Here is a 284,060-nt window from a genome sequence, read left to right on the forward strand (position 1 = left end):
CTTCCTCCTCTCCCTGCCATGCAGGCAGCCTGGTTTGGACTGAGCCAATATCCCCTCTCCCTTTTCTCTGCAGAGGAGGTGACAGGGGATGCTACTGGCAGGGACTGGTGTGCATGGTGGCAAGCCTGAAGTCCCTGGGCGGCAGCTGAAACGTGGGACCCTCATGGGACAGGAAAGGGTCAAATGTTCCTCCTTGGCCCTGGACCACACCACAGATGCAGGAATTCACTGCTCTTGTGTAGGGCTAAGCCGGGTTAATCCTGTCAGTCTCTTGCAAGGACACCAGAAACATGAGCTCCAGGCCATTTTTCAGCTGTGACTGCAGGATGCAGCAGTCCTCACACTCACCATGGTGGCTCTTGCACCTTGTCCTGCCACATCCATCAAGATGGGAGAGGCAGTGCCTTGGGACCTGGTCCCATGATCCCAGCTTCCCTCTGAATCCACTGGCAAGACCCCTCTCCTTGCTTCCAGGGTCCACCTGGCTACCTACTCACCAAGGTGAGAAGTGCCACCCTGGACAAGGTCTTGGGATGCTCTGCACCTCTTGAGGCAATTGACTCACCAGCTTCTCTCCATCTCCCCTTTGATGCGGGACTGAGATGGACCCCTCACTCTGGGATGGTGGCTGGTCTGATGGGGTTTAGGACAGTAAAGCCTTCAGCAGCAACAGCCCACAGACACCTCCAGGGCTGGAGCCTGGCTCTGGGTGCCTGTGTGCGCTCCATCACAGCCTTGGGGGCCCTCCCTGTCTCCCTTTGCCTCAGTGGCATGAAGGGATGCTCATCATCCCCAAGAGTCCCAGCTGGCCCTGCAGCACGTGGCACCAACCCAGGAGAGGTGCAGGGCGATGTGAGCTGTGCCCAGCCCATTGCACGGCACTCCTGCCCCCCGTGGTGCGCAGACCCCTGCTGTCACCAAATGGCAGGAGACATCTCTATCCAGCTGATGGCTCCTCCCTGGCATCTTGCAGCTGCGATGCTGGGCGAGCCCAGGCGGGCTTTCCTGTAGGACCAGCCCAGACTTGAGCGTCAGGGCTGCGCACGAACGGGAGTAAATGGCAAGAGAAAGCACCAAGTTGACAGCACACTCGCCAGGATTGCAGGGACGGGCTGCGGACCACGCTGGGGATGCCCACCAGGAAAGGTACTGATCCCAATTCTTGCTTCCCTCTCTCTTTCCAGCTGTGTGGGCAAAGCCAGGATGCATGCAGTAAGGAAAGGAGAACGGACCCTTCTGTGCTTTGGCACAGTGCAGGCAAACCCCATTCCACAGCCTCGAGGCTGTGTCAGGGCACAGGCAGCCTCTGGGCATGGCATTACACAGCTGTGCCTGCACAAGGGGGCATCTCGTGGCCTCCAAGCAAGACGAGACACGAGTGGGTATCGGGTACTGCTTCATGGCTACATTCTTGGCTCTGCAAGCGTGACATCCTGGCGGCACCAGATGCCAGCCTGTGCTGGCACTGTATCCCAGCATGGGAGCAGAGCCCTGCAGGGGCCGTAGGTGATGGTGTGAGGGGCTTTGGGGGACCATCGAGGTGCCACCTGAGCGCTGCTTTCAGTAGAGGTGAGGCAGGCACCCTCAAGGCTGCTCTCAGCCCTCCCCTCCTGGTGCCTCTTGCCCTGGCCAGGGGAAGGGGACTCGAGCCTGCTCAGCCCCAGGGGCGGCACCCACAGCCCGAGGGGGCAAAGCAGGTCTGCCCGGCTCTGCCGGCTTTGGGCGTGCTCTGAGACACCCACAGCTCTGCTCTTCCCAGGTCTGCAGGCGCCTGGTTCACACCCGCAGGCATCCCGGGCTCTGCTGCCAGGTCTCCAGCAGTAAGGAGGAGGGCACAGAGCATCACCCGAGCACGGGGTCACTCCTGTGCCTCCTGCCACCCCACAGAGCCTGCCCTGCAGAAGGGGTGCTGGCTCCCACCACCCGCCTGCTCTCCCCTCTCTGCAAAATGGGGAGAGCTCCAAGCTCCAAGTGTAGGGCAGGAAGGAGACAGCAGTGCTGGCAGAGCTCCCCGTGGGGATAATTAAACCCTTGAAGGGGTTGAAGGAAGCGCATCCCAGTGCTCTGGGGTTCAGCGTTGGAGAACGGTGGCGTGTGAACCTTGCAAACAGTGAGGTCCCAGCAGCACCTGCATCTCCCACGAGCTCTGCCCCAGGACCAGCCTGTTCCCCTTGTTCCTCCCTTGCAGCCCCAGGCAGCACTTGGCACCTTCAAGATCACAGAGGGGAAGAAATCATCGCTTGGGGCAGCTGAGAGCACTGGTGGGCACAGGGACTGGAGGGACAGGGACCAGAGGGATGCTGCTGCTAGGCCAACGCAGGCAGGACCCCAGAGCCACTCCACGCCCCATCCCTCTGGCACCTTTACCCCAAACCTCGGGGCCCCTGGGTAACACATTGTCCCAGGATGCCAGGTTGGATGCAAGGGGTCCTGCCCAGGGCTGAGCTCCCACAGCAGGGCTGCACATCCACACACAGGGACAGGCTCCTTCGTGCAGCGGCAGTATTGCTTGTGGCCAAGTCCCTCACAAGTGCCACATCCAGTGGTGTGCAGGGACCCTGCTGGCTCTGCCCATGCCCACCTCCAGAGCGCGGCACACCAGCTGGCACCACGCACAGACCCTGCGACACTGCACTCTGTTCCCCAACCTGCTCATCCTCAGCACTGCCGGTGCTTCCGAGGGAGGTCTCCTGCTTCCCATAGGTGTAGAGGACCATGCTCGGTCTGAGAGGTGTCTCAGCACGCCCCAGGCCCCAGGCCACCAGCTTGGTGCCCAGGGCACCTGGAGTAAAGTCCAGTGCATAGAGTACAAGGGCGAAATACGACTGGACTCTGCCTGGGAGAACCACCTGGAGCCTTTGACAGACAGGGTCTTTAACACCGCACGGTGGCTACTGTCCCTCAGCATAAGGAGGTTGGGGAAAGCAGGGAGCTGGGCTCTTCTCCCAAGTGACAGGGGACAGGACGAGAGGGAATGGCCTCAAGCTCCCACCAGGGGAGGTTTAGGCTGGACATTAGGAATAAATTTTTCAGGGAAAGGGTCACTGGGCACTGGCAGAGGCTGCCCAGGGAGGGGGTTGAGTCACCATCCCTGGAGGTGTTTAAGGGACAGGTGAACAAGGTACTGAGGGACATGGTTTAGTGATTGATGGGAATGGTTGGACTCAATGATCCGGTGGGTCTCTTCCAACCTGGTGATTCTATGATTCTATGATTCCATAAGCCAGAACTGACACCACAATGATGGATATGCTGTCAGAGGTCCCCTTCCCATCTCTGCTCCGGACTAGATGTTCCCACAGGGGCTCAGGTCAAGGACAATCTCCCAGCCTGAGGCTCTGCCCGTTGCAGGAGGTGGTGGCTTGGCTGCACAGAGCCTGCAGTGGCACCCCAGCTCTGGCCAGCATCACTTCCAAGCCGCCCACAGTCAGCGGGGAGTCCCCCATCCCCCTACTCCTCGTGGTAGCCTTTTCTGCTTCACGGAAAATATGATGACTCGGCAGCCCCTGAGTTTCCAGGCCTGGTTCCAGCTGCTGGGTGGAGAAACCTTCTGCAGTTGTTTTTGGGTCTGGCACAGCTGAAGGGTTCACCGTCGGGGGTACCAGAGGGGAGATCTAGCACCCTTAGTTGAAAGCGAGCTCTCTCACTTGTCCTTGCCTGTGGTAGCACGGTGTCACCAGGGTGGCCATGGGGACAGCAGCGTTGGCACGTAATGAGCAGCTGCTTCTGTCCAGTCTGGGAGGCTGCTCAGCTCTGGCTTTAGCACTTTGGGCTGTTTCCACCACAGGCAAAACTCCCTGAGCTGAGGCAGCACAGCTGCCGGGTCCCCAGGTTTAAATCAGTGGGTCTGGTTAGGACGTGTCCCCACAGCCAGTGGGGTGCCAGCTCTGTGTGCCCTGTGACAGGCCACCAGCAGCATGCAGGGGCTGCTAAAGCTGCTGGGACTCATCCTGGTCTGTGCCCAGAGGTCAGTCCCATCCTTTTGAGCAGCAAGACGTGATGCTGAGCTGTCTCCAACAGCCTCTCGTGCCGGGAGTCACAGGGCAGTGGGCTCAGGGGACACACAGAGACTCCGTGCTCCAGTGGCCCCTGCTTAGATCCCCAGTCCAGAGATCAGAGTGGACCGGACACACCTTATGGTCCTTGGGAAAGCCAGTGACTGGAGAAACTACCTTGGTGGTGGAGTTCTGCTCTCACAAAGGGCTATGGCAGCAGAAGTTGTTTTCCAACAAGCTCCTGAGATGCCGCATCCAACCCACATCCCTTTCAAGTCCATCCCACCAAGCCAGAGTGGCTGGAGATGACCCACTTTGCAGAGAAGTTGGTGGCAGGAATGCCAGGGCTGCAGGCAGGTGCAGTGAGTTTGTATGGACTCAGCTTACTTCCCAGCTGGGCAGGGCCAACTTGTCCCAGCTGGAGTTTCCCAGGACTCCAGCGAATGTATTTATCCTTTTGCTGGCCTGGAGCTGCTCTTTGGCGTGCTTCAAAGCTAGAGAATCCCCACCTTTTCTCTGTAGCCTGGGAAAACCTGTCTGTGTCATTGCAGGGGACGCTGCCTCAGACATGAGAGGGTGGTTCTTGAGAATCAAGAGTCCCTCCTGCCCCATGCCCCTGAATCACAATTCCCTGCCGACCCTTCATCAGCCAGGAACTCATCCAGTTCAACTCTGCCATCACTTGCCATGCTCTGGGGACATCCCAGTCCCACCTGCCCCAGCCTCCCCTGCCTGCTCTGCCTCTGCCCCGGCCGTCCTGACCCTCCAGGCTCCCCGTGTGGGGTCACCTCTCCTTGTGCTGCCATGGCAGGGGCATGTTCCCTGACAGCCTGCATCCCACCACGGACGTGCACAGGGTTGGGTCATCAACAAAAAGCCTTTCTGCAGAGGCATTTGGAGACCAGCCAGCTGTAGCTCCTGGATCCCACCCTGGGCCCCTGGGTAGCCCTGGCAAGCACTCACTGCTGCGGGGAGCTCCAGCCTCCTCCCAGCTGTCTGCAGCCACACAGCTCTGGAAAGGGGCCTTTTAAAATAGTCCCCAGCCCACTGGAGATGACAACAGCCGCCCCACACCTCCCTCTACCTTGGCTCATGGAGGGGGAATCCATCCCCACCCGTCTGAGCAGCTGGAGGATGTAGCATCCAGTATCCATGAGCACTAACCTTGCACTCAGCTCCTGGGGAGGGGGCCAGCCCTGCTCGTGCTGACAAGCAGCAGCAGTGATGGGTGTACCCCGCTGTCTGTGGCACTGCTTGATGGGTCAGGTCGTCCCCATCACCCTGGGTCCTGGTGGAAATCAGTCTCAAATGCTTACCAAGGGATCCCTAAGAGCCAGAGCTTTTACCCTGGGTCTCCATCACTTGAGCAGATGCATTACCAGCAGTTTTAACATTCAGCTCTCCCTGGAGCTGCCAACACTAAGGACTAAGAAAGGTTGCCTGCACCCAAGCCAAGGAACTGCCTTGTGCTTCCACCCTGATCCCCGTGTCCAGGGTGCAGCGTCCTCCCGTGCCAGGTCTGGAGGCAGAGTGACCAGAAGGTCCCCTGGGTGTTGAACTCTGCCTCTGCTGGAGAGATGTTTGGGTTGTTAAAAGGGGAGGTGAAGGTGACAAATCAACCCTCACCCCTGGGATGAGCAGCAGGAACCAGGGCCCCTTTACCCTCCACTGGCTCCCGGGGCCTGGACCTCTGCAAAGACGTGACTGTGACCACGGACCAGGAGTCCTGGCACCAGTCCCATTTGGCTGGGAATGGGGGGATTAACTGTCCCCTATGCAAAGGGAAGGGGACTCGTGCTCTGTCCCCTTTCCCAGCTGGTGTCATCAACCTGGTGGCTGTCAGGAGGTTTAGGGCATTGACCTGGGGTTAGAGATGGGGCACAGGCTGGGGCCTTTCTGTCCCCTTCTCTTCTCAATTGTGTGCAGGGGCTGAGGCTTTCTCATGTCTTTGCTCAGGCACTGAGGGCTAATCCATCTATCACAGGTCCCCACCTGGAAAACCTCTGAGGTTCTAGGGGAGGGAATCTGCTGTGCTTGAGCCAGCTGGGAGACAGCTCAGTGGCTCACAGCAATATACAGAGCTTGAATATCCCTGTTGGTGGCCATGCTGGCTACCAGGACAGGCTCCCACGGCCACACAGGCCGTTCTGGCTTCCAGGATAGACGCATCACTGAACCTCTTCCAGCACTGTCCCAGATATCCAGCACTGATGTGAAGCCAATGGCATCTCCACTCTGAATCAGAGCTGGCATCCCGCCACGCATTGCACAGGCACAGTGCAGTCCTGCACAGCTCTGCTCACAGCTGGGGGGCACAGGGGCTCCCCATGGCAGCACCGCAGAGCACAACTCCTGCCACCCATGGGCAGACAGGGCAGCGCTCAGCCCCAGCCAACCACTCAAAGGGACAAAGCATGCTCCAGGCACCTCTGTGCGCATGGGATGCTGTGCACAGGACCCTCTCGTAGAACGTGCACTCACGCTCACGCTCCAGCCTGCCGCCCCCATGCCATGGGCATCGCAGAGGCACAGTTCTCCCTCCTCGCTCAGCATGACTAAACTTCCCGTTCGTCGTCAACACCCTGTGCAGAAATTCATGCAGGCAGAGATAAAGGGTGCACAAAGGTGCCGGGCACAGCCATCCACAAGGTACACAGCACCCAGGTTCCCACTCGTGCCACTGCTCCATCCAATATCCCGGCCCAGCTGATGGGGGCTGTGATCTGCCCTTCCTCCCCTTGCTGGGGGCTGGTTTGGGCACTCCCTTCCAGCTCAGAGCCATCATCTGTCCTTACTGTCTCCTCCCCTCTCCTCCCCTCTCAGCACCAGCTCCCACAGCTCTGCAGAACTCCTTCTGATGGCCAGCCCTGGCTCCAGCCCTGCAGAGCCACAGCAAGCTTCCCCTCTCCAAGCCTCCCGGCGAGCAGCGTTCTGGCCGCAGCTTGCGGAGGCTCACGCAAGGACGGCTGTGGAGTCACCGCAGAGGGGAACAGACCCGCAGGATCAATAGCAAATGCTCACAACAAGAGGCTCACACACACACTGGACTTCTCCCAGCCCGGAGGTGTGCTTTGTTCCCACCCAGGGACGGCTGGCAGGGTTCATGTGCAACGCGCTGGCATGCAACGCCTGTCCCCACTGATGAGACCCTGTCACCCATGCTCGGAAAGCATGCGGGGACGCAGCCCCTCGCTGCCGTGGGAGAAGAGTCTGGCTGAGGACAGGCATTGCGAAGAAGATCCCTCCCTCAACCTGTCATCCCTTTAATCTGCAGCCCCCCTGGTCCCAATGAGAGCACCGCTGCTGTCGCTGCTCGTCCTGTGGGTGCCGCAGCTCCTGGGAGCCCTGGGTGAGGTAAGCCCTTGTCTCTTCATCCCCCTCCCGTTTGTTCATGCAGGCTCTTGGATCCAAGCGCGCTGGCGGTGAGGGTCTTTGCATAGTCCTACCCCACTGAGGAATGACGGCATATTTCTGGGCTGCCTCTCCAGCCATGCAGCTGTGCCAAATCAGCAACGTTTGCAATTACGAGCTGGCTCTTTCCTCCGCTTCCCCCCCCCTCGCCGTGCCCTCTCGCCCCAGCGCCTGGGATTGGAGCGTGCTGCTGCTGCCATGGCTGCGCGTCTCCTCACCCCAGGAATTAACTGGCATCGATTCCCAGGGGTCCAAAGCCCCTTTGCTCCCCTCCCACAGACACACTCCCGAAAGAACCACAGTCAGCGTGGGGGCCAGAAATCAGTCAGCCAGCAGAGCCAAGGGGGAAATGACTAAAGAAAAGATGATCGCTCCTCTGTGGCTTGTTGCAGGACAGGGAGGGGGCAGAGAGGTTTCCTTTAATGTGGAGGGAGCCGGCCCCAACATAAGCTGGGCACACCCTGCCCGCTGTCAGACTGTGGGGAGACGGGTGTTCCTCGAGCATGTTCCGCACCCGCCGCAGTGTGGAGCGTGCTGGATGCTCTGGGGATCTCAGGCCAAGCCCTCGCGTTGCAGCCTGTGGGGGATGGCAGCTGGACTGAGGTTTGGAATCCCTCCATCCTCCCCGGCGCTACTGTGGGAGTCAGGGGATCTTGTAGAGGGAGTGAGATCGCCAGGGCCTGTCCAGAGCTCCCTCCCCACAGCTTTCACTTGTGCCCCAGCTCTTTTGGGACGGTTTCTTCTGTGGGCATGGCCCCAGGTTGGTCTGCAGGCCCAGGACCCATGTGAAAAAAGAGGGTGGTCGACAAATTGCATCCACTGAGGCTGCCTCCCCGCCTTAGCTGGAGAGGGTGATGTAAGCTGTGGCCTGGGCTCTCCTGCAAAAAGGTTCACAGGCCCCAGATGCCATGGTTTGATGGGACCTGTGACTCCTGGCCTGGCAGAGGGCACCTTTTCTAGGTCTCAGCTTAGACCACCACACCTCACCCCTTGTCTCACTTGACATTTTCAATCCCCCAGGGTAAGGGATGTAACCGGACAGCTGGACTGGAGGGACAGGGTGCACCCAGTGATCGAGGTAAGCGAAAGCAGAGGACCCCGGCTTGTGGAGGGTGGTCTTGGTGCCTGGGAGCAGTGAGATGAGCCAGGACACTTGATGGCCCCGTCACCACTAGAAGGATGTTGAGGCTCTGGAGCGAGTCCAGAGAAGAGCAACAAAGCTGGTGAGGGGGCTGGAGAACAGGCCTGATGAGGAACGGCTGAGAGAGCTGGGGGTGTTTAGCCTGGAGAAGAGGAGGCTGAGGGGAGACCTCATTGCTCTCTCCAACTCCCTGAAAGGAGGTTGTGGAGAGGAGGGAGCTGGGCTCTTCTCCCAAGTGGCAGGGGACAGGACAATGGCCTCAAGCTCCGCCAGGGGAGGCTTAGGCTGGACATTAGGAAAAAATTTTTCACAGAACAGGCTGCCCAGGGAGGGGGTTGAGTCACCTTCCTTGGAGGGGTTTAAGGGACGGGTGGACGAGGTGCTGAGGGACATGGTTTAGTGATTGATGGGAATGGTTGGACTTGTTGATCTGGTGGGTCTTTTCCAACCTGGTGATTCTATGATTCTATGATTCTACATTAAGAGAAGCTTTGTAAATACTCTGCTTTAGACTTACTGACCAGGCAGCCAGCCCCATCCTCTTCCAGCAACTACCTTTGTGGGAGTCAGTGTGGGAGACAGACAAGGCTCTGAGCTCTCTCCTTGCCACAGAGCATCAGCCTTGCACAGAGCCCCTGCTGTTGGCTGGGCAGGATCATTCTCCATGGGGCAGCCCCACAGCTGTGTTGAGCTGGCTAGGGCACAGCCACACTCCCCCTGCAGCCAGCGGCGCTGTCGTGTGCTTGCACCCAGCACGGTGCCCGCGCAGCACTCTGCCAGGGAAAACTCTCCCAGGTGACCTGCAGGGCGAGGGCATGGGGTGCACCTGGATGTGGCTGGCTGTGATGTGGTTAAAGGAGCTTATCTACAGTGACACAGACAGTGTTGTGATCACGGGCCTCAGGGCTAGAGGATGCTTCCAGCCCATTTCAGGTGTTGGTGCATCTGTAGTGCAGAGGTGAAGAGGTTGATTGCCAAGTAGTGGATGGAGGCAGGTGATGCAGTCTGTTGGAAACCTGAGAAAAGCAGACAAACATGGGCGGAGAACTTGTATCTCCATGAGATAAAAAAGAGCCTGCAGTGAAAAACCACCCTGTCTGCACTCCACACAGGGTACAATCCCGCTGTCTGTCTGCAGGAGCAGAATAGCCATGTCCTGTGCTCTGCAAGCTACTGTGACTAAGTCTCTGCTGACAAGAAGGGGAGCCCAGGTCACCTGGCCCAGGTGTAGACACCTGACCTGTGGGCACCCAGCTACATTCACATAACCCTACTGGAGCAGTCTGTTGCTAAATGTGTTCTTGGACTGCTCAGGCACTGAGAAGGCCTCTTTTGTGTCCACCTAACTTCCCCAGTCCCTTCTGCTCTGACGCCTGTGGGTAGCTCTCACCATGGCAGCAGGCTCCAGACAACGGCGCTACATGGAAAAGAAGTCGTGTGTAGCACTGAAACTGTCCAGCTTGGAGGGAAGGCCACACACACCACCTGAACAGCCCCAAAGGTGTGGGGCTCACCCCACACTGCTCCTTTTTTACTGTGTAAAAGCAGCCCCCAGGCAGCCCTCTGGGGCAAGAGCTGGGCTTGTTTAAAGCTTCCTTGCCGTGCCAGATCATGTGTAACCTGTTACAACATGTTGCACATCATAAACCTTACATGCTAATTATTACACAAATGTCTTATTAGCACTAAAGCTGTTCTGGTGTTCCCCAAAGGCCGAAAGCAATAAGAAACTTGCCGTTCCCAGCAAGGCTCGACCATGGGACAATCTGCTAGGGGAGGCGTGGGGAGGCAGAGATGGAGCCTGCAAGGGTCACCTTGCCAGATTGGTCCCAACAGACAGGCTCTGTCTGGCTCCTGTTTGCGTAGGTGGCACCTGAGCAATATTAAAGGCAGGGATTCAATAGCAGTTTTGGCCACCGACCCACCCATTCGGCCAAGCCCAGTAAGCTATTTCCTTGTCCCCAGCCACTGTCCATCTGGAGGCCCCAGCACTGGCCCTGCAGCCAAAGCGTGCTGACCTTGCTGCTGCAGCAGAGCCAAGGTGGGACACACCTCTGCTGGAGGGGGGATGTGTAAATCTAGCCCCACATTTCCTCCATGTGTGCAGTGTCCTGCTCTTCCCATGCCGTCTCTGCGCTGGGCAGGACAGTGGAGAGTCAGTGCCTGGATTGCTCCAAAGAAGCACACTCTCCTCTGTCAGAGCCCACGGACTCTTTATTGCAGGGAGTGTAGAGAGATAAAATCATGGAATGGTTTGGGTTAGAAGGGACCTCAAAGCCCATCCAGTCCCAAACCACGCCACAGGCAGGTGTAACTCCCACTAGATCAGGTTGCTCAAAGCCCCATCCAACCTGGCCTTGAACCTTCCCACTGCCATTTCCATCCTGCTCCCTCACTGGCCATCATCTTGCTTCTGCAAGGGGGACCCAGAGCCCTTCAACACCTTTTGGGGGCCCAAACCAACCACGGTGGTGAGCAATATTCCGACAGGGCAACTTCCCTGCCATAAACCAGGGCTGCCTGGACACAGCATGCAATGGCCTGGAGCATTGTAGTCTTTCTTCCAGTAGTCTTTCTCCATGCTTAGGAGCATCTCTTTCATGTGGTGCCTTTGACCCCAACCCATGGGGGTTTCTGAAGCTTTTTTGTGTTTTCCAAAGGCTAATTGGAGTCTGTGGCGTTGGGCCCCTGACCAAAGCAGGCAGTGCCCACCGTGGTGCCCTGTGCCAAGGTGTGCAGTGAGTGGGGGTGAGCTCAGGAGCCTGGCCCTGCCACCTGGGCATCCTGCAGCACCAACAACTCCCCGCCGAGGGTTTCGGTTTGTCTCTGCAGGGACACTTCTGAACCTCAGTGTGAGTGACCATGGCTGGTCGGACTCCCTCCTGCTGTCCTGGGATGAGCCGGAGGGGGGTGCCAAGGGATATTCGCTTGTCCTCTCCTACCTGGAGTCAAGCACGCCACTACAGAATGGATCTGCTGGACCCAATGTCACCAGCTTCTGGTTCCATGGACTGACCCCCGGCATGCGCTATGAGATTGAGCTGACAGCTACGCTTGCCTGCACGGAGACCATCAGCCAGACAGTGACAGCACAGACAAGTAAGGGGTTCCCCCGGGGCTCGAAGTCGAAGGATCTCAGTGCTCCTACCAAAGACTGTCACACTGCTTTGGAGGGTGCAAAGTACAGGTCTGTGTGGAGTTTGTAGGGACGTTGAACCTTTGCTCACTTCTGCAAGGATTAGAGTCCTTTGGTCCCCAGAGGGACATTCCCTCTTCCATGGGCAAGCTTAATGCTGTATCTTCTCCTGGAATAATATAGCTAATGATGGACCTGCCTATGATGTGAGCTGCAGAGAGCTGAGGCATGGAAAACATCATGCCTGGAGGTCTAGGAAGAGCTGCAAGGATGTAGAATCTGCTCCATGATGTTGGCACATCTCTGCTGGTCACTGGCTTACCCACCAAGCCAGGGTCTATGCCCTCCCTGGCTGATGCCAAGGACTGGATGGAAGGGGTAAGGGCAGGTGAGCCCACCGCTCAGGTGAGGATGGCAGCCCTTGCCTGCATCTCTCCAGAAGATCCCTGAGCAAATCAGTGCAGGTGAAGGTATGAAGACAATAAAAGGAGAACAGAGCTGGAGGAGGCGGGGCGGCCAGTAGAAGTGGTGGTGTCAGATAGCAGGGGTGGTTGCAGGGGCTGGTGCTCATGGGAAGGCAGGTGGCAGGACCCCCCAGGCCAGCAGGAGCAGAGGACCTGGCAGCAGGGGAGATCACAGGTAAGCACTGATGGCTTCACCTTTCTCAGTACACACCTGGTGTGTGGTCCCTGGAAAAGCCTCCTTGCCCAGTTCAGTGTGACTGTTCAGAGACTGATCCAAAGGGGACGGTGCAGCCCGCACACCTGGGAGACCGGTGAGCTCAAAGGGAGGCCATGGACCTGTGTTTGATGGACTGGGTCCTGTGGAGCTGGCTGGTGGGACCTCACCAGGAGAAGGCCTTGAGCAGCCTCCCACCAGCCCTTGAGCAGCCAGGTAGGTCAGGCATCACCAGAAAACCAGCCAGCACCATCTGTGCCATGTCTTACACAGGTCCTTCACCTGTCCGCAACGTGACCCTGAGCAGCAGTGGGAGCTCTGATGTGCTGCGTGCCTCCTGGGTGCATGCCCATGGTCAACGAGATGGCTACCACCTCGCCCTCTACCACAGTGACTCCCAGACGCTTGTGAGAAACGTTTCCATTCCACCAAACGCCTCCACGTTCCTGTTTGACGGGTTGCTGGCTGGCAGTGAGTACGCCTTGAAGGTCACCACGCTGGCTGGATCCAGCCAGGCGAGCACCAGTACCCACCAGTGGACAGGTAGGGAGTGGTGGGTGTGCCTGACCAAGAGGGAAGGGACGGGAGAAAGGGTTTGGTGGGATGGGTGCAGCACGTGTGCAGGCTGGGCTGTCAGAGAGGAGGTCTCCAGGCTTGGGATGAGGAGCTTGTGTAGGATGGGGAGCAGACGGGAGCCTTACATGGCCCTGCTGTGATTCCACTGTGCTTGGCCAAGGGGACAATTTCACACCTCAGTTCTGCCTTGCAGGACTTGCAGCTTGGGTTTGTGTGCTCCATCTCTCCATGAGAGAAGGGCAATCTGGGGATGCTGGCAAAAGGTCTTGCCTGGTGGGAGCTGCAGAAATGTTGCATTACCCAGGCTGACATCCTGTCTGCCGTGCAGCCTGAAGGACAGATAGTGTAGAGGGACCTCAAGAGCCCCTCAGCCCACCTGGGAAGCGACATGGGAGAGGCATCCTTCAGCAGACCCCTGCCAGACCTTCAGCTCTGTGTGGGCGTGGGAGACCCTCAGGAGAGAGGAGGTTCCAGGGAGTCCCATCCCCAGTGCTGATACTTGCTACCTCCTGCTTTTCCCTTCAGCTCCCTCCATCCCCACCCAGCTAAGGCTCAGCCCGGGATCCGGCACCAGCCTCGTTGCCTCCTGGGCAGATGCTGCTGGGGCTGCGTGGCTGCACCTTGCACTCCACAACCTCCTCACCCAGATGGTGACCACGACCCTGTCGGCGAGGAGGGGCCTCACCACCTACACCTTCCAGCATCTCCACCCTGGCACCCAGTACTGGCTGGGGCTGAGTGTCATGGCTGGGCCCTACACGACAGTGGGGCCCAATGCCACTGCTTGGACATGTGAGTATGATGGGGAGATGGGGAGGACATCAGCGGCCCTGGCTTTCTCCCTGCCTCTGGTGCAGCCTCTGAATCCAAAGGTCTCCTGCCGCAGCCCCAGGTACAGAGGACAATTCTTCTGCTTGGACCTGGCTAAAAGCCACTCCAGGACCTGGTTCTGGGGCACTGTGATAGTGAGGCCAGTGAGAACCCTGGGCAGATGAGTTCCCAGTGTCAGTCCGCTTCTCTCTGGGGTGCACTGAGCTCAGCCTGTGGCCTCTCCCTGTTTGGTGCAGCTGGAGTGGCTCTCACACCTCAGGGCTGTTCGAGGGCAGCAGAGAAAACGGGGAAGGGGACTGCAGTTCAGCTGATTTGAACTGGAAGATCCTGGAGGAGAATGGAACTTTGGTCCCCTTTGATTGCTATCAAGGATATATTTTCATAGCACCTGAATGTGATAGCATCCTGGTGAATGTTTCCAAGGTGCTGGGTGCTGTGCAAACATAACAAGGGAAGCCAGCCTCTGGCAGGTCAAGAAATTGAGTGTAGCCCTCCCAGACCCCATCGGGTTACACCGTTCAACCCAGCTTCCTCTACCTTCTGGCCTCAGGCTGACGAGGGCCCCAGGAGCAAGTGACTTCCACTGCCACAGTCCTGGGTTGCTGTTGACGCTGTGTCTGTAGGACTGCAAACAGATCTGAGCCTGGACTTGCTCTCTTAGATGTTCCCAAAACATCTAAAAAAACATGAGTGGGAAATGGAGAGGGCAAGCCTGGCCTCCAGGACAGAGAAAGACTCATGCTGAACATGAAGAAAGCATTGGACCTCTCTAGGGAGGAGTGACAAATTATGGAGGTGCCAAACTGCACCAAACAGCCTCTACAGGGGTGTTGGGGCTGATGACCCATCCTGTCCCCAGGAAGACACTGGTCAGGCATAGGCTAGAAGGACCTGGGTGCCACCAGGTGACAAGTCTCCAGCTCCTTCCTGCTCGGTCTGCCAGTCTGGGGAGTTGGAAGCCTGCTCACCTCTGACTCTGCTGCTGAGATTTTGGAAGCCCTCCACGTCCCCAGCTGGTTTGCTTCTGCTCTGAAGCGAATCTGACTCAATCCCTGCAGCTGCTGTCTGCAGCTCTGACCTACCCGACTGAGCAACTGTCCCTGATGCCAGATGCACGAGCCAGAGGCGCCCGGCCAGGGGTTTGGTCCAGACCAGTTCCTGGGAATATCAGCAAGCTCATGACAGGACGCAAAGGGAGAGGGACTTTCAGGAGTTTCCCAGCAGGGCTGCCAGCTTTGTCTGAGCTCTGCCAGGCCAGGAAGGATTGTGCTGGGGAATGGAGAGAGCACACTCCGAAAGGATGTCTAAGGCTGGATGGAACCCTACAGATAAGGAAACAGGGAATGAGGCTCAGGAGTGTTTGGGAGATTTAGAGTCTCGCATCGCACCCACACCTGTCAGCCTGGCCCTTCTGACTGAGTGGGGCATCACAGGTTGCTGGTGTGCCCAGCACCTTAATGCTGGGAGTCCTGAATTGCAGCAATGGCAGGGACCGCTGGGGTTGGGGTTCAGAGCCCCCTGTAATCCTTACACCTGTGATCCTGTTCCCTTCCAGACCCCCTGAGCCCTGGCAATGTGACCCTGAGCACTGCAGGGGAGGAGAACTCCTTGCAGGCTCGCTGGAGCACCCCAGCAGGAGAGAGGGACTTCTACCTGGTGACGCTGCAGGACAGAGCAGCCAGTGCTCCCATGAGGAACATCTCTGTCGGTGGAGACAACAGTCACGTCACCTTTCATGGGCTGAGCCCTGGGAAGCAATACTCTGTCCAGGTGACAGCAGTGGCTGGGCCTTACCGGGCATCGGCCCACAGCACAGCAGCCTGGACACGTAAGCAGAAAGCCCAAGCATGTCCTCTTAAGATCATTTCTGCCATCTGATGGAGGGACAGATGCCCAGAGGGAGGCCAGTAGGATGGGGAGGGGGATTGCAGCAGGAGCAGGGGTCAGGCTGTGCAGGGCAGTGGCACGTGTTCTCAAGGACAAGAGTAAGAGTGGCAGAGTCTACTGCCCCACGGATCCTTGTGAGGGTGGGCTCAGAGGACCCTGCTAGACTTGAATAGCATCAGGCGTGAATTGAGACCAGACCCTACTTCGTAACCTTTGGACTCGGCACTGGTGAGACCGCTCCTCAAATCTTGTGTTCAGCTCTGGGCCCCTCACCACAAGAAGGATGTTGAGGCTCTGGAGCGAGTCCAGAGAAGAGCAACAAAGCTGGTGAGGGGGCTGGAGAACAGGCCTTATGAGGAACGGCTGAGAGAGCTGGGGGTGTTTAGCCTGGAGAAGAGGAGGCTGAGGGGAGACCTCATTGCTCTCTCCAACTCCCTGAAAGGAGGTTGTGGAGAGGAGGGAGCTGGGCTCTTCTCCCAAGGGACAGGGGACAGGACGAGAGGGAATGGCCTCAAGCTCCACCAGGGGAGGTTCAGGCTGGACATCAGGAAAAAAATTTTCATGGAAAGGGTCACTGGACACTAGAACAGGCTGCCCAATCATCTTCCCTGGAGGGGTTTAAGGGATGGGTGGACAAGGTGCTGAGGGGCATGGTTTAGTGATTGATGGGAATGGTTGGACTTGATGATCTGGTGGGTCTTTTCCAACCTGGTGATTCTATGACTCAGTGTTAGGCCGGGTCAAGACACCTTCTCCTCCCTCTGCTCACAGCACCTGGTTAGTGAAACACCACCAGCCTCCCCCTGAAAAGCATCTCCATGTGCCTAGTCTCTCCTGGGCACCTTGAGGAGCAACGGTTGCTGCTGAGATGGCTACCTCAGAGTTGTCACCTTGGGAAGGAAGGACTGGAGCCTTAAACAGTGTGGGGAGATGCTCACCCAGCCTCCAGCACTGAGAACAGTAAAAGGCTCTCCCTGCAGCCCTGACTGCCCGTGTTTGCGAGGAGGACAACCGACACTTCGGGGTGTCATGAGAGTAGTCTGGCTGTCCGATACACCGCCCCATGCAGTGCCAGGTGTGATCTCATCCTTGTCCCTTTGCAGAACCACTGGCACCCTCCGGTGTGAGTCTGGCCAGCCAGGGGAGCCCCTACAGCCTGCATGCCAGCTGGGAGGAGGCACTGGGAGAAGGCTACATGTTGAATCTCAGCCCCGTGGAGCACCCTGTGAAGAACAGCTCGCTGCTCAGAGGTGTCACCAACTTCACCTATGAGGGCCTCCACCCTGGGACTCTTTACGCCTTTGAGGTCAGCACCATAGCTGGCCCCTACACATCCACACCCCGACGCATCACCAACTGGACATGTGAGTGCCACAGCCCTCACGGCAGCCAGAGCCAGGGTTGCCACTGGATCCTGCCTTTCCCCGCCATGATTCCTGGGTCTTCTGCAGTTTCATGCAATAAAAAGGCAAGAGGCTCAGTAGGAAAGCAGAGGTCCTGCTGATTATGTCTGACCCTGGTCTGCAACCCAACTGCCCAGCACAGGGGTCAGGAGAGACCAGAGCCCTCCTCCTCCCCTGGCCACCCTCCCTTGGCACTTCTCAGGCTGTATCTGCCTTAAACCACCTCTTCACTGCCCTGGTCCAAGACCATCCCACCCACCACCTCCCCCAGCACCAGAGCAGTCCTCTCTTACCATGCCAGTTTGAATTCTGTGCCAGCCCAGTCCCAGTGTGGGTATCAAGAAGGGGGACAATGGCCTGCTCAGACCCTGTGGGTGCCCAGAGCACCTGGATGTGGGTTCCCCCAGGCAAGGGGCTCCAGCCTCAGCACTTTTGGGGTTGAACTTCTCCCAAGCGACCCCAGCCCAGGTGCAGTTGTGACTCCAGACCTTTCCTTTCCTAGATCCTTTGCCCCCAGAGCAGCTGACCCTGAGCAACCAGGGCCACAGCACCTCTCTGCAAGCCTCCTGGAGAGCAACTCCCACTGGCAGCACTGGCTACACGGGCACCCTCTGGGAAACCAAGTTCCAGGAGCAGGTCAGGAACTTCACTGTGGGGAACAACTGGACAAATGTCACCTTTGAGGACCTGGTCCCTGGACGACAGTATACACTGGAGTTGGCTGCTCTGGCTGGACCTTACCAATCTGCTGTGCGATCAGCAACAAACTGGACATGTGAGTGTGATCCTCCTACCTCAACCCTACTGCAAGTTGCAAACATGGCCTTGCCAACAAGACCAGAAAATTCATAGCATGGGAGCAAGGCCGAGCGTGGAGCATGTATGGGGAGGCAGGGGAACCAGGGGCAGGCATGCACAGACAGGCAAAGGGTGGAAAGACAACCAGAGCCACAGTCAGCCAGCTTAGAAGTAAAAGCATCTTCAGTGGTGGAGAAACCCATCACTGAACAGCAAACATTTCCAAATGCCACCCAGCAGGTGGGGACCCGCTCCGGTCGTTGTTGTGGAGCAGAAGCTCAAGCTATTCTGGGGTCTGATATGGCAGAGCTGATTTCTGAGCTGAGCCCACCAGGGACAGGTGGTGGAGGGTGTCCAGGACAAGGGCATGCCACATCGTGGTGGCTCCACCGTGACTGTCTCTCACTGTCTGGATGTCTTTTCTCTCTCAGACCCCCTGGCTCCAGCCGGCGTGACCCTGACCAACACCCGACGCCCGTTGGGACTCTCTGCCTTCTGGGACAAGGCTGCTGGTGATGTGGAACAGTTTCACCTCCAGCTCTACAGCAAGAGTCATCCAGCACAGAGGAACATCACAGTGGGGCCAAACACCCACAACTTCACGTTCCTGGGGCTGTCCCCTGGTGTCCAGTACTTCCTGAAGGTGACCGTCCTCGCTGGCCCGTATAGATCTTCATCACACTTTGCCACCGAGTGGACATGTGAGTGAGTTGAGCCCCCAGCCTCCTGTAGGGATGGGGCATCCTGGCACTGCCTCCAATACCGGCAGTGACACAGATGTGTCCAGGCAGAGGGAGGCTTTCAGCGATGGGCCACATTATGAGGCAGGTGCTGTCTGATGGCTTCTGGGCCGCAAATATTCTTTATCCCAGCTCAGGCTTTCTCCTGTCATGCTGAACCTTCTGCCTATACTACTCGCAAACACAAGGTCAGCCTGGGACTGATGGGAGAGGGGTGTGAGACAGGAAGCATAGAGACCTCCATACGGGCTTTCTTCCCTGACCGTGGAGCAGAGCAGCCCACTGGGGAGCTGTGTGCTCTCTTTTCAGTACAGCACCTTGGGGATGTGCACAGGCAACATGCATGTCCCCCGGGACAACAGGAGAGCTGGCAGTCAGCCACCACCACTTCTCCTTTAGCTCTGCCTGCACAGAGGCGCAGGTTCTCTGCTGGCTTCTCCAGTTGCTTTCTTTCACCACCTCATGGATCTCCATGCTATGTTTTCCCCTAGATCCACTGTCTCTGGCTAATGTTAGTCTTCAGCCTGGCCAGAGACCCCAGGAACTACGTGTGAGCTGGGTGGAGTCAGGCGGTGGCAGAGACCATTTGGTACAGCTCTCCATGGCTGAGTCCCTGTCCATCATCAGGAATGTGTCTGTCCCCCGTGGAGTCACCCAGCTTGACCTGGAGGGGCTGGTGCCAGGATCTCGATACCGCGTGGAGATAATTTCCCAGGCTGGGCCTCATCGCATCTCCTCTCAGACTGCCATCGGTTACACTGGTAGGAATAGAGCTCCTGTGCCCCCATCCCTGGCACCCAGCCTGCCTCTGACTTGGAGAGGGGCTGGGGACCAAGAGGGGAATCCCGGGGCTGAGATCATGTTCCTGCAATCCCACTGGTGCCTGTCTTCTACTATCCTGTTGGGACGCTCCCTCATCCTGAGCCGAGCAGCTCAATGAGCCCTGCTGTGAGCCTGCCCCGGCACCCTGGGATGAGGACCTCTCAGGTCATGGTGGTGATGCACTGTTATCACCTGGGACACAGGGAGCAGGACTGATCTGGGAGCAACCTGCTGCTCTCGGCAGTCTTTAGACAGCACATTAGATGCTCACAGTCCTGCAGGTCCCAGATTCATTCCCAAACTAGAGTCAGTCCTGAACATCCCAGATTTGTCACCTGTAACACTCATTCTCTCCCGCAGTCCCGCTACCTCCTCTTGCCCTGTCAGCACGCCCTGTCAGCACCGCCTGGGCGCTGGCTGTGCACTGGGAGACCCCTCCTGGGCAGAGGGATGGATACAGGCTCAGCGTGTTCGAGGAGGGCTCTTCTGCACCAGCAAGGAACCTAGAAGCAGGGAAAGATAGCACCAATGTCACCGTGGCGTGGCTGGAACCAGGAACTTGCTACCTTGTTGGGGCCTGGGCAGTAGCTGGACCCTACCGCTCCCTCCCCAGGAACATCACTGGCTGCACAGGTGAGCATCCACACCTCCCATGGTGGTGCAAGGAGCTCCGGTGCAAGGAGCTCCAGAATAGGATGGGGATCAGTGCTGGCACCCAGGGAGGTGAGAGGGTTGGAGGGCACCCTGGCCTGGTTCCCAGTGATGTTGGACTGCAGTCATCTTCTGCCTCTTGCGACCCTCTTGTACAACGTGGGCACAGAGCGCTCGCTGCCCAGATGCTGGTGGCTGCCTGGTGAAAGCACGACTCCTCCCTGGAAACGGCTGCAAGTTCAGAACCAGTTCTTTTTCTCTCTGACTCACGTGGCTGTTTTCCCTCACAGTGCCTGCAGCACCAACAAACCTGAGCCTAACCAACACAGGGAGCTCCTCAGAGCTTTACGCATGCTGGAACACGCCCCCTGGCAGGAGGGACCACTACCGCATTATTCTGTATAACATCCGCACCCAGAGCAGGGAACAGGTCCAGATCTTGAGTCCAGATGCACAGAACATCACCTGGACACACTTGGAGGCAGGAAGCAGGTTTGCTGTGCAGGTCATCGCTGTGAAAGGCTTGTTCGAAGCCTCTTCCACCAATGTCACTCAATGGACATGTGAGTCTGATGGGTTGGGTTTGACACAGCACTCCACTGTGCCCTGGAATCTCCATCTGAGCCTTGCAGAGCACTCACCGCCACCTTCCCCATCAAAAACCGTCCCCGCTGTTCCCCTAGCTTCTGCATAGTTGTCCCATAGTTGCTCAAGGTCTTTACTCCTTCTCTGACACAGAGCCAACTTCCCTATCCACCTCAAAGGCAATGGATATCATCTCCCCTGCCATTTCTAGCAGCAAACCCTGGGGAGATTGTGCTCAGAGCCATGTGCCCTGCCTGCCCATTTCATAGAATCGTAGAATAGCTAGATTGGAAAACACCTTTGAGATCATTAAGACTAACTGTACCTGCCCACTACTAAATCATATCCTTAAGCACTTCATCCACCCATCTTTTAAACACCTCCAGGGATGCGCCACCACCACCTCCCTGGGCAGCTTCTGTCTGAGAACCCTTTCCTTGAAGAAATTTTTCCTAGTGTCCAAACCGAACCTGCCCTTTTGTATCTTGAAGCTGTTCCCCGTGCTTCCCCGTGCTCCCCATTTGTCTCCATGCGTCTCTCTGGAAGGATCTCTGATGGCCAGCCTGCCCACCACCCAGTGGGAGCTGGAGCCCAGCACTTCCAGAGTGCAAGGATCCCCTGGGCAAAGCAGCTGGCTCCTAGCACAGAGCAGTGGCTGGAGGCACGCAGGGGCTGACTGTCCCTCTGTTGCTTTTCAGACCCCTTGGCCCCTGCCAACCTCACCCTGGGCAGCCCCTCTGCCTCCGTGCTGCAGGCCTCCTGGGCAGCAACAAGAGGAGGAGCAGAAGGCTACATGGTGGATGTCTATGACACAGCCTCCAGCAGCCGTGTTGAGCACGTGGTGCTGGGCGGGGATGCCAGGAGTCACGTCTTCAGGAACCTGAGCCCTGGCACCCACTACAGCGTGGCAGTGGGGGCCACAGCCGGGCCCTTCCACACCAGCACCTCCAACCTCACTCACTGCACGCGTGAGTATGATGCTGTCCTTGCAGGCAGGTGTCCTCCACCACCTCCACCGCCCTTCCTGGTTCAAATCAGATGTCATACTGGCACAGCCAGATTCCGCCTTCCTCTCCCACCCATGCAAGTGCCCGGTGCTCATGCCCTGCTGGACACAGCACGAGGAGCTTGTGTGTGCCCCTGTGGCTTGGCCACCCGTGTCCCTGGTAGCCGTCCATGGGCTCAGGCAGCACCAGTGAGGAGGCAGCTGCCGCAGAGCCAAGGGCAAAGCCAGCCCTTGGGACCCTGCAGGGCTGACCCACCTCATGCAGTGCAGGCTTGGCACAGACATGGAGCGTCTCCTGTCCCTCAGCTCAGACGTGGCTCCTGGCAGTGACCTGTGTTTCCTCTACAGACCCACTGCCCCCAGACAACGTGCGCTTGCTGATCACAGGCCACTCAGACAGGCTGAGCGCATCCTGGGAAGCCGCAACCGGGGGGCGAGATGGCTATAGACTGACCCTGTACCATGTGGGGCTGGGCACCGTGGCAGCTACAACCTTGCTTGGGAGAGACACCCACAACTTCACCTTCACGGGCCTGACCCCGGGATGCGAATACTCCCTGGAAGCCAGTGCCATGGCTGGACCGTATCAGGCTGCGGCACCCAACATCAGTGGCTGGACACGTGAGTGCCTGGAGGAATGTCCCCTGTAGAAGAGTGGGAGATATTGCATCACTGGGCCAGAAGGAGGGCTGGGAGGTTTGGAGGGGTCCTAGTGCCTTTGGTGATGTGCACACATGTGTGCATGGGTGCAACACACAGCAGATAGAGCATGGTACAGTGTTACCCTCATGGACACATGGATATTCAACTGTAGACTTGCAGAAGTACATGCTGATGACATGCAGGGTTACCCAGTTGTGCCCACATGGGGACATCCTCCTGCCCATGCTGCCCTATCTTCTGGTATACAAGGATCACCTGTGCCCTTGCTGAGTCTCCTCCAGCAGGTAGAAACCACATTACCGTAAAGGTTCATTAAATGAATAGGTGTAACACAGGAAGAGGTTAATCCACAGGTTCTTTGCTCTGAAGATAGAATCACAGAATCATAGAATCATAGAATTATAGAATCATAGAATGGTTTGGGTTGGAAGGAGCCTTAAAGATCGTCCAGTTCCAAACCCCTGCTATGGGCAGGGACACCTCCCATTGGACCAGGCTGCTCAAAGCCCCATCCAACCTGGCCTTGAACACCCCCAGGGATGGGGCAGCTACCACTTCCCTGGGTATCCTGGGTGAGGGCCTCGCCACCTTCATCATGAAGAATTTCTTCCTAATGTCTAGTCTAAATCTTCCCCCTTCCAGTTTAAAGCCATTCCCCCTTGTCCTATCACTACAGCCCCTTGGGAAAAAGTCCCTCCCCAGCTTTCTTGTAGATGCCATCAGGTACTGGGAAGCTCCTGTATTTCTTCTCAGAGGTGGACTAGTCCAGCACTTCTCTCCACCCAGAAATATTTTAGGGCTGGAGAGAGCAACCACACTATGCCAGCTCTGCCCAGGCAGCCGTATGCCAGCTGGGTGCTGCATGACACGTGTGCACACAGCGCTGGCAAAGGTGCTCCAGCTGCGCGATGGGGATGCGGGCACCTTGGATGAGGGACTTGTGTGTGAGGGACCACACAGAGTGAGAAGCCTTAAAAGTGAGCTGGGATGGGGGCAGAAAAGAGAAAATACGGAAGGTGGAGTGTGCCAGGGAGGGCTTCCACATCCCAGCCCTCAGGGAGCATCCGTTCTGCTGCACTGTGTCCCATTGAGTGTGTTTCCTTCTGTACAGTCTGGTCCCTAACATCAGGTCTGGTAATTCCCCAGGTTCGCTGCCCCCAGACAACGTGCGCTTGCTAAGCACTGGGCACCCCGACAGGCTGAGTGCGTCCTGGGGAGCCTCAGCGGGGGGAAGAGAGGGCTACGCGCTGACTCTGTACCATGCGCGCCTGGGCACCGTGGCAGCTGTGACCTCGCTTGGGAGAGACACCCACAACTTCACCTTCATGGGACTGAGCCCAGGAAGCAAGTATGTGCTGGAGGTGGTGTCCATGGCGGGGCCCTACCAGACACCTGCAGGGAATGTCAGCAACTGGACATGTGAGTACCCGGTTTTGAGGGGGATGCATGACTTGCTGGGCAGTCACAAACACACAATCCCCAGTGACCATCAGGTTCACGAACCCTGCCTGACCTCAAGGGCATGCCAGTGCCATGCCAGGGCTCTGCCCACCCTCACCATCAGCTCCACCAGCCTGGATTAGACAGCTGCAGCTCTGGGGGCTGTGCTTCAGAGGAGAAGCATGGAGGAGGGAGCAGCAGATAGGGACATTCTTCTTCCTCTCCCGTCCAGCCTCCTGGGTGCTTCCTCCTCTCCCATTCCTGGGTGTCTTGCTCCAGCTGGGACAGGGCTGGCTCTGCTTGAACCTTGCAGAAGCTGCCTCTTTGTCCTGTGTGGTGCAACCCTTCTGATGATGCTTCCAAGATAACCAGGCAATGTCCTCAGATCTTTCACTAACAACATCTCCCACTCTGTCTCTGCAGACCCCTTGGCTGCCCGTAATGTGTACATGACGAACCAAGGGTATCCCAACAGGCTGAGTGCATCCTGGCGAGCTGAACCCCAAGGACAAGACAGTTACAGGCTCCTCCTGTATCACTCAGGATCAGGTATTGTGGCAGCCAACATATCTGTTGGGAAAGGCATCAGCAAATTCACCTTCTCTGGCCTGGATCCAGGACACAAATACCTGCTGGAAGTGGTGTCTGTGGCAGGGCCCTACACAGCCTCTGCGGGGAACATCAGTGACTGGACAAGTAAGTGGCAAGAGCTGGAGATTCTTGCATCATGCATGAGGCTCAGCCTTCCTAGTTGGGCAGGCTCAGTATGAGAAGGGGTAGGAAGAGGGCTGGAACTGTTGCTCGGAAGCTGTAGGTACCACACGTAGTAGTAATATGAAGTTGGGCCATGTAAGTCACAGAATCACAGAATCGCCGGATTGGAAAAGACTCACAGGATCATTGAGTCCAACCATTCCCATCAATCACTAACCCGTGTCCCTCAGCACCTCGTCCACCCGTCCCTTAGACACCTCTAGGGAAGGTGACTCAACCCCCTCCCTGGGCAGCCTCTGCCAGTGACCAATGACCCTTTCTGTGAAATATTTTTTCCTAATGTCCAGCCTGAACCTCCCCTGGTGGAGCTTGAGGCCATTCCTTCTCGTCCTGTCCCCTGTCCCTTGGGAGAAGAGCCCAGCTCCCTCCTCTCCACAACCTCCTTTCAGGGAGTTGCAGAGAGCAATGAGGTCTCCCCTCAGCCTCCTCAGTCCTGGTGGAGGGCTTAGTAGGACAATATTACTGTCCATAGGACAATGTTAGAATCATTGAATTGTTAAGGTTGCAAATGGCCTCTCAGCTCATCCAGACCAACCATCAGCCCAGCCCTACTGTGCTGACTAAACCATGTCCCAAAGTGCCACAGCCACACACTTTTTGAACTCCTTCAAGGATGGAGACTCCACCACTGCCCTGGGCAGCCCCTACCAGGGCTTCACCATGCTGTCAGTAAAAATTTTTTTCCTCATAACTAATCTAACCCTCCTCTGGCACAACTTGAGGCCATTTCCTCTTGTTCTATCACTTGTCACTATGGAGAAGAGATCAACACCCAGCTCACTGCAAGCTCCTTTCCAGGATCTGCAGAAAGTGATGAGGTCTCCCCTCAGCCTTCTCTCCAAACTAAACAGCCCCAGGGCTCTCAGCCACTCCCCATAACTCTTGTTCTCCAGCCCCTTCCCCAGCTCTGTTCCCCTTCTCGGACGTGCTCCAGCAGCTTGATATCTGTCTTGTACTGGGGGGCCCAATGCTGAATACAGGATTCGAGGTGAAGCTTGTGGCTGTGGTTGCTGTTTCAGGGCAGACCTCCAGCTAATGGCCGTGATGTCCACGTAAGCTGCCTCCTCCTGGCATGGATGACTGAACAAAGAGGAATGGGTACCATGTGGACACCCACAACCTAGCACACAGCAAGGCCTCAGAGCCAGGGGGACACTCTACCATCCCCACTGCTTTTCTCCCAGGCATTCAGAAAATTCCTGGCAAGGGGAATAAGGGGAGGCTGGGCTTTTTCTTTTATTTTTAAGGAATGTGGAAATTGCAGATAAGCACAATAAGCCTTTTCATGTGCTTCTCCCCACAGTCCCTGCACTTTGCTTGGGGAATCCAGAGGTCTCTGCTCCCATGCTCAGCCAGCCCCTGGCAGGGTGCTGGGAGTTGTGTGCAGAACCCTTAGAATCATAGAATCACCAGGTTGGAAAAGACCCACTGGATCATCAAGTCCAACCATTCCCATCTATCACTAAACCATGTCCCTCAGCACCTCATCCACCCGTCCCTTAAACCCCTCCAGGGAAGGGGACTCAACCCCCTCCCTGGGCAGCCTCTGCCAGTGCCCAATGACCCTTTCCGGGAAAAATGTTTTCCTAATGTCCAGCCTGAACCTCCCCTGGGGGAGCTTGAGGCCATTCCCTCTCATCTTGTCCCCTTCAGGCAGGTCTCCAATTAAACTTGCTAATTAGCAGGAGGAAGAGCCCACCTCCCCATTCTCCTTGCTCTGCGCATCGTCCAATTACCATTTGAAGATAATTTCTAGTAGTGCTCACCAGCAGGTGCAGAAATGCTGTCACTGAACACATAAAGTTTCCTTGCATATTTTTCATCTTCTGCTTGAATATCTGCAGGATGGAGGAGGGGGTCTGGCATGCCAGTAACCCTCCCCTTATGTGGTTTTCATTGCAGCCCCCTCAGTTCCCACAAATCTTTCTGTGGTGGCTGAAGGGAACAACACAATGCTCATCTCCTGGAGCAGTGCTTCTGGACAGCAGGATGACTGCCAGCTGTGGCTGCGTGATCCCAGGAACAGCACACTATCCTGGCGGCACACTCTTGTCAGAGGGCAAGGCCAGCACCTCCTCCAGGGGTTGATCCCAGGGAGAAACTACTCCATCTCCTTGAGCTGCGTGGCTGGGCCCTACTGGAGCAGCACCAAACCCTTGGCAGTGCCGATGGGTGGGTATGACCTGCTGGAGGGATGAAAGGAGGGGAGCCTAGAGGAGGGAGAAACTCCTGAGTGGCCTCAAGACTGCCATCAGTCCTTGGGGATCAACAGAAGCATGGGCAGTCTTTATGGTAGACGATAAGGAAAACCAGCAGGGTGACCCTCTAGCAGCCAAGATCTCCCTAAGCTCTCCTCATGGCAGAGATTCCTATCACCCCATTGCCTCACTATCTGTGGAGCAAAGCAGGCTCAGCAGAGATCCCCATTGGTCTCCTCAGGCCCAACTCATTTGCCTTGTCCTGTAGCCTTTGGCACAAGAGGCTCTCAAGTTGCAGATGTCCAGCTCTGCTCCTCTCCCATTGACCTAGGGACAGGCAGGAGAGGACCCTAGTGGCTCTGGGCTGATGCACTCTGGACTGAGGTTGGGATTTCCCCGATCCAGTAAGTTAAGAGCCTGCCGTGTCTTGTTCACAGAGCCAAAGCCGGTGGAGGATGTGCAATGCTTGCCAGAGTCAAGAAGCCTTTACTTGAACTGGACCAGATCTCCTGGAGATGTGCAGGCATATGAGGTGGTGACAGAGAGCCTCTTTGATGGACCTCCCACCTCCAAGTACGTCATGAACATCCCTACGAATGAGGCCAATCTTGAGGGGCTGGGGCCAAACTCGTCATACCGAATTGTTGTGAGCACAGTGGGCTTGAACACAATGAGAAGCCAGGCTGTGACTGTGCTCTGCAACACAACACCGGAGGGTGAGTCCTCTTCTTCCCCATGTCCTTGCCACAGAACCCAGGAGAAGACACCTAGTGTTGATGATTAAACCTGGGGACTCATTCAGATGTCTATGAGCCCCATAAAATCCTGCACTGAACTGCAGTGGGTCGAGGCTCTGGGCAGTGATGCTGGGACCAGTCACAAGGCTGAGAAACACGTAGTGGTTCTGTGGGAGCAGGGGAATGCTAACAGGTGGTTCTTGCTGGTTCCTTTTCCAGCCCTCCCTCCACCTCTGCGTGCAGACATCTTCCAGGTGGAGGCCAGCTCCACGGTTGTCATTTCATCTGACCTGTTCAGTGAGGAGAACGGCCAGATCGAGTATTACGGTGTCATTGCTACCACTAATGATTCACGTAAGTGCCCTGGCACATCCTGATCTGCAGGGGCTACCTGGAGGGCAGCAGGGCCCCCAGACAGAACTTCAGGACTACCACTGTCCCCTTGTACATTCTCCTTTCAGTGCTGAGGCCCACGCGGGAAGTCACGTCCAGTACATGGTATGACCACTATTATGGGACAGAGGACTCCTACCTGGCTGTGCTAATCCCCAATCCCTTCCACCCGAGTCCCAGGAGCTCCCCCGAAACCTGGCGAGTGCCAGTGGGCACAGAGGAGTGCGGCCAGTCCAGGGCAACGTGCAACGGGAAGCTGAAAGCCAACGAACAGTACAGGTGAGAGATGTCAGCATCCCTCCTGAGGTGAAGGGGTTGGAGGAGAAGAGGGGTTGCGTGTGTCCCTCCAAGGTGCCGCCAGCTCCCTGGGTGTCACCTCACCTTTGTGCTCCAGGGATTGTTCCACTAAGCAACCTTTGAGGTTTGCAAGGCCTGGCATGGCAAAGAACGTTAGACAGTGAACTGGGCAGGGAGAGTGAGAGCAGAAATGAGAGCTGAGGCTGACAAGGGCTGTATGTGTTGCTTGAGAAGCTGGATGGTTGTCCACCTCCAGAGTAAGAACCACAACGGGTGCTGATATGGTCAGGGCTTTTATATGAGCCACACGCAGGCTTAGAGTGCAAAAATGAAACTGGTTTGGCAACATTAATTCAAGTGGTGCCGACACGACTGGGGTCTCAAAGGTAGGAGGGTAGCAATGAGGTTACCCATGAGACACACCGAGATCACAATATCCATAAATTCAGAGCCTTATTTGACAATAAATAGAATCCAGGAAGATGAATGTCGAAGCATACGTATTTCATTATAGGGTACCTCTAAAACAGTTGATGGTAAAACGGGTTTTATGCTACAGACCATATTTTTAGTCAGTCCTGTGTTGACTAAGCAGCTCAAAATTTCATCAAACAGATCGTTTCCCCAGACGTTTCTCTGACATGGGAATTCCCCAGACTCTGGAAGATTGTCCCAGTTCAGTTTAAAGAAATTTGTAACAAGTCTGGCTGACAGGAGACAGGAGTTGCTGAGAGTGTCAGGAAAAGAAAGGAAGACCATGAGAGAACGTGTGCATGAGAGAAAGCTTCACTTCTGCCTATGAGTAAAGTGAGAAATAGATCTGCCCTTAAGTTTTGTGCTGAGTGGAACCAAGGTCCCTGGTGCTGGGTTCAAGACCTGCTGGGTCTCATTTATTCTTTTCTGCCTCACTCTCTCTACCCTTTCATAGAAGCATAGAATCACCAGGTTGGAAAAGACCCACCGGATCATCGTGTCCAACCATTCCCATCAATCACTAAACCATGTCCCTCAGCACCTCGTCCACTCGTCCCTTAAACACCTCCAGGGAAGGTGACTCAATCCCCTCCCTGGGCAGCCTCTGCCACTGCCCAGTGACCCTTTCCGTGAAAAATTTTTTCCTAATGTCCAATCTAAACCTCCCCTGGTGGAGCTTAAGGCCATTCCCTCTTGTCCTGTCTGCAGGATGGGAGGGTCTCCAGTCAATTCAGAAGGTTTGAAATTTGTTGCCCATCAAGCCCATCTATCCGTTATTGCTGATGGATCCTACTCCACTCACCCTCAGGCCTGGCAGGACAAGCCTCACTGCTCACCCCTGGCAGCCTCACATCCATCCTTCTGCTCCAGGCAGCACAGCTGGGACAGGGGACAGCCTGGGCACAAGCTGGGTCTTCCTTACAATGTGATGGCTCAGCCTGAAATGTGCCAGCAGCTTCCAGCAGAGTTTAAAAAGAGCACAAACATACTGGGATGCCCTTCACCCCCCAGTACTCTCTGGCCAGTCTGAGAGTGCTTATCTGCCCTCCCTGCTTCCCCACTGCTGTTTTCACTCCAACTTCGACCTCTCACAGGGTAGCAGCTACTTCAGAATCATCAGGCTGTCATTAGTTGACCCACCGTGATTCAATAACATCTACTTAACTGCCCAGTTACTCAGAACTGGAAGATCCTTTTGCGTCTCTTCACAGTTGACTTTCTCAGCTTGTACAGCAAGACCCTATTGCAGGTCCCAGAGCCCTTCACTTTCTCCTGCTTTGACTCAGGAAAAATCCATCTCTGTTTCCACACCTTCACTTAGTTTCTAAACTTACTTTCTTAAGGATCATTAGTTCTTAAGTTACACTTGTGGTCAGCTATGGTCAGTCCATGGTGGACTGGGAAGGCTAAAGGAATGGAAGCATCTCCCTGCTAAAGCTGAGCATTTATGTCTTTTAGATCAGACCAAGTGCAGCCACTCCAATATAGTCCCACTCACAAAGTGTTCACTCTAGTTTTCAAAGCCCTGTAGGTTCCTTACTTGTCTATTCTTAGTTGGCTGCCCTAATCAGCGTGTATCATCAGTCCCTGGGCTTCTGTCCTAGTTAGTTATTAGTAGGGTGGTGAAAAGCAGATACCTCTGACAGCCCATAACCGCTTGGAAAACCAGCCCTTGTTTCCTGTCTTTCAGTGAGTTATTTATCCACAAGTTCTTATCTCTCGTGCTGTGGCTTCTGCAGGCTCAGTTTCCAAAGAGCCCTTTGCTCTGGTGCTGCCGGAGTGAACTCACACCAGGCTCCACAAACTTGTTGGCTGCTAAAGTCCAAAGCTGCATTTGAATGCCGTAACTTGTATTTGGGGCACGAGAAGACCTACCCATCCAAGTTACCCACTCAGAAGGAAACCAACTCTGCAGGGAGCTGTGGGGCTTGGTGTGCACTCTGCCAGGAGGAGGATGTAGAGCAGATCTCTGCAGGGAAGAGAGGGCACCAGCCACTTCGTAAGAAAGGGTCTAGGTCAGGGCTCAGCCCTCACAGCTGAGGTTCCCTGTTCCAAACAGCTACTCAGGCTCGGCTCTTTCAAGTCAACCCAATTAACATGAACTAAAAGAGTGTCTCACTCACCTTGATTTTCCCTCCTTACTGCTGTCTTTCCCTGTTTGTGTCCCATAAGAGAGCTGAAACTCACTACTTGTCCCTGAAGAACCCTTTGGAGGAGAGCTTTTTCCCATTTGTTTTTCTGAACAGTTTCTCATGTTTTCCAAAATGCAATAAAATTTTCCAAGGGGTAGAAAAGGGAGGAAAAACCATCCCCACACATCCCCTAAATTTCTACCAGAAAACCATCTCCTTCCAACACAGCATTTCAACATAGGCAGGTGTCCTGTTCTCTTGGGTCTTCTTGCTTCTGGCTGCCTGGGGCTGTGCCAGAAGTCTGGGTAGCCCCTGATTGCTGGACTCTGCTTTGCCCTAGGTTCAGCATCGCTGCCTTCACCAAATATGACCCAGTAGCCCCTGCAGTGGCGTTCACCATGTTCTCAGGTAAGATGGACAATGCCATCTTCCTTACCTGCCTGTGTAGGTTAAGAGATAATCAACGACCTGACAATGACTCTTATTTCTGCCTGTTCTATCTCTTTTTTTTATTGCAGCTGCTGGATCCAGTGCAGATACAACTCCTCTCTCAATGCCAATAATTGCTGGAATCATCGTGGGATTTCTCTTGACACTCGCAGCTATTTTTGCTTTGGTTTATTGGAAACAGCTCAGAGCAAAGAGGTGAGGATAAGCCATCTCCTACCAGGCTGAGAAACCCAACCTTCAGTACCAGGCCAGGAGAAAGACCAGTGAGAAGGTATAAAAAGAGATTTAGGCAAACTAGGACACCCACTCGTGGAGTAGTACCTGGCGAGCACAGAAGCAAAAGGCAAAGGGAAGAGGGGAGCTGCCAGTGTGCAATTAATTCTCAGAACCCTCTCCATCTGCAAGGGCTTGTTCCTGCTGTGACCTGGCTGCTCCCAAGTGCCCATGAGCCAGCAGTGTGCAACATGCTCACAGCACCTGTCCCTGCAGTGCCGGGAAGAGTAACATCTCCCATGCTTTGATTCTAGAGCCAAGAAGAGCAGCCTGCCCCAGGAAATGGTGACCTACAGCTTGAGGTGAGTGGTGGAGTCTTCCCTCTCTGCCTGGCCCCATTGAAGGTCACAGGGTCTTTCACCTTTCTCATGTTCTGACTCAGGAAAAATCCAACTCTGCCTCCACTCCTTCAGCTATTTTTTAAATGCGAGGCTTTCTCACATTCAGTATTTATCACCCAGCTCCATTCTAAGTCAATGCATTGTCCATATCTCCTCTGCAAGGTTTGTGCAGTAGGAGAACATCCTTATCGCCCTGTAATCCCTCACAATACTTAAACAATGCTCTGTGGACCCACTCCCCTGAGCAATGACAGGGCTATAAACCATCCCTGTGTGTGTGTGCATCCAGGTACTGTGGGTCTCGAGGCTGGGCTGTCTCACTGCCCACCTGCCAGGCCTCTGATAACTAAGACATGTTTTCCTCTGGACTTCATTTCATGCAGAAACGTCCATCGGCCAATTCCCATACAGAGCTTCAAGCAGTACTATGAGATGAAGACAGCGAGTGCTAACCACGCCTTTTTCCAGGAATTTGAGGTGAGATGAGACTCCTGCTAGAGAGGACTATTCCCTCTCTAGGTAGCTCATGCCGCAGCTGTTGGGTGGTGAACTCCTCCAGGGACAGTAACCCGTCTCTCTAGCAATCCAACCACCCTACTAGGCACTCTTGGAGGCCAAAGATTAGATGGACCAAGTGATCAGGCAATTCCTTTGCTCAAAATCTGTTTTGTTCAGCTTCTGGTAGAAACACATGTTGTCTGTGACATGATGTGAACCAGCACTGTCCATAGCTGGTGGACAAAGCTAAGGGCCATAGGTCTGGAGGTGAAGATGCTGAGTCTTGTTGTGATGAGATCCACCTTGACAGTGTTAGAAAAGAGCCTGCAGCCAAAGGGAAGGTCAAGGAGCATTCTCAGTCTGTGAAATGCACCTCAGGCTCCCATTGCCAACATCTGCAGGCTCTGAACTGTGCTGCTGCCAGCACCTCTGAAAGTCCCACCAGCAATTTCAAACTCTCCTCAGATCATCCTTCTCCAGCCTTCTGAGGACAGAGTCAGAAGCAGCACAAGATACTTCTGTTTTCACAGCACAAGCTGGTTTTGTTTTCTCAGCAGAAGAGGCTCTGAGCTTCTTGGTAGATTTCTAAGAAGTTTTTTTCCCCATTACTTGTTCTTGGGCTTGTTTTCTTCTAAGTACAAACAGTGCTGTTGGAAAAGGCACTGGTAAAAGCCACCTATGGCCCAGAGTTCACAGGCCATATCAAGGGAGGAGTTCCCTGTGCATGCGTGACCCTAGAACCACTGGACAGAGCCATTAGCCATGAGCAGAGCCATGAGCAGAGCCATTAGCCATCCCATCCTGGGATGGCCAGGACATCTCCAGAGTAAAATTTGTGGTTACTTTCTCCCCTGTCCTACAGGAGCTGAAGGAAGTTGGGAAGGAGCAGCCAAAGGTGGAGGCCGAGCTACCAGCAAATGTCTCCAAGAACAGATATCCCCACGTGCTGCCCTGTGAGTTCTGTGTCCTCCCTCCTCCCCCCAGCATGCTAAATGGAGTCCACACTGCAATGCAGAAGCATAGGTCACTTTGCATCGCTGCAGGGTTCGCAGTGCCTGGCTTCTCTCCTGGGAGAAGGAGTCTTGAAATGGGTCTCATTTTCCATTTTCCTGCTGGAGACTTAAGAGCTGAGCCAGGCGGGACTGAGCCACCGTTCTCCTCAGCTCCTTCAGGAGTGAGCCCAGCTCAGGGGTGGGTCCCAGCCAGAGACCAAAGAGGGACCATGAATGTTCTCTGGCTTCTTTGATGAGCCTCATGATATCAGCTCTGATTTCTTACTCTGCTGCTAACCCAAGGGGGAGCAACGCTCACCTCTCTAGGGAGAAGGTGCCTGACCAGGCACAGAGCCTGTCTGCTAGCTGCATACATGGAGCTAGAGGAGCTGCTGGAACTTCTGCTGTGTTAACCAGGTGAAGAGGAGATGGCCATATCCTGGTGAAGAGCGGTTGCTTTGGGGTCATGTGTGTATGGTCTCTTTCAGATGACCACTCTCGGGTCAAGCTGAGCAAACTGGGTGAGGATCTGCATTCAGACTACATCAATGCCAACTTCATGCCTGTGAGTGTCCACTTGCCTTCTCCACAGAGACACGGCCACAGGGCCCCATCACAGGAGCTGTGCCTGGGTTGAGGTTGCGAGGGCTGGTGTGTAAGAGCTGCCACTGAAGCCACAGCTGGCACAGACTGGCAAGGAGTTGGGTGTCAGGTGGAGGTGCACGGTTGCCCTTTAGCAGGGGTTGGTGGAGATTGTCAGATGGCAAGTGCTATGGATGCAGAAGCGTGAGTGTGGGGAGATTGGTAAGGCTTTCTGCTTTCTTCTTGAGGACTATCCTCTTCCCATCCTTTCCCAGCTTATTGTCCTGTCTGTCTGTCTACTTTTTCTCCTTCTGGTCTGTGCAGCTGCATTTGAACAACCCTGGAGCTGTGCCCACATCCCCCATCCAGGAGATTTTCCCAGGTAACAGGCAGGGCACACAGCATGCACACGCGGGTGTGTGGATCCACGGGGCATGTGTGTGTCAAAGGGGCAAATACAAAGAAGCAGCCTGAGACCTTGCATGCTCACCCTACCTCCAGCAATGACTGAGGAGCACAAGAAACATCCAGATCTGTCTCTCCTTGGTTAGGCTGAATGAGGAACTGCTTGGAAGGAAACAGCAGTGGTCACAACTTTATTCCACATGTGTAGAGAGCAAGTGTTGAGTGTCACATGCTTCCTGTGAAATCAGCTGGTTCTGCCATCATCTGCCTGGGAACTGAACCTGCATGGGCTGAGGGCAATGGGCATTTCTCCCTGTATCACAAAAGCAGATCAGGCACTGGCTCGATCCCAGGGCAGGATCCACCTGCCTCAGGAACTTGCCAACTCTTCCCATGTGCCTCTCACTCAGGGCTACACGTCCCATCAGGAGTTCATTGCCACCCAGGGGCCCCTGAAGAAAACGATAGAGGACTTCTGGAGGCTGGTGTGGGAGCAGAACGTCTGCAACATCATTATGCTGACAGTGTGCATGGAGAATGGACGGGTAGGACTGCAACCCTGGGCTTCCCCGTGCCAGCCCCAGCCAAGCCCAGTCCTGGTCTTGTGAGCTGAGCCCAGAGCTGGGTTTGTGCTCTCCACCAGCCCCTGCGACTCCAGGGTCAGCACAGTCCACACAGTTTCCCCGACAGGCAGTCTGGGGGGAACAGGGGTTAATTTGTGTGGCTCAGCATTAGCTTGGGGTAGGAAAAGGCAGAAGTGGAGCTTAGCTGGAACCATGCCCATCACCTTCAGGTATTTCTGCAGCATCTGCATGTTGCCACTTGTCTCTGGATGGGACACCTCACATTAACTGTTCCTCCAGTCTCCAAGGGTGATGAGACCCACACATGTCCTTTTCTCTGGAGGAGGCTAAGATCCAAAGAACAGGGACAAGGTGCAGTGCCATGCAAAGCTCCCGATGGGAGGGGGAAGAACCACTACTTGTTCCCCAAGACTGGCCCCGGCTCCCTTCACAGCAGCTGCTCTCCAGATGCTCCCAGAAGCTGGGGCATCACCCAATGGGACCTGAGCCCTTACTATCCTCACTGGGACTCCATCTCCCCTGTGCTCTAGGTCCTCTGTGATCATTACTGGCCATCTGAATCTGCCCCAGTCTCCTATGGGCAGGTCCGAGTCCACCTGCTGACGCAGAGCAGCTCTGAGGAGTGGACCATGCGCAAGTTCAAACTGTGGCACGTGAGTAAGGACCCAAGAGGACTGACAGGGACCTGTCATGGGCTGGGGATTTGCATGGGATGCAGTGATGTTTCTCTTTGGTGGTGGCATAATTTCCTTTCCCTGCCATATGTGGGGTTCAAAGGCCCAGTCCCCTGTGGAGCAGCCCGGCACTGTCCATGTCTGTCACCCCTGCTCTCCACCCTTGCTCTCTCTTTTCCACATCCCCACACTGGGACACAGCCTGCAGCTTCAAGGGTACTTCCCAGCACTTCCACGTGCCTCACCATGGCTGAGGACTGAGGGGGAGGATGGGACACCAAGCAGGGCAGCAGATCTGGCGTTGGCTGTTCCCTGCAGCTGAACTGGGTGTCCCCAAGTCCCTGGGTGCTCTCAGGGTGTGCCCCTTTCCTGGTGGGCTCCATGCTGATGACCAACATCTTCCCTGGCAGGAGGGTCTCCAGGCAGAGCGACATGTGTCCCACCTGCACTACACGGCATGGCCCGACCACGGCATCCCGGAGTCCACCACATCCATCATGACGTTCAGAGAGCTGGTGCGTGAGCACATCCAGAGCACCAAGGACTCGGGGCCAACCCTCGTGCACTGCAGGTGAGGCTCTATTCCTGGGGGATGGTGGGAGGGGATGATAGGAAAGGGTGTGGTGGACGAGGGTCCTGCCCGTGCAAAAACTGGGAGGGAAAGTGGCACCCAGCAGCACCAGCTGGTCTGTAGAAAGTCTGATGCTTGGGTGCTGGGGATTGGGGGTCTGCTTGCAACCTGCCTCCCTGATCTCAGGGGACGGAGCAGCTGGAGATGGTCAGCAACAACCCAAGGCAGCCTGAATGGCTCCTCAGCCCCATGCTGTGCTGGGACCAATGGCCCAGGGTGCAGCATCTGCAAACCAGGTCTAGCAGCAGGATGGGAGCCCGTTGGCTGTGGGGTCAGGCACTGTTTAACCCTTGCTGTCTGTGCTCTCAGTGCTGGCGTGGGCCGAACTGGCACCTTCATTGCCCTGGACCGGCTCCTACAGCAGATGAAGCAGGAGAACATGGTGGACATCTTTGGTGTTGTTTACACCTTGCGGATGAACCGTTACCAGATGATTCAGACACTGGTAAGACTTCTGTTCCCTCTTGCCAGTGGCCTCTTGCTCCATGGCATAAAAGCTAGCAGGGCCAGCAGGCAGCAGCCCCAGGCTGGGCCCCTACCTGACACTGTGGGATTCTCCAGAAGCTCTGTGCTCTGCTGCACGCACAGCACCCATGCAGAGAGTCTCTGAGCAGGAGCTCAGAAACACCCCAGGGCATCTAGGAACAGGATCAGGCCCTTTGCAGGCAATGCTTAACCCACACCACACTGTCAGCCTGTGATGCTCCACAACCCATCTAATAATTCAACCAGTGCTCAGGGCTGGGACACTGTCAATACTGCCCTTCAGGACAGACAGACAGACCCAGCGGCTCTGAGACTGAAGTAGCCAGAGCCTTTTGGGTATGAATGAAGGACATCGTCTGCCAAATCCCCCTTTTCATGCTGCCTGCTCTAGTTTGCTATCTGCCTTTGCCTTCCAGTCCCAGTATATTTTCCTGCACAGCTGCATCCTGGACAAGATCCTGGACGAACCACTCTTGGGTTTATCAGGGACGGAGAGGTAAGGGTATGCTGTTTTGCGTGCCACTTTGTCCACCCTGATCCACAGCCCCTTCAGGCAGCAATCTGGATCCTGACCCCTGCTCGAGCCTTGGCTCCAGGACAGGACGGGGAAGCCCAGCCAGGCGGGTCAGCCCAGGGCTGGTTGCCCTGGACCAGGTGTGAGTCACTGGGCACACTGGGAGTGCTTCAGGGACCACATCTTCCTTTATCATAGAATCATAGAATCATAGAATCATAGAATCATAGAATAACCAGGTTGGAAGGGACCCACCGGATCATCGAGTCCAACCGTTCCTATCAAACACTAAACCATGCCCCTTAGCACCTCGTCCACCCGTGCCTTAAACACCTCCAGGTAAGGGGACTCAACCCCCTCCCTGGGCAGCCTCTGCCAGTGCCCAATGGCCCTTTCTGTGAAGAATTTTTTCCTAATGTTCAGCCTGGAGTAGCCCTGGGATGTCCCTTCTAAGAAAGGCCAAGAGGAGGGAGTGGGGTCAGGCTAGGTGAGGCTTTGTCCATCTACCTTGCTGTCTCTGAGGCTACATCTGGAGGTCACATATCTATCGTCCAGTTTTCTCCTCCCTCATGCAGAACAGGATGCCCTTGTCCTTGCTGCATCTTGGGCCTGGGTGCTGGGCTGTGCCACACATGAGAGTTGTCTTTGTCTCGGGGAGAGCAGGTTGGCTGGGGCCAAATCTGGGCTGGGGATTTGCGAGGGCCCTGGCATTTGAGGGGTGAAGGTCTGCTCACAACCCCGTCCACCTACTGCAGACATAGCCTGGATGCAGCTGAGATTGCTCAAGCCCACCCTTACCCCCAGTTTCTCTCCTCAGGTCCTGCCCCATCCCGCTGAAAAGCTTTGCTCAGCACTACGCCCAGAAATCAGCCAAGTCCCATATGGGCTTTCTGAGGGAGTATGAGGTGAGAACTGTCCCAGACAGCGTGCAGGAGCACTGGGGGAACCTGGGAAGCAATTGCACCTGGTCAGGCTGGGGAACACCCAGCACATGCTTCCTTAGTGGATCCCATGCCCCAGTTTCCATGCGCCTTACTGTCCTCACAGTGTCCCTCTCCATGGCATTGCGTCCCCAGACAGGTGGCTCCCTCACCCATCCTGCACTGGTCAGGGTCTGCCCATGACCTGCTCCTTCCCCAGCCCACCCCATGTGGGGCAGGGACCTACCGGGACACCATTCTCCTACAGAGTAGAGCTGGCAGCCCACCCTAGAGGTGGTCACACAGCACCTGCTAAGGCTTCTGCAAGGCTTCACCCCCATGCTGAGGCCAGAGGTCCTCAGAGGGTAGTTCCTCCTGGCCCTTTTCCACTCACTGCTTCCTCGACTCTCACTCTGCAGACCCTCCTAGAGGCTGTCAAGGAAGAAGCCAGCTCTGCAACACCATCTTCAGGCAACCAGCAGACACAGCCCTCTTCCAGTATCCTCCCATGTAAGTGCTGTGACACCTACCATCCTCTTCTTTCCTGTGGAGCCAGGCTAGACCAGGGCTGGTGCTCCACAATACAAGAAAATGTTTTGATGCACTGCCACGAGTCCACCGGAAGGCTACCAAGGTGTTTTGGGGATGGAGCACATGATGTATGGGACTGAGATAGGTGGATTTGTTCAGCCTGGAGGAGAGAAGGCAAAGGGGTGATCTTACTGCTATCTTCAACTACCTACAGAGAAAATGTAGAGTCTCCTCAGAGGAGCACCATGGAAGGACAAGAGGCAATAGGGATGATTTGGAAGGGCAATCCAAAAAATTAATTCCCATGGAGATGGGCAAACACTGAAACAGGGGCCCAGAGCATCTGCAGGCTTTCTATCCTTGGAGATATGCAGATATCCATTGGCTAAGAATCACAGAATCATGGAATAGACTGGGTTGGAAGAGTTCATCCAATTCCAGCCCCCCTGCCATGGGCAGGGACACCTCCCACTGGATCAGGCTGCTCATCCAACCTGGCCTTGAACATCTCCAGGGATGGGGCAGCCACAACTTCCCTGGGCAACCTGGGCCAGTGCCTCCTCACCACCACCCTTATTGTGAAGAATTTCCTCCTTATGTCTACTCTAAATCTGCCCCTCTCCAGTTTATGGCCTGAGTTACCTGCTCTGCATGTATCTGCTTTAAGTAGGAGGGTGGGATTGAGACCTGTCTTTTGGGACATGAGCTGGAGGAGAGTGCTTGCAGAGGGGAGGGAGCACCTTTGCAGAGACATAGTGAACGGAGGGCTGGAGTTGTGTGGCTGTGCTGAGCCTGGCAGTTGGTCTGCAGGAGCTGTATGAGCACAATACTGTCCTAGGTGCCTCCACCTCCTGTGTATTTTGCAGATGATCGCTCCAGAGTGAAGTTTTCCCTGCTGGAACAGGGCCCTTTCTCAGGTCTCCTGCAGGTGTGGCACATCCTGGTGAGTAGTACCCCTGGCAGCAACGCCCACCACTGCATCTGGGTCCCACAGGACGCTCCCTCATCCTCACCACGCTCCTGCTCTCTGGTTCCTGCACTGCTCCACGGTTGCTGGGATCTTGTGTGGAGGAGACTGTGGGGATTGAGGATGTGTCTTCTCTCACCGGCCCTGTTTGGGCTGTCCTCGCTTCCCTATCTCAGTGCCTTCTCTTCTCTCATTGCCTCCTGACCTACTGAGCTTCTTTTCTTTTCCTGGTCTCTTCTGGGGTACCTGTGACACCCTCTCCAGCAGGAAAGTGACGTTCTTGTTCCCCACCCAGGGCTGCAGCTCCAGCAAGGAGTATCTGGCTGTCCAGGGGCCTGACAAGTTGACTGTGGAGGATTTCTGGACTCTGGTATGGGAACAGGATGTTCACACCATCCTAACACTTCTCCCATGGCAGGAGAAGGGGGAGGTAAGACGTCAGGCACGTCTGTGCCATGGCAGAGCAGGGATCTTAATGGAGTTGGAAGCCAGCAGAGCTCTGAAACTTTAATTCTTTGTACTGCGTTTGCAGTGCCTCTGCAACCTCCTGGGTGCAGACCCAGCTAAAGCTGAACCTTTCCTGTGTCAAAGTGCTCCCACAGCTCATCGTGGTAGAGAGCTTCTGCCTGCCCACCATGCAGTCCATGGCCCTGGACTCAGCTGGTACTCTTCAAACTGCACCTCTGTGGCACAAAAGGCCTCTCACCAGCCAAGGTGGAGAGCATTTGCTGGGCAGACTCCTACTGCCGAGTAGCTCTGTGCTAACAGGGGAGCTGGCTACAACCTGCTGGTATCTCCAAAACTTGCACATGGTTAGGCTAGGGGTTGAACTGACAAGAAGTGATGTTGGAGGTGCTCTCACTTCAACCCCATCACAGATGGCGACTGATCTCTGTTCTGGGCCCCTCACCACTAGAAGGATGTTGGGGCTCTGGAACGAGTCCAGAGAAGAACAACGAAGCTGGGGAAGGGGCTGGAGAACAGGCCTTATGAGGAGCGGCTGAGAGAGCTGGGGGTGTTTAGCCTGGAGAAGAGGAGGCTGAGGGGAGACCTCATTGTTCTCTCCAACTCCCTGAAAGGAGGTTCTGGAGAGGAGGGAGCTGGCCTCTTCTCCCAAGTGGCAGGGGACAGGACAAGAGGGAATGGCCTCAAGCTCCCACTAGAGGAGGTTCAGGCTGGACAGTAGGAAAAAATTTTTACCTAGAAAGGGTCATTGGTCCCTGGCAGAGGCTGCCCAGGGAGGGGCTTGAGTCACCTTCCTGGAGGTGTTTAAGGGACGGGTGGACGAGGTGCTGAGGGAGATGGTTTAGTGATTGATGGGAATGGTTGGATTCGAAGATCTGGTGGGTCTTTTCCAACCTGGTTCTTCTATGATTCTATGATCTGAAGGATGGCAACCACCAACATGAAGCCAAACTTGCTTTTGTGCATAGGTCCCAGGTGAGGTGTGCTGGCCCCTGGAAGGAGACTCTCTCTGCACCAAGATGCTGACCATCCAGTGTGGCTCAGAGAAGCTTGTCTCCAGATGGAGGTGTTTCCACCTAAAAGTGAAACACGTACGTGTTGATGGGGTTGACCTGGTTCCTACTGTCTGGGATGTTCTTCACTGCTAGCAAACAGGTCTGTAGAGGCAAGGGCTGAAAGATCTGTGGAGACTTATCTCTTTTGCAACAGATCTGCGTGCTGGCAGCCCACAAGTGCAGGAGGGAATCTAGATTGCAGCATCCAGAAATCTGTTCAGTGGACATAGTAGGACCCACAGGAGACACCTTGGAGGCTTCTCCCACCCTTTGCTGATAGATCTTTTTCACCTTCCTTGAAAAGGCCCATACAGTCCTCAATCTCCTTCTCAAGGGGCAGGACAGGGTGCCATGGGAAAGAAGGTGCCAGAGGCACCGTTGCCACTGCCTGTGTGATAGGTGATGCCCCAGCAGAGACTGCCAGGACAGCTTTACAGAAGCTAGCAGTTAGCTTAGGAAAGCCCAAGAACTGGAGAGCTGGGACCCCACTGAATCCAAACACACCCATCCCTCCCCCACAGCTATCTCAACTCTTTGTGTCTCACCAGGAGAAGAAAGCAAAGGAGAGGCAGGTACAACGGTTCATGTACACGCTCTGGAGCAGCAAGAAGCAGCCAGATGTCCAGAGCCTGGTGGAGCTCCTCACTGCAATCAGACGCTGCATGCCTCACCGGAAGAGAGCTAGTCCTCTCCTGCTGCACTGCAGGTACATCACCTTACTGCTCCATCCATGGGCAGCCTCTCAGAGCTGGTACTCCTCCTTCTGCACAGTGCCACGACACGGCCACCAGCAAGCCTGCACCCTCCCCACGGACCCCAGGGTTCTGGGGCATGGTGAGAGTAGGTCCGTGGGAGCCAGGGAAGCTCTGAGCTTGGGAGGTCAGATGAAGCAGCGCTCTGCCAAATGCACGGGAGGGCAAAGAGAGTTGGGCCAGAGGCCAGTGTGGATGGAGCCGTCATTCCTAGGCTGAGGTGCCCAGGCCATCCCTGAGCTGACTGCTAGGATCCTGGGAGCAGCCCTGATGTTATCAACTGCTTGCAACTAGGGAGACCTCATAGTCCCACAGGAACCAACACAGCAGGCACATCAGCAGAGCTGGCTTGGGTTATGGATGCACAGCTCAGCAGGGCAGGGAAGGCTGGATCTCCACGGTCCTTCGACAGGCACTTTGGGGTCTCATCCCCCTGGTCAGCACAGGCCTCCCTGACACATAGACCAGTGCTCACAGTCCCCACCATATTCTGTTGCTGCATGTTTTCTTAAGGGATTTCTGACTTCTTGGGCTGCTAAGTACTTCCAAAGAGGTTCGGCTCAGCCTGGCCTGGCATCAATGACCCTCCCTTGTCCCTTGCAGCGCTGGCGTGAGCCAAATGGGGACACTGATCTCCCTGGATTGCCTGTTGCACCAGTTGAAAGCTGAGAGAATGGTGGATGTCTATGGGGTGACCCTCCAGCTGGCAAGAAGCTGCTGTTTCATGACCCCAACTCTGGTAGGTGAGAAGGAGGAAGGGTGGTGGGCCAGGCAGAACTGAACATTCATGTTAAGCTGCCTGGAGCTGGCAGCACGTTGCCTGCTCCCCAGGTTCCACCAGCCACCTGGGAGCCTGTCCAGCCTGTGTGGAGATTTATTCCTCCCCACCCTGTGACTCTGCCAGCAACTGAGGGGTAACGGCACTGGAGGAGCTTTTCATCCCCTCAATTCTGGAGTTAAAATTGGCTAAATTGCATGTGAGGTCACAAGAAGAGAAGGCTGTGGGGAGAACTTATAGTGGCTTTCCAGTACTTAAAGGGGACCTATAAGAAAGATGAGGACAGACGTTTTAGCAAGGCCTGTTATGACAGGACAAGGAGTAATGGATTTAAACTAAGGGAGGGGAGATTTAGACTGGATAGAAGGAAGATATTTTTCACACTGAGGGTGGTGAGGCACTGGCCCAGGTTGCCCAGGGAGGCAGTGGAGGCCCCATCCCTGGAAACATGCCAGGTCAGGTTGAAAAGGGCTCTGAGCAACTTGTTCTGGTTAAAGATGTCCCTGCTCCTGCAGGGGGGTTGGACTGGATGACCTGTAAAAGTCACTTAACCCAAAGCATCCTATGACTCTGTGATTTCACGATAAATGCAAGTGCCTTCCCACTCTGCCCTGGAAAGCTTGAAGCACCAGCTTCATCCTACACGACATAACTCCCTGCTTACCCTTGCTCTGGACACAGCAGTCAGCCTGGGTACCCTGCTGGGTTTCCCCTTTTCTGGTGCCTTTTGCTGCCATGTTCCCCACACTCAGATCCTGCTGCCAGCCCCTGTCTGCTGCCAGAGCTGAGGATGGAGGAGGAGGTCAGCGGGACACGCTGCCACATTTGCAGCTGCCGTGCAGCTGTGTGGGCTGTGGCGCTGCCCGACGGTGCCGTGGCCATACCCTGTTGTGTGCCCCACAGACCTCCAGCTCCTGATGGGTGCTGGTGGCACAGATGCCCTCTAGGCAGCTCTTTCATTTGTTGTGTCCTCTGAATGAGCTGATGCAGCATCTCTGGAACCCCACCCCCCACCCTACAGGGGACAGCAGAATTAGGGCAAATCTCTCCAGGGCTTCCCAGCTGCAGAGCCGCCTGCAAGCAGCTAATCACATTCTTAATTAATGTGAACCATGCCCATGTTGGGAGCCAGAGGAGAGCAAGGCATCCACTGCCCCAGCTCCAGAGCTCCTTTGTATTCCAGCAGCCGTCTTGCTGAGCAGAGACAAAATGTGCCCATAAAGTCACAGCAAGCACCGATCAAAAGCCACTGCCCTAGTTTGGGGGGGCGGGAGGGGGATAGAGCAGCAGAGGCAGCTGCCTCCCCACCTTGCCCTGAGCAGTGCTCACTCTGATCCCAGCACGGGCAGTGAAGGAGACGCAGGGCTGCCCTCCAGCCCCACGCTGCTGCCATGTGGCTGCCAGCATCCTCCCTCTCTGCAGGGCTTGTCAGGACCCTTTATCTCTGGCAGGGGATGCTGCTGTCATGCTGCGGGCATTAGCTGATTTTGGGGCGAGGAAAGGGGATGTAGTACCAAACAAGGGGGAAGATGAACCTTTGATGGATCGTCCATGGAAAACCACTGAATATTTAAGCTCTTTCCTCCGTGGATGTGCTCTTGGATTAAATGTGCCTAGTCTGAAGTCAGCCCTGGGGCTGTCAGTCTGGATTTTGCAGTCAGGCCAGGCTCATAGAAAACACGCTCTGGTGACCTGGAACCGTGGCCATTGTGTGATCTGTGGCTTTCCCAGCCCTTCTGTAGGACTGAACCCACCACTGGCAGGGGAGGAGGCTCCTCGTGACTAGCAGCTTAGCCAGCGCATTAGCGAGCTGTTCGGAGGCCCCTCTGTGAGTCCCTAATCTTCCCTCCCTGGCTGCCATGTGAGTTCAACCCACAGCATCTGCAGGTTGGCCTTGCCCTTCAGCTTTGTGCATTGCATACAACCTCAGTTACTTTCCCCACACCTTTCTCTTCCAGAGCCTGGTCGTGGCAGCAGTCAGTCCCAGGTGGTTTGGAGGCTGGCATCATTTTGGAGTAGCCCGGCATTTGAGCAGAACCCCATATCAAATCTAGGGTAGATCTGAGACCTCTGGATCATTTTGGTGATCTTGAAACTAGAGAATTTAAGTGGAGTAAACCCATCCAGATCATGTTGTCTGCGTCTGAGGGCTTGCAGGGATCTACCGTGATCCACTGTTGGCCCTTGACTCGGGTGCACTGAGACAACCAACGAGAGAAACTCCTGGTCCAGAGGTCTTCCCTCCTGGCCCGAGGTCACTGCAAGACCCTCTGCCCTCCAGCAGGGCAGAGCTCTACCTGCTCAAAGCTCAGCATCGTCACTGGAGTTGCTCTTCAGTCTTGTTTTAGTTGCAAACACCATGGCACATCCCAAAGTCACTGAGCAATTTAAGGAAGTCGGATGATGATGTACCTCAGTGCAATTTGCTTTTGGGCATTATGAGAGGGGATGATGACACAGGAGAAACCATGTCTCCAGGCCTGATTCTTCCTTTGTGTGCAGCTCGGGTGACACAGGACAAACATGGGCCACTTGGGACAGGAAATCTTAATTTACCATCAGAAACTGTTAATTAGGTGGGACATTTTAAGGCAGATTGCAAGGTTAGTCCTGCAACCAGGAGGTCTCTGTCAGAAGCTTGATTGCAGACCCCACTTTCTCTTTTGTAGGACGAGTACATGTTCCTGTACACCTGCATCCAGGACATCATCTCCCAGAAACAGCCCTAACTCTGCTTCGCACTTGCCTGGAGCTGCCCTCCAGCTCTGCAGGGACTTATCTGGAGCCAGGAATTGGGGTGAAAGCACCACGGGGCTCCTGGCACAGAGCGAGCCCCGTCCCAGCACTGCCACCAACTCATCCTCTATGGTGTTAGCAGTGACATGGGGTCTTTTGAGCAGATGGAAAGTGCTGTCCTACCATGAACTTCTGCAGCCTCTCAGTGCAGACACGGCGAGGGGCTCAGTGGGATGCTCCCCTGCTTTGGCCGTCCTGGGATTCCTGTTGCCTGGAGGGTTTGTTACCCCTATAGCAGTTCACAGTAGCAGCTTGGGGACCGTGTGGTGCCCTCACCCCTCAGCACAGAAGGAGAAGCCCTGGGCTCACTCCTGGACAGCCCTGGCACCCACAGGCTGCTGAGGTCCAACACGTGCACTGGGCACCATGATCTCTGTTCAACCATGGGCACAAAGCTGGCTGAGGTCTCGGACACCTGTGTGGGTAGTGGGAGCTGGTTGTCTCAGCTGATGGGTTGGTCGTAGGTACAAACAATAAACAGTCCTAGGAAACAATGTGCTCCAAAGGGTGGGTTGGCTTCTGTGGGGTCTCAGCTCTTCCCCAAAAAGCCACTGTGTCCCTGGCCATGGGCAATGCGACAGGATACCCTTGGCCAGTCCAGATACCGCAACTCGATGCACGCAGCAGGTTCTACTCACCTTGAGTCTCCAATCCACTCACAGCTTTATGAGGAAGAGACATCTTCTGGTGAAGCCTGAGCTTGAAGTTACGAACCTGCTGGCTCCTGAGAGCCAGGCCGAAGTCACCTGGTCCAGCTGACATTCTGGCAAGTGGCTGGCAGCCCTGTGGCCGACTGCAGAGCGCTGACTGCTGCACCAGGAACTGGGCTGTCCATGTCCCACAGGTAGGGACACCACTGCCTTGCAGGCAAGGATGGCCACGCACAAGATGAAATTGCAAGTAGTGACTTCATTGGTTAAGCTCCACCGATCATAAGGAAGAATTAAAAAAAAAGTGAACCATAGGCTGGAGAACCTCCCGTATAAGGACAGGCTGAGTGAGCTGGGATTGTCCAGCCTGGACAAGAGAAGGCTCCAGGGAGAACTTAGAGCAGCTTCCAGGACTGAAAGGGGCTCCAGGAAAGCTGGGGAAGAGCTTTGGATCAGGTAGTGCAGGGATAGGATGAGAGGAATGGTTTTCTGATGAAAGAGGAGAGATTGAGATGAAATCTTAGGAAGAAATGTTTTTCTATGAGGGTGGGGAGCCCCTGGCCCAAGTTGCCCAGAGCAGTGGTGGCTGCCCCATCCCTGGAGGTGTTCAAGGCCAGGCTGGATGGGGCTTGGAGCCCCTGATCCAGTGGGAGGTGTCCCTGCCCATGGCAGCGGTGGGACTGGATGGGCTTTGAGGTCCCTTCCAACTCAAACCATTCCATAATTCTATGATTCCATGAAAATAAAGAAACGCAGAAGATTTCCCAAGCAGATTCCTGGGGTAGAAGAAAATGTATCTGGGTACCTCTTCACCATCTGTCACCCCAGTCTGGGCCAATACAATACCATGTCCTGTCAGAGCGCCCTTGGGGTGGGAAAAGCAGGAACAACAGCTACAATGAGGTGGGCTCAAGACCCACTGTGAGAAGTAGACAGCCCCAGGTGTGGGATTTTGTTGGGACTCCTCCTACTGTTCCTAGGTTTCCGCAAACCGCTTTCCCCTCTTCCAAAACAAGGCTCCTGCTGTCTGCACCCTATAGTGGGACATACAGGGCACCTAAGCATGAGAAACCTTCAGCCATCCTGGCACTGGGATCATGCCTCAATTGCAAATAGGTTTGACAACCTCATCTCAGATAAATTTTTCCTTTGGCATTTGCCGCACTCACCGAGATCCCCTCCCCACAACCCTGCATTCAGTTTGGACTCCTCACTACAAGAAAGACATTGAGGGGCTGGAGAGTGTCCAGAAAAGGGGAACAGAGCAGGCGAAGGGGCTGGAAAACAAGTCTTACAAGGAGCAGCTGAGGGAGCTGGGGGTGTTTAGCCTGGAGAAGAGGAGGCTGAGGGGAGACCTCATTGCTCTCTCCAACTAACTGAAAGGAGGTTGTGGAGAGGAGGGTGTTGGTGTCTTCGCCCAAGTGACAGGTGACAGGACGAGAGGGAATGGCCTCAGGTTGTGCCAAGGCAGGTTCAGATTGGACATCAGGAAAAAAATTCTTCATCGAAAGGGTTCTCAGGCATGGGCAGAGACTGCCCAGGGAGTTGGTAGAGTTTCCATCCCTGGAGAAGTTTAAAAGACAGGTGGATGAAGTGCTTGGGGATCTGGTTTAGTGGTGGACAGGTACGGTTGGGCTTGATGATCTCGGAGGTCTTTTCCAACCTAAGGATTCTATGATTCTCTGTCTTCCATTCTGCAGGCAGGGTTTGCCTGCTGCTCAGTCCCCTCTGCCACCCTCTGCTTCCCACCATTCCCTGCTCTGCTCCCAGTTCCAAGCTGCAGCACTTACGGGCTGAAGGAAACCAGGATGGTGCAGAGCCTTAGCCCCATACAGGGCTGATGTTCCCCCCTCCCCTGGACACTCTGTGTGTGCAATGCTGTCTTTACCATAGGTCAGAGCATCCTGAGTAGCCCTACGACCACACTTATGCACTCTGACCTGGTAACTCGAGGGGGCTGAGTCCCCTTCCCTGGAGGGGTTTAAGGGACGGGTGGACGAGGTGCTGAGGGACATGGTTTAGTGATTGATGGGAATGGTTGGACTCGATGATCCAGTGGATCTTTTCCAGCCTGGTGATTCTATGATTCTATGATTCTAACTCCTGAACTATGCTTGTGCTGCAGGATTCAGAAATATCACAGCAAGGAAGGGTTTGCTCCCAGTGACCCCTCAGCCCAGTAGGCAGGATTGGTGGGTTCTATCCATTTGCTGCTCATGAGGTGTGTGCAGTTCATAGCAGCAGACACCCACCATCTTCTAGGGAACCACAGAGAACACACCAGTGCATGCTGGAAGCCTGCCATAAAGCAAGCAAACTGCAAAATCAAATCTGGCCCGAAGTGCTCATTGTCTGTCCAGAGTTTAGAGCTGATAGGCTGGTGATGTTTAGACCTGCATCAGCACAGGCTCTCACCAGCGTTGAAGCTCTTATCGCAGAGCCCCCAAGGAGGTGCTGTCTCAGAGACTCTGTTCTGCTGCCACTTGCACATAGGACCATCCTCCTTAGACCTCCATGAGAAACAACCATGCTGTCCAGCTTTCATAGAATCATAGAATCACTAGGTTGGAAAAGACCAACCAGATCATCAAGTCCAACTATTCCTATCAGTCACTAAACCATGTCCCTCAGCACCTCATCCACCCGTCCCTTAAGCCCCTCCAGGGAAGGTGACTCAATCCCCTCCCTGGGCAGCCTCTGCCAGTGTCCAATGACCCTTTCCATGAAAAATTTTTTCCTAATGTCCAGCCTGAACCTCCCATGGAGGAGCTCGAGGCCATTCCCTCCATTCACCCTCCAGCTCCAGCCAGCCTTAAAAATGGTTCATGGAATACACGACAACGGCCTTTCTGCTGGGATCTGTATGTCCATAATCCTCTAACAAAAACCAACAAGCACAGTGAAAGCACTAATAATTCCACACCCAATCCCGTCCACTTTTCAGAGTCCTCTCCTCACTGCCTTCATCCCAGCACAGCTGGTCTCCAAAGCACACGAAGGCAGAGGTCCGTGTGCATTTGCTGATGTAGGAAAAAGGCTGGTGCTCATTCTTCCAAAGAGGTGTGAGAGTTGTGGATACAATCCCAGCATCTCCTGGCTGGTGCTCTTGGACACTGCCTGTGGCTCTCATTTGTTCTGCATGGCCCACAAACTCCAGATGCTGAGCATGGTTACATCTCAAAGGTGTGTGTAGATGTGAGATTTAGCCCGGTGTCCAGTAGACTCTTGTTCAAAGCACGCAGTTTCCACTGAACACCAAGAAGCATCTATACCTGTATATCCCAACATGGTTTATTATACATGGAACACCTACTGCTCTGATTCTCAGAATACTCCGAGAACATCTGTAGAGTGCTGTGATCTGGGAAGTGGGGCCAGTCACAGTGACAGTGAAGATGTAAAGGAGGAATCATTGCCAAAAGGTAACAGGAGTCTTGTGTGGGGCACAGAAACAGGTGGTCATTGCTCCTTTGGTTGTTCATCACCCCCCCTAGCCTGGTGTTATGGAGAGCCAAGCCCTTCCTTACCCAGCCAAGTGCAGCTGCCAGGGTCTTCCAACAGCCTGGTTAGGGCTGCATCCTCAGAAAAGGGCAGCTGCCAAGGAGAAGGAGGGGCAGGAACTCCCTTATCTTCTCTTTTCTGTTTCTCTTCAATCAGAGCTGCTCTGTGGCTTTTAGTCATTGTGCCTGAAGCTTTGCTCAAAGCCATACTCCCCATAGAGAGGGCCTGGGTCTGGCTGTACAGCTTGTGGCACAGGAAAGAGGCCTCAGAAGGGAACAGTATTCCCAGAGACTGCTTGTTGGCTCTTGCCTTTCATGGAGAAGAGCAGAATAACATCCATGCAAGACAACCTGGCCACCCTTCCATTCACCCTTAGCTGATGGTTGTAACCAAGGAAGACGGGCAATGAGTTCTGCTGAGAGCTGCCCCTCACCGCCTCTCATCCCAGTGGGACTCTGTTCAGCACTGCACTCCCTACCCACCTTCACAGATCAGCTGCTGTACCAGGATCTATCTACAGCCCCTTGTGGAAGCGCTCAGGTGTCTTCTGGATGTCCACGCATAGGGGTGGCCGTCCCAGCCACAGGGCATAGCGACACACAGCCAAGCAGGGCTCACGCATGGACCCAGGGCTCATGGCATAGTTGCAAGAATCCTAGAATCATAGAATTACCAGGTTGGAAGAGACCCACCAGATCATCAAGTCCAACCATTCCCATCAATCACTAAACCATGTCCCTCAGCGCCTCGTCCACTTGTCCCTTTAATCCCTCCAGAGAAGCTGACTCAACCCCCTCCCTGGGCAGCCTCTGCCAGTGCCCAATCACCCTTTCCATGAAATTTTTTTTCCTAATGTCCAGCCTAAACCTCCCCTGGTGGAGCTTGAGGCCATTCCCTCTCATCCTGTCCCCTGTCCCTTGGGAGAAGAGCCCAGCTCCCTCCTCTCCACAACCTCCTTTCAGGGAGTTGGAGAGAGCAATGAGGTCTCCCCTCAGCCTCCTCTTCTCCAGGCTAAACACCCCCAGCTCCCTCAGCCACTCCTCGTAAGGCCTGTTCTCCAGCCCCCTCACCAGCTTCATCGCTGGCTCCAAGTCCCAAGGAAGCAAGTGAAAGCCATGGTGGAGAAAGCATTTTGCTGTCTGCAGAGCTTCCAGAAGCCTAGGAGCAGGTGATCCCACAGCCCTCACATCTAATTAGCACAACACCACAGTGTTTCCAGCAGGGTCAGCAGCCTAGGTGAACGTGAAGACATCTACAGCTAAAGCTCTGGCAGGTATGGAGAGACCCTCTCATCAACACAACAGGCACAGGACAGGGATTTGTTGTACAAACTGGCCAGCAGGTTTCACCCCGTGTGTTCCATATGGCTGCGTCTGTGGCACAGCCGCTGCTCCGCATTTCACGTCCTGTCTAACAAGAGGCCAGTCTGGTGACGATGATGAATTTATGACCTCCCACCCACGGCTGCAGCAGAGTCTGGAGCCACAGATGCTTGCAGAGGGTGTCATGGGAGCTGTGGTTTGGATGAATAATTTTCCAGCCCTGAAGCTCAGAGCCATGAAACCCAGAGGGAAAGAGAAAGACAACAAAACATTAAAACAAAACAAGCCTCCAGCTTAGGCCGCCCAGCAAGTTCTGGACTGTGCCGTGTTGTTCTTGATATTTAGCCTGCTTCAGTCTGGCAGCATCCTGCCACCACCCTCCTCCATAAGCCCCTGTGCAGAGGTCAAGACCCTGGAGATGAGCAGGACTGTGTCCATTTGGACCCCCTTTCCCCCCTTCCCACGGCTGCCAGAGGAGGGGCAGACAGGGTTAACAATGCCGAGTGACAGGAGAACAGGGGTACCCCACCCTTCGATCCCCTGGGGATTTGCAGCCATGGGAGCCTGCTGATGACTTCTAGGGTACCACAACTCCTCGATCCCACAGCTTCTCCGCTCACCAGTTCTCTTTGCCCCAGGGTCTCCCTTTCCTCTGCTCCTGCCAAGGCACAGATAGTCCAGCAGCTGCCACGTCTTCGCCCCACACAGTAACAGGGCATTTATCCCACCCCAGGGAGTCCATGGTACCCTGACACATCCCAAGCTGGGCATCTCTGTGATATTAGGTGCCAGATGCCAGGCTGTGGATGTTCCATCTGTAGCTGTGATGTGGGGATGCTCATTGTGTCTTCCACTTGAGCTGTGCCACCACTGGGGAGCAGCAGGGTTTCAGTCTATTCCTTCCCAGCATCTCCAGCACCATCTTTCATCAGCTGCTGCTGTCAGCCACCTCCTGGAGAGCAGAAATGATGGGACCGGATAGATTCGGGGCAGGGCTGAACTGGAAGGGGAACATCTCCTCAGACAGCCAAGTGGAAGGAGAGCTGAGGTGCCCTCTTCAACAACCTGCTCTTCCATGTGGTGGGCTTGTGTAGCTTCGGCTACCTGACCCAGTTGATGCAAGGACTCCAAATAGGAAGGTCTTTAAGCATGTAGGACTCTGAACCAAGCGTCTGGTCCAACTGACAGGTCTTCTACCTAGCTCTGCACCTCTGTCCCTCTTCTCTGCAGGGCATGGAGCCACCAGGCTGCCCTGTGGCTTTTTGCAAGCGGTGCCTCCCAGAGCAGAGTTAAAGTGCACCTGAGGCTTGTGCTGTCCTGTGTCCTGGGCATCAGTGAGGAACCAGCCCTGTTCCTCTCTGCATGATTCCATTGGCACCAGCCCTTCCCAGCACCAGGGAGCACAGATATCTTCAGTTCTTGCCCTTCCTCAACCCTAGTCAGGCAGCTGGTGCAGCATGTTGGGCACTGGGGCTTGTGCTTTGTTTGCAAGTGTTTGCGTTCACATTTTTTTAAGCGTCTGGGAATGCTTTTTGGGCCTGGACTCACTTGCCTCCTGACTGTGGTATTTCAGCCTTTGGATGGGAGCAGGGACACAGGGAACATTCCTCTGGTCTTTGCCCCTACACTCAACCTTGAATGGCTCCTCAGGGTATGGCCCAGGCTTGCAAACACATCCAAAGAACCTGACTCTGCTCTCACAGCATTGAGCTCATCCCTGATGGTTTGGGCTGCGTCCTGCTCTCCCCAGAAGCTGGAGGACCAGCTCCAGGAGGAGTCAGGGATGATGAGAAAGTCTGGAGGACTTCACTTAGAGAGAGATCACGTCCCAGGAGTGACACCACAACAGAGGTCTCATAGATGAGGTAGAGGAGGGCGTCCCCTGGCACACACAGGGCAGTCCTGGTGATGCCTATTTTCGTCTGTGTCTCTGCATCTCCCCTTCTGGAGGGGCTGACTCTGTTGTCCACTCCAGTGGGCAGCACCGTGGGGTCTTGTTTCCTGCTACGACCTTGGCAGTGAAAAACAGCCAGTATCCTCCTGGTCTGCAGCAGGGATTGATTCCTCTTGGAGATAACAGCCAAGCTGGGATTCTACTAGGGTGCTTCTGAAGCCTCTAAAATCTGGAAGGGAATAAAAAGAGGGCATAAAAGTTGCCCAAGGGAGCAGGGCAGAAGACACACACTGCAGGCCCTGGCACATGCTGAGTACAGAAACAAACAGCCTCCAGCTCTTTGGCTTAGCTTGCACAACCTGTCTTTTAGCTTGGGAATGTTTTCAGCTGGATGAGGACATCAGCAGCACAGCACTGCCCATCAACTTGCTCTGCTCTACAGGAAGAGCATTGCTGAATCATAGAATCATAGAATCACTAGGTTGAAAAAGACCCACTGGATCATCGAGTCCAACCATTCCCATCAATCACTAAACCATGTCCCTCAGCACCTCATCCACCCGTCCCTTAAACCCCTCCAGGGATGTTGACTCAACCCCCTCCCTGGGCAGCCTCTGCCACTGCCCAATGACCCTTTCTGTGAAAAATTTTTTTTCTAATGTCCAGCCTGACCCTCCCCTGGTGGAGCTTGAGGCCATTCCCTCTCGTCCTGTCCCCTGTCACTTGGGAGAAGAGCCCAGCTCCCTCGTCCAGCATGTTCTCTCCAGGCCCACAGAGTTATTTTAGCTCTGTGGAAGGGGATATCAGCGCCTGTTGTAAGAGGTTAGATGCAGCTCTGCCCTATCTGTATCTCCACAACAGCTTTGTTAGCTTCAAATTCCAACAGCTCTATAAAGCCTTGCCAGCCACAGTCCACAGCCCAAAGCTTGTCTGGCATATTATTTCTGGTCCACAGAGAGGATTTGGCCAGTGCTGGTACCCGAAATCCCAGCTCTCCTCAAGCCCGAGGCTGAAATCCAGAGCCAGACCACTCTGAGCATGTTGTGCTGGCATGAATAACGCAGTCCTTTCCCACCACCCCTGCCTCTCTTGTGCCCCTGATGACCAGAAGCAATAACTGTGCATGCAGGAGACAACACGAGCTGGATCTTTTTCCCCTGCTTTGTCTGTGCTCTCCATGCTCCTGATTTTTTTCCTGCTTTTAAGTGAGCTGTAGGAAGACTTGTTAGCCATGCACTGTAGAGGCAGCAGAAATATCATCCAGAGTATCACCTGCTGTGCAGAGATACCACACACTAAGGTGTCGCACTCATCCACAGGCGCCTGGCCTTTGATCCCAGAGTCTCAGCTCTCTGCTTAGAAAGCAGCCAACCCCTCTGTGAGTGGGGGGCAGCAGAGCATGTAGCTCAGGGGATCAAATAGTTGTGCTGGGTTTGGAGCCGTGCTTCTCTCCTCTCCCTAAAGCACAGCCTGCCACTAGAGGACAACACACAAACACAGAATCACAGAATCACTAGGTTGGAAGAGACCCACAGGATCTTGAGTCCAACCATTCCTATCAAAATACGTGTGAGCCTTGCAGAAAAACCATCACTTGTGTTAATAGGAATGAGCTGGATCTGGAGCTTCTGATGCCTTTAACGAGAGCGGAGTGCAGCCTGCACTGCTCGCAGCAAACTGCAATTTCAGTTAAAGCTGCCTGGAAAGAGACACTTCCACCCCAAAGGGACTTATTCAGAAATTCCAGGTTTGCCATGGAAATTTCAAAGCTCTCTGGTCCAAACAACTTGATGTCCAGACTCTTGGTTTTGCCAGGAGCCAGGCAACACGCTGGAATAAGTGAACACTTTGAAAATTAATGTCTATTATCAGGTCTCAAAGAGATGAGACATGGAAATGAAACACTACAGCCGAGCTGGAAGAAAAAGCAAACGGAAAAGCCAAAGCAAAGTGAGACACGCAGAGCAAAACCCTCCAACTTCAGGCTGTGTTGCTCCAAAAACAATGTGAAAAATATCATTGCAGTCAATGCCTTCCTGAGGAAATGGCTCTATTTCAGCAGAATGGCAGCTCTCAATAGGCATCTCTCGAGTGTGATTTTTTTAAAGAGCTCTATTAATAGTGAGCTCAGCCAGAGCCGTGGATCCCCAAGGAGAATTCACTGAGTGAGAAATTGTCAGGAGCTCACAGTGCGGTTGCTGTCTGGACGCTGAGGCTGGAGAGATGGGGAAACAGTAGATAAAAGCTGCTCTTGCAGCTAGGAGGAGAGTGATAGGCCTGACAGTTTCTCCAGACTGATACTGAATTCCTGGCTGGTGTCAGAGCAAATCCAGCCATTTCAGGTCATACTAAGGCCCCATATCAGAGCTGGAAGGGAAGCTTGTCAGGGAACCCAAGGAGGAACCCTCTCTCCACCGAGCCCTCCTCCATCCCTGCAGTCTTTTATATCTGGAGCTGTCAAAACACATTGCAGACATTTAACTAATGACATCTCCAGAATCGCTTGTGATGGAAGGGGCTTAATTCCCATTAAATCAGTTCCTGTTCCTATTCCTTGCTTCTCTGCCCTGTGACTGTTTCCGTTGACTTCAGCAGAGATAAAGTTTCAGTCTTGGAACTGCAGGATCTGCATGGACTTCACAAGTGAAAGTTTCAGACCCCGCATCACCAGGGCCAGTAGCCTTCAGGCAGAGTCAGTGCATCAGCCCTGAGCCCTGAGCTTGATCTTGAGCAGTTTTTTTCAGAAGAGATGCCCACTCTGTGTTAAAGGTCTCAGGACACCCCAGCCCTGGGTTAGCTGGAGGTTTTTAAGCCTCCCACTTTCTGGGCTCTCCCTCCTGACCCCAGCTAACTCTCCCACCTCTTTTATGCTGAGATAATGGGGGTATCAACTAGGAAACTCTTTTGCCAAAAGGGAAAGCACATTCTGAGCAAGCAGGACTGTGAAAACAGCGTCCTACTCTGTGCTGCAGCCGTGGGACATCTTACCATGGCACAGCCATGGCCACACTGGGGTGACTTCGTGGGTGCACTTCACCCTTCTTCCTCTGCCCCATCCCCTTCCTCCAGCCGTGGAGGCTGAGGGAGGGACACACCAGCACTGAGAGGAGTCCAGAGGCACCTCAAACAAAGCAGTCAGCTGCCTTTCTGCACTGAGAGACTGTTCAGTTACTGTCTCTGTTACAGAAATCACCAAACCCACTGCCATGGGAGGGCTGCAATTACCCCCACCAGGGCCATTGCACTGACTCTGAACAGCCAGTGGCTGGAATCAGGAGGAAGGAGCAGAGAGGCCCTGCAAGTCTGGTCCTTGCAGCCTTCTCCCATTGCAGATCCAGCAACCTTTTCTAAGCAGGTGCTTCTGCTGCCCAGAATTCAGTAGATCCTTGACACTCAAACAGCCAGAAATCCTATTTTGGTGCACATCCCACATGTTTCAGGACACCCCAAGACCCTGGGCTGGGCTGGCACAGGCAGTAACTCACTGCCAAGCCAGACCCACTCCCTGGCACTCCATGCCACATCACTCCATGTGATGGAGCGCCAGATGATGTAGCTTCAAGCCCCCACTCAACTCAGACTATTCCTCTACTTTGACCGCCAACCACTTTACCCAAGGTGAGAAAAAGCTCTTGGAGCAAACCAGCCAGCTCCTGGCATCAATACAGTGCAGCTCCTGCAAATGCAGCTCACACGTGCACCTGACCTTGATCCAGGCAAAACCATACCAAGTAGCAGCTGCAAGAAGACCATATCCCACCATCCCGGAGAGCTCTCTGGAGAGGTCACCACTGAGCTCAGCACCTCGACACAGGTGCTCCATCCCCCTGCATCTCCCACCCTAGCCCTGCCCCATGCGTGGGGACAGCAAGAGGGCTGCTGGTGAGGGAAGGCTGGACCATGGGATGGACAGACCTACAGCTCATTGTGAGCACCTCAGTCCCTTCATCCCAGCTGCACCCTGACTTTCCAGTTGCATCTGAGTTTAGTAGCCAGCATAGACACACACGGAGTCCTTTAACCAGGGTTATAGAATCATCATAGAATCATAGAATAACCAGGTTGGAAAAAGACCCACATGGGTCATTGAGTCCAACCATTCCCATCAATCACCAAACCATGTCCCTCAGCACCTCGTCCACCCGTCCCTTAAACCCCTCCAGGGAAGGTGACTCAACCCCCTCCCTGGGCAGCCGGTTCCAGGGTCCAATGACCCTTTCTGTGAAATTTTTTTTCCTAATGTCCAGCCTGAACCTCCCCTGGTGGAGCTTGAGGCCATTCTCTCTCGTTCTGTCCCCTGTCCCTTGGGAGAAGAGCCCAGCTCCCTGCTCTCCACAACAGCTCCCAGAGTCTGGAGCCGCTGAAGTGCCGGTTGGGTCCTCCTGCCTCCCTATTTATACTATTCTGCCCTGCTTTGCCTTCCCTGCCCTGCTATCTCACAAAAACCTTGTTACAAAACAAGTACACGTCCCGGAGCTATGAACAGGTCTTTATTTGTTGAGGTTACTTTTTTTCTACCAGCCCCCCTCATCCCTTTCTTCCCTTTGAATGAAATTCCTGCCAGCTCTCCGAGAGAGAGGGAAAGAGTAGAAAGTTTAACTCCTCCCATTGGAGTGTCTCACGCCCCTGCCCAGCCCTTGAAACCCAATAACCAAGATCATTCAACAATGCTTCCCTCTCCCCGGCTGCATCCCTGCCACCCCAGGACCTGCCGGAGGGACCGTGCCCACTGCGGGCATCCAGCCCCTCGCATCCCCCACCAAGCCAGCGCCGAGGAGACAAGGATGGGCAAACTCTTCTTCTGCGGCGCCCTCCTGGCCCTCTGTGCCCGCTGCCAGGTGGTGCTGGCAGAGGGGACTGTTCCCCCGTGCCCACCCCAGTGCCACTGCGAGGAGGATGGCATCATGCTCTCGGTGGATTGCTCCGAGCTGGGGCTTTCGGAGATCCCTGCCAACCTGAGCCCTCTAACAGCTTACCTGTAAGTACACGTCTTGCTGGTTTTTTGGGGTTTTTTTCTTTTTTTTTTCTGTTTTTTTTTTTTTTCTGGACACCTTCACCATCTGCAGCTTTCCCCCAGCTTGCCCCATTTTCCTGAAATTAAATTTCCTCTGGAAATTAGAAACTAAACAAAATAACAACCAAAAAGGCAGATATTGCTGCAGGACCTGCCAAGCTTAAGCCAGCTCCCCCTCCTCCCCGCGCCCCTCTGCAAATGCTGTTTATATTGCGATGTTATGCACGCTTTGTTTCTTGATTACAGTGGATCAGAGGAGCTGATTTGCTGGGTAGGTTCGGATTGTCTGAGAACATAATGGAGTATTTATACTGAGCAATTAGTGCACACTGCTCTGGGACCCTTCTGTCAAACATTTCAATAGCTGTGATAACTCATGGCTTTCAGGGCTTTGGGCTGAGCTGGCCACCAGCAGCGCCCAAGCTGCCTCTTTGAAATGAATGTTAAAGTCTTAGGGGGGGCGCTTTGGTAGTTTTTTTTGGTTTTGCGGAGTTTTTCTGGTTGAGTGGGTGGGTTTTGCTATTTAAAAATTCTCCATGGTCTGAATGTTTCCCATCCTTTCTGGTATTAATACCCTAAAGGGTTAAACTACCACAGGGACCCATGGGGTTTGTTTCTAGCCCTGAGATGGTCTCAGTGGTCCCATCTGATTGGTGATGGTGATGCCTGGGGATGTCCTCAGGGTGAGCAAGGGACTTCATGGAAGGATCTCAGGGTGTGACCAGGAGGGGAAACATCTCAAGTTGGCCCTGGGGAAAATGTTGGTCTGTTTTTTCACAGAAAGTGCTGCAGCCACCACCTCCAGCTGCACAGCAGGTGGGCTGGTAAGGACCTTGGCTTTCTCAGCTAGAGATGCAGCCAAGGAGCTGCCAAGGGGAGCTGTGTGTACCACGATCATAAAGAACAACCAGGAATCCCCAGGCAGTGCTGGGGACGTTCATTGTGTCCATCATGCTGAGCGGGGGCTTGTGTCCAGGTGTGCCATACAGAATATGTTGCTGCTTTTCTGCTGTTCCTGGCTTGTCCTGCGATGCGGTGACTTGACCGGCAAAGTTAAGTTGATCTGTTCGGGAAGGATTTTGCAAAGCCAGGTTGAAGCTGTCACAGCTGGATAAGAGTTTCTCTGCTCATCCCGCTTGCCAGAAGAGCACGTTGCTTTATGTCTTGGGCTAACCATGGGATGGCCGGAGCTGTATGGGGTCAGCTGAGAAAGAAATGTAACGGAGAAGGACGAACTTTACTGCCGAGCATGAAAAATGAGAGAACTCTATAATGCGAGCTGTATTTCCCTGGCAGAGGGAAGCAGAGAGCACTTGTCACACAAGGTGTGTGCTGTATAGAGACAACCCCCAGCACACACCCAGGGAGTCTGGAGCCAGCTGCCTAGGAGTGAAAAGTCACTACAGCTCCTGAGCGTGTCCTGATGGAGGTGAATTAAAACGTGGGCTGTAAGCACAGGAGGCTGCGGAGCTTTGCAGCACTGACGTTGCTGCCAGGGCAAGCAGCAGCCCTGCCAGGCACCCTCTCCGCTTTTGCAGTCATCAAAAGACAGGGCACCCACGGCTCCGACTCTGCAGAGAATGTGCTGGCTGTCACTTCTGCAGGATTGTCATGGAATCGCAGCATCATAGAATGGTGTGGTTCGGTTTGGAAGGGACCTCAAAGCCCATCCAGTCCCACACCTCCCACTGGATCAGGGGCTCCAAGCCCCATCCAGCCTGGCCTTGAACCCCTCCAGGGATGGGGCAGCCACCCCTGCTCTGGGCAACTTGGGCCAGGGGCTCCCCACCCTCATAGAAAAACATTTCTTCCTAAGATCTCATCTCAATCTCTCCTCTTTCATCAGAAAACCATTCCTCTCATCCTATCCCTGCACTCCCTGATCAAAAGCTCCTCCCCAGCTTTCCTGGGACTCCCGAAAGGAGGTTGTAGTGAGATGGGTGCTGGGCTCTGCTCCTGTGGAACAAGTGATAGGACGAGAAGAAATGGCCTCAAGTTGCACCAGGGGAGGTCTACATTGGATAGTAGGAAAAATTTCTTTCCTGACAGAGTGGTGAAGCCCTGGTGGAGGCTGTCCAGGGCAGTGGTGGAGTCTTCATCCCTGAAGGGGTTCAAAAACCATGTGGCCATGGCACTTTGGAACATGGTTTGGTGGGCACGGTGGGGTTGGGCTGTTGGTTGGACTGGAGGAGCTTAGAGGTCTTCTCCAACCTCAGTTATTCCATGATTCTATGAAAAACAGCACATTTGCTGCCTATCCCTTAAACACTGCCTGTGAATTAATGAAGGAGATGTAACAGAGTCAGGGAAGGTGGGCTGAACAGGGAATTGATGGAAGAGGACTGGAGAGCCCTGTTTTTGTCCCTGGCTTCTTGTGCTACCATCAGGAAGTCACGTAGGTTTCTCAGTTGTAAGGTGTGCAGTCAGAGCTGGTTTGACAAAGCAGATAGGCATAAATTTTGCAGAAAGTATGGATATTTGAGAGAGATCTAAGCTTTTCATGTAAATTTCGGCTTTAAATCCTCGTTCAGGTATGCAAAGAAATGCCTACATTGTTTTGGAGAGCTGCAAGTGCTGAAAAGCAAGCCCTGTAATGGCAACACGGAGCATGGAGCTGGAGGGCAGCTGCTCCCAAAACTTTCCACCTCCTTTGCTCCATGCCCTGTCTTCTAAGCAAACTGCTGGTGCTCCTTTCTGTGAAGAGCAGGACTCCCTCAGGAGCAAAATAAAGGTTCCTCGTAATAACCTATGATTAGACACTGCCTCACCACTAATGAGCTCAGCTTCGCACCACATCCTGACAGCACTGTGACTCCGACAGGTCTGCCTCTCTCCAGGAACCCTGCCCCTTGCTCACTTGTGCACCTCCTTGATTTAAACGTAATCCCACCCATGCTCAGGTGGCCAAGAAGGCCAATGGCATCTTGGCTTGGATCAGAAACGGCGTGGCCAGCAGGGCCAGGGAGGTTCTTCTCCCTCTGGACTCGGCACTGGGGAGACCGCTCCTCAAATCCTGTGTTCAGTTCTGGGCCCCTCACCACAAGAAGGATGTTGAGGCTCTGGAGTGAGTCCAGAGAAGAGCAACAAAGCTGGTGAGGGGGCTGGAGAACAGGCCTGATGAGGAGCGGCTGAGAGAGCTGGGGGTGTTTAGCCTGGAGAAGAGGAGGCTGAGGGGAGACCTCATTGCTCTCTCCAACTCCCTGAAAGGAGGTTGTGGAGAGGAGGGAGCTGGGCTCTTCTCCAAGTGACAGGGGACAGGACGAGAGGGAATGGCCTCAAGCTCCACCAGGGGAGGTTCAGGCTGGACATTAGGAAAAACTTTTTCCCAGAAAGGGTGATTGGTCCCTGGCAGAGGCTGCCCAGGGAGGGGGTTGAGTCCCCTTCCCTGGAGGGGTTTAAGGGACGAGTGGACGAGGTGCTGAGGGACATGGTTTAGTGATAGATGGGAATGGTTGGACTCGATGATCCATGTGGGTCTTTTTCCAACCTGGTTGTTCTATGATTCTATGATATGATTCAAACTTTTCCAATGAAGGCATCATCTACGAGCTTGCAGCTGGGGTCAGGGAGTTTGGAGAGAACCAAGTTGCTTCTTCCTAGGGCCACCTCGCCAGGAGGCACTTAGACACACTGGTGTCTCATTGGCAACCCTGGAGAGAGTCTGGAGGGAGGTTGTCCACGTTAGATGACACGTTCCTGCCACCTGCATTGCTCCTTTTAGGAAGCCTGAGTTCAGTCAGGGCTCAAGCGAGCCCATTTCTCTGGAGCAGCACAGACCGTCCTGCCTGGTTCATCACATGGAGACTGGCAAAAACCTTCCTAGCATCTGACATATCTGGGGAAGTGAACTGTGTCTTAGTCTGGACTCAGAGCCCACAATGAGACACAAAAGATCACTACACCCTGTCCTATTCAGCTGTGTCCAGAGATCTGCATCAACCCAAAAAGGCTGAGCTATTCAGAGAACAGCTTTAAGCTTTAGCTGATGTGCCAGTAAGCCCTGACAGCAGTGTGTCAAATACCTCTTTCCATGGCCAAATGTAGGAGAACTGCTTTTGGGGCTGGCAATAGAGATGGGCTGGAGCTGATTGGGGCTCTCTGGTGAGGGCAGCAGCAATCTGAACATGCAGAAGGAGCCTGGAGCTGCAAAGGCAAAGGTGCAGCAGATAGGAGATTATGCAAAGGGGCATGGAGCAGGAAGGAAAATGGGATAGTACTCATAGGATTAGCTTAGCTTCGATCCCTGGCACCACTGCCAACCTCACACGTGACCTCACCTCAGATTCCCTGGGGTGTGGAAGTGGCACATTGCACAGGCTGAGGGAGCTCAATCCTCAGGCACATGGCTGTCCCTGTGCCCATCACCAGGTAGCAGGGCTGTGGGTGGGGGCAGGTCTTCAGCACAGAGTGACCTCACTGCTCCTGGCCCTCCTCTGCCCTCTGCATCTGGGTACCAGCCCCTGGCAAGGAGGACTGGGGGCAATGCTGGGAGGTAAAAGGATGCTCTCAGTTTGCTGAGGCTGCTTCTGCTTCTTGAAAAAAAAAAAAAGTCACTGTGTTGCTGGTGCCTGCCAGGTCCCTCCTAGGGCCACACTGGCCTGTCCAACCATAGCTGGCAGGAAATAGAATCATGGAATCATAGAATAACCAGGGTGGAAGAGACCCACCGGATCATCAAGTCCAACCATTCCCATCAATCACTAAACCATGTCCCTCAGCACCTCGTCCACCTATCCCTTAAACACCTCCAGGGAAGGGGACTCAACCCCCTCCCTGGGCAGCCTCTGCCACTGCCCAATGACCTTTTCTGTGAAAATTTTTTTCCTAATGTCCAGCCTAAACCTCCCCTGGTGGAGCTTGAGGCCATTCCCTCTCGTCCTGTCCCCTGTCACTTGGGATAGGGGCTCAAATAAATAGGGGCTCAAAGAAATTGAGTGCCTGGACTCAGCAAAGGACACCCATAACAGTACCCACAGAGGGAAAGGCCACAGCAGTGGCATCGTGGTCATGCGTTCAGGTCATCTGGCCAGAGAGCGCACACTCACTGTGGCCCAAGCTGGATACATACGGGTGGGAAATGATACATCTCACAGTGCCTTATCCCAGCCTGGACTAAGGGGACATGAGGAGCAACTGGAAGGATTTCCCAGAATCATGAAATATCTTAGGCAGGAAGACAGCTCTTGGGTGTCTCTGATCTACAGTCCTTCTCAAAAGACGTCCAGCTTTTGAGCTTGGCCAGGACCTTGTCCAGTAGGGTTTTGAGTATCTCTAAGATTCCCTAACCCTTTTCCCATTTTTTACCATCCTGATGGCAAATGTTTTTCTTAATATCTGACTGCAATTTCCTGGGTTCCAGCTTGTGCCCATTACCTCTTATACTTCCCCTGTGCAACTCCAAGATGAGTTTCCCTCCATCCTCTCTGCACTCTCCCAATCGGTTGTTAAAAACAGCAGTAGCATCCCTCCATTTCACCTTCTCTTGTGAAGGCTGATCAAACCGACTTGTGTGGGCACTGCCTGGGACACGGGGGAGCAAGGAGCATTGGGGTGAGGGAGAAGGGAGCATGCAGGCTGGTGGGAATACTGCAGGATTTCAAAAGGGCTTAAAGGTCAGGCTGCCTAGGTTTGACTCCTAATTTAGCACCACAGGGGGTCTCCTGTGGCTCATGGTGGATTTTTGCTGGCATATTGCAATGAAGATCCCATGAGGGAGCACCTCCCAGTGAAGTGAGGAGGAAGAAGGACACAAACCTGTAGGATACCAGCCCTCAGAAGCAGCATGGCTCAAAGCTCAGCTGAAGGAATCTTCCCTACTTCCCCAGGGTCCCAGGTCCCCATGGTGCCAGGCTGTATCCCTGCTCTGTGCCCCCACCCCAGAAGCACTGGGGACAACCTCACTGCATGCAACGTTGCTGCTCTGTCCTGGAAAACTAGCAAATACCTGGAGCAAAAGTAGCTGATAAGGTTGTCAGGCTGTTGCTGTCACAGCAGAATTTAGGGGAAGAAAGAGTTGCAGAAAGTCCAGCTGCTCCCATGTATCACCAGGCAGCTCGGGAGGCTGCCTAGACAGAAAACTTCTTGTTCCCCATGTTGTTTCCAATGAGGTAAACGGGATCAGAGCTCTCAGGGCTGTTCTCACCTTGCAGAGACATTTTGAGACATTACCTGGCATATAGCATCCCATGCTCTCCCCGAGCTACCCTCAGACATCAGGTGCCACACAGCCCTGTGAGAGGGAGCCGCTGGGGACAGGGATGCTCTGATATTAAGCCAAGCAGACACTTCTCTGGTCAAGTAACACTGCATCCAGTGCAGGGAAAAAGTGAGTGGAAGATGCCTCTTTCTTGATATTGGCATTTTTCTAAGCACCCACAAAACTCTGGGCAGGTGAGAAGGCAGCAGAGTTTGAATGTCCAGGGAGGGGGTTGAGTCACCTTCCCTGGAGCGGTTTAAAGGACGGGTGGACGAGGTGCTGAGGGACATGGTTTAGTGATTGATGGGAATGGTTGGACTCGATGATCCGGTGGGTCCTTTCCAACCTGATGGTTCTATGATTCTATGAATGTTTACTCCAGCTTTGCAGTGAGACAAGAAGCAATGCTGATGGCAGCTCCTCTCAGCCTCAAACCCTACTTGTCTGCCCCAGAATCTACCCTCTGCAGCCCCCGTCTTGGGAAAAAGGAGGACAGACCCCACCACAGCTCCCTAAGATAGGAGGCACCCAGAGGAACGAGGGCACAGGGAGGGGCACAGGACTGGTGGCTGACCTGTAGGAGCCTGGGGTGGCATCGCAGTGTGAGGAGGGTTGTTGGGGCTGAAGGGATGACTGGGCTTTGCAGGAGGCTGATGAGGAGATGGCATCTCCTGTAGTCATGACAGGGATTTCTTGCGTGCCTTTGGGTGTTAGGTGAGAGCCACCCAACGTGAGGAAACAAGCAGAACTGCCAAAAGTGCAGAGAGCACCAAATCCCAAGACAAGGTGTAAATTAAGTCTTTCCTGGGGAGCATCCCTGCTCTCTTGCCCTGGGTAATTTTGCAAAGAGCGGTGAGTCACCATCATGTGGCTGATGCTTGCCCAGTGCCAGGGCCCATCCACAGCCTCTTCCTTGTGACGCGGTGACCACAAGAGCCCCAGCACTGCACCAGGACCCATCCAAACACACCACAACCATCAGCCTCACCCCAAAGAGCTCCCAGACCCTTCTACTTCTCAGGCTATGATACAGCACAGGATTTCCAAAGCCACTCCTGGGTTCTGGTGGTCAAACCGATGCACCAAGGACTGTCTTCTGCTTGATTTTCTCTTTTGGAAGACTAATGGGAAATGCCACTCCTGCCTGTCTGCGGTTTCACCCTCAGAAATGTCCGGCGTGCCTGAAAGGATGCCAGCCATAGCAGGAGCAAGGAGAAATGTTTATGAGTTGTGGTCCCAGATGTGAGAGCTAAAGCTGGTGAGAGACATTAGGAGAGCTCTACTCTAACACACACTCTGCAGTGGGGTCATAGGTTTATGTTCACTGTTTAATAGCTGTGAGGCACTTTCCTCCCCACCGCCCCCCCCACCCCCCAACTTATGGAATAACAGGTGAGAGTTTCCCACCTTGAGGATTGGTTTCCTCCAAAGGGGCCCTACAAAGAGCGTTCACAGAGCTTGCTGACTCCATATGGGCACCCCAGGAGTATACAAGCTTGTTCTGCATTCTTCTTGCATCCTTGTCAGCAGGATTTCAAAGCAGCCTGAAGGTCAGGCTGCCTGGGTTCAGCTCCTAATTTATCACCCCTGTTACATCCTCAGTGTCTCCTGTGGCTGACGGTGGCTTTTTTCTGGCATTTTGCAATGAAGATCTCGTGGGGGAACGTCTACAACCATTAATGAACACCAACACTTTGAGATACCCAAATAAGCTGGGCCAAACCAAGATCTGATCAAGTCCCAGCTATCAGGGAGAGCTGCTGTAATGAGCCAGAGACTGACTAGACTTTCCCTTCTGGAGAAGGCAAGCGAAAACTAACCTGTAAGTGTAGCCCTTGTCCCTGTGCTCCCCAGCCTGCAATGAGGAATCAAACTGAGCAGATTTGGAATCAGGGACAGCCTGGGAGTGGCTTGTGAAAGAAATTGGAAAGCCACCCAGAAAAAACACAGCTGCTGGGCATGTGCTTACAAATGGCCTTTTGTATCCCCTGGGCATCATGCAACTCTTGCCCCAGCCACACCTGAGATTTCCCAGTCCCTTGGCCCACAGCGCTGCTTAGAGCAGGCAGAGAGCAGGGGCTCTTCATCCCTGCATCACTGCCCTGAGCTGATGCTGCGGGTGGTTCCTCAGCCCAGGGCTGGAGGCTGCGGGCAGCGGGAGCTCGCCGAACCCTGCAGCGAGCAGACAAAGTAGTGGTGGGGGAACCAGTGTCCCAGAGGGACTGGTGGTGCTCGGAGCAAAGCCAGAACTGCAAGACCATTAACAGTGAGCCTGAGGAGTGAATTTGATGGATGTTTTCCCAAGGAATACATTACTTCATTGAAAGGAGAAAGCTTAATGAAAAGGAACTGTTTGTTGTGGGACTGTGAATGGGAAGAAGGCAGTAGCAAGCTGAATCAAGAGAGATTAGTTCAACGTTTTCACTTCAGGGTGGATTTTTAAAAAAATATATTTGCATATTTTCACTTGCTGGCGTTAGGCTCACCTGCAGGCAATTTAATATTCACATTGCAGTATACCAAAACTATCAAAGAAAATCATCCTGATGTTTCTAAAACACAAGATCCTGATTTTTTTGTTCCATACTAAATATTGACATGTTGGCCCTTTGTTCTGGGTTCAAGAGAAAGGATAGGTTGAAATCTCTAAATTTCCAATGAGATTAAATTATCAAGTTCATGGCATCTTTTCTTATCTCCTGCTGCATCTTCATGTCCCAGCACCCTTCTCCACCACAAGCTCTGCTCCCTTTTACCATTTGATATCATGAGCCAGAAATGCTTTGGATCCAGCAGTGGTTTTCTTTACTTGGCTGCTGCTATCCCAGTTAGGTGATGTTGGGATTCATGGGATGCTGTGCTCTCCAGAGACAGCCAATCCAAAAGCAAGTGTTGTAGCCCCCAGATACTTCCAGCTACAAGAGATGGAGCTGTAGGTGACAGGGTCAAGGGCTGTGGATTTAGTTCCACAGATCATAGAATCATGGAAAGATTTGGGTTAGAAGGAACCTTAAAGATCACCTAGTTCCACCCCCTGCCATGGGCAGGGACACCTCCCACTGGATCAGGGGCTCCAAGCCCCATCCAACCTGGCCTTGAACCCCTCCAGGGATGGGGCAGCCACCACTGCTCTGGGCAACTGGGCCAGGGCCTCCCCACCCTCACAGAAGAACATTTCTTCTTAAGATCTCATCTCAATCTCCCCTCTTCCAACTGAAAACTGTTCCCTCTCACCCCATCCCTGCACTCTCTGATCAAGAGCCCATCCCCAGCTTTCCTGGAGCCCCTTTCAGGACTAGAAGCTGCTCTAAAGTTTCCATGGAGCCTTCTATTCTCCAGGCTGAACAACCCCACCTCTCTCAGCCTGTCCTCAGATGTCCTCGTATGATAGCTGAGTCCTTCCCAAGATTTGAGATCAAATGGAAAGAGGCTTCCTTGGCTGTTTGGAAGTGATAGCAGGGTGTCTGTGGCACTGGATGTGAGCAGATGTCCACTTCTTGGTTTGGCACTATCCGAGTAGGGCTGCAGCAGGTGAAATGCAGGATCTGCCCCATCCCAAAGCCAGCAGCTGGTACTCGGGTCTCTCTGTGGGTGAGGGAGCACCCAGAGCTTTCCTGCACTTACTTCACAGCTGGCAGCAAGCACTGCATTCCCTGGCAAGAAGGGAGCAGGTGTACGGATGAGGAGCGTGGTGGGAAAGGCAGCCCAGCAGAGAGGTTTTGGGGCTGTGCTCCAGGGTGACAGCTACGTGGGACTTCCAGCAAACCTCCTCTCTCCTTCTTCCCTCTGCTCGCCACAGCTGGGGAGCTTGGTTGGGACTGAGGGTGGCCAATCCCTCCTGCTCGCATTCTGAGGGATGCTCCACTCCTGGTCTCACCTGTCAGGGTACGTAAGGCTGGGTGGAAACTGGCACACCGCGTCCGAGGACACTGGCCGCAGCAGAGTGGGGCTTTCTGCAAGTTGTGTGCTTCCACTGCAAATGCCTCCCTCCATCCTCCCCCCTCTCCTCCCTGCCCGCCCCCCAGGCTAAATAATATGCCACAGCCTCCCCTCTCTGCCTCCTTTACTTGAAGAATAAGCTCATAAATCTGCCTAGGGCAATGAAAACACTGAGCTCATGGCCCTTAGATCTGTGCGGGAGGAGCTCTAGCTGGCGATTAAAGGAGTTTAGGGTTTTCTTTGAAAAGCTCTTTGATTCTGGCAGAGGCTCTGGTGCCAAAAGGCAGCGATGGAGCTGCAGAAGTCTCTCCCCCTCTGCACCTGCCTGGGTCAGGGAGCAGCAGGAGAGGGGAGGGGGGAAAGGGAAGTGTGGCTCTTTCCAGCTCCCAGCAGCGGGGGCTGCAGGACCCCCATCACCTCCTCTCAGGAGGGAGCACCCTCTGCTAAGAGCAGGGTGGCAGGTGCTGCTGCCTTTGAGCTGAGACTTCAGCTGGGGTGCCAAACTGCCTCCACTGCTGCTCCCATCAGGTTCATCTCTGAAAGAGTTGGGTTGGATCTCAGTGAGCCGGATGGATGGATGCCAGCCCTGAAACAGGCTCCAGGAAAGCTGGGGATGGGCTCTTGATCAGAGAGTGCAGGGATGGGGTGAGAGGGAACAGTTTTCAGTTGGAAGAGGGGAGATTGAGATGAGATCTTAAGAAGAAATGTTCTTCTGTGAGGGTGGGGAGGCCCTGGCCCAGTTGCCCAGAGCAGTGGTGGCTGCCCCATCCCTGGAGGGGTTCAAGGCCAGGTTGGATGGGGCTTGGAGCCCCTGATCCAGTGGGAGGTGTCCCTGCCCATGGCAGGGGTTCAGAACTGAATGGGCTTTGAGGTCCTTTCTGACACAAACCATCCTGTGGTGCTATGCTCCTTCTCTTGGCTGCTCTGAGATGGGTCAGAAGACATCTGGGAGCCTTGAAACAGGAATGAGCCACCATGATGCATCACAGGAAAATAACTCTGAGTGGGGCAAAGGGCACAGAGGGCAGCCCAGTGCTGAGCTCCCTGCAGACAGCAGGGAGCCAGGGAACCAGGAGAGGCCGTGGGGAGCCAGAGAGGCCTGTTGCACACAGTGGGTTTGTGTGCGCACGCAGGGATCTATTGAGTGCAGGGGCAGCTTTGCTATACGCGCTGTCTTCAACATCTCTTCAGCTCAGGGCCAAAACAGCAGGTTCTTGCACTGCAGGTTGTGTTTGCAGCTGCAGTCCTGCACATGGAAGTGCCTGTTGATTAAGGTATTTTTGTGCTTTCATGTGGTGTAAGACAGCACAAGATTTATTGGTGACAAAAGCATGAATGCTGGAAGCCTTGATTTATTGAAGAAGGGGGAGAGGAAACATGTTGCAGCCCATGCTGGTTAGCGTGGTGTGTCTGAGCTGAGCCAGCACATGCTGTGGTAACTGCCCTGCTCCTCCATGAGGTGCTCTGGCTCATCTGGCGATACCACAGGGTAGACTTGCTCCTCTTCCAGGGGATGACTTCCCACTGACCACCTTGCAGATGCTTTGTGGAAAGGGCTTGTCCTAGGTGGAGGGACACAAAGACTCAGACTTTTGGGAACAGGTAGGTGCCCCATGAGTTCTGGCTTCCTGGACTGTTCTCCAGCTCTGTCCCAGCCTTATGCTTTACCCCAAACAAGCCCTCTCCTCTTCCCATGCCTCAGACTCCCTATATTTAAAGCACTAATAGCTTCCCTAAAGTGCTTTGAGATCAACTGATTAAAACAATGCTAGAGAAAAGGGCTGGAGCCTCTCAGCCCTTTTCAGCCACATGTCTAGACCTCTCGAACTCAAATACCTTTTAAAAGTTCATTAAAAAATTCTTGAGCTTTACATTTGCTCAGCCACAACACGAGGGGAAGCAATACTGAACTCTCCTTTCATGTCTGCTGACCTCATCGCTTCTCACTTATGGATGCAGCCACAAGGCAGTGAACCAACCAGAAAACCAAAATGTGCCTTGGGAGCTGCATCCAGCGGCCGTTTAGAGGCTTGTGGGCAGCACTGGTGAGCTCTGCCGAGGAAGTGAGCCCAGCTGGTGAACTGCAGCTCGGCCAGAGCTTCCGTAAACCCCAGTTCTTTTGTCTAATCTGTTTTCTAGAGGAAGCTACCTTGCTTGTAGCATACTTCTTCCTGAATGTATGGGGGTAAATAACAGCAATTTCAGCTCTTTGGCTAAACCAAAAATAAAGAAGGAAAAGATTGGCCTGCATTAAACAAACAGGGTTGGTGTTTGTTTTTTTTTTTTATTTTGGGTTTCCCATGCAATTAAAACTAAACCAAACCAAAACAAAGCAAGTTTGGCTCAGGGTATCCCTGAAACATTTGGCTTTGACCTAAAAAGCAATGCTTTGTTTCATTTCAAAGATGATTGAGGGCTGGAGCATCTCCTATAGGAGGACAGGCTGTTGAGGCTGTTCAGCTTAGAGAACAGAAGGCTCTGGGGAGACCTGCCAGTACCCGAAGGAGCTACAAGCAAGCTGGGGAGGGACTTCTAACAAAGGCACGTAGGACAAGGGGCAATGGCTTTAAATTGGAGAGGGGCAGATTTAGACTAGAAATAAGAAGGAAATTCTTCACAATAAGGGTAGGGAGGCCCTGGCCCAGGTTTCCCAGAGAAGCTGTAGATGCCTCATCCCTGGAGGGGTTCAAGACCAGATTGGATGGGGCTTGGCCCACCTGGTCCAGTGGGAGGTGTCCCTGCCCATGGCAGGTGTGGAACTGGATGGGCTTTGAGGTCTCTTCCAACTCAAACCATTCCATGATTCTATGATCTTTGGGTTACCCGAAAATTTTTAAACCCTTTAATGAAAGAGCTTACAATGAAGTGTCCCATCATCTCCCCATTGTTCTTTCAGCCGAACACAGTTTTTCTGTGAATTTACTTTTGGCCAAAATGCTGTGGGTTCTGCCTGACTTGGAAAGTCACCTGGCTGACCTCGCGCTGTCACTTGTTTTTCCTTTCAACTCTGTTTCTGCCTTTCTGTTCCCTGTTGTATGGACACACAGGACTCATGGGAGCATCAGCCGCATTCCAGGGCTGCACTGACTTCCCAGGAAGATTAGGGAGAGGCTGGGAGAGGGGAGGAAAGAATCCATGAAGGCTCCTTTAGGCTTCAGAGAGCTCCTCTGGCTCTTCTGACTGCTTCTGGCTACTGCCCAGGCACCTTCGAAACACCTTTGAAATGTCTCCAGCATGTTGGGCACTGTGACTGGGCTGGAGGGGAAATCCACATTCCCTTTGAAGTCTGGATACCTGAGCAGTCTTAGAATTATAGGGCTGTAATATCCAGGAATGTGTGGGGCTGTAATTGTGACTTAGATCCTCGGATGAAAGGTGCTATGTACATATGAAAGGTATTATTATTATTATTGCTATTATTATTGCTATTATTATTACTATTATTATTATTATAGGCCTGCAATATGTGGATTGGAGATGAAAGTAAGTACCAAACAATCCTGAAATATGAGATGTATCTTAAGGAAATTTCAGCCTGGAATTAGGTTTTGTCTACATGGGGGGAGCAGAGCCGTCTGTATCCCCTTTACTGACACCTCTGGGGCTTTTATGGAAGAAGTCCTATATGTAGGCATCATTCCCAAACCCAAGTTGCTCTGACCGTCAGAAGAGCATCTCCAGGAAGAGCTATTCCAGAGCACTTTTTGCAGAGAAAATAACATCAGAAATTTTTACCCTTCTTTCTGAGACTCTGCTGCCAGGCAGATCATAGCCATCACAAAATAAGTCCCTGGCACTTGAGCCACGTCCACTATGAGAAGTACAGGAACTGGTGACTCTTGGCAGGGCTTAGAGGTGGGGGTAGAAAATGGAGCAAACTCCCAGTATCACAGAGCAGCAGGGAGAGCTAGTGAGTGTGTTGGTCCTCCTGCACTACAGCAGAGAGATGGCCAGATCCATCCTGTGCTCATCATCCTCTTTCCAGACATCAATCACATTTCCTGCTGAGCAGCCCGAGAGCAGAGCACAAAAAAGACAGAGATCAGCTTGAATCCTTCATACAGTTTGTGGTTCTGCACAACCTTTGCCATCAGCCTCGAGTTGTTTCGTAGGATCACGGAATCATGGAATAGTTTTGGTTGGAAGGAACCTTAAAAATCACCTAGTTTCACCCCCTGCCATGAACAGGGACACCTCCCACTGGATCAGGGGCTCCAAGCCCCATCCAACCTGTCCTTGAACCCCTCCAGGGATGGGGCAGCCACCGCTGCTCTGGGCGACCTGGGCCAGGGCCTCCCCACCCTCACAGCAAAACATTTCTTCCTAAGATCTCGTCTCAATCTCCCCTCTGTCAGCTGAAAACCGTTCGCCCTCATCCTATCCCTGCACTCCCTGATAAAGAGCCAGTTTCTCCTGTCCTGTTCTGCCTTTACATCTCATTAGCAAGGGGGGATGTAAGTGAAACCAGCTGCTGAGGTGGGGCTCCCCACGACAGCTCCTGTGATGATTTTCTCCTGTGTCATGGGCTCTGCAAAGCATTAGGTTTCAACCTAGCATGAAGATCCAGCTGCCTCTCCTGGAGAAGGTGGGGGCAGATTTAACCTGCTCTGATTTGCGTCAACTCTGAAAGCCCCAGCAAAATCAGCTTGGGTTTTTCCACTCACTTCAAAGATTCTGGCTCTCCTGCTCCAGGGGCTACCAGCTATGAGACCCGCCTCTGCACTCAACTGGTCTTGCTGAACCAGATGCACAGGAGGCAGGTGGAAATGGGAAGGACTATTTTGCTAGAATTGGATCCTTCCCCACAGAAGGCTTTCTCCTTTCCTGGGTAGCAATGCTGGATCTGGCTAGCACATGCTAGATAAGATGTGGTACTGGAATCTAGCTGCTGAGCTCCAGCAGGAACCAGGGCTGCCCTGTTGGACCTGATCCCTGGAGCAATTGCGGGAGCAGATTGAACTGACTGCACTGATGCACCCAGAGGCTCCTTTCAAGCATCGAGACCTCCATTCCCCTGCAGTGTTGTGTGAATCGGTAGGCCTTTCATGTTTTAGCCTGGATGAGCTTTCATTTACCTGTGGCTGTGAGGTGGGATGGTGACTAACTCTGTTTGCAAGGCTAGTGCAATACACGCTCCTTCACGATCTCCTTAAGCCTCTCTCTTGCTGTTTCTGTGGCAGCACGTCAGTGCCCAGCACCATGTGCAGCAGGGCAGCTTCTTCTGGACAGACGCTTCCCAAAAAGGAGCAGGACAACTGTCAGGGATTAATGTGCAGGAAATAGGATCATAGAATCACCAGGTTGGAAAAGACCCACCAGATCATCGAGTCCAACCATTCCCATCAATCACTAAACCATGTCCCTCAGCACCTCGTCCACCTGTCCCTTAAACCCCTCCAGGGAAGGGGACTCAACCCCCTCCCTGGGCAGCCTCTGCCAGTGTCCAGTGACCCTTTCCAGGAAAAATCTTTTCCTAATGTCCAGCCTAAACGTCCCCTGGTGGAGCTTGAGGCCATTCCCTCTCATCCTGTCACCTGGGAGAAGAGCCCAGCTCCCTCCTCTCCACAACCTCCTTTCAGGGAGTTGGAGAGAGCAATGAGGTCTCCCCTCAGCCTCCTCTTCTCCAGGCTAAACGACCCCAGCTCTCTCAGCCTCTCCTCATCAGGCCTGTTCTCCAGCCCCCTCACCAGCTTCTCAGCCTTTTGGCTAAGATCAAGTGTAGAGTAGTAAATAGCTGCATGCTGGTTGTCCTCAGGGATGTCACTGGCTACAACACTCTTGCAGAGGAGCTGATTCTCAATGGACACTCTCTGTCAGATATACAAATGAGGAATTCAAAACCCCTGCAAGGAAGGACTCATAAAACCTTAGCATTATAACTGCCTGCTGGTCTTGCAAGGAGCAGAGGAAGATCTGGAGTGCCAACCAGAGCCACTTGGACTCCAGAATCATCTCAAGAGTCTTAGAACAAACAACTTTCTCAAGAGATGCCCAGAAGCTTATCCTAGGTGCAACATTCACATCAAACAAGATCTCATCTGAAGAGCAGACACTACCTGGAGAGCAGAGCCTTGACAACTGGACTTGGACACAGCCACATAGCTGAAAACTGTCAAGCAAAACTCTCCACTAAGGAAATACAGGCAGGTTTTCAACAACCCTGAATTAGCAGAGGTACCCATGGAGCCAGAGATCATGCCAGGCATCTGAATATATCTATAAAAAACATTTGCCCTGATAAGGCGTGTGCCAAAAGTCTTTGAAAGGGCTGTAAACCACAATGTGTCTCTAGCAAGTGGCCCGGGGGAGTTGTTGTGCCCAAGTCTGGCAAACAGAAGCCCCGTGGACCACTTTGTGCATCCCTGAGCAGGTCTCTGCTCAGCTCTGTGAATGCCAGGCACTGCGACTCAGGTTTCACCACTGTTGTGCTTCTTCATTCTCTTCCTGTGCATTTGCCCCGTGGCCAAAGTTTTCTGACCAACACATTCCACGCATGCTGGCTTCTTGGGAATTTTTGTATTTTTCTGGTGAAATATTGCCTCTGCCTTGTTACTCCCTGTGCCTTGTGAAACCAGGCGTGCAGAAGCAGGAGCGGGTCATCCACCCAAACCACAGGGGCCACAGACCAAAGGCTGAATCGAGGGAGGTGAGTCAGGTCCATCCACAGAAGTCTGTCCATTGCTAAACTCCCACGAGCAAGGTCTGGCTCCTCAGCAAGAAGGGTTCACCTCCCCAGCCCTGCCTTGCTCTTTCCCAATGGTACTGATAAGTGGAGCTTTTCCCCCAGCAGAGTTGGGAGCAAAGGGAGCAATGGTGACTCACCACCACTTGGGGTTGTTTAGCCTGGAGAAGAGGAGGCTGAGGGGAGACCTCATTGCTCTCTCCAACTACCTGAAAGGAGGTTGTGGAGAGGAGGGAGCTGGCCTCTTCTTCCAAGTGACAGGGGACAGGATGAGAGGGAATGGCCTCAAGCTCCGCCAGGGGACGTTCAGGCTGGACATTAGGAAAAATTTTTTCACAGGAAGGGTGATTGGTCCCTGGCAGAGGCTGCCCAGGGAGGGGGTTGAGTCACCTTCCCTGGAGGGGTTTAAGGGACGGGTGGACGAGTTGCTGTGGGACATGGTTTAGTGATTGATGGGAATGGTTGGACTCGATGATCCGGTGGGTCTCTTCCAACCTGTTTATTCTATGATTCTATGATTCTATGCAATGTGTGCTGGAGACAGGAAGGCTCTCGTTGCCCACTTGACAGCAGAAGAAAGGCTTTTCTTGGTGCACAGGGACCACCCACCAGAGAATGAGACAAGGCAAAAACTGTCATGTTCTAACATCTTGTGGCTTCCTTTCCATAGAGTCTGTTGCAGTTTATGGGAACCTGCTAGTTGCTGGGGATAGCAGAGACCATCCCAAGACAAGCCAGCTCTTGGCACCTCTGAAATGCAACCTGCCCCAACCCCCTGCCAGGCCATTTCTAGTTATGGATGGAAAGTACCTCAGTCCAAATCCCTGTGGGTGTCTCATTGCCCTTAGAAGGCAGCGAGCATGGTGAGAAATGCAGCTGGTATTCATCTCTTACCTTGGGCTGTGAGTTTTAGCCAAGAACCCAAGCTGCTACCACCACCATGCAGAAGCTCTCCTCCTCTGCTGTCATAAATGCTTGGAGACTCTTCATCTATAAATCATGCACAGTCTTGGGAGGCAGGTCTTGGATGCTCGCTAGCCATAAAGACCCAGGCTTTTCTGGTTTACAGTAGGGAGGATGCTGGCAGGATCAGTCGTTTCCCGGGAAGGGTTCAGAAATGAATGGATTGTATCACTCGCTCCAGCACTGATACCGCAAGGGAAGTCAGCCGGCAGGGGCTGCATCAGTTTAGAAGACAAGATCGACAAGAGCCTGTCTGCCATGTGTCCCCACAACCAAGATGAATCCCTTGAGCTGGATCCTCAGTCGCTGCTGTCTTCATAATTTCCTTAGGGAAAGGCCAGAAGTCAAAGGCATTTTTCAAAAGCTTTCAGCCATAATGTTTCATTTTGGGAAGTCTTTGGTCTGAACAGAGATAATTTTCAGCCAAAAATGGCTGAAAACCACCAGCAATTTTCAATTCCAATAAAAATGCGCTTCTCCATTTGACAGTGTCAACAACTGTTTGGTTTTGCTCCTCGCTCATTACAGTTTCCCGCAAGAGGAATCAAAGGTCTTCAGGAAGTGATTTCCTGGGATACAAATAGTTTATCCATCTCGCTCACCCAGCACTGTGCCTTCTCCAGAGACCGTTCCTGTTACCTCCAAAGAGATGCAGAATGCTGCCTCTTGCCCCAGGGTTTGGGATGGGTGTGGATGAGATTTATTGAGCTCACTGCCTGGTGACTTGCTCCACCAGCTCAAAAAGGAAGGATAAACCCCAACTCAGAATGATGCTGGCTAATAAAGCCACGGCTGGAGGAGGTTGACAAATTAGTTGGGAAATTCAAGTGTTTTGGGACAGTAATAGAGCCTTATCACTTCTATCTATGAGACTATAAGAACAGGAATATTACCTGGTGAAGCAAGTGGGTAGCAAAGTTTCTTCCTTTGACTATCCTGGGCTCTTTCAGCTCCAGCTCAGTCAAAAACAGTTCACACTTCCATTAATTTGCCAGCCTCCAGCATCCACACGCTTTTACTTCTGTCTCATAGATTTTTGCAGGCTGGTCAAGGCACTTTTCCCAGATTCTGTTATCACAGCATGAATTCATGGCCACAGCCATATTAAAATCATCCTTTATTTAATCCCATTGTTGTTCTTCATCTTCTAGATCATGGTGTAGATCATAGTTGCTATTATGGACAGGATTGTGCTATATCTTGATAAATGAATTCAATTCTAATAGATAAAACACTTTTATTCACTTTATATTCAGTTATTTCTATACTGTTGTTCATCACTTATGTAATCTTCCCCCTAACCCTGTTACTCACAGCTTTATGGAGACAGAAGGACCTGTGTCCCACACAATTGGTTACAGCACAAGCCTTCTAGGGCAGGACACATCTATACCATGATTATTCTAAAGGTCCAGAAAATAATGATTAATTGTCACATTCTTCTGGCTGGCAGATATGAGAGAATGCCTGGGTAGTTTTGTGTCTGAGGTCAAGACTTTGTGACATCAGAAGGTTTCAAGGGTGCCTTGGGCTGTCCTACCTGCTCCTGTTCTCAGCTACAGTTTGAACTCCCAACAGACCCACTAAGACTTAGAGGGGCTTTTTCTTACCCTATGGTTTTGATTTATCTTTGCAGGGGTTGATCTGTCCTAGCTGCAGAACTGCATTTTCTCTTAGTACAGGAGGCAGACCTGTGGTTGGAATGAAGGAGTTTGCTACCCGTGATTTCTCTCATAATCCTACTTGTTTCGAAGCCTGGGTCTTGGATAAGCCACAAACCTCCAAGGCTGGGACCACCTCTCTCCATAGCATGAAGCAAAGCCCCAGGTTGCTTGATTGTGAGATTAAAACCTTCAGGAGAGAGAGCACTGACAGGTACTCTGCTCTACTCCATGCTGGTGCAGCCCCACCTTGAGTGCTCGGCGCAGTTTTAGGCACCACAGGATAAAAAGCATCTAAAGCTGCTGGAGAGTGTCCAGAGGAGTGCACAGAGTTAGTGAAGGGTTTAGTGCACAAGCCAGATGAGGAGTGGTTGAAATCACTTGGTTTGTTGGTTTGTTCAGCCTGGAGAAAAGGAGACTGAGGGGAGACCTCATCACGCTCCGCAGCTTCCTCACAGTGGGAGGAATAGGTGCAGAGCTCTTCTCTCTGGCAACCAATGATAGGGCCCAAGGGAAGATGCAAGAAGATGCCAGGGAGGGTTAGGTTGGATATTAGAAGGTTCTTCCCGCAGAGGGTGGTGGAGCACTGGAACAGCTCCCAGGGAAGCAGTCACAGTGCTGAGCCTGACAATATTCCAGAAGCATTTGGTATTGCCCTCAGCCCCCATTGTGAATGTTGGGGTGTCCTGTGCAGGGCCAGGAGTTGGACTCGATGATCCTTGTAGATCCCCTCCAATTCAGGATGTTCTATGATTCTGTGATATGTTGCTATACACACAAGCTATGCATCATCAAACAGACCTGAGAGGAGACCTCTCTTTGCTCTGGTGTAGCACTGACATTCCTGTGTTAGGCACTGGAGGTGCCCCAAGGGTCAAGCAGATATTGACTTACAAGTTTTCAAAGCAGCAGCCTTGTCATAGATCGGCTCAATGGAGGATCCCATTATGACAGAAGTACTTGGCAGGTTACCTTGAAAGCCACAAGCTGTCTGTCAGAAGCCCTTTCTCAGAGGAGAATCAGAGCTTGGCAATGGTCCTGCACTGTGGAGCTGTTAGAGATGTCAAGCACATACACTGTCCGCTCAGGGAATGGAGACCAGGGAAGCCACCTGCTCAAATGCAGATCTCAAGCTGTTGGGAAAGGATCCTCCGTGGAGGTCAGGGCTGAGCGATGGCCACAGGAGCCTTTATCCAGTGAGGCAACTGTGGCTTGAGAAGCAGGAGCTTCTCAAGTCCTGTGGGTCTGGAGCAGGGTTTACCAGACCAACAACAACACTTGTCCATCACAGAGAGCAATGGCTCAGGACTAGCTTGCTTTCTTCTACCTGGAGGACACTGTGCCCAGGAGAGAGTGAGGTCACCTGTTAATAGTGTGCACCCAGTGGAAAGGGAATTCTGCCCTCATGCCATTCTGCACCCATCCTGCACAGAGCTGGAGCCTGCCTGGCTGCCTTGTTGTTTGGTAAGGGAGTCACAAGCCCTGCAAACCATGGCTGCAGTGATCCAGCACAGCATGGAGGCTGCAGAGCTGTCAACCACAGGGACCATGGTATGTTGGCAGCCTCAGGATCGGGTGGATCTTGAGTTCTCATCTCATGGGCCCCTCACTATAAGAAAGACATTGAGGTCCTGGAGAGAAGAACGACAACACAGGTGAAGGGGCTGGAGAACAAGTCTTACGAGGAGCAGCTGAGGGAGCTGAGGTTGTTTAGCTTGGAGAAAAGGGGGCTGAGGGGAGACCTTATCGCTCTCTACAACTCCTAAGACGAGGTTGTAGAGAGGTGGGTGTCTCTTCTCCCAAGCAATAGGTGATAGGACAAGAAGGAATGGCCTCAAGCTGCATCAGGGGTGGTTTAGATTGGACATTAGGAAAAATTTCTTCACAGAAAGTCTTCTCAGGCACTGACAGAGGCTGCCCAGGGAGGTGGTGGAGTCATGGTCTCTGGAGGTGTTTAAAAGACTGGTGTATGAAGTGCTTAAGGATCTGGTTTCGTAGTGGACAGGTACAGTTGGAGTTGATGATCTCAAAGGTCTTTTCCAATATAATGATTCTATGATTTTATGATTAATCCAGACTTATCCTGGGGACAACAGAAGAAGTCGCTGCTGTGATTTCATCCTTGGACTGTGATTGTGGCAGAGCTATTACCTAGATGTGATTTTTATCTGTAGGGCTTCTCTCTTTTGCTTATGTTACACTCATCCTGACCATAAAGCACAGGTCCCTGGTTAATACATGTGCTTGGGGCAGATGATTCTACCCCATGATTCTACTAAGTCTATCTATGCGCAGGAGCTCGTGGCCCCACAAAGACAGCCTGGTGCCAGTCATCTGAAAGGCATGGACCAGATTTGCTAGCAGTGATGGTTCATATAGGCAGCTTGCAGTTTGCCTTCTCCATTTCCAACTGGTTTAAATGTCTCTAGGCTATTCATCTTTACAAGAACGTGGAAAGGGGGGGAAAAAACCCTCCAAGAACCTATCTGACACTCTCAGACTGTGCTGTGGATCCCCATCCTCAGGCCTCTGAACTGAAGCAAGCACTGAAATAAAAAAAGAAAAAAGTTGAAATAGAGTATGTTGTCCAGAAAGAAATAAGCTCTATGGGATAGGAAAAGACTGAATTAGGGCTCAAAGCAGGATGCATTAAGGGATGCACAGGCACAGCTGTTGACAACTGAGTATAGAAAACTTTCCGTATGGCTAGACAAACATCTCACTATTTATCATGTAGGTATAACATTATTGGAGAGGATTCCTCAGGTCATGGAGCCTCCATGGAGATGCTGTACCTATCTGCCATGGTGTGGCATAGATTTCTCAGTGTGTGCTGTATGGAGGATTTCCATGAGGTGTTCAGTGACTCTCCAGGAGTTCTCCAGTAGGGAGAACTTCCAAACTGAAGGACTGCTGTCTGAGTTTCCTCAGAATCCAGAATTTCCTGGATTTGACACTCTGGAAGTGTCGGAGGGAGGGGAGTGTTTTTTAAAATATCTCTTCACAGGGATTCATGAAACCATGGAATAACTCAAAGCAGCAAAGACATAATTTACTGGGTTGATCTGAGCAGAAATTGTGAAAGGCTCCCCACAAAAACAACAGTGAAATTTTTAGATGGGAATGCAGTTTGTAGGTGTTTTGTCTAGACTGTGTCTCCTTTTGATGGACTCTGAGATTTCCAACAATGAATATCTGGCTGGGCTTTAAAGACTTCCTTTGATTTTTCCACAAGGAACTCTAATCCCAGTGCACAGTCTGACCTAGCTGAGAAATCCTTGTAATGTAGTGCAACTGAGAGTGAAACCATTGATAGACCTCAACTTGTCAGTCCAGACAGCTGCACAGATAAATGAATGGAGAAATGCCATGGAAATTGTGCAAGTAGGGTAAAACATACCCAGTTACCCAGACGGTACAAGCCTAACCATCATCCCAGAGTTTGATTTATTTTCATTATTTACCCATTACCTTAAAGTGAATATGCTACAGTGAATAACTTTTGTTCCCAATAGGATAATAAATTCTTTCCATGACACAGAAGAAATCTGAGTCTTTCAGTCAGAAATCACAGTAGGCAGCAAGCCTACAAGTTAAAAGCTGAACTACTTCCTTAACAGTAGGAAGGTAGATGCAGATTAGAAGGTGTATTGTCTTAATTAAGGCCATTAATAAGGCAAAACAAAAACTGTTCTTGTTCCCTGGAGGTAGGAAATGTAAGCGTACATCAAAAATGTAAGCTAAAGGAGGAGCTCGTGGTATTAAAGATGCAGGAGGCATCACTAGTTCTACAGCCTGGACATGCTTGCAGGGTTCAGCATATATCATACACTCCTGGGTGTTCCCAACCACCCTGTCACTCCTGGGTGTTCCCAGGCATGGTAGGCTAGTAAAAAGAATATGGTGAGTAGCTTGTCATCCCGGAATGACCCAAGAAACATGGCTTGCTCAGACCTTAGACTGAACTACTGTTTATGGGCTTATGGCTATCTCTACACAGACAGAGCAATCTCCTGTTTGAACGTTGTGGCTGCCCCATCCCTGGAGGGGTTCAAGGCCAGGTTCGATGGGTCTTGGAGCCCCTGATCCAGTGGGAGGTGTCCCTGCCCATGGCAGGGGGTGGAATTGGGTGGGCTTTAAGGTCCCTTCAAACCCCAACAGTTCTATGATTCTGTCATTCTGTGTTACATAGTCCTTTGCTTTGGTGGAACACTGTGAGCAATGAGTAGGCACAATCCTCTTTAGGGTGGCTGAGGGACCTAAACACGTTACTCTGGCAAAGCTTTAAAACTGCTCTCCAGGACCAGAGCTGGCTTGCTTATGCTTTTAACACAAAGCCTGATTTTCCCATCTTCCCAACAGGCCAAAATGCGAGATGGTGAAATGAAAGATGATAATTTGGAAACAAAGCACGTTAACAATGATTGAGTCTTGTGCTCATGGTGCGTTAGCGGCCTTGGTGTTCCCATCCCAGATGGGTAGGTGTGGCTCTGCAGCAGGTAGCTCATCAATAGCAGCAAATTCTCTTAAATTCAACTCACATCAGTCACTAAAATTAGCTTGTGCAGGGACAAAGCTGTGGTTGAAAGGTTTTTAACTGATCTACTACTACTCCTCCAGCACAACAAGAAACATCTGCTTTAACAATGAACTGATGGGAAGGGTCTGTGTGTGTTCTGAATGGCACAACTATAAAAACCTGTTTAAGACTGTCACGTATTTCCTCAGCAGCCAGGGTGTGATGTGTCTCCACCTAAAAAGCATACCTAAAATAGGCTGTGTGAATCACACGGTTAAAGGACTTGTTTCTCTTTATAGGACTATAAAGGAAATCTAAAGTCTAATTCAGATGTAGACATGTGCATTGAAGGCCTCTAAACTGAGGTGGTGATATTCAAACATCCCTGTCTTTAATAAGCCCAGGAATGGGAAGATTATTTCATGAAGTCTTTAATTAATTAGTGACAAAAGCTAATGAAGCTAAGAAAGCACCAAAACCTAGCAACTGTCTTTGGTGTGGCCAAGTCTGTGATTTCTCATGTTCTTTTCTGTTGCCTCTGGGGAGGTGAATCTCACCCTTCTAATTTGGCATATGAGTTTATGACAACTCAGATACTCTGGGGCTGATTTTACAAGCAGCTCAGGTTGATTCACATCCTGTGAAAAAAAATAACATTATGTCCAAGAGTATTATTATAAAGGAATTTGTAAATGTCTAAAAAACATAATTAAAAATTTTGCAAGGTAACTACAGTATCTGAGAAGCCAAAGAGTGTGACCAAATGCTCACAGTGTCTGTCTCTGGTCCGAAAGATCATTTTCGTTTTATCTTCTAAGGATTCTCTTGCCAAACTTCTGATGTCTCTGAGTTGCAGTTCTGTGAAGACATTCTCTGCAGTCTAATTTTCAAGATCAAGAGTAATGGATGTCTTTTCTCACAACTGCCCTACCTGATTTCCAAAACCTTGATGTATGATGGAAATAAGCCACCCTACTTGCACACAAAAAGAATGGGAGGACACCTGTGGCAAAGCCGAGGGATGTACAAACCCTCTGGCCGGCTCTCAGAGGTTCTCCAAGTGCTTTCATGCTGGCTCTGACAAGGGATAAAGGAACCCAAATCTGACTCTCAGAACCAGCATGGTCATCTGCCCAAAGGGAGGGTGGAGTGGAGAAGCATCAGGTCTCCACAGCCAAGTGTTGTATTGGTATAACAAGTACTTGCTTCCTAACTCATGCAAGGCTGGTTTAATGCCAATACCTTTCCTGATGAAATCGTGACTGCTGATGACTTACTGATGGAAACAGAAATTAATAATGTTATCCGCTCATTCCAAAGGGCTAAAGATTGTGCAAGGAAATCCGGTCTCTTGTCCCCCATCACGTAACTGGGAAATTGGGTGAGTGAGCCAGACCAAATTTAACAGCAAATTACTTTTTCAATGTGACAGCAGCCACTAATAATAATATAAACTCCTTCCAGCACACAAGAAGCAGGCAATCTGACAGGCCAAAGAGGGGCAGAGATAGGAAGAGCTGCTCAAACACAGGGCCATCACCATCAAGTTAAATATTTCTTTTTGTTGTTCCCTGAGAACAGGCTGTGGGTTCTTCCCTCAAAGCCATTTTTCATGGGGACAAATCTGAAAACAAGTGGATAAAACAAATAACAAAAATTATCACAACCAGATGATACTCGCACGGCTTCTAAAGACGCTGAAATTGAGATTACTGACTACTAACCAACCTACTTAGCCCATTGTTTAAACCAGTTCTACTGTCTGAAAAATGCAAGGGGACAAATGCAACAACAGCTTTTGAGAAGCCTTCAGGGGTGATGCAGACAATCACAGACCATTTAGGGCCATCAGATGGAGTGGAGCTACAAGTAAGGAACCAAATTAGTAGGTAAAATAATAAAGGGTAGATAGGGTAGGAGATCAAAAGAGGAGGTTCTGAGAAAAGGAAACCGTTCATTGAAGTTGCCAACAGGCATCTGGTCCAGCAGAAATTAATTCTTGAGTTTCCAGGAAGTCTCTCAAGATGTTCCCCATCTTGAAATCATTCATTGAGAGTGCAAGTTCCCCATCAAGCTCTGTTAAAGAAATTCAGTTGCTATGGACTGATGGCTGGCTAGGAGACACAAAATGAAAGAAGGCTCAATGGGCATTTTCAGAGCAAAAGGAGAGGGGAACCAAGGACTGGGAGAGTATCACAGGGACCTGTGTCAATGCCAGACGGCAGAGCTTTGCCAGGAGAACAAAACAGACAAAAAGCAGTTTTGACAAACCTAAGGACAAACTACGACTTGTGTACAAACCCCAGGGGGCTGCATGGATGTTATGACCATACGAGAAAAGGTTCATGGAAGCAGTGCAGGCAGGTTGATGAAGATGTCAGATTGGTCCTCAAGATGATCAAAAAGGCAGTAGTTTGTAAGGCAGTGTCCAGGAGTGGGAGGGAAGCTGCACCAGATCCAGTCTCTGAAACTAGATGGCAGGCCCATTGAAGTCAAAAAGAATGACCAGAGGTCAGGACCACCTTCTTTCTGCTGCAATGGAATACATAATCTCGTAGGCTCAGGATCCAGAGTTTAGAAAAGAAAAACAAAAGGAAGTGAAAACAGATCCATAATATCCATGAATCCATCGTTTACAATGGTCTTGATTCTCTGCTTCTCTTGATTGCCCCAGCATATCCAGCTTTACTGCCCCAGCCAGTTTCACATGCCTTTGACCTGGGAGTTTAGGAAAATGTACCTTTTGCCAGGCTTTTCCTCCTGCCTCTGCTCAGAGCAGTTCCCACGTTGTGAAATACTTTTGTGGAAAAATTCTACTTCAGAAAGGGCTTTCAAACCTGTTGTGGGTGCTTCGTGCTTTCACTATGTGGGAAGTGCTAGTGAAATCATAGATTCATAGAATCATGGATTGGTTTGGGTTGGAAGGGACCTCAAAGCCTATCCAGTTCCACCCCCTGCCACGGGCAGGGACACCTCCCACTGGATCAGGGGCTCCAAGCCCCATCCAACCTGGCCTTGAACCCCTCCAGGGATGGGGCAGCCACCACTGCTCTGGGCAACCTGGGCCAGGGCCTCCCCACCCTCACAGCAAAACATTTCTTCCCAAGATCTCATCTCAATCTCCCCTCTTTCAGCTGAAAACCATCCCCCTTCATCCTGTTCTTGCACTCCCTGATCAAGAGCCCCTTCCCAGCTTTCCCGTAGTCCCTTTCAGTACTAGAATATGCTCTAAGGTCTCACAGGAACATTCATTCTTCAGGCTGAACAACCCCAGCTCTCTCAGCTTGTCCTCATACAGGAGGTGCTCCAGCCCTCAGATCACCTTTGTGGCCTCCTCTGGACTCCAACAGATCCATGTCCTTCCTCTGCTGAATTATTATCAATATTATAAAACCATGGTCACTGGCCCCATCGTGACAGTGACAGAGAGTAGAAATGTCAAATTCTGTTAAGACTTTCATGACTCTTCTTTTCTTGCAAAAATTACAAAAACTTCATGGGACCTATATCTCATGTTTCATTTTTTCCATTCCATCTGGGACCAGAGACACCCATGTTCCTCTTTGTGCCTAGGTCAGTTTTTAAGTGCACAGTATATTTCATAGGATCACAGACTCATAGAATGTCCTGAGTTGGAAGGGACCCATGAGGATCAAGTTCAGCTCCTGTCCCTGTACAGGACAACCCCAGCATTCACACCAAGTATCTGAGGGCATTGGACAAATGTTTCTGGAATACTGTCAGGCTTGGCACTGTGACTGCTTCCCTTCTCTGGATGAAGAGCCTTTTCCTTATGTCCAACCTAACCCTCCCCTGGCACATCTTCCTGCCATTCCCTCGGGTCCCATTATTGATAATCAGAGAGAAGATCTCAGCGCCTGCTCCTCCTCCTCCCCATGTGAGGAAGCTGCAGAGCGTGATGAGGTCTCCACTTGGTCTCCTCCAGGCTGAACAGACCTGGGGGGCTCAAAACCTGAGCCGTTGTGTTGACAGATGCTGCTGGTGCTGCTTTCTGATGAAATCCAGACTGAGGTGCCTACAAGGAAGCTAAACTCTTCCTAAGAGCTGTCTCAAACATGAGCAGCTCCTGGTGTGGTTTTCCCAGGCAAGTGCTGCACATTGACTTCCGCATAGGAGCTGCTCAATGGGAGAAGGAAGCTTCTGGTTTAGGGTTGGGTTTTTTAATGGAAAATTGCATTTTGTCCTCAAATTGAATATTTCCTTCAGAACACAGTGATGTTTGCCAGAACATCTCAAGTTTCCACTGGGAAAGTTGAATCATGATGAACTGACTGGCATCCTCCACTGCTCAGCCAAAGATTGTGGCTGGGACAAACAAAACCAGATTTGACTTCACACTGACTCTGAACGGTGTAATGGGAGGCACCTGCTTGGACCTGTAGCTTAGATAATCCTCCTAACAGTTTTCTTAATTGGACCCCCAGCGTGGCTGTGAGGTGATGAAGATCTGAATGTTGGAAATCCGTTTTCCACATGGAAAACAGGTATTGAAGAAAAGCAAAGATTGTATCTCAAGCTTTGCTTTTGTGCTGAAAAATGTATTGTCTTTCAGGCAGCCTTGATGAGATTAGCTTCTTTTCCCCAGGTTCTATCTGATTTCTGGCTGGTGGCTTTTGTAGGTGGAGATGGACAAACCGTAGCAAACAAGGAAAAAAATCCTAGAAGAAAATACTCACTGTTCTCACAAGTTGAAAACCAAGAGCATTAGTTCTCAGTTGAAGACAATGTATTGTCTGAACTGATTTCAAGCAATTACATTTATTTAACTCTGTCAGTTGGGATGAAGAACAGTGACTTCCGAGGGACACTGAAAACAGACCATTTTAATCATTTCAGAGTTTTGCAGTCTTTGCCTCCACAAATAATCGAAAAGCCTAATGCAAATTTGCCAGGTCTTGCACTGTCATTCCACCAGCGTGTGTGACAAAGCACATATTAAGGTCAGAAACCTTTTCTCCATCTCTGCCATAAGTTCATTGCTTTATGGCATTTTCTGCTGGCTGAGTAGACGAGCAGAGCAGGAGGCAGTGACCGCCTGGCACAGACAACAGGCTCAACTCTCTTCTCTTGCGAACACGTGCTGGGACAGAGACCATCTGGGTAACCTGCACAGATTTACCGTGTCTTAAGATATCTGTTCAGATCTTTATACAGGGTAACTTCTCAGCAGCAAACCTGCGGGAAAGCTGGGGAGGTGGCGTTAAGAAGTGCCAGTGATTGTCTCCATTAAGCCAAATATCAGTGTCCCAAATCACTGTTTGGAAGATCAGTTGGCAAGAAACTGAGCAGTTGTTGATTACAGGAGCACCGAAGGCAGCACATGTGTGACTGGCAGCAATACCAAACTTATATTTCTTAGACATCGTAGCAAACGCTGGCTCCTGGAATCACACAAATTAGGGTCTTTCCTTTTCTTTAAAAAAAAAAAGAAGACCTTTTCCAGGCCTCTAAAGGTTCAAAATTAAGAAAGGAAATAAAAGAAACCCAATACTCTTCCTTGTTAAGCCTATTCATCCTTGTTAACCCTTTTGCCCAAGCAAGTTGACAGTATCCAGTCATAAAGGGCTGGTTTTGTTAGGATGAAAAGTAAATTATGGGAGTTGGGTGTATTCTTGATGTAATCTCATTTATTTACCAAGAACACACGCTGGGGCCTGTTCCCCTGTACATTGCAGAAAAAACACCACCAGCCTTGCTCAGAAATCCCACACCTGCCCTTCCATGGCCAGGAAGCCCTGTCTCCTGCCACTGAGTAGCTTCTTCCAGATTAAATTCCATGACTTTGCAGCCTGATACCAGGACCTGATACTGCAAATCCTGCGCCCACACAGCTTTCAGTCAGAGCTTCCTCTGTGGGAGTCGATACCAACTACCTGGATGATGCTTTTTACATCTGGTTGTTAAAACCAGATTAACTTTCAGAGACCAGGTGGATGTGTTTCGAATCTACATTGCAGCCATTGCATCAAGGGAACTGGAGTGCACTGAGGTATTTCCTTGAAAATCTGATGTCTCCTTAAGATAAATGAATGTATGCATCATTCTGAGATGGACATGCCCGGAGTTGAAATCACGACTGGAGTTGCTTGCACTATTGTGACAGAAATGCAGTGATGCAGGTGAACACAATAAGGAGGTTGGAATGTACTATCCGATGGAGCAGGGAAACCCAGAACACTGCCAGGCGTCCAAGGATCATTGGGATACTAAGTTAGTAAAGCTATTCCAGATTTTTTCAGAGGCTGAACAGGTAGGTCTGCGCCAGAAATCTCCTTATTGTAGTCTCAGGGTGATTCAGGGCTCATCCTGCCTAATGCCTTGCAGATTTGCTTTGCATTTCCAAGCAGAAGTCCTCTTAAAAATAGTACCAGGGTACCAGGACCCCTGACAGCTGTGAGCAAAGGTGGACAGTCCCCGCAGCCAGCCCTGCTCCAGGACAATGTGTAAAGACATTACCCTGTGATGACTCTCAGCCTCCAAGCTGTGCTCACAGCATAGAATCACAGAATCCTAAAAAGGTTTGGATTGGAAGGGACCTTAAATATCATCCAGTCCCACCCCTGCCATGGGCAGGGACACCTCCCACTGGATCAGGGGCTCCAAGCCCCATCCAACCCCTCCAGGGATGGGGCAGCCACCCCTGCTCTAGGCAACCTGGGCCAGGCCCCCCCCCACCTTTGTACAGAATTTCTCCTAATGTCCAATCTAAATCTTCCTTCTTCCAATCCAAGTCATTCCCCCTCATCCTATCACTACAAGCCCCTGTAAAAAGTCCCTCCCCAGCTTTCCTGGAGCCCCTTTCCACAGTGGAACCTGCTGTAAGGTCTCCCTGGACCCTTCTGTCCTCCAGACTGAACGACCCCAACTCTCTCAGCCTGTCCTCATATCACAGGTTCTCCAGCCCTTGGATCATTTTGTGGCCTCTTCTGGACCTCCCTACCCTTCTCATATCCCAGATTCCAGAACTGGATGCAGGACTCCAAGTGAGGTCTCATGAGACAAGGGCAGAGGGAGAGAATTCTTTGGATGCAGCCCAGGACTCGGTTCATTTCTGGGTTGCAAGCACACATTGCTGGCTTATGCCGAGCTTCTCATCAACCAGCACCGCAAGTCCTTCTTCTCAAGGCTGCTCTCAACCATGTCTTCCTCCAGCCTGTAAAGAAACTACAGATTGCCCTAAATCAGGTGTAAGACTTTGCACCTGGCCTTGTTGAACCCCATGAGGTTCTCACAGCCCCACTTCTCCAGCCTGTCCAGGTCCCTCTGGATGACACTTCTGGTGTGGCAATTGCACCATGCAGCTTGGTGTCATCTGCCAAATTGCTGAGGTTGTACTTGATCCCGCATGTGTCACTTGTCACACTGTGATTCCTCCCATGTAACTTCTGTGCAGCAGGCACCATTCCATGTGTTCTTGTTGGAGTTATGACTTACCTGTAGCAGCCGTTGTCAAGTAACTGTGTTCAAGATGTTCTTCTTTCCTACTTCTGAACTTTGCTGCTTGTTTGAGATGTATAAAGCTGCTAAATAGTGGGAATAACCTTCTAAAAAACATTTGCAACAACATCCATCTATGGGTGGGGACTGCACCTCCCACCAGCCTGCACAGCAGTTTGTGCCCTTTCCCGTTTTTCTCACCACGTTAACTCTAATGTCCCATGATGGCACAACTTGGTTTCCAATAGTAGGGATTGCGGCTGCAAGCAGGGACCAGAGCAGACAAAAGGCTGCAGTTCTCCAACAGAGATCATAGAATCATAGAATCACCAGGTTGGAAGAGACCCACTGGATCATCGAGTCCAAGCATTCCCATCAATCACTAACCCATGTCCCTCAGCACCCCGTCCACCCGTCCCTTAAACACCTCCAGGGAAGGTGACTCAACCCTCTCCCTGGGCAGCCTCTGCCACTGCCCAATGACCTTTCTGTGAAAATTTTTTTCTTAATGTCCAGCCTAAACCTCCCCTAGTGGTTTCAAAAGGTTTCAAAAATTTCTACTGCCAGCTGGCAGTCCATGTCTCTGCCATCCTCTGGGCATGTCACTGGTTTCCATGCAAGAAACTCAGTCACTGCTTAGGGAGCACAATGCTTGGACTGCCTGATTCTGCTGCCAGATCCCCATCTCCAGCCCAAGCATCACTTTGCACTTCAAGCACTGTGGAGCGTAGGGATGCTCCTGTCGCAATGAGCAGTGCCAGGTGGCGGATGCCTACCTCTGCACCCCCCTTCTGCTGACAAACAGAGAGGTTGTGGGCACACTCCCAGCCCTGCTTCACCAAAAAAAAAAAAATCCATCAAAGACAGCTTGGCCCAACCCTGCCAACTGCCAGAAGCATTGTGGGGATCACACAGAGGATCCTGCAGGACAGCTGACCTTTGGTTTCATAGAATCATAGAATAGAATCATAGAATCACCAGGTTGGAAGAGACCCAGCAGATCATCGAGTCCAACCATTCCTATCAAACACTAAACCATGTCCCTCAGCGCCTTGTCCACCCATCCCTTAAACCCCTCCAGGGAAGGTGACTCAACCCCCTCCCTGGGCAGCCTCTGCCAGGGACCAATCACCCTTTCTGGGAAAAATGTTTTCCTAATGTCCAGCCTGAACCTCCCCTGGTGGAGCTTGAGGCCATTCCCTCTCATCCTGTCCCCTGTCACTTGGGAGAAGAGCCCAGCTCCCTCCTCTCCACAACCTCCTTTCAGGTAGTTGGAGAGAGCAATGAGGTCTCCCCTCAGCCATCAGTAGGTAGCCATCCCCTTCCAAGCCAGCAGCACCCCTGTTTCTAGTACTCCCCAGCATGACCCTGACCAGTATTCAGCCTGAATGACACCTGCACCAGGCAGGCAAGCCTGGATGCCTCTGCAAGATGGACACCCATGCATCCGAGCAGCCTCCTGGAGATCTCCCCACTCAGCTCTCCTTGGCCCTTTCCCTGGGTTATTCTTCCGGATGTTACTCAAGCCCACTGATTGTTCTCCCCTTTGTGCTTGGGCAGACAGACAAGCTCCCCAGACAATAGACAGGCTTCACCAAGGACTGGGAAAGAGAGGTGGAAGATTTACTACCGTGAGGTAATTGGTTGGAGGAATTTGAACTTTCATTGCTTCAGGAACTGCCTCCATTGTCCTGTCTTGTCAGCAAAGTGGAGGTAGGGAGGGCTCCCAGAGCCGTGTGTTTGCAACAGGCAAGATTTGCCTTCTGAGCGCCAGCTCCATTCACAGACCAGAGCAAGAACCTGAATCCTTGGGCTGCGACAACATTTTTTTTACCTCTGGGTGCAGCTTGCCCCACCTGCTTTGACACTTCTTTTGCCAGATTTCTCAACCGTGTCTGGTTGGTGACCCCTTTTATTCAGAGCATAAAAATGTCCCAACCCTTTTTCATTTACCCCAACAGTAAGAATATAAACATCTCCCTGATGCCTGTGATAGTGCATTAGAACATGGACAGTCAGCATCACACACCAGATCATACAAGAGTGTGGGTGCATGGCAAGGCCAGTGGAAAGTCGGTGCAAAAGGTGAGGTTTTGTGGGCTGAGCAGGGGTGAGAAACTATCCATTTTCAGCTGGAAGAAAGACTTTCGCAACTTGCAACTGCCCACATGGCATTTTTGCAATCCCTTCTTGATGTGGGCGTAGCAGGCATGGATCAGGAAATGCTGCACTAGCTTTGCTGGCACTTCATCATCCTTTTTCCTGTGAAAAAACATTTTCTTGGTATCCACCACAACTTCAGGCTGCCACATTGCTTAGAGACTTGACTGCTCCAGTCCAGCACCATGTCTGTAGTGAATGGTTGGTTTAACCCAATATGGGTCCATTGGTTGCAGTTGCACAACTTCGTTATACCCTCTCTTAAAGTCTCTGGGTTGCTGAGGTTTCCAGCTCTCGGAGGTTATGTCTTTGGACACGCTTGGAACATTGTCAGAGCAAGCTGGTTAGAATCAGAGAATCATTAGCTTGGAAAAGACCTTTGAGATCATCAAGTCCAGCCATACCTGTCCATTATTAAATCATATCCCTAAGCACTTCACCCACCTGTCTGTTAAACCCTTCCAGGGATGGGGACTCTGCTACCTCCCTGGGCAGCCTCTGCCAGTGCTTGATAATCCTTTCTATTAAGAAATTTTTCCTAATGTCCAATCTAAACTTCCACTGACACAGCTTCAACCAGCAAGAAACTTACATATTACTGGTTTGGGGGGCCTTTAACATGCCCCTTGCACAGACTTTGCCTACAGGCTCTCAGAGGGATACAGACAGGTCAGATGTCTGGGCAGCAGCCCACTCACTGTGCCTCATGGACATCACTTCTCCCACCCCAGCCCAGAGACAGGGTGGGAGCATCAGGGTGGGGAACATGCTGGGGACGTACGTAACCCCAGCCTTAGTCTAAGCACCCCAAAAGCTCTGGTTCCTGGGTGGTGGGTGAAGGCAAAGAACCAGAGTCCATGTCCTAGGGTCACTCCATCGCCTCCAGCACCCCTTGCAGATAAGAGTGGGAGTTCTCCAGTAATGTCCTTTCTCTGCACGTGACATCAGTTGTGGAGACATTTTACAGGGAAGAAGGACTTGATGCTGTAGACCTTGTTGATATCGAGCAACTCTGACAAAACCTTGAAACAGAAAGCTGAAAGCAAGAGCTAATTTGGTGGGAACAAGTACCAACTGAGAGAAAATCAAAAGAAGAAAAGTATCAACACAGTTAATTTTAGTGTAACTTGGTTTTTTAGCATGCACAGTTGTTTAGCCAATAATATGGTAGTAGTAGCCTTATGGACAGCTACCTTTAGCCAATAATACACAGTAGATAGCCTCGTGGACAGCCTGTTATGTAATCCAAAAGGGTATATAAAGAAACAGCTAACTCAATAAAGGGTCTTCGATCAATCAGATTGAAGTCCATGTCTTAATCCCCTCAATCAGTCTCATGGTTTTCTGCCCTAGTACCAGCAGGAAGACCTATGCTTCAGCTTTTGTAAAGCCCTAATACAGGACTTAAATGACATTTTAAGAAGCCCTTTTACGTTTCATTTATGCTTCTGAACCACCTCAAGGTCTTTCCTTTTCTTACTTTTCTTCACTCTCAGCCTCACAGGCAAGGCTGCTGGTGCTCAAACAAGGCAATAGCTCTGCTTCCCTGAGTAAGGTGCTATTTCCCCTCTTACTCTGTCCAAATCCATCATCCTACACCAAAAAAAAAAAAAAAAAAGAAAAAAAGAAAAAGAAAAACAAGGCACTTGCTGGAGTCAATTTTTTGAGATTTCCTTTACTCTAAGTCTCATAAGGGTGGCAAAACACGCAACACTGACCTGGACACCGGCAGAGACTCATTCATACCCATAGCTCTGGCATCTCAGCCCTGTCTAATGAGGCCCGAGATAGAGATTCAACTTCCAGAGCCAAGTGGTCAAGTCAGCTGCCCCCACACTGTGAGGACAGGGCTGGGGTTGAGGCAGCCACCTCTGCGTGCTGGCAACCACCTTGTGTGAGCTGACTCTGTGGGCTCGATGAAGCCAGGACCTTGCAGCCCATCACTGCCTGATCTTCAAAACCCATCACAGACACCCATGCCAGGACAATCCTACTGCAAGGACACATCTGCTCTTCTGCCACAGCTCTGGAAGTGCAGAGTCCACACACCAGCATCGCAGCACAGGGAGCTGGGGAGCAGCGGAGAGGGTTGGGATGGGGGAGAAGTAAGATCCTCTCTCAAACCCCAGTGTTTCTGCCAGTCCAGCCAGGTATTTGGGCGCAGGATGCTGAAGAGGCTGGCCATCTCCAGTCAATGCCAGTACCATGCCTCCAGCAACACCAAGCACTACTCACCTCTAGCATTAGAAAAGGGCAATTTTGTCCACTTTCCCAGCTGAGAGAGTTAATAGTTGGCCATGCCACAAAGCAGAGTGGTTTAAACTATTTTGAGAACAGGTTGAATACAACAGAAAACTAAATTTCTGTTCCATAAAAGCACCTGCCAAGCCCAACTCTAAATCATCTGCAATGCCAGACTATCCCAAGCTAGTCCTGCTCTGGAGTGAATTATTGCCTTCTGTTCCTGCTTTGTGCATTAAATATATTCAGCCTTGTCATTACATGATTGTTCCTTCTCTTACTTGTTTTGGCACGAAGTACACCACCTCCAAGACCAGTTAGCTGAAAAGCAAACCCTGGACATTGCTAAGCAGGCATTAGGTTAGGACATGGTTTTCTCCTCTTGAGGCAGCCCTTCTGCTGATGTCATATAATTGCTGTTTGTAATTCCAGGGCCTTGGTTAAGTTCGCATGGAAATCTCAACCTCTATCTCAATGATAGCTTCTCACAGTCGTTAGTAAAGTAGTGCCACAAACCAGCCTTAAAAAGCAAATTGCAAACCTTAAGGGAGATTCTGCTGCTGTGCTGCTGCAATGGGCAACTTGCCTCTGGGGTCTGGGCAGGCAGTTAGGAGCATCCTGTATCCTTGCGGTACCCCCCTGCTGGCAAACAAGTCCTCCCAGCAAAACAGGACACCTGAATCCATGACAAAGTGCACAGGCATAGGGTTGTTATTCCCCCACAGCCCTTCCCTGCTGCTCTCATGTCCCTCTGTCATCCTGCTCAGAGGAGGACCCTGCTGACCTGTCTGCTGGGTCCAAAGCGTATGAAAGGCAAGAGAGACAACTCAGAGGTCTCTTTGCCAGCTCTGGGCTGAACACAACCATAGCTCTTTGATTCACCAAAGATTTGCCAATGTCTTCTGTGGTTTGGTTCCACACACAAGGGTTTTAAGTGCAGTCTGAGATAGCCTGTGGTATCTCAGGCATCCCCGCGGTGGGCAGATACAGCATAAGACCCACACAAGATCCCTAGCATGGCAGCTGGAAGCTAAGGGGAAAGCAAGGATGCCGCAGGGTGACTGTTTTGGTGATTGCTGGTCAGTGCAGACAAGGTCCAAATCAGGTAAATGAAGCAGCTGCTGTTTGGAGCCTGCCCTGTGAGAGGCTGAGCCTGGACATATGGAGCCTTCCCAGTGCAGAAACACTGACAACTGGACCCCAGGTTTGAAGGCAGAGGTTAAAATGCCCCAAACACTCAGATAAAGCAATGCTTTTCTCTGGAAGTTGTCAAATGACCGAAGTCAACCCTTTTGTCTGCATCCCAGCAGCCCTTCATAGGAGCCAGCAGGGAGCTGGGAATCACAGGGGTCCAGCTCCAACACCCCTCGGCTTTTTAAAGTTCTCTGCACCAGAGCAGTGGAAGCAGGCACATGATCCTTAATACTAACATGAACTGACATCGTCAAATGCTGGAAATTCATGGCCTCTGCTGGGTCAAAGCCTGAGGATACCCAGAAGACTCCCTGCCCTGGCTCTAGGACACTGCTGGTGCAGGACACCGGCTGTACTGGGCGAGGGCTGTGCTCACTGCACCCAGACATCTGATGACTGTGAAAAAACCTCAGTGAGAGCCAGCCCAGCATATCACATCCAGTCTTGTAGCTGGATTAAGAGATTTTTAACCCATTTTAAATCCAAGCCAGGCAATATTAAGCAGAAATGCTTTCCTGTGAGGGCAGAGAAGCCCTAGCCCAGGCTGCCCAGAGCAGGGGTGGCTGCCCCATCCCTGGAGGTGTTCAAGGCCAGGTTGGATGGGGTTTGGAGCCCCTGATCCAGTGGGAGGTGTCCCTGCCCATGGCAGGGGACATGGAAGTGGATGGGCTTTGTGGTCCCTTCCAAGCCAAACCATTCTGTGATTCTATAACTCTATGAATGTGAGAGCTGTATCCTTTTTGGAGGTGCTGATGCCCACATAATATGAGTCACATGGGCCTCAGTCCCATAATATCACAGAATCACAGAATCACAGAATAATCAGGTTGGAAGAGACCCACCGGATCACCGAGTCCAACCGTTCCTACCAAACACTAAACCATATCCCTCAGCACCTCGTCCACCCGTGCCTTAAACACCTCCAGGGAAGGTGACTCAACCACCTCCCTGGGCAGCCTCTGCCACTGCCCAATGACCCTTTCTGTAAAGAATTTTTTCCTAACATCTAGCCTAAAAATATGAGTCACATGTTTAGCTTGAAAATTGATATTGCTTGGAAAGGTAGAATACTGGCACTAAATCAGCCCTATGGTATCAGGGCTTGGAGTTGCCACTCTCCAGGGGAGAGCCCAAGCCTGAGTTCACAGGGTGTCTCTGAAAGCAGCACTTGTAGGAGCAGGGCAGTGATGTTTGAGGAGAAACTTTACCTCAGAGTGCACTACAATCCAAATGGGAGCATTCAGAGCATTCCACCTACTGGTGTCTGATGGCCAGCACTGCAACACAGCTGACACCAGAGCTGTCTGGAGTCGTGTCACAGATGCCAGAACGGAGCTTTCCATCCATTTCAGGCATGAGAACATAGCCTTGGCTCTTTTGGTTGTTTATAACACTGAATTGTCTTCGCTGATTGGCTGTGGTGCCTGGGAGTGTTTAGAAAATGCCATTTAAACACAGGATTCTGCAGCAGAAAGTCCTTCCAAACCAAATGTGGGAAGGGCTGGTGCTTGAGTATCAGTGGGGAGTGTTTACCAAGGCAGAGCACTGCCTCCCCTGGTCCCTCCTGCCAGCTCCCAGGCTCATACAGCTCCGAGCCGCAGTTCAGCGACCAGGGGGCCGTGCTCATCACTGCTGGGTCTTGTCTACAAGTATATGCAGGTGTTCCTCAGTGTAGATACACTCACACACGTTCTCCACGGCTTGTTACAAGTTCATGCATGTGCCTCACATGTGCTGTCCTCACAGCCCTGTGGAGAATTTGTAGTGGTCCATATCCCCCTACTCCGCACTTCCCACTTTGCTCCACACTGGGGAGGCCCCAAGTTGAGCACTGGGTGCGGTTTGGGGCAGGTTAAAAAGGATCTAAAGCTACTTGAGAGTGTCCAGAGGAGGCACAAAGTCGGTGAAGGGTTTAAAGAAGAAGTTGTCTGAGGAGTGGATGAAGTCACTTGGTCTGTTCAGCCTAGAGAAGAGGAGACTGAGGGGGGACTCCATCACGCTCTGCAGCTTCCTCACAAGGGGAGGAGCAGGTGCTGAGCTCTTCTCTCTTCTCAATGATAGGGCCCAAGGGAAGATGCAGGAAGATGCGCCAAGGGAGGGTTAGGTTGGACGTTAGACGGTTCTTCCCCCAGAGGAGCACTGGAATGGTTCCCCAGGGCAGCAGTCACAGCACCAAGCCTGACAATATTGCAGAAGCATGTGGACAATGCCCTCAGCTCCACAGTGTGAATGTTGGGGTTGTCCTGTGCAGGGTCAGGAGCTGGACTCGATGGCCCTTGTGGGACCTTCCCAATTCAGGACATTCTATACTTTGCCAGAACCTGAGCTGCAATCCTGACCACCCCACAGCAAAGCCCTTATGAGGGTAATGGGGATCTGCACAGGTGCAAGTAGCACTCAAAGCAAAACAAGGTGCAAGAGGGCTTTGTGGAGAGCTGAGTCTGGAAAGCACCTTGGCAGCACTCGACAAACCAAACAGCCATTGGGGTAAACACAGTGCTGGGCAGAGGGGGAGTTCAGGGCTGGCTGCAACACAACAGTGACGATGCTTGTGTAGGGCAATGTGCAGATAAATCCCAACAAAGACCTTAATTCTTGGAGATCTGAGTGCTTCGTCTTCATAGAGCTTTCTAGCAAGTATTAGAGAAGCCATGTGGTCAGGGATGTGGGTGTAGAACCATCAGCTTGTATCTGGCACATTAAGTGCTCATTTTCCTCTGACTGAAGATCTTTTTTCACCTTCTGGATAAATGAAATCAATTATCACTGAAGCTAACAGACTGCTTCAAGGAATTTTTTCGAGGAATTTTTGATAGGAATGGTTGGACTCAATGATCCGGTGGGTCTCTTCCAACCTGGTTATTCTATGATTCTATAATTCCAAGCAGGAAGACAAAGGCTTCTAGTGGAAGTTTTTCCTGCTATTTCCTGCCATCAAACCTCTTGTGTTCTACCAGGAACTCTAAAGCATTTGTCCAGAAGTACCAAATCAGGTACAAGCCCCCGTACCCTGGTTCTGGATGCCTGTTCTTTGAGGGAAGGATGCACAGCTGCAACACTCCTTTCAACTTTTAGCAAGTCCAAGAGATTGCATGCAGACAAAGGAAACCCACGTAAAATTCTCTGAATGTCAAGCTCTGATCCCTCAGCCAGCTCTGAGTTTGTGCATTGACCTCTTCCTGAGACTTGAGCCACCTCTCCACCCTAGAACATGAGTTTCCAGACCAGGACATGCACAGTCTTGTAGATAACACAAGAGGCTTCAAAGCAATGTGCCATGGAAATACGGAAACTTGGCATCTTTCCATCAGGGGGAGACGGGGAACCGCTGTCCAGGCAATGTCTCCTCTGTCTTCAACGATCTCAAAGGTCCTTGATGATCTCAAAGATCTTTTTAACCAAGTGATTCTATGATTCTAAACACAGCCCAGCACCAAAACCAGGGCTGTAGACCTTTCCCACAGTGGCAGTGGGACATTGCAGGGTCCCACGATGGTAGCTTGCTCATGAGCAGCAGAAGAATCCATTTACAATATGCAGGGAAACAGGGTTTTTCTCCGAGAAACAGTTTCCTAGAGCCAAAGCCGCTCTTCATCAACTGCAGAATTTTCCAAGCAGCACACAGATGTGGTAAAAATTTTTGAATGAAGACATATTGAAGAGGTTTGAACCTGAAGTGAAAGGCTTTGTTTCAGTTTGGGTTTTGTTTTACTGCTAACTTTTCCAAATTCAGCCTCAGGTTAATATATGCGGGGAATGTCTGTCATTTAAGATTACTTTGTCATGGCTTGGCTTTTATGTGAATGAAATGTTTTGAGGTCAGAGTAAAGTATTTCAATCAGCCTCTCTGACATTTTTCACTTAAAAAAAATAGAATCAGAATTTTTCTCTTGTAAAATACTTCCAAATTTTGCCTGCTTCTTCCAGATCAGTAGTGCATGTCCTCCAACCCGCTAATTCATGTGTGACTGCTTCATTCTCTATCCTCAGGACTTTGAGATCAAATTCTGCCCCATACATGAGGTGTTAACCCCCTGAGATAGGGGAGACACCGCTTGGTCCAACGCTCCAGTAATGCCTTCATCTAGTTCTTCCCCATCTCTGCAGCAGGATGCTTCTGCCCCCAGCTCAGGCAGGAGTCACAAACTGTGACCGTGCACCACGAGAGAGCCTTTCTCTGATTCCTTGACAGTCAGAGGACTCACAGGAATAACCATGTGCTGCTAGATCCCTGTAATGGGAAAGAACCCAGAATGTTTGCATGCATTTCTGGTCAATCACAAGCTATCTTTCCACCAGCCTCGGGCTCCGCTGTCTCCTTTCAGTGGGTCTGAAAGGAAATGGAGTGGATTTGGAGAGGATGGGTCTTGGTTGTCAGGGGTTCCTGAACAACACAGGGGGGTGAGAGGCTGGCAGTGCTGAAGGATGCAGGTGATGAAGAGAAACAGGACAGAGGTGGGTATTCTGGGCCAAATGTGCAAGGATGTCTTACTTGCACAACTGTGGGCACCTTAGAAAGAGTCCAGCAGGGATTTCAACTCTCAGGCAGAGGTGGAATTCAGTATTCAGAGAGGAGTTTTGCCCAGTTCAAATACTGCCTCCCCTTAGACTTCCAGCTGGTAGCTTTCCAGGATATTTGCAATCAAACACAGTTTGTGCAAACTTTATGTAGTCAAAAGGAGGATGAGCATGGCAGTGGTGGCATCTGTCCCTGGGCACAGTGTGAAGCGTGGCTATGGCACGTGTGTTAAGGTCACACAGCTTCAGCCTAGCCTGTTCCTCAAAGGAGAACCAGAGCTCACAGCAAGTCCTCTGATTCAAGCACATGTCCTGAGCTGAGCCCAAGGGGCATGGTATGAAAAACCCTTAATCTACCATGCCCATCACAGTCCTCAGGTAAAGAACATTCTGGCTGTAACCAAAAAGCCAGTGAATCCAGGTGCAGGGTCCACAGAGCAATGAAATGGGAGCACTTTGATCTTCAGCAAAGCCTGTAGAAAACCGTGCAGGAATTTATGTTCTGCAGCAAAGAAGAACATGGAAAAGCATTGCCCTCAGCCTGGATGGACCTCTGCACCTCAGCTCCTAGGAATCAGTGGTTTAGGCACCCTTGAGACAGATGTGGCATTGGACAATGACGCTGAATAGTCACAGATAGATAGATCCTCCATTGATTTGTCTTGTATCTCTGTCTTGTGTCTATGGTAAGAATTTCTTACTGGAGACTCAGACAAAATTCTTTTCCAGTAAAGTTTGTAGATAAAACGTACTTCTTCCTGCTGCACCAAACCAGCACCCCCTTCTCCATCACACCTCTCCTCACCATCTCTTTGCCAAGTAAGGGAATCCTGGTATCTTTACCTCTACACCGACCTTGTTCCTTAGACCCTGTTTCCTCTCCTATGATCTGTCTGCTCCTGCAGTGTCTGCTTTTTTGGTAGACCCCAACAAGTCATGCTTTCCAGGTGCATCATTTAGTCTTCCAGGAATATCTCTGCAGTGATTCACTTGTGTTCCACCGTGTGGGCTCCAACAAGGGTTTGACCACTGTGCTCTCATTTTTCCCACATTAACTGTGCAAGTGGCACAAGGGGCCTAGAAAGTCCTTCTTTCACCTGAAGAAAAACAGTCCTGTGCACACTCAAGAGAAAGTGAAGGTCTTTCCAGGGATCTAGTGGAGATCAGGACATTGCTGGGCTGTGGCTCCAAAGAACACAGTGGCAAAAAGGGCATTTCCTTGCAGTCTTATATTTTCTTGCTTAAAAGGAAATGTTCCCGGCTCTCATTCATAGCCCAATATTTCTTTTTAGTTTAGAGGTTCTTCTGAGTTTGATGTGTTCATGCTAAGAAAAAAGCTTGTGTTGACCCAGCTCCAACACTGGCCAATTCTGAGTCCCATCATGTGAGGCAAAAACATAAGAAGAGTTCTAAAGAGGCTGTGAAATCATACTTGGACACTTGCAGGACAGAAAGTATTTTCCTCTTTGGAAGGCATTGGGTTTACAATGTCCTTTCTGAGATTATTTTTTTAGTGTCAAAACTAGAGAGAGAAAAAAAAAAACACCACATTTTTTATTATTTTGGTCAACCCAAACAATTCTTTCTGGGCTTCTGTGTCATGGGATTTACCAAAACCACGAACATCTACAATGGTATCAGAAACGGAAAATATGGTCCTTGCCCCAAATCCAATGCAAAGCAGCCTGGAGCACTGACTGCTCTGTCCAGGCAGTGAAAACAGGGAGACTGGAAGGAGGCTCCATCAGCTACTCCTTCAGTTTGGTGTAGGAGACTCCCCTGCTCCAGTTGAATCCGTTCTGTGCTAACGGGCACTGGACGCACCACGGCACTTGTACACCTGTAGGCCAGGAGAGGTCAATGCCCATCATGCTCATAAGAGCTATATCCAGCAAGACAAGCCCTCTTCTCCCTGCCTTGTCACAATACAAGCGCTTTCCCCTTTATTGCCGTGTGGGCTTCTCTCTGGAACTAGGACAGTTGCAGCCAGGAGATGGAGCCCACGAGAAAAATCTCTAGGACTACACTTTGCAAGATTCAAGTTTTGCCTTTTGGGGAAAAATGCCCTCATTTTCTGTTTCGTTTCACCCCTGTCGCACAACATAGTGCCTTCTGGAGGCACCTCCTTGCTGCTTCTCAGCTGTGTCTTCTCCATGCAGCTGCAGCCTTTCCCTTGGCTTTGCACCTCACACCTTCCTTTCTCTCCCGATGTCTAGAGAGAATCTCCTCTCTTTGGAGTCTTCTTCCCTGGAGGGGTTCAAAACCCACGTAACCATTGCACCTGGGGACATGGTTTAGTGAGCACAGTTGAGTTGGGCTGATGGTTGGACTGGATGACCTAAGAGGTCCAACCTCAATGATTCTATGATTCCATGAGAACCTTTCTCCTAGCAGACCCTGGGGGGATGAGATGGTGTTCACTGACATCCCTAACTTGGCTTCTAAAAGTTGTTTTTCTTGTGTTCACGTCAGTGTTTCGCAGGGGCACAAAGGCACCACATCCTCTGCTCAGTACCTTTCTGATCTCATGCACGGAGGGCTCGTAACACTGTGCAGAGCCAGGGCAGCTGCTGGAGGAGCTGGAAATGAAGTAGCTAAAACAGCAGAAGAGTCGTGCTTGCCGTAGGTCACTGCTATTCACTGCACAGACCAGACTTCTGAAGACCTGCTGGTACAGGGATGAGCTCAATCCTTGGCAAACTGGCCTTGGCTGAGTCTTTATTATTGAAACACTGTGAAGATCTCCGATAGGGCTTACACATGAGGGATGATCTAAGATGATTGATCTATTTTCAAACATGGAGAGGTGGGAGTAGAAACACGTTCTGCTCTTGCCTGTTGCAGTGATATGGGATTGAAGCAGTGCTGGTGCCTCCAGATATGGTGCAATGCAAATGAGCTCTTACCGCTTTGATCTTTTTATCTTCCTTTTCTCCCTTTCTTTAGGGAGACTACCTTTAGATCGCAACCTGCAGGCTTTTAGGAAAAATTTCACCTGGCTTTATGTCTCCAAGTACCATCCTCTTGTCAGCCCCAGCTTTACCTGGAGCAATTCAGGCATTTTGTGGTGACCTCGGAGATTTCAAGATAAAGAGAAAAGGAGATAACAAGAACCTTTATGAATCACTCTAGAATAATCTGAAGAATTTATAAAACCATCATAAATTGCCTTTGGGCTTCTTTTCTAAAAGTGCATTTTTTGCTGGATGCTGATGACAGTGGCCAGCAGATCGCTAGATACTTTGCTCATCTCCTTGTGATTTCAGAGAGAAAAAGTTTCTTGCTTTGCAAGAACAGGTCTAGTGTTAGCCCTGCCCAGGATAAGGATGAGAAATTTGGTGTGGTTTATACAAGCTCCCCTAGACATCTGACTGTTGGGCTGGGAGTCTTAATGCCGTAATTGTGCAATTAATTAATCAAGAGAATACCAATTCATTAGCTTCTCCCCACAGCCAGAAAAATTTCTGCTCAACTGCATGAGTATAAGGTCTTCTATACAGTCCGTGTGTTCAGCACCAACACTGAGAGGAGCAAGGTTGAGTCTATGCTGGGAAGAGAGCATACCGGCATCCTGAACACCTTGAAAAACAATGTAAAGATTTTCATATCGTGGATCAGTTTAGGGCTTGAGAAGACAACCACTATTTGGAATTCTTAGTAGGTTCCTGTAGGCTCAAAACCTGGGGACGGCAGTTGGATACATTCTTTGGGGCAACCTTTCCTCTTTACAATAGTGGAGCACAGGTCCATTTCTCTACATGCTGAAAATCCTATCCAGTGGCTTGGACAACATCTGTCACTTTGCAGATCCTGAGCCAGATGCACATCTGGCTCTGAAGGCTGTGTGCTTGGCTGCAGCCAAGACCACGTAATTGCATTTTTCACCTTCAAACCTTTCTGACTGAGCAGCTAAATCTCGTTGTGTTACTCCAGTGTGGCTTCAACCTGTTTTGCTTCTGGTCTGTTGACTGCTTGTGGTACTAGAAGGTATCTGGGAAAAGACTTTGTTTATAGTCTGGGAAGAGGTAAATCAGGAGGTTTGGAGTTGACAAACAGAGTTCCTTGCTTCCCAGTTTGTAAGAGGTTTTTAGACACCTTGAGTTTGTATGAGAGACATCAACGTACAGTTGGACTCCGTGATCTCAAAGGTCTTTTCTGACCAGGCAATTCTATGATTCTATGAATTTTGCTGTCCCTAGAGGTACATCATGGTGATATTGCTCAGACGTATCTTGGGCAAGTATTGCAGGGTATCCTTCATTCAGACCCTCATACTGTAGCGTAAAACCCTGCCCTTTTGGCCTAAGATCACGCACTTCTACAGGGTCCTGCAGGTGCCTTCACCAGAGCTGGACAGAGTCTACTGGGACTGTGCTCCCTGCAGGGACATCCATGGCTCCATGTTTCAGGGCATCCCACCTCCCTGAGCAATTATACCAAATATAAATTCTTTTGATCTTTAAAGCTTATATCATCTCTGAGCTAAAACACTGTGTTAACCATCTTCTAGCACCGTTAAAGAGCATGGCAGACTCTGGAGTACCCAAAGCATGGTGTGCGTCACATAATTTTTTGGTAAGGAAGATCAGGTAATCTGTGAACAATCAAAGGTTGCTCATGAAAGAAGGCGACATCAAAGCAGATAATTTAAGGAACCCCTCGAGGGCCAGAGTAAGGTCTGAGGCTGAATCACATGAGCTCAGTTTCCATGAACTGTGTCTCAGTTTTCCTGCAGGTACAAGTTAGAAATGCTTATGATAAATGTTTAGAATTAGATGGGGAAAGGGGGGATGTTAAATCGCACTAATTATAGCCGTGATGGCTTTGGTGCGGTGCCATTGGGAAGCATAGGTAATTTTAACACCTAACTCAAAAGGCCTTAAAAGACATTGCTTGATGGGTAAATGGGGGTGATATCAGAACTGTTTCAGTTCCGGGAGTGGTGGAGTTCACTTTACTGTCAGCATTTCAGGCCATAGCCTGGCAAAATTTGACAATGAAAAGCTTTTGTTTGACAGCAGAGAGGACAGTCACTGTGGGAAGAGGAACTTAGGAGATTGGGGACAGGAGAGGGATGGCGCGTCCTGGCTCGCTATTGCAGTGTGGTCTCAGGCAAGAACCTGGACAGTTCCGCTGCTGTCCTGCATTGCAAGCCCAGGTGAAGCTGTAGCACTCCTTTTCCTCCCCTACCTTTCTGACTTCTTTTGGAGTTTTAAGTGCTTTTGGGATCTGAATAATGTTCATTGTTATAATCCTAGAATCACTGAGGTTGGAAAAGACCTCTAAGCTCATCTACTCTAACCATCAGCCCAATCCCACTGTGCCTGCTAAACCATGTTCTGAAGAGCCATGGCCACATGGTTGTTGAACCCCTCCAGGGATGGGGACTCCACCACTGCCCTGGGCAGCCTCTACTAGGGCTTCACCACTCTGTCAGTAAAGAAATTTTCCTAATATCCAATCGAAAGCTTTCTTGGCTCAACTTGAGGCCATTTCCTCTCATTCTATCCCTTGCTACCTGGGAGCAGAGCCCAGCACCCACCTCACCACAACCTCCTTTCCGGGAGCTGCAGAGAGCAATGAGGTCTCCTCTCAGCCTCCTCTTCTCCAGGCTAAACAGCCTGTTTCCCTCAGCTGCTCCTCGTAACACTCACTCTCCAGACCCTTCAACAGCTTCATTGCCCTCCCCTGAACACACGCCAGCCCCTCGATAACAGTGGCTACTCTGGTACAGTCCTCGTCATCATAGAGCTTTCTCCAGAACAAAAGACAATAGCCACGATATGAGCGACCCAACACTTGTTTGACTCCAGTGGATGCCAGTCAGTCAAAAGAGAGAGCTACTTTGGAGAGTCAAAGTTGTTGACAGATCTGAAAAAGGTCTGAGGAGTCTCTAACCCATTCAGTTCAACAATCCCTAATACTTCTGCGAGATGTTGCTGCAAAAAAAAATCCACAAGGTTCAAATACCATGGGTTCCTTTTAAAAGTAACAAAATGTGGCTAGCTGAAGTAACCACCCCAAAACACTTGAGGAGATAAATAATTTTCCTGATTACCCTGACAGGAAGCATTTCCACTTTTGCATGCACTGGAGATGTACATAACACAAGAAACCTTACTAAGAGGGAAAACACAAGCTCAGGAAAACACAGCAACAAGTCAACAACATCTTTACATGAGTAATAACTTAAATATTTACTCCCACAACACTTCAGGCAAGAATTCTGTGCCTCAGCTTTCACACAAGCATGGACAGCCTGTGGAGAAACATTTTGTACTTTTGTGGCTACCAAAATCCCTGCGTCCAGGACTGTCTTCAGGAAGTTCATTTCCAGCCCTTGGAGGTTCTCATTCTTCCTTCAAAACATCCCCTCTCCGCTGTCCTCGGACCATAGTCAGCCCCAAAACTCCATCACCCCAAGCCAAGTGTGATGTCTGCTGCTCTAGAGAAGCTGGCATGGGCACCCCGTGGGATATCACACTGGAGAGTTAATGGTAAAAGCAGTCCTAAAGCTGAGTCGTTGGCACCAGATTTGATTTTGCTGTTCATCAGGCCAGGAGTTTTTCTTCACTGCCCAAAGGGATGGTGGGACAGAGTCCCTTTCCTCAGACCTGGCCATGGCTAGGAGCCCCCGGGGACTGGCTAGTGCTGGAGGGAAGCAGGGCATTTAAAGAAAGGTCCTGCAAGGTGGAGCTGGGAGACTGTCAGAGTGATGGGGTAATGGTATTCCTCCTACGACGTACCCAAGATTTCTTCAGAAACCGGTGTATGTTTTCCCTCTTCAGGATTAAGGGAGAAGAAAAAAGGGGTCAAAATATCTGTGGCCTCCCCATTATCACCAGCCACATACTGATGTGCTGCCAGATACGACTGAGGATGAGGGTCTCCACATCCCTGCAATCCCAGCCCACCCTGGGGCATGGAACAGGTGGTTGTTCTCATCATGGAATTGTAGAATGGTTTGGGTTGGAAGGGACCTCAAAGCCCATCCAGTCCCACCCCTGCCATGGGCAGGGACACCTCCCACTGGATCAGGGGCTCCCAGCCCCATCCAACCTGGCCTTGAAACCTTCCAGGGATGGGGCAGCCACCACTGCTCTGAGCAACTTGGGCCAGGGGCTCCCCACCCTCATAGAAAAACATTTCTTCCTAAGATCTCATCTCTATCTCCCCTCTTTCAGCTGAAAATCGTTTTCCTCATCCTCTCCCTGCAGTCCCTGATGAAGAGCCACTCCCCAGCTTCCCTGGAGCCCCTTGCAATACTGGGAGCTGCTCTGAGGTCTCCACCACGTCTAGGAAAGGTTTGGGCACTCAAAGTGATGTTCAGTGAGGTTTGAAAAGTGTCTCCTGTGGCGAGCAAGGAGTATTCCCTGCATAGCCGGCAGAAGGCAACTTAAGGAATTTCAAGGAGATCTTGGATGTTTCAGATCTGTGTATTTTTTTCATTGTCTTTAATTTTATGTTATTTTTTGTTATTTTTACTTTGTTTCACAACATGTCAAAACATCAGACTGGTTCATTACAACATAAACAAGAGGCACTTTGATGTAGGAAAAAAAAGATGTTTTAGTGGGTGCTAAGTAGCAACTGCCCTTAGGGATTTAAAAATAAAAATAGGAGCAGCACAAAATAATATTTTAACCCTTCTGTTGTATCACAGGATCATCCAAATATCAAACAGAGCACAGCACACTGAACAACACAGACAGTATATTTAGTTTTACATTCATTCTAAAGACAGAACTTTGAATTCTCTTTGGGGGAATTTTTCCATCATTGCTTTTGAGAGGAGAAAGTTACAAAGACAAAAAAAAAAAATTGCCAGAAGAATCTTCAAAAAGGGCTCATTAAATTGCACAGCTTTGTCATGGGACACAGCTCCAGAGAAACTGTAAGGTTAGGCTTTGGTCCCTCTCTAGGTGTAACCCACCTTTGGTCAGAAAGTGGGGATTTATTTTGTGGAAAATGGTGCAAAATGAAGAACACTAAATCTCCAAACTTTTTAAGCCTCTTTATTATCAGAACTCACTGAAGGATACAAAGATATTTAAATAATCCTGTCAATAAACAAATTTTCCACTGAAGCCATTTCCTCCCCAGAGCCCAGCATCAGTCTGTGATGCTCTACAGCATTTGATATGTGACCTGCAGGATCACGTCCTGGATCTGCAGGGTTTGATATGTGACCTGCAGGATCACGTCCTGGATCTGCAGGGTTTGATGTGTGACCTGCAGGCTCACAACCTGGATCTGCAGGGTTTGATGTGTGACCTGCAGGCTCACAACCTGGATCTGCAGGGTTTGATGTGTGACCTGCAGGCTCACAATCTGGATCTGCAGGGTTTGATGTGTGACCTGCAGGCTCACAACCTGGATCTGCAGGGTTTGATGTGTGACCTGCAGGCTCACAATCTGGATCTGCAGGGTTTGATGTGTGACCTGCAGGCTCACAATCTGGATCTGCAGGACCATAGCTCCAATGACCTCCAATGACAGGTCCCTCTTGTAAGGCCAGGTTTTGCTGAAGGCAACTCGTCCCTTTTATACTTCAGCCCATGACCTCAGCACAAACCTCCTTCTTCCATATGTTTGACATCAACAAGGCAGATTCCCACTGATGCTGGAGGTAAGGGTAGTGTCACATCCTTCCTGAGGCTCACGAGTCCATGATATTTATTAGAGGAAAGAATAAAATAGGATGCATTTATTTTTATGTTGCACCTCATTGCTCTCACTGCACAAGAGAGAAACCTGTCTCTGTCATTTAGTCTCAGCAGTGTGAAGGAGCCAAGCAGTGTCCTCTCTATACACAAGGATCAAAAATAGCCTCTTTGTCAGATGAGTCTAGGAGGGCCATGGAGATAATATGAGGGCTGGAGCTCCTCCTGTATCGAGGACAGGCTGAGAGAGTTGGGGTTGTCCAGCCTGGAGAAGGGAAGGTTCTGCAAAGAACTTAGAGCAGCTTTCAGTACTGAAAGGGGCTCCAGGGAAGCTGGGGAGGGCCTCTTCATCTGGGAGTGCAGGGACAGGATGGGGGGGAATGTTTTTCAGCTGGAAGAGGGGAGATTGAGATGGGATCTTAGGGAGAAATGTTTTACTGTGAGGGTGGGGAGGCCCCGGCCCAGGTTGCCCAGAGCAGGGGTGGCTGCCCCATCCCTGGAGGGGTTCAGGGCCAGGTTGGATGGGGCTTGGAGCCCCTGATCCAGTGGGAGGTGTCCCTTCCCACGGCAGGGGGTGTAACTGGATGGGCTTTGAGGTCCCTTCCAACCCAAACCATTCCATGATTGTAAGATTTTATGCTGAAATGCAGTTTGCACGGGACTCTATCACTGAAGTTCTTCCCCTCTCAGCAGAGAGGTGACACAGAGCCTGGCACTGAGATTTATTCTGTGCAAATCACAGCGAGACTGATCCGAGAATTCTGCCTGTCTTTCTCACTAGAGATCTGAGCATGAACAACATCAGCCGGCTGCAGCCCCGCGCTCTCCACCACCTGCGCTTCCTGGAGGAGCTGTAAGTATGGAATGGCCATGTGGGACGAAGCATGTTGAGGGGTGAGGGGGCAGTGGAGAGAGTGCCTGTGGCTCCAATAGCAACCCCCAACATTGTAACTGGGGCTACAGGCTGGTATGGAAGGAGTCTGCATGCTGGGAGAGGGTTTATTCACTGCTCTAGCTGCAGGATTTGAAAACATTACTTTTAGACTGAGATGGTGTGTGTCCCAGAAGGCAAAATAGAAGAGGATCAGATCAGACCGCTGTGCTGAGACCAACAGCATGAGGTTTAACAAGGCCAAATGCCGGGTCCTGCACTTGGGGCACAACAACCCTGAGCAGCTACAGACTAGGAGAAGTCTGGCTGGAAACTGCCTGGAGGAGAGGGACCTGGGGGTGTTGGTTGACAGCGACTGACCATGAGCCAGCAGGGGCCCAGGTGGCCAAGAAGGCCAATGGCATCTTGGCTTGGATCAGACACGGCGTGACCAGCAGGGCCAGGGAGGTTCTTCTCCCTCTGGACTCGGCACTGGTGAGACCGCTCCTCGAATCCTGTGTTCAGTTCTGGGCCCCTCACCACAAGAAGGATGTTGAGGCTCTGGAGCGAGTCCAGAGAAGAGCAACGAAGCTGGTGAAGGGGCTGGAGAACAGGCCTGATGAGGAACGGCTGAGAGAGCTGGGGGTGTTTAGCCTGGAGAAGAGGAGGCTGAGGGGAGACCTCATTGCTCTCTCCAGCTACCTGAAAGGAGGTTGTGGAGAGGAGGGAGCTGGGCTCTTCTCCCAAGGGACAGGGGACAGGACGAGAGGGAATGGCCTCAAGCTCCACCAGGGGAGGGTCAGGCTGGACATTAGGAAGTTTTTCACAGAAAGGGTCATTGGGCAGTGGCAGAGGCTGCCCAGGGAGGGGGTTGAGTCACCTTCTCTGGAGGGGTTTAAGGGACGGGTGGATGAGGTGCTGAGGGACATGGGTTAGTGATTGATGGGGATGGTTGGACTCGATGATCCGGTGGGTCTTTTCCAACCTGGTGATTCTATGATTCTGTGATCATGGAAAAAAACAGCACTGTACTCTGAAGCAGAGCCAGCAACTGGAGAGCTTCATTCACCCTTCTGCAGACAGTGTACCCGTCACATCCTCCTGCAGTCCAGAGACGCCTTAGCTCCTGTGAACTTTGCAGTTGGCAATGGACATGGGCAATTGAAGTCCAAAAACTTCACCCACGAGGTTGTAGTGTCTCGCCATGCACTGGTGTGTACAAGGGGCTGAGCTGGCACACGGACACAGCCGCGATCGCAGTCCCTGGCGATCAGCACATGGCTGTGTGTCAGCGAAGGAGTGGCCCCACTTCTGAAAGTGTGAAAATTAACCACCAGCATTAGAAACCACTGGAATCCCTAGAGAGCCCATAAATATGGGAGCCTGAGGGGCAGGAGATTGAGATTGGCCATTTTTGCTTGGGTAAATTGCACCTGTATGGTCTTACTCCACTTGACCATGAGAAATACCTCCAGGTGTTATTCTCATGCTGTTGCTCCTTTCCACATGATCACTTCTGTTGGAAATCACAGTTTCTTCAAAACACTCTTCATACACCTCCCAAAATAATAGTATTAATGCTGCGTTTGTTGTAGGTGTTGTAGTTACTGTGTGTATAGCACTTACTACAGTTTAACACAGTAACTTTACTGAAGCCATTCTTGCAGCCACCACCACTCACATCACTGACATTTCAAAAGTGGCATTTTCCAAAATGTCAGAATTTCCTACAGAAAAAGTGTTTTCAATGCCCTGAACAGAGGCATTTTCATCTCTCGGATGTACTGTCGCACATGCTCTGCAGTGCAGCAACCCTGAATCATCAGCACCCAGTGCTGCAGTGCAAATGCCAGGGATATAGAATCATAGAATCATAGAATAACCAGGTTGGAAGATAACCACCAGATCATCGAGATATGCACAGGTTGAGGGGCTGACCTGCTTCACACCTCACTGACATGAGCTCCTGTGTGACCCTGTGCGCTGCTTGGGCTCCACTGTCATAAGGAGAGAGCCCTGTCTGTGCATTTAGAAGAAAGTTTTCATGAGTGTACATAGTTATGTGGATGCACACATGCAAAGAGAAACTTCTCTGACCATTCAGTCATGATTAAAGAGACTAGATCAGCTACTGATGTTCGTTATTCCCATGACAGGTCAAATCTGATAATTATCAAATCATACTTTCGATTTTTTTACTTCAAATGGTCTTGCAACTCAATGTCATCTGTCTAGAGCATCTATTCATCAGACTTGTAAGGACCCAAGCTACCCTACCCCCATTCCCCATCAGCCTTGTAGAGACTGAGCTGGAATCATTTTCTGTCCCTCCTGAGCTCTGGAGCTCAAGATACCCACAGAAGATGGGGGGGTTGACATCTTGCATCCAGCTTATAGCCTTTCTTTCTCTTTCTATTTTGTGGTCTTGTGCTAACTTCATGAAGCTCAAAAAGGCCAAAGGCAAGGTCCTGCTCCTGGGTTGGGGCAATCCCAAGCACAAATCCATGCTGGGCAGAGAATGGATTGAGAGCAGCCCTGAGGAGAAAGGCTTGGGCTGCTGAGGGATTAGGAGCTCCACATGAACCAGATAATTGCACTTGCAGCCCAGAAAGCCAAAATGTGTCCTGGGCTGCAGCCAAAGTAGTGGGACCAGCAGAGTGAGGGAGGGGTTCTTGTAAAACCTCACCTGGAACCCTGCAGCCAGTTCTCAAGCCCTCAGCAGAAGAAGGACACGGAGGATTCTTCTCATACACAGAGACCTTACTCTGTTGTATACAATTCACAGTTGTCTTGAGGCAAGCAATCATGTCCTGATTACATCTCAAGTACAAACAGAACAGTCTCAACCAGCAATCAATATATTCATAGGCTCCAAAAGAGCCAGATTGACACAGCCAAAAATAATTGTGAATGAAACAGATGAAGAGGAAAAATTTAAAGAGGAAAATATGAAGAATAATTGGAACATGCTAGAGCACATTTTACTAAAGGTTCAAAATGCCACGAGCCCTCAGTTGGGAGGTGAAGGTATTTTGACTAGGAAAAAACATCCCATTTAGGAGATGAATTGGAAGCTGCAGCATTAGGTATCCATGCATACCCAAGTATATGCTACAATTCTACTGTAATCCTATTTATGGAAATCAAGGAATGTATATGAAATTAGGTAAGAAAAGACTTTTATATATTTTCAGAAATCTAGAGTGGTTCTTTCAACAACAGCATCTGGAGAGGGACAGTGTGTGTGTGTGTGCGCACACACACACAATATTCACAGGGCTGTCATCGACCAAGAATACAACCTCTCTGGCATCTCCCCTTCTCTTTTCACTTCTAATCCTATCAGACTTTCATCTGGTTTAGTGTTTGATAGGAATGGTTGGACTCAATGATCCAGTGGGTCTCTTCCAACCTGGTGATTCTATGATTCTATGATCCTTGATAAACTGCATGAGTAACAGGCTGGAGGACACAGCATCTGAGGACAAAACCAGCAAAGTTCAGTTCAAGGTGAACCAAAACTGATGTTCTGGTGCTTTTGTCAACTCAAAGGACTTCCTTGACCTGAAACTACAAAAAAAAATATGTTTCGCTTTCAGGTTGCTTCTTAACATTTACACTTCTACTTTGGGTCAAACTTGAAAAGAAAATGGTATTTTCTTTATTGCAAAGATGACTTAAATGAGATGTGTGAACATTCTGAAAAAATATCACAGAATTCCCAGCCAAAACTGTTTGCCAAATTCAACATGGACTTCCAAATCTACTTTTCAGGTCTCCTGGAAGCTTTTACGTGTTAGGGATATTTTTACCTTTGTCTAATGGTGAGAAACATCCCAGAAACTCCCGACACCCCTGGCCCTTGAACACACATGAATGTGATTTGTAACCCTCTTTTTTTTTGACAATCAGAGAAAGTCTATGTTCCTCTGCCTCTTCCACGAGCTGCTCCAAGCTGCTCTGCTCCTTCCAGTCTCCTTGCCAGATGTAGTCCCAGTAGCCCAGGGTCACAGTGGCTTGGAAGAAAGCTGGTGTTTCACACCTTTCATGATCCCTCCTCTTCCTGTACCTCTGTTTTAGCACCATCTCAGGCTGCCATTCAAAGTGGAGTTTCAATTAATTCAGAGAGCAGATGGACTCAAGGCTCAGTTTGTGTATAGAACTGGGGCTCAAACGAGGAACAGGAATAATTGGAAAGGGAAGAAAGTTGCAAAAAGGGATAAAGGAATCATGTGTGTCCCATGGACGCTGAGGACAACTGTGCCATGCTTCAAACCCTTCAGGCTACTTTGGAACACTGCAAATCCAGGTTGCTGGATCCAGCTGAGCCCTGAGTATGTCAGTCTTCTGCAGGCACGCATGCTGGGTGGTGGCACGCAGGGAACAAGTGAGAGCAGGGTGGCACCTGAAGGTCTTGAGCACAGCAAAGCAACCACCTAGGCCACAGCAGAACGGTCAGCCAGGCTGTGTCCCACAGGACATTTCTGTGTTGGCTCATCTCCCTTCTGGAGATCAAATGGTTGTGGCCCACAAGGAATTGGAGGCAACGCTGTGGTTAGGGCACAGATGAGCGCACCAGGACTGCTCCAACTCAAACTGCTCACTCGCTGTGTGGTCTTGGTAAAGCAATTTTCCCTGCCAGTGCCTCTATTTACCCATCCATCCAGTGACAAGAATGGGCCTTTCAGGTGTGCCAGGACCTGTTAGTCATTAGCTTTTACTGCAAGCTGCTCAGGAAGGTGTTGCCGATGCAATTAGCACTCATGCTTGGAGGCTGCCAAGATTTTCCAGTCTCAATCGGCTTGGAAGAGGCAATGCCACCAAGAACTCCTCTCCAGTCTACATCAGTCTGTGCTCGCCTTTCTCACCACCAGCTCCAGTTCCAGCCACGAAGCAACACAGACACAGGAGAGGCTGTGCTGGGAGCAGGCACAGTCACAGCCCAGGCACTCACCAGTCCTCCCCTCCAACGAAGCCTTCAGTGATAGAGACACTCCGACCTGGGCCTCACACAGGCAGGGAGCAACCCAGAGTTTAGAGTTTAGTCTCTTCTTTGTTTCTTGCTTTTTTTTTTCCCATTCTTTTCTTTCTTTCTCTCTTTTTGGCAGCAGGAAGATTGTTTAAAGTTGCTAATAAATTTCAGTTAATGAAGCCTGAAAAGCCAGAGCTGGGAGCCAAGAGAAACAAGAGCAATCAGTACAGAAGGAATAGAAAGAGGATCTTGAAAGCCAGCCTGGGAATAATAACATGTTGAAATGTGTTCGCCGGCAAGGGCTTTGTTACCGCACTTTGAATCCAAACACAAGCACTTGGTGCCAAGAAGAGAAACTGCAGCCAAAGGCAGGTGTTCATTGCCATTCACCTCCTGCCTCAGGGCACAGCGGCAAGATCAGACCCTTTCCCAGCCACTGGCTCTTTCACCTGCCTCTTCTCAGGCCCCAAGGGCAGAGGGACTCACCGTCACGGGGACTGCCAGTCCATGCCTCTGCATCGATGCAGGCACAGCAGGCTCAGGACCCACACCGTGGCCTCCCCTTGCAGGCTGGTCCCTTTTCCAGGCAGCTCTTGCAACTGAAGGCCAAGAAACAGCATAAAAGCAAAATGAAATAAAATGCAAGCATATATGCTGGGAATGTGAACACAGTGACCCTCTCCTCGACCCTTCCACCAGGACAGAAACCCCCTTCCCAATCATCTGATGATGGAGAACCAGCACTGTTGCGGTGCATCCCTGCCTGGTGCAGGAGCATCCACCAGCAATCACGTCAGCTCCCAGACATCTGAGACATCTGGCTTTGGGAGTATTGTGCAGCACAGGCTTTCACTCCAAAGCAACTTCATTCTCGTGAGAGGCAGCACTGCAGTGATAGCTCTGCTGTGTAAAGGGGTGCTGATGTTTCTGGGCAATGTTCAAGTGTACTGGGACCATGGAGGAAAGTCTTTCCTGGAGCAGTGCAGTAATATGCCTGGAGCAGGGTGCTCCTACGAGAGCAGCTTTGATGGGTTTCCATGACAAAGCAGGCTCCAGAGGTCTCAGGCAGAGAGACAAACGCTTGCACGACCATGATCTTCATTTGCCATGTTGAGGTTTGGAGGCAGCATCGCTGCTCCCTTGGTAGCCACCTTGCCTAACACGGCTCTCCATTTCCAGATAGCTGCAGGTGAGGAGCTGTAGCTCCTCTGAATGCCTAGATATTGTGGTTCCCCCAGGGTGTTGCCTAGATCCTGTGTCTGAGAAAGTACAAGGATGCTGCAACGGAGGACACTGCTGTGATTCTTCTGCAACCTGTTAGCAACAAGAGAACTGGTCCTGGGTCATCCAGGACTTTCTGTCCTCCTGGTTGATACTGCTCCTAGGCAGAGGGCAGCGCTGGTTGTCGGTTCAGTGAGTGAGCAACAGCAGAGAGGGGGTTAAAGGATAATGCCATTGAAGTCTTCAAAGGTGCAAAGGCAGGCGATGGCCAAGATACAGGTGGGAACAGGGGAGGAGGGCTTCTAGGGGGTGTTCTCCACCTTTCGTGTTTTAAAATGAAGCTGAGTTATTGAAGGAGCCCAAGTCAAATTCAAAATGTTGTGAAAATTCTTTCAATTCTTTTTCTGCTCCGTTCAAGTTGGGCGTAGTGTTCAGCATTTGTAAAATCCTTGCAAGTGAGGACACGTGGCCCAGATTTTCCTGAAAACTGCCTCACAAATGCAAAGATCTGTTCTGAGGTACCCCAAGTGGGGCACTCAGAGTAGAGACAAAAGTCAAAAGTACTCTGAAGGCTTGGAGGGAACAAGTCTCACCTAAAAAACTTGACAGCTTATAGTAAAAGGGGATGGAGTGAAGGCATTCAGTGTCCTATATTGGGTTGCTCATTAAGGAGTTGTGTCTTATTAAATCTTGCTTGGCAAATGAACCCAAACTAGCTTGCATATGAACATTCGTGTGGGTTGAAAACTGGCTTGAGGACCATAAACAAAAGAAATGAATGCAATCAATCTATCGAGTTGGAACAGGCATTCGGTGGGGGCATAGAGAGCAGATTTAGAAATGGGCCTGCATACTCTCCTCCTCAGGGATGGAACAAGACAAAGAATACCATGTTAGAGACAGCTCCAGGTGATACCACACTGGGACCAGCTGCAGATTCCTGTGTGGGAAGGGAGAGTCCAAGACTGTCTCTTTTCTCAAATGTACCATGCATTTGCATGACTTAATTGGCTTTATTCCCATTTTGCACCAGCACGAGAACAGACTCAAGCAAACACAGAGCCCTTGGTCCTCTGTGCAGCCAGGGGATGCCACAGTCTTGACACTGTTTAGACAGGAGCACAGAGAATTATCTGGGCACAAATTCTGCCTTGACAGTGTTAGAGCTTGGGAAATGAACCAGAGCAGGAGATCAAAGCAGGAGGCTGACATGTTCAATAAAGATCTGGCAAGGGGAAAATTCCACTGGGATATGGACATACGTGTTTGTCCTGTCCTGCCAATGGGCAATGTTCCTGCCTCTTAATGTGAATGATAAGGGCATCATCTTCTTGCCTGAGCACATGACATGAGCGATCATGCCCAACAAACATCCTTTGGGCGTGCCATGGAAGTTATAGCGTGACCAAGAAGCCCAAGATACAGAAGGGGGTGGGAGCCTGTGGTAACTGAACTGAAGCAATGGTGAGGTGGTAAACCATGAGTTTGTTCCAACTTGGAGTGTATTGGGAATGTAGATCTAAGCCTGAAGGAATGTTTCCAGAAATCATGGGAGTGGGGAAGTAGGGGGAGCAGAATCTAAAATCCACCGAACTTAGGAGCTTTCCAAAGCAAGTCAGCCAGCTGCAGCTCCCACCCTGCCTGCCACCTGCCCCTTCTCCCCTTCTTCCTTCGGTCACCTTAAATGCGCAGCTTTACCTTTCTCCCAACCCTGACTCACGGCATAAGCTCCAGGATGACAGGACATATAGCTGAATTGAGTTTACCTATCCTAAAAAGAGACCTGAGCATGCCTGGAGCAAAGCTCATGTGCAGGACATTCACCCCTGCAAGAGCAGTTCCTCTTCCCTCTGTGTGCTTTAGGCACAAGGGGATGTCACATCTCAGCCCTTTGTGGTGGGGTTATTTGCTTCAGTCTTCTCCACAGAAGGAGTAAATGAAGAGCTATCTCAGGTGAAGTCGCACTGGCAGCATCATTTCAAATGTTATCGCTCACTTTTAAATAGTAAGGAAGGGACCATTTCAGTGAATTTCTTGTGGGATCTGGCTTCTGGAGATGTGTTCAACAGGTGTCTCTCTGCCTCTGCTGGGCTGGGAGATTTCTGGAGAGTTTAAGTGAGAAGGACAGAGGGTGCCAAGCACTACAGAGACTGCTAGCAGACCATGGCCAGAGGAAGGGCGAGCACACAGGGAGAGTTTCATGCCTCCAGTCTCTTACTCAAACTGACACAGGATCTAACAACAAGGAAGCAAGCATCTCTTCCCAGTAGCCTCTCCTCCTGCTCGACAGGACACCCCAAAATACCTACCCATCCTGGCCTGCTCTCAGAAAGATGGGACAGCCATGTCCCCTTGCCTGGGACACCTGGCTACCATGCACAGCATCATGCAGCTCCTGTCCTGGGAGGTACAGCAGACCCCCAAAGCCCACACCTCCAGGCCCTGTGTGCACATCTGGGCCATGTACCCCTCTAGGCAAGTGAAACCTCAGTCTATGTGCATGAACAGACATTCCCCAACTTCCAGTCTCTTCATGCATAGAAGGTAACTGAGCCCATCTTGGACCTCAGCAGCACTCAGAATTGCCTTGGGAAGCAGACCGAGTGAAGTGGTTGTGGCTGGTGTCTCTCTTTGCAGCAGCTGTTTGGCTCAGCATGGGATCTGCACCCTGGGGAGAGGAGCTGTGCAGCCCTGGCAGGGGGGAGTAGGTAAAGGTAGAGAGAGAAGAGCCAGGTGAGCCAGGTACATAGTCTCAGTGTGGTGGGACCAAGGACAGAAGCAGCAGCAACAGAGGGCTTTGGCTGCCTTTCCTGGTGCTGAAGGATTTCTTGTGCCTCTAAATTCACCCAGAGGTGGAGCCCAGGGGAAACGGTGACTTCCACAGAGTTGGTTTTCCCCTCATGTCCTGTTTTGCCCATGGTATTGAGATGCCACGAGCTGGCTCAGCATGCATCCTACCAGCACACAGGGCTTCCTGCCACCCTGTTCTGAGGCCAGGAACCCCAGCCTGGGCTCCATCCAAGCTCCACACTCCCCTCCTGCTAATCCGGCAGGTCCCAGATCCAGTTAGGAACCTGGCAAACACTCAAACACACCCAGGAAAGTGAACAGAAAGGTCCAGAGCTGCCAGGAAACAAATCAAGAGATACATTTGATTGTGAATATAGGTAGACTGCTGCCAGCAAAGGTTTGGGGCCAGGCAGGAGCTCCCGAGAGGTGAGGACAGTCTCCCCCACAGAGCAAGCGCAGCAAGGGCAGATGCTGGGAGAAGGCAGAGGATGCTGTGCAGGAACAACTCCCCTCCAGGCAAGCACTCCTGTCTCCTGGACAATCCCTCCCATGTGGAAATCAGCAATCAAAAGGAGCAATTACCCCAAATCACAGCCCTCAAGTGACAAATAGCCCAGCCTGCCCGGCAGCTTGCACACTGTGGAGAGACAGGTTACAACCTGCTCACACATTAAAGAGAGGATCCTGTGCTGTTTATGCTGTCGGAGGCCTAACTACGGGAGCAATTTTCTCTAGATTGTTGAGGGGAGAGACAGGGAGGGAAAGACCTCAAGCACCTGCACACGCCTGCTCTGCCACTGGTGAGCGTGGGTCCTCAAAAGAGCTCAGATCCTCTCCATGACATTTGCAGACTCCTCACTGCCGTTACTCTCTGCTTCCAGCCTGGAGTCCACCACTCATCCTCAACCCCTGTCTCCTTTGCAGCCAGAACGTCTAAAATGAAGCAGGCTTTGTCAAAGCTAAATATATGCAATGTACTTGCAGCACCTGCACTCGGCTTCTTGGGCGTGGTTTGGACTTTCTGGGGGACTGAAGATGACCCTGGACACAAATGGTATTCGCTGTCTCTTTTGGGAGATGCAGTATTTTACTCCAAGTCAAGCGGACAAGGTCCTTACCCTGTGGCTATGAAGAAGTCTAGCCTCAACCTCTGTATGATCACTTGGGGATCAGAAAGTGAAGCATAAATGCAGTAGTAATTTAGGGTCTTAATCAGGTTGTTGAACTTGTCTTCATGATTTCTGACTTATGGGCACTGGGACTTGGTCCACGTTTGTCCTCATGGGAGAAACAGAAGGCCCTTAGGTCATGCCTAGACTCAAGAGTATTGTACTTTACTTCTGGCTCCACCACAATCTCTCAGAAACACTGTCCACATCAGTAAAGTGATGGTAACAGTGATGCTGTTTCCAAGGTCAGTGAAAAACCCAAATACCTGTTAAGGTCCCAGCCCCCTCTGGGTCTTGCTATAATCTGAGCACTCTGATCAGGTGATGCTGCTCAACAGTGAATCCCATAGGTTTCCTTGGATAAATCTTTTCATCCAATTCTGAACATTGTTCCCTGGTCTTCGTGTCCCCAGTGGCCACCCTCCCCTTTGTGATGCTGCTTTTCACTTTTGTATTCCTTTCCAATCCCTTCACAATCATCTTCCCAGGCTGCATTATCCCTATCTTTGTCTTCTCTTCTGCAGTTTTCTCCAGCCATAACTCATCTAAGAACCACTTCAAACATTTCTGTCTTAGTTTTGGAAACCATACTCAGATCAGCTGGCTTTACTGCGACACCTACATGAAAGTTCCCATCTCCAGCCCCTTCCCTGGTCTCCCCTCACAGCAGTGACACTGAACTTGTGTGTGTAGAAGGAGCTGGGCCTTAGCTGTGGTCACACAGATCAAAGCAGGGCGGGGAATGAGGTAGTGGAAGCAAATTAGGTGACATCAAGCTTTGATGGACAGGAAAAAGGAGAACCTGCAGGAGGCAGAAAATGGGACAGGTATGGATCCATGATATAGGGGCAGTCGTCCCAGGACCATGCGTGAGCAGCAAGTAGCTCTCTTCCTGCTCCACCCTCACTGCTGTAATCTCTGTGGAGCAGAGTCCTCTGCGAGTATCCAGGGAATGACTTGAGCCATGAGCTGCCACTGGACTGCTCCTCACTACAAGAAAGTCTTTGAGGTCAAAGCTGGTGAAGGGGTTAGAGAACAAATGTTATGAGGAATGGCTGAGGGACCTTGGGTTGTTTAGCCTGGAGAAGAGGAGGCTGAGGGGAGTATTCATCACGGTCTATAACTGCCTGAAAGGAGGTTGTAGCAAGGTGGTGTTGGTCTCTTCGCCCAAATGATAGGTGATAGGACGAGAGGAACTGGCCTCAGGTTGCACCAGGGCAGGTTCAAATTGGACACTAGGAAAAACTTCTTCACCAAAAGGGCTCTCAGGCACTGGCAGGGGCTGCCCAGGGAGGTGGTGGAGTCCCCATCCCTGGACGTGTTTAAAAGATGAGTGGATGAGGTACTTAGGGATATAATTTAGTAGCGGACAAGAATGGTTGGGCTTGATGATCTCAAAGGTGTTTTCCAACCTAGGGATTCTCTGATTCTATGAAGCACTAGGTTCAGGTCTGGCAGGAGTAATGAGCTATTGTTTCTTTTTCCTGTCCCTCAGGCTGTAAGTGGGAATGATACACAGAGGTTGTTCAAGCATAGCACCATGTCTGAGCCTGTAGGTGCTGCCAAGGGGACTGTGGCAAGATGCATGGGTTATAGTTATGCCTCTGCAGACAAGGGACTGGCATTACAAGGATTTTGACACATTACTGGCTCTTTCTTTTCACTGCAGCCGCCTCTCTGGAAACCAGATCTCCAGGATCCCAGGGGAAGCTTTCTCCGGCCTTTATAGCCTGAAGATTCTGTAAGTAATTCCCCTCTGCAGAGTCACCACCTCCACCACCTGCCCCAGCCCCTCAAGCCAGGCACTGGCCATGCACAGGGACTTGCAGCCATCCAGTTACAACATGGTGCAGTGCCAGTTGTTAAACCCACTCTGGATTCTGTGCCCCTTGGTGGATGGGGAGCTGTGTTGCACCCAAAGGACCACGCAGCTCCTTGCACTGCTTCCTCACTTCTGCTACGGCAAATCCTGAAGAGGGCACATCTCCTCCATGCTGCATGAAAACGTGTTGCAGAAGAATCCACAGAGATTCACATTTTGCATAAAACGCATCAAATGCCCTAGCATGGTGTCCCCCAAACATGGTGTCCAGACCTCAAGCTGGCCCCAGTCGGCTCTGTTGCAGTTTTGGGGCTGGCTTGGGGCAACCCAAGGGTGCAGATATCTGCACTCTGGCAGGTGCCATGGAAAGCTCCGGTGCTCTGCCCAGCTCAGCTGCCTCTTTGCAGCCAGCCTGCACTTGCTGCAAACTTAGGCATGGCCCAAGAGGCTTCTACAAGGTTCTGGAGTGACCTGTCCCAGGAAGGGTGGGATCCTTGAGCAGTCTCAGTTTAGCCTCAGCCCAGCCCACTCATAGGGGTGATGAGCACAGGAGCACTGCAGACAACAGGCTGTACCTGGGAACTGCCAGACCTGGTAAAAGAAGGCTTCTTCATCATTGTGCCAGGTCACCCACATCTGTGTGTCCAGTGGAGGAAGACTGGGACTGCCTAACCCTGTAGGATGGTCTGAGTGACAATGGGTACCACCTAATTCTTCCCTAGGGTGTTTTCCTAAGGGCCAGGGTGTCTCACCACTCATGGAGTCGCATGAGTTTTTGCAGGCATCTGACAGCCTGGCAGGGTCTGTGTAGGGTATGGAGGTAAGAGTCCCTCTTCTTCCTTTTCAGGAACCATCTTAAAAATCTCCTGCAGTAAACAGTTCATCCCCAAGGGGATGTTTTGAATTCAGCCGCAATGTGAAATTGTTGTAGCCGGTCCAGTTTATACAGAGCAAGCAGGTACAAACCTGCTCCCAGGATTAGAGAGTATAGGGCTGTTTACTACGTCTTCTGAAGATGTAAAGTATGAATCCTGGCCTAAATCTCAGGACTTAGAGATTTATCCATCTTCTGCATTAGGCAACAAATCAAAGGAACTGAGGGAAAACCGCAGCTCTCCCACCCAATTTCAACAAGAGGAACTTTCTACTCCAGGAACGCAGGAGCTTTTCGAGCCGCTTTTGATCAATGTCTATTTGTGTCAGGCCAAGGTAACTCCTGATGCAGAGTACAAGAGTGATGCCTCCCTTCCAGAGCCAGCACGGCTCCCTGCTCATGGCAGAAGAAGAGGAGCATGCCCCTTCACCTAACCACCCACATGCAGACAGACTCTCTGTCACCCGGCGTGCTCCACTACAGGGCAGCACAGGGAGGGACACACTCACAAGTGACCCCATTGTGAGGAGACACTTGAAGGATCAGATCATTTCCAGCTGGGAAGTGGTTGCACGAAGAATCTTTCTCCAGGCTGTCTTGTGAGAGCCAAAGATGATACCCTCGTGCTTCAGGACATGCCTAAAAGGAGGTTGTAGTGAGGCAGATGTTGGTCTCTTCACCCAAGTGACAAGCGATAGGACCAGAGGGAATGGCCTCAAGTTGCACCAGGGCAGGTTCAAATAGGACACCAGGAAAAACTTCTTCACTAGAAGGGTCCTTAGGCACTGGCACAGGCTACTTAGGGAGGTGGTGGAGTCTCCATCCCTGGTGATGTTTGAAAGACAGGTGGATGAGGTGTTCAGGGATCTGGTTCAGTAGTGGAAAGGTATGGTTGGGCTTGATGATCTCAAAGTACCTTTCTCTGCACTTCTATCATCTCCGTCAAAAAACCAACAGCACTTGAAGGAGGTATCTGTACAGGGAATATGAAGAGCTCGTGAGCAGTGAACTGCTGGGATGTCAAGTATTAAGAGACAGGAGCAGGGAGGAAAGTCCTGCCTCCTTGCTTCAGATAGCAGCAAAGCATGGAGCTTATCAGTCTAGCTCTGTTGAAAATCAAGATGCAAGAAGACCTAGAGAAGGCGAGTCTTCAGAATGACTGAGCTTCCTGGGTAAGCTGGACTGAGCAAGCCAGCAAAGGCTATGAGAAGGGCAGCTGGGCTGGAGATTGACCTGCACCTAGACACCAGCTGTGACACTTCGCACCTCTAAGTGCTGAGCAGGCATTGCCCAGGCCACGCTGCCCCATCTGGGACCTGACCTGCAGGACATGGGGCAGCAGGAAAGTGGCCAGAGGGCAACGGGCAGAAGGAGGAGGAAATGCCAGATTTTCTCCTTGTGGGAAGACCAGAGAAACTACAAGGGTGGTAGAGGAATGTAATTGGGACAATTCAGTCCAGAAGAGACAAGGCTCAGGAGGCAGTGTGGGAATGTCAGGCACAGGGATGGGCAGGGGCTCACACACCGCTGCTCATGCTGGGAGAGTTGAAAGGGACTCCCTTTGCCCATGCTCTCCTCCTGCACCTCTTGTGCAAAGCTGCTCCATGGGCACCACAAATGACCCCAGGGTGTCCTGACACACCAAGGGACAATCTGAACCTCAGAGCCTCTGGCAGTCTCAGGTCCTTGCTCCATCATCTCCTGATTTGCCTCTAATCACCCTGTTCCACTCCCTGTGCCATCCTGCCATTCTCAAAGTATTTCCCCTCACCACCTTCCCAGGTGATCTTCTCACCACCTGCTCTGCATGGACACGTGCCAAGTGCAGGGACCACAGAGCTTTCTCACTGCTGCATCCAGAGCCAGTTCCCACAGGGTGCACACTGCACCCCTCTGAGATGACTGTCCCCAACGGAGGACACGGGACAGGTGTGAACTGTGCCTTGGCAATTCCATGATCGTTGTCCCTGGTTCTCTTTTCACACCTGTGAAAGAGGAGTGTAAACCTTCATGTCGATCCCATGGGTGCTGTCTGTAGCCACTGGGGTGGGGAAGCTCATCCAGGGGGACAACTGCCACCCAAGGACCAGCACAACTGCCACCCAAGGACCAGTACAACTGCTGGGGCTCCTGGTCCTGCATGTGGGTTTGTTTCTGTGACCCAGGTGTGCTGGAGGGATAAAACACTGGCTCCTGCAGCCCAATGAAGCAGAAAAACAAATTGCTTTCTTTAAAAGCAGTGAGAAGGATCAGGAGTCTGGTGACGAAGTAAAGGAACAATGAGCCAGCTAAGGTTACTTAACCTGAGGGAGAGGTGTTTGAGAATGGACATAAACCTTCAAGGGCAAGCAGCTCTGCAATAAGGGAGGAAATAGATGCTCTCCAGTTGTGAAGACAGAACTAGCAGGTTTGGAGATGATGGCATCAGGGCTATTCCAGGTAGACTGCATTTACAAACGTGGCTGCTCTGTCCTGGGCTGGCTGAGAAGTGCCAGGGGACAAGCCTGGCTCCAGCTGGGAATGGCTGCCCCACACAGGACCAGCTGAGCCCTGTAGCTATCCAGGAGCTGACTGACAGCAGGAACAGGGATCTTACCCCTGGTGACAGCGGTGTCCCCTGAGGAGACAGGGATGGTACCTGGGGATGGTAACAGTTTTCATAGTTTAATGTGCTAGGGCCTTAGAGCTGATTGCAGTCATGCATGTGTCCACAAGTAAACTCTCGTGTGCATCTTGGGCTGTCAATGGGCCTGGTGTTTTCCCGGTCTTTCCAGAGAATTAGTTTACGTTTAAAAAAGGATGGGAAACACCCTGGGAATTCCTCCACAAACCTGCCTGTGCAGCTGGTCCTCTCCCTGCCCTCAGAGTGAATCCCAGAGCTACTGGAAGCAGGACCAGATTCTTGGCTCTGCCTCCTGCAGCTTCTTTACTGCACAAAAACCACCTGGAAAGCGGCCATGAAGATAGGCCCGCGCAGAAACCACGCAGGGGTACACCCGGCAAGCAGGTGTGAGGAGGCTTGGAAGAGAGCAAGTGAAGAACCAGGCTGCCCCGCTACCGACAAAATATCGTGACATGGGAATATGCTGAGAACTTCGTGCACCGAGCCTTGGGTCAGCCCCCAGCCAAAGACAAGGCAAGCCTCCTCGGCTCCCTTTAGATGAGTGCACGCTGACGGCAACGGATGCTCAGCAGCTGTAGCTGGTGCTCTGAGGTCTTCTCAACTGATGGGTGCCTGGATGATGCCTTTGCAAAGAGACTTTGCAAGTGTACCTCTCCAGGGGCTTTGCTCTGCAGCATGGCCAACCCGCACCCTCCCCATGGAAGCTGATGCTGCTGGGTCCGTGCTTCAGTGCCAGGATCATTAGAAACCAGCTCCATAGGCTGGTTTATCTCCTCTGCCAAGGTCTTCCTCTTGCAAAATTAGCTTCTTAGTCCATGCTCTCCCTGTCTTGGAGCTTTCCAGGATGGCAGAATATGCTGCTTAATCAGAGACTCTGGAAAACTGGAAACTTCCATGTGCTTTAGACCTCCTCGTGAGCTGCCTGGATGCCCTTCACCTCAGAGTCCTGGCTGGAGCTCCATCAGTTAGGAAGCATCCGTTGCAGCAGGCCATGTGGCTGAGCTTATGTTGTCACAGCTCCACACCATATCCCACCCTCAGACATGTATCCCTCAACAGATGTTCTGCCACCCCATCAGGATTGCCAGGCCTCTTAATTCTTTGGCTGAACATGCAGCAGCAGCGCTTGCTTGCCAAAAAGGAATCCCACACCAAACTCTGCAGGGAAAGCCTCCAAGTACAACCACAACCTGAGCCTGCCTCACCCCAAACTGTTGAGGGCAAAATGCCTGGCTGCATCCTCTGGGCTGCAGCCCCTGCACCCACAGCAGCCAGCTGGTATGGCCCACCCCACTGCTCCATTCCTCAACAAGCTTCAACCAGCCTGTGTGAGAGCTCAGACCCAGCTCTGCCCGCAGCCTGCCCACACAAACCGTGGTATGAGTGCTGCCCAGCACCTGCCTGCACAAGCACGTTGACCCAGCGCTGCCTGCAGCCTGTCCCACCACGCACTGCCTCAGTGGTGCCCATGGCTGGTCTGCATCAAAAGGGAGGCTGGGATGAGCCTGAGAAGAGTGGCCTTGCTCTGCACTTGGCCAGATGGATGCTACCTAATGGCCAACCTCACTAGTCCCTCCTCCTCTTCTCCCTCTGAGCTGCAGTTGCAGCATCTCATTTAGTGGCAGATAGGAATGGTTGGACTTGATGATCCAAGAGATCTTTCCCAACCTGGTGATTCTATGATTCTATGATCTCCTGTGGTCCAGGGCAGGTGCTGACTGGCCTGGCTTGTGAGCACACATCAAAAAAGCATCACCAAAAAAAACCCTGTTGCCCCAGGATGGCAGGTCTGCAGGTGACTTGGGACACTTCAGGAATCCCCAGACAGACTGTACGGCTCTTACCACCCCAAGCTTGTGCAGAACAGAAATGTCTTTGAGACAAAGGGAATGGTGTAGCACATCCACGAGATGATCCCTTGGAGAAGAAAGAGGAACATGCAGAGGTTGGAATGTCTTTAATCCCCATGCATGGGCTCGAGGCACAGTTGCCTCAAGCAACACCAGCCCTTTGACTGTGCTGGTTGAGTCACTTCAGCCTCTCAAGGTGGGGACATTTTCTCATGCACAGGCCTGTACCTCTGAGAGCTGTAAGTCTGCTGAGACTGCCTTATGCAAGGATCCTGGTGTGATGAGACCTGATCCCAGCATTTTTCCGGTTATTCAGGTGTGGTCTCTGCCAACAAACAATCCTCCTATTTCTGAAAATAGAACAGGACCTCTGATGAGTGGAATGCTGCTACAGAAGGCTGCAGACTCTTCAGGAGGGCTAGGTGAGGAAGGAGAGGCGGTGGGATAGCCCTCTTTGTTAGAGACAGTTTTGACAGCCTCGAACTCATTGATGATGATGATAGGGTTGAACGTCTATGGCTGAAAATCAGGTTTACCTAATAGGGCAGATTTTGTGGTGGGAGTCTGCTATAGACCACCCAGGATGAGGAGGCTGACGAGTTATTCTATAAGCAACCGGGAGAAGTCTCACAATCACTAGCCCTTGTCCTTGTGGGAGATTTCAACTTACCAGACTTTTGCTGGAAGTATAGTACAGCCGAGAGGGAAGAGTCTAGGAGGTTTCTGGAGTGTGTGGAAGACAGCTTCCTGACACAATTGATGAGTGAGCTGACTAGAGAAGGTGTCACGCTGGACCTGCTGTTTGTTAACAAGAGAAGGACTTGTGGGAGATGTGACAGCTGGAGGACGCCCGGGGCATAGCAATCACAAGGTGATAGAACTTTCAGTTCTAGGAGAAGCAAGGTGAGGGGTCAGTACAACGGCCACCTTGGACTTCCAGAGGGCAGACTTTGGTCTGTTCAGAAGGCTGCTCGATCAAATTCTGTGGGAGACAGTCCTTAAGGGCAAAGGAGCTCGTGAGGGCTGGACGCTCTTTGAGAAGGAATTCCTGGCAGCACAAGAGCAAGACATCCCTGTGTGCTGAAAAATGAGCCGGCAGGGAAGAAAACCAGCCTGAGTAAAGAGCTCTGGGAGGAAATCAGGAAAAGAGGAAAATATATGAACTCTGGAAGAAGGGACAGGCAACTCACGAGGACTACAAAGATGAAGTGAGATCTCGTAGAGAGAAAATCAGAAGGGCTAAAGACCAATTAGAAATTAGATTGGTCCATTCTGTGAAAGATGGGTAACCCTTCTACAAATAAATCAATAACAGAAGGACCAAGGAAAATCTCCATCCTTTACTGGACGCAGGGGGAACAACAGTGACAAAGGCTGAGGATAAGGCTGAGGTGCTTAATACCTTCTTTGCCTATGTCTTTAATAGTAAGGCGAGGTGTTCCCTGGATACTCAGCCTCAGGAGCCTGTCGACAGGGAGGAAGAGCAGAACAAAGCTTCCTTGATCCAAGAGGAAATGGTTAGAGACCTGCTAGACAAATTAGATATTCATAAGTCTATGGGTTCTGGACGGAATTCACCTGAGAGTATTAAGGGAGCTGGCAGAGGTGCTTGCCAAACCTCTTTCCATCTTCTACCTGCAGTCGTGGCTGACTGGGAAAGTTCCACTGGACTGGAGGCTGGCTGATGTTACATCCATTTACAAGAAGGGCTGGAGAGAGGATCCAGGAAACTATAGACCTGTCAGTCTGACCTCAGTGCCAGGGAAGGCCATGGAGTAGGTCATCTTGGGTGCCATCTCACAGCACACACAGGACAACCAGGGGACCATGCCCACTCAGCATGGGTTTATGAAAAGCAGGTCCTGCCAAACTCACCTGATCGCCTTCTATGACAAGGTGACCCGCCTGATGGATGAGGGAGAGGCTGTGGATGTAGTGTACATGGGCTTTAGTAAAGCCTTTGACACAGTTTCTCACAGTACCCTACTTGAGAAACTGGCTATGGTTGGACTGGTTGAATTCGATGATCCGGTGGGTCATTTCTAACCTGGTGATTCTATGATTCTATGGCTACCCCTGGCCTGGACAGACATACTGTTTGCTGGGTTAAAAACTGGTTGGATGGCCAGGCCCAAGGAGTGGTGGTAAGTGGAGTTAACTCCTGCTGGAGGCTGGTCACAAGTGATGTCCCCCAGGGCTCAGTGCTGGGTCCAGCCCAGTTCAATGTCTTTATTAACGATTTGGATGAAGGTGTCTAGTGCGCTTTTAGCAAGTTTGCAGAAGACACCCTGGGATGAAGTGTCAATCTGCTTGAGGGTAGGGAGGCTCTGCAGAGGGATATGAGCAGGCTGGATCGATGGGCTGAGATTTAACAAGGCCAAGTGCAGAGTCCTGCACTGAATACACAAAATCTCCATGCAGAGCTGCAGGCTTGGGGAAGGATGGTTTGAAACCTGCCTGGCAGAGAAAGACGTGGGGGTGTTGGTTGACAGCGGCTGAACAGGAGCCAGCAGTGGCCCAGGTGGCCAAGAAGGTCAATGGCATCTTGGGTTGTATCAGAAACAGCTTGGCCAGCAGGTCCAGGGAAGTGATTGTGTCCCTGTACTCAGTGCTGGTGAGGCCACCCCTCAAATACTGTGTTCAGTTTTGGGCCCTTCACTGTAAGAAAGACATTGAGGTCCTGGAGCGCATCCAGAGAAGAGTGACTAAAGTCATGAAGGGGCTGGAAAACAAGTCTTTTGAAGAGTGGCTGAGGTAAATCGGGTTGTTTAGCCTGGAGAAGGGGAAACTGAGGGGAGACCTTATTGCTTTCTACAGCTACCTAGAAGGATGTTGCAGAGAGGTGGATATTGGTCTCTTCTCCCAAGTGAGAAGTGATAGGACAAGAGGGAATGGTATCACGCTGCATCGGAGAAGTTTAGGCTGGACATTAGGAAAAAATTCTTAACAGAATGGGTCATCAAACACTGGCAGAGGCTGCCCAGGGAGGTAGATGGTTGAGTCACCATCCCTGGATGTGTTTAAAAAACAGGTATATGAGGTGTTTGGGGCATGATTTAGTTGTAGACAGGTACTGTTGGTGTTGGTGATCTCAAAGGTCTTTTCCAACCTAATGATTCTACTGTTCTAAGAGTTGTGACTTATGCTGGTTCCAGTCAGTCTGTTGTGGACAGCAAGTTGTGTGTCCATGTCTGCAAGCTCCAGGATGGTCACCTGAATCATCCCAATCCAAGGTGACAGTGTGCTATCAAAACTGGGCTTGAGCACGTGCTGGCCTGAACAGATTGTGCTTGTTCTTTTCATCAATGTTCTCAGCTTGTCCAGAAGGCCAGGTGCTGCACTTGCTAGTGAAAATGTCTGCATGGACACAGCTGCTTGAAGACTGCAGATTGCACTCAACAATCGAGAAACTGCACCACCCAGAGTGGGGATCATAGAATCCTAGAATAACCAGGTTAGAATCATAGAATAACCAGGAAGAGGAGTTTTGTTCGAGTTGGAGCCAGGAGCCGATGGAGAGGCAGGCGCAAAGACAGATGTTGATGGAGAAAGGCTGAGGCCGGTGTGATCCATGATCTTAGGGTTGCTGTGATGTTGTGGACTGAGGTCCAGGTTTAGAGACCGTGCCTGTGCCTTGGTGGGTCACCGTGCAGATCCCTGCATCATCGTCCATGCACACAGCCTGGAACGCAGCCTCCTTTCTCAGGGGACCATGAATGCAGGGAGGGAACAGGGCATGCCTAAGGCTTTCAGGGATGTGAAGTCAGGAGATGACTGGTTTACAGACCTTATCCTTCTTTGCAATGCCATTCACATAGATCATGCAGAACATATTGGCCATCCTTGGAGCTGGCCTGGAGCACAGGACTCCTGCTGTGGGTGCTCACCTCATCTCAGTGAGCATTGTCCTCCTTCATCTTGCATGAGACCAGCATCCCAAAAGGGGAAATGCCACCACTTAGAGAACGCTGTGACCTTGCCCCACCTCTCCAGGTGCTCTGCTGTCTTTTGAACTCTTCTGCTATCCTTCTTTTGTAGTGGTATCAGGGAACACCAGTACAGAGCAGCCCCAGGAACCAGGTGTCATAGCAAGGAGATGTGCTCCTGCTAGTGTGTAGGGGCCTCCTTGACATTGTACCACGGTTTAGGTAGAATTACTTGAGCTTTTGACAAATTCATGCTATATGTTGCTGTAGAAAGGGCCTTTTACAAAAACAAAGTATATGCAGGAACGGTTTAACATGACATGTAAGGACTGACTGCAGTGACCAGGGACCTGTCCTTAATATCAGATTGTGAGAAAAGCCATCCTGGGAAATCCCTTGGAAGATGCAGCATGTCTTTTCCTGCTCAAACCTGAGCTCCCAGGGAACAGAGCTGGAGCTTTTCTAAGCTTGAAGCAGCATGAAGAACTTCTTGTTTAATACCAGGGTGGTCCTGTCCCTAGAAAATTATCTAACCCTGTTTGGAACTATTTTTTGGCCTCTCTGTATCGTGCTCTGACGATGAGTTATTGGAATTATTACGTGCCACTATGTGAAGAAACACTGCTTCTTGTCCCTGTCCCAGCATCCAAAAATTTCTCTAGCTGCCCTGCTGTGGTGACAAATAGCACTGTCCAACACGCCAGTGGATTTAGAGGTCTCTGAAGCCTCTTCTTTTAATATCATTCATCTGTGCCAAAATGGCTTTGTTTTGGAATCAGTCCGTGCTGATGGTGGTCTGGAAAGTCTCAGCCTGAGTAACTGGTTGGAGAAGGGACTTGTAATAGATGGGAGGCAGCAGGATCCAGCAGTAGTGTGACAATCGCTTTTGCTTTAATATTGACTCCAGATACTTCCACTGATCAAATCTGAACACTGAGCTCAAATTTCATAGAGCCACTGAGATCCAATGGGTGTTCCACCAGAGCTCCATCTTCCTAAAGCCTCACTCTGTATCTCTCTGCATTCAGCTGTGCACCTTCTTGATTTTCACAGACCTGAATTGTTGCATTTATTCACTGGGCTGCAGGAGCCAGTGTTTTATCCCTCCAGCACACCTGGGTCACAGAAACAAACCCACATGCAGGACCAGGAGCCCCAGCAGTTGTACTGGTCCTTGGGTGGCAGTTGTCCCCCTGGATGAGCTTCCCCACCCCAGTGGCTACAGAGAGCATCCATGGGATCGACTTGAAGGTTTACACTCCTCTTTCACAGATGTGAAAAGAGAACCAGGGACAACAATCATGGAATTGCCAAGGCACAGTTCACACCTGTCCCGTGTCCTCCGTTGGGGACAGTCATCTCAGAGGGGTGCAGTGTGCACCCTGTGGGAACTGGCTCTGGATGCAGCAGTGAGAAAGCTCTGTGGTCCCTGCACTTGGCACGTGTCCATGCAGAGCAGGTGGTGAGAAGATCACCTGGGAAAGTGGTGAGGGGAAATACTTTGAGAATGGCAGGATGGCACAGGGAGTGGAACAGGGTGATTAGAGGCAAATCAGGAGATGATGGAGCAAGGACCTGAGACTGCCAGAGGGTCTGAGGCTCAGATTGTCCCTTGGTGTGTCAGGACACCCTGGGGTCATTTGTGGTGCCCATGGAGCAGCTTTGCACAAGAGGTGCAGGAGGAGAGCATGGGCAAAGGGAGTTCCTTTCAACTCTCCCAGCATGAGCAGCGGTGTGTGAGCCCCTGCCCATCCCTGTGCCTGACATTCCCACACTGCCTCCTGAGCCTTGTCTCTTCTGGACTGAATTGTCCCAATTACATTCCTCTACAACCCTTTTAGTTTCTCTGGCCACTCTCCTGCTGCCCCATGTCCTGCAGGTCAGGTCTCAGATGGGACAGCGTGGAATGAGATGCCTGCCCAGCATCGAGCAGTGCAGAAACATCACAGCTTGTGTCCCGCTCCCCAGACCCCCATGTAGGCACCCCCACAGGGTCTCTGCACTCTTACAAGAGCAGGTCTGTCTTGCCTCAGGTCTCCCAGGATCCTCACCAAACCCAGGCAGTTTCAGCAGTGTTGTAAGCCCTGTTTGTAGGACCAGTTATTGCTGTCCAACCACAGAGCCTTCCTCTCGCTCTCCACACAGCATCCTCCATTTCTCAGCCACTCTCCCACAACAGCTGATCTCTGCACTCCTCCTCGTATCTGCAAGTGCCTTGTGACCCCTGTCTTGTCAACAGAGGCAACAACCTTCCCCTCCCAGCTGCCCTCCTGGCTCTTAGCAATAATGCTGTGTTCTTCATTTGAGAGGGAACTATTTATTAATTTGAGTATGGTCTCTCTGCTGCCTTTTCGTACCACATCAGACCTGTCTTCTCTCCTGCACCGTTTGCCAGGATTTAACATCTTACTAAATAAAGCCAAAATCATTGTAGAAAATGTCTATGCTCTCCTCTCCACTCTCATGGCCTTTTACCTTCTACACAAAAAAATGAGATTGCTTTCCACAACCCATTTTTCATTGGCCTCTACTGGCAGGTGACTGTTTCCCTGCTTATTCTTCTCTGTGCAAACAAATAATTTCCTGGTAAGTCCCCATTTTCTTCTAGAAGTTGAAGAGCTGTGTGGCCTATAGCTCCCCCTTTTTAAGGGTTGTCTGTACAATTGTCTTTTGTCCAACTTGCCTTTCATAACAGACCTCTGACTCCTCTGCAGCAAAGGTAGCACTAGTAGCAATGAAAATGTTTCTTGCTTGCCTCAGGCTTCTTTGGGCTGCCCCTCATTACTAAGGCCACACTCTGTGCCCTTGACGCTGGTAGTAATTATGGCAGCCCTGTAAGAACAATGTCATCTCCAACCACTCCTTGAAGGTTTTGGAAACAGGAACCTCAGCTATATAAAACATTCCCTTCTTTAGGCACCTTCCCCATCCCAGCTACCGTGCTGGGATGTCTCTCTTATCCAGAGGAACATGTGCCCATCATGTCCCAGTTCTGGAAGGAACAAGCAGATTCAGGACAGGGGCTGGTCCAGAGTCCAGAACTTAGCCTTTCTAGAGATGCAGAGATGACAAAACCAGTGAATTCACACGTGTTGCTCCAGGAGGTCAGTGAGAGATAATAGAGGCTGAGCAGCTCAGAAGTACCCCTGGGGTCTGTTTCTGCCCCTGTCTGAATTGCTAGAGCCAGCCAGGCACCCCTGGGGCAGGAGAACTGCTACCCAGTGTCTCCTCCTCTCCAGTCATTTGTGTCACTACCTCATGGTCCTTCTCCACACCCTATGCTCACTTTCATTTCTGGGTCCCTCTTGGTCCTGCCTGTCCAGCCCAGCAGCTGCAGTCACCTGTTCTCTCTGAACCCCTGGGCTAGTTCATTTTTTTTTTTCACAACAGCTCTGGTTTCTGCTGCGAGTTGTGCCAATGCTGGGAAGCGCTGCTGTGGAGCGGCTCCTCACCCATCACGTTTGCAACTGTTCCACAAGCTGAATAAGAAACCTGCCCACAGGCTGGTTTCCAGAGTCCCTGCAGGGCAATGACCACTGCCACACACTGGGAGAAGGTTGTCTTACACAAGTGCAAGTATGGGACAACTCTGGTGTTACTCTGCATCCTCCCAGTGGATCCCCCCTGGCAGCACCAACCTCACCCCAGGACTCTCTGCTGCAGGATCCTGGGCCAGCCTAGCCTGCAGCTCACCCATCTGCAGCCTGCAAGCTTGCTTAAAAGCCCTGGGTGGCCACCGTGGTGCTTTCCAGCTTCCCGAGCTTTCCCACAGGGGTCCAGGATAGCTACAGAAATGAGCAGCAACACCCTCCATTTTGCGTCAGGCTCTTTTTTTTTTTTAAACAAAGTTTTCTTTTTTTCTAATTATAGGATGTTGCAGAACAATCAGCTGAGTCGCATCCCTGCAGAGGCACTGAGAGATCTTCCAAACCTCCAATCTCTGTAAGTCATTAAAATCAATGCTGCGAGTTGCACAGTCTCTTGGGGGCCCTAGGCTTCCCAGCATTGAGTCATTAGTTCCTTTGTCAAGGATGTTCTGTCCCTTTTTCCTTTTCTTTACCAATTAAAGCAAAGATTGCTGTCACTTAGCACAGAAAGGAGGGGAGGGCAGTTTTCAAGGAAGGAACACTCTCTTGGTAGAGGATGTTGAAATTACAGCTCCCCGTGTGTGCATCGTGATGAAAAGGCCACCAGCAGCAATGCATATTTCAAGGAATGCTAGAAAATATCCACCAAGAAGGGGCTTTGTCCTCTCTGCTGTAGACCGCAGTGGGGAAGGGACCTGCCAGGGAGTACAGAGGACACTCTGGTCTATCTACATGCAAACTGGGCTGGGTTACCAGACAGAGAGCAATGTCAGGGTAGAAATGCTTTAAAACACTTTTAGTGATCCAGCCATGAGAAGAAGCTGAGGCTGCAATCGTGATTTTCCTTTAAAGTAACCATAACTGCAGCAGAAATGTGCTGCTGTGTTCTCCAAAGCTCACGTGTCACTAAAATATTTGCAGTTCTCCTGGGCATGGATGTGCTTGCAATTAGGTGCTGGAGGTGCCACTGTGTTTAGGGAAGGTCTCACAGCACAGACAAAGCTTCTAAGAACATTCTGAACTGGGCTGAGCCACTGAGAAACTAACCTTCACCTGAATCCTTAACTTCAGTCCTAGTCCTAGTCTCTCTCATGGCAAAGTTGGCTGGAGGTGGATTCTGGGGGTGCCCACACCAGCCTCCTGCTTGGAGCAGGACTATCCCCCTTAGGTAATGGCCTGGCCTGGGGCTGCTCTTCCTGGGGAAGAAGCTTTTCCTCAGGTGCAGTCAGAAACTCCTGGAGTGCAATATATGGTCTTTACTCTTTCTTTGATCACTTGCTCCAGAGCATGCTGCCCCAGCCAGTGTCCAAGGTGACTGAGCAGAGACCTTCTCCCTTTCCCCAGCACCCTTGGTCCCTTGGACCAACCTCTCTCGGCTGTCATTCCCCTTACAGAACTCCCCTCAGCCTCTCACTCCTGGTCCCCAGCAGTGCACAATAACCCATGCCCAGTCTCTCTGGGCTCCTTCACTCCTCCTCTCCTCACCAACCATCATTTCCCAAGACCAGGACCCAGCTCCCTTCCCAACCTCTCACTGGACAGTACAGCTCTGCTTTAGACATGATTATTTTCCCCTCTTTTTCAAATATCTGAGTCATTTTCCACAAGTTTATGAGACTCTTGTGTATTCATTGCCAAAACATCAGCCAGGCTAGAACACCCATAGGTCACACACAGCATGGTTTCCAAGCATTACTGGTCAAGATATCTGAGACCCACTGTATTCGTGCTGCACAGAGACTATTTTTTTTCCATTCAGAAGGGGAAGTGGCTTTATGGCACAGCTCTGAGTTACCAGACTCGATGGCACTTGGTGGAATATTAACTACCTGCTTTGCAAGTTGGCAACATATGCTAAGCAGGGAGGAGAGCAAAAAAAGGGGGGTGAAAATGGGAGCCAACAGGAACGGAGAGAACTAGACAGAAAGGGATTGTGTGCTGGTTATTTTCTTGCTCTTTCAGATATTTGTATTTGATGTCCATGTTCGTCATCCTGGGACTCAGGCAGGATTTGAAGGGAAAGTATGTCTCAGTAATGGATGAGCTGACAGAGGAGAGGAAAAAACAGTTCTCAATACACAAATCTTTTCTCAGGTTTACAGCAGAAGCAGCCAAACTGAAAGGAAGATGAGAACAATTGTTTTGAATGTAGGTCTCCCCACAGGACTTACAGGCAATTCAATGGATGAGGTGGTCATTGTTTGTAGGAGAGAAGGGGATGCATCTAACCACTGTGAGACAGAGAGGTTGGTACCTACTGCCTGCACAGCACCAGGTTAGAGCTGAAATACAGCAAACACCTAATGTGTCAGTGGACATTCTGAAATAGGAAAGTGAAAAATAATGATACTCCACTTGTCTCCAAAGGTGGCAGCTATCTCACCTTTTGAGTATTCAGAGAGGATGCCCACTGAGATAGGACACATACAGCCAAGTCTAAGTAGCAGTTGGGACTGAAGTGCTGAGTTCCTTTGTGGCACTGCTGGGGTCCAAGGTGGGACCCCAGGCATGAGGTACATGCAGACCTGTACTGAAGTCCCTCTGCTTGCTGGCTGAGAGTGCCAGACACTGCAGGCAGCTGGAAGCTCGTCAGGCTCTGCAAGATGCATACTGTGAGGTCATGCTAGGAGAGCAGAGCAGAGGGGCAGAATCCCCTGTCTCATCCTGCTGGTCCCACTGCATTGGATGCAGTCCAGGACATGGTCAGTTTCTGGGCTGCAAGCTCATGTTGCTGGCTCATGTCGAGCTCCTCATCTCCCAGCACCCTGACTCCTTCTCCTCAGAGCTCCTCCCAATCCATTCTCCACCTAGCCTGGATTTATGTTGCGGGTTGCCCCGACCCGAGTGTAGGACCTTGCCCTTGTTGAACATCATGAGGTTCACCCAGCCCCACCTCACCTCTCCAGCCTGTCCAGGTCCCTCTGGATGGCACCTCTTCCCTCCTGCATGTTCACTGCTGCACACAGCTTGATGTCATCAGCAAAGAAGACCACACCTCGAATACTGTGTTCAGTTCTAGAGAGGACAGTCCAGGAAGAAAGAAACTCTGATTAATATTGTCACTCAGAGAGCAGAAGGAAAGTTATTCCTGCTTTTTATCGAGGGATGATGCACAGGGAAGTAAGGATCTCCCATCCAGCATGACCAAAGAGTGGGTAGCACAGTCAGGGCATGAACTCTACTCTCCAAAGTACCTCGCCCCGAGGAAAGCTTCTTCCACATTGGAGCCCTCTTGCATGCACCCTGCATGCCTTCCCACATAGCTTTTTTTTCGTAGCAGCCTGAACAAGGGACTCCACCTCCAGGGAGAGGAAGCAGTAGCTCTGTGTTAACATCTCATGGGTCCTGATCTCACATCTCTCTCTAGAAGACCAAAAACAAGGAAGGAGAAACACAGGCCAGGTGTCACAAAGACCATGCTTACACTGCTCTCCTTCTGTGGGTCTCCCTCTGCTCTTCCCTTCTGATCTGGCTAAGATAAGCATCTGTCTTCAGTCAAGGAGCCTTCTCAAAGCTGCCAGCCTGTGAGCTTAAGGGGTGCAGGATTTTCCATAGCAAGTGTGGTGTCACTCACAAAAGATGGAACCAGCAATGGGAGGACACTAATTTTAGCTAACCTAGATGAGGCATGCTGGCTCGTAGGAAACCAAAGTTACTGAAGTTCCTTTACAGGCCAGACAGCATGCCAAAAACTTGACTTTAGATTCAGGAAAGTTTAGGTGAAATGAGAGGGTTAGTCTTCCACTGTGGATGCTCTCAAAGAGGATGTTCCCATTGCCCCGTGTGATTTCCCCCTGTATATTTTTTAACCAAGAAAGCTGCAGTTCTGAGTTTTGTCAAATAATATTTCAAACACACTAACGGGTCTTCCTCCTGCAAACTCTGACATCAGTGCTGGGAAGACTGGCAAACCAGGTGAAGGTTTCCAGTCATGCAACATAACTGTGCCAAGGGCATTCATAGGTCTGGGATACCCGTTCCCCATCATTTCATGTGCTGACCCAAAGCTTGGCTGCCCCAGGCTGTCTTACTGTTTATCATCAGGGCGTTCACATGGTCTGGGCCACTCCTCCTCCAGAAGGAGGCATACGCTACAGGGGTTCAGCATTTCCTAACCATGAGGTACTCATTACTTACTCTACCCCATGAGCGCCAGCGAGCCTTAGGAGGCAAGTGTCAAATCCACTCCAATACCCTGCATCCATATCAGACAAACACCCCTCATCATGGGTCCTCTGAAGCTGTAGCCATGCCCCTGGGGCCAGAATCAGACCTACTCCCTGTCACCTACAGGATGTGGAGGCATCACTGCCGGGAGCCCAAGCTGTCAGGAAGAAGACCTTGGTGGGGATCACTAGGTGAATATAAAGAGGAATTTGGATTTCAAAAGAAAAGAATACAAAGCTCTGAAGACTGAACCTCCTACCAAGTATGAGGGAGCTCCTTCCCAGAAGCCTTGCTTTATCTGGGAAGCATGTTGGGAAGCCCAGTGGGGAGGATTAGAGAGAACATGCACACCTGGTGGCAATACTCTGAGCCCTGCAAGGGGTGCCAAGGCTTTACGTAATGCTCTGATCCAGTTGTGATCCCTGGCAGAGGATCTCGTTACCAGTGGTTTATAGGTGCAGTTACAACATACGTGTGTATTCTGGAAGAGTCGTGTGTCAGTCTAATTAACGACTTTGTGGTTTGTGAGCACTTACCTATAGAAGATGGGCACTATGTCTGTTCCTCTGCCAGGCAGAAGGAGCCCAAGGTATTTCAAAGCAAGCAGGTGCTATAAGTTATAATTACCAGGCTTGAAGAGGTAGAGAAAGCAAAGAGAAAAGAAACCTGATGGATTGAGAGATCAAGATAAGCTCTTGGGTTTTCTTTTTCAAATACTTATGGAAAGTGATGAGAGTGGATGGCTCTTTCTGGAGTTTCTTGCAGATCAGCACTTTGGGAAGGTGCTTAGTGTGTACCTCACTCATCTGGGTGGGTGCTGCCTGCAGCAGTTTGGAGAGGGAAGGGGGGATATGTGCCAGCCAGAAGAGTATCAGAACTTTTCTAGTATGGGTGACTATCTGGTGGCCTCAGGACAGTCATGACAGCTTTTCTCACCTGTCTGTGAGGCCAGGGGCTCCAGGAGGATAAGATTTCGAAGTGCAGCTTTCCTAGAGTAGTTCAGGTCCACAATACTAGCCTGTACTTTCAGCCTGATGATCTTATTTCTAGAGTATAGCCATGAATCCCAAAGCTCTGCATTTCCTTGGAGTTTCCTCTTCCAGCCTAGGGAGGAACTGCACTCATAGCTAATTAGTGGGATTTTGAAAGGCTTTGGGCATCCCAAGGATGGTTGCAGGTTTTCTGACCTCGTAAGACATGGCAGCATAGGCACAAAGCTTACAGGGTCAAGTTTCTCCCTGCTGGATAAAGGCATCCACTTGTTTGTCTCCCACCCCATGGCAGCTCATTTCTCCTCCCACAGAGGCTGCGTGTCACCTCATGTAGAATCCAGACCCCAAGAATACAGACATAATGGACATGGAGTTCCTGATACATAAAGTCATCTACCCCTCAGTGGGACATCAGCAGTGTGGAAGGCTCCAGCTTATCTCATCTCCGTGTGTCTGAGCAGCACTCTTTAGTCAAGACAGAGAAGCAGATGCAGTGAGGGAGAAACTCATCTGGGAAGCAGGCACCTGTCTTCGGCAATGGATCACTCACAGCAGTGCCTGGTCCTCTTCATTCACAGCTGGAGAGAGACATAGTAAAAATGGAGACATCTGAGTGTAGCTAAGGTGACTTCTAGCTGCGACACCCACCTCTGTATCAAACACAATGTCCTCATTAAGTCCTTGGTACCTGGAGCACGGCATGTGTATTAGGGAGTTAACCACAGCTCTAGCCCATCCCTTAGCCTTTATGTGCAGGGATTTGTCCAGCAACATCTAAAGATCTGGGAACCCTGCTCCAGAGGAGAGAGAACATGTAAAAACATAGTCCATAAGTACTAAAATTTGGGATAAGACATAACAAGAAGTCTGGTGCCTTGGCTAAAGGTCTGCATAGCCAATAACATAATTTCTGCCTTGTCCAAGTGATCAGCAGCAGCACCCAGGGCCTTGGACCAGTCTTGACAGTGGGATTTCCCTGCAGCTGTTTCTGCTCCAGCAGCCTCCAGTGCAATGACCCCATACCCCACTCCTCCCTCGCATTTGCAAACACAGAAACCAGTTGTGGCACGTGAGACTCGGAGAAGGGTTCCCAGCCACTTTTTCAACAAATGCCCCCATTGTATTCACCTTCTCTCTGCCATCTACCTCTTCCATCTCTCTGTCATGCCCTGCTCCACGATGTCCCCTTTCCCCAATAGCAGCATGAGGACACCTCAAGATCCTGCACCACGAGGCTGGGCTCTTCTTACCTCCTCTTCACAGCGCACTTGGAGTTTTCTCTGTTCCCTGGCAAGATGTACCATAATGCTAACAAACACTGGCTTCCATCCTCACTGGCAGTTTGTCAGCCCTGTATCCCAAATGGATGGACTCTTGCTGTTGGGCCTGATCGCATGTTTGCTAAAGCAGAGAGGACCAGGAAAAAAAAAAATTTTATTGTGTCTCCCTCTGTCTTCTGTCTCTTGGCAACTCCTTCTGCATGCAACACGTCAGGGAAGAAACTGCGGACAAGCAAGAGACCTTCCCTGCGTGTCAGCGCGTGTCAGTCACCTAGAGCAAAGCGTTTCTTGCTACCTGGTGGCCAGTGTGCCCAGTACCCAGGTAGCCATCACCACTGCAAACCACACTCAGGCAGTGGGCAACAGCCCAGTTAGGCCCCATTCCTTGGGATCCAATGCTTACTCTCATTTTGGTTCTTTCTCCCTCACAGTCTTTGTTCTCTGCATCCCTCTGGAATATTTATAGGATTCACTTGCCACAGATCTGTTGGCCCTAGCTGAAGTCAGCCACAGCCTCCCTGAGGAAGACTCAGGTTCCATTAGTGCTGGGCCTGCTCACATCACCTTCCCATTTCAGATGCTTATATGCCTGTCCTCTTTACCTCTGTCCTGTGGAAGAACTTGATGCATTTTTAAGCTCATGGGATGAAACCTGGAGCACAACCTGCACCATATACATTGTTCTTAAAAATATTGCAAGAATTTTCAGGTTTTCTCCAAATATCTTTTCCCATTATATTCTGATTTCACTCCAGCTTTACTTGACTCATAATCTCTTAGTGATAAATCAGTCTGACGTGTATGTTCCCGGCATACAGCTTAATTTTAGCTCAGTCTAAAATAATCCAGTTTCTCCAACCCATTAGTTCGCCACTTCTCTGATTACCTTTAGCAGGAATGTGTTGGAGTCTTATGGGAATGCAACAAATGTTACTTCATCCCCTGTTGCTCAAGGCAGGTAATCATTTTTACACATATGGCTGGAGATTTAAATGCAAAGAATGACTTACAGCAATGTGAGAACATGTGGACTTTGATGTATACAAAGGAGGAAAGCTCTTTCCCACCTGATCAGGTTCTCACAAATATATAAAGGAAGAAAAAAAAATTCTTATGACAGGAGGAGGAAAAAAATTCCTTTGGAATCAACATGGCCTGAAGAGCTCAGTTAATTCATTCATTGTTTCACTTCTTTGATCTATTTGAGTTTGACAGTTTGTTGTTAACAGCAATGTTCTTCTCTATAAATCGCACATGCAGTAAGGTTTGAAGAAAGTGTTGTTTCCATTGGGTGTTTAAAGGATAAAAGCTATGGGAAAAAAAGCAAAAAACTATAAAATCAACATAACGTAGCAGTGACTTACAATCTGTTGGCACAGAACTTGTCTTGTGTCAAGTCCACCTCAGCCCTATCACAGGATTTGTTAGCTACAGAGACTTTCTGGTACACAATGAAAGAGAGGTCAGGGAACAGCAGGGAGGTAGTTCCTAATGGTGGATCTGAAGGTAGACTGGAACAAAGCAACTCTGAGTACTTTCTTGGCGATTGCTGCTGCTGAGAGCACAGGACCTTGAATTCCACCTGCTACAGACTACTGCACAGGTCCTTGAATTTCACCTGCTTAGGCCACTTTGCAGCGGAAAGCATGGCTGTGGCCCAGAGAGAGCCCAGAACAAGTGTGACAGCACAGACAGCATGTTAAAGAAGGTCCTTCCACTCTAAAGGACCCTTGCTGATGAAAACCTTCCTGCCCCATCTCTGAAATCCCCTCTTTTCCCAAGACTCATCTCAGCAGCCAGCTCTGGAGATGAGCACATCTGAGGTGATGGCACTTTGTCCCCATTCTTGTTTTCAGAAACAGAAACTTGTCTCCCTTTTAGCATTTGAAGTGTTTAATGCTATTTCTACAAAGAAGAAAGTCAAGGAATGGCCAAGAGCAGATGTGTACCGCATCCAGGTGAACACTACAGTCAGGCACGTCCCACATCTGGATGTACTGCAGTTTTGTAGCTAGTGTGATGACTCCTCGCTGAAGTTTGGCTGCTGTTCATATTCCTCTCTGCCTGTACGGGAGCAGAAGCCTCTCCAGCCATGTGGTTCTCCCTCCCAGCTGGAATGTGCGTCATTTGAGATTCACCTGAAAATAGCAAGGTGGCCTTTGTAGCTTGCATAGCTGAACCAGTGCACAGAGTGAGGAAATGGCACAATTGTATTTTCTTTGTCCTCAAGTGGGCTGACGAAGGGACTGGACTATCCTTCTCTATGGTCATATCTCATCATTTAGTTCAGGAACGATAAGCCAAATTCAGAGCAGTTACTGCTTTTTGGTTCAGCCTTTGAGCAGACAAGATTTTTCTGGTTCCGTGTACCATGGATTGTCATCCAACCTGCTGCTCACAAGCTCTTTGCTCAACTTCACCCACCTGTGATCAGCCTGAGCTGTCACTGCAGATCTGTGCTTATCACCAGGACTGGCAGCAATAGCTTGGCAACATCAGATCAGGTTTGAGGAGAACAAGCTGCATTAAAACACAAATGCAGTTCATTATTTGGATTTTGGAGTTGTTCCTCTGCTTTCACTGACCTGATCCAAATCCCTGGTCTGGATTCAAGAGTATCCCAGACTGGGAGTCAAAGCATGTGGCTGGACCTTATTTCTTATTCCAGCAGCTTTCTCTGCCATTGAGTTTGTCTCTCCATGTATGTTATGGAATGTCCCCCAGTTCCCTTCAAGAGCACGAGCATTCTTACTGCAATGGTGGGCAATAATTCATTTCCAAAAGCCACTGGAAAATCCACTTGGCAGAAAACACACCACACTATTTCATATTGGAAAAACTATAGCTTGGTCACTGTGTTCTTGGTAGGACCCAGTGAGCAGATCCACTGCCTGCTCTTTGCAGCCCTCAAGGAACAGCAGTGGGATCTGCCATGCTGGCATTTGGCATCACAATAGAGTAGCCTGGGCAGGTTTGTAGTTGGGAAGTTGAGTGGCTGGGACCAGGAGGCTGGTGACTTTCTGCCTCTGCTATGGCTGGAGTGCTAGATCCTTCCTTCATGGTGGGAGATCCAAAGATTCCACCAGGAAGGAAATAAAATTATTCTGAGTCATCCTCCATGGCCTCACTACACAATGTTCCTTCCCTTCAGGTAAGCTTCTGCTGTGCCCACGTCTCCCTCGGGCACACCAGGTGGATTTGTCTCCTCTGACCATAGCCGACTAGATATTACTCATCTCAGGTAGTCGGCAGTGGAAAATGATCAGCATCTCCAGCGGGTGAATCATCCCTGTTATCTCAGAGCCCTGTCTAGGGGAATGAATCACTTGCTGGAGGATTCTGATTTTCTTTTTTGGCTATGGAAAGGCCTTATAATTTAAGTTCTATGTGAATAACATTGGGTGAGATGTGGTTTTCCCAGCCCTGGAAAGCAAAAAAAAAAAGAATGCCCTTCTCCCCACCTCACCCCACACTTTTATCTGGCAAAAACAGGAAAATGGGTCACCAAGATCATAGGTACTAAGCAAAACCGAGCACCTCTCCTCCTCAACGGCCTCATGCGCATGGCCCAGCTCACACTTGTGCAGCCCCCAGAGAAAGCTGTCAGAGATTGTCTTGCTCTAAAATACAAGTGCAAGGAGCAATTGCCCATTAACCAGAGAGGAATTTCTCTGCACTCCAGAGCTGGAGTGATTTGAATTTGTAACCATTGTTGTGGAGGCAAGTCAGAAATGAGAAAGGCTTCTGACATGGGTACTTGGGTACATCACAGATGGTTTTTTTCCTGTCAGTGGGGGAAACACCTGGTCAGATTAGTCTTTTCTGCTTAGGAGTCAAAAAGCACGAAATGTCATGTGGTTATCCCACTACAATGACCTCAACAGCCTTTTTTTGAGCGGAAGACTTAGAGGCCACACACAAACTGTTGAACATATCATCCTCCAGGAACACTTCCCATCAGCAGTGACCCAATAAATCCCTGCCTCCATTTGTCCTCCATCTATTAATCCCTGCCTTTGAGCAATAAGATGTTATGAAGTTTATGTTAAAGAAACATTGCTGTGACCCATGCTTGTGAGTGTTCATGCTGTGAAGGGTCCCTGGGTTCACCTCCCAGAAAGACAAGAATGCTGTGTTGTTTATATCAAGTTAACAGCTAAAAGTTTAGGAAACTTCATTTACTCTGACTTATCTTATTGTGTGGCAAAGCTCCCAAGAACAGTGTCAGCTGATCTAGAAACTCTACCCTTGACTGCATCGCATGTCTTACCTGTGTACACAGTGCATAAAAAACAGCAGTTTCATCTCTTTACAGGATTTGAAGTTCTTTCAAGTAGAGAGAGTAGGCTCTTCAACTAACAGTGATCTTGAGTTGGGCCATTGTGTTCAAGATGATGTCCCGAGTCAGCTTCTTTCTTGAGACTTCAGTTTCTTATGTTCTCACTCATTGAGCTTGTGGTTGGCACCTCTTGGAAGTGGTGATGATGAGTGAGACACTCGTTGTGCCCCATCACCTTCAGGATTCATCAGTCGTGCTCCTAAGTGAACAGGTCATAGCACAGACTGGGTAGCTTCAACTGTGCTTCTCCAGCAGGTTGGCAGAGGTTATACCTACATGGCTATGCCCAGTGTGTACTGTAGTCACCTCCAAACTTTTCTATATTGACTGCTAGCAATCCAGTGTGGCAACCAGGAGCTCCACTTGAATAAACATTCAAGAGATCACTCACACCAAGCCGAAACTGGTGGTCACTTGTTTGATTGCTTTGCCTTTCTCTGCCCACACTGCAATGACTGCAGTACCTGCCTTTCAACAGGCAAACATCCCTCAAAAGACACTCTGACAAACACAGAAGCTTAATTCCATCTTCACACCCCGCTCATATGCACTGGCAGTTCCCATCTGAGGCTGAAATGGCTTTCAGGAAGAGGCACACGCTGTCTTAACTGTCCTCCCGGTGCCTGGAACGCTGTTGATGCTAAAGAAACCATAATCACAGCTCATATCCACAATCCACACACATGAGCTCTTGTGTATGAGTCATACAGCAAGTTCCAATGTGTTTTCTATTGACCTTTATTATGGGGACTTATGAACCTTAACTCCCTTGCTTATCCACATGAGTATCCAGGACATACCGCATTTCCCTGGTGACGATTCAATAGAGAAGATGGTCGATAGGTCCCAGATGTTATATCCAGTAGGTACAGCCACACAGTGAGAAAGATGGGTCCCAGATGTTACAGTAGTTGTGTCAGTGCAAAAGCAAGAGGAGTCCCAGATGTTACACACATTGAATGTGCAAGCGTTCCTGATGAACCGCAGAGAAGCTTCAGGTAAACTGCAGATAAGAAGGCAAGCAAGAAATGAACATGCTTAAACTGGTATCCATCTACGCAGCATTTTGTCCTCTGGGCAAGACACATTATTCTGCTCTCATCTTTGACTCTGTGCCTCCTTCATATCCCTGTGGACTTCAAGAAGTTCCTCCCACAGCAAGCTAGATGGGAGCATAGCCAATCCAGTGAGACTCAGAGATGAAAAGTACAGAACTGTCGGTCAAATACTAGGTCCTGCACTTGGGGCACAACAACCCTATGCAGTGCTACAGACTAGGAGAAGTCTGGCTAGAAAGCTGCCTGGAGGAGAAGGACCTGGGGGTGTTGGTTGACAGCGACTGAACATGAGCCAGCAGTGGCCCAGGTGGCCAAGAAGGCCAATGGCATCTTGGTTTGGATCAGAAATGGCGTGGCCAGCAGGGCCAGGGAGGTTCTTCTCCCTCTGGACTCGGCACTGGTGAGACCGCTCCTCGAATCCTGTGTTCAGTTCTGGGCCCCTCACCACAAGAAGGATGTGGAGGCTCTGGAGCGAGTCCAGAGAACAGCAACGAAGCTGGGGAAGGGGCTGGAGAACAGGCCTGATGAGGAACGGCTGAGAGAGCTGGGGGTGTTTAGCCTGGAGAAGAGGAGGCTGAGGGGAGACCTCATTGCTCTCTCCAAGTACCTGAAAGGAGGTTGTGGAGAGGAGGGAGCTGGGCTCGTCTCCCAAGTGACAGGGGACAGGACGAGAGGGAATGGCCTCAAGCTCCACCAGGGGAGGTTCAGGCTGGACATTAGGAAAACATTTTTCCCAGAAAGGGTGATTGGTCCCTGGCAGAGGCTGCCCAGGGAGGGGGTTGAGTCACCTTCCCTGGAGGGGTTTAAGGGACGAGTGGACGAGGTGCTGAGGGACATGGTTTAGTGATTGATGGGAATAGTTGGACTCGATGATCCATGTGGGTCCTTTCCAACCTAGTGTTTCTATGATTCTATAATCTTATGAGGTAAGGCATAGGAATGTGCTGGTAGGATAAACACCAAGTTACATTTTAGCCAAGTGATGTGATGAGCATAAACAAAATTTTAGGAGCAACAGGAGCCAGCCCTGTCCATGAGAGGCCCTATCAGACCTGGTACCCTTGGCAGTAGGAGCTCCGTGTCGTGGCCTGTGAGGTCCTTGCTAGCCCTGGCTGTGGATGGTCCAAACAATCTGTCTCCTAACAGCCATCTGCAGTGCTAACCACTCTTGAAGAGAAGCAGCCCCCTTCACAGCCCCTCGCAATGCAGGACAAAGCTGCTGTTCCCTTCATACAGAGGAGGAAGGAGGCAAAGAAAAGCCAAGCAACTTGTCTAGGGTCCCATGGAGCCCAAAGCAGAGCAAGGGCACAGGACAGCAAGCTCCAAGCCCCAGCCAGGCAGACTGTTTCCTGTTTTCATGACCCAGCATTACACCTCCAAAGCAGTCCGAGCTGCCAGACACAGCCAGAGAGCTTTCCAGTGCCCTACAGCTGTGGTGTGGCTCAAAAACGACTGTGTCCAACTGACAGAGGAGCCACAGGGTCAGCCCTGGCAGCCTGTGGCTGCCACGTTGTTTAAAACAAGCTGGTCACTTGCGGAGGAGCCAATCCCGGAGGATCTGGGGCCCAGGGGAGTCAGAGAGTTGTCGTGTACTCCTCTCCAGGACATCACGTGGCCACTGGTTGGTCATCCCTCAGGATGCCATGACCTGTTCAAAGCCCCTCTCCCCGGAGAGCCGTGTGTCCTGTCGCTTTCAAAGCCCCTCTCCCTTCTCTTTTTCAGTTAGCTTATGTGCTTGACAAATACTGTGTTTTCCAGCAAATACGCAGGGCCCACGCTGCCTGGTGGGTCTCCAAGCCCCTCTGCTTCTCCACTGGATACTTTCTGCACCTTTTCCATTTCCCTGGCCCTGGCACCATGGGCGAGGGGGGCAAAGCCAGGTGCCCCAGGAGAGGGCTGGTTGGGGAGTCGGCGCAGCGGTGGAGTGCGGCTGCCCGACTGTCAGCAGTTTCTTTAGTTGCACAGAGATTTTTGGCAATCCTTCTTGCACGATTCTGACCTGAGGGGTTTTGGAGGTGTCTGCAACTGGGGATAACAAAGCCCTCTTGTCTGTACCAGAGGCACTTTGTGTGGAGTCTAGGCATTGCTCTGATTTCATTTCCTGAGCATCCCTCGTGGAGGGCTTCCCGGAGGTACACATCCCATTAAGTCAGGAGTGAAGACTCATTGCAGTCCAAACACAGACCTGCAGACTTTTCCACCAGGTCTTGTTCCGCAGCCAACAGACTGGAACATGCTTGCATCTTGAACCTTCATTCACTACCTAGGATGGTTTTCACAAGAGTTTTTAGTCTTGAAATGGAGCTTGGGACCTCTTGTGAGTCTTGTTTGAGGGTTGTGAGCTCTTCTGTGGCAGAGGCAGAGAGCCCAGATGTTGGAGCAGCCCTACAAAGCATTTTACCTTTTCAGTAATGTGTCCTAGACAGGATCACAGAAACATAAAATAACAGAATAGTTTGCGTTCGAAGGGACCTTCACATTTTTCCAGGATAGGGCCTCCACTGCCTCCCTGGACAACCTGGGCCAGTGCCTTGCCACCCATATCATAAAAATTTCTTCCTTATAACCAGTCTAAATCTCCTCTCTTTTAGTTTAAATCCATTATTCCTTGTCCTGTCACAACAGGCCTTACCAAGACGTTTATACCCATCTTTATTATAAACCTTCAAGTACTGAAAACCTGCAATAAGGTTTCCCCAGAGCCTTCTCTTCTCCAGGCTGAACAACCCCAACTCTCTCAACCTTTCTTTATAGGAGAGGTGTTCCAGTTCTTTCGCCATTTTTGTGGCCCTCCTCTAGACCTCCTCCAACAGGTCCGTTCTCCGACAGAATGTTGTGACCACCAGGATACAATCGGCAGAGCAGAAATTGAACCCAATTTCCCATCTTCCAGTTAACACTGCAGTCCCCAGCCACCTTTCTTCCATCCCATTTGGTATCAGTTGATGGAAGGAGCCCTTGCTCCTCACCTGAATTATTTGGGCAGGCTCAGGGAGGCAAAACCTCCTGCCTCTGTGTGTCCAGGTCCCATCGGGTGTTGTGCCTGGTAGGAAGAGCAGCATGTGAAGCTGACTCGCAGGAGAATATGTGGCAGAGGGGGACAGAGCACCTTTGAGCAAGGTGTTTTGCAGGGCTCCAGAGCCATCCTCCCTCCCTGCGCCCTCTGCTCCTTGCACGAGGAGTTCCCTGGGTGCTCACCAGCCAGGCACTGACTCAGTGCGTCTGGGAGTTTTGCTTGAGAAAGGAGCTGAGGTGTTGGCCCCAGTCATTAGGAAGTTATCGGAGTTTAGCTGCAGTGACATCATCTCCTTGTAGTAACATATACTACAAGGAACTCAGATCCTATTATGGGATAGGAGGTAACTCAATCGAGCCTTTCAAGATAAACTCAGACAGGAAGAGAGACATGATTGCCTGAAGGCACCAATTAGACGTTTCTGGTGAGATCAGCTCTGTTCAGCCGACACACATGCACGCTGGGGCCAGGGAAGGCTGCAAGCACCTCGCTCACTGAGAAAGGAGTGGACTCAGGGAGGGGTGGACAACCAGCTTTTCTTCCCGCTGCTGCCGAGTCAGCCCTCACCCCAAGGGTCACAACTCTCTCTCCAGATCATCCTTTCTTTATGCTCTTTATTCTGCTGCTGGCAGATAATCAAGATGCAGAGGAGCTCCCCAGTTTGGAGACAGAACAGCCCAGCCCAGTACCACCTAGTGCTGCCCACAGTCTTTGGTGGCAAGTTTTCTCCAAGTTTATCAAGGGAAATAACAGCCCAATATATTGTGAAAAATGCTGCGAGGGTGGTTTAGAGTTTGAGGTCCCGGTGTCCTGTTGTGAGTGGGATGTGGTCAGTGCTGGAACATCACAGAGTCTCTGCCGCAGGCTGGTGACTGGGCACAGTTGGTCTAAGGCGTCCAGACAGCAGCTGTTATTGGCTCTACTGTGTGCAAGGAAAAACAGCAGCAAAAGTCAGGATGTGTCCTGACAGCGTGGCATTGTGCATTTTTATTGGTTTCCAGGCTGCATCTCCCCCTGTAAACTCTCCACTGCCAGAAGAAGCCGCAAAGATATGGGCAAACTTGCTTCTGCTGGTCATAGCCTGAGATTTGCACCACGTCTATTCAAGACAGAGGGAGAGTTATTCACTGTCACGGCTTCTGCCAGTCCTGTTACAGACAGCAGGGTGCATGTGCTTGCAGATGTCTAGGAAATACATTTTACACCCTCTGAAATGCTCTGGAAGTGGTTCTTGGCACAAGGCAGTTGTTAGAAACTGCAGGTCTGTGGCACAGGAAACCAAAGATGTCAGATTATAGCTTGACCTGTCAAAATTAATACAAAACGTATGACGTGCTCACTGCACTGGCAGCTGCATAAAGCCTGGGCCTCCTGAATGGCTGCACGGATTTCACTGGCTTATCTTCTGCACACTAGGATGGGAGAATCTCCCACTTTTCACTTTTTCTCATTAGAAGATTATTTCCCTACCTGCTTAGTTCTTTCTGGGAATGATTTTGATCCTAGCAGCGTATCTGGAATGTTCCTGACAAGAAAGCAGGCGATTCTTCCTCAAGTCTTTATCAAATGCTCAAAGCAATGAAATGGCTCTTTAAAAGCATGCTGGGCTCTTAACTGGGCACCTCCACGAGATGTTCAAGACCAGGTTGGATGGGGCTTTGAGCACCCTGATGCAGTGCAAGGTGTCCCTGCCCATGGCAGGAGGTTGGAACTGGATGATCTTTAAGGTCCCTTCCAATCCAGACTGTTCTGTAATTCTCTGATTCTCTGATTCCCTTTTCCCCCTCACATAGGTTCCTTTGCCTCTCCAGAGCTGCCACCAGCTACAACAGCTGCAAAGGTACCAGCAGGTGGGGCTGAGACATATTTGCATTTGGTGCTGACCTGCCTCTCTCGCCATGGCTCAGCACAGACGTGAACATTTTTTGACTTATTTCTGCATTGGCCCAGAAGAAAATTAAAAGATATATTTCACTCAAAACAAAAAATATCGTAGAAAGAGGATTGATGTCAGAGTTCACAGGGAACCTGGATGAGGCTCTTAGTCATATGGTTTAGTCTTGGGTTGTCCTGCAGTGAGTAGGGAGTTGAACTCAATGAACCTTATGGGTCCATTCCAACTGGAGATATTCTATGATTCTGTCTGTTCAGAGAACAAAAATGACCAAGGCAATGCCTTGGATCTAAAACTAAGAGACTTTTGACATTCTTACCAGGAGCTCCCTCCCTCTTCCTCCCTAAAGCCCCTAAAACAGAAGATTGAGTAAAATTTTAGGTGATTCCAGGCACTTTTAGGACTTTGGGCTACGTGTGATATTGTAGTCATATAGATGCCCCATAACTATCAGTACTAGATGCAGATCTAAAGCCAGAAGCTGAGACTTTCAGGCAGCTGATGATTTCACAGGCTGCTCTTCTTGAATGTCCCACTTAAAAAACAGCTTTTTTAGATGCAATGGATAGGACAATGCTCTATATTGCCATGTTTGAGCCTGTGAAGTCACTTAGAAATCTTGCCCATGCAGACATCTGGAGACCACTGTGTGTCTCATCTGCCCTCTAGACCCACAGCACTGCTCAACAGCAAGGGTGAGATGAAACCCACTTCTAAGCCATCCAGCAGCTCTGTGAAAGAGGCATTTGCCCCATAAGGGTTAATGCTTGCAAGGAAAACCGAGTGATTTGGTGAAACAAAGATTAAAACATCTCTGTAGAAGGTGAGGAGCCAGCCCCAGCCTGCATTGTCCCATTTACCAACTAATCGGCCCAATTATCTTAGGTATAAATCATAACACAAAACAGTAACGGAGCCAGAGTCACACACTGAAGAAAGGAGAGAACTGTTGGGTTGGTTTTTGTTTAGTATAATTGATATAATTACTAACAACTCTGTGCCAAGAACTTCAGCTTTTCTCCTTCCAGAAGAGAGTGGAGAGCTGTCTGAAAGCCATAGCAATTAGCAATACCCACATGCATGGCTTTTGTTAGAAAGAACGCACCTCTATTCCAGAAAGAGCCAGCAATTCCCTGAGGAGCAATTCAATACCTCGGAGACCTTTTTGTACCAGGAACGTAGCCATCACTTAATCCCTGCTCCCCGTTCCCTTGCTGATGCTGTGGAAGCACATGAGGAACCCTGCCAGTCATGCTGTACAAGAGATGCCTTCACCTGGATGTTTTATTGGTCCTTTTTTTATCTTCACTAACTCCAGATAGGTGCATCTTGCTACGGTCCAAGCAGGCTGCTGTTTCTGAGATCGCTCAGGCCTTTGCCCAGCTCATTGCAACCAGCAGAATGCCTCCTGTTTCCACCACCAAGGAATCTGGCTGGGGTCTGATGTTCACACTCTGGTGCAGATTAAGGCAGCAATTACATGGCTGGAGCTCACTAACATGCCCTGAGCACTCTGTTCTCCAAACAGCCCCTGAAGAGTTGAATCATAGAATCATAGAATAACCACGTTAGAAGAGACCCACTGGATCATCGAGTCCAACCATTCCTATCAAACACTAAACCATGTCCCTCAGCACCTCGTCCACCCGTCCCTTAAACCCCTCCAGGGAAGGTGACTCAACCCCCTCCCTGGGCAGCCTCTGCCAGTGCCCAGTGACCCTTTCTGGGAAAAATTTTTTCCTAATGTCCAGCCTAAACCTCCCCTGGTGGAGCTTGAGGCCATTCCCTCTCATCCTGTCCCCTGTTGTCCTGTCCCCTGTTGTTGAAGAGACAGATGACTTGAGGTTCATATTAGTCTTGCTGACGTGACCTCTCATTGATAACAATGTGGAGACGTGGCAAACTGCAGCATGTCCAGAGCTAGTTGCCATCCAGGAGCATAAACCAACTCCTCAGATGAACTTCAGTTGTTGTCCCTGTACTAACCGTAGGCATCCATAAAGACAGGAAGATGTCCAAGTACCTCAAAAAAAATCCACCATGCTACCTCACTTGCAACTCCTCTTGTACCAATCTGAAAAGGTGCCTTTCATGACCATATGCTAAACATCCATGGAGCAAATCTGGCTACATTAGTGGCTTCCCCAAATGTGGAGCGTGTCACGCTGAAGCCAAACTCCATTGTAGCTCACGTGCAACTTCACCCAGGAGTTTCTGAGCAAAGTAGGACATAAAGCTAGACAGTCATGGTGCCACCTCTCTCCCTTGCCATCAACCATCCCTGTCTTGGACCTCTCCGACTGACATACCGGCACTTGTCTCTGTATTAGCATCTCCATTTCTGAAAACTTAATTTGGATTTGAAAAGTGATCAACATTCTTAGCAGACTTTTTCATTGTCTGTTCTTTAATTAATTAAACTTGAAACAGAATATTCACTTTAAAACGATGTTCAGCAAACATAGATTTGGGTGAAAGAACATCTCTCAGAGAAGTAAGAAGGGCTTTTTTTTTGAGAAATAAGATTACAATGACAAAGAACAACAGAAAGCTTATGCTGAAGAAGGAATGGAAAAAATAAGAAAAGATTAACATTTCCCACACAAGTTTTAATTTTGGTCACAAAATCCTTGCTTGTCCCAGAACATCTTCATGAGAATTTTCAAATGGAGTCTTTCATCTTAGAATCACAGAATCATTGAGGTTGGAAAAGACCTCTCAGCTCATCCAGTCCAACTGTCAATCCAACCCCACTGGGCTCACTAAACCATGTCCAAAAGTGTCAAGGGCACATGTTTTTTTAAACCCTTCCAGGGATAGAGACTCCACCACTGCCCTGGGCAGCCTCTGCCAGGGCTTCACCACTCTATCAGCAACCGTTCTTCTCCTATTATTCAACCTAAACCTCCCTGGCTCAACTTGAGGCCATTTCTTCTTGTCCTGTCTCTCATCCTGAGTTGCTGCATGGTTTGCTCTTCTGCTCTTTATTCTTCTCAGGAAGATGAATGATGCTGTGCTGTGATTTATTTGTAGTTTTGGAGACAGCAGGTAAACTGAGGCAGAACTTGCAACATGCCCACCATCTTCAAGAGCAAAATAGACACTGTCTTGTCTCAGCCCTCTGAGCAAAGATACAAATCTTGTGGCAACTGCCCTGAGCTTTGGGTGTGATGTGCTTCTGATATCCACAGAGCCACCAATAAAGCTGGCTGACACACCCTCAGATGAACAGCCGTGCACCAGAAAATGCTGCTTTGCAGCAACACAAGTGTATTCTAATTGGGGAAAACACATTAATGTGGTAAGATGGAAATAATGAAATAGTTATTTAATCCATCTTGGGGTATCATTTCAGTTTGAGCTGCTGTTGTCTCAAGAGTTGTACATTGGACAGTTGTCCAAGGGAGATCTCTGTAAGATTTGCCTGCACTTCTCAGCCAGGGACAACTCCTCAGCTTTGTCCGTCTGGGTCAGACCAGTGAAGGAAATGCTTTTCTCTGTGACAGAGGAATAGATCTGTTCCCCAGGATCATCTGAGTATTTTACCCAAGAAATTCCACCCCTGCCCCACCACAGAGACCTGGGGCTTTCCCTGCTCTGCACCTGGTGGGGCATTTGGTCTCCTCCTGCAGACTAGAATTTTATTGCAGGCTGCTGGGAAGCGGTTTGTGAACTGGGAAATGTTGCCTGGGTCTGAGGCAGGGAGGGAACAGTATTGGGGGATCTGCTCCAGTGCCCAACTGTCATCAAAATTATTAGTTTATGTAATCAAAAATACTCATTTCCATACCACATTCCTTTATGGAGGATCGTTGGTTTAAGAACTGGGCCATGACAGTTCTAATAACTTCCTGCTCTCACGCTTTGAAGAGGCAAAGTGCTTTCTCTCTGCAGTTTGAATTTAGAGATCGTTCCTTTAGATAGCTTGGAAAAATAAAATAAGCCCTGTTGGCCATGGAGGGAAATCAGAATTTTCTTTCTCCTTGGTATAATTGGTTCCTGGTATTTCATCCAAATTTGAATTGCTTTCCTCTTTTATTTTGATTTGGGAATCTACAGATAACATTGTATCCTGCTCACTGTTGCTGAAAAAAGAGATCTGTACGAGATGATTCCCAAACCTTGGGTTTTAGAGTTTTTTCTCATTACAAGCTTAAGATTTTTTGATTTTCCAATCTACTTTGGAACAAAACGAGTCTTATTTTCTCATCAAATTAAACCTTAAATAAAAACTTCCTTATGGTTTCCATGGTGATTAAACAAAACAAAAAAAAAGAGTCAATTGGCAAATCAAGGGGAAAGAAAGGCCTGAACATCAGTGATGCAAAGCTCAAGCACAGGCTTAATTTTTGTGCCATGACATATGGTTTGACTCACTTGCGGTGGTTTTCAGGTAGCTCTGGCTGTTTGGGTCAAACGCAGGACCCCAAGCAGGGCCACCACTTACTTTGCATTTCCAGACAAATCCTTTTCTTCTGGAATGGGGCTTTGGCTGTCCTGCACATCGCACTGCAGTGGGTCTGAGCAGGCTGTGGGTACCCCAGCAGGGCTGTGCCTCCACAGATTGGCTCAGGCAGATCCCCAAGGAGCATGACCCCAGGTGATGCAGCTTTGATGCTCCTTTTTAAGGGGGGTGCCTGCAAGCCACAGCGAGTCAGCGTCTGTCTGCTGGGTCTGTGTGAAAGGACTTAGCCCAAGCACTTTGTTTGAGAATCTGCCTTCAGCTGGCAGCACTAAATGGCCATCAGCAAGGGATCATCCTTGGCAGTCAAACATTTCCAAGCACAGGCAGGAGCCTTGCACTGAGACCACATTATGCTAATTGTTATTTACAGCCTGATCCAATCTCGCTGGCCATCGATACATCCTGCCTCAGCATCAAAACTCCCTTTGCCTAACATTGTGGGCACATAAAGCAATGTTGGATCCATCTCTCACTTCTCCCCTCCCTGTTTCTTTCCCACTCAGACGCTTGGATGCAAACCTTATCTCTGTGGTGCCTGAGAAGAGCTTTGAGGGGCTGCTCTCCTTACGTCACCTGTGGCTGGACGATAATGCCCTGACGGAGATCCCTGTTCAAGCCCTGAACCACCTGCCAGCACTGCAAGCCATGACCCTGGCTCTCAACCAAATCTGGCACATCCCCGATTATGCCTTCCAGAACCTCAGCAGCCTCGTGGTGCTGTAAGCCTCCTCTTCTTGTTACTCCCCTGCATCCTCTGGCTGGGACAAGGTGCTGACCATGTCTGATAAACAGGGTCTTCTTCCATGCGAAGACCTGCTGGCTGCTCCCCAGAAGCAGCTTTTTGCTGCCAAGTGTGGCAGGCAGAGGTTTTATTCATGAGTGCCAAGGAATTCCCTACCATTTGATATGAAATGCTGAAATTGCCTCTTCTATTTCATATTTTCCTTGCTTTTCACTGAAGATCCAAAAACCTCCTCGATATCATTAAAAAAAAAAAGCTTTGCATTATTATAAAAAATCAGTATCCAGAAACAAAAAAGCAGATTTATTTCCCTTGAAGGGTCAAGCAACAAAAAGCTTCTCATTTCTATTTTCCCCTCCAATATCTATGTTAAAACAACAGGAATTTCTATCAATATGAAAAATAAAATAAAATTGCAACAACTTGCTGTCAGGTCAGAAAGTATTGTTTTTTCTTGGAAAACATGCCAAGAAAACTTTTTGACCAAATACAATTTTGAACAAAAGATTGAGCCTCAGCACCTCGTCCAAGCCTGTGCATGCTGATTTGCATGGATGTTATATCTGCAGTTCAACTGCATCAAAAGAAGCGTGGCCAGCAGGTCGAGGGAGGCGATCCTCCTCCTCTGCTCCGCTCTGGTGAGAACCCATCTGGACTCCTGTGTCCAGCTTTGGGTTCTCCAACATAAAAAGGAGGTGGAACTGTTGGAACAGGTCAAGAGAAGGCCACAAAGATAATCAGAGGGCTGGAGAACCTCTGCTATGAGGACAGGCTGAGAGAGTCAGGGTTGTTCAGCCTGGAGAAGAGAAGGCTCCAGGGAGACCTTAGAGCAGCTCCCAGTACAGCTTTCTTTCCCAGAAAGCTGGGGAGAGACTTTTTACAAGGGCATGGAGTGATGGAATGAGGGAGAATGGCTTTAAACTGGAAGGGGGAAGATTTAGATTAGACATTAGGAAGAAATTCTTCACAATGAGTGTGGTGAGACCCAGGTTGCCCAGGGAAGCTGTGGCTGCCCCATCCCTGGAGGGGTTCAAGGCCAGGTTGGAAGGGACTGGGAGCCCCTGATCCAGTGGGAGGTGTCCCTGCCCATGACAGGGGGTGAAACTGAATGATGTTTAAGGTCCCTTCCAACCCAAACCATTCTATGACTCTATAATTTGCAAGTTCAAGTGTGATTTCCAGCTGCTTGAAACCTCCTGAATCTACATGAAATGCTACCTTTTAATTTGATTGTATGTATTGATACCAGGATATTAAGTAACCTTGGCATGTGGTGCCTTAGTGAAAGTTTAGCAATTATTTTGCTTTCAAAATTTTAAGTGTTTACTGAAGCTAGCTAGCATAGAAAGGGCTTGGACAAAGCACAGTCCAGAGTTTTATTAAGCATCAATTTCAGCTGTTTAAACAAAGCATAAAGGCTTATTTCGGAGAAATGCTAAAAGCAACTTGAGAAATGTCAAATAAGTAGTTTTCACCCGCAATAGTGCTCATTCTACAAGGCATCCCATGACCATCATAACGCAACCACTTCATTCAGCTTCAATAGCCGGCATGAAGGAGGAGCTGACATTTGGGATTTTACTTCAGTCTCAAAAGCACGCTGCTTTCATTCTGGCTTATCCCATACTTTGAGTGAGAAGCAACTTCTTAATTAAACAGGCAAGCTCAAGAAATAAAAGTCATTGACCATTAGGTCACAAGGGAGAGAATAATGTCCCACCACAGACAATTGGAGGGGACCATATGTGTGATCCTGCCAGGCACTGTGGGACACGATGCTGAATTTCTGTGGGATTGCAAGTGTTTGGCAGAACCGGCCCCATAAATCTCTCCTGTGCTTCCATGCATAATCTTGTCAGCGCGCAGCCAGTGGAAAGTCACCCAGTGTTCTTCCTGCTTTGGACTCACCCAGCCAAACTGGGAAGCGCATGCTCCCAAAAGCCAGCCCAGCCAGGCAGTAAAGTTTGGGAGGAGGCTTTTCCTACTGGGATGCAGCTGATACATCCTCTGCAAGTGCCTCAGTTTGCATGTAGATTGAGAAGAGCTGGCTGCTGCCCTAAACATCTGGAAAGTTCTAACCTGAGAGGTATGAAAGTGAGCACCTTGGGGAGGAGAGCCAAGGGCAGATGTGGAGGAGCACAGGAGAGCCTGGTGGATGTGGCTGACCATGGCAGAGGGCATGATCTTCCCAAATGCAAAGTTGTGCTTTTCCTCCTCCACACACCTTGGGCCTTTGGGAGCCACGCAGGTGATCATCCTGCACTGACACAAACCACCAGCATCAGAACATCCAAACCTCAGCCTGCAACCGGCTAAAGGATTCAGTCCCCGCTAATAAATTATACCACCGCTGAGGAATTCCCTGATCTTATTCCTATTGATTTCTGCTGCAGGATTCTTAACTAGGGCTGCAGGGTGATCAGCAAGCAGAGCCTCGTGTATTTCTGTGAAGTCTCAGTAATTGGCATCATCCCTTCCCCAGCTTTGACAGGGACTTCACGTCCTGTGATGCTGGCTCTGTGCAAAGGGAGACAGCTTGTTTGATCCGTGTGGCTGATGCGAATGGGACGCTGAAGACCTATCTTATCTCCGAGTCTGACCTATTCAGGACAGAATGTGTCTTAGCATCTACAAACAGAAATAGTCCTGAATATTTTTCAGCTGATTCATATGAAGCAAAGGGTTTTTTGCAAAAAGCATCTTCTTTATGCAGCATGCAAGATTTTTCATTTAGAAGTGAGCGTCTGAAACCCCCATGCTGCTGTGCTGACAGGCTGATAAAGTGCATGACAACAGTTCTCGTTAGTGTCCCTCATCTCCTCTGTCAGCTGAGTTCAGCAGAGAGTCAACTCCCAAACCAAGAATGGAGTAAAATCTCTCATGGATAAATTTGGGAATCACAGCCAGGAACTCTGCTGATGCTGCAGATGCATCCCTGCTGCCACATCTCTCAGTCTGACACATCTTCCTTCCTGGTGTCACAAAAGGAGCTGTGAGCACTCTCAGCAGAGATGCTGGGATGTGGATGGGACACTGAGTCAGTGACCTCTCCTAAACAGGCCAGGCAGTAAAAAGCTCTGCAGCCCTGTAATGACAAACCCAGCTAAAGAAAATCTGTAGGTAGTTCTACTTTCATCACATAGCACAGAATCTCTTAAGTCAGAGCAAATGAGGTCAAACCCCAGATCCTTCTCTGTTTGTGTCCAAAGGGAGCCTTATCTCCTGGAAACCCCATTGACTCAAATATTCTTGCGATGTTGAACACCCCCTTGTGAAAAGGAGGCATTTGTGTCCTCACATGCAGTGAGCTCAGAACCAGTGGGTTAACCTGGCCCATAATGCAAAAAAAGATGATCCACTCCTCTTATCTGGCCCTGAACCTTCTGTGCCTGCACAGAAATCTGTCAAAACCAAGGACTTCGGGAAAGTTGCTTTCATGCTGCTCCCAGTTAGTTTTGCCTAACACCTCCTAATTCTTGTACTATTTCTACCTCCTCCGTGCCATCTCTGTGTTTGTTACTGTCTGTCATACCCTCCCTTCATTGTGGCTTCCCTACTCCCCAACCAGCTGGCAGCTCTGCAGTTGGTCTGTGTACCACACTTATTCCTCTGCACCTTTGAGATGGAGAGACAGGAACTATAGCAGAGGCAAAAATTAACATCGAGTTTATACGATGGCATAATGCTGTTCTGTAGCCCATTTTCTCTTTTCTAGTAATCCATATAAATTTATTTGCTTTTTTGACAACTACTAAACACCAAGACATCCTTCCTGTAGATATTTAAGAGCCTGCTACTGTATATGCTCATGTAAGAATAGTTTCCCCCACCTTACATCACTTTACATTCATGCAACCTGAATTTCAGTTGATGTTTTATTGTCAAGGACAAGGAACTCGCTTGCAAGTTCTTCCCTCCCAAGTCACCCAGCAAGACCTTCCAGCTGAATGTGTTGAGATCTGAAGGCAGTAAATGAAGGAGATTTAATAGAATTTCTCTTTCTTACATTTTTATCACATGAGGACATGATGCAGCTCTCTCTAACAGCATGGTTTAGTGACTAGAGGTGACAACTAGTTTCCAAGACTCCTGGGTTTCTATTCCCATTTTGGTCCTTGTTTTGATGTCACCCCAGCCAGAACTTTCCAGAGGAATCACTGATTTTCAGTGCCCTCCCTGCCTGGGAGCAAACATCAAACTCTCATCCCTGTTTTCCATGAGAGATGAGTGCCAGGAGTTTCAGCTGGTATCTGTGGGACTCAGAGCTCCCCAGCACAACAAACCCCAGCCTGGGAGATCAAAGTGTCAGAGTGAGCCCGTGCATCACTCCCTTCACCTGTACAAGGGAATCAGCAAATCTCTGAGAAGTTCTTGGGAACCTTGGTGTTGGTGGGGAGTGTCAGGCATGTGCAATCCATTATTACTAAGAACAATATTGCCTGGAACATCTGGGTTCCATTCATGGGCCTTTTGATTTGCAAACGTGCTTTTTCTCTCTGAGGACCAAGCATGCTGCCTTGGCAAAAGTGAATTTCCCTCTTCAGTGCTTGAAGAAGGAGTGATTAGCTCTCCAATGCACCCCTGACCATGTCATTTCAGATTGAGCTTTATTCTTCACCAGACAAGTCTCATGCTGTTCCCTCACTGCTGGCAATAATCGATGGGAATTTGCACCATTTATGATTTAGGTTTGTCTGCTTATCCATATCCAAACTGAGGAAAAAGACAGTTTCGCCACAACAGAGCCAGAAATTCATCATGGCAATGGCTGGTCCAGCGGGACAACTCATGTCGTGTCAGATCTGGACTTTGTTCAGATCATCAGATGTAAATTTCTGGTGGAAAACATTTGCATTTGTCCTTTTTGAGAAGCAAAAATGAACTTATTAGAAATTAAAGCAGCGAAGAATCCACCACTTGTCTTTGTAGTTTGTTCCAGTGGTTAATCATCCTGGTGTTAACAAAAAAGAAAAAAGAGCTCATATTTCCCATTTGAATTTTCTTTGGCTTTGACTTCAGACATTTGTTCTCATTTTTTATTCCACTAAATCACAGAACCATTTTAGTACCCACTTTCTAACCAGGAAGGCTCCTATACATTACGCTGCACTCACCCCCTTGATCTTATTTTTAATAAGCTGAGCCTCCACCCTAGGTTTTTCCAGCACTTGGATCATTTTTAATGCTCTTCTCTGCATCCATTCTAAGTTTTCACCATCCAGTTAACAACGTGGGTACCAGAAATATATTTAGCCTTTGAGACCTAGTTTCACCAGTGCACGATGCATTTCCCTTTTCTTGCAGCCCACTCTCCTGTTCATGCAGACGAGCAAATTTCTTGCTTTCCCTCATTTGTCTGACAAATAAGTGAGGTGCCCTGTCTCCTTAGAGATGCTGCTTCCAGACCTAGAGTTCACAATGCTAACGCCTGTGTTGACTGCCTCTCCCTTCAGTATGAGACTGTTCTCCAGGATATTTTAATCCACTGGAATAATATATGGAAAAGGGATTGAAATTAAAATGAAACAAACTCTGCTAGGAGCGCAGCAGGAATGGTCTGGGAAGACCTCATTTATGCCCGATTTATGTTAAGAAATTTCTGGCAAGGACAGATTATCTTCCTTCTAGAAACTGCTGTGAAGGTTTTAGAGAACACAAAGGAGTCTTGCAGGGTTGGGCTTTTTCAGATGTGCTTCTGATGTCTCATCACCTGAGAGAGCAACCAAGATGAATCATCCCTCTCTAGCCATTCTGGACGGGCTTATGGACACATGGAATTCTGCAGCCACTGGAGTGCGTGCTGCTTTGCATCAAAACACGGCTCAGGTTCACCTGACACAGCATTTTATATGGGGCACGTTCTCTGCCCTCCTGCCAGAGGTGTGTCGTGAAAACTGCTTTGGAACAGAGACCCCTGTTTTCTAATCGGGGTCCATAACTGAAAAACAGTCTACATGCCAGCCCACAAAAAAGCAATGACTGCCCTTCTTCCCCTTGGGCAAAGCTACTCTCATGAGTGAGAGACTCTCCAAACCCAACCTCATTCCGTGGCGCTGGCCTGAAAAGGGAGATGCACAAATATTAAATCTCATTGATCTTACTGAGGACGGCGGTGGATACGAGCTCCAATAGGAACATTAAGGGCTTAAAGACTTGGCGTGTTTTTGCATCACAAGAGGGTTGTTTACTGCCCAGAACCAAGTATCTCAAGCTGCTATCAAACCAGCTGTAATTTACAGGGCAGAATATAACGTCGTGTGGGCTGAGCTCAAATTGAAATACACTGATGATGTTGCAATTCCACTTGTTAAAATTTGTTTACTAGAGGAGAAAAAAAGTCAAGATGGAAGAAAGGGACATCTTTTCAAGTGTTTACCTTTCCAGCTGTCTTATTTCTGTTGTTGCCATGTTGTTGAGTAACAGCTCTAAAGTTCAGCTTGGACAGCAAATTATTTTATGACCCTCATAATTTAGTCACCAACAAAGAACATGGTTCTGGTGATTTCCATTACTCTGCCTCCAAACTAAGCCCTTTAGAGCCAAATATAAACACAGCAGGTGATTGCTTTTCTATTCTGTCTCCTTGCCTGACTCCAGTGATAGCAGGCAGTTGCTCAGTATGTCTGAGCTTCAACAAGGCGTCCTGTGTACCGCCCAGACAGAGCTCCAGGGAGCTCACATCTCTGGCATTCAGCATTTTCTTCTTCCCTACACTGTCCCTTCGCAGCAGAGATATGGGGCAAGGGCTTCCTGTGGAACCTCCTGCTGTGGTTACAGAGCGAGTCCAGATCCAACCCCCCAGTTTGCCAAATGCAATATCCAGTGCTCAAAGGGACACAAAACTGTTGGCACCATCATGCACTGGAAGTGCCAAGTGAGGTAAGGGCAACATGATCTGAAGCCATCCCATGTCATTTGATAGAGGAAACCATCTGGTCTTGAACTTCTTTTCTTGTGACAAAGAGCAATTTCTCCTGTAAGATTCTGATTTTGATCTCAGCTTCTTTTCTCCTCTAGGAGTCACAATCAAACGAGTTTTCTTGCGGGCAACTTCCTTTTCTTTCTTCCCCTTTGCTCCAAGGAGCAAACGATTTTTTTATCACACGTCTTTTCCCTCCCTCCCTTCCCCTTCCTCTGTTTGTATGTTCTCATCCCGAAGATAAACATCCCTCTTTGGCTGGTTTCTGTTTTGCAAGCCCCTACCAGGCTGCCCTAAAGCCTGGCTGTTCCTCCACTCCCAGCTCCCTCCTGCTTTATGCGAGAATACTTGGCAGCAGGAGCTGCCTGTACTCAGCCAAACAGCTCACACTTGAATCCAGGTGGAGCGAGAGGTTTTTCAAGCCAAGACAGATTTAGATCAAGCAGCAAATAATGAAAAAGTCATTGATCCACCTGCCAGTATGGAGTCTCCCTCAGGGTCTTGGAAGGAGGCAGCAGAGTTGGACAAAGCTGGTGTATCCCTGAGCGTAGGCAAGGGAACAAAGGACCCCAAAGGCAAGTAGTGTGGCAGCAGATGAACCACATGGCAGTCTGTATTAAAGAAGACTCTGAACTGTAAAATGAACTGATGGAAAAACCTACACTGACGGAGAGCAACTAAAGTATCCAGCCCCAGAGGACCTTACCTCCTCACTAGTCATTTATCCACATGGATCATCCCAGTGCAAGAGTGGACATCACGAATGTGCTGAAGAGCAGGCTGGTAGAAGTGCAGGCTGGGCAGCAGTGAGTTGCCTTCTTCAATTTTTCAGCAGGTTTTCCTCAGGCTGCTCCAGGGTTTCTCTACACAAGACTCTGAGTTGCCCTTGAGTGGCATTTCAGAGTGAGATGCACAATGAGCCATGTGGCTCCCACCAGCTGTAAAGGAATCCAGATGGCAAAAATACTCTGATGTGCACACAAGCACAGTGTCTGACAACCGGAGAGGACGGATCCAGGAATTAAGGCGTTGGGTTTGCAAAAATCTGAGACGCGGGAGTAAGGGTCCTATGGAAACAAAGAACCCAGCAAACTGGACTCCAGGGGAACTCATCACCTGTGGAGCATCCAAGGCAAAAATACTCCAGGTGGCTTCACAGGGGCCCCCAGCACATGGCTTTCTAGCACCAGCATTAAGGCTGGGAACTCCAGAGCCCTTAAGCACTAGATGTTCATGGCATGTAGCACCAGGACGAAGTGGAACAGGGGAAAAATTGTTGCCTTAGGGTAGAGAATGTGCATCAGCCTGTTGCATGGCCTCTGCACTTCACCCAGACACTCTGAAGCATTAAACCAAAGGCAACTTTCATTGCCATCAAACTGGAGCTAATCCAGGAACTGACAGCATTTTCATTTCTTTGCGAGATAATAAACTGTGACTAGCAGGATGATTTTTAACTTCTTGCTGCTGCTAAAGCTCTAAGGAATCTAAATATGACTGTGTCCTCAGGTAGCACCCAGCGCCTATGAACAACTGTTGAAGCCACGCAGCACTTTGTAGGATCAGGCTCAGTGGCAGGTGAGATCTAGAGAGTTGCTTGACACTTCTTACCTGAGCACGTTCATCCAAAGTCACCCAGGAGCTGTGAAGTAGAGGTCTCAGGGAAACTCCTATGTCAGCCTGGATTTCTCTGGAGAAATGGGAGCTCTGTAGCTGCTCTGCAAGCACTATTTCACCTAATTTGAGTCTCATGAGGCAAAAGAGGGGATCTTATAATACCCCTTGTCTTCCCAGACCAGGCTGTGCTCAACTTGCAGGATGTCATAGAAAGGTTTGGATTGGAAGGGACCTTAAAGATCATCTAGTTAAAAAGAAGTATGGCTCTTGTCCCTAGATCAGACTGTCAGGCATGTCCAGGTTCACCTCCACTGACTGTCTCTGTTTTTTCCACAGGCACCTGCACAATAACCGGATCCAAAGCCTGGGAGCCAATGGCTTTGATGGGCTGCACAGCTTGGAAACCCTGTGAGTCACCTGTTTGTTCCTCTGTTCTAAAGAGCTCATGTGTGTTCATCTCCTCCAGCACAGCCCACAAGAAAGGGCTGGTGGTTCTGGGTCAGCCCGACTGCCTGGTCACTCCTGCACTTGGGGCACAACAACCCTGGGCAGCTACAGACTAGAAGTCTGGCTGGAAACTGCCTGGGGGAGAAGGACCTGGGGGTTTTGGTTGACAGTGACTGACCAGGAGCCAGCAGTGGCCCAGGTGGCCAAGAAGGCCAATGGCATCTTGGCTTGGATCAGAAATGGCATGACCAGCAGGGCCAGGGAGGTTCTTCTCCCTCTGGACTCGGCACTGGTGAGGCTGATTCTTGAATCCTGTGTTCAGTTCTGGGCCCCTCACCACAAGAAGGATGTTGAGGCTCTGGAGCGAGTCCAGAGAAGAGCAACAAAGCTGGTGAGGGGGCTGGAGAACAAGAGGAGTGGCTGAGAGAGCTGGGGGTGTTTAGGCTGGAGAAGAGGAGGCTGAGGGGAGACCTCATTGCTCTCTCCAACTGCCTGAAAGGAGGTTGTGGAGAGGAGGGAGCTGGGCTCTTCTCCCAAGGGACAGGGGACAGGACGAGGGGGAATGGCCTCAAGCTCCACCAGGGGAGGTTCAGGCTGAACATTAGGAAAAAAATTTTCCCAGAAAGGGTCATTGGGCAGTGGCAGAGGCTGCCCAGGGAGGGGGTTGAGTCACCTTCCCTGGGGGTGTCTAAGGGACGGGTGGATGAGGTGCTGAGGGACATGGTTTAGTATTTGATGGGAATGGTTGGACTCGATGATCCGGTGGGTCTTTTCCAATCTGGTGATTCTATGATTCTATGATTCTATGACCGCGATCTGAGCATGGCTGGCTCCAAGCACAAGAACAGCAAGCAGATGCCCAGGGTGTGATGCTGCCTGGGGTGGTGGCAGACTGGACTTCGTGCCAGTGCAAGCTGGTCTGCATGTGCTGCTGCTGCAGAGGGGTCTGCACATGTGGCTGTAGCCACTGGGAGGGAACTCCAAGGCCCTGGACATGTCTGGTCCTGGTGCAATCCAGAAAGCTTACGTGCACGCCCCAGTCAGGGAGTGTCCCTACCATATGCACGTGTTCCCAAAGTGTCCTAAACACTTGACCCTCACTCCTTGCCAGGGAGAACTAGGAAGTGTGGTTCGTAGCAGAAAGAAGTAATGCTTCCCAGCATTCAAGTGCCACTCAAGGAGGAAGGGACCCTCTGTGCCCAGCATGGAGCCAGCAGCAGCCTTCGAGTGGGAACGGAAGCAGCAAACAAACCGTTGGTCTCTAGACAAACTCCTCAGGGCAGGACCTTGACACACATTGTCTCTCAATTTCAGACTGGCACGTCCTAGGGTCACCCAGAAGGGCTCAGCTGAACCATGCCAGGGATGATGCAGGATGGTTTTGTCCAGTGACCCATGAGTCTCCCCCATCTCTGTGCCTGTTTGGTTTTCTCTCCAGGCACTTCTGGTTGGCCCAGACCAATATGTGAGGGCAGAGTCGTGACATCCAGGCAGCACTAAGGTACAAAGGTTACTGGAGGGAGTGGAGGACTTGCTGGTGGGAGAAAAACCTGTTTGGGCTATAACCCAGGGAGATCATGCAACAACTTCACAGCTTACATCAGGTCAAACTTATTCTGCAGCCAAGGTGGTTAAAGCCACCCTGCTGCCCATGCCAAGCAGGATGGAGCTGCAGGGAAATTGTTGGCCACTTATTTACTGTGTGAAAGACTAAAGGGCTTCCACTACCCTGGGTGGACGAGGTGCTGAGGGACATGGTTTAGTGATTGATGGGAATGGTTGGACTCGAAGATCCAGTGGGTCTCTTCCAACCTGGTGATTCTATGATTCTATGATTGGAGTGGGGCTCTGCCTGCCTGTGTTCAGGCTCTGATGGCCCGAATGTCTACGTGTGAGTATCCCACAGGCCCCGTCCTCTGCGAGCTGCCTAAAGCAGCAAGAACAGTGCAGTGGCAAGATCTCCAGATTTGCATCCCACATTAAAGGAGTGTCCTCAAGAGAGTGGAGCTGGCTTCTGCTCCTTTTGGCCTGAGCATGTAATCCTCAACTCCAGGCCAGCAGATACTTCAAATCATAGATCTTTGAGGAACACATTGCTCCTCAAGTGCACTTCCCATAAAAGGGCAGGCTGAGAGAGTTGGGGTTGTTCAGCCTGGAAAGGAGAAGGCTCCGTGGAGACCTTACAGCAGCTTCCAATACAGAAAGGGGCTCTCAGAAAGCTAGGGATGGGCTCTTGATCAAGGAGTGCAGGGATAGGATGAGGGGAACGGTTTTCAGCTAAAAGAGGGAAGACTGGGATGAGATTTTAGGAAGAAATGTTTTGCTGTGAGAGTGGGGAGGCCCTGGCCCAGGTTGCCCAGAGCAGGGGTGGCTGCCCCATCCCTGGAGGGGTTCAAGGCCAGGTTGGATGGGGCTTGGAGCCCCTGATCCAGTGGGAGCTGTCCCTGCCCATGACAGGGGGAGGAACTGGATGGGCTTTGGAGGTTCCTTTCAACTCAAACCGTTCCTCAAGTCTATGATTCCAAATGGAGCCATCCCCATGGTGTTAATCTCCAGCGCTCATTTGCACTGCTGACCAAACCTGGACAAGCTTTGTGGCAAAAACCAGCTGAGCATTTGGCTGCAACAGCCCAAGTGAGCTGCTAGACCTGCATGTACCTACCACCTCTCAACTGCTGTGCATGTGGAGACTATTAAAGTTTCTGCATGTATGCTTTAATTCAAATTATGATTGTGTTCTGTTGACAGCACTTAGCACATTTTATTGGCTTGTGGAACAAAACTTTGCTCTCAGTTCCCCTGTGGGCACTACCTCCTGGAAGGCAGCAGGATGGCAAGAGTTAGTGAAGACAGAAACTTCTCCAGGGTTCCCAAAATGAGCATTTGTGGCCAGATACTGATTATAAGCCAGGTGTAATAGGTGAAAAACTGTAGAAGCTGAGAGAAAAAAAAATGTTTGGGGCTTTTCAGAATAGCCTAAGAAGTTTTAGGTACAGAAAAAGGGAAATGTTTCTTCTCATGGTCAGCTAGACAAGGGAACTTCTATTTTTATCAAAAGCAACCAGAAATTTTAGAGAAACAGCACTTACAGCATTGTGCAAGCTGCCTGTACACAGGCATGCTGGATGCCCACCCCAAGTCCTATCATGCCTGCAAAACCAGATCCCAGTGGAGCTCCTCTGTTCTTGGAGAGGGCTTGGCCCTGATATTTCAGAAGGACAGCAGATTTAGGAAGAGGTAAAGTGAAGCCAGATCATAGAATCACGGAATCATTAAGGCTGGAAAAGACCTCTAAGATCATCCTGCCCAACTGTCAACTGAATAATGGATGACTTCATGTTTCCCCTCATTGACCGGCAGCTACTGTGCACATCAGCCCTGCCAGGTACAGAGCAAGAGCAGCTCTGTGTTTTCCCTTGTGATGTGGAGAGGGGAAGGAAGCATGAGGGCAGGTAGCTGGGCTGAATGTGCAACACCTGCCAGGTCTCAACCAGTCCAACACCAGCCTGTAGATGGAGAAAGCAACTCCAAGAAAACTTTCTCTGTCAGGGCAAGATCTGGCTGTTCACCAGCCCCCTCGGCCTCCTTTCCTGGGAAGGAAACCTGGGCAGGCAAGCTGGAAGCAAGTCAAAGGCACACTGGCCAGATTCCCAGCAGGGTTTCAAAACAGCCTTGAAACCTAGTGAGATTCCCTCAGCAGTTCCCATAAGCCTGAGAGATGACAAAGATCAGCCCTGCAGGACTGTGGGAAGAATGGCTGAGCCATGAAGCCAGGTTTTAGACGGTCAAAGCAAGTGATACTTGGCATTTTTCAGCCCCCTCTCAAAGACACGGAGTAAAGCAGAGTGTCAGTGTTCTTACGTGACACATTCTTCCTGCAGCCCCTTTGGGTAATGGACTGGATCCTTCAGATAGGGCGTGAGCTCAGGGGGTGCCCCAGGGAGATGCAGTGGAGCAGGGCTGACTGAGCACAGAGAATTTAAATACCAGGGAAAGGACAACCCCAACCCATGGGCATGCCCAGAGCGGGGACTAAAGTGCAGTGGGGTGGGGGAATCCCAAGAGGGCTCTAGGGGTGGAGTGGGGTTGTGAGATGAAGGAGAAAAGCAAAGCTGTGCTCAGTTTAGAGCCCCTCTGCACAAGAAAGACATTGAAGGGCTGAAGCACGTCCAGAGAAGGGGAATGGACCTGGGGAAGGGTCTGGAGACCAGGGGTTCTGTGAGTGGTTGAGGGACCTGGGACTGTTTAGCCTCGAGAAGAGGATGCTGAGAGGAGATCTCATCACTCTCTGTAGCTCCATGAAAGGAGGTTGTGGTGGGGTGTGTGCTGGGCTCTTCTCCCAAGTAACAAGGGATAGGACAAGAGAAAATGGCCTCAGGTTGCACCAGGGGAGGTTTAGATTGGTTATTGGGAAAGATTTCTTCCCTGGCAGTGGTGAAGCCCTCGCAGAGGCTGTCCAGGGGGGTGGTGGCGTCCTCCATCCCTGCAGGGGTTCAAAAACCATATGGCCGTGGCACTTTGGGAAATGGTTTAGTGGGCACAGTGGGGTTGGGCTGACGATTGGACTGGATGAGTTTTGAGGTCTTTTCCAACCTTGATGGTTCTGTGATTCTACAATTCTATAAGCAAGAGCAAGACAGTCCAAAAGCTGAGACTGCTCTTCAGTGCTCCTGCTTTGCCTTGTCAAGCCAGCCCAGGAGCACACTGCTCTATAGGCTGTTTGTTGTGTGCTGTAAAATATCGGGTAGCACAACCAGCTTCCTGCCTTTTGAATGGAAGAATTTTAATTGTTACATTTCCTGATGAAGTTGTACTTAATTCCTCAGTCTTTGACAAGGTGGAGAGAAGGGGAGAGGGATTAGATTGTGCCTGTTCTGTAGCCTAAGTCCAGTACACTTATGGAAGAGTTGATGTAAAGTGAAATCAGCTGCAGCAAGGAGCCTCGCTGCAACAGAGACTGATACCTGGAAACATTCAGACCTTTCTTAGGGCTTGGGCACAGTGTGGTGGGAGACACGGCTGTGTTTTCAGCAGAGCAGCAAGAAAAAAATTACATCCAAAGGCTTGCATGGTGCTAATACAGGAGCCAAGGTCCCCACCACTGTGTGAGAACAGGATTCCTCATGGAGGGAACCCTGTGACAGGAATTTCCCCAGTGACACTGGTCTTGTGCCCAGGTTTTCTCCTTATCACCTTTGCCCAGAGAGCTGACCAGTGCCCTAAGGTCCTTGGGCACTGCAGGCAGTCAAAATGCAACCTAAAGGCTGATGAATGGTTGTCTCATGCCTTGTAGTGCTTGACTTTGACCTCATTAGATAGGTTGTGATAACACAGAACTTAGCCCTTTGCTTCCATGGAATAGATTGTCTTTACTGACAGAGGGGTGAAGCCCTGGCAGAGGCTGCCCAGGGCAGTGGTGGAGTCTCCATCCCTGGAGGGAATCAAAAATCATGTGGCCTTCACGCTTCGGGACATGGTTTAGTGGGCAAGGTGGGATTGGAGTGGATGAGCTGAGAGGTCCTTTCCAACCTCAGTGATTCCGTGATTCTATAAATGTTTCATGGATCAGACCTGGATGGAAGGGTGAATGCATGAAATCCCTCCAGAGAGCCAAGCCATGTGTGTGTGTAGCACTTCACAGACAGCCACGGGGAAAGCTATAATGGAAGTGGAATTTCAGAGCCCGGCTCCAAATCCTAGGTCTAAACACCAACATGCTTAAACCAGCAGGTCCAGGGAGGTTCTTCTCCCTCTGGACTCGGCACTGGTGAGACCAAACCTTGAATCCTGTGTTCAGTTCTGGGCCCCTCACCACAAGAAGGATGTTGAGGCTCTGGAGCGAGTCCAGAGAAGAGCAACAAAGCTGGTGAGGGGGCTGGAGAACAGGCCTTATGAGGAACAGCTGAGAGAGCTGGGGGTGTTTAGGCTGGAGAAGAGGAGGCTGAGGGGAGACCTCATTGTTCTCTCCAACTACCTGAAAGGAGGTTGTGGAGAGGAGGGAGCTGGGCTCTTCTCCCAAGGGACAGGGGACAGGACGAGAGGGAATGGCCTCAAGCTCCACCAGGGGAGGTTTAGGCTGGACATCAGGAAAAAGTTTTTCATGGAAAGGGTCATTGGGCACTGGCAGAGGCTGCCCAGGGAGGGGGTTGAGTCCCCTTCCCTGGAGGGGTTTAAGGGACGAGTGGACGAGGAGCTGAGGGACATGGTTTAGTGATTGATGGGAATGGTTGGACTCGATGATCTGGTGGGTCTCTTCCAACCTGGTGATTCTGTGATTCTGTGATTCTATGGTTCTATGATTTAGCGTTTCCTCCCTTTTCTGGTGTGCAAAGCAGATACCAGAGAGAAGCAGGCAGTGCAGCTGAAGGGGCGGAGAGGTTCCTGCATGGATCTTACCATGTCTTCCACAAAACCTTTCTGACAGCGCCCCTGGGCTGGGAGCTCCCCTTTGAAGAAAAGAAGGAAGTGGTTTTTCTCCCATCAGAATTGTTTCGCCCAAGCAGGGAGGGGATGTGGTGTGGCCGTAAGTGCTACCACACACACAAGTGAGGAAATCCATCGAGGCAACTCCTTGGCTCCTCTTATACGGGGCAGGCGGGGGACAGTGTGGCTTTCGGGTGCGGATGGGCTGGCAGTGCCAAGCAGCACCCTGGCATGGGTACATGCAGGGTCTCCCATCACAAAGGCCACCACACATCCCCCGACACCTGCTCAAGGCTCAATTCTGGGCCACTGAGGCAAAGGCAGCAAGGGAGAAATGCAAAAATAAGATCTATGGCCCTCCCAGTGGCCCTGTCCATGGGCATGGCCGAGTCCCCTAGGTACATGGAGCATGGGATGAATGGAAAATAGGGGTCAGGGTTCCTCCCTGCCCTGGCACGCGTAGCTGGACAAGACTCTGACACTGGCAGAGAGAGAGAAAATGTGTCTCGGCAGTGTCCTGTCTCCCCACCCCACAGCAGGGCTGAGGGGGCTCCTGGGGTAGAAGCAAGGATGAGAAACTACAGGCTGCTCCACAGGACCAGTCCAAAATCCCAAAGGTCTCTGGGCTATGGCCAAGATAGCAGGAATCTTCCCCGATAATGCTGCTCCTCTGCCTGGGCATCTCTGACCCCTCTCAGAGGCAGCCGTGATGGGGAAGTAGCTCAGAGAGGCCCCACAGCCCTTGCCCATCCCCTCTGCCTGACGTGACCCTGCTGCTTCTTACCTCTCCGACTTCTCCCTCCCCATCTGCAACCCTGCCAGCTCCCTGACTTGTCAGGCAAAGGAGATAAATCACTTGGAAAGAGCAAATCTCCGTTCATTTAAAAACCTTCTAATTTATTTTTTAAAAAAATATCACTAATAAATTAAAAACGTCTCCCAGAAGGGCTGAATCCAAAACCCTCTGGCTCCAGGCATTTTATCTGCCTAACCTTGCCTCACAGGAAATGCCTTTACCACAGGCTTTCGCAGCTCGCTGCCCTATTATCCAGGTAATTAGTTGAGTCTGTAAATGTAGAGCAGAGCTGGAACCTACCAACTCCTCTGGAGACATGGATTTTCTACAGGAGGGGAAAAAAAAATTATATAAAGTACACCTCAGGCAATGAAGGCAGGAAGGAGGAAATGGGAAATATCTCCACCATAGCTCATACAAGGATTGTTTAACCATTTTATGGTCAGACAGGCCTTGCTGATCTCCTGGAAAAATGTGCGCCACGTGCTACCTTGCTCCTCAAGTGACATTTGACTTCCTTAGCATGTTTAATTTGAAACCTTTTGGGCTGTCTCTTGTTGCTAATCCCAGCCCGTGTGATTCCCAAAGTAGCTGACGGGTTTGGCTTCTCCAACGTTGTTCTGTTCGCTGCCCTGAGCTGCTCTGTTCCTCCCTCAGCATCCTGAATCTCCAGCCCTGCTGTGTCAGTGTGGATTCCTGGGCAGCTCATCAGAGGCAGCTTGGCTCTATGGTCCCACGCTGTCCTGCCAGAGGAGAGAGTGGCTTCAGCAGAGGCTTGGGCTCCCAGATTCAGGATATGGGGAAAGGAAGGGTGAGGGTGGCTTTTTGGAGAGAGGGACCACAGCTCAGTGCCCTGGTTGCACGGATCCCCGTGTCTGGTCCAAAACCAGAGTTACAAAATGCACTGCCCACTCTGGTCATAGAGTGAAGGTGACTGTTCCAAACAGAGAAAGCCTTCTGCGAAAAGGAACTGGCAAATGCACCAAGCATTGCCTGGGAGCATGGGGACCAGCCGCTTCCCTCCTGTGGTCTCAATGGTCCAGCCAGTCCCTGTATGCTGCATCTCCTCCCAAGAGCAGAAGTCTGGACTGCTAGAACTTTGGCCTCAGTGATGCAGCTCAGGCTCTGAACCAGCCAGGTACCTTCCAGCCAGGTCTGAGCTTTGTCTGAACATGACCCCACGCAGACATGATATTTTGCAAGATTAGAAAGAAGAAAGACAGAGAGTGAAGCCAGCCCACGTGAAAAGGTAGACAAGATGTTTTCCATGTATTATGGCCCATCCCTTTCCCAGGACTCTGCCTGTTCTCCTTTTCCCCACCAAATCCTCATGCTACCTTTCCTGCCCCACTCCCCACCCCTGCCCCCCAGCTCTCCAGCCTGGTTCCCTGCTTTCTGGAGCCACTGAGCTTGCAGTGACAGACTGCAGTGACAGACAGAGTCTTCCCAAACCTCCAGGCATGCTTGCTATGACCTGCCAGGGGTCCCCAACTTCTCTGGCTCCTCAGGCTTCATTTTGTGCAAAGCCTTCCCCTTGTACACAGACCCCTTCACAGAGCACCTGAACAGGATCTGTTGTCCATGCTGGAGGAGGGATGGGGTGTAAGACTGAATTGGTTGCCTGTGGAAAGGAGGAACAGGCACTGTTGAAATGGCAGCAGAGGAAGCTGCAGGTGTTTGCACTATGGATGTGCTGATGCACAGCAGCTCTGCCCTCACCCCATACTCCCTCCTGCCAGCACACTGCAGCAGGGCCAGGGGCTGAGCAGCAGCAAGTGGTGCACCTTGCAGGATAGGTGTCCTTCCCGGTTTGGAAATGCTCTACTGCAAAGCAGGCTTCCTCGAGCCTGCCTTCTCCCCCTGCCTGGCAAAGGACAGACGCTTTGTCCGTGCCTCCCTGCCTGAGTCATCAGCTCCATGGTTCTCATCTGTGCATCCCAGCGACCAAGGTCTCCGCTGTGTGGTCACAGCCCCTTCTGTGACTTGTAAACGATACAAGTGCAGCCTCTGTGCTCCCAGGACCCCCCACGAGATTCCACTCTCCAAGGCTTATTTCAATCTTGTTAAATAAATCAAACAGGATTGAAAACATATTTAATCCAGTACCTTTGTCAGTTAAAGAACAGAGAGAAATACTAGTTGGAACAGACGCATTCTGGGTGCTGCTGAATTTCTAAATGGAGAACAGAGCTGTGTGAAGAAGGACTGGCAGCTGCAGGCGTGTGTACAAGGCAGGACCAACAGACAGGTCCCCCCACTCCAGGAATGCACCTTCAATGCCACATACACCCTTTCAAATGGTGCAACACCACGTGAGAGGCTAAGCTGTCAGAATGAATCCATGTGCAGAGGTGGTTCCTGGCAGAAATCAGGTACCATTAGTACCTGACAACCTTCTTGCAGTGTGAGGATCCATCTCTGCTCCTTCAGGACCCTCAGGAACTCTGTCACACTCCATCACTGCCTGGCTTCTCCTATTAGTTTGCCAAAAAATTGCCTTTCTAGAACACGAATTGCCTTTCTAGTTTCATGAATTAAAATACTGACTCCAGCAGATGAATCTGGGGGACCAGGAGAAGCAGGGACTGGATGACAAGTCTTGTCAGGAGTGGTTGAGAGGCGTGGGGCTGTTTAGCCTGGAGAAGAGGAGGCTGAGAGGAGACCTCATCGCTCTCTGCAGCTCCTGAAAGGAGGTTGTGGTGAGGTGTGTGCTGGGCTCTTCTCCCAAGTAACAAGTGATAGGATGAGAGGAAATGGCCTCAAGTTGCACCAGGGGAGGTTTAGTGTGGATATTGAGAAAAATTTCTTCACTGACAGAGTGATGAAGCCCTGGCAGAGGCTGCCCGGGGCAGTGGTGGAGTCTCCATCCCTGGAGGCATTCATAAACCTTGTGGCTGTGGCACTTGGGACATGGTTTAGGGGGCACAGTGGGGTTGGGCTGACGATTGGACTGGATGAGTTTAGAGGTCTTTTCCAACCTTGATGATTCTATAATTCTATGAATCCTATGACAGGTCTTTTCTTTCTTCTGAACACACTTCAGTAACCCCTTCTTGCGTGTCTCCGTTTAGGGGATGGGCACGTGACTCACAGGCTGCCTGGAGTCAGACAGGTGCTCTGGCTCCTTTCACATTCCCCTTCCCTCCTTTCAGTTATTACAGTCACTTGCTGCATCTCATGATACTGACCGTGCTGGGGAAGGGCGCACGCTCACCACACCTGTGAGTTGCTACCAGGAGAGCAGGGTTTATGTTGATACACACAAGAGAAATAGGGCACCTAATGGTACTCCAGATTAATGCCTAAATCATAGAATCACAGAATCGTAGGATGCTTTATGTAGGAAGGGATCTTTACAGCCCACCCAGTCCAACTCCCCTGAAGGAGCAGGGACATCTTTAACCAGATCAGGTTGCCTAGAGCTCCATCCAACCAAACCTGGAGTTTTTCCAGGGATGGGGCCTCCACTGCTTCCCTGGGAACCTGGGCCAGTGCCTCACCACCCTCAGTGTGAAAAACATCTTCCTTAAATCCAGTCTAAACCTCCCCTCCCTTACTTTAATCGGGCAGCTCTTCTCAGCTCAAGCTCAACCACAAGCCATGACCTTGATATGAGACGTCTCGGTAAAGCTGGCTGGCTGGTGCTGGGCGAGAGGTCAAATTGTATGGTCCCAACGGCCCCCTTGGGGTTTCAAACTACCAATTAAATCATTTCCAGTGCTTGATTTGGCCACAGTAACCAGCACAAGTAGCAGCAGCATTAATTACATTTACTGGCAGCTTGATTAGGTGCCAGCACAGGACAGGTGGAAACGCGAGTTCTTATCAGAGGCTGCGCGAAGCCTCCCTCCAGGGCAGCACAGGAGCATCTTCTGTTGCACTGGCACTGAAATAGTCAGCAAATGTCCTGTCTCCAACTTCTAATCTTACTGCATCTTCAGGTTTATTAGCTGCAAATTTGTGGTGTTTTGTGGCTTATGGAAGAATTTATAGTACTATATAATTTTTTTGTTTGGCTTCCTGCGTGGAACCACTAATAGCCCCTAACAGGCAGAAAATTGACCTGAGACTCTTTCCGCTCTTTCTCCTTTTGGCCTGATTGAAGATATTAATAGTTCCAGGCTGTATGTTGTCAGCTTCAAATCACCCTGGCAGTTAAAGCTCAAAATAACTCTGCCTTTGATGTCGATTCACTTCTATTTCTAAATAAACAACAGGGTTGGTTAAGATCTTCCAAAAATGAAGCTATAGGCTCACTCTAGAAATAACAGCAATGGAAAGCCAGCCAGGTTGCTGTGTCTTGGGCAGACTGGGTGACTTTTAAGAGATTTTCATTTAACTGGAAGAAAAGACAAGGCTCCTTTCGACATCCCAGTGTGATGCCTGGAGCTGGTAACTTGGAGCCCAGCTAAGGAAAGTGATTTTTTATAGTAATTCCTTTTGCACATCATTTCTGAATCTCTTGGCTGGGTGATTTGGCTTCCAAAAAAACAGCCTTTGATAATGGAGAAAACTCTTTTTCTTATGCCATGCCCATTACTTCTTTCTTTGTTATGAGACTTCCCTATTGTTTTGGCACAGCCATGGCCGTGGTGCATCCAGGTCATGCTGGCATTGGGTCCTCTTTCCCAGATGTGCTAATAAGGACATCACCCCACAGCCAGGAGACCTCAAATGCAGCGTGCAAATCCTCGGGGCAGACCCCAGAGCCAGGGCAGCTTAGACCCCAGCAGCGCCAGGTCCATCTCCCTTGGGCCAAGAGGCACCCCTGGCCAGCCCCACAGCCCCTCTCTGTGCAATGGAAGTGGGGATAGTGTCACCTGTGTGGCAAGCTCAGCTTTTTGCAGCTTTCCCATAGCTGGAACCTGTGGGGAAGTGTCAGAACATGGAGCTGGAACCAGCAAAGCATTGTCCAAGCAGCTGAGATAAGGCAGGGAGAAATGGGGGACGCTTGGAGGTGTTTTCCATGGCACGTCCGTTTCCTGTATCCACTGAGTCCCTGGAAAAGGTTTGGAAATGACATATGGTTCCCTGACACATTCAGTGGAGAAATATTTTGCCACTGAAGTCAAACCACAAAATCTTTCCCGACCCACTGAGCCCAGACTCCTTCCCATCTACACGGGGAAAGAAGCTCTGGAAAGCAACCAGAAAGGAGTGATGTCTGGCGTGGATGTAGCCCTGCTGATATCGGATGTCTGCAGAAACACCTGAGGGCTGACTTTCCCTACATGAGCAGAAACTTCCTCAGTGCCACAAACATCCAGAGCTTCCCCTGCAGTGAAGAACAGAAGCCATTTCTGGATCATTGCTTGAACTGGAACCTGACTCAGTGTTCAGGAAGGAAGAAGAAAGAAGAGGGAAGCTGCCCCTTGTGTCCTGTCTTGGATCTGGGCTTCAGGGAGAGCCACCTCACTGTGGGGTAGAGATGACACCTGAGGAACATCTCAGGTATTGTCTTCTTCCAGCCTCCTGCAACCAGATGAACCCTGCTGGAACTGGTGGGGCTGGCACAGGGCAGCGCTGGAGGCAAGTCAGGGCGGTGCAATTGGCACACGGATCAAGAGCAGTCGGCTGCGAGCATCATTCAGGGGAGCTGTTAATGAACACAGTTGGGTTTGTTTTCTGGGAGGAAGGCTCACCTCACTGAAAACCAGGAAGCAGCAGGAGGAGAAGAGGCACATTGTCTCTCCTGAACAGACTGGGGTTGCTGGCAGCCAGGCTGGAGTAGTATGACTACACCTGGTTGCATTTCCTCTTTCCAATAAGCCCGGTATATGCCAACTTTCAGAGATGGCTTTTTTACCCAGAGGGAGCTGCTGAACACAATGCTCTTTGTATCTGTCAGGTGTGGGGGGGGAGGGAGGCACCAAGGTGCTGCCAGATCTGGGAAAGGTGTGTGTTTGCTCAGGAAGAACTGGTCCTGTACATACTTGCACACACATGGAGGTACAAACAAAATGTTCATCTGCTGATGAAAGAGCAGCCTGCCTGGAAGAGAGGTGGGCTGGAAAGGAAATGCATTTTTTTAGAGAAAGACAGGAGCAAATATTACAGCACATTGAAATATTCCTTGTAAATAATAGTAGTTACAGATCTAAGTTCCCTTTTCCTGTTAGTGAATCACAGGTGAGCCAAGCCTCCTCTTTGTTGGGCAATATTCTCTATCTGTCAGCTGCTCACAGACACGTCGGGTATCGCTGGAGAGAAACTCGATGCCGTGTCATCACGCAGAGCTTCCCACAGTGCTGGTGACACCGGCGATGGGCTGAGTGCTCTGTGGGGACGGGTCTCAGTGCCTCCCCGCTAGCGTTGGTCCTTCAGCATCACGCAGGCTCATCCCAGTCCCTCTAGGATACGAGGAAGGGAAGCTGTGCAGGCACGCGCCCAGCCTTGAGTGACCTCTGCCGCTTCCTGCGCGGCTGTGAAACCTCGCTGTGACCTTGGAAAGTCACTGCAGGGTGAGACTTTTAAAGGTATTAAACACCATAGATGCACATGGAGATTTGGGACTGTCAGTCAACTTAGGCTGCTAATGCCCTCTGATTTCATTCACTGCAGGGATCTGTAGGTTAATGGAATTTGACTGATGCTTTCAAACACCCAGCAGTGTTCTGTCTGCACTTCTAATTGCTCATTCTCTGTGGAAATCCACTCCTGTTCCTCCCTGAGCTTCGGTCAAGGGATGTGCATTGTAAAAGTCCTGCCCTGCCGTGACAGTGATGGGTACCTGACAGGTACCAGCGAGAGAAACCGGCTAAGAGCATCCACACGGCTGATAACGAGCTACGTGCACCTTGCAAAGAGTGAGGTGTTTGAGCAGTCATGTGCTGGTCTATTTATTCTTAGACATATCAGTTGGGAATCAAGCAGAGAAGACAGAAAAATCATTGATCTGCTTTGACCCAGATGGGAACTGAGTGCGTCAGAGCAAGTTATGTAGGAGGTACAGAACTCACCTCTAAGAGATGGGAGCTGGCGTGAGGAGGGGACACATTGCTCCTCTTTCACTTCTGGGCCCTGGGGGACACACACGGCAGTTTTGTGTGTGCTGCGACTCTGCCGCGGCATCTCTGGTTGGATGTGTCAGGGAGGCAGAGCTTGTGATCTCATCACCAGCCCTGTGCTCCTCTCCTGCTGATTGCCGATTATTGGACTACGTGAACGCTTTCCAGACACTTGCACTTGAGGTACAGGTCCTATGGGGGCAGGATTCATTTGCTCAACCCGGTACACGTAGTGCAGGCAGCCAGGCTCCCTCTGTAACTGGAGGAGAGAAAATAGCCCTTGGTGTGTGTGAGGAGACAAACCCTGCCATGGCAGGACCTGCTGCATCCCGCGGCAAAAGGAATCCAGCAACAAGGTCTGGTAGGGAGCTTTTCAAGGCTACACAAGGTAAAACTCACCCAGGCCCACCTCATGTCCTAGGGAATTACAAGATATGGGTCAAAAACTCAGAAGAAAGATATGGAATAAGTCATATAAGCCTGGAGTCCTGGAAGGCACGAGGGAAGACAATTTGGAGAGACTCTGGGGTGATTTACTGTGTAAATACCTACAGGGCAAAGCCAAGGCGGTGCTGTAGAGTAATTCTTGAGCTGGGACACTGGTAAAGGAGAAGACTGTGCAAGAGAGAGAGGGGCCAAGAGAGATCATGATGTAATTACCATGCCTGGGCCTACAGGATGAGAATTACAAGGTAATTGGGCAGCAGCTCATTGCTGTGTAAATGCAGGGTTATTTCTGTTCCATAAACCACAATCCAGGTTACATAGTAATTACTTTGTGGTCCATTAAGTGTAATTATACAGTAATCTCCAGGAGCCAGTAATTACCCTCATGTTCCAAAGTATCTACCACTTAAAACTCAGTGAGTTTCATGCAGGTAGGAAGCAGTCGCATGGTTTTCAGGCTTCAGTGTCTGTGGGATGGCTGGGATGGGGTCAAATGGTACCATTTCACCTCGAACTCCCTTTCCAAGGAGAGCACTGGGTCTGCCAGAGAAGGAGAACTACACATCTAAAGCCCAGCCAGTCTCCATGGGCTGCCTCCAGCCGCCAGCTGGATCGGTATCTTCAGAGGCTTTAGGGCTGCCAGTATTGCCCCATAGCTCAAATAAATCCTTCTCTGGAGATGCCAGCCCATCCCTGGAGAACAAATACAGCCCATGGGGTTTCATTCAGGCTCAGGTATCTCCTCTGGTTATCAAGTCAGGGCAGGTAAACTGTGCATTTGTCATTGTGACCAATGTATTATATTTTACTTAATTTATTAGACCGTAAATTAAACTAAATGCTCAGCAGCGTCAATGCCTGTTGTGCTTCACTTCCACCTTTGGCTCACAGTTTCCACTGTGGGGTTCAACCCAACCATCAAAAGAAGGTCTTGATCTTCCCATACCCACTGCTCTCACTGGTCACAACCACAGGACATCCCAATGGCAGGGAGCTCCGGCATCTGCAGGACAAGGACCAAAGGAAAGTTCTCCTGATTGAGAGCAAGGAAGCCCAGAGAAAGCCCTTTGGTGGGGCCCACAAAACAGAAGCTGCTCTTGTGTTTCTCATCCATCATAACATCTCATTTTGACCTTTAAAGACAGGAAGAATTACTCACAGCCATAGTACCTGGGGGTGAGTCCCGGGGAGAGGGGGACAAGGCATTCTGGGGATGTAAAGCAGCAGCATGGTCCAGAGACAGACATGGAGGGACTTGGGGAGAAGGAGTCCAGATGGCAGAGCCACAGCTTGGACTGGCTCTCGCCTGACAGTGCTCCTAGTAGGGAATAAATCCTGCCATAGGAATGCATGAGGTTTTATTTCCAGACCGTGTCTGGATCAGCACAGTAGGAAAAACCTGTCTCCCATGCTTAACAACCAAGTTTCCATGCCTTCAAAGCACAGTTACTCACGGTTGAGTTCCTACAGCCATGTTAATGAATGTTTTTCCCTCTCTGTCTTTCAGGGATCTAAACTACAATGAGCTGCTGGAATTCCCTGGAGCTATCAAGACTCTGGGCCGACTGCAGGAGCTGTGAGATTTTCTATTTGTTTCTTTTCAAAGCATTCCCCGATGGAGAGGGACCATCGCATGTGCCCTGACTTGGGGAGAGCGTTCAGTCCAAGCCTTTCATTTCTCTTTCCTAGCCCTTTCTGCCATGGCTATAAAAGCACTTTATCCCCTCAATTTCCATCCATTCTAATCACTTCACCATCAGCCTCCTCACCATGGCTGGTGGAGGAGTGTTGGAGATGTCTCATCAGGCTTGGAGCAGGTTCTTTCTGCAGCTCCTCATTCTCCTGTGGTATCCAAGGAACTCCAAGTCTGTCTGGCCTCCAGCTGCTTCTAATGTTCATGCTTCCTTGGGCACAAACTCCAACCATGGAGTTACCTGCATTTTTGTGAGGCCATGGCTTCTGCAGGCCCTGTGCCACCTCCTCTGATGTGCAGAAACTCTTCTGTCTCCCTTAGGATAACTTTATAATAGGGAATCACAAAATGTTATGATTGTTTTAGTGGCTCTCTCTCTGCTAACCAGTAAGCCTGAGAGACACTAAAAATGGGACCGTACTTACCACCCGTGAGGGAAGAAGACCCAAGATGATGCCTCGTTGAGTTGATGTGGATCCACGGCATCTGTGGATTCTAAGACTGTATCACACTGACAGGCTGGAGTGTGACAAAAGCAGCTACTTTGGTTCTTCTAGGAGACTTGGAGTAAAAATCTGACATTATTTTTTTCTTTTACTGGAATTTCAATTTCTTTTTGAGGTTTCTCAGATCAGACCAGGCATCATCGTTACTCTGCCATTAGAATAAAATTCTTAATCCACATTGAGCTGGCTTTTGAAATGCCCATCACTAAATAAGAGGCAAATTTCAAGCAGCCATCCAACTGACCACACATGCAGACTCCTCTGGGATTAAACAACCTGGGCATCACCCAGAGCCTGGTCTTGGTTCTGGATGCAGTATCCTGCAGCTGCCTTCAGTCTGCAGGAGCTCACACTGCAGCCACAGAGCTCTCTTCTGCTGAAAAAGTTTGCTTATAATGATTTTCTCAAGGATAACCAAAAATATCACGTCTAAATCTACAAATACTTTAAAGTCGTAAGGGTCAGTTATTCATGATATGCTGCGCTCTGGCTGGCAGCTGTGGAGCTCTAACGAATAGACCCTGCATAAAACTGCAGTTCCTGGAGAGTGTAAAACAAGTGTGGGGTTTTGGCTCATGTTTCCTGACATGTGAAGTGTTAAACCTTAAGTCCTTGTATTCTTGGTGAGTTCAGTTGGGTGCTGTATGGAGCACCGAGCCATACACACAGGAAACACAGAAGAATGAGGGCTTTGTCCTGCTAAGGGACAGACCTTGTTCTCTTGATAGGATGATGCTACAGGTGGAACAAAGCCTACACCTCCTATTTTGTGTCTGTTTTGAAGGCTCTCTGCCTTTAAGTGTGTCGAGGAAAGAAGGTGTCTGAGCCTTTCTCATTCATTAATATCAAGATATTTGTTTCTTCCAACAGTGGTTTTCATAACAACAACATCAGAGCTATTCCAGAGAACGCATTTGTTGGGAATCCCCTCCTCCAAACAATGTAAGATAATTACACAGTGTTTCCTAAACTTTTGCTTCTCCGGGAAAGGGGCATTTCCATAAGTCTTTGGTTGGTATTTCTGACAGCTGTCAGCATGACCACAACTTTTTGTTGTACATGGGCCAACGCAAGCTGAAATTATCTCCTTCTCAGCTTCGCCTCAGTATTTTTGCTGTGGGTTCTCCGTTCCCCCGAGCTGAACTTTGCTGCAGAACAGACTGATAACAAGGAAGGAACAATGTACGGGTGGTCTGCATGGAAATCTCACCATGCATAACAGGATTTTCCAAGCCCCGGTTGACATCTGCGTGTGTTTATTCCTTGTGTTTAGAAAAGCTGCTAGCCAGCTACAGCTGTGGCTGGGAGGTGGGACACTGTATCCCACCAGACCATTGTGTCCACCCCAGGTCCATGGACATGGAGTTCTGCAGATACATACAGCCAGTTGCCAGTGCATTGCCCCTCTGACCCATGCACAGGCAAATATTTTGAACAGTTCTTCTCTGAACAACACTATATTGGAAGTCCTGGCAAGTGAGAAAAGCTCTGCTTGGCCAGTCTGGACTTAAATTATAGAAATACCAACATCTGGACAGCCGTGGTGACACTGGGTGAAAACAGTCACTGCTCCAGTACAAACAAACCTGATTCATCCCCATCTTCCTTGGACACCATCTTTGGAGTGGCATAGGAGTGAGATACATCCAAAATACTTACAGATGAGAGAATTGGGGGCTTCAGCCTGGAGAAGGCTCCAGGAAGAACTTAGAGCAGCTTTCTGAAAGGAGTAATGAAAGGGGCTCCGGGAAATCTGGGAGGGATCAAGGAGTGCAGGGATAGGATGAGGAGAACAGTTTTCAGCTGAAAGAGGGGAGATAGAGATGAGATCTTAGGAAGAAATGTTCTTCTATGGGGGTGGGGAGGCCCTGGCCTGGGTTCCCCAGAGCAGTGGTGGCTGCCCCATCCCTGGAGGTGTCCAAGGCCAGGTTGGATGGGGCTCTGAACCCCCTGAACCAGTGGGAAGTGTCCCTGCCCATGGCAGGGGGTGGAACTGGATGATGTTTAAGGTCCCTTCTGACCCAAACCATTGCATAATCCTTGATTCTATGATCCGTCCATCTAAAGTGTTTCACAGCTGGTGGTGAGAAAGTGCTTCTTGTAGGAGGTGATTCAACTCCTCCCAAAGCTAGTTGGATCCTAGAAGATCTCAATCCTCTCCACTGACTGGACAAGTAGGAAATATACCAGTACTGTGGATACGTAAGACAAGAGGAAGTGTCATCAAGTACAAGGCGTTTCCCAGCAGAGTTTCAGATCCATAGCAGTGTGGAGGGAGGGCTTTGCAACTTTCTAGCCCGCCTGATTCACAGAACCCTAAGGGCCTTTCCAGAGCAGCAGGAGACCTCAATTTTCAAGCAACAGAAAAAACCAGAAAGTTTTAGCCGGAAAACAGAAGTTCCTTACAGGAGAGCCAGCACCTCCTACATAGCTTACTAGTTGATTCAAGGCTCTTGACCTGTAATAGCATCTTCTCTTCATGTGAAGCAAAATCTGACCAGCTACTCATTTCTTTTGCAGCCATTTTTATGACAATCCCATCCAGTTTGTTGGACAATCAGCTTTCCAGTACTTGCCAAAGCTCCACACTCTGTAAGTTCAAGAAGCCCATCCTCGGAGAGGTAACACATCCAGGCTGCAAGTCCTGGGAGCTGGATACCTTAGTGGCCTTCTCCCTTCAACTTCTCTAGAGCCCACGTGCCAGTAGAAGACCATGATGCCACTCTTATGGCCAGCCCCAAAGGCAGTGAGCCAAGGAGTAGACACTCCCCATGTTTCCTGTTGAGGAAGAATAATTTTAAGGCACTGGTGCCTTCTAGGGTCTCCACAGGTGCATTAGCACCAGCAAAGACCCCACTCACAAGCGCCACAGCTTTTGTTGCTGCTTAAGCAAGCCCCTGAAGGCATCTGCCTTCCTCCACAAGATGGAGAAGCAGAGGAACACATGTCCCATAACGCTGACACCATGGCACAAATAATCTTACTGGGCACCCAGCAGTGACAGTTCTTCCTTCACACGTACAGCCCCAACCCTGCTCCAGGGCCACCACCTTGTGGTGGGCACCATCTGGACTAGAACAGCTGCTCCACATTGGCTGGTCTGGACTGGCTGGCTCTTAGTTAACCTGTTATGGCACAGCACTAGCTGTTGAGGCAGAGGCAACCTCCAAATCTCTCTTTGTAAGCCTCACCCAGCTTCTTGCTGCAGGAACACATGCTCAGACAAATGAAATAAATCCTTCAAATACCTGTGCATTCTTTAGTTCCAAATGCATAGACTCTGGGAGGCTTGGGTGGGATGCCCTGCTTACATTCCCCATGATAATTGTTAAGGGCTTTTTTTTTATTTAATTTGGGTAGAGATCATGGCAAGAATGTCAGTGGTTGGGGAAGGGTCTAAGCTTGCCAAGCCTCCTTGCATAGAAAAACCCAACTCCAGCTCAATGCATCTGCTCCATGTGAGCCATCTGCTCTGCTGCCTGGCTGGTGGTGGCAAGCTGATGAGAGGGGCACCTTTGGATCTCAGCCTCTGATCGCCACATTTAAGTGTGAGGAAGCAGTTTTGCAACCATGGCTGATGGGTCTGGGACCCTGGGTACTTGTTTCTGGATCCTCTGTCCACCTCACTCCACACTCGTTTCTCTGCAGGTCGCTCAATGGCGCAACAGACATCAGAGAATTCCCAGACCTTAAAGGCACCACCAGCCTAGAAGTTTTGTGAGTGGCAACTCTCTCCCTTTTACCCTGCTATTTGTGCTCTTCCTCCTTCAAGGTGGTTCGGGCTGTGTCAGCGAGGACAGCTTTCGCAGTGCTGTGCAGTTGGTTGTCTTCAGCTCTGCCTCTCCCTGGTCGCTCACCTCTCTGCTTCGTTTCACCCCTGTGTCTCCTGAAAGCAGCTTTCCTTTCTGTGAGTTGCTCTCTCGATACTGTTAAGTGTGCTCTAATTTATTTTTTTTCTTCCTTCCCTCTGCATCTGTGAAGGAATGAGACTTCGGGTGAAGTTCTTGAGCGCGGTCTGCTGAGACTCAGAGTCTCTGCCCATGCTGGGACTGGCACCGGTGGTGTAGTGCGGTGTCTATGTGTGCTAGACACCTGCCACCCAGGCTGAGGGCTCCTGGAACTGGTCTGCTCCTATCCTCACACCAGCAGACCCAGGAGAGCAGGAGCCTGGAGGACATGCTGTGTCTGGCCACCCACAGTTCTCCTCTCTAGGGCACTGGTCCAGATGCTGAGCCCAAACTGGGAGCAGAGCTGACTACCCGAGCCCAGGAGTGTGGCCTGGCCGTGCCTTGATTCAGTGACCCAGGAACACACCATCCATCCCCAACACAGGCATTTCTGAGGCAGTCACAGCTCCAGGCAGATCACCAGTCTGGAAGATTTGAAACTGGGGTGGCAGAGCCACAGAGGTCACTGCCACTTGCCTTCAATATGGCCAAGGACAGCAGCGAATTCAGAACTTGGCAACATCCCAGAGTTTCTTATAGGAATATCCACCTTTACCAGATCCAGCAGCAATGCCCGTTTCCAAGTCAGATGGTTTTTTTGTTCCTCTCCATGTATTTCATTATCCCATTGACATTGCCTCTCCTGCCACCTTCTGGGACTGGTCGTTGCGCTTGCAGGTCACACGGTCTGTGCGCTGAACTCCCAGTAACACCATTTCTTCTCTCTCCTCCACTCCTCTAGGACCTTGACCCGCGCAGGCATCCACTTACTCCCCAGAGGGATGTGCCAGCAGCTGCCCAGCCTCCGAGTCCTGTGAGTAACACTTGTCTCTGTCCTGCCAGATCTTTAGAATCTAAAGTGCCATCAGAAACCTGCTTCTTTCTTGCTTAGCTCAGGGAGGGGATCAGCTAGGGAAGACCATCCTGTGGGTCTTGTTCCTGTTATATTTTCCATGGAGAAAACACCACCTTTTTAGGCACTACCTTCACCTCTGCATGTTCTTGAACTTGCTTGCTTCATCCTGGTGTGATGCTCTGAACGCAGGGCTGTAAGCAATGAGGCACATCCACATTTGCCTCCCTTTTGCTCTGCACCAGTGGGAACTGTCTGCCCCACACGAGGAGGGCAGAGAGGGTAGAAAAGGCAGTGGGTAAGAATGACAGCTGCATTTCAGAGCTCCTAGCTATACAAAGCACAAAGGTCAGGAGTAAACCACATTTCATGCAATGCTCTGCCCCAGCATTGGCTTCATGCAGCTGGAGCTCCAGCAGGTGCTATCATCTGGAGTAAGGATCCCACACCCACCTCAGGAGGGGACAGACTTGACCTGACGGGGACCTAAAGGCCACATGGCCAGAGCCCTTCATGTGGTGCAGCAGCATCAGGTCAGGGTTTTGCTTAGACTCTAAGGTGCTTTGGCTCTGCTTGTTTGGCCAAATGATGCTGAGTGGGGGACGTGGAGGGTGGGGGGTAACTTGGTACATGATTAAATTAGCATCTCAGAAAGACTCCTGCATCTTCTCAGGAATCACACCCCTCGTTCCCCAGATCTCCAAACTGATCTGCAGTCAAAGGCATCCTCAGAAAATGAGCCATGAGCCAGATTTATGCAAGTTTGCAGTCTTAAGGCAAGCAGTAGTCTTGCTTCTCATCAGTCTTTATATGAGAAAGCTGAAAACAAAAAGGAAGTTTGTTCCAGGAAAGCAACAGGAATGACTTCTTGATGACAGAAACTGGAAAAAAAAAGAAAAATATGGAAATAAAAGAACACAATTTTAACTTAGCAGTGCACAGCATTTTGGCTCCACGTTTTCCTATAGGGAAGATGTCTCACCTCTAGGCATCTGGACCAATTCAATGGGCAGTTTGCCACCAGAGTGTAGCCTCCAGAAGGGCTCAGCCTATAAAGTCCCAAGCGCTTTGCTTATGTTTGCAAGACTGCAAACCACCGCAGCAGATGGCTACCCCCTCCTCGTGGGAGAGTTTTACTGGGACACCCCACCTTGTTCCTCTTTCCCAGTTGTTTACTGACGCTAATCACATTCCTTTCAGAGTGTGGAGAGAAGGGATGCAGAACAATGTTTATGCATGTTTACATCTCTCTTGCCTTTGCAATGTGCTGGCTGCCTGTCCCCGCAGAGCCGGTGGCTGCTCTCACTGCTTTCTCCTGCTTTGCCCACCCCGTGGCAGTTCTACAGGTTGATGTTGTGACCATGACAAGTCTGAACAGACGATACAGTTAGCACCACATTTCTAGCCTCCTGCTGCTCATGTCACGCTGCAGATTTTCTGCAGAGATCTTGCAGGGGGGCTGTAAGAGCAGCCGCAGGGGTGTGAGGCTGCGACGCTGCTCCGTGCAAGGGCACTGAGCTCAGCACACACAGGCAGCGTGGCCTTGCCGAGCTGGAGATCAGCAGCAACCTGACATCATCATGCTGCTTTTGTCCACAGCTTCCAGATTTGTCTTTCCACTCATGCAGAAATAGCTGAAGCATCCCTGAGCAGAACTAAAGTCCCTTGATGCCATCAGTACCTTCGTTGTAATGTGTCTACAACACAGCTTCAGGGACTGAGGCCACTCTGCGGGTCCATACTGGACTGCTTCTGGTTACACTCACTCTGGAGGAGCAAGGAGCACCTCCTGGGGCTGTGTTCTCCCTCCATCACTGCCTAGCCAAGGCACCACCCTGAGGAGTCCAGTGGACTGACCCAGGGGCCAGTGAGAACAGACAGATGCTGTATCTCTTTCTGCATGCTGGGTGACAGTCTCCAGAGCCAAGTACAAAAGTTCTGCTTGCTTTTTCCCCCCGCCTCCTCCTCACCAGGGAAAACTGGTGGAGAGGTGATTTGTAAAAATATAAATAACTGAAATGTTTTAGCAGCAACTTATTGGGAGAGAGATGGAAACTGAGTATGGAAAGTCAGCGGAGAGGCCACACACAAAACTTCAGCCTGAGGCAAATTTCCCTGAGCAGCCACAAATCCATCACTGCTGGTGGGGGTAGAAGCTGATTTTAAGCATTACTCCTTATCAGCCCATTTCAGTTTTAATAAATTCACATTAAGCTGTGCCAGGACAGGTTTCCCTCTGATTACTCTGCCCTGGACACTGACATGCCACTGGGCTACGAAGCAGTGGGAAAAGGAGTTTGCCAGGAATTGAGGGTGGTGAGACACTGGAACAGGTTGCCCAGGGAAGTTGTGGATGCACCCTCCCTGGAGGTGTTCAAGGCCAGGTTGGATGGGGTTTGGAGCCCCTGATCCAGTGGGAGGTGTCCCTGCCCATGGCAGGGGGTGGAACTGGACGGGCTTTGAGGTCCCTTCCAACCCAAACCATTCCATGACTATGTTTCTATGAGCCTATGAATTGCTTTCAAGCAGCAGCACTCGACAGAATGGGGACCAGAGATTTTCACAGCCTGTGATGTCCTGTACCAAATCCCTGCCCATGCGACAACCCCTTCCCTAACCCTGGGGAGAAGCCAGGAAAGGCTGAATGGAGGCCAGGCAATCTGCAGCTTCCATGAGCTCCTCCATCCACCACAGCAGGATGGGAGCTCTGGCACAAACACCTCTCCCCTTTGCCCTCAGAAAAGCAAGGGTGAGAGCAGTAGAAGCTGGCACAGATGATCTCCATGGCTGACTTGGGATTGGGAGGTAGAAGCAGCTCCATCAGTCTGTAGCGAAGGCTGGAGAGCGCTGGTCTGGGGTGGTGTGAGCAGATAAAGCACTGAGCAATCATTGCCTTACACAGAGACATAGAACAAGCATTCGGGGGTGCAGAGCAGAGACCCAAATCACCTGGGGTTACAGCTTTCTGCAGCTTTGCAAATTGAAAGTCAGTTCATAACCCTCTCTGGCAATACCTGCTTTCCAAGGGACACTCACTTCTGACCTTCTAAAGTCTTTGTGCTGATCCTTTCCCCTGCAGAGAACTGTCACACAACCAAATCGAAGATCTGCCCAGTTTCCACCGGTGTCAGCGGCTGGAAGAGCTGTGAGTAAAGAAATTCCCTCATTTGTGCTGTACTCTGGATGAAAGGGGTTGTTCTGGGGACAGAGGCAGCTCCCGAACAAAAAACTCACCCTTCAGCAAGCACTGGGAAATCTGAGCATTACAGCTCATGATTTGGGCTGCAAATGGACCTGTGGTCCACACTTTGCCCCTGTGCAAATGCAGAATAAAAATGCAACCCCTGAGCATAGGGTTTTCATTCATTTGGGTCTCTTCAGGGGTCGTAGCCACAGCAAACAGCAGTAGGATGTGACAGCGCTGAGTTTTACTTCACTTAAGTCAAGTCCCAATATGAGCTAATCAAGAATGGGGCTTAACTATACCATAAATATTTTCTGCTTCAAGGAGGGATCCCATGCTATGGACACAAAGCCAGTTTTATCCACGCTGCTCATGGCTAGCCCCTCCGAGAGAAGATTGATGCTTTCCTCATATGTAGCCCCTGAACTGAGTGCCCTCTGGGCCCTGGGAGGCACCTCTGTTCCTCTGAGGCAGAGTTATTCGCGTTCAGCCCCAAGTCTCTGGAGATCTGGCCCTACACTTCAAACCTAACAGAAGTTCTGGAATCATCAACATAGGAAGGATATGGAGCTGTTGAAATGGGTCCAGAGGAGGCCACGAAGATGTTCCAAGGTCTGGAGCACCTTCCATACGAGGACAAGCTGAGATAGTTGGGGTTGTTCAGCCTGGAGAAGAGAAGGCTCCGAGGAGACCTTATAGAGACCTTCCAGTACCTGAAGGGGCTACAAGAAAGCTGGGGAGGGACTTTTTACGAAGACTTGGAGTGATAGGACTAGGGGGAATGGCTATAAAATGGAGAGGGGCAGTTTTAGACTAGACATAAGGAGGAAATTCTTCACAGTGAGGGTGAGGAGGCCCTGGCCCAGGTTGCCCAGAGTAGTGGTGGCTGCCCCATCCCTGGAGGGGTTCAAGGCCAGGTTGGATGGGGGTTTGAGCCCTTGATCCAGTGGGAGGTGTCCCTGCCCATGGCAGGGGGGAAACTGGATGATCTTTAGGTCCCATTCTATGATTCTATGATACTTTGTCAAATATATCTTTTTTTATGGAATCCTGCAACATGGAAGAATGGATGTGTGGGGGCAGCATCCCCACAAAAACACACTGCAGAGCTCGTCCCTGCTCTCTGCTTGCCCCAGCCTGGGCAGCCTTAGCAAAACTAGACATTAGGACACTGTATGAAATCACGTGAAACAAGAGTTACATATCTCTTTCTGCCTCTTCGGGACCTCTAAGGACAGAGTTAGAGCCGGGCATATTTTTATTTGAAGTACTCTCAGAAAGATGCTTGAAAAAATTAGAAAAGACATTTTGAAAAGGACGAACTTTCAGAATCCCAAACTTGTAGTTTGACACATTGTGCCTAAATTTCTCCTTACAGTATTTTATAATGTGCCAAATTCAGACTTATTATACAAAAGCACAGTAAATCTCTCTTTCAGGCTGCTTAAGGCAGACAGACTGTGCCTTAAATTAACATTTTCTTACGAAATGAGTATGTGGACCCTTAAGCCCAAAGTTATCACCCTGTTAGCCCCACGCCCACCAGGCATCAGCATTCCAGCTGGGAAATACATTGGAAACAAGTCTGGTGGTGCTTGGTGGTACAACCTGGCGCGCAAACCACTTCTGTGTGCCAGTCGCTCTCCCGTAAGTGCCGATGTGCAGGTTTGTACCTGCAGCACACAGGTGGTCCCTCACAGCTAAACATCCCTGAATTCTTTTTCACCATCTTGCTACGATGCCCTCTCTTCCCAAGCTCCACCTCTCCCACTCAGCGAGACCCCTGATTTGTGCACAGCTTTGTCCCATGGCTCTCACCTGAAATTTTCACCAGACGTACAAGGAACGCCTTGTTGGCTCCGTGGGGCATTGAGAAACCAGCAGGAGAGCAGACGTGAGGGGCTCAAGCCCCTGCCTCTGAAACATGAACGTGACCAGCTGAGACAACACAGCTATCACGTGCAAGTCCTTGTGTCAGATGAGTCAAAAGCATTTCTGAGGCTGAAGGCAGGTTATCTACCCAGCAAACCCCCAGAAAACACATACACTGCTACTCTAGTGTAGATAGAGCACTAGGCTGTGGTTGTCTCCCCTTGCAGAAGGTCACCCACAGGGATGGGAATTCATGAGGGGCGTTTTGCAGGAATTTTGAAAAATATTCACCATTTTTTGACACTAGGGAAAAGAAAACTGGGAAACTGAGTGTTCCCCACGAAGTGGATGCTTGGATCAAGTCTCTGTGTCTCTTGGAGAGGTTGGAGGATGTATAGATCAGCAAATATTCTGTGAGCTCTTGCCCTGCTCCCTTCCCTAACCCAGGGAATGCAGAAGGCTGCTGGAAGGGAGGTGTTCAGGGGTTGAGGCACTTCATGGAGATACACGTGCTGAATGTGGATGGTGGGTTCAGCAAGAAAGGAGGATTTTTCTTAATGAAAAGCTGAGGTGCTTTCTGTCCTCAAACCACCTTCACCGTCACTGAAGCAAAGGGCAGCTCCATGTAGTCCTTCCTGAAGGGTCACACAGAGCTGTTTGCTGACTCACTGGCTCCAAGCTCTCCTCATTTGCTGTGGACAAAGCAGTTTGCAGGCTTAGGGTGAAGCACAGCAGGAAACCAGCGTGCCTTTGGAGATCTTTTTTTCCTGTGAGGGTGGGGAGGCCCTGGCCCAGGTTGCCCAGAGCAGTGGTGGCTGCCCCATCCCTGGAGGGGTTCAAGGCCAGGTTTGATGGGGCTGGGAGCCCCTGATCCAGTGGGAGGCATCCCTGCCAATGGCAGGGGTGGAACTGGATGAGCATTGAGGTCCCTTCCAACCCAAACATTCTACGATTCCATGATAATGGGGCACATTTAACCACTGCTCATCAATGGCATTTTGCTGTGCCATGATGGCATCAAGAAGAAGAAGCTGTCTGAGCTCTAGAGCTGCCCACAGGAGAGAATAGCTTTGAGCTGCTTTGTTGCTCATCCTGTTTACCCCTTGAAGTAAAAGTGGGTCTTCCAAGCTCAAATGACAACTTCCACTCTGACAGCTTGTGTCTCCTGCCATGGGACAAAGATCCCTACGAAGTACGAACTTTCTCAGACCAGTTTCTGGTTTTGCAGTGGTCTCCAGCACAACAGGATCCATGAAATCAGAGCAGACACCTTTGTGCAGCTGATCGCCCTGCGATCCATGTAAGTATTGTCTGGCGGGTGGAATGACGGGGCTTTTGTCTGAGAGAAGGGGAACCGTGAGGACCCAGCCAGGCTGCTGTGGAGCTGCCCGGCCTCAGTCCCTCTGCCTCTGCTGAGAAGCTTCATTCACCAGTCCCTCTTCCCCTTACAAAATAGCAGGGCACAAACCTTCCTTCTGGCTTCCCTTCTGTGTGCAGAGGGAAATAAATCTATTACCTGCCAGCCTCGCTGCCCACACATGTGGATGTTCCACACCACATGCTCCAACCACACGCTACAGCTCCTGTGTTGCGGAGCACACATTACGGACTCCCATCTCCTGAACGGTTGTGCAGATGTGAACTCAGGGCAGGGAATGACCACGCTGTGCATGAGCTCCAGCACCTACACATGCTGGTCCTGAGCCGTGCACTCCTGGAACATCCATGCAGAACATCCCATTTGATTTGAGACAGTGTCCCCACAACTTAAACGTGTATGTTAGACGTCTGAAGCGCACACAAGCACGCATGATGACCCAGGAGCGGGCAGCCCACTTAAGTGTGTGGCACCTGTGAGAAGTTATTAAGAGCATGATTCTCCCTGTGACATGTGGGAAGAGCCCTCCAAGTGGTGACGGTCTTTATTTACTCTTCTGTTGGGAAGTGAACTAAATCCCATAAAAGCTTTTTCCCATGGTGCAATCTGAGTGTTGTTTCATAGGCAGCATTCCTAGGGAGCCCACGAGTGTCACACATGCTGTGTTTATAACTGCACGGGAACGCCCACTAAGTACATGTAACACTAAATGCCTTTGGGTATGTTCTGGGTCCCTGTGGGAAGGATTCATCTCACCCTCCTGCAGCATGACACAAACATCTGGGCAGGCACCCCAGCTCCCTTCAGAGCTGGAGAGATGAAGATACATGGAGGAAATTCCTCATGTAGTCAGCCTTAGGAGAAGATATGCTGATGGCAAAGAGGTTGAGTCCTCTATTCGGCTTGAAGCAGAGCTTATTGTAGAGCCTCAGTGAATCCACGCCAACTGTCCATGACAGAAGACACCCTTAAGATGACCTTGGTTTGCTTTCCACACAGCCCTTGACCCTATCTGCCCTTGCCTGGGCACCCAGCACTGTGACCATGACCGAGATGCTCTGGCCCTAACACATAAACTGCCTACAGCTTGGAGGTTTAGCATGTTAGCATAAAATCACCAAGTTTAGAGAAATGAACCCAAAAAGGAACCTCTCCATTGCTCTCAGGAGCTCCTGCAAGGAAAATTCTTGTGACCTCTGTTAGAAACCACCCAAACAGAGACCCAAACATATTTGTCTCCAGAGAGCTGCAATGAGACGGAACGCGCTGCCGACCAAGGGGCTACAGACTCCACATTTCCTTGCATCAGGCTGGTGCCAGCGGCTTCGCTGTCCTGCTCTGCACCCCTCTTACTGGCATGTCCTTGCCTTGCAGAGACCTGAGCTGGAATTTCATCCAGTTTATTCACCCTGAAGCCTTTGTGACCCTGCACTCGCTCACCAAGCTGTAAGTTGGGGTGTTATTTCTTTCACAGTGGGCCACGGACAGCAGGTATCTGGGGACCTCAAACTGATTCCTTGGCGTTTAGATATCAGAAGGCTGCAGTGCGGAGGTGCAGGTCTCAGCACTCACATGGGTCGACCAAATCCTAAGATTTCCTATCAGTATTAAAGGGATGATGAAAGTGCAGAACGAACCATCTTCAAGATGCTCTCACCCTGAACACTTAAACCTCTACTTTCTAATGTTTTTATACCTGTCTTAGATGTGTTATGAAAGACAGCATGATAGACCATCTCTGCTGGCTCTGGAGGGGTCCAAGTCCTCAACCCCCTCACTGAGACTCTTATTTTATGGGATGGGACCTGCAGTCATACCTGACCTGTTATGGGGGAGGCCCTGGCCCAGGTCACCCACAGAAGTCGTGGCTGCCCCATCCCTGGAGGTGCTCAAGGGGTGGAACTGGATGGGCTTTGAGGTCCCTTCCAACCCAAACCATTCTGTCATTCTATAATTCTATGAAGTGATGGGGGAAGAGATGCACAGGGCAGATACATGCACAGGGAAATAGATCCCATCCAGAGCTTTCGGCATTAACTCCTGCCCTCATTTTCCCCAGGGATTGCAGTATCAACCTGTTTATCTGCAGATGATCCTGGTCCCCATGCAGCACCCAGCCCCATTTCAGCATGACATGCATGGCTCTCCAAGCCTCTACTTGGCTGAGATATCACTAGCAGCAAAACCCTGACTGCAGTCTCCTTCTCTGCTTCCCCTTCATCAGGGACTTGACTGATAACCAGCTGGTCACGCTGCCTCTGGACGGTTTGGGTGGACTGACCCATCTGAAGCTCCAAGGCAACCCAGCTCTCTCTGAGCCCCTCACCAAGGAGAGCTTCCCCAAAATGAGGTACTGGTGGTGTTGGCGCTTTCACTTCTGGCTCTCAGCACAGCCTGTACTTGCTTATAGCAATCAGATTCCTACTTTCCTTGTTTATTGCATGCTTTCCTCCATCCTTGGAGGCCAATAGGTTGAGGAAGCTTCATCTGCTGCTGACGTGCCTCATCTTTCAAAGCCTTCCACAGGAAAGCGGTGATGTGCTCTCAGGCTCGCCACCCCCACCCCAAACACACACACAAGTGGAAAGCATGGAGCAGACCCAACTCAGGGCTTCTCTCAATGGAAAACATTCCCAGAAGCCAGTCCTAACTAATGACATCCAGCTTTCCTTCAGTAAACTCTGTTTGTGTGGCCATGTCTTGTCTGCTATGGATTAATGAAGAGCCTGGAGGGGTCAAACTGAGCAAGATGGGGCTGCAAAGGGCTCAAAGCGCAGTGCTGCGCTGCTGGCTCTGGCTCTTCTGACCCTCTCTAAGTGGTGGATCTCCAGCATGGCCATTGCCCTCAGGCTGAGAAGCCCATGGTCCAGATGACTCAAATCCTGCTGAGGAAAAGCTATCTTGGGTCTCCCAGATAGTTTCTTTGGAGCCAGGGATGCATCAACTGATGCTCCTGCTCATCCAGTACAGATTCTCAAGGCTGGAGATTCTCAGATGTAGATACCCACTGCTGGGGTCAGAGGCCACCACACCAACATTGGGCTTAATAGCTCAGGTCCAATGAAAAGTCTGGAATTCTCACTTCAGCCTTAGCAGTGGTGCCTGCAGGGTTTTTTCTTCTGACTTTCTTGACTCACCATAGCTGGGATCTGCTGCATGACCGGTTTCCAAATGCCAGAAGCTTGTGGAGGGCTTTCCACACCCAAGATGGTGCAGTCCCTTCTGCAAGGAGGTCAAGTTCAGCACTTTCAGGGGTATTCCTCCCCTCAACTAATTCCACTGACACCTGTGGAGCTGGTTTGGACTGGTACCAGGAAGACTGAGTGTGCAGGAGTAGTTCATTGAACCATGCCAGGTGATGGATCCTGTAACGTTTCCTAAATTTGGGGTCACTGCCACTAAATGGCCTTATTCTTGGGGCATCACCTGGAGGAATCATCTGAGAACACTTCTTAGCCATCCTGGGTGGATCCGTACCTCCCTACCACCTTTCAGGAATAGGATTATTTTGGAGTTTACAACAGGAAGCAAGTGTGTGCACAGAGTTTACACAGCCTCCTGGGGCTTGGCCAGAAATGTTTGGGAACTTAAAACAAAAGCATATTTTAAGAATATAGAGTTTCACCGTATTTACTGATCTTGTCAGAAGACCATAATTGTCTGGAAAACCTGAGGCTCCTTTGCCTTTGTCAACAGTCTTCCTGACTTCCAGCAGCAAAGCAGGAGTTCACTGTCTTTGAGGAAAATGCAGCTGCTGACTGACAGCTTGGTATGTCATCCAAACAATGCTCAGCTGCAGTTTAACTAACTTTGAAATACATGCTATAATGAACAACCAACAATTCTACTTCCAAGTAGAAATCAGACATATTAAAATAACTTGCTACACTTGAGAGACGTGAGATTTCTCTGCCTGAGATGGCAGGGGTGAGCCGTGCGCATGGAACTCATCGTGAGCCACCCAACGTGAGCCGGTAATGTGCGCTCACAGCCCAGAAACCAACCATGTCCTGGGCTGCATCCAAAGCAGTGGGACCAGCAGGGAGGGAGGGGTTTCTGCCCCTCTGCTCTGGTGAGACCTCACCTGGAGCCCTGTGTCCAGCTCTGGAGCCCTGAGCACAGGAGAGACAGAGAGCTGTTGGACTGAGTCCAAAAGAGGGCATGGAGATGCTCTGAGGATTGTAGCACCTCTCACCCGAGGAAAGGCTGAAAGAGTTGAGGTTGTTCAGCCTGGAGAAGAGAAGGCTCTGTGGAAGACCTAAGAGTAGCTTCCAGTGCTGAAATAGGCTCCAGGAAAGCTGGTGAGGGGCTCTTGATCAAGTAGCAAAGGGACAGGACGAGGGGAACTGGTTTTCAGCTGAAAGAGGGGAGATTGAGATGAGATCTTAGGGAGAAATATTTGCTGTGAGGGTGGGGAGGCCCTGGCCCAGGTTGCCCAGAGAAGCTCCCCCATCCCTGGAGGTGTTCAGGGCCAGGTTGGATGGGGCTTTGAGCAACCTGATCCAGTGGGAGGTGTCCCTGCTTATGGCAGAGGGGTAGAACTGGATGGGCTTTAAGGTCCCTTCCAATCAAAACCATTTCGTGATTCCATAATTCTAACTGGATTTTGAAGGTGCCTTTCTGACCTTCAGCATCAGGGTCCTTGGACTTGCTCAGGCCATTGGGAAGTTTCTCACCTTGAACAAAAGAAAGGATGTCCAGTGAAAAATGACCTTGGGTTAAAAAATGAAGACTCCACATGCACATGGGATATTGCCAGAGAGCATGGGAAAGAGAGGCTGAATCAGTCCAGGGGTCCTGCAGAAAGAGGTTTAGGAATTATCCAGGAATTCTAGCGCAGTTTCCAATCCTGGTGTCTGACCACATCTATTGACAGTGTCTTAAGCACTAAAAGTGAGGCAGTGCTGAGATATGGGGGATTACTTGGGTCCACCCTGTGTCCTACATGGAATTCTTCACCACAGTAAAGTACAGCTCCACTGTCACCATCACCTGATAGACTGGCCTTTATCGCATGTGGAAATCAAGCAAAAAGTGCAAAGTGATATAGAGTCGAGTCATGGAGGTGATGCAGCTAAAAGTTCTGCTCTCCCGCTTTGCAGAGTCCTCGAGGTACCTTACGCCTACCAGTGCTGTGCCTACGGAAGCTGCGGCAGCTTCTTCAAGATGTCCAACCAATGGGAGGCAGAAGACGTGAGCCCTGAGGAGGAGGATCCCCACAAGAGGACCATGGAATTGTTTCCAGGTCATGCTGACAATCATTGTGAGTAAACTGGGCAGAATGGTGATCAGTCCCTGGTCAGGGACATGCTGAGGGCTGGGGCGCGATCCTGCGCTTGCAGGAGTGGTCCCACTGCCAGCCATGGAGTTACACCTGCCTCGGGGAGGGTAGATTGATCCTTTTCCACAGTATCTGGTGGCCAGATACTGTGAAGGGACTTCAATTAGTGTCGCAGCATTGGAGAAAGAGCTGGTCTGGCCCATTCAGACTTTCACAATCATAGAATCACCAGGTTGGAAAGGACCCACTGGATCATCGAGTCCAACCATTCCCATCAATCACTAAACCATGTCCCTCAGCACCTCGTCCACTCGTCCCTTAAACCCCTCCAGGGAAGGGGACTCAACCCCCTCCCTGGGCAGCCTCTGCCAGGGCCCAGTGACCCTTTCCGGTAAATATTTTTTCCTGATGTCCAGCCTGAACCTCCCCTGGTGGAGCTTGAGGCCATTCCCTCTCGTCCTGTCCCCTGTCCCTTGGGAGAAGAGCCCAGCTCCCTCCTCTCCACAACCTCCTTTCAGGGAGTTGGAGAGAGCAATGAGGTCTCCCCTCAGCCTCCTCTTCTCCAGGCTAAACACCCCCCAGCTCTCTCAGCCGTTCCTCATCAGGCCTGTTCTCCAGCCCCCTCACCAGCTTCGTTGCTCTTCTCTGGACTCGCTCCAGAGCCTCAACATCCTTCTTGTGGTGAGGGGCCCAGAACTGAACACAGGATTCGAGGAGCGGTCTCACCAGTGCCGAGTCCAGAGGGAGAAGAACCTCCCTGGCCCTGCTGGCCACGCCGTCTCTGATCCAAGCCAAGATGCCATTGGCCTTCTTGGCCACCTGGGCCCCTGCTGGCTCATGGTCAGTCGCTGTCAACCAACACCCCCAGGTCCTTCTCCTCCAGGCAGCTTTCCAGCCAGACTTCTCCTAGTCTGGAGCTGCCCAGGGTTGTTGTGCCCCAATCTAACAGAAAGATCTGGCAGTCTCCAACAGCACGTTTGCTGCTTTGGCCTTGCTGACTCCAGAGGGAGGCTCCCCAAGCCACTAAGATGGCCAAGGTTACACAGGGCAGCTTCTGGGCTTTATCAGTAGATTTTAGGGAAGCACAGAGCCTTTGGCAGGACTTCGTTGCTACAACATAAAGAGGATGGACCCTAGGATTAATCTGAATAAGAGAATGGGCTCAAAGAACTGGAATGTACAACTGGTTGGAGTTAGAGACACCTGTCTGTGCTACTTTTGTGCACCTACCCTGATGCTATGATGAAGGTGAGGGTTGGGTATGAACAAAAGGAAGTCTTTGGGGAATATGATAAGCTCACTTATGCAGGGCAGAAGTGGCTCCACAGTTACAGATGATCAGAGCTTTCTGTTCAAGAGCTGGTTTATCCTGTGTTCCAGAATGCATTTCTCCATAGATTTCCATGAAATCTGTTGGACAAGGCTAGCAGAGGAGCATGCAAAGCACGCCTGCCCCCACAGACTCCCAGCACTACAGCAGCTCCAGGTGGAGGGCTGGTGTGATCCCTCTGCAAGGGAATCCCAGAATAATGTGAAGAAAAGCACTAGCCCCTTTGCTTCCTCTGGAACTGCTGGAGAGTGGAAATAGCATTTCAGGACACAGCTTGGATGCTGCTTTTGTTAAACACAGAGGCCCCGTGCATTTCTGAGGTCTGAAACACCCTGTAGGGAAAATCACATCATGCTGTGTGTCTGTAGGAGATGGAGAGAGGGCTGAGTGCCTGGAGAGCACTTGACTGGCCTGCTCCTGGGAGCACTGCGCACCCAGCCGTAACCAGCGGCTCTGCAGAATCTCCTGCATCTTAAGCAGGCAGGACTAGAGCTGGGGGCAGATACTGACCCAGAGCAGTTGTATTTTCTGTATTACAGCAAATGGGAGACAGGACGACCCACACACTTTATGACACAGCCAGCAAATGAGTCATGAGCCCTGTGTTCCTGCTCCTGCCATCTGCCCCGATCCTTCACAGACCAGGAATAAGCTTTAGCAATGTAAAAAGTCCAGCCAGAGGCCGGCAAGTGTAATTCCTACCAGCACAATGTGGTTCCTGGAAGCACGGTAGGCTTGGTGGTTACACTGGGCAGACAGTACAGAGGAGCCATATGTTATGGTCATTGCTGCAGGAATTTCTTCTCAGCTGGTTCAGTTTTCCATCATTCATGCAGCCCATCCTTTACCAGTCCTTGTGCACATAGCTGGGGACCTTGCCCAGCAAACTACAGCATCTGGTCTGTGGCCAGGGCCCATAGTGCTGCCTACAGACCTGCTCTTGCTGTGCACTAAAGCATTTGGTGTCTCAAAAGATCCATCTCCTGGCCCTGTCAGCAGACCAGCACCCACCACAGGCTCCCAGATCTCCAAGCCAGCCCCAGCCTCCTGGATTGCATGTGTCTTCATGAGATATTAATACCAGAGGGCAACGCTGACTGATTCCAAGGCGTGCCAGATGAGACAATTAGCAGCTTGTAAAGACTCATATTTACAGATGTTAAAGCACTGGCTTTGTCTTGAAATATCAAACCACAGAGGTGCTATGCACAAGAATGACCTTCCTTACTCTGTGCCACTTTTGCAGATGACTCTGTCATTCAGCAATGCACGGCCTCCTCTTGACAATGAGGGGTTTCTGATATTGCTATTTTACTTAATTTGTTGTTGCTTTATTTCTGTTTCCAGTGTTCCTTTTCTGTTGGTATTTAGCTGTGTTATATGAATCTTGTAACGCTTCCTCATTAAGGAGGAAAAAAACCTCCCAAACATTCCTTCCATGCAAGAGATAAAGTGGTCTCGTTAAGAGAAAATAACTCAAGGCTCTGTCTCTGCAGTGTAAAGCCAGGCTTGTCAGGGCGCTTGAGTGCTATGGGAGAATTTCTGAGAGGGATAGAGCATGTGAGAGGGATAGAGGGAGATAGCTGTGTCCTCTCAGCCTCACGCAGCGCTTCCACCAAGGGACCGAGGAGCCCTCTACACCCAAGTCCACACAACCACGCAGCCAGGTAGTGAAAGGCGTCTTGTCCCAGAAAGCTGTGTAGGGGCAAGAAGAGGGTCCCTGGTGGCACAGCCGTGCTCCAGCTGCCAGGCAGCGCTGCCTCCTGCAGCATGTTCTGCCCCCACACCCAGCACCCAAGGGACCATCTTACTCCAGCCACAGAGAGCACGTGGTGCCATGGACCCCAGGACCAGATCAGTCCTTTCCCATCCTCCCGGGCTCCCAGATGCTCAGTACCCCCCCGGACACCACTCGTGTCCATTCACATCTGAGTAACGACCACTCAAAGCCCTTAAGGAGTGCGGTCACTGCATGTCCTATCGCTCTGTCACCTTGTCATGACACATACTGAAGGTCCCTTTTCCAAAATTTTTGGTGCTTGGGATATGCCTCTTGGGAATTTAATTGGTGGGGCTTAGCAGATACCCCCTGCCCCAAGCTTATCCCACATGGCTGAGCAGCAGCCCAAAGGCGGCTCGGGGGCCTGGCACACAGGACACCCACCCAACACTCGCCAGCAGCTCAGTCCTGCCACCCTCCCAGAGCTGGCTGAGAGGAAGGACAGGCAAAGCACAAATACTGCCATCACCACAGTCCCAGCAACCCACATCAGGACCAACACTTAGAGGGTAGAATCATAGAATCATAGAATCACCAGGTTGGAAAAGACCCACCGGATCATCGAGTCCAACCATTCCCATCAATCACTAAACCATGTCCCTCAGCACCTCGTTCACTCATCCCTTAAACCCCTCCAGGGAAGGGGACTCAACCCCCTCCCTGGGCAGCCTCTGCCAGTGCCCAATCACCCTTTCCGTGAAAAATGTTTTCCTAATGTCCAGCCTGAACCTCCCCTGGTGGAGCTTGAGGCCTTTAGCCCTTGTCCTGTCCCCTGTCCCTTGGGAGAAGAGCCCAGCTCCCTCCACAACCTCCTTTCAGGTAGTTGGAAGAGCAATGAGGTCTCCCCTCAGCCTCCTCTTCTCCAGCCCCCTCACGCATTATTGCATATGTTTGCAATAATCATAGAATCATGGAACGGTTTGGGTCAGAAGGGACCCCAAAGCCCATCCAGTGCCACCCCTGCCACGGGCAGGGACACCTCCCAGTGGATCAGGGGCTCCAAGCCCCATCCACCCTGGTCTCCAACCCCTCCAGGGATGGGGCAGCCACCACTGCTCTGGGCAACCTGGGCCAGGGCCTCCCACCCTCATAGCAAAACATTTCTTCCTAAGATCTCATCTCAATCTCCCCTCTTGCAGCTCAAAACTGTTCCCCCTCATCCCATCCCTGCAGCTGGGAGAGGAGAGGAGAGGAGAGGAGAGGAGAGGAGAGGAGAGGAGAGGAGAGGAGAGGAGAGGAGAGGAGAGGAGAGGAGAGGAGAGGAGAGGAGAGGAGAGGAGAGGAGAGGAGAGGAGAGGAGAGGAGAGGAGAGGAGAGGAGAGGAGAGGAGAGGAGAGGAGAGGAGAGGAGAGGAGAGGAGAGGAGAGGAGAGGAGAGGAGAGGAGAGGAGAGGAGAGGAGAGGAGAGGAGAGGAGAGGAGAGGAGAGGAGAGGAGAGGAGAGGAGAGGAGAGGAGAGGAGAGGAGAGGAGAGGAGAGGAGAGGAGAGGAGAGGAGAGGAGAGGAGAGGAGAGGAGAGGAGAGGAGAGGAGAGGAGAGGAGAGGAGAGGAGAGGAGAGGAGAGGAGAGGAGAGGAGAGGAGAGGAGAGGAGAGGAGAGGAGAGGAGAGGAGAGGAGAGGAGAGGAGAGGAGAGGAGAGGAGAGGAGAGGAGAGGAGAGGAGAGGAGAGGAGAGGAGAGGAGAGGAGAGGAGAGGAGAGGAGAGGAGAGGAGAGGAGAGGAGAGGAGAGGAGAGGAGAGGAGAGGAGAGGAGAGGAGAGGAGAGGAGAGGAGAGGAGAGGAGAGGAGAGGGGAGACGAGACTTTTATGGTTATCCTTGCCAATTTGACACTGCTTTACCCAGTCCAGCACCTCCACTAACTTGTAAAGTTGACTAATTAACTTTTGCAACCATCCAGCAAACCCTGGAGGATCACTTTTTTCCTGCTTCTGTCATTCCAGAAGGCTGCTTGACTCCAACAAAATGCACCTGCCCAGGTCCTTTGTGCCATCCATGTCCTAACTCTGACAGAGAGAGCAACTCTCTACAAACCCCGTGTGGGGACTGCCCTGGCAGACAATACAAAAGGAGAAGAAGCATCCAGTTTGATGGGTTTTGCTCTACCCATTCTCCTCCTTTTCCTCCTGCTTCGGTGTCAGTCCAGCCAGCTGGGAGACATTTTCCATGGAAATGGCTCTACAGTAAAGTGTTTTTTTTCCATAAAGCCTCAGAAACTGGAGGCACCTTAGCAAAATCCATATTAAGAACTACTTCAAACACACTGTAGTCTGCCTTGCTGGAACACAACAGACATTTTCTTCTCTCTACTGTCCCCAGGCTGGGAGAAGTCCTCATTGCCAGCAGAGAGGTGCATTTTCTGCTTTGAACCCCACTGTGCTGGTCAAGGATTGCTACACGATTCACAGTGAGCACAGTAGCCCAGGCAAAACAAAAAAAATCCATCCTGCACTTCATGCAAATGTTTAACCTCCACTTAAAACCAACCTTCCTGGCCCTTTGGATAGAAAAGGGATGGGGGCAGATTGCACTTTAACTCAGCCAGGGGTCGGGTCAGGGGGATGTGGAAAGTGCAAGACTCTGCATTGATTTGAGTGTCGTGACTGCACATCACAGCCTCCGCACTGGGGATGGAAAAGACACTGAAGATTTATAAGACTATAAAATACAAGGAGGAAATATTTTTCCATCCCACTGTGAACATTTTCGTGCCAGACTCCAAAGCAGCAGTCATATTTTAACTCTTAGACAGACAGATTTTTAAAATGGCATTTTTTTTCCAAAGCTCGTTGAAGCTGAGAAAGCCACAATGCTTGTGAGGAGGCACTAAAGATAGCACGTTATTTGTCATCGTTCTTTAACCAGATAATCCAGTCATATTTTCGTACACACACAGGGCTCAGACCTCATGAGAGGCAGCATTTCTAAGCAGTTTAGGCAGCTAAATCCCACTGAGGTTAGCCTCAGCACTGTGGAAACTTGTTTTCCTCATCAGTGTCTCAGCTGCATGGTGCTCACCTGGGTGCTGGTATCTGCCCATGCCATCCCTGGGAGAGTTCATCCCATAGCCATAGATCCAGCTCCCTGGCTATCGGGCTGTGCCTAGCACAAAACATCCTTCCCTTCCTCCTGCCCACAGAGAACCCTCAGGAGATCTCCACTGGGAGCAGAAGGCTGCGCTGGTGCCATGGGCGGCGGTGGTACAGCAGGACAGCAGCTGTCTTCACTGTGAATCAGTGGTGGTTTGAGAAGAAGAACAAGGAAAAAAGCAAAAAAGCATGTCTTGAAAGCATGATTAAGAGGATTCCATTCTCCTTGGTGATGGCCTACACGTACAGGCCATCAAAAACACAGCTGAGGTCTCAGCCCCATTCTCTTCTAGCAACGTACCCTTGAGGCAGGGGATCTCTGCCCAACCATTAGAGGGTCCAAGCCGGGCTGAGGGTGCAGCTGCCAGCAGGATGGAGGTGCTGGCCCTGCAGGCTGCACTCTGAGGGCAGAGCAGTCTGGTTACATAGACCTCATGGATCCAGAGGCTGCGGGCATGGGCAACCAGTCCACCTGTAAACAAATCCAGGACTGGGAACCTCCGTGGTTAGAATAAGGCACCACTGTCCCAAGAAATCACAGGATATAAAATAAAGCAAAAAAAGATGTTGGATTTTCTTGTCTTTTTGCTTCTGAGCCCTTCGGTGGTGGTGGCAGTGTTTACTGATGAAGAATTTGTGCTGCAAGTAGCAGCTAATGGCTCTCTTTGAAAAAAGCTCCAAAGTCTTTGTTAATGAACTAACATCGGACAAGGCCTGCGTAGAAAGCTTCCATTTAGAAGATGCATTTGAAGGCTTTGTTTTCTGTAACCACATAGGCTAGAATATTTCTTTATTTTACGTAAAGCACACTGGGAGGAGGGATCTGCAGTCCCACAACTCCAGGATCTGGGGCTCTTACAGTTCAAATGTTGGGAGGAACCTGAAAACAGAGGAGTGGGTCACATTGCAACCCACCATCATTTACAAGACCTTCTCCCTCTACAGCAATGACTGCAGAGAAACTGGACACCAGCAGCTACTTTGAACTTCTGGGCTGGGAACTGGTTGGGAAGGAGAGTGGAGTGAGAAAAGGAGGACAGGCAGTGAGAAAACTTCTGGCCCAGCTCCCCTCAACAGCCCCGCTCGTTCTTCTCTGAGCATCGTTTTTTGTTGTTTTCTCCACAGATGACCTAGATGCAGATGACCTCCAGCTGGACCTTGAGGAATCAAAGCTGCACCCCACTATTCAGTGCACACCAAGCCCTGGTGAGCATCCAAGGAAACCCTTTGAACACACCTGGAATACTCTGAGCTTTTCTAAATCCCCAGGCTCCTACAATCCTCCCTGCAGTGTCTCCACACCACCAACTCCAAGATCCCAGGGCGTGCAATGAGAAAGAGCAGCTAATGGGAGGGTGGCTCAAATGCCAAGCTGACACCAGGAGTGACTGGGTCTGGAATCCCACAGAAACACAGGACATTATGGCCCTTTGGACAAAGGCTCAGCTTGAGCTCAAACTGCCCCCTTAAACAGACCAGGGCAGGTGGGATATGGGAGCAAAAAGGCTTCAGTGTGCGTAGGATCATGGATTGGCAATGCCAGACCTGAACCTTTTTCTGGTTTAGGAGCTCTGATAAGTTTGTCATTTCTCATATTTCACATATTACCTCTCCCTTCACCTTGTTTCTGCCCTGGACAAGATCTGGGAGGAGGCCCAGACAGCATGCCAGAGGCACCCCAGTGTAGGGACAGGAGCACAGGGGAGCTTGAGCAGAGCCAAGAGGCAGCACTGCTACTGTCTTAAAATCATAGAATCACTGGGTTGGAAAGGACCCACTGGATCGTTGAGTCCAACCATTCCCATCAATCACTAAACTATGTCCCTCAGCTCCTTGTCCACCTGTCCCTTAAACCCCTCCAGGGAAGGGGACTCAACCCCCTCCCTGGGCAGCCTCTGCCAGTGCCCAATGACCCTTTCCGGGAAAAATTTTTCCTAATGTCCAGACTAAACCTCCCCTGGTGGAGCTTGAGGCCATTCCCTCTCATCCTGTCCCCTGTCCCTTGGGAGAAGAGCCCAGCACCCTCCTCTCCACAACCTCCTCTCAGGTAGTTGGAGAGAGCAATGAGGTCTCCCCTCAGCCTCCTCTTCTCCAGGATAAACACCCCCAGCTCTCTCAGCCGTTCCTCTTGTTCTCCAGCCCCTTCACCAGCTTCGTTGCTCTTCTCTGGACTCGCTCCAGAGCCTCCACATCCTTCTTGTGGTGAGGGGCCCAGAACTGAACACACGATTCGAGGTTTGGTCTCACCAGTGCCGAGTCCAGAGGGAGAAGAACCTCCCTGGCCCTGCTGGCCACGCCGTGTCTGATCCAAGCCAAGATGCCATTGGCCTTCTTGGCCACCTGGGCCCCTGCTGGCTCATGTTCAGTCACTGTCAACCAACACCTCCAGGTCCTTCTCCTCCAAGCAGCTTTCTAGCCAGACTTCTCCTAGTCTGTAGCTGCTCAGGGTTGTTGTGCCCCAAGTGCAGGACCCGGCATTTGGCCTTGTTAAACCTCATGCTGTTGGTCTCAGCCCATGGATCCAGCCTGTTCAGATCCCTTTGGAGCCTCCCGACCCTCCAGCACATCCAGGCTTCCACCCAGCTCAGTGTCATCCACAGAATTGGTAAGGGTGCACTCGATGCCTTCATCCAGGTCTTGCCACAGAAGAGGGAAGAAAATGTCATATGCTCCTTTCCAGCCCTCAGCATCCAATTGGCAATGGGCCAGCAGGGCCAGGAGAGGGCTGGGACCTGGCCACTGCTCTAAAGCAGAGCTGTATATTCTGGATATAACTTTGTGGTTTGTTTTCTTCCAGGTCCCTTCAAGCCTTGTGATAACTTGTTTGAGAGCTGGATCATCCGCCTGGGAGTCTGGGTCATCGTTCTGGTCTCGGTGCTCTCCAATGGGCTGGTCATTCTGGCCGTCTTTGCCTCTCCCAGCTACCTCTCTCCAGTCAAGTTCCTCATCGGCTCCATAGCAGGAGCCAACATGCTGACCGGCGTCTACTGCAGCATGCTGGCTCTCGTAGACACCCTGACCTACGGACAGTTTGCCAAATACGGTGCCAGGTGGGAAAGCGGCACAGGCTGCAGGGTGACGGGGTTCCTGTCGGTGTTTGCCTCGGAGGCTGCCATCTTTCTGCTGACATTGGCCGCCGTGCAGTGCAGCGTCTCGGTCTCCTGCGTGCGGGGCTACGGAAAGTCACCCTCCTTAGGCAAGGTCAAAGCTGCTGCCCTTTGCTGCCTCTTGCTGTCCTCTGTGGCAGCCGTTCTGCCTCTCTTCTCCATCGGGGAATACAGAGTGTCTCCTCTCTGTCTCCCGTATCCCATCCCAGACGGGAAACCTGCCACCCTGGGCTTCACCGTGGCCTTGGTGATGACAAACATGCTCTGCTTCCTGACTATCACGGGCACCTACATCCGACTCTACTGTCACCTGCTGAAGGGGGAGCTCAGTGCTGTCTGGGACTGTGCCATGGTCAAGCATGTGGCCTGGCTGATCTTCACCAACTGCTTCCTCTACTGCCCAGTGGCTTTCCTCATCTTCTCCTCTGCACTCAACCTCTTCCTCATCACTCCAGAGGTCATCAAATCTGTCCTCCTTGTAGTCTTGCCCCTGCCCGCCTGCCTGAACCCCTTGCTCTACCTGCTCTTCAACCCCCACTTCAGAGACGACCTCCGTCTGCTGAGGCAGAAGGGCAAGGAGAATGGGCACTACACGCAGTCTTGTGAGGTTGATGACATGGAGAAAAGCTCTTATGACTCCACCCAGGCTCTGGTGACCTTCTCTGACATCGACCACATATTCGAGACACCTGATTCCTTGGGAGTGCACTCCATCCTCGACAGCTACAGCTTCCCTTCCATGACGCTTGTCCCCTGCCAGCAACGGGTGGGCACCAGAGGGAAGGAGAAGGGCTTCTCTGAGCATTGTCCCTGCCTCAATGACAGTGAGGTGCTGATTGCTTCAGAGAGCCGAGATCCAGCTGGCAGCAGCCTCCGGATAGCCTTCTTCCCCTCCCCGCCCACACCAGCCTACACATCTCACTTATAAACCTCGTCCGAGTAGCCGTGCCAAACCGCCCCACACCACGCGGAGGGCCAGCCCCAGCGCCGGGTGGCCAGCAAGGTGACAGCAGGCTGCTCCATGCAAAGCATCAGTACAACCCATCCACCCTCACCCCCATCATATCTACCTGGGCAACCAGCACTGCTCTGCCAGCTGCCACTCACCTGGAAGGGCTCTGCCTGAGCTCCACATACTCAGGGCTGGCCATGGGAGGAGATAAACCAACTGCATCCAGGGGCTGCCTGGGAGAGAGCCCTGACAGCTCAGGAGATGGATCACAGACACCAACCTCCTTCTCATCCTACAGCATCACAAGCTGGGAGGAGCCTGCAGCGAAGCCAAGCGCATCTTCTCAAGGAAGAGACATTTTAGCAAGAAAAAGTCATTGCTCTGTGGCAGAAACACATGGCAATGGCTAACTGCAATGACTTGGCCACCCATAGGGACCTCAGGCCTTTTCCTCCAGGGTCCTCCACAGGTCCCACACACCCTGGAAATGGGCTTGCATCTGCCCCATGCCCATCTACTGGAAGAGCAGAGGAAATGGGTTAAAAGCAGTGTACCCAGGTGTGCACCTGAGGTTCGGACTGCCTCAGTTTTGGGAAGCTCCGCTTCATCCACTGGGAGCTTTTTGGGATGGGCAGGACCCCCACTTCCAGATGATACCAGGAGCTGGAGATGCTCAGCTCCTCTTTCAGTCTGGCCCACATTTCCTAGCAGGGGGTCTCTGAACCCTAAGGCAGTCAAATCCAAACCCCTCCCCAGAGCAATGTATGTGCTTTGCCTCAGGTCACTCAGCAGCACCTGGCCAGGGCACTCAAGGGAACATGGGGCTCCCTCCACCTTCATCGCTCCCCCCTCCACGCTGCAGCACACCTGGGGGGCTCCTGCCTCCAGCCACCTGGCTCCTAGGAAATGGGGTCAGTGGAAATGGGGTCCGAGTCCCTCACTGCCCTCAAACCTCACTCCTGGAAGAGGCTGTTGGTTCTTGGGTACAAGTCCTCCCCAGTGTTGGGGGCTGCGTTTGCCTCCCCTCTTCTAAGGACAGTCAGGTAGAAGGAGGGAATAGAAATCAGTCGTGTGGGATGATGGCATCAGGAGGACACGGGACTCTGGGAACAGTCTCCAATTTGCTCCCTGCAGCTCAGGGATCTCCCAAATCCATCCTCTCCATTACAAACCCTCCCAGTGCCACCCATCACAGCAGGGACCGGCGGTCAGAGCTCAGGCCTTGGGCAAAGCTTTGGTTCTGCTGACATTGCTGCAGCTGTATAAGTCGTTTATTCTTGTGAGATAATAAACGAGCCCATCGCTGACCAGTGATTGATTTCTGTCCTTTTGCACATGAAAAGCACCTTGACGGTTCATTCAGCGGCTGGCTGGCTGCCTCTCTCAGCCAAAGGAGGCGGCTGCTGCTTGGATGTTGTCTGTGTTGCCTGAGCGAGGACTGGGAAATTGCATCGTGTCCACGTGAGCTGGCACCATCCTCCCTGCCTCACTCCCTCAGAGGAGAGGGCCAAACTGCCTGCCTTTAGGCAGCAGAGTCACATCACCAGTGTCCCTCTCCAGACCCTATGGACCAGACTCACCTTTAGGGTCATCATATGACAAGGTCTCCCATGCAAAGACAGACTCCCAGCCAGAGCCTAGCTCTGCTTCCTTCTCTTCACATGAGCCCTGCAGTCTTATGTCAAAGAGGAAAACTTAAGAGATCAGGAGAAAAACAGAGGAGTGAGATCCAAAGATTAGAGAAGAATATGGGAACCCCAATTTTAGTGACAAATCCAAAGCTCTGGGTGGGAACTATGAAAAGTACGCCCTGTTGTAATACTTGAATCCTGATTTAGACTTCTGATACCCTACAGCTGCTCAAAATGAGTTCTCATGCTGGGATCCTTAAAAACTCTGAGCCGTTTTCTTTCATTTCCATAGGGCAGCTCACGCGCAAACAACTGGGAAAGCCTTACAGCAAGTCTGAGCTGTAGAACTACAATTCTCCTTCAGAAATGGGATTATACATCCACAGCATAAATCCAAATTCCTCAGCACACCCCCTAACTCCATAAGGAAACCCCTAGTTATAAGACACCTCAAAATAAACCCCACTGACCTTGACACAAGAAGCATTAAGAGCACCAGGTTAACCGCAAGGCTCTCTTGGGGTTAGGGAACCCAGACAAGCACTTGACAGGCAGCTGTCCGCAGCGGATGGAGCGTGTGAGCTCTCCAAGGGGAGCACAGTCACACATCATCACGGCAGCAGGAGCTGAGCAGCATTTGGAACAAAGGGAAGAGGACGTTGCGTGGTCAGTGTAGCAGAAATTGAGTCCCCACTTGTCGCAGCTGGTAGAAAGGGTTTCCAAACTGTATGGAAGATAGGCACACTTCCTACGCCCATGTCAGTGCACATGGACAAGCTGCCACGGCTGGACAGACTTTGGTGTAGAGCTAATAGTTTCCTTCTGGGATGACAGCAATTACAGCCCTCATCTAGCCTGCCTGTCCCTTGCAGAGTCTCAGCCCAGCTGGGCACATCCCGTTGCGGTGTTGCCATAGGTGTCTCAGGTGGTGACCACCGTGGGGTGAACCAACCAGCAAACCGTGGTACAGAAAAGCTTCGCGTTTCCATACACAGAGGAACAGGTGAGTCTCAGTTCAAGACTGGTAGGAGTCTGGCAGCACCAGCTTTCCAAGGCTCCCACTTATCACCTCTGGAACTGGCTGAAGAGGGAAGAGCATGTGAGAGTGCCTTTCCCGGGAAAAGCCTCCTAATCACGGAATTATAAAATCATAGAATGGTTTGGGTTGGAAGGGACCTTAAAGATCATCCAGTTCCACCCCCTGTCATGAGCTGTCTAGCCCAAAGAGGACAAAGGGTACAGATCCTGCAAAATCTGCCCTGCAGAACTAGCTGGTATCATGCTCAGAGCCCTTCCTCATGGTACTTCTGCACAGGTCAGGCTCCTTCCTCAACTGAGCACAACATTGCTGTGGAGCAGGAATGAGATCCATTCCCTCAGCTTCCCCGAGGCCACATGGACCTCTCAGAGCCCATTTAGAGCAAACATACCCTGAAAGCCCCTCTGAGCTGTGGCCCTGGAAAGACTTGTAAGAGAAAAGAAGGGAGCATAAATGCTGAGCATTTTCTGTTCCAGCCCACAGAGGTGCCTGGGAAAGCAAGGAGAGCTTACAGATACGTAGAGGTGCAGGAGAGAGAAACCAGCATCCTTCCCTTGGCTACTGCGGGCCATAAATCCAGAAAATGAACTCTCTGGAAAATGTTCATTAAAGTGCCTTTCATCACATCTCTAATTGTGTCCATGTGTCTTTCCAACCTACCAAACACTAAATTCAGTAATTATCAAAAACAAAAGTAAAAGCAGTCCTACCCCATTCCATCTCCTTCCTAGCAGCTGGTTTGGCCCCTGCTGGTGCCAGGGTGACCACTTTCAGGCAGCTCAGCCCCCTGCCAGTTGTTAGGTAACTGGGTAACCCTGCTGCTCCCCAGGGAACACAAGCAGCCTGGACTCCCCAGTGCCAATCAAGAGTCAGCTTGGATTATGTAGACCAGTGCTGGTCAGCCAGCAGAGGTGTGAAATGACTTCAGCAAGCCCCAAGCAGAAGATCTTCAAGTACCGAAAGGGGCTATGGGGAACATGAGGAGGGTATTAGGTGAGACCTGTTGTGACAAGACAAGGGGTAATTGTTTTAAACTAATGGAGGGGAGATTTAGAATGGACATAAGGAAGACATTTTTTACACTGAGGGTGGTGAGGCACTAGTACAGGTTGCCCAGGGAGGCAGTGGAAGCCCTATCGTGAAAACATTCCAAGTTGGGTTGGATGGGGCTCTGAGCAACCTGATCTGGTTAAAGATGCCCCTGTTCCTGCAGGGGAGTTGAACTGTAAGGGTTTTTTTCCCATACAAAGCATTCTATGATTCTATGAAGTTCTTGCTCCCCATCCACCACCAGCTCATGAGGCTGCTCTTCTGCCTCATGGATGAAGTTTTAGCAGCGAAATCCCTCACTGCCTGGATACTTCCCTTCCAGATGACCCTTTTCAAGGACACCAAATGTTAGCATGGACCTCCCACAGCAGCCAGAGGTCCTTGAGGCATCATGAACTCTTTCCATTGGAATCACAGAATCACAAAATCACATTATCACTGGGTTGGAAAGGACCCACTGGATCATCGAGTCCAACCATTCCCATCAATCACTAAACCATGTCCCTCAGCACCTCGTCCACTCATCCCTTAAACACCTCCAGGGAAGGGGACTCAACCCCCTCCCTGGGCAGCCTCTGCCAGGGACCAATCACCCTTTCTGGGAAAAATTTTTTCCTGATGTCCAGCCTGAACCTCCCCTGGCGGAGCTTGAGGCCATTGCCTCTCGTCCTGTCCCCTGTCCCTTGGGAGAAGAGCCCAGCTCCCTCCTCTCCACAACCTCCCCTCAGGAGAGAGCAATGAGGTCTCCCCTCAGCCTCCTCTTCTCCAGGCTAAACACCCCCAGCTCTCTCAGCCGTTCCTCATCAGGCCTGTTCTCCAGCCGCTTCCCCAGCTCTGTTGCTCTTCTCTGGACTCGCTCCAGAGCCTCAACATCCTTCTTGTGGTGAGGGGCCCAGAACTGAACACAGGATTCGAGGAGCGGTCTCACCAGTGCCGAGTCCAGAGGGAGAAGAACCTCCCTGGCCCTGCTGGCCACGCCGTTTCTGATCCAAGCCAAGATGCCATTGGCCTTCTTGGCCACCTGGGCCCCTGCTGGCTCATGGTCAGTCGCTGTCAACCAACACCCCCAGGTCCCTCTCCTCCAGGCAGTTTCCAGCCAGACTTCTCCTAGTCTGGAGCTGCCCAGGGTTGTTGTGCCCCAAGTGCAGGACCCGGCATTTGGCCTTGTTAAACCTCAAACCTGGGGACAGGGCTTCCCTGGGTTCCAGCCTTGGGAAGGGGATGTATGCAACTAAGCGAGTGAGAGAGATATTTAGGCCCCCTCCTTGTAGCAAGGTGGCTCCTGGCAGGAGGACATGTGGCTGCAAAACAGCCATTGACTGCAGCCTGGGAGTTGGACCTCATGGTTGGACAAGTGGAGCCGGGCTCCAACGTGGCACAGCTGCAGCTCCACCACCCGACTCACCAGAGGCTTCCAGGAGCTGCTGGCAGACTCTGCAACAGCCCGAGGGAGCGAGAGGGCACAGAGGTTGGGGGGACACGTTGAAAGGGAGGAGAACAAGGTCACACTGCCCTGCAGGTTACATCTGGGCTGATGTGGTCTATTCCAAGCAAAGGACCTCGGGGTAGCTGGGTGACATGTGGAGCTGCTCTGGAAGCCATTGCCAGGGCTGGGCACCTTTGAGGTTTCCCTGCACATCAGCGAGGAGCTGTCAGGACACCCTGAAGGGGAGAGAAGGCATGTTTCAGGGAGGGTTTTGGCCCTGAGGGACCCGGAAGCATTGTCTAACGGGACAATGTAGAGATGGTTTGTAGACACCCACAGATGTCAATTTTTCACTTGTCCAGCCCTCATGGCTGTAGATGTGCAACTCCTCTGAAATAAAGCCAGTGAAGCAAGCACCCTATGGTATCATTTTTTGAATTTCATTGTTTTTTTCCACCAACATTGTGATTTCTGTAAGCCCAGGCTGTGATTCAGAACGCATGGGATGGCAGCACTGCCTCGGCCACAGGAATGCAAATGATGAGAAGCAAACTTTGCATGGGAGTCAATATCTGGTACCAGCCAGGGAGGTCAGAGAAGAGCAGAAACCTTCTGGAGAATGCAAGCCCATTTTCAAGACCGAAATAAGCCACACGTCAGCTGACTTCAGGTTATGGCCTCAGCTACCAAAGGGTTAATGCCTTTTTCCTGCTTTTCAGTGACACAAAACCATATTCATATTTTCAATCTTTTCCAAACATGCTTCAAAACCCATTTCTGTTCACAATCTGACTTGGAACTTCCAGCCTATCTCATTCCCACAACATTTGCTGGTTTGGGCTCCTGGAAGCAAACCCAGGGCATTTCATCTCCACTTTTTGTCTGTGAATATTTTGTTAAGTCTAATTCTTGCCTGGATTTTTCCCCTGCCATCCAAACCCAATGTTTCTTCATACGGACACTGCACTGCCAGCCCTTCATCCCCACTCACCTCCTCCTTCCAGACCCTGGGAAGGGGATGCTGTGCTGGTGCACAGATGGTCCAGAGGCAGAGCATCAATGGAACCGAACATAGTGGCTTTTTTTCTCAAAGTGAAAGACCCTGTTCTCTTTGATCTCCAGTGGTCATAGAATCATAGAGTCATTAAGGTTGGAAAAGACCTCTAGGATCTTTCATTCCAGCCGTCAGCCCAATCCCACCATGTTGGCTAAACCATGTCCCCAGGTGCCTCAGCCACACACTTTTTGAACCCCTCCAGGGATGGACACTCCACCACTGCCCTGGGCAGCCTCTGCCAGGGCTTCACCACTCTGCCAGTGAAGAAATTTTTCCCGATATCCAATCTAAACCTTCCCTGGTGCAACTTGAGGCCATTTCGTCTCGTCCTATCGCTGGGACAAGATCCCTTGTAGCTGCTGCATCCTATGATGTCTGTTAGAGTTTTGGGATGGAGCTGTCAAATAGAGCAGAGCAGACTGGCACAGAAAAAAAAGAGAGATCTGATGGATGACCTCACAGAGGACTCTCAGCTACAAGGGATACAGGGTTTGATCCCAAAGCCAGCAAAGAGCCAGGGCAGAGTGTGCAACAACTACTTCATGGCATCCTTAATTGCTGAGGAAATGACACAGCACCCTTCGGCCCTCCTCTGCTGGATAAAGACCACGCTGCCCTCACACAGCAGGAACCTGGTTGTCCTACATACTCGCAGCCTTCAGGCAGGAGTCTGGTACCTGGGTGTTTCTAGGAATGTAGTTAAAACCACAGATCTGTCTGCAATCTACGTCGCTTCCAGCTATAGCTTCCCGTAGCCAGAAGAGGGAGAGGTACTGCTTTGCAAGGCGATGGGCAGAGGAGGCAAGGCTGCAAGGGGCTGAAGATCTAACAGTTTGTTCTGACTCCTCTGGGAATGCCAGGACACTCTCCCACTGCTACACTGGGAAGTCTGCTGTGAAGCAGAAGTATTCTGGGGAGTATTCTGCTGAGAGATTTCTTCAACCTTGGATAGAAATGAAGTATGTGCAAAGCCTCTCTGGTTACGTTTCAAGGTGGACTGGTACACTCGAGACCCTTGTTCTTTGACTTCTCTTCAGGGGAATCTAGGATGTCATTGTACAAGCAACTGTCGAGTTGACCCTCGGGAAAAATCACAGGAAAAGCCAAATTCCCAATGAGAGAAGCCAACCTGGAATAAAGAGAACCAGCTCCGGCTTCCTGAATGCCTCAAAACTGGAGCAACTTCCTTCAGTTAGCGAGGAAGACAAACCACACTCGAATACTGGCCTGTCATAAACAGAGTCAAAACACCTCGACCTGTTCTGTGGCACCTCCTCCAAGACCAAAGGGGCTTGAAGAATTAAGGCTCAGCTGGGACAGAGGGTCTCTGAGTAACGGTCACTCTCTCCTGTCCTAACAGGCTCCCAGGGGACAGATATTAGCAGTGCATAAAGACGCAGAGACACACGTTTTCTGAAGCCCTTTGGTGTTTACTTCTGGTTGGAAATAAACATCTAGGATTTGTCTGGCTTCGAGTAAAGCCTCAGTGTGGAGTGAATGATGAAGGGCATTAGCGAATGCAGCATCTGGCTCTTTTCTTTCCCTTCTGTTCACTGGGATAGGCTCTTTCTGCAGCTACAGAGTGAATCGAGTAGCATTCCCCACTTGGAACTGGAGCTGCCTTTGTCTGCATCCACACCCAGGACACAGTGCAAGTAACATGTTCCTGCACACAGGCTGGTCGGCTTCCCCAGCCCAGACACACAGAGCTCTTGAAAGGCTCTTGAAACACCAGTCACTTAGCACTTTTCTGGGAACTCCCACCTCTCAGCCTTCATCTGGGTCTCAGGCACAAGGACATGGAAAGCGCTCTGCGTTAGCTCCCTGTGGCAAGTATTGCTCAGAAGCAGCAAATGATGTCTTGTTCTCTCAAGAAGGGATTAACAGTAGCTCAAATGCTTCCTTCAACAGCCTGAGGGAAAAGACAAAGCACTGATGTCTTGATTGGCCCAGCAAGAGCCAAGACTATACGCTGTGCTGAACTGCAAGCTAGGAGAACGTTTTTATTCTCCTGACTCAGCTTCCAGTGCCATAAACCAGTGCTATAAAGGTCCCTTCCAACCTAAACCATTCCAGGATTCTACGAAATCATCATCTTCTTTCCCTCTTCATACTCCAGATAAGCTCAAAGGCTACCTGTCACTTCTTTTCTCCTAAATTTTATTAATATTGCTATTAAATATCTTACTTTTTTACATGAGTTGCTGCAGTGGTGGGTAATAGTCTGTACATTCTACAGGCATAGTCTGCTTTTAAATATAAAATGTTCATATCATTCTTATCACTTATTCTTGAGAATAATTTCACACTATTCCAAATTTATATCAAGATAATCACAAAGTCACAGAATCAGAATCACCAAAATTGAAAAGGACTTTTCAAGATCCCCTAGCTCAGCTTGCTTCCTCAAGCAGGGTCAGCGATACCAGGTTGCATCCAGTCATAACTCCATGGATGGAGACTCAACAACGCCTTTGGACTATGCCTGTGTTTGATCACCTTCACAGTAAAAAAAAAATGGAGTTTTCTGTTTAAATGGAATTTTCCATGCTCCAAATCATGCCCATCACTTCTTGTCCTGTCACTGGGCACCACTGACTCTTTCTTCTTCGTTCCCATGCGTCAGATATTTATACACACTGACAAGATTCCCTTTAGCCTTCCGTTCAAACCAGCTATCTGAGCCTCTCTTCATGCTTAAGGCCCTTAGTAGTTTTCATGGCCCTTCACCGGGATGTCTCCAGTAACTTTGCACTTTTCTTGTACTGGGGAGTCCAGGAATGGACACAACACGCCAGACGTGGCCTCACCAGCGGTGAGCGAGGGGGAGGATCATCTCCCTCCATCCGCTGCCGAGGATGTCAGTGGCTCTCCTTGCCACAAGGGTGTTTTGCTGGTTCACAGTCGGCTTGTTGTCCACTCAGATCCCCAGGTTCTCCTCTGCAGAGCTGATTCCCAGCAGCCTCCAGCTTGTACTGATGTGTGGCATTATTTCTATTCCTACATAAGCCCGTGCATGGTCAAGAAAAGACTCTACGTGGGCTACTCTGTCTTTCTATCTTCTGCAAATGCTATTTTATGTATATTTTATTTCAGTCATGTGCATGCACATGCACACAAATATCCACTAACCATGAATATGTGCGCATCATCCAGTTATTTTATGTAAAAACACCACACCTCACCCCAAAGTTCTGCAACTGCCATCCTAACCTGTCTTGTGCATCATCCTGAAAAAGGAAGAAAATCATTCTCTGCTGCAATGTGTAGAGCTGGGCTTGTTCACAGCCTCGCAGAGGAGTGTGCAAGCTACTTTGGCTCAGAATTGGGGGGGGGGGGATTTCTCCACAGCATCCAGCGCTGCCTGTTAGCGAAAGAATATAAAACTGGATCAGCATGGCCATCTTATGTTCTTTCCAGAGTTATAGTTCTTACCTGCCAAGGCAACCCATGCCACATGTCTTTATTTTTCCGCAGCAACTGAACAAGCCCAGTGCCTCTTGCCATGACTGATATCTCAGCACCATGAAGTATCAATAATAGAATCATTTGGTTGGAAAAGACCTTTGAGATCATCAAGACCAATTGTACCCATCCACTACTAAAACACATCCCTGAGCACCTCATCCACCCGTCTTTTAAACCCCTCCAGGAATAGGGACTCCACCACCTCCCTGGGCAGCCTCTGCCAGTGCCCTGGAACCCTCTCAGTGAGGATTTTTTTTATTTCCCATCTAAACCTCCCCTGGTGCAGCTTGAGGCCTTTTCCTCTCACCCTATCACTTGTTACCTGGAAGAAGAGATGAACACTCACCTCACTACAACCTCCTTTCCAGGAGCTGCAGAGAGCAATGAGGTCTCCCCTCAGCCTCCTCTTCTCCAGGCTAAACAATTGCAGGTCCCCCAGCCACTCCTCATAACCCTTGTCCTCCAACCCCTTCCCCAGATCTGTTCCCCTTCTCTAGACATGCTCCAGCCCCTCAATGTCCTTCTTGAGTTCAAAATTGAACACAGTATTTAAGGTGTAAAATCGAATGATGGCAACCTCAGTTACCAGTATGCATTAATTTGTAAAGAGAACTTTAGTAGTGAAATTTCAAAGTTAGGAAATTGTAAGAAATAGGAAATAGAACAGCTTACTTTAAATCACAGCATCCTATCCTGATTCACCTGAGAGCATTTTCCCCACAGCCCTCAACCGTTCTTCTTCTTTGAGACACAAGAGAGCCATAGATACTCCTGCATGCAGTGTCCAAAGTCAGATCCAATGTTTATGGAGAACATCACAAGCTGAGGAGCAGGTGAATCTTCAGTTAACAGCTGAGATGGGCCAGTTCTGCTGCGAGAACACTAAAATGAGTCAAGTCTAGAGCAAGATGTCCACTCCTAAGCCCTTCTTAAGCAATTAAGATATTTACTCAACACACTGAAATAACCCTCTTTGGATTTACAGCTTTGTCATTGATTGCACGGTGTGGCGATGGCTGGGTAGAGGCTGAGGTGTCGAGAACCCTTCCTGTGTACCATGCAGTGAATGTCACCTACTTGACCTATTGCTAGTATCATACAAGGTCATCGCCCCAAGAAGGGGAACAGGCCGTGTCTAGACAGGCTTCTTGGCGTCCAAAACATGGAGAGGAGTGGGACATCTTTTCCTCATTAAAAAAATCAAACATGGTCTTTCATTACTCTTTGCAGTTTCTATCACCCCAAAATAAAAGGGCAGGAATGCCAGCCTGCCAAAGCACTTCCTCCAACTGATTAGGCAATTGCTTATTCATTGGCTATCATCACAAATGGACTGTGACAAACAGGACAATCCGAATGCATTTTTTATTTATTCCTTGTCGAAGTATTCTGAAATAAAATAAAATAAAATAAAATATAAACCAAAAGCAAGACCCACCAGGAGACTTCTTCATAGGGAATAAAGCGCTGCGTTTGAAGGTAATGACTAACACCACATCAAAGACAACAACTAAAAACAGAGGGCATTGGCCAACCAGCCAGCATCACACATAAACTTTATAAGATTTATTTCTTTAAACCAATTAGCTGATCTTCCTGGAGTGTAAATCAAGTTGACAGCAAAGCCATCTGCAAACTAAATATGCATTTTCCCCTCTTCCTGCTGACAGCGTTTTCTTTGCCTGAATTGTTTGAGGTATTGTCTCCCTGCCTTATCCAGCAGCCTGGGATAGCCTTAGAGACAAAGAAAACTTCGAGCCTGCAGGACACAACCCCTGGTCCCGATTCTCCCATTGTCCAGCCCAGGGATCTCCTTTTGCAACACAGCACGTCCCAGTCTGCACGGCCAGGTACTCCTGCCACATTGCAGGGGGACAGGAGGGAAGCAGGGGGACATTTAGTGTTTGATAGGAACGGTTAGGCTTGATGATCTGGTGGGTCTTTTCCAACCTAGTGATTCTATGATTCTATGATTCTAATATAACACTTGACCAGAAACACCGGGAGGACTCCCATTTGCGTATAATGAACATACTTTTTAAACCTTCATACTGTAACTTTCCCAGCCAAAATGTAGGGAAAGCAAAGGGGCAGGAACTTCATGAGTAGAGGCAAAAACCAGCTCCTTCTCCTCTCAAAAACATTATCCTGCATTTGTGTTTACATCACATCATGTGGGAAGAACTGATCCTGAACTACTGCCAGTCTAGGGATAAAATCCAGCAGCTGCTCCACACCTCCCAGGAACTGTTGAAGGTTCATTCTGAACAACAGCAACAAAAAAAAGGCTGGTTTATGGATAAATTCCTCAACCCGGGGAAGAGAGGAGGATGGAGCCAGATGAGTTGTTTTGCTGGCAATGCTAACTTTTCCCAACATCAGCTGTTCAGGAAACTACAGCCTTCAGCAGCGCAGCTGAAGTGACCCTAACCCTCAAGGAAGAAGCAGATGCAAAATTGGGTCCAATTTTGCCACTGAGGGTACAGAAGTGCCCAAAAGGAGCCCTTGCTCCTCCACAGTGCTTCGCAGCCAGGCTCCTCCTCTCCTTTCCTTTCTTGCCCCACAATAACGGAGCCAGTTAACAACCAGAAAAACAATCGCACCAAAAATTCTGCAGTTGTTTCAGCTCCAAGCCCTCAGGAAAAAAAGCCTTTTATGCTTTTAATTTTTTGTTTTTCTTGCACATATTTTGCCAATTGAATCAATCAATTAAAATAACTGGCTTATTGTCCTCTACCCCCTCCTCCAACCCACCTCTTCTCTTCCTTCTCCCACTCTCACACTAGATCTTTATTTTTCCTCTCTATTTTTTCTCACACTTCTGGTTTGGAAAAGTTACATAGCAGTTTCACATTTCCTTTTGCCACCACATTGAAGACATTTGAAGAACATAGTGAAGCGAATTTCATTGTGGATATACACATGTTCAGTTTGTAACGTTAGGGCAAAGCAGTCTCCAGTCTGATTTCTATGGCCTGGTTGGGTTTTCTTTGCCTTGATGTGACTGCCTGTGTTTTCAAATCATAGAAATATGGAATCATGGAATGCTTTGTGTTGGAAGGGACCTTCACAGGTCCAACTCCCTGCAGAAGCAGGGGCATCTTCAACCAGATCAGGGGCTCCAAGCCCCATCCAACCTGGCCTTGAAAACCTCCAGGGGTGGGGCAGCCACCACTGCCCTGGGCAACCTGGGCCAGTGTCTCATCATAGAATCCTACAATGTCCTGAGTTGGAAGGGTCACATGAGGATCATCAAGTCCAATTCCTGCCCTTGCTCAGGACAACAGGAATTTTGTCAACCTTGGGCCATGACTGCTTCCCTGGGGAGCTGTTCCAGTGTTCTACCACACTCTGGGTGAAGAACTTTTTCCTAATATCCAACCTAGCCCTCCTCAGCACACCTTCCTGCCACTCCCTCAGGTCCTTTGGTGACTAGAGAGAAGAGCTCTGCACCTGCTCCTCCTTCTCCTCTTGCGAGGAAGCTGCAGACCATGATGAGGTCTCCTCTCAGTCTCCTCTTCTCCAATCTGAACAGACTAAGTGGCTTCAGCTTCTTCCCGCACAGCTTCCCCTCTAAACCCTTCACCAACTCCATGCCCTCTTCTGGATGCTCTCCAGCTGCTTTAGATCTTTTTTATACTGTGGTCCCCCAACCTGCACCCCAGGACACAGTGGCCTTCTTGGACACCAGGGCTCCCTTCTGGCTCATGGTCAACTTGCTGTCAACCAGAACCACCTTCACCGTAAAAGGTTTTTTCCAGTCTGAATCCTCCACCCACCCCATCTCACTGCCTCCCCTTCACTGCACCACTTCTTCGCTTCCCGTTTCACCTCAACCTTGCGTCTATTAACCAATTCCTGCTCCATCCACCTCTTTATCGCCCCATGCAGAGTAAAATCAATTCTAAGAAAACATAAAGAAAACTGTGCTGCAAATCTTAAGCCGCCGGGTGTGTGTCAAGTGAGAAAAGCTTTGAGGGGCCCAATACTCTCTTTTGACAAATTCTGGTAAAGAAGGGACATCCCAGAGCCCGCAGGACTTGCAGGAGACAAGGGTCCTGATGTGACTGTGGGATCTGTCCTGTCTGAGACAGAAGCAGCAGCAAGACAGGCTGAGGAGATCCGTGCCCCAAGGGCAGACAGGCTGAGGTCCTGCACGCTTTGCAGCAATGATGGAGAAATGCTCACGAGGCTGCACCGTGGCACAGGTGAAGAGAACCTGCGATTCCCAGGAGGCACACCCCCAGCAAAGAGCAGCTGAGGTTGTCCCATCATTCGCAGGGCTAAACGTTTGTGGCTGAAGCAGAGCAACAGTCCTTTGGCTTTTACTCCCATCACGTAATGGACAGCAGGAACCCCCATCTGTCCTCCAGATGTCTGCTGAACCAGTGCATCGAGGTGGGGATTTCTGGAGAGCTCTCTCTCCCTCAGGTTTATCTCAAAATCCTGGTCTTCAAAGCACAGCGAAACCCAAAGGCAAGAAGCCACAGTCAGACATCAGCTCACGCTGCAGCACCACTGTCTTCATACTCCCACAGGAGCAAGAAACAGTAGAAAGATTTTGAATCAGAGAAGCTGTACAGCACAGACAGTCAGCAGTTCCATATCTCCTGATCTCCCTTATCTGCAGACAGCCTACGGGTATCCTTGGCAGTCGGCATCGGGAGAGGAGGGCGGAGAGCGAAGCCACAGGAGTCTGGAGAGGTACCTCGTAGGAAGAGGTGTTTGAGGAGCAGACCTCGTGATGTCTGTGTTCCAGATCACAACTAAGGGATGCTAAATCCTGCCTCTAGGTCATTCACAGAACCTTACCTCAAAAATTAATAGTAAATGCGCAAGCTTTTATGGTCCTCACTAGGATGTTTAGATTGAACGAATATACAGCCCCGTGTGCAGAGAGATGAAAGAAACCTCTAACAATTTTGGTCAGACCAGCCCTCTGGAAGGCTCCAGTCTAACTCCCTACACAAGGCAAGACCAACCCCAGAGCAAGATCAGGCTGCACGGTACCTTGTCCAGTTAAGTTCTGAAACCCAGCAAGGATGAGGATCCCACCAGCTCCCTGGTACCTGTCCCAGGGCTGCAACACTTTAATGGAGAAAAAATCTCCAGCAGTTTCCCTTGCTGAAATTTGTGTCCCTGACCTCTTATCCTTTCAGTGTCGATCTCTGACATGGCCATGCGTTAGGCAGTTGCAGACAGCAAGATCTCCACTTCGTCTCCTCTCCCCCGTGCTGAAATCGTGCTCTATCAGCCTGTCCTCGTGGGTCCTGTGCTTCAGCTCCCAACCACCTCATCTGGACTTTCCAGTGTGTTTACATTTTTCTTCAGCTTGGGGACCCAGAAGACAAAATGGACCCAGAACTTCAGGTGTGACTTCCTAAGTACCAAAGGGAGGTGGACAAACATTTCACTCCACATACTAGCTGTACTTTTACTAATGCAGCCCAGTATGTGATTGACCTTCATTGCAGCAGAAAATGTGACTGGCAGCTTAACAGAGGTGATTCTGCCCCTCTGCTCCACTCTTCTGGGACCTCACCTGAAGCCCTGTGTCCAACTCTGGAGTCCTCAGCACAGGAAGGACATGGATCTGTAGAAGTGAGTCCAGAAGAGGCCACAGAGATGATCTGAAGGCTGGAGCACCTCCTGTATAAGGACAGGCTGAGAGAGTTGGGGTTGTTCAGCCTGGAGAAGGCTCCAGGGAGATCTTAGAGCAACTTCAAATACTGAAAGTGGCTCCAGGAAAGATAGGGAGGGGCTCTTGATCAGGGAGTGCAGGGATAGCACAAGGGGAACAGTTTTCAGCTGAAAGAGGGGAGATAGAGGTGAGATCTTGTGGAGAAATGTTTTGCTGTGAGGAAGGGGAGGCCCTGGCCCAGGTTGCCCAGAGCAGTGGTGGCTGCCCCATCCCTGGAGGTGTTCAAGGCCAGGTTGGAAGGAGCTTGGAGAAACTGGATCCAGTGAGAGGTGTCCCTACCCGTGGCAGGGAGGAAGAACTGGATGGGCTTTAACGTCCCTTCCAACCCAAACCATTCTGTGAATCTATGATTGCAGCAGCATTGCTACAAGTTTATCTGGAAAACTGCCAGCACCTGTGTAAAAACTGGGAGGAACAGAATCACAGAATCACTAGGTTGGAAAAGACCCACTGGATCATCGAGTCCAACCATTCCCATCAATCACTAAACCATGTCCCTCAGCACCTCATCCACTCATCCCTTAAACCCCTCCAGGGAAGGGGACTCAACCACCTCCCTGGGCAGCCTGTTCCAGAGCCCAATGACCCTTTCCATGAAAAATTTTTTCCAGATGTCAAGCCTGAACCTCCCCTGGTGGAGCTTGAGGCCATTCCCTCTCGTTCTGTCCCCTGTCACTTGGGAGAAGAGCCCAGCTCCCTCCTCTCCACAACCTCATTTCTGTAGAGAGCAATGAGGTCTCCCCTCAGCCTCCTCTTCTCCAGGCTAAACAGCCCCAGCTCTCTCAGCTGCTTCTCGTAAGATTTGTTCTCCAGCCCCTTCACCAACTTCATTGCTCTTCTCTGGACACACTCCAGTCATATCACTGGGGAAGGTAACTGGGAAGATTTAACTTTAGTAAAGCCACACTGATTGTTGCCTGTTACGTTCTTGTCCTACCTCATGTCCTTGCAGATGGTTTTTGAGGAGTATGTGCTCTAAAATTTTCCCAGGACCAAGGGGAGGCTGATTAGCCTGTCGTTTTCTGGACCTTCCTTGCTGCCCTTCTAGAAGATGGGTGTGACACTTGGGTTTGTCACAGCAGTCATCAGGATCCTTCCCCAGCTGCCAAGAGTTGTCAAAGGCGACACGCAATGGCCTTACAATGACATCGGTGAGCTCCCTCAGTGCCCTCAGCACATCCTGCCTGGTCTCACACCATCATGGATGTCCAGTTTCCTTAAATGAGCTATAATTTTATCTTCTTTATCTACCTCTCTGTCCCAAATTCTGCTGCTGACCAGGGAGGTCGTGCTAGTGCAGCCTGGGGCCTTTCCTATCTCCCTGGTCAATGGGACACCCAACCCACTCAGCAGTGGGCAAACATTTCCTAATTCCACCTTTGCCCATTCAGCCAACGTTTCTATGTCTCTCCTGGGCAGACCAACGCTGCGTTCACTTTCTGTGCACTTCATTTGGTTTCATTTGAGCTTAGTCATTAGTCCCCTGTACATCCACGCGTGCTTGACTCCCTGCAGATGATGCCAGGCCTTCCTTTGTTTGTAGAGGTCATCCTTGAAAAATTAGCAGCTTTGCCCTCTGAGATCCATGGTAATCTCACCCAACCCCTGAATATGTCAAAGCCCAGTTCCCTGGTCTCAGAGCTGCCTGCCTTCCTCTCTTCTCTTGAATCCACCAAGTCATGATTCCAGCAAGCAAAGCTGCCATCAGCCACCACACCCTCAAACAGTTCTTCCTTATGCTTAACTAGTGGATCCACCACCTCCCCTAGCTGGCCTGCCCAGCATCTTCATCAAAAATGAAATGACCATTAGACCTCATGGTGAGGCTCCTTCTGCTTTTTCCCCTCATCTTCTGGCCTATGAAACCCCTGTCTGAAGCCTCAAAAAATCATGGGACCTCTGCACCAACTGTGCCAGGGCTTTCATCATACTGGCTAACCCTAATACCAGAAGAATGAAGCTCAGTTGCAGGGGAAGGGCTGCAAAAAGCTCCCCACAACTGCAGGAACTTATTCTTTTCTTTGTGTCCTCCCTTTTGGGGACAGACACCTCCTGGGCAGCATGCACTAGACCCTCCAAGGATTTGGGATGTTCCGTGCACTAACTCCACTCTGGTCCTCTTGTTTTAGCCTTTTCAGTACACTGTCAACCTTCCCTTTTCATTACTGCTTCCATGTAATCACTTGGACTCCAGAGCTGGGACCTCCAGCCCCCCCCACCAGCAAGGGACACAGAAGGGAAAGAGTAAAGAACACACAGATGCTGTGGTGTTCCAGGGAAGAGGTAAAGGCTGAAAGTTGTTTGTGAACTGAAGTTCTTGATTTGGGTGAAAATCCACTCTCTATGACAGAGACACGTTGCGTCCCACAGTCTGTTCCTTGAAAACCATCAAGGTTATTCTCTTCACTCAGTGCCCAACCACCAGCAGTGCAGGGGTGAGTAGATGTCCCCTAAGGCACAATAATTAGGAGCAAAGTCAGGTAAAGTGGGTTATGAAACAGGAACAGGGGTTAAATGTGTGGTAGAAGGTGAAGAGAGGCTGGTCCCAGTGGCAGCACCTCCAGTGCACGCTATGACAGCCAGGTGAGCTCCTCAACGGGAGACAAGTGCATCACATCAAGCCCTAAGCACAGGAAGAGTTTCCAGATCCTGTGCCCATGACTATTGCTTGGTGCTGTTGGGGGATCATCACTCCCTCGTGGGGTGCAGGCTCTCTAGAGCTGGCGTCTGGGAATTCAGCCCTGGGGAACAGGTCAGGGACACAGGGTTCCCGCGGAAGAAAGGACAAGATTCCACAACCATCCCACTCAGTGGATGGTAGAGCTCGCGTGCCATTCGCCCGTGTACAGATGTCAAAACAGTGACAATTCCTTCAGAATTTCAAATCCAGAGTGGATAAAATGCTGAGTAACCTTGGGCTGGACATAATATAGAATCATAGACTAACCAGGTTCGAAAAGACCCACCGGATCATCGAGTCCAACTATTCCCATCAAACACTAAACATTAAACCATGTCCCTCAACACCTTGTCCAGCCATGCCTTAAACACCTCCAGGGAAGGTGACTCAACCCCCTCCCTGGGCAGCCTCTGCCAGGGCCCAATCACCCTTTCTGGGAAAAATGTTTTCCTGATGTCCAGCCTGAACCTCCCCTGGTGGAGCTTGAGGCCATTCCCTCTCATCCTGTCCCCTGTCACTTGGGAGAAGAACCCAGCTCCCTCCTCTCCACAACCTCCTTTCAGGTAGTTGGAGAGAGCAATGAGGAACACTCAGACATTGTCTTGCCAGGATGGTCACTAAGCCAAGAGGGACTATTTGCTCCTGCTTGGCTCCTGACTCAGGAGAAGCACCAGAGGTCTTTCCAGCCACTGTCCCATGCACAGAGCTCATCAAGTTCTGACTACACTGATGCTGGGAAGATCTTTTCTTTGCAGAGCTGCTGGACAAGACCTGGAGCTGCTCTGCCCTCGCGTGGTGTGTGCACACTTCAGCAGGAACACATCCCACTGCGTCTTTATGGCTATCACGGGATCACATCCTTATTGTTTATCACCAGGTGATAGGTGATGCTGAACTCATTCACGCAGGGGCTCACAGAACATTCTGAAAGGACCTGACAGATGACATCCAACAAACCTCTAAATCACACCCCAGAGACACATCTTGAAGACGAGCATAAGATGTCATCAGATGCTTTTAAAAGCACTTCTCAGATCACACTTGTGAGACGTTTCTTACAATATCCCTGAAGACACTCCCCGGCACTGGAAGCCTGATATCCAAAAGTCATTTGATAAAATTGTCTCAAAGACCTCACCTGAGGGACAGAGCCAACAAGAATTTGAAAAAGCATCCAGAGTCGCGGCTCAGGAATGATTCTGTGACTCCTCTGACAGCTGGAAAACATTCTGAGCTACAGATCCAGCACCCCAGAAACCACAGCCACGGGCAGTCTGGAAAACACAGAAATCTCAGGCCCCACCAAAGCAATTTATCAAAGGTCTCAGTGATCCCATCGAAAGGACATTTAGAAAATCACCATAGGGCATTAATGATGAAACAGTTGTGAAAATCGTCAAAGCAGCTGTGAAGCTGCCCTAGAGCCAAACCATATGGAGTTACTGCAAACCTCTTGGTGATTCTGAAATTGCCCCAACTAACACCGCATCGAAACCATTTTGGAAGTGCTCTGTAATGTCAAAGCGCAGCCATAAACACCCCATTAAAAGGACCATGAAAAAAAAACAACCAAAAAATCCCACAAAGCATCCAGTCTTAAAAATCTTTTGTGTGAGTTTTGGAAGCATTCTCATGGGGGCCTTTTGAAGGGATTTATACAATAATCCCTCAATTTTTTATGGTCCTATTTACAATGGCTCCTTTGTGGGGATTTGGGCTTACTCTTGATAGCTTCTTGGCAGTATTTTTGGTCTCTTCGTTGTGTTTTCACAATAGCTCCATGATGGACATTCGGCGTTTTTACAAGAGGATTTTTTGATGCAGTTTACGTAATGGTTCTGTAATGGTGTCTTGGGGAAGGACCAAGGATTTGGTTTAAACTGCCTGAGTGATGCTGGATTTGCAAGTATTTTCCCTGTTAAGTCTACATTCATTGGCCCACATGCTCCATTTTATGCCATGAAGAGCAAAGAGAAGACAATCACAGTCAGAGCATCTTCCCTGCCAACTCCAGTTGCAGGAACAGCCACACTGCAGACAGCTGAAGGTAACACCACCCTGCAGTTCCTGGGGGAAAGAAACTGAATCTGTTATGAATCCTTCCGTATTTACAGACTGCAAGAATCCCAAAGTGACTATCTGTGGTGGTCCATCCAGTGAGCCAGGCCAGCACTGACTCCATGCTGGCTATCAGTCCCCTACAGAAAAAAATGTCAGCAAAGGTAGTTGTGTGGGGTAGCCCTGGAAGACAGACAGCAGTGGTGGCTCAGGGGCAGCTTCTCCTGAAGATGAACCTGATCATGATTCAGTAAACCAGCCAAGGCCCTGCATGGGATGCATCATAGAATTATACAACCACTTGGTTTGAAAAGACCTTTGAGATCCAGTCCAACCATACCTGTTTATTAAACTATATCCCTGAGCCCTTCATCTACCCATCTTTTAAGCACCTCCAGAGACGGGGACTCCATCAACCCCTTGGGCAGTGCCTGAGAACCCTCTCAGTGAAGACATTTTTCCTAATGTCCAATCTGAACCTGCCCTGGTGCAACTTGAGGCCATTCCCTCTTGTCCTATCATCTGGGAGAAGATATGCACCTTGCTACAACCTCCTTTCAGGCAGTTGTAGGCAGTGATGAAGTCTCCCCTCATCCTCCTTTTCTCCAGACTAAACAGCCCCAGATCCCTCAGTTCCTCTTTATAAGACTTGTTCTCCAGACCCTTCCCCAGCTCAGTTCCCCTTCTCTGGACACGCTCCAGCCCCACAATGTCTTCTTGTAGTAAAAGACCCAAATCTGAACCCACAATTTGAAGTGTGGCCTCACCAATGCCAAGCAGAAGAAGGATGACCTTCCTGGTTGCTAAACTGAAACTCTAGCCAGTCTGTTGCTCCTTCTCAAAGAAGTGTCCCTGACATGAGCCTTGCCTAGAGTTGATGCTTTTCATAGAATCACAGATCCATTAGGGTTGGAAAAGACCTCTCATCTCATCCAGTCCAATCATCAGCCCAGCCCCACCGTGCCTGCTGAACCATGTCCCAAAGTGCCACAGCCACATGGTTTATTAACGTCTCCAGGAGCAAAGTTCTGAGATGGCAGCGGGGGCATCTCTGCTCAGCCAGGAGACGTGCATCCTTCTGAGTCCTCCTCTGGGCTGCAAATGGTGACCACCACCTCCAATGGCACATCTTCCTAGTCTGAGTTGTTTCCTTGCCTTTGCCCTTCCTGTTTATGCTGTTAGTGCCCAAACAAACACAACCACTGCTCTCATACCTAAACATGTCCTTACGGATGTTTGAAAAGGTCAGATCATGGAAAACATCCTAGCTTTATGTCTGGCTAGGAGGAGGGCTCCTGACTGACTCCGAGGTCTAAAGCACCAATGACTTTTAAAACCCATGTCTGAGGTTCTTCCTTACCTCTTCTAAGCCTGTCCTGGTTCTGCATTTATGAAGTATCACCAGGGGCTGACTTTCCTTCCATAAATTTGGAAGCTCTCCAGGAAGAATTTACAGCAGCTTACAGTACAGAAAGGGCCTACAGGAAAGATGGGGAGGGGCTCTTGATCAGGGAGTGCAGGGATAGGACAAGGGGAACAGTTTTCAGCTGAAAGAGGGGAGATTGGGTTGAGATCTTAGGGAGAAATATTTTCCTGTGAGGGTGGGGAGGCCCTGGCCCAGGTTGCTGGCCCAGTGGTGGCTGCCCCATCCCTGGAGGGGTTCAAGGCCAGGTTGGATGGGGCTTGGAGCCCCTGATCCAGAGGGAGGTGTCCCTGCCCATGACAGGGGGTGGAACTAGATGGGCTTTGAGGTCCCTTCCAACCCAAACCATTCTATGATTCAACAATTCTGTGATTTCACACAGTCGTGAAAAGACAAGATGCCCCTGCAGGACAGTTGCAGTCTTGCTATTAACCTTTCTGATTTGCTATTTTAGTATTATTATTTATATTTATATTACCCTCCAGTGCATCCAACCTGGCCAATACCCATTGAAGTGACCTTGTTCTGCTGTCCTGATGCGTTATCAGCCTGGTGGCTCCTGGCTCCTTTCAGCTCAGTAAGCCTCCTCCAGACAAGAGGAATAGCAACCAAGCTGCTCCCCTGCAAAGCAGAAAATAGGAGAGGGACTGTCATGTTTTCTTTGGGGACTTATGTGGAGGGGTAGTGAAACACAGAGAGCATAAAAGGAAGAGTTTAAGCTACTGTGGAATATTCTGGAAGAGCTATGGCTGAACATGGGTCACAACAGTGATAGGTACAACCCTGCTACCTCTTGAGGATGGAGCCCAGCCTGATTTCCTTTTCCCCCAATCCCCTGGCAGCAAGCAGGAGTGCCTCACCCAGGGATCCAACTGGCTTGCTTCACAGCAAAGCCAGATTGTAAATCAACATGCAAGAAGTGGAGGATCAAAGTGTCTGGGTACTTCCATGATCATAGCCACAATAATCTTGCCCATCCCAAGCTGGTAAACCACTGCTGAAGAAGAATCTGGAGCAGCTTGCTTCTACCCAGGCCTGAAGGAGAGCTTCAGTGCCCACACACTGGCCTGTTTTTCCAGGAATGTCTTCCTGCAAACCTTGCCTTGTTTTCAACAGAAGAAGATCCATCAGGCAGCTGGACTGGAAAAGAATAAAGACATTTCTTAACCCAGGACTTGTAACAAGAGCTGAAATGCAGTGACTGACTTTTTCTCCGAGAAATCGCAGCACAAGAATTGAAAACAGACTCAGAGAAGCAGCTCCATACAATGCCCAGCTGAAGCCAGCAGGCACTTCGAGCGCTGCAGCCTTTGAGTGCCTCCAGCTGGCAGAGGATCATCCTCTAGAGGATGCTCCCAGATTTGCTGGTGGATTTTGTCAGTTGAGACCTGCGTGGTTCACAGTCAACCCAGCCTTTCCAGCCTTTCTTCCTCTGCCTTCCCCGAGCCATTCCTCCTCCAGAAACAATAAAACAAGCAAGCACAATGAATCTGCCCAGTGTCGGACCAAAGGCAGGGAATTCCAGAAAAAAAAAAAAAAAAAAAAAGGAAGCTCTTAAGAACAATGCAGATTTTGCTTTTCTTCATTTTTTTTCCCAATCCAGTATGCACAACTGGAGAAGGTGTGGGGAATCAGACATGCATTTAACATAAAACACTATCTCTGAGAATAAGCGGTGAAATACGTCAGTCTGATGTTTAACAGTGCATTATCTCTGTGGTGTTTAAACCACCAAAAGACTTTTTATAACTCAAAAAGTGTTTCAAATAAGATCAGTTTGTTCACAAATCAAAATTGGCTTGTGCTGATTTTGCCTGTACTTGGGCTAAAGCTCTTATCGCCTCTCCTGGGCACATCTGGTTTGTCTCTCTAGAGTTCTTGCACACCTTTCATAGAATCATAGAATCATAGACTCATAGAATCACCAGGTTGGAAGAGACCCACCGGATCATCGAGTCCAACCGTTCCCATCAATCACTAAACCATGTCCCTCAGCACCTCGTCCACCCCTCCCTTAAACCCCTCCAGGGAAGGTGACTCAACCCCCTCCCTGGGCAGCCTCTGCCAGGGCCCAATCACCCTTTCTGGGAAAAATTTTTTTGTAATGTCCAGCCTGAGCCTCCCCTGGTGGAGCTTGAGGCCATTCCCTTTTGTCCTGTCCCCTGTCACTTGGGAGAAGAGCCCAGCTCCCTCCTATCCACAACCTCCTCTGACACCACAGATAAGGACCTCAACTGCTGCTGGCACCACGAGTTCTCAGGGTCTGTGAAGGCAGAAGAGTCTGGCACGGTTCTGTTCTATCTGTTTTGCTTTCGCAGCTCTTACAAAATCCAGTTAGCTGTTCCCTGAAATCTTTGTGCCTCTCTATGACAGACTTAGACTCGTCCCGGTCGCGGCAGCTGTTTTCCCAAAACACACAGCCAGTTGTGGAGTCCTGCATTTCTCAGAGTGCTCTGGTGGACGGTGACAGCTCTGAAAAGTTCTATCCCTGTGACAGGCAGAGCTGGAGCCAGCTCCAAATTAGCAGAGATTTAACTGTTGCAAAGCTTCATTACATTAAAATGAGCCCTTGAAAGGAACAGATTATGCTTGAGATTTCTGGGACAGTTTAATTGCCACACAGGAAGGACGGGATGTCATCCAGAGGGACCTGGACAGGTTGGAGAAGTCCTGTGAGAACCTCATGAAGTTCAACAAGGCCAAGTGCAAGGTCCTACACCTGGATTGGGGCAATCCCCGATTTTAATACAGGATGGGGGATGATGTGATTGAGAGCTGCCCTGCAGAGAGGGACTTGGGGGTGCTGGTCGATGAGAAGCTCGAATTGAGCCAGCAATGTGTGCTCGCAGCCCAGAAGGCCAACTGTATCCCGGGCTGCATCAGAAGACCCATGGCCAGCAGGTCGAGGGAGGTGATTCTGCCCCTTTATTCCTCTCTTGTGAGACCTCATCTGGAGTATTGTGTGCAGTTCTGGAATCCTCAGTGTAAGGAGGAGATGGAGCTGTTGGGACGAGTCCAGAGGAGGCTACAAGGATGATCTGAGAGTTGGAGCACTTTCCACACAAGGATAGGCTGAGAAAGTTGGGCTTGTCCAGCCTGGAGAAGAGAAGGCTTTGAGATCATATAGCAACCTTTGAGCACCTGAAAGGGGCTACAGGAAAGCTCGGGAGGGACTGTTCACACAGTCTTGTAGTGGTAGGACGAGGTGCAATGGAGATAATGGAGAGGGGCAGATTCAGACTAGACATGAGGAAGAATTTCTTCATGATGAGAGCAGTGACGCCCTGGCCCAGGTTACCCAGAGCAGTGGGGGCTGCCCCATCCCTGGAGGGGTTCAAGGCCAGGTTGGATGAGGCTTGGAGCCCCTGATCCAGTGGGAGGTGTCCCTGCCCATGGCAGGGATGGGACTGGATGGGCTTTGAGGTCCCTCCCAACCCAAACCCTTCCACGATTCTATGATCCTACACCCCTGACACCCACAGGGAGCTGCAGTCCCAGCCCGCGCTGGGCGGGGCCGAGGCCTCCGTTGCCCGGCAACCGCGAGGCGCGTCGTGGGGGCGGGGCCCTGGGCGCGGCGCGGTGACGTCATTGGCGCGCGCCGCGCGCGGGGAGAGGGAAGCCGCGGGGCGGGTGGGGGGCGGGGCCGGGGAGGCGAGGTGCGGGGCCGGGGCCTGTCCCCGCGGCGGTGAGTGCGGGGCGGCGCGGGGCGGGGGGGGGTGGCAGAGCGGGACGGGCAGAGCGGAGAGGGGCGGGGGGCGGGGCGGAGGCGGGGCTGGGCACGAGGGTGGGGCGAGGGGCGGGGCTGAGGTGTTCGGGGCGGGGCTAAGAGCGCAGGACGACCGGGGCGGGGCGGGGTCTACGAGAGGGGGGGCTGGCCAGCGCTGGTGGGCGGGGCCTCGCGACCCAGGGGGCGGGGCCTATCGGGGTGATCGGCAGCGGGGGCGGGGCCTCATGGCACGCGGGGCGGGGCTGAGCAGCGGAGGTGGGCGTGGCCTCTCGGCCCAGGGGGCGGGGCTTAGCTGCATTAAGGGGCTGAGTAGTGCAGGGGCGGGGCTTAGCGGCAGTGGGGCTGAGCAGTGGGGGCGGGGCCTATCTGGGAGGTGGACAGCGGGAGGCGTGGCCTCGCGGTGCAGGGGCGGGGCCTATCTGGGAGACAGGCGGTGCGGGGGGGGGCTTAGCTACAGTAGGGGCTGATCAGTGGGGGGGCGTGGCCTAGCTGGGAGATGGGCGTGGGCGTGAGGCGTGGCCTGAAGGCGGGGGGCGTGGCCTGAAGGCGGGGGCGTGGTCTCAAGGTGCAGGGCGGGGGCGGGGCTTAGCTGGGAGATGGGCGGAGCATCAGGCGTGGCCTCAAAGTGCAGGGGCGGGGCCTTGCGGTGCAGGGGCGGGGCTTAGCTAGGGTAGGGGGCTGGTCAGTGTGGGGGGCGTGGCCTAGCTGGGAGATGGGTGTGGAATGGGGCGTGGCCTCGAGGCGCGGGGGCGTGGCCTCAAGGTGCAAGGGGCGGGGCTTAGGGACGGTATTGGCTGGACAGGAGGGGCGTGGCCTAGCTGGGAGATGGGCGTGGCATGGGGCGTGGCCTCAAGGTGCAGCGGGGCGGGGGCGGGGCCTCGCTGTGCAAGGGGCGGGGCTTAGCTACAGTCGGGGGTGGTAGTGCAGGGGCGGGGCCTATCTGGGAGATGGACAGTGCGGGGGCGGGTCCGGGCGGTGCGGGGGGCGGGGCCTGAGGCGCGCGAGCCGGTGGGTGCGGGGGGCGGGGCCTGAGGCGCGCGGGCGGGGGCGGGCGGGGGCGGGGGGCGAGGCCTGAGGCGCAGGGGCGGGTCCGGGCGGCGTGGGGGGCGGGGCCTGAGGGGCGGGGGCGGGGCCTGGGGTGCGCGGGCGCCCCCTGTCGCGGCGGCGGGCGCGGGCCATGTGGCCGTGCTGGCTGTGCCCGCAGGTGCCGGGCGCCATGGCCCCCCCCAAGGACATCATGACCAACTCGCACGCCAAGTCCATCCTCAACGCCATGAACGCCCTGCGGAAAAGCAACACGCTCTGCGACGTCACCCTCCGCGTGGAGCACAAGGACTTCCCGGCCCACCGCATCGTCCTGGCCGCCTGCAGCGACTACTTCTGCGCCATGTTCACCAGCGAGGTCGGTGCGCGGGGCGGGGCCTCGGGCCGCGCTCCGGAGAGGGGGCCCTGCGGTGGCCGCCGAGCTCCTGCATCCCCTCCTGAGGGCCCGGGAACCCCCCGTGGCGGCCCTAGATCCCTCTGGATCCCTTTATGGTGGCACGGGAGCCCCCCTCGGTGGCCCCAGAGACCCCTCGGTGGCCCCGGAGACCCTCTTGGTGGCCCCGGAGACCCCCTTGGTGGCCCCGGAGCTCTCTGGATCCCCCCTTGGTGGCCCTGGATCCCTCTGGATCCTGCTGGTGGCCCTGGAATCCTTTGAGTCCGCCTTTGGTGGCCCTGGATGTCCCAATAGTGGTCCTGGATCCTCTCCTGGTGGCCCAGGATACCCCCGTGGTGGCCATAGATCCCTCTGGATCCCCTGTTGGTGGCCCTGGATGCCCCTGTGGTGGCCCTAGGTCCCTCTGGATCCTGCTGGTGGCACTGGAATCCTCTGGGTCCCCCATTGGTGGCCCTGGATCCTCTCCTGGTGACCCAGGATACCCCCATGGTGGCCCTAGATCCCTCTGGATCCTGCTAATGGCCCTGGAATCCTTTGGGTCCCCCATTAGTGGCTCTGGATGCCCCCATAGTGGTCCTGGATCCTCTCCTGGTGGTCCAGGATACCCTCATGGTCGGCCTGGAGCCCTCTGGAACGCTTTCTGGTGGCCCTGGAGGCCTCCTTGGTGGCCTTAGTTGTGGGCATCCCTTTATGGTAGGCCTGGAGCCCCTCCTGTGGAACTCCCCCTGGACCCTCTCCTGGTGGCCCTGGATCCCCCTTGGTGATTCTCGGTCTCCTTACGGTTGCCCCAGAGCCCCTGGCCGTGGCGTGGTGAGAGTTAGAGGCTGCAGTTGCCACCCTGGTCCTGAATCATTGTCTGCTGCAGGACCAGCCTGAGCACCAGACTGCTGTTAGGCTGAGCTGGCAAACAAGAAGGCTCTGATACATTTGCTGGTTTTTCTAGCAGTGGTTTATGGTCTGTGAGCTTCTGGGCATCTTTCTTGCTGAGGGCACCAGCCCTGATGCCAAGCTGTGTGGGCCGTGGTGTGTGCCTTGGACTGGCTGGCGGTTTAAGCCCTTTAAAACTGAAACGGAGGGCATTTACTTCACGTTCTGGTCGCTCTTTCACGCTGGCTGATCACCTGGTAGGTGCTGGGTTGTGCTGTCTCTCCTGCAAAGAGGACGGACCTGCTGGCTCTGGGCAGGTTGTGAGTTCCAGGTGCTGCGCTCGGAGATCTCGCTGCGAGCACCTTGGCTCTGGCAGCACTCGCTGTGTGCACACGTGCTGCCTGCCTGCTGGTTTGTGAAATCTCTGACAGGTCCTATTTGAGCTGAAGCCAGCACTTGCTCCTACGGTTAAATATGACAGGCTTTTCCTAGCTTTGTCTTTTATAAGTTCAAATTCATCTTTGTGGCTTTTTCTTGCAGAAAATGCTTTCTTCATCCTAGCAACTTCCCCATTGGCAGGAAGAAAAATGACTGAGTAGCTCAAAGGTCCTAGCAACCTCCCCAGTAGCCCAGAGGTCTTTGCAGAAGAGAATCATTGTTTCCTTTGCTTTTATTTAACAGTGAGTGCTGCTGGCAGAGCTGTCTGTGTCTCTACTTCTGTTGCTTTCAGTGCTGTCAGGTGTCTCAGTTTTTATAGTTCTGTGCAAAGCAACCAAAAAATGACAGATGTGGGCTGACCACATACCTATGTATTTTCTGCCAGTGTTTTCCTGAAATCTGTAAATTTGTCAGGTGTATTCTTTTTCTCTGCATAAAGAAAATGTAATTTAAAAAAAAAATACAGAGGGCAAATTCACGGAATCATGGAATGGTTTCGGTTGGAAGGGACCTCAAAGCCCATCCGGTCCCACCCCTGCCATGGGCAGGGACACCTCCCACTGGATCAGGGGCTCCAAGCCCCATCCAACCTGGCCTTGAACACCTCCAGGGATGGGGCAGCCCCTGAAGTCCCTGGAGGGTGAGGTTCTCCATTACCAGAGGCTTTGGCATGCACAGCAGTACAGCAGACTGGCCCTGCTTCTTCATGCTGGCCCTTGTGTGGATGCCTTTGACTGCCTGGACTTTATCTGGGCAGTCTACAGAGGTCGGATCACTCTACGTGCTGTTCTTTGTGGCTGCTAACAAAGACTGGGGATTTGTATACTTTGGATCTAAGCTGCGATCATCTCTCCTTCATTCTTTATATTCTGTCTTTAACTGTAGCGTGTAGTGACCTTATTTCGATGGTACAGTTCTTCCTAGAAAAATTAGTTCATCCAGTTCTCAGTGGGCCTGGCTGCTCGATCTCTTGCACTCCCAGATTGCTGCTGCTTGAGGTTTTATGATGAGGGGATTAAGACATGGACTGCAGTCTGATGGATCGAAGACCCTTTATTGAGTTAGCTGTTTATATACCCTTTTGGGTTACATAACAGGCTGTCCATGAGGGTATCTACAGTGTACTGTTGGCTAAAAGTAGCTGTCCATAAGGCTATTACTAACATATTATTGGCTAAACAACTGTGCATGCTAAAAAAAACAAGTTACACTAAAATTAACTATGTTGATATTTTTCTTCTTTTGTTTTTCTCTCAGCTGGTACTTGTTCCCACCAAACTAGCTCTTGCTTTTGTCTCGACTGTCTCTTCTTCTCACCGAACTGGCTCTTGTTTTCCTCTCAGCTCTCTGTTTCAAGGTCTTGTCAGAGTTGCTCCATATCAACAAGGCCCACAGCTTCGAGTCCTTCTTCCCTGCAAAATGTCTCCACAGTTTTACTTCCTTTGCTTGGTTTGTATTTCTTCCAAAGTTGCTGTTTCACATGGAAACCCCAAAATTAGGGACCTGCCAAGTGGTACAGCTGGCACGACCACTGCGTGTTTGTGGGAGAGCGCTCTTCCCACGAAGGGACAGCGAGGTAAACCTCAAAGTGGAGCTGCTTCCTCTGTGTGCCCGTGACAAGATGTGAACGAGCCTAAAGGGAACAATGTTAGGTTGCTCTCCAGACACTTGTGGCCACGGCTGTAACTTGAGGGAACTCAAAATGCAGGATTGCATAATGGACTAACAGGGCTGTGAGGGCTTCTTTGCGTCTCATCGCTTGTCTCCTGCCCACGGGGACACCGTCGACGAGCTGTGATGAGTTTCTTTTGTCAGACTTGGCCTACACCAGGCTGCTTTCAGGACTGGTCCCTAGGTTGTTCCCCGTTTCACTCGTGTCACCTCTGTCCATGGCCAGTGCAGCATTCGACAGCCACCAGAGGTTACCAAAAAAACCAGCATTTGCCATTCCCCATGTCTCTAGTTTCCTTTCTTCTCTCACTTCTGACTGTAACATTTACTTCAAAATATTCTCCATCTTATATAGTTTCAATTTCTCCTCGTTTTCTGTTCCCATTTACCCAGATAAGGGTTCTGTTGAACCTCTGGCTTTTGATAACACTTTTCTCTGCCCCTGTGCTGAGCATTGTGGGAAGCCTGAAACACCCGTGAGTTTTATCTACAGGGCTCTTGTAGTGAAAAATTGAAGAGCAGTTTTAGCAAGTGCTTGTCTGGATGCTTTACACTTAGATTTCTGTCTTTGTTTGGACAAGTTAGCGTAACTCAGGATTTGTTAAGAGCTGATCATTGGCTCCACCTCAGAAAGAAACTGGTCTGCCTTCTCTTGGAGGGGATGTTCTAGAAATTGAAGGGTTGTTTGTTTTTTTTGCACTAGAAGGTGAAGAAATGTTGTTCTTAACCTGAAAATAAACAGCTTCTGTTCGTACATGGTTGCCCTCACTGTGCTCACCCTCCAGAACACAGCAAGACACGCACCGGCACTGGTGTGCCAGCATTTCCTTTCCCTGATAGGTGAGCAGAAAGTGGATGGGTTTCATAGAATCATAGAATCACCAGGTTGGAAGAGACCCACCAGGTCATCGAGTCCAACCATTCCCATCAATCACTAAACCATGTCCCTCAGCGCCTTGTCCACCCGCACCTTAAACCCCTCCACGGAAGGTGACTCAACCCCCTCCCTGGGCAGCCTCTGCCAGTGCCCAATGACCCTTTCCATGAAATATGTTTTCCTAATGTTCAGCCTGAACCTCCCCTGGCAGAGCTTGAGGCCTTTCCCTCTCGTCCTGTCCCCTGTCACTTGGGAGAAGAGCCCAGCTCCCTCCTCTCCACAACCTCCTTTCAGGGAGTTGGAGAGAGCAATGAGGTCTCCCCTCAGCCTCCTCTTCTCCAGGCTAAACACCCCCAGCTCTCTCAGCCGTTCCTCATCAGGCCTGTTCTCCAGCCCCTTCACCAGCTTTGTTGCTCTTCTCTGGACTCGCTCCAGAGCCTCAATATCCTTCTTGTGGTGAGGAGCCAGAACTGAACACAGGATTCAAGGAGATAATGAAGTTTATTAAGCTACACCTTCGTGTACCTGCGTTAGTGAAGGCAAAACCAAGAAGCGGCCTTGCATAAGAAGGTGGTTCCAAAATGTCAGGCCTGTTCTCCTGCAGAGTGAGCTACATGATTTACAGATGGAATGGGAGACAGCAACATTTTCACAGCAGAACTGTGACCTGCAGCCCCTGCCTTGAAGCTTTCAGCAACTTAGGCATCCTGGGGTGAAACTCCTGATGTCTCCAAGTGACTCACCTTAACGATGGGAATGTCTTTCCTGGATGCTCCAGATGATTTCTGGCTCGGTGCTGCTGCATACTTTTTATGTCATGTTAGAAATGTGTTTGTATTGGGGAGTATCAGTCCCTTACTGCCTTACCTGCTGCTAATCTCTGGTACAGGGGGAAACCAGCCTGAAATTCTAATGGCAGAGGTGCAGGGAGATGCCTCACACCAGTAAACGCCTGCAAAAGGAAAGCTGCTTGTGCTGTGTTTTGATTAGCATTGTATGACCATAATTCTGCATTGCTTCTGAGTCCAGACTTGTGGATTTATGGAGAAAGTGGGGCTCCCTCTGTCCCAGCAGCATAGAAGTCGAAGCAGTTCTCTTCTATTAGTAGAAGCAGTTCTCTTGACACCACGTATGCAGTCTGGGGCCACAGCTCAGGGTCGTCATGGGGTGCTCAGAACTGAGTTGTCTTCACTCTGAGATCCTTCCCTAAGGTATGATGATCCCAGGTTATTCTGCATCACATACATTGTCTGAAGTTACTTGAAATATTTCCCTCCTTCCCTCCCAGTCTTAGCATGTGAGTAAACTGTGAGCCAAGAAGTGGAAGCAGGAGGTGATCATCTCCATAGTGTTCATGTTGTCCCCGTGATTTGTGTTTTGGGCAACAGTGTAAAGAGAGAAGGTACGTGGCTGATTCCTGATTATTGAATATTGGTTGTGGGACAGGAGCTTCTTTACCAGCTCCAGGCCAACCTGTGAGGGACAGATGTCCACAGCTTCCACCCGATGCTGTGTAGTCCATGACCACCAGGCCTTCATAGTCTCCCATCAACAGACATATGTAACTTCTTACCCTCTTTCCTCCAAGTGTGCATGGCCTACATCTCCATTTGCTTGTTGGAATCATACAAACATCTTGTCTCATCAGCTCTGGCCTCTGGTGACCCCTGTCTCCTTTATCTGTTGTACCAAACAGCTTAATCTTGTTTTAGAAATGTTTTGTCTAGTTCGAGTTAGGAACTTGTTTTGGCTTCTAAATGCACGCATGACCTGTCGCACAGCAGGTCAGACAAGGAAATTAGCTCTGCCTTTCTGGCTCTGAATGCCAGAAAGTTTATTCACTGTGTCAGCAGACTTGAAAGGCCTCATCCCTCAAATTACGTCCTGCATCACCACTACCTCCTGTGTTTCTCTTCTCTGCTGTGAAGTGTGTCTGCATCACAGAACGTCAATCTCAGCTGAGATGTTCCTTCTCTTCTGCTGCTGTGTCATCCCGTGCCTCTGCAAGAATGGCCTTGACTACTCTTTATTTTCTTTGCTTTGGAATCATCTCCTTTTTCCCCAGCAGGGAGATTCTAAGCTGAGTGATCATGCTTTGATCATGCTTTCTGTTCACCGAGTCTTTGCTCAATCTGTCTGTAACCAACTTCAGTCTTGTTCTTGGCTAGAAAAGTCAAGGGCTTTTATCTGAATCGTGCTTGCACTGGTGCTGACTAGGAAAAATAGTTGGGTTTGCGCTGTGCTGCATGGGGACCTCCTTCTGCTTGCAGCTCTGGGCAGGGCATGGTTAGGGAGTCAGGAATTGTCAGGCGCGGTGATTAATGCGTTAAACTACAAAGCTGATGCTTTGTGAAGTAGTATCTCAGTTTTGTACAGACAGAAGTGCAAATGTGGTGGATTTGCAGAATCAACCGTTCCCAGAGATTGATTGTTGAGAGGTTGGCATTCCTTGGAAAAAATAATTATTCCAAAGTTATATCTCTTAGAGGTGATAAATTGGCCAGGGAACAAAGTCAGGATTGTGTAAGTGCCATCACTGTCATTTTATATTTAAATGTTTAAGTTAAACCTACATTTAACTCTGAACTTACTAGCCTACAAATAGTCATTCTTTTTAGGAATCCTCACCATAAACTTGCAGAATGGATCAGGGATTGAGCAGCTAGGAAGGATTTTCGGTGTCATACATGTCCAGCCTAAGGAGGGATCCCCCTGGACTGCTCCTTGTAGTAAAATTTGGTGTTACTGAATGGAGGAGAGAGTTCAGCTGTGCTGCACAAATGACGTGTGTAATTTCTGCTATCTCTAAGCTCTGCTCGCTCATTTTACCCCGTGGCTTAGCTGTCCTTTGGATCCACAATGAACTTTCTGTCTTTTACTCACCCCATAAGTAATTTCCATAGGGAAATTGTCTCCTTCCCCTTATTCTTTCAGTAGACACAAGAAGAGAAAGGACAAATCTCTACTGGAACCTCTCTGACAGATCACATTTTAAAAAACTTCGGAGCATTGTTGTTTTTTTGATCACATTACTGAAAACTAAACCTTATCTCCCTTCTCACTTACAGCTCTCGGAGAAAGATAAGCCCTATGTAGATATCCAGGGACTGACAGCCTCCACCATGGAAATCCTGCTAGACTTTGTATATACTGAAACTGTTCATGTGACAGTAGAAAACGTCCAGGAATTGCTCCCAGCAGCATGTCTGCTTCAGCTGAAAGGTAATTGCCAAGTATCAGCACCAATTGCACAATTGCTGCCGTTCAGAGATTTGGGTTGTCTGATCTTCTGTAAATGGAAGGCAGATTGTGGGAGGCATGATATTTATAAGCACTTACATCAAACTTCTGTTGTCTTGTGCGCTGTGGTCTCATTGGGAGAGGAACTGCCTTGGGTAGAGAAAAAGATGGTAAAACAGGTTATTGTTCCATGCTTTGGGCTCCTGTATTTCTGTGTGAGAGTTCCCAGGAGGTATTGTGGGCTGTATAGCACATAAATGTTACAGCTCAGTCAATTTATTATTATAAGCAAATCCTTACTGTCATTTAAGCTGCCATCATAGTGTGTCTGGGTTGTAACAAACTGCTTGATGTCATTGCACGTGCACCTATGGAGCTATTCCAGGCAAAAATCCCAAATCCCAGGCAACTATCGGACACTGAAGAAAACCTAGAAGCCTGGTAGCTATATCCACTGTTCATTTATAATCCATGAAGATGAGTGCAACTCACGTTTGAGTCTCTGTAGTATCAGATTTGTTTAATTTTTGCTTTTATGTAGAGTAGCCAGAGATCAAACCAGCCCAAACACATGCTCTACTGCTTTGTGTTTCCACATCCCTCCAAAGAGATATTTGCATGTGTGTGTTTCTGTAGTATTCTTAAACCTATTATTTGAGTTGGATTTTCATTATTGTTTAGAACTTTCTTTTCTGAAGCCCTTTCCAAGACAGTGGATTGATAGTAAGCATGCAGTGCTCATTCACCCCTCCGATTTTCCGTAGGTGTGAAACAAGCTTGCTGTGAGTTTCTAGAAAGCCAGCTGGATCCATCAAATTGTTTGGGCATTCGGGATTTTGCTGAGACACACAATTGTGTTGATCTAATGCAAGCTGCAGAGGTCTTCAGCCAGAAACACTTTCCAGAGGTGGTTCAGCATGAAGAGTTTATCCTCTTAAATCAAGAAGAGGTTGAAAAGCTCATCAAGTGTGATGAAATTCAGGTAAAACCTGAAAAGTACCATTACTGTGCAAAGCGTTGAAGTAAAACATTGAAACCAGTCAGAAACGAGTCCATACTCCGAGGGTGGACTTCTCACACAGTTCCTGAATTTGAAATTTAATTTCCAAGAAGTTGCTTCTAATTTTTTAGCAATGGAATCTGCATCTGATCAGTAGCACGTAGTTTCTATGTAAGAATTTGTTGTCACACGAGTGTTTCTTGCAAGTAAGGCGGTCGCAGTTAGTTAGCTCTGCAGAGTTCTTGCTCCCTTGTCTCCTCCTTGCCCCGGAGGAGCCTTCAGAGGTTGCAAAGACAGTTTGTCTCAATGCCTACATTTCAGAAATAACCCCAAGACTTTAACTTCTATTTGTGGACCTTCGTGTGCAGCGGCACAAGGAATGCATGTGTCATCCCAGGCGTTTGAGCATCCTCTGCTTTTACAACCAGCAGAGTGCGTAATGGTGTGGAGCAGTGACTCTTCAGGGAGTTCCGTGCAGATTTTATTCCCTTAGGGTTGGTTTCTGGAGGATTTACTGTTTGGCTGGAACCTGTGAAATATTTTTTCCAAATTTTCTTTGAATATGTGTGCTCTTGAGAATGGAAAGTTGAACATTCCTTGATAATGGGGACTTGGGGTTTATATTGAGGTGGACTTGGTTAGGAGTTGATGTTGGCTTCTTTGTTCTAGAAGAAGTGATTGAATCAGTCGCTATTCAGAGTTCACGGTGACATGAACTCTCAGAAGCAAACTGATGTGAGTGATGTCTATGGTGGAATTCCTGGAAAGCCAATACAGAGAGAGAATTCCTGAGGGATGCCTTGAAAGTCTGCCTTGAAAGTGGCCTTCAGCCAAGCCAACATCCTCTTGTTAGTCAGTCAGCTAAGAGAATGCAAGATAGCAGTGAGGGACCCTGGCACAGGTCAGCCGTGGGCAAAGGCTGAGTGTTTAGTGTCTCACAAGCTGCAGCTTTAACGCTGTGAGGGTTTGAGCTTGTGTCAGTTGTGGCGAATACTGAGCACTTCTGAGCAACGAACTGGAAATAGTGAGGAGCTTGAGAACAGCTCAGCCAAACTGATCGGATGGTCCACATAGGTGAAGTAAAAGTCATTGTGGATGGGAAAGACTGATCCAGGCTTCGGGGACACAGCTGACTTGGTTGACAGCCAACTGACCATGCGCCAGCAGGGGCCCAGGTGGCCAAGAAGGCCAATGGCATCTTGGCTTGGATCAGAAACAGCGTGACCATAAGAAGGATGTTGAGGCTCTGGAGAGAGTCCAGAGAAGAGCAACAAAGCTGGTGAAAGGGCTGGAGAACAGGCCTTATGAGGAGCGGCTGAGAGAGCTGGGGGTGTTTAGCCTGGAGAAGAGGAGGCTGAGGGGAGACCTCATTGCTCTCTCCAACTACCTGCAAGGAGGTTGTGGAGAGGAGGGAGCTGGGCTCTTCTCCCAAGGGACAGGGGACAGGACGAGAGGGAATGGCCTCAAGCTCCGCCAGGGGAGGTTTAGGCTAGACGTTAGGAAAAAATTCTTTACAGAAAGGGTCATTGGGCACTGGAACAGGCTGCCCAGGGAGGTGGTTGAGTCACCTTCCCTGGAGGTGTTTAAGGCACGGGTGGATGAGGTGCTGAGGGATATGGTTTAGTGTTTGATGGGAACGGTTGGACTCGATGATCCGGTGGGTCTCTTCCAACCTGGTTATTCTGTGATTCTGTGATTCTGTGACCAGCAGGTCCAGGGAGGTTATCCTCCCTCTGTACTCGGCACTGGTGAGACCGCTCCTCGAATCCTGTGTTCAGTTCTGGGCCCCTCACCACAAGAAGGATGTTGAGGCTCTGGAATGAGTCTAGAGAAGAGCAACAAAGCTGGGGAAGGGGCTGGAGAACAGGCCTTATGAGGAGCGGCTGAGAGAGCTGGGGGTGTTTAGCCTGGAGAAGAGGAGGCTGAGGGGAGACCTCATTTCTCTCTCCAACTACCTGAGAGGAGGTTGTTGAGAGGAGGGAGCTGGGCTCTTCTTCCAAGGGACAGGGGACAGGACAAGAGGGAATGGCCTCAAGCTCCACCAGGGGAGGTTCAGGCTAGACATTAGGAAAAAATTCTTTACAGAAAGGGTCATTGGGAACTGGAACAGGCTGCCTAGGGAGGTGGTTGAGTCACCTTCCCTGGAGGTGTTTAAGGCACGGGTGGATGAGGTGCTGAGGGATACGGTTTAGTGATTGATGGGAACGGTTGGACTCGATGATCCGGTGGGTCTTTTCCAACCTGGTTATTCTGTGATTCTGTGATTCTGTGACTCGATGATCTGGTGGGTCTCCTCCAACCTGGTTATTCTATGATTCTATGACACACGGTGAGGTGTGCATTTGTTGGAATTCCTTCAGAAGGGGAAAGAAGCAAGTCTAGCAGTCACTGTGCACATTCAGAGGTTATGTGCTGTATCGGAGGAGACCGAAGGTGCATCCTTGAAAAAAACCCTGGCTGTTGAAGTGTAACGGCAGACCCTCACTGCTGTGTTTAGTGTTACTCCTTTGCCAGAAAACAGGAAAGGGTTGGAACAAGGAGACTGTTAAAGAGGACAGTCAGTTTGAGAGGGATAAAAGGATGAGGGATTATTGCATTGGAGGAGGAGGTGGGGAAAATTGGAAACAATAAAGCACTCTGCTCTCCTTTTGTGAGCTCTAATTGTCCTTTCCTTGTAATTCAAATAGAAAGAGGCCATTTCAAATTACACTGTAACAAATATAAATCAATGGCTTGGAAGAATTGCCTTAACTAATTAACCTCTGTGGCTCCCTGCTTCAGAACATTCTGCAACAGGCAGCTTCAAAGCTTGCCAGTCATATATCAATGGGAAGACTCAATCCCCTTATTACAGTATCTCCTTTTATATTTAATAACAGTTAACAGACCTCGTGATATTTAATTCTTGTCTCATTTGCTTTTACTTTGATCATCTGAACTTGTGCATAAAGAAAACCCAGCCTAAATAATATTATTATAGAGCTTTTTACAATCCTTTCACTTTTGGTAATCATAAATGTCCAAAGCAACCTAGGTTCTCAGGAGTATTGAATTTAGGTGGTTTAGTCAGTGTAATCTTTGGAAGTGGTGTCAGCACCAGCACAAACTGGTCCTAAATGGAGAGAGAAATAAACTGGTCAGAATAGTGACATTTTTACCCTGGGGTTCTCCACTCTGAAATCACAGAATCACAGAATGTGTTGGGTCGGAAGTGACCTCAAAGCCCATCCAGTTCCACCCCCTGCCATAAGCAGGGACACCTCCCACTGGATCAGGGGCTCCAGGCCTCATCCAACCTGGCCTTGAACACCTCCAGGGATGGGGCAGCCACCACTGCTCTGGGCAACCTGGGCCAGGGCCTCCCTGCCTTCACAGGAAAACATTTCTTCCTAAGATCTCATCTCAATCTCCCCTCTTTCAGCTGAAAATCATTCCCTCTCGTCCTATCCCTGCAGTCATTTATAATATTTTCTTAAATGTGAGTTGAAATAATACAACCTTAAATGTATCTGGTACGGCTTGGCTGTTACAGGTGCAGTGTGGGCAAGGGTCTGCAGAGACTGTGCTCTGTGAAAAGGAAGCATGATTCTGATTATCTTTGTGGTGGTTCTTCGCATTTTGCAGGATTGTAACTCCTGCTCCTCCAAGAAATCCGGGGAGCTGCTGTTGGAGTAACAGCTCGTCACTAGCTTCTCTCAAAAGTGGTGGCTCCCAGCTTCTGGCTGTGCTCTGTACCGTAAAGCTCACGTTTCTGGCACTCTTACTGCCAGTTGTTCATCTCGGCTCTAAGGGATAAACAAACGCAGTTTTCAGGAAAAGATAATGAGGGAATTTCATAGTGCTTGTAAATACAGCTCATGGGAATTTCCGTAACAAGCTCTTACTTGAAATATCCTGCTCTCTTGAAGCTGTGAAGCAGTGGCAGCAGCCTGGAAGTTGTCTGTTCCACAGCAGCAGCTGAAATACCCTCCTGCAGTCTGATCAGTGTGTGTCTCCTCTTCCCAGGTGGACTCTGAAGAGCCAGTTTTTGAGGCAGTTATAAACTGGGTGAAGCACTCAAAAAAGGAACGGGAAGCATCGCTGCCGGAACTGCTGCAATACGTGCGCATGCCGCTTCTCACCCCCCGCTACATCACAGACGTCATCGACACCGAGGTATCCGCAGCCCAGCTCCATGGGAGCCGCGCGTGTGTGTGTGTGTGATTGCCATGTTCCCTGGTTAGACTCCTGCTGTCCTACCAGAACACATTAACAGCCGCTTTCTTTGCTGATGCCTTTTGATGCTGACACTATGGGGTTGTCCTTGTTCGACTGGAGCACCTGCTGTTTGAGTCAGAAGTAGTTTTCTGTGACTGCAGTTACAGCATCCTACTTTTCAGCTGGGAGGGCGCCCCATCCAGAGCAATTTGTCAGTTGTCTCCTGAGACAGATAGCACCTTCCTGGTGTCATCTGTTCTAGTTTTCTGACAAGTGCTTTCTGCCTTTCACTCCTGAGTGGTAGCAGGTCCCCTCTAGGCTGAAGGCTGCTGGCTTGCAATCCGTGACTCCTCAGAAATTTTCAGGTGCAGATGGCAAGCAGCTACCTTTGAATGAGAATGACAGCAGCTGTTGTAGGTCCAGGGCCAGCACACCAGTCAGAGCTGTGTCTAATGCTGCTTCTTAGTGCACCTGGGGTGTTGCGGAAGCAAACCAATATGTGGGTGATAAAAGATAATTAAGCTTTTGCAATGGAAGTTTAATTCCAAAGAGGCAGTGATGCTGACCCTATGCAGGAAGGCACGGAGAAGCTAAGACTGGTTTGATGGTGACACGAGGCAATCAGGAGTTCCCAGCCCTTGTCTCCTGACAGGTGCAGAACGTTGAATGAGAGTTCTCTATGCAGAGAAATAGCTGGGTTAGCAACAACCATCTCTGGTGTGATACAGCGGCCTTTTATGGGTGTTTTAAATAAGAGCAGCTGAAAGGCAGTTAACTGGAGCCAGAGCTAAAATGTGTTTTGTCAGATTGTTATGGTCCACTTCAAACTGAAATTAATCATAGAATCACAGAATCACCAGGTTGGAAGAGACCCACCGGATCATCGAGTCCAATCATTCCTATCAGACACTAAACCATGTCCCTTAGTACCTCGTCCACCCATCCCTTAAACCCCTCCAGGGAAGGGGACTCCTCCAGGGACCCCTCCCTGGGCAGCCTCTGCCAGGGACCAATCACCCTTTCCGTGAAAAATTTTTCCTAATGTCCAGCCTGAACCACCCCTGGTGGAGCTTGAGGCCATTCCCTCTCGTCCTGTCCCCTGTCATTTGGGAGAAGAGCTCAGCTCCCTCCTCTCCACAACCTCCTCTCAGGGAGTTGTAGAGAGCAATGAGGTCTCCCCTCAGCCTTCTCTTCTCCAGGCTAAACACCCCCAGCTCTCTCAGCCATTCCTCATCAGGCCTGTTCTCCAGCCCCCTCACCAGCTTCGTTGCTCTTCTCTGGACTCTCTCCAGAGCCTCAACATCCTTCTTGTGGTGAGGGGCCCAGAACTGAACACAGGATTCGAGGAGCGGTCTCACCAGTGCTGAGTCCAGAGGGAGAATAACCTCCCTGGCCCTGCTGGTCACGCTGTTTCTGATCCAAGCCAAGATGCCATTGGCCTTCTTGGCCACCTGGGCCCCTGCTGGCTCGTGTTCAACCAACACCCCCAGGTCCTTCTCCTCCAGGCAGCTTTCTAGCCAGACTTCTCCTAGTCTGTAGCTGCACAGGGTTGTTGTGCCCCAGAATTGAAATTGAAGCCAACACTAAAGCACTGGTACCAAAACAATTAGACCTGTTCAAAAACCAGACTAAGCGTGTGTGTCTACAGGGCGTAAGCTTCCTGACTGCGCAGGATGGCCCCCCTGAGCTGGAGGTGACGCACACTGGTGAAATATCATCATCTTGGGACAGCAGGGTGAGCAGAGCGTTGGCCCTGCGTGGCGTAATCTGCTCTGATAACCTTGGCCTTGCACAAGCACCAGGAACTTGTGAAAATAGATCTTAGCTTATTGCAGCAGGGAATTGAGGGCTGAGCTACCAGGGAGGGTTGGTCCTGCCCTCAGCCAGGGAGGGTAACTACACGACATTACACAAGGGGAAGATGAGGCTGTCCTTGGGCTCCAGTGCCCCTCACTTCTTTTAAATACAACCTTACTGCTTCTGTGCTTTTTTTGTAGCTCCATGTCCACGTGCACAGGGACCAAGCTAACAGATCCAGCAAAACTGCTTTGTTGTGCTCCTCATTTCTTCTTTGGGGCGTGCTGAGTGTTGATTACGTGGGGCAGATCCAGCCAAACTGATTTCAAGTGTAGTGTCACTGCCAGTCCCTGTTCTCAGACGCACTTTTGCTGGCTTAAGTGCAGCAGAAATAGCCTTTCCTTAGTTTTCCAATACAGTTATTTTCATTATTCATTGGGCCCTAGCAAAGGCTGCCCAGGGAGGGGGTTGAGTCACCTTCCCTGGAGGTGTTTAAGGGACGGGTGGATGAGGTGCTGAGGGACATGGTTTAGTGATTGATGGAAATGGTTGGACTCGATGATCCGGTGGGTCTTTTCCAACCTGGTGATTCTATGATTCTATGATTATGGAACCTGCAGTGGCAGTCTGCGTGAGAACCGAGCCGTATCTTTTCAGCTACAGTCCAGTCTGAAGTTGTCTCTGCATTTCCTTGTGTGCAGTGTTTGCACCTTGACGCTTCTCACCACAGACTGTGCACAAATCATTTTAATGCTGTCTGAACCAACATGGGCTGGCTTGAGGACAGTTCTTATGAGGGATCTTAAAATATATTGCGTGTACCAGTGACTCATGTTTTTCCTCAGCCTTTTATACGATGCAGTCTGCAGTGCAGAGACCTCGTCGATGAAGCGAAGAAATTCCATCTCCGGCCCGAGCTCCGGAGTCAGATGCAAGGACCCAGGACAAGAGCGCGCCTAGGTGAGCGGCAAAGGGCACTGGGGAGGGCAGGTGTTGTATTACACACCATGCTCTGTACTTTGTGATTGCTCTTAACAGCACAAACTTCACAGTCTGCAGTGGGACAGAAAGGGAACTGGAGCAAAGGGCAGGAGTAGGGGGTTTTTCAGAGCACAATTGCTGAGTGCAGTGCAGGGGCTGGGTGGTTCCCTGTAATCCCAGGCCCCTCCTGTAACCATAAAACCAGTATCCTGAGCTGTTGGTGCCTTCAGATATGTTTCTCTCAGCATTCCCAAGTCCAAGAAGAGTGGGAAGAGTTTCTTCTGTCTAAAACAGTGGCTATCACTGTTAGAAACAGAGCTGCGAGGTGGGAGAAAGCTGTGTTACAGTGAAGGTGAGTTTTCAGCAGAGAATCTTGGAGGGGAAGGCACAAGGAGTGAGGTCGAAAGGTCCATCTTTCCTTTTAGAGGTACTTTGTAGGTTTTTTCCCCTAATCTCGTTAAGGGAAATAAGAGGATTTCTTCCTCTGTTTCAGTAACTCCCACCAAGCACAGTCACCAAATTGTGGGGAAAACCATAGAATCATGGAATGGTTTGGGTTGGAAGGGACCTCAAACCCATCCAGTTCCACCCCTGCCATGGGCAGGGACACCTCCCACTGGATCAGGGGCTCCAAGCCCCATCCAACCTGGCCTTGAACCCCTCCAGGGATGGGGCAGCCACCACTTCTCTGGGCAGCCTGAGCCTTGAGGTCCCTTCCAACCCAAACCATTCTATGATTTTTTATATTATTCTCCTTCATCTGAGGCAGCAGCTGTTTTGCTTTGTGACAGACAGAGACTGGTTGAATCTTTGTTGCTTGGTGTTCAGTCCTTCTGCAATGAAAAGCTGGACAATTCTAAACTCTGGTACACCTCCCTGTTGTAGAAAGGGCCCAAGGCATTCAGGGGATGGTCATCTGGTTTTAAAACTATGACAGAAACCGACTGCTAGGGCAATCGTTACAGAGGAGTTAAAACTCTCCAGGTCATAAGTCTTATTTAACTCTTAGGGAGAAAAATTCAGGGACAATTCAGAGAAAAGAAAAGGCATCTTTGACATAAAATACATAAGGCTTAAGGGGCAATTCTGAAAATATTACATTAGCTACTCAGGCTTCAGCCAGCCTGGCATGTTTCTCAGTGCAGAGGTGAACAATGTGCCGCGGGGGTCTGGTTTTCATTTGCAAATGAGGGGTGAAGACCCTGTTTTGTGAGGAGGCTGCAGCAAAGCAGCCATCCTCCCATCCTCCTTCAGCTTTCCTGGGGTGTTAAGGGGTTTGAAAAACAAATTATGGGAAGCACACCAAAGGAAATATCACCAAGCCAACTGCAGCACCTGACTTAGCCAACTTGTCTTCTCAGAACCCCTCTAACATGAGGAGGAGCAGCCCTCCAGCAGGCAGCCCCGACACCCCAGTAGTCTTGCTGCCAAGCACCCTGGGAGGGTTTCTCTCTCCTCCTCACCGCCGGGGACAGAGAGAGCTCAGTGGCTGCACACAGGTTAGGTGTGAGCTTCAGAGGGGTGATGAAAACGGGAGTTTAGAGGTGAATTGTTGCACCAAGGAAGGCTCAGATACTCTTCAGGTGATTCCCTTGAGGTAACCCTTTCGTTGTGACGGGATTGACCTGACTCTGCTCTCCCTCTTTGCTCTAGGAGCTAATGAAGTCCTGCTTGTGATCGGTGGCTTTGGCAGCCAGCAGTCACCCATTGATGTTGTGGAGAAATACGACCCGAAGACTCAGGAGTGGAGTTTCTTGCCAGTAAGAGACCGTTTTTGACCACGAGTTGATTGAACAGGCTGTGATCGAACGCTGATCCTGCAGCGTCAGCTATATAAGTTCATGGGTGACACTAAGCTGGGAGGGAGTGTCAGTTTTCTTGAGGGATCTGAACAGGCTGGATTCATGGCTGTGCCCAACAGGATGAGGCTTAACAAGGCCAAGTGCCGAGTCCTCCACTTGGGACACAAGAACCCCACGTAGCACTCCAGGGTTGGGGAAGAGCAGCTGGAAAGCTGCCTGGCAGAGAGGGACCTTGGGGTGCTGCGTGACAGCAGCAGAACATGAGCCAGAGGTGGCCAAGAAGGCCGGTGGCATCTTGGCTTGGATCAGAAACAGTGTGGCCAGCAGGAACAGGGAAGTGATTGTGTCCCTATACTCAGTGCTGGTCACACCTCGAATCCTGGGTTCAGTTTGGAGCCCCTCAGCACAAGAAGGACACTGAGGGGCTGGAGCGCGTCCAGAGAAGGGAACGGAGGTGGGGAAGGGGCTGGAGAACAAGGGTTCTGGGGGCGGCTGAGGGACCTGGGGCTGTTTATCCTGGAGGAGAGGAGGCTGAAGGGAGACCTCATCATGCTCTGCACAGCCCGGGAAAAAAGGTTGTGGTGAAATGGATGTTTGTCTCTTCTCCCAAGTGACAGGGGACAGGACAAGGGGGGATGGCCTCAAGCACCAGGGGAGGCTCAGATTGGACAGTAGGAAAAAATTCTTCACTGGAAGGGATTTCAGGCACTGGCAGAGGCTGCCCAGGGAGGTGGTGGAGTCCCCATCCCTGGCGGTGTTTAAAAGGCGAGTGGCTGAAGTGCTTAGGGATGTGATTTAGTAGTGGATGGGTACAATTGGTCTTGATGATCTAAAAGGCCTTTTCCGACCTATGGATTCTCTGGTTCTATAACATCCCTTTCTAGGCTGCCTCTTGTGTTCTGCTTAGAATTCCTGCCATAATTTCTTTAGAGTTGCTGAGGATTACATAGCAAAAGCTGAAACCACTTCACGTTTGCAGATTTGCTAAGTAAGCTTTGCATAAGCAGTGGTTGTCACATTTCTGATCAGCTGAGCCTGCAGAGGTGGGAGTGAGAGCTATCGTTTTTCTTACCAACGGCGTGTTACGCGTTAAGGTTAGTGACGGTAACTGAGATGTCAATAGGGATAGTGTAATCAGTGCTGCTCTCGGGCAGGCTGTGGGATCTCTCTGGTTTCATTGTTTCTCAGCATTTTCAGAGATAATCAGGAAGAGAGGATTCCTGCCCTGAGGACTGTTTCTACCCAAATTTAAAATCACCTTTATCTGTGTGAAGTGGTGAAGAATTGCATCTTCTTTAATACTGCTAATCACCTAAAACCCTGAATCCTTGATGTCCCAAAATTCTGTTCTTTTTTGGAGGCTAAATGCTTCAGGTATTTTCACCAAATATTCCAAATCTTCACATTTTTCCATTAAAAGCCTCTGCAGGGAGGCAGTGGGAGGCACACAAACGCCCGAGATGCATCAGAGATTCATCAGTGATGTAAGATAAATGACATTTCATGAAAAATATTTTGGTGCAAAGAGGCCTGGCCAGGAGAAGAGAGCATGGCAGAGAAAGAGGGCAGGCAGAGAAAGGCAGGTGCAGTTGTTAAGCATTTTAGCCAGGGCTGTATCCTTTAAATCCACAGGGCTGTTTCCCCCTGTGGGAGTGCACTGTTTTCCAAGAAAGCAAAAAAGAGGTTGGAAGAACAGCAGTTGGTCTCCATGTGTGCATGTTGCTTCCTTACAGCATTCTGCTTCATAAACTGTCACCTCTGGCCTGGCCAGGCGCACACTCTCCTGGGTGGAAAACTGGTTGGATGGAGGGCCCAGAGAGTGGTGGGAAATGGAGTTAACTCCAGCTGGAGGCCAGTGACAAGTGGTGTCCCCAGGGCTCAGGGCTGGGTCCAGCCCTGTTCAATGTCTTTATCAATGACCTGGATGAAAGCAGCGAGGGCACCCTTAGCAAGTTTGCAGACGACACTAAGCTGGGTGGAAGTGTTGATCTGCTGGAGGGTTGGGAGGCTCCAAAGGGATCTGAACAGGCTGGATCCATGGGCTGAGACCAACGGCAGGACGTTTAACAAGGCCAAATGCCGGGTCCTGCATTTGGGGCACATGGGGCACAACAACCCTGAGCAGCTCCAGACTAGGAGAAGTCTGGCTGGAAACTGCCTGGAGGAGAGGAACCTGGGGGTGTTGGTTGACAGCGACTGACCATGAGCCAGCAGGGGCCCAGGTGGCCAAGAAGGCCAATGGCATCTTGGCTTGGATCAGAAACGGCGTGGCCAGCAGGGCCAGGGAGGTTCTTCTCCCTCTGGACTCGGCACTGGTGAGACCAAACCTCGAATCGTGTGTTCAGTTCTGGGCCCCTCACCACAAGAAGGATGTTGAGGCTCTGGAGCGAGTCCAGAGAAGAGCAGCGAAGCTGGTGAGGGGGCTGGAGAACAGGCCTGATGAGGAACGGCTGAGAGAGCTGGGGGTGTTTAGCCTGGAGAAGAGGAGGCTGAGGGGAGACCTCATTGCTCTCTCCAAGTACCTGAGAGGAGGTTGTGGAGAGGAGGGAGCTGGGCTCTTCTCCCAAGGGACAGGGGACAGGACGAGAGGGAATGGCCTCAAGCTGCCCCAGGGGAGGTTCAGACTAGATATCAGAAAGAAATTTTTCCCAGAAAGGGTAATTGGGTACTGGCAGAGGCTGCCCAGGGAGGGGGTTGAGTCACCTTCCCTGGAGGTGTTTAAGGGACGGGTGGATGAGGTGCTGAGGGACATGGTTTAGTGTTTGATGGGAATGGTTGGACTCGATGATCCGGTGGGTCTCTTCCAACCTGGTGATTCTATGATTCTATGATTCCTCTCCTTGACCTTTCTATTCTTTTCACTGTTTAGAGCATCACCCGTAAGAGGCGTTATGTTGCCACGGTGTCTCTGCACGATCGAATCTATGTGATTGGGGGGTACGACGGTCGCTCTCGTCTCAGCTCGGTGGAGTGCTTGGATTATACATCGGATGAGGACGGGATCTGGTACTCGGTGGCTCCCATGAACGTACGGCGAGGCCTGGCAGGAGCCACGACCCTGGGAGGTAGGTCCTGGGCACCGCATGAACAGGGCAGTTCCGCCCCTTTGGTTCTCGTCCTGAAATGCCCTGAGCTGGGATGTGCAGAGTGAGTTGGCTCCGAGGGAGGAGGCGAGTCTGAAATTCTGGCTTTTCACCATTTGGATGTAGAAATGGAAAACTTGCCCACGTATCCTGAGAGGAGCTCTGCCTCCGCTGCATTCTGACAGCACGTGTCCTTGCAGCGAGGGAGAGGAGCTCTGTGAGGCACTGAAAGAGTGGGAAACGCTTGAGGTGGTGACAGTGTCGCATGTTGCTGAGCCCAGGACACCATGTAGAGCAATAACCATCACGCAATGGAGAGAGGCTGAAACTGGAGCATGTGCAGGGGAGGGTGCTTAGGACAGACTTGGAAGAAAAAAACCACTTTACTGAGCAAACCAGAACACTTCCACTTGCTTCCACAAAGCAAAAACCAAAAGGGGATGAGATTGTTGTCTGTAACTTGACATGAGAAGGAAATGAGTAATAAAAAGATTGAATAAGAACAAGTGGTTATAAACAGGGCAAGGAAAAATTGGTGTGGAAATGAGAGGAAGTTTTCTAGCCATTTCTAGCCAGAAATAGCACTTACTCTAATGAATAGTCTGTGCTTTTTGGATAGTTAATGATCTAATGTAAAATCTCTTCAAAATGCAGCTGCTTTGAAGATGACAGAGTTGTGAAAGCGTTGCGTGAATTAGGTTATCCAGTGTAAGGGACTGATATTGATGGCCCAGTCACGTTGTTTGGATCTTCTTTCCTTCTGCTACCTTGTGTTTACCACTTTGTAAGCACTTACTTTGGGGAGGTGCTGGTGCTAGGCAGGGTTTGGCCATGGCAGTGTTTTAGAAGGCTTTGTGGCATGAAGAAAACACCTGGGGAGGGCTTTGTTTTTCTTCCATCAGCAAGAAACAGATTTAATGGCCAGGTGGGTTTTAGGTTTGATTAGTTTGTTGGGTGTGTGAGCAGGTTGATGCAGCGAGCAAAGGTGAGGAGGCTGGGTTTCTCTTAGCTTCAAGAAGGTTTCTCTTAGCTTCAATATGCCAAGGTCTGTAGCTGTTCGTGTATCTCATGGTGTAGGCTGGCTGCATCCATCAGGGCCTTCCTGCTCCGTGCGCGTGCTTCATACTTGACTTGCTGAGTCCAACCTGTTTAACATTGCAGACATGATCTATGTTTCCGGAGGGTTTGATGGAAGCCGACGTCACACCAGTATGGAACGATACGACCCCAACATTGATCAGTGGAGTATGTTGGGAGACATGCAGACGGCGCGGGAAGGAGCGGGGCTTGTCGTAGCTAATGGAGTTATCTACTGCCTCGGTAGGTGCCTTCGGGCCGCTGGGCCCTCTGCACACACTTGCTTTTTACAGGAACAGCAGAGCAGGTGCTGTCTGTGGGGAGCACCAGGTGTGTCATGTCCAGGTTAGAAGAGATTTCACTGCACCATGCAGGGCCCTGCACAGCTCTGTCAGCAAATGCCGCCTGTTCTCACCGTGACCGTCGCGACGGTGTGGTAACTGCTGCCTCGTGACTGCAGGAAATGCTGTCAGGAGTGAGCCAAACAGAATCAGCCAACCCGTGAGGGACTGTGAAGCACAGGGGACAAGCGGTGCCAGCTGAGGTTTGCAGGCACTAGGCAGGGGATGGGATGCCCTGGAGGTGAAGCAGATGGCCACAGCACAGAGGGTGCCTCTGCTCTTCACACAGCAGTCTTGGTTCTAGTGCTCCAGAAACGTGTCCCGAGCTGGGTTCCAGCTCCTCTCTGTAGCGCTCATTTCATTTTCAGAGACCCACACGTGCTGCGAATGTGGAGAGTGAATCACTCTGAGGACCTGAGTGAGCTTGTTATGTCAATACCCCTCTGGGCCCCAGAAGAGGCAGGCCCAGCACTGTACCCACACGAGTTGTGGTCCTTCCTGTTCCTGGGGAGTCACAGATATTGGGCACTGCTTTATTTGTTTCACTTCCCTCTAATTTCCTTCTCCTTACACTGTCCACCGAGGCAAACACCAACACTCTGGCCCTTTGCTGAAGCTATACAATGAGGTTTCTTGGTAATCTCTTGCGAAGCATCTGAGATGTCCCAGCGCTCCCTGTGTGGCCTCCTAGCATCGGCTGGTGGCTGTGGGCTGCAGCGCAAACACCAGGTCTGGAAACTGTACCTGTCCCTCTGCTTTAGCACTGGAACCAGCGTGCTGGGAGGTAGCACTGGGGCTAAGCTGGTTGTACTGGTTTGGAGAAGGGCTCCCAGCACAGCCCTGGGGCAGAGCGCGCTCTGAGCTGGCTCCATTCTGACACTGCAGGGATTCTCTTTGTTCTGCCAGCCCAGCACACTCTGTGTTGTGCTGACTGCAGTGCAACACGGGGCTAAGGATGAACCAGACATGTTATTGCTTTCTACACAGACAACATTTTCCAGAAGTCAGAGCCATGGTTTGCTCCCGTGTTTTGTTTCAGGTGGCTATGATGGGCTGAACATACTGAACTCTGTAGAGAGGTACGATCCCCACACTGGACACTGGACTAATGTCACCCCCATGGCCACTAAGCGCTCAGGTAAGAGCCCACAGTGCCTTGTGGTCAAAATTTTTGGTGCTGTGCTGAGGAAGCTGTCGTTGCTGGCTTGTCCTGCTGCCACGGAGATAGCTGAGTGGCCCCAGTGGGTGGTTTGGCTTTAAGGAGGGGGATTTTAGGATATGCTGGCTTAACACCCCAAGAGAAAAATTAATTTTTATGTGCCTGATGCTTCCATCCAATGCTAAGATGTGTAGAGAGGAATGGAGGGGGGCGGGTTATAGGTTACAGGGAGGAAGAGGAATCACAGAAACATGGAATCCTAGAATCCCAGAATGGTTTGGATTGGAAGGAACCTCAAAGCCCATCTACTCCCACCCCGTGCCATGAGCAGGGACACCTCCCACTGGATCAGGGGCTCCAAGCCTCATCCAACCTGGCCTTGAACACCTCCAGGGATGGGGCAGCCACCACTGCTCTGGGCAGCCTGGGCCAGGGCCTCCCCACCCTCATTGTGAAGAATTTCTTTCTCATGTCTAATCTAAATCTTCCCCCTTCCAATTTAAACTGTTCTCCCTTATCCTATCCCTGCACTCCCTGATCAAGAGCCCCTCCCCAGCTTTCCTGGAGCCCCTTTCAGTACTGGAAACTGCTCTAAGGTCTCCTCAGAGCCTTCTCTTCTCCAGAATGAACAACCCCAACTCTCTCAGCCTGTCAAGTGTGACTTCTGTAACTGGGAGCCATGCATGGCTTGGAGAATGGCTAGCAAGGAACAAACTGCGGACTGCACCATGGAATAATGGGTTGGTTAGGCTAGGTCAGTGCTGGGCAGGACATGGCCCAGGAAGGATTGTGCTGGCAGGGCTTCCCTCACCCACCTGCTGCTGTGTGAAATGCTGAGCATCAGCGCCTGGGGCAGCACCGACGCAGAGAGCAGCACTGCTGGAGTTGAATCATAGAATCACCAGGTTGGAAAAGACCCACCGGATCATTGAGTCCAACCATTCCCATCCATCACTAAACCATGTCCCTCAGTGCCTCGTCCACCCCTCCAGGGAAGGTGACTCAACCCCCTCCCTGGGCAGCCTCTGCCAGTGCCCAATGACTCTCTCTGTGAAAAATTTTTTCCTGATGTCCAGCCTGAACCTCCCCTGGTGGAGCTTGAGGCCGTTCCCCCTTGTCCTGTCCCCTGTCCACATAGAAAGCTCCTGAGTGCAAGCAGGAACACTGCAAGGCTCTTGACGCTGGCTCTGCCTCAGCCAGGTTCCTTCCTCTACTCTGACCCAGAGCGCTGAGGTCCAAATGGAGGGTGCCCAAGAACACGTTTTGGCCCAGGTTTCGTGCTGCCGTGCTGTGGTTCTAACACCAACACCATGAACTACGAATACCAGTTGCATTTGCAACCTTTATCTTGGTATCGGTTCCTGTCCTGGTGACCTTGTGTGTGAATCAAGGACAGGCTGAGAGAGTTGGGGCTGTTCAGCCTGGAGAAGAGAAGGCTCTGCAGAGACCTTAGAGCAGCCTCCTATGAGGGTGGGGAGGCCCCAGCCCAGGCTGCCCAGTGAAGTGGTGGCTGCCCCAGCTCTGGAGGTGTGCCTGCCCGCAGCAGCGGTTGAAATTGGGTGGGCTTTGAAGTGTCTTCCAACTCAAACCATTCGATGATTCTGTGATTTGGTAGAGTTAGAATTCCAGCTTTTCCTTTCTCATTACTAACATGATCGCCTTCTATGACAAGGTGACCTGCTTACTGGATGACGGAAAGGCTGTGGATGTATCTTCTTGGGCTTCAGTAAAGCCTTTGACACAGTTTCTCACAGCATTCTGCTTCATAAACTGTCACATCTGGCCTGGACAGGCGCACACTCTCCTGGGTGGAAAACTGGTTGGATGGAGGGCCCAGAGAGTGGTGGGAAATGGAGTTAACTCCAGCTGGAGGCCAGTGACAAGTGGTGTCCCCAGGGCTCAGGGCTGGGTCCAGCCCTGTTCAATGTCTTCATCAATGACCTGGATGAAGGCATCGAGTGCACCCTTAGCAAGTTTGCGGATGACACTAAGCTGGGTGGAAGTGTCGATCTGCTGGAGGGTCGGGAGACTCCAAAGGGATCTGAACAGGCTGGATCCATGGGCTGAGACCAATGGGATGAGGTTTAACAAGGCCAAATGCCGGGTCCTGCACTTGGGGCACAACAACCCTGGGCAGCTCCAGACTAGGAGAAGTCTGGCTGGAAACTGCCTGGAGGAGAAGGACCTGGGGGTGTTGGTTGACAGCGACTGACCATGAGCCAGCAGGGGCCCAGGTGGCCAAGAAGGCCAATGGCATCTTGGCTTGGATCAGAAATGGCGTGACCAGCAGGTCCAGGGAGGTTCTTCTCCCTCTGGACTCGGCACTGGTGAGACCGTTCCTTGAATCCTGTGTTCAGTTCTGGGCCCCTCCCCACAAGAAGGATGTTGAGGCTCTGGAGCGAGTCCAGAGAGCGAGAAGAGCAACGAAGCTGGTGAAGGGGCTGGAGAACAGGCCTTATGAGGGTGGCTGAGAGAGCTGGGGGTGTTTAGCCTGGAGAAGAGGAAGCTGAGGGGAGACCTCATTGCTCTCTCCAAGTACCTGAAAGGAGGTTGTGGAGAGGAAGGAGCTGGGCTCTTCTCCCAAGTGACAGGGGACAGGACGAGAGGGAATGGCCTCAAGCTCCGCCACGGGAGGGTCAGACTAGATATCAGAAAGAAATTTTTCATGGAAAGGGTCATTGGGCACTGGCAGAGGCTGCCCAGGGAGGGGGTTGAATCATCTTCCCTGGAGGTGTTTAAGGCACAGGTAGACAAGGTGCTGAGGGACATGGTTTAGTGTTTGATAGGAATGGTTGGACTTGATGATCTGGTGGGTCTTTTCCAACCTAGTCATTCAATGATTCTATGATTGGAGGCAACAACATCAAAAGACTGGCTTATGGCAGATCTTTAGTGAGAGATCTAAGCATAAAAAACGTCTTCAGAAGAGGGAGGAGCTGGCCTAGGTTGGTTGGAGGACAGTAAGCCCTGTGCATGGTGTTGCTCACAACTGTAACTGCTGCCTTCTCTCTCCCCAGGAGCTGGAGTGGCTCTGCTGAATGACCATATTTATGTAGTTGGTGGGTTCGACGGGACGGCCCATCTCTCCTCTGTGGAAGCCTATAACATTCGCACTGATTCCTGGACAACTGTAACAAGCATGACAACCCCTCGCTGCTACGTGGGAGCCACCGTGCTGCGGGGAAGGCTCTACGCGATCGCTGGGTAAGCGGCTGCCCAGGGCTGGGGAGGGAGATGCCCTGTGTGTCTGTTTGCAGGAACAAGCAGCAGTTTTGGTCACTCAGCCTGCTGCTCTGGCTCAGGTGGCATCTCCTCATGTTTAAAGCTTTATAGAATCATAGAATAATAAAATGGTTTGAGTTGGAAAGGACCTGAAAGATCATCTCATTCCAACCCCCCTGTAATAGGCAGGGACACCTCCCACTGGATCAGGGGCTCCAAGCCCCATCCAACCTGGCCTTGAACACCTCCAGCAGCCACCACTGCTCTGGGCAACCTGTTCCAGGGCCTCTCCGCCCTCATGGTGAAGAAATTCTTCCTTATGTCCAGTCTAAATCTTGCCCTCTCCAGTTTATAGCCATTCCCCTTAGTCCTATCACTATGTGCCTTTGTCAGAGGAGACGACCCACAGTCCACGTGCCCAACCGAAATGGGAGTGTGATAGTCCAGGGCCAAGACAGGCAGGAGAGCAGCAGCAGACAGCAGAAGGGAGCCAAATGCAGTGGGTTTATTTCAGGCTATTTCTGCTGTACCAGCTGTCCACCCTCCCAGGAGGGGCTCTGAGCACTGCAGCCTCTGTTCAGCAGCATCCCTCACCTGTAACTCTCTGTCCGTGCAGATACGATGGCAACTCGCTGCTGAGCAGCATTGAGTGCTACGATCCCATCATTGACAACTGGGAAGTGGTGACCTCCCTGGGGATGCAGCGCTGTGATGCTGGAGTCTGCGTCCTTCGGGAGAAGTGATCTGGAGGGAACTTGCAAGGAAGAACATCCTAAAAATATCTCATCCGGAGGAAGAGTCCCAAATGATTTGCAGTGACTGTTCTTGAGAGTTGTGGATGCTTTGGAAATAGGCACCAGAACTTTCTGTGCTGCTTTTGACTAGAGCATGTGCGTAAACATGTTCTCTCAGCAGTCATTTGAAATCGGGGGCTCTGTGTGAAACTGGAGGAAGGTGAAGTGGGTCAGGAGAAGCTGCATTCTCTGCTGTTCCTGTGGCTCAGACTATGGGCAGAGCAGAGATGCCGCCAGCCTTGGCATCAACCAGCCTGGTGAATGCTTCCACGGACATGTACATACAGCTGGGTGGTCTCCAACCTCTGCAGGACCGCGTGGGTCCTTTGGTTGCTCTCAGCCATGTGGACGTGTGAGGGTGAATCCAGCTGCTCTTGTGTTCCAGCTTCAAATCATCTTGTACATACTGAATGTTTAAACATGCTCCTCAAGCGCACAGCAGCGCAGAGCCAAACGGAGTGAGCATGTGAAGGGTCCTGCACTGTAGCTGCGTCTGCAGGTTCCTCGCAGGTCTGCACGCAAAAGGAGTCGCAGATTAAAGCTGCCAACTACTGAGACCCGAAAGCCTGAGGCTGCAGGGAGCAGGGGGAAAGCTCGTCGCCTGATTTAAAAGCAGCTCTGCAGCATTTGTGCTCTGGTCAGGGGGCTCAGCAAGGTTCTTCACATCGTATTTCCCTCAAAGCCTGACAGACCCAGCAGCAAAGCGCTGCGTTTTCTGGCAGCAGGAGCCTTGCTGTGGTGCAGCGGTGCCTTTGCTACCGCCCCTGCGGGGAGGCCACAGCCCTGAAAGCAGGGCCACCACTGCCACTGTCCCTGTAGATCTTACTGCAGAGCAACGGGTTCATCCCTGGACAGCCCTGTTCGCTCACCTACGTCAGGCAAGTTCATTGCGCTGGTTTTCCTTTTATCTAGGATTTTTCTGCTTCCAGGGCCATTTTGCCCTTTGTTCTCAGCTGTTTACTCCCCTGCCTCTTGACTCCATCCTCTTAGAGCAGCTCTCCTTCGCCTGCCCCGTGAGCCCCCCGCGAGACCTCCGCGCCGGCTTAGCAGAGCAGCCTCTCCTCCGCATGTCTCCTGCCTCGCTGCGTTCCCGGGAGCTCGGGCTCCTCCGCCGTCGGCTTGGCCCTCGCAGTGCCTGGGCTCCGTGTCGTGCTGCTCGGTGAGCTTACTGCTGACTCCTTGCTTGGGGACAGGGTGGGATCAGGGACGTGGTAGCATGACTTAATGATGCACTTTCAGCCAATGCTCTGACTGGCGTTTGTTTCTATCACACAAGTGTTCTGTGGTTTTGTTTCCTATGTTTATTTTTTAATGAAAATATAAAGAATAAAATATTTCCTGAGTCAGTGAGAATGTAGCTTCTGTTCTCTACCTTCAAGACATTTGTTTGTGTACTGCACGGAGGGCATGCACAAAAACGAAGAAGATCCAAGGGCTGGAGCAGCTCCCCTATGAAGACAGGCTGAGGGAGCTGAGGTTGTTCAGCCTGAAGAAGAGGAGGCTCCATGGAGACCTTAGAGCAGCTTCCAGTGCGGAAAGGGGCTCCAGGAAAGCTGGGGAGGCGCTCTTGATCAGGGAGTGCAGGGATAGGACAAGGGGGAACGGTTTTCAGCTGAAAGAGGAGAAGATTGAGATGAGATCTTGGGGAGAAATGTTCTGTGAGGATGGGGAGGCCCTGGCCCAGGTTGCCCAGAGCAGGGGTGGCTGCCCCATCCCTGGAGGGGTTCAAGGCCAGGTTGGATGGGGCTGGGAGCCCCCCGATCCAGTGGGAGGTGTCCCTGCCCATGGCAGGGGGTGGGACTGGATGGGCTTTGAGGTCCTTTCCAAGCCAAACCATTCTATCATTCTATGAAACCCCATGGTTAGACCAGGCAGCCGCCCTCAGCTGTGCCTCTTGCCCTGGGCTCCATCCAGTGTGGTGGTAAAACACACCCACTATTGAGTTCAGCAGCACAAAAACCCCATCAGCCCAGAGGACTTGCTAGCTGGGGGGGAACTTGTTGCAAGATTTGCTGCAAAGAGTGTCAAAGTGCTGCAGCAGAGATTAGGAAAAAGGCTGTGATGATACGGCTGTAATAGAGCCTGCAGTTGCAAAAAACCAACAGTTCCTTTGTCTGCCATGGAAGTGTGGGATGAATGGAGCCCAGTATTAATTCCTCTGTCCGGAATGTAGCTTTAAAATACCTCCAAACATTTATGGATTTCAAGGCAAACTGCATGTCCTGCTGCAGCTGCCTCCCAGTGCTCTCCTCCTACCTGCTCCCCTAGCAAATACCTCACCTTTTATTCCAGAACTTAAATAGCCTGTCCTGACACATCAGGATGAGCTGCTCTGTCACTCTAACCAGTGAGAAGTATGTGAGGAACTGAAAAGGTAAAAGGCTCCGTTTCATAGAATCACAGAATCACTAGGTTGGAAAAGACCCACCAGATCACTGAGTCCAACCATTCCTATCAAACACTAACCCATGTCCCTCAGTGCCTCATCCACCCGTCCCTTAAACCCCTCCAGGGAAGGTGTCTCAACCCCCTCCCTGGGCAGCCTCTGCCAGGGACCAATGACCCTTTCTGGCAAAAATATTTTCCTAATGTCCAGCCTGAACCTCCCTGGCGGAGCTTGAGGCCATTCCCTCTCATCCTGTCCCCTGTCACTTGGGAGAAGAGCCCAGCTCCCTCCTCTCCACAACCTCCTTTGATCCACTTGGGTCACAGCAACCCTGTGCAGCCCCAGACTTGGGGAAGAGCAGCTGGAAAACTGCCCTGTGGAAAACGACCTGGGGGTGCTGGATGACAGCAGCTGAACACAAGGCAGCAGTGGCCCAAGTGGCCAAGGTGGCCAGTGGCATCTTGGCTTGGATCAGAAACAGCGTGGCCAGCAGGAGCAGGGGAGGGATCATCCCCCTGGAGTCACCATTGGTGGGCCCGCATCTCGAATCCTGAGTTCATTTTGGGGCCCCTCAGCGCAAGAAGGACACTGAGGGGCTGGAGCGTGTCCAGAGAAAGGAATGGAGCTGGGGAAGGGGCTGGAGCCCACGGGTTCTGTGAGTGGCTGAGAGACCTGGGGCTGTTTAGCCTGGAGAAGAGGAGGCTGAGGGGAGACCTCATTGCTCTCTCCAACTCCCTGAAAGGAGGTTGTGGAGAGGAGGGAGCTGGGCTCTTCTCCCAAGTGACAGGGGACAGGACGAGAGGGAATGGCCTCAAGCTGCACCAGGGGAGGTTCAGGCTGGACATTAGGAAAAAAATTTTCCAGTAAAGGGTCATTGGGCACTGGCAGAGGCTGCCCAGGGAGGGGGTTGAGTCACCTTCCCTGGAGGGGTTTAAGGGCCGGGTGGACGAGGTGCTGAGGGACATGGTTTAGTGATTGATGGGAATGGTTGGACTTGATGATCCAGTGGGTCCTTTCCAACCTGGTGATTCTATAAACCCTGTGATTCTAAGTGCAGGAGCCCGCACTCGCTCTGAACCCCATCCCGTTGGTCTCAGCCATGGATCCAGCCCGGCCAGGTCCCCCCGCAGAGCCCCCTCACACCCGGCGTCCCCCGCAGACTGAGGGGCCGCTCCCTCCCCTCACACACATCACGGGCGGGAACCTCCCACCACGTGACCACGTCCCCCAGAGGCCCCGCCCCCCGCCGTCCCGGCCCCCTCCGCGCATGCGCCGCGCCGCGCCCCGCCCCGCCCCGCGCAGCCATGGCGGCGGCCTGTGCCGAGATGGAGCCGTCGGCGGCGCCTCCTCCTCCGTCTCCCCCCGCGGCTCCCGCCGCCGCCCCGGGCTCGGCCGAGCTGGTGTGCGCGCAGGGCCGCAACCTGAAGGCCGTGCTGTGCCAGCGCTGCGGCTCGCGGGTGCTGCTGCCCGGAGCCGCCACCTTCGCCCATCGCGAGGTACCGGGGCGGCGGGGCCGGGGTGAGGGGCGGGGAGGAGAGAAACACCGGGGGAGGGGAGGGGCCAGGAGTGAGGGGCGGGGCCAGAGCGAGGTGGCAGGGGTGAGGGGTGGGGGAGGGGCCTGGGGAGGGGGGCAGGGTGGGGCAAGGTTGAAGGGCGGGGGTCGGTGAGGGGAGGGGCCGAGGTAAGGGAGGGGGCGGGGGCAGAGAGAGAGGAGAGGGCGGAGTGAGGGGTGGGGCTGGGGTGAGGGGGCGGGGCCAGAACGAGGGGGTGTGGTGAGGGGCGGGGCCTGGGCGGGGGACCCTGTGAGGGGACAAGGTGAGGCTGGACCGCTGGGCTGAGACCAAGAGCAGGAGGGTTAACAAGGCCAAATGCCGGGTCCTGCACTTGGGGCACAACAACCCTGAGCAGCTCCAGACTAGGAGAAGTCTGGCTGGAAACTGCCTGGAGGAGAAGGACCTGGGGGTGTTGGTTGAACAGGAGCCAGCAGGGGCCCAGGGGGCCAAGAAGGCCAATGGCATCTTGGCTTGGATCAGACACGGCGTGGCCAGTAGGGCCAGGGAGGTTCTTCTCCCTCTGGACTCGGCACTGGTGAGACCGCTCCTTGAATCCTGTGTTCAGTTCTGGGCCCCTCACCACAAGAAGGATGTTGAGGCTCTGGAGTGAGTCCAGAGAAGAGCAACGAAGCTGGTGAGGGGGCTGGAGAACAGGCCTGGTGAGGAACGGCTGAGAGAGATGGGGGTGTTTAGCCTGGAGAAGAGGAGGCTGAGGGGAGACCTCATTGCTCTCTCCAACTACCTGAGAGGAGGTTGTGGAGAGGAGGGAGCTGGGCTCTTCTCCCAAGTGACAGGGGACAGGACGAGAGGGAATGGCCTCAAGCTCCACCAGGGGAAGTTCACGCTGGACATTAGGAAAAAATTTTTCACAGAAAGGGTCGTTGGTCCCTGGCAGAGGCTGCCCAGGGAGGTGGTTGAGTCCCCTTCCCTGGAGGGGTTTAAGGCACGGGTGGATGAGGTGCTGAGGGTTTAGTGTTCGGTGAGAATGGTTGGACTCGATGATCCGGTGGGTCTCTTCCAACCTGGTTATTCTATGATTCTATGACAGGGGGGAGGGGAGGGGTCAGAGTGAAGGGGAGGGGCGGGGCCAGGGCAGGATCACATGGGTGAGGCCAGGGGCGGGCCCATTACCCCCCCCTGGGTTGTCGCCCCCGGGTGACACGTGTCCCCGCAGCTCGTCCTGCCCGCCATGAGGAAGAAGGCGTCATCGTCGGGCGGCAGCGGCGAGGCCGGGCGCGGAGAGCTGCTGCGGGAGCACTGGCTGGTGCGCGACATGTTCTCCTTCGAGAACGTGGGCTTCACCCGCGACGTGGGCAACGTCAAGTTCCTGGTGTGCGCGGACTGCGAGGCGGGGCCCATCGGCTGGCACTGCCTGGATGACAAGGACAGCTTCTACGTCGCGCTGGAGCGTGTGGCACATGAGTGACACCGGAGCCGCGCTCGGTACCCCGACACCCCTCGTCTTGCTCCCCACAACCAGGGCGCCCGCAGGCTCCGCCAGGCCTGCAGACCGACAGCAGCCCCACAGCCCGGCTGGTGGCTCCCCACGGCCCACTTGACGCCCCCAAAGCCTGGCTGGCGGCTCCCTGGCCTGGCCAGTGATCCCAAAGCCTGGCTGGTGGCTCCCCACGGCCCAGCTTGACGCCCACAAAGCCTGGCTGGCAGCTCTCTGGCTCAGCCGGTGACCCCAGAGCCTGGCTGGTGGCTCCCCTGGCCTGGCTGGTGACCCCAGAGCCTGGCTGGTGGCTCCCCACAGCCCGGCTTGAGGCCACCAAAGCCTGGATGGTGGCTCTCTGGCCTGGCTGGTGACCCCAAAGCCTGGCTGGTGGCTCCCCACAGCCCGGCTTGCAGCCCCCAAAGCCTGGATGGTGGTTCTCTGGCCTGGCCAGTGACCCCAGAGCCTGGCTGGCAGCTCCCTGGCCTGGCCAGTGACCCCAGAGCCTGGCTGGAGGCTCCCCTGGCCCAGCTGGTGACCCCAGAGCCTGGCTGGAGGCTCCCCTGGCCCGGCCGGTGACCCCAGAGCCTGACTGGCAGCTCCCTGGCCCGGCTGATGACCCCAGAGCCTGGCTGGAGGCTCCCCTGGCCCGGCCGGTGACCCCAGAGCCTGGCTGGTGGCTCCCCTGGTGACCCACAGCCCAGCTTGCAGCCCACACCGAGATCCACAGACTGACCAGCATCAAGAAGTGCAGCACTGGCACAGCCGCTCCTCACCTGAGCCATGTGGGAAGGACGTTGCTGGTGGGACTGTGGTGGGACTGTCCCCTTTGACCTGCAGAAGCAGCTCACTGTGACAGTCTTGCCAAATCGCTTGATCTGCCGCTGTCTGGCTGCTCTCTGTCACTCCTCCCTGGCGTGGCTGCTGGTTTTCCAGCCTGCTAAGGTGTCCCCGGGGCTGCACTTGTGACACAGCCGTGTAAATGTGGGGGGTGGCAGAAGGGCGAGGGGAGGGCAGGGCTGCTGCACGCGATCATCTTGGCACCTGACGTCGACTGAGCTCCAGCCCGAGCAGGCGGAGGGTTGAGGGTGTATCTTCTGTTGATGTTCGGAAGAAGTGTTCCCCGCCCCAAGCCCTAAGAGACCTCGTGCTACTCGACAGCTGTATACAGCACCCAAAGTGCGTAAGGCATTTTAACTAACGTTGTATGCAGTTTATTAACTGATCACTTGGAGATAAAGTACAATGCAGGTAGAGTTTGCAGACAGCATAGGCTGATAGAGCGATAAATAAAGAAAATATGCAAGATCATGGTATCTCCAGGTGGCAAGAATGAGGTGATTCCAACCTGGAAAGGATTTGAATCATTGGACAAGCAGTATCCAGTGCCTGCATGTCTCAGTGCTGAAGAATGTCAAAGCAGCTGTGTGTACATTAAGCAGAGAAGTCGGGAAGGGATTCCTCTTCTCTAAAGGCACCTGGGACGTTGTGTCAGGTTTTGATCTCTGCCTTTTAGAAGAGGAGCACAAAGCTGACTGAAAATTGAGGCTGCAGCAGCTGTATTCTCACTGTATTTATGTTTCGGTAATTGTGGTCCAGTTTGCATTCTCCGTTTGCAAACCCCTGTGTGAATGATACAGCAGCTTTCCAGCAGCTGTCTCGGGTCACAGGACATGCCTTCCCGCAGGAGGTGATCTCTGTGCTCTGCTAATAAACATTTTTGGTACCAACACAGCTGTAAAGGCACGACTCTCATTGCTCTGGGATGATGAAGTTGTATTTGCCACCAAAATCAAGATCTCTTGAACATGAAGATTAGCAGGGTTGCTGCCACAAGGCTGTGGGAAGGACCTTCTCCTCACTCCTTTACTGAAATACTTTTGCTGGCAGGCATCTGTAAGGCAGGGACAGCCTCGGGCTGATCTTCCAGAAAGGGATCCTGACACCAGGAAAGGGGGGAGCAAGTTCTTTCTTCTTCCAGTGTTTGAGCACCTACACTTATCAGATTTGGAGACTCAGCCTTAATGTAGAACAGCAGAGGGAGAGGGGCAGAGCTCCATAGTTTGGAGGTAAAGGCTCTCACCTGGGTAGGAGGCGAGTGCTGTGCTACGTCCATGCAAAATGTGTCAGATGCACCTTTGATGTGAAAACTCTGCTGCTTTCCTCCTGCCCTTCCCGGCTTTTAGCCCTAAGCCCAGTGACCGAATGGGTTCATCAAGGAAGAGTATTCCGAAGGGCGGGAGAGCTTCATCTGGGCTCTGCACGGGCACAGTGGGATCATGTCACTTCAATTTCACACTTTCACTTAGATTATTTTCTGCTAGAGAACGTGTATTGACCTGTAACAGGTAGATCACAGTCCATGTTACTAAAATATAACACATGCTGCACAACAGTTCCAGTTTGAGGACACTGCTGTGCACAACAGGCTTGTGGATATCGGCTTGAGGAACACCGAGTAAATGACACCTCAAAAAAAGTGGTACATGTGAATTCCTGATAGCGGGGAGGAGCCAGTGGGTGGCACTGGGACAGGACTGAGGTGGTGGTGGCAGCTTTTCCCAGTCAGTGGATGCTTCCTGGAGGGACGAGAGGCCTCAGCTCGAATGCCTTCTTCATATCAGCATGGCAATGATTTGAAGCCACTCCAGCACAGTCTTGCTGAGTGATGGTGAGTAATGAAAACTCCTACCTGCAGGAGTGTGAGGAGAGATGTGCTGAATGGATACAATCTCCATGGGATCCAGGTTTGATTCCTGCTGACTTAAATATAAAGCAGGATCACACAGACTGTGGAAATGCTTAGAAGAAATGTACAGCCTGTTGGGAATTCATGGGAGGAAACTTTTGCACCATGGAATCTTGGGATCTTTCAATCTCAGGTAGGATCTTGGGATCCTGCAGCTTGGAGAAGCTGAGATACCTCCTTGAAGTCCAAGTCCCTCATCGGGGACATGGTTCTGGTGAAAGGGCAGCCGTGCGGTGGAGCTCTGCAGTTTGCTGATGCTCAGGAGCCTGGGCTAACCATGTCCCAAGAGAGGACATGAATTCTGAGAGGTGAAAAATGTGTTGAGAGGGAAAAGGTGGCATCACTTAGTGGAATGAGCGCTGAACAGTCTTCATAGTCTTTGTGTTACTGGGAGCTAATCATAATTTGGTTGGTCTCACAAATAGACATCACCTTTTCACTGCTTTTGATACAGCATGTTGAAAAACTTCTCCAGTTGCCTGCAGGAACTTCTAGGAAAAGGATGGACAAGAGCCAACCTTCAGGTGTGGGGAGCACTCACGTAAGACCTGTTAGCGCTCATCTTGCAACCCATCTTCATCAGCAACAAGACAGAGCAGAAACCTTTCCTTCCATGTGCAGAAATGAGTTTGAAAATGGGATCTTCTACATCAGTAGCTGCACGGGTTTTTATAGAATCATAGAATCACCAGGTTGGAAAAGATCCACTGGATCATCAAGTCCAACCATTCCCATCAATCACTAAACCACGTCCCTCAGCACCTCATCCACTAGTCCTTTAAACCCCTCCAGGGAAGGGGACTCAACCCCCTCCCTGGGCAGCCTCTGCCAGTGCCCAATGACCCTTTCTGTGAAAATTTTTTTCCTAATGTCCAGCCTGAACCTCCCCTGGTGGAGCTTGAGGCCATTCCCTCTTGTCCTGTCCCCTGTCCCTTGGGAGAAGAGCCCAGCTCCCTCCTCTCCACAATCTCCTTTCAGATTTTATTCCTACGGTGCATTCCATGTTAAGCTGTAGCACTGACAAGAGGGGATAGTGAGGAACCTGCACCCCTTGCACCGGCCGATCCCACCAGTGAGGTGTGTGAGGACTCTGCACAGCAGGGCACGAGCTCCGGCACTCGAGCCCTCCCTCCGTGCTGGGGACAAATAATAAATAACAGCTTTGTCTGATTGCTTCCCAGGCTGGTTTTAAGGCACGCCTGTTCGTATCGGTTAGGTGTTTATATACCATCAATATAAATGTATTTAGGATGGTTAAAACATCTTGTTCCACTCTAACTCAGGTACTGAGAGCCCCAAAACCATAGTCTGGGTTTAGGCTGACATTGAGACCCCAGGAAAATTCACCTCAAAGCTCCCATTCCCACCCAAACCTCTCCCTCTCAGCCAGCTGCTGAACCCTTTCCTGAGACAGTTTGCTGACTCGGTCTAAAGCTTTTCTTAGGCTGCTGGGTTGGAATGTGGGAGTTTGAGCTCTGCAGCCTGTGTGAGATAAGCAGGAGGCGAGGGTAGGATGAAGGGCTTCCCATTTGTGGCTGAGATCAGCCCTGGGAAACTGCCACAAGCTGTGCCTTGCTAAGAGATCGTGTTCAAATTCTTCCTCCCCTAAATCAGGCGCATTTCACTGAAGAAGGCAAGTGGTGCTTGGAGCAGGGACCAGAATTCAAGGCTTCCTTGCCCCAGCTTTGCAAGTCAGCAGGAAGTTCTTGGTTTCTGGGTGTGACAACACCCAAGGTCTCTCCATGATTGCTCATCTCTTAACAGAAGAGATCTCTGGCGGAGCAGGGATGACAATATGAACTTTGAAGTAATAGCTTGGGGGAGGACTTTGTTGTTTGCCTCCTCATGCAGGCAGCCAGGAGGGTTTCAGGTAAGATCTGTGCAGTCCCTGCAGCTCAGGGCGTCTGTGGAACCTCTGTCACCACGTATGGAGACAAAGAGCTCAGCAGAGCTCAGGAAAGAGCTGTGGGCTGATAAAAATGAGACTGGTTTTGCTAGGAGAGATATTTTGGGCGTTACATCTCCCACACACCTTGCTTTGCTTGTTTCCCTGAACCAGCAGTGCCGCAGAGCAGAGCCCGGTGTGACCAGGCAGCGCCGACGAGGGATAACTGAGATAGGGTATGAATGTTCTCTGAAGGTCACATTTCGTGCCTGATATTACACTCCCTGGCAGGAACAAGATAAGTAGGAGGAAAGGAAACAATAGAAAGGAAATAGCTTCAGGGTCCTTCAACAAATGGTGTGAGGGAAATGCTTCCCTGACTCCTGCAAAGCCAGGTAAATAAAGGCCAAACTCTAGAATCAAAGGACCACTAAACCACAAAGTATTTTGCCTAAAACCACCAAGTATTTTGCAGCTGCTGGGGAACACAGAAAGAAACCACAGCAGATGAGTGGAACTTGGCATAAAAGTGGAAAATAAAAATGAGGGCTTTGATAAAAGCCAGCTTGATGCTCCTTTAAAGCAATAACTTCTGTTATGCTTTTCAGCATTAATACTTCTGTGCTGAGTTGCAAGTCAGCCAGGCGCTTGAAGTGCAGCTCTTAGAAGAGCAGCTGGACTTTTTTTGTGTTGGTGAGGGCAGAGAAGAGCGAGTCAGTGTCCGAGCAGTCCAGATGAGAGGTGCAGAGCTGTGGGGCTGCAGCCCTCAGAGGAGTGAGTGAAGCCAAGGCTGTATTCGCAGGATCGTGCCATGGAGGAAATGCACTGGCATCTGAAAATTACCTGACCACACACAGAGTGAAAATCAAGTGCTTTGCTCCCTTCACAGAAGAGTGAGCAGGTCCCTGGTTCACTGTGAGATAATGCTTCCATCTCTTGAGAGGAGGAAGCCGGCCCTGGAAAAATTGTTTCTTGCATCTTCCCTGAAACTTAATCCAGAATGACACAGCCTAGTCCAGGGGTTCATAGAATCACGGAATGGTTTGGGTTGGAAGGGACCTCAAAGCCCATCCAGTTCCACCCCTGCCATGGGCAGGGACACCTCCCACTGGATCAGGGGCTCCAAGCCCCATCCAACCTGGCCTTGAACACCTCCAGGGATGGGGCAGCCACCCCTGCTCTGGGCAACCTGGGCCAGGGCCTCCCCACCCTCACAGCAAAACATTTCTTCCTAAGATCTCAACCCAATCTCCCCTCTTTCAGCTGAAAACTGTTCCCCCTTGTCTTATCTCTGCCCTCCCTGATCCAGAGCCCCTCCCCAGCTTTCCTGGAGCCTCTTTCCGCACTGGAAGCTGCTCTAAGGTCTCCTCAGAGCCTTCTCTTCTCCAGGCTGAAGAGACCCAACCCTCTCATCCTGTCCTTGTATGGGAGGTGCAACAGCCCTCAGATCATCTCCGTGGCCTCCTCTGGACTCGCTCCAGCAGATCCACATCCTTCCTGTGCTGAGGGCTCCAGAGCTGAGTTAGGACTACAGGGTTGCTGCAGTTGAGCTTTGTAAGCGCTCCATGTCCAAATCAGAGAGCGCTACACAGGTAGTAAAAGCGTGTGGCAGGGGATATATCCCCAGATCATCACACGGTCCCTTCCCAGGGGCTTTACTTCTGTCTCTGGTTAAAATATGAACTTCCGAGAGGAGAAAGACAGGGTGACCCTTCCCTCCCTGGCACAGATCTACCAGCAGAGTGGAACAGCCCAACACAGGCTGGAATCTCATCACTGCCTCGCAGGGTTGGTTCTAACCACAGCTGCTCAGCCAGAGGAGTCCAGAGCCAGCAGAGCTGTCCCAGCAGCCTCCCTTCCCAGTGAGCGTCAGTCTGGGAGGGCAGGTCAGAACTGCAGGCAAAGTCATAGAATCATAGAATCACCAGGTTGGAAGAGACCCACTGGATCATCAAGTCCAACCATTCCTATCAAACATTAAACCATGTCCCTCAATGCCTCGTCCACCCGCCCCTTAAACACCTCCAGGGAAAGTGACTCAACCCCCTCCCTGGGCAGCCTCTGCCAGTGCCCAAGGACCCTTCCTGTGAAAAATTTTTTCCTAATTTCCTGGTGGAGCTTGAGGCCATTCCCTCTCGTCCTGTCCCCTGTCACTTGGGAGAAGAGCCCAGCTCCCTCCTCTCCACAACCTCCTCTCAGGTACTTGGAGAGAGCAATGAGGTCTCCCCTCAACCTCCTCTTCTCCAGGCAAAACACCCCCAGCTCTCTCAGCCGTTCCTCATCAGGCCTGTTCTCCAGCCCCTTCACCTGTCCTTGCAAAGTTTCTGAGGGCAATTTGTGGCATCGATTGGCGCCACGTGTCCCCGGGGCGAGACGCCACGCCAGGAGAGTTCCCTGCATGGATGTTTGTCCGTGCTCTGTGCATGGATTCAGCTGTGCCTCTGCTCCCCGTTTCGTCTTTCTTATTTTCCAGGAGTCTCTGAATTCCCCCAGAGGAAGGGGGACAGTTTCCAGCTGTAATTGCTGTGCGTGCAGAGGCAGAGTGCTCCTGTCTGAGAGCTGCCAGCAGCCACCTTCTGCCATTGTTCGAACCCCGCTGGAAGAGATGCCCTGAGAGCAAGGGAAAATAAAAGACCTGTCAGCACAGGTATCCTTCCCCTCCTCGAGCAGCTGCTCTGCAAGCAGCCTGGAACACTGTTCACAGTGTGCTATTTCCATGGCAAACATCCAGAGCGCAGCACACGCAGAATCCCTGCTTAGTTTGGAATCTCTGGTAATGAAGAACGTGGCTCCAAGAACTTGCTGCCACGTTCTTTCCTGGGGATGGTGCAGTCTGTGACTCCCATTCTCCGAAACAGGCAGAAGGACCCAGTTCTCTGGCAAACCGTGGCAGCTCCCAGGGGCTCGCTCCAAAAAGGGTCGAAGGACAAACATGCTGGGACTTGGTGATCACCAGACCGAGCTCCTGTCAGATCTGCTGGAGGGCAGGGAGGCTCCAAAGGGATCTGAATAGGCTGGACCGCTGGGCTGAGACCAACGGCAGGAGGTTTAACAAGGCCAAATGCCGGGTCCTGCACTTGGGGCACAACAACCCTGAGCAGCTCCAGACTAGGAGAAGTCTGGCTGGAAACTGCCTGGAGGAGAGGGACCTGGGGGTGTTGGTGACAGCGACTGACCATGAGCCAGCAGTGGCCCAGGTGGCCAAGAAGGCCAATGGCATCTTGGCTTGGATCAGAAATGGAGTGACCAACAGGTCCAGGGAGGTTATTCTCCCTCTGGACTGAGCACCGGTGAGGCTGCTCCTCGAATCCTGTGTTCAGTTCTGGGCCCCTCACCACAAGAAGGATGTTGAGGCTCTGGAGCGAGTCCAGAGAAGAGCAACGAAGCTGGTGAGGGGGCTGGAGAACAGGCCTGATGAGGAATGGCTGAGAGAGATGGGGGTGTTTAGCCTGGAGAAGAGGAGGCTGAGGGGAGACCTCATTGCTCTCTCCAACTACCTGAAAGGAGGTTGTGGAGAGGAGGGAGCTGGGCTCTTCTCCCAAGGCAGAGGCTGCCCAGGGAGGAGGTTGAGTCACCTTCCCTGGAGGGGTTTAAAAGATGGGTAGACGAGGTGCTCAGGGACATGGTTTAGCGGCAGATAGGAATGGTTGGACTCTATGATCCAAGAGGTCTTTTTCCACCAGGTGATTCTATGATTCTATGATTCTATCCTGAGGAGAAAAGATCCTTGGAGAAAGACACAGCTCCAGGCTCTGGTGGGATGAATCTCCCTTGATAAGGAATAACCGGGAGCAAGAGATTAGCTGGCAGATGTCAGCAGCAATGTGGAGGCTTGTTGGTCTTGGCAGCTCAGTCCGTGCTGCAGCCACAGGTCCCACTGTTTTGTGTTAATGCTCCACCAGGCGGCCAGCACCACTCACCTGGATCTGGCTCCATCCCCCCAGGGCCCTGCTGTGCCTTGGGGATTCCTGTGGGAAACCCAGTTCACCAGTTCTGAAAGGCAATGCCTGCATCTGGCTGCCCTGTAGCTGGGACCCAGCTCCTGATCCTGGGAGAGGTGGACCCACAGTGCCCAGTGCTGCATGTTCTCAGAGCAGCCAGCATGAAGGGCAGCTTCTGCCTCCTGGGACCCTCTCGCTCTGCTTCTCGGCACCCCTTGCCCTCCAGAGCAGATTTATAGTGCTGGCAACCCAGCTAAACCGATGGTCGAGGGGTGTTGACGCAGATGTGAGCGAAGCGAGGTTGTCACCAGGTTCAGCTGCACCATAAGGCCAGCGCAGCACTGAACTGGGTGCACTGGTTCTGGGGGGTACGTGCTCTGCCCCGTACACATTCACCTCCGTGGGTCACTGTGCTGCCCAGAGCTCTCTGGCCGAGTCAGTACACACGGTGCGCGTGGCTCCCCGGGGCTAATGGGGAGCAGAAAGCTCAGCGCTGTTCCGATGCTCCCCTGCAGTCGTTAGTGTCCCTGCGAGTTCACTGGGGATCTCAAATCCCAGACAATACACAGAGGTGTTTATGTTCCTACCTGCTTTACTGAGAATCCATCTCAGTAAAGCATGAAATCTCCTGTATGCATTGAAATCACATGAACCGACTCAGATCTGTGACACGTCGCTCATCACATGCAGCCCCGCAGTGGTGTCTCTGGGCTATGGATGTGTCATACTTTAACCCTGGCCAGCAACTAAGCACCACTTCCCAGGGAAAATGAGCTCATGGGTTGAGATAAAGACAGTGTGATAATTAAAAAGACATTTTAAAAAATTGTAAAGAAAAAAATACAAGCAGAGAAGCTCACCATCGACTGACTGATGCCCAGCCACTCCCCGCGCAAGGGCAGCCCCTGCCATTCCCCACCCTCCCAGCTTTTATTGCTGAGCAGGACGTCCCACAGTGTGGAATGTCCCTTTGATCAGCAGGGTCCAGATGTCCTGGCTGTGTCCCTTCCCAGGGACCCCCCTCATCCCACCCCTGTGAGAGCAGAAAGGGAACAGAAAAGGCCTCGGTGCCGTATGAGCACTGCTCTGCAATAGCTAAAACATCCCTGTGTTTCCAGTTGGATCTAAAACAGAGCCCCATACAAGCTACTGTGAACAAATGTAACAGTCCAAGCCAAAACTGGCACAGGACACAATCGATTGCACCTTCACTGTCTGCACCGTCAGCTGAGTGGTTTCATGGTCAAAAGGACTACGCAGCAAAGGATCGAGACAGACAGGAATGTACAGACACTGGAAACACGAATAAGTTGGTGGATGGTGCTACTGCTTGAGCAGGGGAAAAAGTTTAACTTCTAAATGAGTGATTTCAGTGACTTGCAAAAGAGGCCAATTATTGTAGCAGGACAGGGCAAGGTAAAGCTCTAGTATCTAAACCAGAAGTTAGCAGTGGAGAACACAACAAAAAATTGTAGGCTAGAGTCCATTTATTCCCAGTTAATGAACAGAATCTGGGCCAAGACATTTAACCAATATAGGCGACACAGTTAACAAAGTCTGACATAATTTGAGAGGGAGGGTACCAACCAGCACAGCGACACACAGCTCACGGTACAGAGATGACACTGCACCTAGCTTAGCACTTCAGAAGGCCTTTTAATTATAAAATAAAGAAAAAATAATTGGTCGGCTTCTATAAATGTCTGATGGGGGTTTGTTACCGCAGACCAGCAGGGAAGCAGAACAGGGTGAAAGTCACGGCTGAAGTAGCGTTTGAAACAAGCAGGGAATGGAAACCACCCCAGCAATGTGGACTGGCAGAGAACAAAATGATAGGGTGGGTAACCAAGTCCGTGCTTGCAGGAGCAGGATTAAATAGTTAGAAGAGCAAATAACGTAAGATTTGAAAACAGAGAATGTAGTTAAGCCTTTAAAACAGGCTCTTATTGAAAGATCAACTACAAGAAGCCATGCTAACAGCATGTTTAAGGCTGTGAAGTCCAATGATCAAGATAGAAAATGCTGATATTAAAATCGCTCATGAGATGTTCATCTCCTGTGTACATTCTGCCAACTATCATGTAGGAAACCTTGCAAAACAAAAGGAGAATCCAACCCCTTAGGGTTCCAATCTGGCAACTCAAGCACATCTTTCCACATATTTTGACACTCCCTGCAGCAGGAGGACTAAATACAATCAGGGTATAATCAGGGTAATTAGAGATCTACCCATTGCACATGTTCTGTGTTCAGGAGAGGGATGGTTCCTTCCTGTGTATGAACCACTCTAGCTACGTCTTCTGCACTCATCGTTCCCATATTTAAGGATTTACAGCCCATCTGGAACAGAAAGTGTTTAGATCAAATTAATTCAGCCCCATCTAGTCGGATAGTTTTCAACTCTAAATGAAAGATATTTCGCAGAATCACTAGGTTGGAAAAGACCCACTGGATCATCAAGTCCAACCATTCCCATCAACCACTAAACCATGTCCCTCAGTGCCTCATCCACCCATCCCTTAAACCCCTCCAGGGAAGGTGACTCAACCTCCTCCCTGGGCAGCCTCTGCCAGGGACCAATCACCCTTTCTGGGAAAATTTTTTCCTAATGTCCAGCCTGAACCTCCCCTGGCAGAGCTTGAGGCCATTCCCTCAAGCCATTCTTGGCACTCAGCAAACTTTCCCAAAACCCTCATGGAGAATCCATGTCTTCCCATGGAGGTTTGGCCTGAGATCACTGGATTAAGCATTTCCACCTGTTGTGTGTTTTCCCCAAATTGTTTCTCTGTTCGCCGTGTGCAGCACTTGAGATAAAAGGTGTGCCTGATGGGATAAGCATCTTGCCCAGTGATCTGAACTGGATTGTCACAAGATTCCCAGCATCCCACTCCAACCTGTGCAGCCCAGTAACACTTCCACTGGCACAACCATTTCCTCCATGGGGCCCTACCCGCCCCACCCAGAGCGCAGAGCAGGGTTTGCCTCCCTTTCCAGGCAGGGCTTGTTGAAGTCCAGCTCCCAGAGGAAACAAGAATGTGCTGTGTGCTGCCTTCTGCTCGAGGGTGACCCTCCTGGACCCTGGCCTTGGGGGCAGGGGCAGCTCTACAGAGAGCGCTGCCATGGTGTCCGATTCTAAACTGACCTAGCAAAACAGGGTGTTCCATTCTGGTTGTCTTCTATTGATTTGCACAATTCATTTAGTTCACATCAATAGTTGAGGCAGAAGAGGACACAGCGTCTGTTGGTGCAGTGTGGGCTGCTGACATGCAGTGACACCCAGACCGGAATGGCCAGACGAGCCCGTTCGGGCAGCGTGAGGCAGCCACTGGTGCTAAACCAACTAAAAATCTCATCACACAGCACAGGAAACTACTGTTTTTCCTCATTCTTGCTAGCTAGGCTTTATACAACAGTTTTCCTTGCCTGCTATTCCCTTCCCAGGCTACAGAGGAAAAAAAAAGAACAACAAAATCCCTGTTTCTTTTCCCCTTCCACCCCTCCAAAAGTCTAACAAAGGCGCTGCTTTACTTGATATAGGGAACCTTGTTCCCCTCCAGCCTCTGCTGAGTTGAGAATGTATTTTGCAACAGCCAAAGTTCAGGGCTGTGCAATAGGAGGCAGATGAAACTCCACATGAGCTGCCCCTGTCAGGGTGTCCACCTGTCTCGTACACAAGGTCTTGACCAGAGCAGATGGTCCCACGTGAGCTGCACCTGGTGCTGCAAAGGAACGTTAAAACAAAACCGAAAACCTTGAGGACCCTTGTCAAGATGATTTGGAAGGAATTCCTTGCTAACACTAAAAAATGCCTGATCTTGAAACAACACAGGACCCCGAGCCCAGGAGGGAACTCTGGTACCTTCACAGACACCGGCAATGCCTGTCTGTGATAAAACAGACAAGGAATAAAACAGTAGCCAGATGATAGTCTGGGATGAGAAAATACAGGCTAGTGGTTCAGGGATTCTCTAAGACTGGAATCCCTGAAGGTGGAGAGAATATCCCAGGGTGGCGGTGCTGTTTTACTGGCCTTCTGCATCCTTCCCCAGGCACTGCTGAGGGCCACCAGCAGAGAAGCAGCAGTAAGCTCGGCAGACACAGGTCTCATCCAGTGGAATTCTCCGTACATTTATGTCCTTAGCAAGTTCCTCACGTGTATGGTAACCTCAGAATTAAAAAAAAATACACCTAATGTTTACAAGATGGGTGGATGAGGTGCTCGGGGATATGGTTTACTGATTGATGGGCATGGTTGGACCCCATGATCCAGTGGGTCCTTTCCAACCTAGTGATTCTATGATTCTAAACCCAACCTCTCATTCTCTGCCACACTACCAAAACAGCCAGGAGGCCTTAGTAGCCCAAAGAGGGACCCCACACCAGCACAGCAGCACAAACGTTCAGCCTGGGGGTAACCACTGCCGTGTCAGCCGGCGACAGATGCTCCCAGGACCAGCACTGACAGGGTCCCACGCTTGCAGCAACCCCTTGTTGTGCACACATCGAGGTGATCAATCGCTGCTCTGGAAGGCACCACCTTGTCTCGCCCTCACGGAGAGCCCCACAGCCTGCTGACAGATCAATAACCGCCAGCAGGCCCCGTGCAGGGAAGGGGCCGTGTTTGTGAATCATAGAATCATATGATCAACTACATTAAACCTTCCCTCCCTCTGAAATTCAGTCCTGGTCCTGGCCCCAGCCATGGGTTTTCCTGGTGCTGTTCAATCTGACCCGACCAAGAGAGAACCTGGGTGCTCATTTTGCAAAAAGTGATGAGGAGAGAATGTCAGCAAAGAATTAAAGTCCAGGAGGTAACAAAAGAGTGTGGGACCTAAGAAAATGGATGATTTTAGGTGGCAAATGACACCGGGAGTCACGAGCAGGTGGCCACAAAGGCTGCAGCCGGCCATATCCGCACCTTGCTGGAATGGGAAAGAGGTGAGAGGAGGGATGGATCCGCTCACCTGAGGTGCGCAGTTCACCCACAACAGAAGGTGAAGGAACATGTTAAGGAACATGTTAAGGAACAGGCTACTGCAACTTGCTGCTTCCTGCTGGAAGTGGCTGTGAGCACGGCACATCCCTTCACCAGCTCCCAGCCAACACTGGGGTCAGCTCCAGACTCTGCATCTAGAATTTGTAGCGGTTGATAAAATCATTTATATTAGAGACTGGACGAGTCATTCAGAGCCACAGAATAAAACCTGTCCCCAAGGAGCAAGGCTCTCGCTCTGATTAGGTGCCTGAAAAGGGCTGGAACACCTCGTGGTGTGAGGCTGGTGTACGGGGTACAACTTAAGCCAGTGCAGGAGAAACTGTGCTGCCCGGGGACAAGGCAGAATCCTCATCTCATCTCATCTCATCTCATCTCATCTCATCTCATCTCATCTCATCTCATCTCATCTCATCTCATCTCATCTCATCTCATCTTATCCCTGCCTGCCCTGTTGCTCTGTAGAAAATTTCCACATAGGTGTCCGGATTTGGTTCTATGCGCTTCATAAAGGAGCCATTTGGGAGGGAGAGTTGCCCTTCCACAAAAGGGGCAGAGAGGATGTGGTACTTCTGGAAGGAGCCTGAGCATTGAAACAAAGAAGTTTTGGCAAAGCATCATCCCCTTAGCACTGAAACATGAACATTTTACTCCAGCTGAACACACGCAGGCATCAACCATCACACCCAGGCAGGTTTTTTGTGACCTGGGAATGGGGAGGTGTTGAGTCCTCCCTAGAATCTACACAGCACGTTGCTGTTACCAGTCCGACTGCTGGAAAACGGTACATGGAATTCCAGGTCATCTCCAACCCAGTGCAGAGAGGTAGTGAGCAGTCAGACATGGGGTTAAGGCTGTTGCATTTTGAGGAATTCACTGATGGAAGTGCGTGTGCACACAGAATTTGTCCAACACTTCTGAGAAAGAACAGAAGGCAAGAGCTGCATAGCTGTGCATTCAAAGAAGTTTCATCTAAATCCCTCAAGAATCCCGACACCCACTGTGCAGGTACAGAGACTTTATCACAAACATACATCTTCCGGCAGTATCGTATTCATGGAACACTTGGTATGCAGCCAGCGCCTGTGCTCTGTGGGCCTTGATGGCATTGCCAGACACGGAGAAATCCCAGGCAAAGGTAAAAACTCTCATACTGCATGCAGAAATCATAGAATAGGTTGGACTGGAAGGGACCATGAAGGTCAACCTCTAGCAGGAAAGGAGAATCTGTTCAGGAAATCCTGGATACATCATAGCCCCTTGTCATTATCGTTTAGTCAGACTAAATCAAACCAATTTCAGTCCCCAAGAAATGTTTTTCCAAATATGTAGCAAGACAAGCTTCTATAAGATCGGGTTACTTCTCGTTGGTGCATCCGCTATGGAAGAGCACACTGAGGCAAACTCAGCCCCAATTGCCAACCATGTTGTCCTGCTGTCTTGATGCCCTTTTTCACCCCGCAGGAGAGGCACACGGAAGCCCAGGGGGTGAACCTTTAGCACAGATGATGCAGTATGGATGATGCTGAACGGATTTCAGCTGCCCAAGTGGCTGTATGAAATCTAACAACGCAGCATCAAAACCTCATTTCCTCACCAAAGTCTGACAAATACTTCACGCAGCTGGAGCAGTCCTGGTAAATCCAGATTAGTGGGGATAACACAGCTTTTCAGAGTACAGGTACATGTCAAAAATCTGTTTCCCAATAACCGTTAAGACAAATCAGATCAGGTATTTAGTCAAGTATGTGAAAACCTGAGCCAGGGCATACTGTAACGTCCCAGTCTGGCCTGAATCTTTGATTCTATTTGCCAGCTAAGCTGAAAAGAGCACTCACTGCACTCACAATCTGATACCGTCTTAATTTTCTGCTTTTACAGTGTGTCTGACCAGCTTCATGGCCCTGTGGTGTTTCTAAAGGAGAATAAAATGCTGCAGTGTGAGTCTGCAGCACCAACAATTCAAGGTCTGACCCTCTGCTAAAGCCACATTGGCAGCTTTGGAAGGATGGATAGAGCATTGGAAGTGTTATCTCAGGTCACAGCATTTTAAAAGCATGAATCAAATCTTTCAAACTCCTAAGACTGGTTTTAAAATAATGAGACTTTTTAAAAAATAAATCATTGTGGGCACTTATTTTCCATAGGTTTTAGCAATTAGGTTGAATATTGCTCATAAGTTAAAGATAGCCTTAGTAATTTGGAAGAGCGGAACCAAATATTCTTTTTGAATGAATGCATGAAAGTCTCACAGATTTGTCTGGTGCCTAAAATGGGAGGCGTAAGGAGAAGGGTGAAACCCACCAAAATGTTTGTAATACAATTACAACATGTGGAAGAATGAAATCCAATTATTTTCTCTTTTATCTTGCACGAAGAGGATTCCCAAAACTGAGATTGCAGATGTCCAATCAGTTATGTAGTACTGATACTCTCATTGCCAACTGAGATGAGCACAACAGACAATGAGGAGGAAATCAAGAACATTTAATTGCCTTCTTTCTTTTTTTTTTCTCCAAAAAGGACAAAAGATACTAAAATATTATGTCTATTTTCCTCTTTCCTCTTCCATTAGTAATTGCTCTGATGGCTCATGATCGCTTCAGGTGTGCTCTCCCATCTGAGCAGGAATGCCTGACTGCAGATCTCAGACAACCTGGACTGCCCTGATCTTTACCAAACAGCAGTCAGATCCAGCAGAGTTAGGCCAAACAATTAGGGTAAAATAAAGAAATACCACAGAAAGACAAGTTCTTTCAGGTCTCAGAGCTGATCTGAGCAAGAGAACAGCTGGAACTGGGATTATTAGAAGTCCTATGACTGGGTTCTTCATATGTGTACCAGCTTCCTAACACTAAGCAATAGCTTGTGCTTGTTGAGGATTAAATTACATAAAAGCAGAAAAGGCTTATTTTTCAAACACTAATTGCAAAGCTGTACGTACTGCCCTGATGTATGACCCAGCCACTCAGCTTGCAATTAAAAATGTGCCTTCTATTTCACACTCCCCGTGTGATTATTGATCCGAAGCAGGAGGAACCAGGGCCTGCTGAAGCTTGCTTCTTGGTATGGATACTCATGTGTGATCCCTGGCACACAGCTCTCAAGCCCTCGTCAGCCTCTCTGGTGCAGAGCCAGCCAAATTTTCGAAATACAGTCAGCTGAGTATTTTATATCTCACCTGGTTTTCAGCCACTCATTGCATTCAGCATCATTCTTTGGAAAAACAAGCACATTGATATATGTTACGCTTGTTTACCCCTTTTTCTCTGCCCTTTTCTCTCAATCCTTGCTTTCTGGAGGACTTTTGCCTTTATTTTCTTCTAATAATTCTAAGTGTCCACCCATGCAGATTGGTTCTTCCACGTTGGTTCTTCCCCTTCCCCCTCCCCTTTCCCTTCTCTGCTTCTACTTCCCCCTTCTCTCCTTCCCCTTCCATCTCCTTCCTCTCTCCTTTTCCTCGACACCAAAAATGCCAACAAATAAATCTCTCTTGGACTCATTTTGAATTTTTAGAAAGCGAGCATCCTTTATCAGGGCTGGGCAGCATGCGGTA

General features: G+C 50.9%; 4 protein-coding genes across 8 annotated transcripts; all 4 read left to right on the forward strand.

Annotated features, from left to right (window-relative positions):
- Nucleotides 1-978: 978 nt before the first annotated feature.
- LOC138730439 (receptor-type tyrosine-protein phosphatase V-like) lies at nucleotides 979-45,957 on the forward strand. Of its 5 annotated transcripts, none has more exons than XM_069875603.1 (40): nucleotides 1,002-1,146; nucleotides 7,270-7,349; nucleotides 8,427-8,484; nucleotides 11,380-11,646; nucleotides 12,635-12,904; nucleotides 13,463-13,729; nucleotides 15,324-15,596; nucleotides 16,759-17,019; nucleotides 17,561-17,833; nucleotides 18,288-18,557; nucleotides 19,088-19,357; nucleotides 19,779-20,051; nucleotides 20,360-20,632; nucleotides 21,353-21,622; nucleotides 22,009-22,281; nucleotides 23,470-23,742; nucleotides 24,187-24,459; nucleotides 26,440-26,709; nucleotides 27,173-27,451; nucleotides 27,692-27,826; nucleotides 27,934-28,144; nucleotides 31,109-31,176; nucleotides 31,287-31,413; nucleotides 31,746-31,793; nucleotides 32,216-32,309; nucleotides 33,193-33,283; nucleotides 33,811-33,887; nucleotides 34,720-34,854; nucleotides 35,424-35,546; nucleotides 35,978-36,138; nucleotides 36,508-36,643; nucleotides 37,101-37,180; nucleotides 38,016-38,103; nucleotides 38,538-38,628; nucleotides 39,516-39,592; nucleotides 39,912-40,046; nucleotides 41,050-41,172; nucleotides 41,685-41,842; nucleotides 42,492-42,627; nucleotides 45,336-45,957. In XM_069875603.1, the coding sequence occupies exons 1-40, from the start codon at nucleotides 1,131-1,133 to the stop codon at nucleotides 45,393-45,395; spliced, it is 6,843 nt and encodes a 2,280-aa protein (XP_069731704.1). In that variant the 5' UTR covers nucleotides 1,002-1,130; the 3' UTR covers nucleotides 45,396-45,957. The 5 variants fall into 5 exon arrangements, 3 of the variants coding, with proteins under 3 accessions (XP_069731704.1, XP_069731706.1, XP_069731705.1); XM_069875604.1 differs by lacking the exon at nucleotides 1,002-1,146 and adding an exon at nucleotides 7,002-7,059; XM_069875605.1 differs by lacking the exon at nucleotides 11,380-11,646 and having other exon boundaries at nucleotides 1,003-1,146.
- An 11,729-nt stretch (nucleotides 45,958-57,686) lies between these two features.
- LGR6 (leucine rich repeat containing G protein-coupled receptor 6) lies at nucleotides 57,687-209,207 on the forward strand. Its single transcript, XM_069875745.1, has 18 exons — nucleotides 57,687-57,807; nucleotides 108,819-108,890; nucleotides 120,730-120,801; nucleotides 134,026-134,097; nucleotides 155,457-155,672; nucleotides 164,568-164,639; nucleotides 180,859-180,927; nucleotides 182,421-182,492; nucleotides 184,071-184,142; nucleotides 185,199-185,267; nucleotides 186,240-186,311; nucleotides 189,430-189,495; nucleotides 192,635-192,706; nucleotides 194,159-194,230; nucleotides 195,009-195,134; nucleotides 197,887-198,047; nucleotides 205,385-205,465; nucleotides 207,057-209,207. The coding sequence occupies exons 1-18, from the start codon at nucleotides 57,734-57,736 to the stop codon at nucleotides 208,292-208,294; spliced, it is 2,748 nt and encodes a 915-aa protein (XP_069731846.1). The 5' UTR covers nucleotides 57,687-57,733; the 3' UTR covers nucleotides 208,295-209,207.
- Nucleotides 209,208-234,719: 25,512 nt separating this feature from the next.
- On the forward strand, nucleotides 234,720-262,908 carry KLHL12 (kelch like family member 12). Its single transcript, XM_069875831.1, has 11 exons — nucleotides 234,720-234,980; nucleotides 241,938-242,091; nucleotides 242,874-243,091; nucleotides 247,115-247,264; nucleotides 249,949-250,063; nucleotides 251,738-251,844; nucleotides 254,756-254,951; nucleotides 256,131-256,289; nucleotides 257,427-257,525; nucleotides 260,564-260,750; nucleotides 261,385-262,908. The coding sequence occupies exons 1-11, from the start codon at nucleotides 234,756-234,758 to the stop codon at nucleotides 261,509-261,511; spliced, it is 1,737 nt and encodes a 578-aa protein (XP_069731932.1). The 5' UTR covers nucleotides 234,720-234,755; the 3' UTR covers nucleotides 261,512-262,908.
- Nucleotides 262,909-265,250: 2,342 nt separating this feature from the next.
- Nucleotides 265,251-268,668, forward strand: RABIF (RAB interacting factor). The gene is made up of 2 exons (XM_069875815.1): nucleotides 265,251-265,444; nucleotides 266,676-268,668. The coding sequence occupies exons 1-2, from the start codon at nucleotides 265,253-265,255 to the stop codon at nucleotides 266,925-266,927; spliced, it is 444 nt and encodes a 147-aa protein (XP_069731916.1). The 5' UTR covers nucleotides 265,251-265,252; the 3' UTR covers nucleotides 266,928-268,668.
- The last annotated feature ends 15,392 nt before the right edge of the window (nucleotides 268,669-284,060 follow it).

The sequence above is a fragment of the Phaenicophaeus curvirostris genome, chromosome 24 (genome assembly GCF_032191515.1).
Source record: "Phaenicophaeus curvirostris isolate KB17595 chromosome 24, BPBGC_Pcur_1.0, whole genome shotgun sequence".
Classification (NCBI taxonomy): Eukaryota; Metazoa; Chordata; class Aves; order Cuculiformes; family Cuculidae; genus Phaenicophaeus; species Phaenicophaeus curvirostris.

Coding starts and splice junctions, on each gene's coding strand:
- LOC138730439 (XM_069875603.1), top strand. Junction 20,633..21,352: donor CAATGTCACTCAATGGACAT/GTGAGTCTGATG, acceptor GTTGCTTTTCAG/ACCCCTTGGCCCCTGCCAAC. Junction 31,414..31,745: donor AAACAGCTCAGAGCAAAGAG/GTGAGGATAAGC, acceptor CTTTGATTCTAG/AGCCAAGAAGAGCAGCCTGC.
- LGR6 (XM_069875745.1), top strand. CDS start 57,734: ATGCTCTCGGTGGATTGCTCCGAGCTGGGGCTTTCGGAGATCCCTGCC. Junction 57,808..108,818: donor AGCCCTCTAACAGCTTACCT/GTAAGTACACGT, acceptor CTTTCTCACTAG/AGATCTGAGCATGAACAACA. Junction 186,312..189,429: donor CTGCCCAGCCTCCGAGTCCT/GTGAGTAACACT, acceptor TTTCCCCTGCAG/AGAACTGTCACACAACCAAA.
- KLHL12 (XM_069875831.1), top strand. CDS start 234,756: ATGTGGCCGTGCTGGCTGTGCCCGCAGGTGCCGGGCGCCATGGCCCCC. Junction 242,092..242,873: donor ATGTCTGCTTCAGCTGAAAG/GTAATTGCCAAG, acceptor GATTTTCCGTAG/GTGTGAAACAAGCTTGCTGT. Junction 257,526..260,563: donor CATGGCCACTAAGCGCTCAG/GTAAGAGCCCAC, acceptor CTCTCTCCCCAG/GAGCTGGAGTGGCTCTGCTG.
- RABIF (XM_069875815.1), top strand. CDS start 265,253: ATGGCGGCGGCCTGTGCCGAGATGGAGCCGTCGGCGGCGCCTCCTCCT. Junction 265,445..266,675: donor CCACCTTCGCCCATCGCGAG/GTACCGGGGCGG, acceptor GTGTCCCCGCAG/CTCGTCCTGCCCGCCATGAG.